At 40.3% G+C, this 288,358-nt stretch overlaps 17 protein-coding genes, 1 long non-coding RNA gene and 1 pseudogene across 31 annotated transcripts; 4 read left to right on the forward strand and 15 right to left on the reverse strand.

Annotated features, from left to right (window-relative positions):
- Nucleotides 1-9,207: 9,207 nt before the first annotated feature.
- LOC120104416 lies at nucleotides 9,208-17,381 on the forward strand. The gene is made up of 4 exons (XR_005506840.1): nucleotides 9,208-9,255; nucleotides 9,410-9,503; nucleotides 17,087-17,167; nucleotides 17,305-17,381. It is a non-coding gene; the product is annotated as an uncharacterized LOC120104416 (long non-coding RNA).
- An 83-nt stretch (nucleotides 17,382-17,464) lies between these two features.
- On the forward strand, nucleotides 17,465-22,713 carry LOC120109901. The gene is made up of 12 exons (XM_039123523.1): nucleotides 17,465-17,538; nucleotides 17,621-17,673; nucleotides 18,332-18,489; nucleotides 19,802-19,937; nucleotides 20,314-20,371; nucleotides 20,516-20,572; nucleotides 20,660-20,902; nucleotides 21,651-21,715; nucleotides 21,829-21,885; nucleotides 21,967-22,060; nucleotides 22,150-22,290; nucleotides 22,373-22,713. Exons 3-12 carry the CDS (start codon nucleotides 18,429-18,431, stop codon nucleotides 22,481-22,483), a joined length of 1,023 nt encoding a protein of 340 aa, XP_038979451.1. The 5' UTR covers nucleotides 17,465-17,538; nucleotides 17,621-17,673; nucleotides 18,332-18,428; the 3' UTR covers nucleotides 22,484-22,713.
- A 7,802-nt stretch (nucleotides 22,714-30,515) lies between these two features.
- On the reverse strand, nucleotides 30,516-97,696 carry LOC103724090 (protein SHOOT GRAVITROPISM 6). 2 transcript variants are annotated; one of them, XM_039123524.1, is made up of 51 exons: nucleotides 97,398-97,696; nucleotides 97,211-97,301; nucleotides 97,062-97,116; nucleotides 96,816-96,947; nucleotides 93,312-93,383; nucleotides 92,072-92,162; nucleotides 91,879-91,974; nucleotides 91,624-91,702; nucleotides 91,470-91,533; nucleotides 90,707-90,810; nucleotides 90,494-90,599; nucleotides 83,046-83,135; nucleotides 78,886-78,963; nucleotides 78,624-78,691; nucleotides 78,431-78,530; nucleotides 78,002-78,178; nucleotides 77,828-77,917; nucleotides 77,587-77,652; nucleotides 77,218-77,316; nucleotides 77,051-77,125; nucleotides 76,434-76,493; nucleotides 72,251-72,340; nucleotides 71,841-71,962; nucleotides 64,019-64,148; nucleotides 63,860-63,939; nucleotides 61,454-61,589; nucleotides 58,726-58,807; nucleotides 54,663-54,808; nucleotides 54,467-54,547; nucleotides 54,255-54,355; nucleotides 52,307-52,545; nucleotides 52,076-52,185; nucleotides 51,823-51,951; nucleotides 51,650-51,724; nucleotides 51,425-51,558; nucleotides 51,215-51,287; nucleotides 50,954-51,085; nucleotides 47,165-47,346; nucleotides 46,942-47,064; nucleotides 46,786-46,846; nucleotides 46,609-46,704; nucleotides 45,779-45,879; nucleotides 42,906-43,011; nucleotides 36,173-36,286; nucleotides 36,010-36,084; nucleotides 33,551-33,649; nucleotides 31,735-31,806; nucleotides 31,561-31,646; nucleotides 31,366-31,459; nucleotides 31,179-31,286; nucleotides 30,516-31,092 (listed from the first exon to the last, which is right to left on the reverse strand). In XM_039123524.1, the coding sequence occupies exons 1-51, from the start codon at nucleotides 97,429-97,431 to the stop codon at nucleotides 30,931-30,933; spliced, it is 5,166 nt and encodes a 1,721-aa protein (XP_038979452.1). In that variant the 5' UTR covers nucleotides 97,432-97,696; the 3' UTR covers nucleotides 30,516-30,930. The 2 variants fall into 2 exon arrangements, with proteins under 2 accessions (XP_038979452.1, XP_038979453.1); XM_039123525.1 differs by having other exon boundaries at nucleotides 91,879-91,966; nucleotides 97,398-97,691.
- LOC120109902 lies at nucleotides 66,312-70,005 on the forward strand. Its single transcript, XM_039123526.1, has 2 exons — nucleotides 66,312-68,772; nucleotides 68,860-70,005. The coding sequence occupies exon 1, from the start codon at nucleotides 67,026-67,028 to the stop codon at nucleotides 68,457-68,459; it is 1,434 nt and encodes a 477-aa protein (XP_038979454.1). The 5' UTR covers nucleotides 66,312-67,025; the 3' UTR covers nucleotides 68,460-68,772; nucleotides 68,860-70,005.
- Nucleotides 97,697-104,953: 7,257 nt separating the features above from the next.
- On the reverse strand, nucleotides 104,954-107,509 carry LOC120109985 (DEAD-box ATP-dependent RNA helicase 7-like). Its single transcript, XM_039123936.1, has 9 exons — nucleotides 107,318-107,509; nucleotides 106,854-107,014; nucleotides 106,651-106,762; nucleotides 106,404-106,505; nucleotides 106,223-106,283; nucleotides 105,977-106,148; nucleotides 105,788-105,884; nucleotides 105,607-105,701; nucleotides 104,954-105,377 (listed from the first exon to the last, which is right to left on the reverse strand). The coding sequence occupies exons 1-9, from the start codon at nucleotides 107,507-107,509 to the stop codon at nucleotides 105,188-105,190; spliced, it is 1,182 nt and encodes a 393-aa protein (XP_038979864.1). The 3' UTR covers nucleotides 104,954-105,187.
- Nucleotides 107,510-107,624: 115 nt separating this feature from the next.
- Nucleotides 107,625-129,544, reverse strand: LOC103723244 (zinc finger BED domain-containing protein RICESLEEPER 2-like). 6 transcript variants are annotated; one of them, XR_005510653.1, is made up of 9 exons: nucleotides 128,370-129,544; nucleotides 128,069-128,259; nucleotides 127,924-127,969; nucleotides 120,526-120,608; nucleotides 120,326-120,442; nucleotides 114,006-114,066; nucleotides 108,174-108,343; nucleotides 107,993-108,075; nucleotides 107,625-107,904 (listed from the first exon to the last, which is right to left on the reverse strand). XR_005510653.1 is itself a non-coding variant. In XM_039123531.1 (7 exons), exons 1-7 carry the CDS (start codon nucleotides 128,551-128,553, stop codon nucleotides 110,224-110,226), a joined length of 687 nt encoding a protein of 228 aa, XP_038979459.1. In that variant the 5' UTR covers nucleotides 128,554-129,544; the 3' UTR covers nucleotides 110,105-110,223. The 6 variants fall into 6 exon arrangements, 5 of the variants coding, with proteins under 5 accessions (XP_038979458.1, XP_038979456.1, XP_038979455.1 ...); XM_039123531.1 differs by lacking the exons at nucleotides 107,625-107,904; nucleotides 107,993-108,075; nucleotides 108,174-108,343 and adding an exon at nucleotides 110,105-110,228; XM_008814103.4 differs by lacking the exons at nucleotides 107,625-107,904; nucleotides 107,993-108,075; nucleotides 108,174-108,343 and having other exon boundaries at nucleotides 113,768-114,066.
- Nucleotides 129,545-129,674: 130 nt separating this feature from the next.
- On the reverse strand, nucleotides 129,675-135,482 carry LOC103723245 (pheophorbide a oxygenase, chloroplastic). Its single transcript, XM_008814104.4, has 7 exons — nucleotides 134,961-135,482; nucleotides 134,616-134,851; nucleotides 134,403-134,529; nucleotides 132,951-133,087; nucleotides 132,119-132,278; nucleotides 130,632-130,910; nucleotides 129,675-130,118 (listed from the first exon to the last, which is right to left on the reverse strand). The coding sequence occupies exons 1-7, from the start codon at nucleotides 135,411-135,413 to the stop codon at nucleotides 129,864-129,866; spliced, it is 1,647 nt and encodes a 548-aa protein (XP_008812326.2). The 5' UTR covers nucleotides 135,414-135,482; the 3' UTR covers nucleotides 129,675-129,863.
- Nucleotides 135,483-136,741: 1,259 nt separating this feature from the next.
- Nucleotides 136,742-145,419, reverse strand: LOC103723246. Of its 5 annotated transcripts, XR_005510654.1 has the most exons (5): nucleotides 145,254-145,418; nucleotides 140,654-140,750; nucleotides 140,393-140,529; nucleotides 139,696-139,771; nucleotides 138,913-139,081 (listed from the first exon to the last, which is right to left on the reverse strand). XR_005510654.1 is itself a non-coding variant. In XM_039123533.1 (4 exons), the coding sequence occupies exons 1-3, from the start codon at nucleotides 145,366-145,368 to the stop codon at nucleotides 140,400-140,402; spliced, it is 342 nt and encodes a 113-aa protein (XP_038979461.1). In that variant the 5' UTR covers nucleotides 145,369-145,419; the 3' UTR covers nucleotides 136,742-137,343; nucleotides 140,393-140,399. The 5 variants fall into 5 exon arrangements, 4 of the variants coding, with proteins under 4 accessions (XP_038979461.1, XP_008812328.2, XP_038979460.1 ...); XM_039123533.1 differs by lacking the exons at nucleotides 138,913-139,081; nucleotides 139,696-139,771 and adding an exon at nucleotides 136,742-137,343 and having other exon boundaries at nucleotides 145,254-145,419; XM_008814106.4 differs by lacking the exons at nucleotides 138,913-139,081; nucleotides 139,696-139,771 and adding an exon at nucleotides 137,604-138,283 and having other exon boundaries at nucleotides 145,254-145,419.
- Nucleotides 145,420-148,499: 3,080 nt separating this feature from the next.
- Nucleotides 148,500-149,557, reverse strand: LOC103723248 (cyclin-dependent kinases regulatory subunit 1-like). 4 transcript variants are annotated; one of them, XM_008814110.4, is made up of 4 exons: nucleotides 149,413-149,557; nucleotides 149,208-149,293; nucleotides 149,023-149,083; nucleotides 148,500-148,918 (listed from the first exon to the last, which is right to left on the reverse strand). In XM_008814110.4, exons 2-4 carry the CDS (start codon nucleotides 149,258-149,260, stop codon nucleotides 148,763-148,765), a joined length of 270 nt encoding a protein of 89 aa, XP_008812332.1. In that variant the 5' UTR covers nucleotides 149,261-149,293; nucleotides 149,413-149,557; the 3' UTR covers nucleotides 148,500-148,762. The 4 variants fall into 4 exon arrangements, with proteins under 4 accessions (XP_008812332.1, XP_038979463.1, XP_008812331.1 ...); XM_039123535.1 differs by having other exon boundaries at nucleotides 149,393-149,533; XM_008814109.4 differs by having other exon boundaries at nucleotides 149,389-149,526.
- An 11,154-nt stretch (nucleotides 149,558-160,711) lies between these two features.
- Nucleotides 160,712-161,864, forward strand: LOC103723250 (protein SENSITIVE TO PROTON RHIZOTOXICITY 2). The gene has a single exon (XM_008814115.3). The coding sequence runs from the start codon at nucleotides 160,756-160,758 to the stop codon at nucleotides 161,782-161,784; it is 1,029 nt and encodes a 342-aa protein (XP_008812337.2). The 5' UTR covers nucleotides 160,712-160,755; the 3' UTR covers nucleotides 161,785-161,864.
- A 6,137-nt stretch (nucleotides 161,865-168,001) lies between these two features.
- LOC103723249 (expansin-A16-like) lies at nucleotides 168,002-170,693 on the reverse strand. The gene is made up of 3 exons (XM_008814114.3): nucleotides 170,417-170,693; nucleotides 169,752-170,070; nucleotides 168,002-168,603 (listed from the first exon to the last, which is right to left on the reverse strand). Exons 1-3 carry the CDS (start codon nucleotides 170,652-170,654, stop codon nucleotides 168,294-168,296), a joined length of 867 nt encoding a protein of 288 aa, XP_008812336.2. The 5' UTR covers nucleotides 170,655-170,693; the 3' UTR covers nucleotides 168,002-168,293.
- A 2,905-nt stretch (nucleotides 170,694-173,598) lies between these two features.
- On the reverse strand, nucleotides 173,599-174,393 carry LOC103700185 (putative glycine-rich cell wall structural protein 1). Its single transcript, XM_008782144.4, has one exon. It carries the CDS (start codon nucleotides 174,350-174,352, stop codon nucleotides 173,750-173,752), a length of 603 nt encoding a protein of 200 aa, XP_008780366.2. The 5' UTR covers nucleotides 174,353-174,393; the 3' UTR covers nucleotides 173,599-173,749.
- A 16,256-nt stretch (nucleotides 174,394-190,649) lies between these two features.
- LOC120109903 (putative glycine-rich cell wall structural protein 1) lies at nucleotides 190,650-191,452 on the reverse strand. The gene has a single exon (XM_039123537.1). The coding sequence runs from the start codon at nucleotides 191,450-191,452 to the stop codon at nucleotides 190,850-190,852; it is 603 nt and encodes a 200-aa protein (XP_038979465.1). The 3' UTR covers nucleotides 190,650-190,849.
- Nucleotides 191,453-201,707: 10,255 nt separating this feature from the next.
- On the reverse strand, nucleotides 201,708-202,516 carry LOC120109904 (putative glycine-rich cell wall structural protein 1). The gene has a single exon (XM_039123538.1). The coding sequence runs from the start codon at nucleotides 202,514-202,516 to the stop codon at nucleotides 201,902-201,904; it is 615 nt and encodes a 204-aa protein (XP_038979466.1). The 3' UTR covers nucleotides 201,708-201,901.
- A 7,348-nt stretch (nucleotides 202,517-209,864) lies between these two features.
- On the reverse strand, nucleotides 209,865-210,824 carry LOC120109986 (glycine-rich cell wall structural protein 2-like). The gene is made up of 2 exons (XM_039123937.1): nucleotides 210,662-210,824; nucleotides 209,865-210,535 (listed from the first exon to the last, which is right to left on the reverse strand). The coding sequence occupies exons 1-2, from the start codon at nucleotides 210,822-210,824 to the stop codon at nucleotides 209,865-209,867; spliced, it is 834 nt and encodes a 277-aa protein (XP_038979865.1).
- Nucleotides 210,825-214,122: 3,298 nt separating this feature from the next.
- Nucleotides 214,123-216,565, reverse strand: LOC108511473 (annotated as a pseudogene).
- A 22,875-nt stretch (nucleotides 216,566-239,440) lies between these two features.
- On the reverse strand, nucleotides 239,441-240,301 carry LOC120104418 (glycine-rich cell wall structural protein 2-like). The gene has a single exon (XM_039115528.1). It carries the CDS (start codon nucleotides 240,196-240,198, stop codon nucleotides 239,620-239,622), a length of 579 nt encoding a protein of 192 aa, XP_038971456.1. The 5' UTR covers nucleotides 240,199-240,301; the 3' UTR covers nucleotides 239,441-239,619.
- Nucleotides 240,302-253,003: 12,702 nt separating this feature from the next.
- On the reverse strand, nucleotides 253,004-253,850 carry LOC113463025 (glycine-rich cell wall structural protein 2-like). Its single transcript, XM_039115530.1, has one exon. It carries the CDS (start codon nucleotides 253,828-253,830, stop codon nucleotides 253,249-253,251), a length of 582 nt encoding a protein of 193 aa, XP_038971458.1. The 5' UTR covers nucleotides 253,831-253,850; the 3' UTR covers nucleotides 253,004-253,248.
- A 16,062-nt stretch (nucleotides 253,851-269,912) lies between these two features.
- On the reverse strand, nucleotides 269,913-270,921 carry LOC103711696 (glycine-rich cell wall structural protein 2-like). The gene has a single exon (XM_008797937.4). The coding sequence runs from the start codon at nucleotides 270,786-270,788 to the stop codon at nucleotides 270,096-270,098; it is 693 nt and encodes a 230-aa protein (XP_008796159.2). The 5' UTR covers nucleotides 270,789-270,921; the 3' UTR covers nucleotides 269,913-270,095.
- Between the last annotated feature and the right edge of the window lie 17,437 nt (nucleotides 270,922-288,358).

Here is a 288,358-nt window from a genome sequence, read left to right on the forward strand (position 1 = left end):
TTCCTTATGAAATTTCTTAAATACTGAAAGTGCTCATCTTTATGAGCTAAGAACATGACCCATGTGTATCTAGAAAAATCATCTACAATGACAAGGTCATACTTGTTTCCACCAAGACTTGAGGTTCTAGTTGGTCCAAATAGATCCATGTGTAGTAGTTCAAGGGGTCTAGTAGTAGTGACACAGTTTATGGATTTAAAAGAGCTCCTAGATTGTTTGCCATATTGATATGCTTCACAAATTTTATTCTTCTCAAATTTTAGTTTTGGCAAACCTATTACAGAATCTCTTTTAACTAGTTTTGATATTGTATCCATACTTGCATGACCTAACTTACGGTGCCATAACCAGCTTGCATCATTAACCTTAGTATCACTAGCTACTAAGCAAGGGTTATTTTTGGCAAGATCTTCAAGATCTACTACGTACACATTTCCACGTCTTATTTCTTTGAATACTAAGCTATTGTCAATTGAGTTGGTTATGATGCATAGGGTTGGCTTAAACAGAACATCAAAACCCCTATCACATAATTGACTTATGCTAAGTAAGTTATGCTTAAAACCATCTACAAATCGTACATTATCAACAAAGGTTGAGGAGGAAATTTGTACTTTACCTATACCAACGATGTGACCTTGGTTATTGTCTCCAAATGTTACAACACCTTCCTTTTTTGGCTCTAGGATGAAGAATTGCTCCTTGTCACCCGTCATGTGTCTTGAGCAGCCACTATCCAAGTACCAACAGTTTTTGTCGACTTTGGCTGCAAGACACTCCTACACAAAGAGATCATACAATTTTAGGTACCCAAGTTTTCTTGGGTCCTTCAAGGTTAGTAAAGTTGGTTCCTTTTGGAACCCAACCCTTTTTAATTTTTCTTCCAGCTCCTATTTTCCTATGGTCACATACATTAGCTTTATGTCCTACTTTTCCACAGCAAAAACAGATTATATTTTTAATTTTACTTTCCTCTGCTTTCACAAAAAAGTTACTAAGGAGCTTTTGCTTATTCTTAGGTTTGTATCCTAAACCAGCTCTATTAAACACAGCTCGTTGATTATTAAGTATCATTTCCAATTTTTCATAACTATATGTAAACTTTTCAACGAAAGATTTGTATTTTTCAAGTTCTTTTGTTAGCTTTTGTTTTTCTGTTTTTAGTATGTTTAAGTCTTTTGTGAGATTATCTCTTATAGTTTGTTATCGTTTTTAAGTTCTGAAATTTTCTTGACTAGTTTTTCGTTATCTTTAATTAAAGTATTAGTTTTTTAATTAACATTTGGTTGCTTGTTTTAAGTTCTAAATTTTCTTTAATGATAGAATCCTTATCCTTAATTAATTTATCGTATTTATGGAAGAATTCAATTCATCCCGTTGAATTGACAGGAGTAAAATTTCTTATCTCTATGGGATTAGATCCCGAGTTATTGCGAAGTAAAAAAAACAATGAGATTATGGAAGTCAATATTCTCGCATTTATTGCTACTGCACTGTTCATTCTAGTTCCTACTGCTTTTTTACTTATCATCTACGTAAAAACATGAGATTGATTGGTTAGTTTTAGCTATTTATTCTTAAGATTTATTGTCTTATATTCATCCATTAATTCATTAAATGCATCATACAATTCATCAAAAGTAAAATCTAGATGTGTTTCAGATGTTACCTCATTTTCATTCGCCATGAAGCGGAAGTTGGCCTTTTCCTCTTGTTCCTCATCCGATGATGATGATGATGAATCGGAGTCCGACAGAGTGGAGACGAGAACTTTGTTTTTTCTTATATTTGCTGCCCTTCTTAAGTAAGAGACAGTCAACTCTGAAATGTCCCGTCCTCTTGCATTCATAGCATCCGATTCCTTCATTTTTTCTTTCCTTACTTTTATTCTTATTGTAGGAACTTGAGGGACCTCTCCTCTGATAAAAGGACTTCTTCCGGTTGATGAACTTTCGCACGAGAAGAGCCTCATCATCATCTCCCTCATTATCTTCTTCTTCGCTGCAGCTACTGCAAGATAAATCCTTGTTAGAAGAAGTAGATTTGAGGGCTATTATCTTTTTCTTATGAGAGAATTCTTCTTCGCTGTGTTGTTTCATTGTGAGCTCGTGCGTCATCAGGGATCCAAGAAGCTCCTCAAGTGGAAACTTGTTCAAGTCCTTGGCTTCTTGGATTGCCGTTACCTTGGCCTCCCATGATCTTGGCAAACATCGAAGAATTTTTCTGACAAGGTCACTGTTAGTATAATTTTTGCCAAGGCTTTTTAGGCCATTGACAATATCAGTAAATCTAGTAAACATGCAAGTGATAGTTTTATTAGATTCCATCTTAAATAGTTCATATTTATGAACTAATATGTTTATTTTAGATTCTTTTACTTGATTCGTGCCCTCGTGGGTCACTTCAAGTCTATCCCATATCTCTTTTGCAGAATTGCAAGTAGAGACTCTATTGAATTCATTACGGTCTAAGGCACAATAAAGCACATTCATTGCTTTGGCATTTAGTTGTGCCTTCCTAATATCATTGTCATCCCAATCTTTTTCAAGTTTGGGTATAGTAACACCCTCTACAAAAATTGATGGGATGTATGGTCCATTAAGTATGGTGGTCCAAATCTCATAGTCTTGAGCTTGGATAAATATCCTCATCCTAGCCTTCCAATAGGACTAGTCGGTTCCATTGAAGAATGGAGGTCTATGGGTGGACTGCCCCTCAATATGAGAAGATCCAAATGGGGTTGTCATTTTGATCTTTTACTCTTTTGGTAGAAGAGTTCCGGCTCTGATACCACTTGTTGCCCAAGAAGACAACCCAAGAAGGGGGGTGAATTGGGTTTTAAGTAATAATTGCAAATTAAAACTTAATGAGTAACTAATTGAACCTTATTGCAAGTGGATTAATTAGTTTACTATATGCAGTGGATGAAGGAAATGGGAGAGATAATTAAACAATCACAAACACAAGAGATTTTATAGTAGTTCGGAGCTAACCCTTGCTCCTACGTCCACTCTCCAAGCTTCACTTGGGAGTTCACTATAATCCCTTGGATTACAGCCGGTTGTTTTACAAGCTCACAATCCAACTTGTTGTTTTACGAGATCACAACAAACTCGGTCAGTTTTCACAGGCTCACCGACTAGAACCACCCGATTATTTTTCCGGAATTACAATCGAACCCTTATACGTTGGTTTTACCCTCGGCTCACCAACCAACCTTCACACCCTTGATTCAATCCCCTATTTGAATCAAGTAAGAAAAATAGTTTGAAAAGAGTGCAAGGATAGCTTCTTGAAAAACAAATATAAACAATATGAATAAAGAAGAGTTAGAAGCCCTCAAACAGATTTTTGAATGTGAAGAAGGGGGGCTTCTCAAACTCTGCAACTCCTCTTGAGTGTGCTAAAGATTTGCTGTCAGAAGGAGAGCCTTGAATGCGAGGAAGATGTTTGGAGGATAGACTTTTAATGCACTTCTTCCTTCTTTCACTTGTATTCACTCTTGAGAAGCTTTGGTAGGTGGAAATCTCTTTTTGTTTGAATGGAATAGCTCTCTTGATGTCTACTACTGTTCACTCTGGCTATTTAAGCAATCTACTTTGAAAACTAACCGTTAGACACCTTTTTGTGGCCGTTCTGCACACTCTGCAACTCCTGATATAGTGTCCGTTGGGATCGGAGTCGACTCGCTCGATTTGGAGTCGACTCGGCTGTTGCTGGAGTCGACTCGGCTGTTGCTGGAGTCGACTCATGCTTTACTAGAGACGACTTGTCCACTGTTCAAAATTTGAAATAAAGTGCTGTCCGGTTGTGGAGTCGATTCAGCCAAACCTGGAGTCGACTCTCCAATGTCCGGAGATGACTCTCTCTTCTGGAGACGACTCGTTTTTCAGGAATCCAAAGATCTTTCTTTCGGGTTTACTTCCTCGAGTCGACTCGGATTCTCTTGGAGTCGACTCGGCTCTCAGAGCCTGAAAAACTGGTCTTCTGTCTTTGGAGTTGAACTGCCTCGGAGTCGACTCGCACTTTGCTGGAGTCGACTCGGCTCTCAGAGCCTGAAAAACTGGTCTTCTGTCTTTGGAGTTGAACTGCCCCGGAGTCGACTCGCACTTTGCTGGAGTCGACTCGGCTCTCAGACACCGAAAAACTGGTCTTCTGTCTTTGGAGTTGAACTGCCTCGGAGTCGACTCGCATTTTGCTGGAGTCGACTCGGCTCTCTGACACCGAAATTGGCTCTCTGACTTTTAGTCTTGCATTCCTCTGAGAGTCGACTCTTGCTTCTTTAGGAGTCGACTCGCCAACCGTCGGTGTCGACTCGAGTTCTTCTGGAGTCGACTCGGCTCTCAGAGTCCAAAACAACTTCTCTGTCTTTTTGTCTGTTACTCCTTGGAGTCGACTCGGAACTAACGGGGGTCGACTCGGCAAGCATCGGAGTCGACTCGAATTCTTTAGGAGTCGACTCGGTGACAGGGTCTGAGATTCATCTTTCTGTCCTGCTGTCTGTTCTCAGTCGGAGTCGACTCGCAGTGTGCCGGAGTCGACTCGAGCCTGTGCCAGAGCGTCTGAAACACTTGGAGTCGACTTGAAATCTTCCGGAGTCGACTCGAGTTTCAGCCTTTGACTTAAGCTAATTTCCACATGCACTCAAAAGAGGATTCTTACAAATTTTGCCTGATATGCTGGATTGAATTCATTAGTATAACATAAAATATACTTAATGGCTTTGTGCTCATCAAAATCAAATAGGGTTATAATCAATCACTCCACAATTCTACTTTGTTATTCTTTTATATTCATTTTGTCATTTCTTGTTATATTTTTATGTTGCACATAATTTAAAATACCAAAATGACTCCACCCATATCCAAAGCTTGCATACATGAACAGCCATTTGATCTCCATCAAAGTCTGCATTGAAACCCTTACAAACTAATGGGTGTAAACAAATAGCGCGCCCCTCCACTAAAATGGGTTGGAAGGCCTGTATGCCTAATCTATGCAAGGTGGGTGCTCTATTCAACAATACAGGATGCCCCCGCATAACTTCTTGAAGTATTTCCCATACAATCGGTTCTTTTTCCCGAATTTGACTTTTAGCAATCCCTCATTATTTATTTTTTTAGTTATATTATTTATATTTCTACAAATCCTTGTCATTCTTGCATTTTGTTCATCATTTTATCTATATTTTCCTATTGTGCACGTTTCAAAAAGCAGAATGGCTCTACCTCATAGCGTGCAAAATCTATCTTTAGTTATGTTCTTGTTATATCATTTTTTAAAATTTTTAGAAACCCAAAATTTATTATATTTATGCATTTTTCATTACTTTCCCTTATATTACCACAATGACTTCAACACTGTAGGTTTCATTAGTCTTTTATTATTCTTTATCGTACATTAATGATATATATTTTATAAACTCTTACTTTTTTTACTCTTACATCTTTTCATCAATTTCTATATGTTTTACTATGCACACTTTAAAGTAGTAAAATAACTCCACTACCTTAGCCTATGCCTTTTTTAGTGATTCTAATAGATCTAATTGATTTTGACAATATGAGGAATCCAACTCATCTTAATAATGAAAAGCTTATGGTAAGCCATATCATGCCATTTTAGAGATTTCATGAAAGTGAATTGGCAAAACCATTTCATGAAAAAAAATCAGCCAATTATCTTGGGTAATAAATAAAACCAACATTGACAAAGAAGATATATGTAGTTTGCTTTTTGATTTAAATTTTGCTCTTGCTTTCTAACACTGATTTTCTAATTTGCATGTTGTTCGCTTCTTTAAGTGACAACTACAATATGCATCTTAAGAAAATAGAAAGCATGCTACCACATGTACTATTTAAATATGCAATGATAAGCATGCATTATCTTATAAAGTATACTCTTTTATCAGCATATTGAGTACAATGGCAATTGACAAACTATTACACACATTATTTTTTTTAGGTATGCTATTTAAAGGTCATGACAATTTTATATTTATTTACAACTATCAATTTTAATGAATTATTAATTCATATTTGTTATCATGCCCTTTATTCAATTATATGTTGGTTTCTACTCATTTTTTCCTAAAGAAACTGATTTAGCTACTTTCATGAATATAATGGTAGTTGAAAACTAGTTGCACACATTGTTTTCATTGACAGGAACTATCATGAGGGTCACGACAATATCTGTTTCTCAAAATTACATGTTTTCATCTTCTAGCTAAGCGACATTTTTTGTTTGACACAGAGATTCATAAGAAAACTTATTTTGTCTGGAGCCAATGTTAATTTGAAGTAGATTATGTTTCCGCTTTTTAAGAAAATACTAGGATAGGAAGAAAAGTTTTTGCTCAACTCAAAAAAAAAAAAAAAACATGGGCCAAGTTTTAACTCTAGACTCAACTTATTGGGTCTAATTTTTGGATGTTAGCAATATTGAATTTTCGTTTCCTCAGTCATAATCAGGTTTCGAATATGACTTTATGGTTTTTATTTATGTCCTTGCTAGATTAACCCAATATATGGTTACTCATGGATTTACCAGGTCAAAAATTTGATTAAGGTCTAAGAGTAAGCTATCTAGTTTTGTAAAAATTAGAGAGGTATTTAGGGTAGATAAATAATTTCAACATTCTTAAGAGGGAGATATATATAATTTTTTTGGGTCTTAATTCCACTCTTCCTTCTTGACACTAGTTTTCCATTCTGTGTTTGATTTTTGTGGGCTATCCTCTTACTTCAATGTATATTTTAGAAAAGATAAAAGGCATGTTGCCATGTCTTTATTAAGCGATATGCTAGCCACCAAACCTTTTGTCGTAAAGCAATTTATTTTGTGGATATCTTGAATACAATGGTAATTAAAAACCAGTTGCGCATATTGTTTTCTCTAACAAGTGCTATCATGAAGGTCATAACAGTATTCTATTTCTCAAAATTACAGTCTGTCAATACTAATGAGCTATTAATTTTGTAACTATCTTTTTTAAATTCAGTGATTAAAGGTGCATATCTTATTTGATTCAAAGACTCTAAAAAATACTTGCCTTTTTTGTCCCAATATTAATTAAAAAATATTAAGTTTCTACCAAATTCAAAAACAAAAATAACCAAGGCCAAGTTTTGGTTCTTGAGTCAATCCATTGGATATAATTTTTGAACTATTGAATGTTCATTTATGTCCAATAAAACCCTAATATGTAATAACCTGATGTGCTAATGTTTCAATTAGGGTTCAAATACTAACCTACAATCTATTTATAAAACAACTTAAAATTTATTTAAAGCAAAATTTTCATCATTATTTGATCTCATCTTCATGAAGATTAGTGGATGTCTAGGGTATTTGAGAAGGATATCCCTCATTGTCTACCCCTTTTCCTATGTTCCTTTTTCTAGCTTAAAAAATAAGGCCAAGATATAGGCCTAAATTGGTTATTTGCCACTTTAGAGAATTTATTTTATTATTCAATTTTAATGGCATAGATACTAACATGATCAGATTCTTTCTCCATTAGAAAAAAATTCAAACTGTCCCACAGAAAACTTTGGGCATTTTTGGCATCAAAAAATTGATATCCCCGAGAAGAGGGGCATTTTCATTATCCCGCCCTTCCGTTTCAGTATCCTCATTTTTTCTGTGTTGTCCTTACCCCTTTATATGCATCCCCCCTCCCCTTTTTCTTCTTACCCCATCTCCATTCCTAGCACCTTCCTATACTCGTCTCTCTTTATTCTCTCTCATCTCCTTCGAGCCTTCTTTTTTCTTTCTCCTAGAGCCCCAATCCCTACTCCCAATCCCTAATCTATCCATTTCCTCCAACCCGATCCCTTGATCCTCCCATGGCCAAAAGCAACAAGCTTATCGATTTAGCACAGGAGCTTGCAGTGCACTCTATCGGTGTAATGCAGGAGCCCGTAGTATACTCTATCGATGTAGCACAGGAGCCTGCAGTGCGATCTGTCGATATAACTCAGAAGCCCTTAGCAACTTCTATCGATGTAGCACAGGAGCCTACAATGCTATCTATCGATGCAGCACAGGATTCTGCAGCGCGATCTACGAATGCAGTGCGCTCCAGTGCCCGAGCAGGCTTCAAGCGTGAACTGGCTTTTGCCCTCAAGGCCCAGTCTGAGCTCGACCCCACCCTTGGACCCACTCGACTCCGTAAGCCCCCTATTCCCTTTTGCCTTACCTCCATTCCCTCATCTTCCATCCTCGGCAAAAGTCCGAGGAATGTTGAAAGCTCTAATGTGCCAAGAAAGAGAGGCAAACAAGTTAAAGCACCCGCTGGTGATCCCTCCTCTCTTCAATCCTCGTTAAGGGCTTCAGTTTCATTAATGGAGACCCTTGCAATATCCGATGGTCATGGTGGACCTAATGTTGAGATCTTAATCGGTGTCGATGGCACGACTCCTACTTTGAAGCATGCATCATGGTTTACAAGACCTGAATCAAGCTGTGAAATAAAAAATATGGTGGGAGGAACTCTTGTTCCTGTTCCAATTATGCATGCAGAGTTTCCGAGGGAGATTGCTATCATAGGCAATGTAACAAATGCCATGGATCTGCTGGCGATAGGCAAGGATAAGGTATGTGAGAAATCATGCATGGTTTATGTTTTATTTTTTTAGAGATTGTATGGTGGATTGGATACTTGGGTATTTCTATTATTTCGTAGTGGTGATACGGTGGATCTGGAAAGAACTCTAATGAGATTTAAAGCCACTTGGTAGTTCGTTGATTAGAGTTATAGAAATCAATTTTTTGATTAAATTTTAATGTTCGTATGTCAGTTCAATTTTTTGCTACATCAATACATTAATTGTTAGTATATATGATCATATATTATTTTTCCTAAATATTTATTGATCATCCCTACGTTTCTAAAGACAATGACTGATCTAAGAAGTTTGAATCATTGATCGATTCAAAACTTGACCAATTATGTACAAAATGTGATTTTCCCTTTAGATTTCTCTCCAGAATTGCTTCTTACAAGACTTTTTAAGGTATATTTTGCTATAATCTAATTATTTATTGATATATTTAAAGCTGTTTTCTGGATATACTGCCAATTATAGGTGGAACAACTTGATGGTTTCTTTTTTGCATTTCCCTCTAATAGTTTTGGTTTCTTCCATCTCAAAAATATTAATAATAGGGTCTGAACTCTGAATTGTTTTTTATGACCACAGGAAGTTGAGACTCATGGTCTGATAAAGGATGCTGATAAGTGTGAAGGTGAAGATAAATGCATGCTTTGTAGTCCCTGACATGGATGTTGATATTGGCTTCTTGAAATATGCTTTTTTTTTTTCCCTCCCCTTTTCTTCTCCTTTTTTTCCCCCAAGAGAATTATAGATGCTTAAATTGATAGATTCATTCCATGCTTCAGATGCTGAGGAGTTCACATCATTAGGTGATTTGTCTCAAGAGTCGAAACAATATCAAATGACCCCTGCTCAATCACATGCCAGTAGCAGCGCCGGGTATGTCTCCCTTGTGGCTTGTGTGCACCGCTTTGTTTCATTTTGCTTCTTTTGGGTAGCTTGTGCACTAATTTGTTCAACCATAGAAGGTAACGGTTAACTGTTTATACATGCATTTTTTGCACTTCTAGACTTGTATCTATATACAGGTTTTTGTAATTAAGCTTGATCTTTTGGAACATGATATTTTCATTTTTCTAACACAATAATATCATATAATCAAGGTGCACTTGTTTTTCAAGATCAGAAGAGTACAACTTAGATATCATGTATTTTACCAAAAAAAAAAAACACTATTCACTTTGTATTGTGCAAAACAATTAATTTATTTCTTTTTACCTTCTTAAAAGGATTCCTTAATTTCTTAGCTAGATTTCTTGTCTTTTTAGGATAAAAAATACAGGAGCAAGCTCATGAAAATTAATCAAGATATATCAAGATTGAATGACAGGGCAAAGCTAGGGTTTCTAAGCAAGGAGGCTAAGACTTCAGAATTTATAATAATTATTTGTCGCAGTAAAAATTAACAAATAAAAAAAATATTCCACAATATGTTGATTTATATTGTTAGCTAATAAAAATTCCATGATGAGTTTTAATATTTTGGGAATGCTACATAATAATCTCATAATCTGAACTATCAAAATTTTCTTCCTCATTACATATATATGATCACTAACGATCATTATTCATTGATCTCCCTTTCAATCCCACAATTGATTGTTTACAATGTCTGCTTGCTTGACATGCTAGCCATAATTGTTTGGTAGTAAAATAATTAAACCATGAGCATATACTTGCGAGTTGTGATTCTCTGAATGATCTTAAGATCATAGTGGCCAGGTTTCCAACAAATTGGTTCCATAAATCACCATACAACTATTCCAATAAAGTAAGTTTTAATCTAAATGTATTTTCAAACTCAAACATGGACATATAAGTTTTTTCATTGGACAAGCATTAATGAACCGAAGAGGTTCATTAAAATACAGATAGAGTAGCATACCACATGTAACAAAATAAAATTTAATATTTGAAAGAAAAACAAAAGATTTGACAAGACAGGAATATGCAGCCAATTATCAAGGAGTATGTGTGGACTCTTAAAGAGGTGTGTACAAACAACACCATCGACAAACTTTTATGCGAGTCTTAAGATCTTGGCCTTTGGCAAGATTTTTGTGACCATGAGAGAAGGAAGCCGAGCCAAGGCATCAAAGAAACCAGCAAAAACAAATTGCAAGGTCCAACTATTCTGAGAGGAGCTCAACAAACTTCGGTGGAGATGGGAGCTGTATATGCTTCTCTGCCAAGATAAGCACCCATGGTAGCGGAAGACACCACCTCTCCAAGGAGAGGGTGGGTGTTAGTCATGAGTAGGACACACAAATGTGGGACTTTTCAACCAAGCGACCTCTTCGGTCCCTACGCCATGAGCTCAACTTGCTATAGTTCGTCTTAGGGCTATATACGTTGTGGTCCAGACGATGAATTTATCTTAAAGAGGATATTGACAGTGCTTGGAAGCTAGCTTTTACCTTCTTTCTTCGAGGAAGGGGTTTAACATTAGGAGTGGCATTGCTGCCATTAACACAACCCTTGCAGAGATCGAAACAAGTCATTGCTGTCACTTCCTATTCCTCTCCTAACCCATGGCGTAGCGGACAACGGGCTGGCGAAGAGAAGGTGAAATCATGGCTAGGGCGAACTAGAAAACATCAAGGCATTGGAGGGACCTTCGAGCTTGGGTCCTTCTTTATCTTCGCATCGTATCGCTCCATATCTAATTCCCTAGTTGATGTAAAGTTGGTCACCATATGGGTCATGTGACTGAGGTAGGATCAACCCTGAGAAATTATATGGTACACCATATGGTGGTGCACCACACCAATCATAGGCGCCATGTTTCGATAGAATCCACAGGAGCACATGGATGTGATTGGTGTGGTATACTGCCATGTGGTGTATAGAATATAATTTCTCGATCAACCATTTGTCAACCTGTTTGAAATCTCTGGTATCGGGGCAAGGAAGGCACCAGGTCCAAATAGGGACACTCTCCTAATCTCTAGAGATAGCGGGAGTTGGTCAAAGGGGACTTATGCCGGCTTGCAAACGAGTTTTGGGAGGATGTGGTGAGGAATCTCCAGATTAAACAATGTCGTCGAAGTTTTTATCCCTAAGATAGACTTCAGAAAAGCTTCGACCTCCTTGGTTGAGGTTTTGGATCTCCTTGATCTAGGCATGTGTTGTATCTCGAAGGCGGTTCAATGGTGAATATATAGCCAGTTGGGCAGAGCTTTCCATTAGGCAGGAATTGAGGTAGAGGAGACCCCACTTCTCCTTCGTTTTTCGTACTGGCTGTTGATGTTCTGCATCTCATACTCGAGCATGGCCCCGAAGGCAAGGATGACCAAGGGACTGGCAGACACTTTGTTTCCTCATGGGGTTATCAATTCGTAGTATGCAAATGGCGTATTGATATTCTGCAAAGCTAGCAAAGAGTTTTGAGGGATGTTTTAAGATTAGTGCTCGATTGCTTTGAGGGCCTATCATGTCTTGAGTTGGATTCTGATGAAGGTGTCATGGTCTGTTTGAGATAAATGTGGAGGACCGAGCGGCATGCAAGAATGATCACCATGCTATAAGCGGACGCGGCCATGGAAGTTTAAGTTTCGGACTTGGACGAGAGTCTCGGCATTATGCAAGGGCATCCTTAAGACTGTTCTTGCATGTGCTTAGAGCTTCAAATAGAGATCTTCTGCCCTTTCTTCGCTTGATGAGTGAGCAGGCAAATTTAGGCTTGTCGATCGTTTTCCCAAACTCTTTTGCAGAAGATTGGAAACAGGAAGGATTGGTCGAAGAGTTCTTGGAATGGAGAGCTGATGGTACGTGTGGTTGGGACTCCGGCTTTTACGTGCTATCTCGATTCTCCTCTTCGAAGAGAAATTGGGTCTTCTCAAAAGTGCTGGAACTCTGCATCCTCTTCCATACACCTTCCGTTGCCATGGTGGAAACGGTGTTCAGATGGTGTCCTCTCCATCTACAGCTTCTACAGGTTCCCAAACAATGGAGAGCTTTTTATGTCCGGGGCCCGGCAGCCGATGGCAAGGGTGCTCTCCTCCCCGAAATAAAAATTTTCCTCGCGAAAATAAATTCGATAGCAGCCTGAGAGCCAATCGCCGCTCCCTTAAGTGCCACTTTGTGAGGTTAAAAGATCATGAGGGTGGCCGAGATCAGTCTAGAGTAGGGCTAGAAGTGGGCCGGGCCGGGTCGGACCACACCCCTACCCAAGCTCGGCCCGAAATTATTTTCTGGGCTTCAGGCCGGGCCGAGGCCCGAACAATTTTACAGAAACGCGGCCCTAGCCCGGTCCGAAGCCCGATTGGGCCAACCTGATTAATGTCACCAACAAACAGAGCCGGGTGAGAGGGAGAGAGACTGAGAGAGAGAAGAGAGAAAGATAGAGAGAGAGAGAGAGTGGGGGTGGGGGGATTCCACCAATCATCATCATCAGTCGGGGGAAAGGGGGTGTATGAGGCGTTGGCGGGAGAGAAGAGCGCACGCCGGAGCAGGAGGTGGGAGGTTGGGCATCGGTGAGGGGCAAGAAATCCACTAATCATCCCAGGAAAACATCAAAATCAGAAGTAGGGCCCCTAACCTGAGATTCGATGACGACGAGCCGCCGCCGATGAGCCGACGACGACGAGCGGAGAAACCCTAGCACTCGACGAGCCGCCGCCGACGAGCCTCCCCCGCTCTCGTCTCGCCTCTGCACTCGACGAGCCGATGAGCCGACGACGACGAGCGGAGAAACCCTAGCACTCGACGAGCCGCCGCCGCCGAGCCTCCCCCGCTCTCGTCTTGCCTCTGCACTCGACGAGCCGACGATGACGAGCCTCCACGCCTCCACCGGACCCTAGACAACGACGACGACGACGACGCCTCCACCGGACCCTAGACGACGACGAGCCCAATCCCCAAATCCCGTAGGCCGTAACCCGGTTTCCAGCCCTATACCCAAATGGCCAAATACCCAATTCGGGCCGTGGACCGTGGTCGATTTCGGGCCGTGGTCGATTTCGGTTCGGGCTGGCATTGGGCTCGGGCTTGGTCCGGGCCCGGGCTGGGCCAATGGGAAACTCGCGCCCGGCCCGAAATAAAATTGGGCTTAAGTTTGTAGCCCGAGCCCGGCCCGAAAGTCATTGGGTCTAGCCCATAGCCCGGCTCGCAGGCGGCCCGACCCGATGGGCTTCGGGCCGGCCCGAGCCCACTTCCAGCCCTAGTCTAGAGTACTTAAGGATGACTCAGGAGTCGGCAATAGGTTAAAGGCTTGGACATTCTTCCAAGGTTAAAGGTCAAACATAGGGCAGAAAATGAGCTTTGTCTGAAGCCCTTCAGGTTGTGCTGGCTTCAAGCCGAACTTTGGACTAGATCCGAATGAGTTCAAATTAGATTTGGATTTAATTGTAGAGCCCATTTATTTTTTCGACCTGAGCTCGATTATGTTATTAGTCCAACTCGGGACCGAACTCGAGTATGTCATCAGTCCGACCCGAACCTGGTCTCAGCCCGAATCTGAACAAAGCTTGAAACGGAGCCCGAATCAATTTATTTTTGTATGCTATTATTTAGAGAAATAATAAGGAAGTAAAAGATAAATTAAAATGAGTTTAGTTGAGAAAAAATCTATCTTGTATTATTTACTTATGTTATAGGAGAGAGTTAAATTTTTAGCTCACTTATTTACCTGTGAAGCAGTATTATAAAATATTAAACTTGAATCAAATTCGGGCCAGGCCTATTTTTGGCCCAAACAATTAATTCTGGTTGGCCCAATCAGATTCAGGTCGAGCCTAGGCCTGGGCTCGGGTTGGGTTTGAGCCTGGATTATCCAAAATATTTTGGATTCTAAGCCCACTTTCAGCCCTATCCAAATTCAATCAGATTTAATCACAAGCACCATATGTTCAATTATAAATACCATAAATCCAAATGGACCAATGCTATAACATCATCTGGTATATATGGGCCACAAGTTAGAACCGCTCTTGTATCATTTATACTTGCTAAAGATATTATTTAAATTTTTTGATACTATATAAATATTCAAAATCTACTTTATGCTCGTTTGCAAGAAGAGGAGCACTTGATCAATGCCTTGGTGTCGGATTGGAATGCTACGAGGTTGGATGGCCCCAAAGAAAAGGTGCTCGTGCTATGCTGGCTCCGTGGCACGGCCAGGTGCGAGATTATGCCAAAACTTCGAGCCTGGCTTCCTTTTCCTCGCCATGAAGTTTTTGGTCGGAGTGTATGGGGAGGCTTTTGAGTGTCGGATGAGCAATTTGTTAGCTAGTGGTTCCTGGGACCAAACCAGGCCGTTCTCGTGTAAAATAACATTTTATAGTCGTCCTCTTTAGAATACTTCGACCTTGTCGAGTCATCCCTGGTCAAAATGGCCCGGAAGTAGCTCAGGTGGTCTGCCGATCTATGATAAAACCGAAACTTTTGTTGCTATATCTTTCAGCATGAGGTGTTTCCAAAATGCTCTCCTGCCTTTATTTCCAATCATAATTAAATTATGTTCTTATCCCTACCAGTATGAGGGAGATATTGTTCTTGAAACTGAAACAAAGTTAATATGACTTCATGTATTGTTTGAACTCCCGGATCCAGTTAATGATCTGGAAACACCGAAGTGAGAAAAGAGACTGGAAACTATACTAATTAGGATCTTTTTGGAGTTCTAACAATCAACTCAATCATCTTAAAGACGAAGCCATTGTTGCATTGCAACGAGTTCCTCATCTTGTACTCTAACCAATAATAGGTGGTTCCAACTATTATTAAAAGATTTGAGAAATATACACAGGTTTGAGCATGAGAGATTGCAATTATTTCAGTAAGTATATATATGCATCAGAGGGGACACTTTTCAGAAGATTTCTATGACCATCTAACATTTTTTTTTTTTCTGAGCAAAGATTGCCCAGAGGAGGAAGCATGGAGAGACTGCATGAATAGTCGACTCCTTTTGGAAAATCTGGAGTTCCTTTCATGCCAAATATGCCAACATAAAGCAATAATGAATTGATCCCAAGCTCTTCTCCAGGAACTGGGGATTTTTTTTTTTTTGCTTCTTCAAGAAATCCAAAGTGCTTTTAGATTTGGAGGCCATTCTTTGAATTTAAAGTAGAGCTTCGATGAGAGCCAAATGCTTCTTGTCCAGGGGCATTTAATAAATAAAATGTGAAGCTGTCTTGATGGTAGCACCACACAAAGGACATCCAGTAGAAACTCCTTTTTTGCAAGGATGTCTTCTTACAATCTTGTGGATCTTTTGCCTTGTGATGAGAAGAAGATTAGCTGACGCTAGATTTTGTTGTTCTTCAGTCTTGTTGAGGTAGCTTGACATTAGAGTTCTACCCTTACTAGGATCTGTACATATCCTAGCTTAGTACATATTAAGGTCAAGAAAATACTAAAATCATTATGATCAATTTATGGGCAGGTTTAGGTGTGTTTATATATGAGGTCCCATGGGAATTCTAATTTTGCAATTAGTTAGTGCAGGTGATTTGTTACTTTATTATCAAGATTTTTATTACTTAGGTTTTCATTAAGGTTTCTTCCTAATTGGGCAAATTTACGAGTTTAACTGTCCAAAAAAGCCTACTAGGGTTGAATTGAAAAAGGATGACGTATGTTGAAAATTTTAAGGAGAAAGTGGTTTTCCTAGCTAGATTCAACCTCTTATTTCTTTTCAGGGTTCCTTCCACTCCTCTCTCTTGTACCTCTATATTTTGTTTTCCTCTTAGTTTTCTAATCTAACTTTCACTATGGATCCATTGAATATGTATATCTGTTTCCCTTATTTTCAAACTTGCAATCAGATTTGAAATGCCACTTTCTAATTGTAAACCTACTCTAAAATTCAGAAATTGCAGAAATCTGCATTATTAACCAAAATCTACCTTCAGAATACCAAATGCTCTTTAAGAGCACCAAAAAATCTCCACAACCTGTTCTTTAAACTCTAGGGATGAATTGAAAGCTTCCATATTTTCTTCAGTCCACAAAATTGCTCACTTCTATCTTGTATTTGAGACTAGATGGTGAGCATTCTAAGCAAATGAAACTTTGAACTCCCAAGCCATCAGATCCACATACCCATAAGCAAGCTTCGCAGGTTGGTCTTGCATCACCTGGCTTCTTATAGGTCAACTTGATCATGGTCAAATTCAATAATCATATACGTACATGCAAATATTGGCACTCGATGCGTTCTACAGTAAACAGGAAGGAACATAGCAATGCAGCATTTGCCAATGCCGGTCATGGTATTCAACCTCGTCAAGTTCGCCATTTGAAATCACTGTATTTGATATCTGACTCAGAAGCCCTCATTACATGCATAAAGTATCCACTCCTAGTTAATGTTTTCCTTTCATTTAACAAGCTTTGTTACAACTCGTTATCTTTATATCTTCATCATAAAATATGTCATGAATCTAATATTCTGATTTACTTTATGTTCTTAATGACTTTGTACCTAACATATTCTTGTATATATTCGAATCCAGATTATCAAAGCAAACAATTGGATTGGAATCTTCTCAATGTGCATCGCAAGAAGAAACAGTATCCGGGAAGTTAACTAACAAGTTTGTATATCAAGTCTTTTGCTATCTTTCCACAAAACATAGAAGTTTTTTCCCCAATAATTTTGTACGGTTCAACTTCTGCAAGCGTTTTGCTATTTTTCACTGACATTTGTTTGCTGCTGGCTTTATTTATAAAGAGATTTAGGACTTCACAAATTGATATTTGAGAGTGGCCGCTATGAGAACATTCCAGTGGTATACCGGATAAATAAAGAGGTTGTGCAGCCAATATGAGTATGTTGGTCCATGTAACAGTTGGAAATTATTATTGCACCTTTCTGACTAGTCAATATACTACCATCTTTCAGCAGAAAACAATAGATGGATGGATAGAAAATTTTGGAATACACTGCGACCACTGTCATCGTGTGGTATATCTATTTATTTTGCTCATTATTTTTAAATTCTTTAATTTTGTTCTTGTGTTCTGACCATCTTATGGCTAATGAGCAGGTTAGTGCTTCTCAATTTGAAGCCCATGCTGGCTGTGCACACAGGCGCAAACCGTAAGTTGGTGTTTTTAAGATGCATATGTCGCGTATATTGTCAATGCTGCTAAGAGCATTTGGCTCCAAATGCTTTCTAATGAAAGCCAATGAACGATCTCTCACCATGCAAATCAATGCTGTTGATGATGATCTAAGATATATAACCTGCTTAGAAACTAAAGATCATTTATTTTAGAGCTCCCTTGTCTGTACATCTAACTAGAAAACTAAATGGTAGCAACATAGCTAGTGAGTAAAAAGCATAGCATAAATTAACTGCTTAATTTGTAATTCCAAACTGTGGATCTTGATCTAAATATTTAAAAATATATATAGATTAAATTTTGTATAATTTGCATGTTACTAATCTATAGATAAAAGTTATATTGATATCATACTATTGAAATTATCAATTTTCTTTTCATTTGATGCATAAGTAAAACACCCTTAAAAATTCATGGCTTTTAGTTTCTACCCATTTTATTCAATGGTTTCGATTTTCATTTTGATAGGCCCTTCATTAATTTCCCTTTGGAAGCATTTGGTGTCAAATTCTTTCAGAAGCATTCCAGCATAACTCTATATATACATATATTTTTTATTTGTGTATATTACATGTATATTCCTTTCATCCCCTTCAATCTACCCATCTCTCTCTTCCATTGTGACTTTCCAGGTACCATAACACATATACCTATTATGGGAAATCACTTCATCAAATAGCACTTGAACTATCAGGGGGCCGAAATAAACAAAGTGATACACTCTGTCAGATGTGTAAAACAAGTGGCATTCTTGTTGAATGTGATCGTTGTCCAAGGGCATACCACAAGGGTATGTGCCTTACTTGTTGTAAGAGAATTTTATATGTAAATGTATATTTGTATATGTATGTTTGTATCATTTGTTTTTGTATTCTTGGTTTTCAAAAGATTTCTTTATTCTAGACATTCTAGCACAAGTTATAGCTGGAACCTATTCCAACTTTGGTCGCCTCTATTGCAAAAGAGTTCCGCAAATTTATTTGCACAATTTTTTGGTATTTGTTGCCAGCAATTTCTGTTGCTTTCAAATGGCATTTGGACACTAGAAATTTATGAGGTTTATGTGATTTTCGTTGCTTATTCTTGTAATATTGTTGTTGTCTAGTCAACAAGTCAGTTATCTTTTCTGTTTCATTTAGATTGTGTGTGTATATATTGTCACATAGACTGAATGTTGGACATGGCAAGCTTCTTACCATGACCTTATCTTTTGGTTCTTGACATGCAAATTTATGTTGTGCTGCAGTGAAACTTAGGACACATTGACATGGAAAGTCCCATAAGTACAGCAAACAGATGGCTTCAACTTTTAAGATGCATGCTCGTATGTTTACAAGATTATATTTTTATTGTCAAGACTAATCTGAGTAGCTACAAAGTGACACTACTGCTACTTCAGTGCTGCTACTGCAGCGACCACTATAATCATCGTTTTTATCATCAATAAATTTTGAAGAACATATATACCATGCCATTTAGAATTCATCATGGGACCCACAATGTTGAATATGATCTTTAGTTGGTATCTAGCAGTGCAATGTTCGATACATGCTGCCCCATTGACAATCATGGGTTGAGCTCTGCATCGGATTATGCAGCAACAGGGTGTCTATTCCTTTCTAAACCGTCTGATTTGAGGCAATTTTACTTTTGTTACTTCAGTGACTCACCAATTCAGCTTTTTGTAGTTGTTATGAAGCAAATTTGAATGCTTTTCCATTCTGTCATATTCATTGTGCATCTGACTACATTCCTATTCTACTGTGGGTGCACCTCTACTTTTTGATGCAATGAATTTTTTTTAATAATCTCAACTTTGACAAGAGTTGATTATCACTTTTTCAATCTTCCATGCATGTATCAATTATTGCAGCTATTTTATATGGATGTAGTACTGTTTAATATTTACGCCAACACGTTAGTTTTCTCATGATGTAATTAATAGAATGAATATATTTCTTTTTCTGGCCTCCATCTAGTAACTATTTATATGCATTTTGTGACATTTTGGCATGCGTTTAATGCAAATCTTATTGGTGAGTGAATGCTCACAATTGCTATGTCTTCTATATATAGTAATGGAAATTTCTTTTTTCTAACAGAATGTGCTGGATTGTCAAGCATTCCAGAGTCCTGGCTGTGTCCTTTTTGTTGTAAAATGTATAAGAGAGAAAAGCCTAGGCGAGTTCAGATGATCAAAACTTCAAAGACTAAACTCAGTAGCTGCGTGCTTTGCAGGTTAGCTACTTCATGCATGTTCTATGTGTGAAACTATTCTAGCCTTGAAGTCGCTAAATTATGTCATAAGCTCAATCCAGGCCGTCGTTTTATATCGGTTAAAGGCCTTATATACATTGAGAACTCCTTCTCTAATAGCTTAAACTTTTGAGGTCAATTGTTCAGTTAATATGATATCAGGTTTAGACCTTCATTCAGGCATACTCTTTTGGAGTCCGTCGGTAAGTTAACAAGATCTACTATGCTTATAAAGCAATTGCAGCTTTGATTGCGCTGAGCCATTGTAGTTGTGATTTTATTTGAATATTTTTGGTTGAGGTGTGAATTTCATAAACATTACATATATTTTCTTGTTGATCATTCAAATGTATTCCAGGTCTACAGATTTCTTGAAGTCAGGATTTGGTCCGCGCACTGTGATGCTGTGTGATCAGGTATATTTTGAGTATTATCAAACACATACTTGATGGTACTTACCTTAGTTCTCTTCCACAGCTTAAGAAATTTCGGCATACGCTATTTGTTGCTTGTGTTGCTTGTGTTTAAGTGAGTTCTCATTGAATTATTTAATTGCTCAGTGCGACAAGGAATATCACATTGGATGCTTGAAAGACAACAACATGTGTGATTTAAAGGTCAGCACATTTACCTTCCATTCTCTCTTTAGACCGTTCTATCTGTCAAAATCACTGAAAGTTGTATAACTCATTATTACTATACAGGAATTGCCGAATGGTGACTGGTTCTGCAGCAATGATTGTAAAAGGATTAATACTGCTTTAAAAGAGTTAGATCTTCATGAACCAGAACCTCTTCCTGACCTAGTTTCGGATTTGATCAAGAACAAGTGCGAAGAGAAGGGCCTTCACATGGATGCAAACACTGATTTAAGATGGAAACTTATCCAAGGCAAATCTTCTGCTGCTAAAAAATCAATTCTTTCCAGGATAGTCTCCATGTTTCATGTAAGTTCTTACTGGTTTAAGTACCCAAAATTGATTGACAGCTGCAATTTTTTGCGGCATTTTTTATCAAAAAAGAAGTACACAACGTTTATTTAAATTGCTACTATCTAGAAATGAATTTCGTGGTAAAATTCAATAGGAGTCACCAAACTGAATTGTAGTCATAAAAAAGGATGGACTAGGAAAATAGCAGGAACGTTTTCCTTCTCTGTGATATGACCTGCATATACCTGTAACTGACATGATTTAGGTTGTCTGTTTTGGTGCATACTTATGTGGGTATGGATGCTCACTTTCTATCCTTATTGCGGCATGGAAGTCAGATTGTTGTTCTTTGCAAGGACACAGGGTAGTTGGATAGCACAGATTAAAATGCTAATGGAACTCCTCTGTTTTATATGAGTTACCTTCCCAAAAATTTTCTTTCTTTTTTTTCTGAGTGGAAACCTTCCTAAGAATTTTAAGTTCACTGGTTTAAAGAAGAAGTTCAAGAGAAGTGCATTGAATGCATATGCCTGGGTTTCATTGGTGCCACCAGGGCTAAACTTTTAACTTTGCAGAAACCTAGAGACCATGGCAGGACTTCAATAGGAGAAACGTGTTAATTCAGGCGTCTGGTTTGAGAAGTAGAAGTTTATGTTTTTTTTTTTTTGTTGGGAGGCGGGGGGATCTTAAATACCTTAAATACCATCAGGAAGGAGATAATGGTTGGATTCTCTTCTTTAATTCACATTATTTTTTTCTGCAGGAATCTTTTAAACCAATCAAAGACGATGCAACAGGTGGAGACCTAATCAAGGCCATGGTTTATGGGTGAGAAAAGTCTCAGCCATATACTCTCTGTTTCATTTTCCTTTATTGGCAATTCTTTTGTCAGTTCACCTCAATTTGCATTTATCCTTCAGTAACCAAATATCCATTTACAGAAGAAAAATCGGAAGTCATGATTTTCATGGAATGCAGTGTGCTGTGCTGACTGTCAAGTAAGAATTATATATTGAGATGTTTTACATACTTTGTTGAAGGTTATATAACCATGGTTATATCTGGTGCAACAACTGCAGTTCATTTGTTGTATCGGCGGCACTTCTTCGAGTATTGGGCTGCGAAGCAGTTGAAATGCCCTTGGCTGCTACATACAAGCAGGACCAGGGGATGGTCAGTTTGATATGCTTGGTTTCTCTTTAATGTTATTGTCTCAGGAACATCCTTTTCTCAGCATTAATCAAACTATTCGCCTCCTATAGGGCTACTTCCGATCGCTGTTTTGGTGCATTCTGAGAATGCTATCGAATCTGGGAGTCAAGCATTTTGTGCTTCCAGCAGCGAAGGACGCCGAATCCTACTGGAGGAACGTGTTTGGCTTTGAGAAACTATCACGAGAGAAGGTTGGTAGCTTTTGTTGCACAACCTGGTGTGCTTTTGGGTCTACGTTATGTTTGTAATAATATGTTCAAACAATTCCTGCAGCAACTGAAGTGCGCCAAGGATCTGTACCTGACGGTCTTTGAGGGCACATCACTGCTATACAAGCCAATTCCAGCACCTCAGGCCTTCGCAGAAGGAAGCAGAAGAAGCTGAACTCACTCTTCTGCTTAAGTGCTTAAGAACTGCAATGCTCCAGACTTGCTATCCATCAAAGTCTCTGTGGCTTTGAGGGACAATGAGTGGAATAATAAGTTTTCTTTTGGGTCAATAAAGGAACAAGGTCTATTCTTGTCTGTCTTGTTTCTGTTAAAGGGAGGTATGGGTATCTGTAATGGCTTTTGGCTTGTAGTTTTATAACCTGGGTGACTCTCTTTTCTTGACCAGTTCTCACTACCCTTACCCCTGAATGAACCTGCAAGCTTTCCTCTTATTCTCTTGGTACAGCTTCTCTTATATGAGATGTTCTGCTATGTTCCATGATGAGTAATGCTAAGGGTGTTCTGAAAAGCCCTGCCGTGTGTGCAGGAATTAGTGCAATTTACAGGGATATAGGAATTCCTATAAATTGCCAAGCCAGCATTTGTGAGCCCGGGGGACTTTTTGTGTGCAGAAAATTTCATAGAAATCTTCAGGATGCTGATGATGCCTAGCAGTTCAGCCCATTTCAGAAGGGTACACAGAAGGCTCCAAACTTTTTATGATTTTTGAGGACCTCTGTTATCAATTGAACTAGTATGATTATATCATCCTTACAGCTTACTTCCCCAGCTCAGGTACAGATTAAGCTCAGTGCAAAATTTGTGCTGAGTACTTGGTTGCAGGTATACTTGATGGATCAATCATAATTTTATCTAGATATTAGATTTTTTTTCTTTCTCAGTGCAAAATTTGTGCTGAGTACTTGGTTGCCGGTATACTTGATGGATCAATCATAATTTTATCTAGATATTAGAATTTTTTTCTTTCTTATTTTTATCAGTTGGGAAAATACAAGCCATGAGGCCATACCATGTTATATTAACTGCGAGGACTTGGAACAGGCACTGTCATTAGAAGATATAGCCTTCCTGACCTAAATACAACTGGTAGTTCAGTCATTAGCATTTCCCAAAGTAATTTAGGACATTAATTGAAAACAAGAACTAGGCACTGCTCGGCAACTGCTGAAGAGGCATGATCCTAAGGAGCATATATCAGAAGGACAGGAGCTTCACAAGTCTTTAGCAATCCAATAGGAAACATAATCCATTACTCTTCAACTAATCTTACAGTAGAGAGGAGGGCTTTTGCTTCCACTGAAAGGATCACAATCATGGCATCATGAGTAGTTTACACACTTTGTTGTGCACCGTATAAGCTCTACCCACTTTTCACAGAGGAACAGGGGGAATATACCTGTCATCGTTCGCTTGCAGTGTAACAGCCCAGTTCTCTTGGGCTTGTGGGCCGGCCCGAGGCCCGCCCAAGGTCATCGTGCCCTGTGGCACGATGAAGCGGAGTAGAAAGACTCCTATTCCTCCTCCGCTTCCGGCGGAAGACGGGGAATCTGAGTTCAACTAGAACTCGGAGACTTCACCACCGGAATCGCCATAGATCATCGTCGATTCCAAGCATTCTTCCCGAGCCTCCTCCTCAATTCATCGCCGGGAAAGGTCGCCGGAGAGCCTTGCCGGACCTAGGTACGAGCTCTCCTTCTTCTCCTCTTCCTCCCTTTGTATTTTGGGCTCTCGTTCCCATGGCTTTGACCCGGCAATCGCTGGAGTCACACCGAAACAGGGGTGCCCTGTTTCGGTCTTCTTCCACCGAACTCGGCTGGCCGCCGCCGCCAACTGCCCTCTGCTGCCTGCCATCGCCATCTTGCCGGACCGTTGCAGTCAGAGCCACCAGACACCCCCTTTTTCTTCTGTTTTGCTAAGAAAGAAGAAAGAAGAAAAGAAAGAGGAAGGAAAAAAAAAAAAAAAAGGAGAGGAGAGGAGAGAGAGAACCATTCCTCTCTTTCTCTCTCTTATTTCCTATATCTTCTCTCTCCTCTTCTCTCTCTAATTTCTCCACTTTCTCTCTCCTCTCTCCACTCTCCCTTCTTTGTCTCTCTAGAATGTCCAAGAAATCCGAAGTCGGGTCATATCGAACCAATTTACGAATCCGAGTTGACTCCGAAATGAGACCCTAAACTGCCTTAATGCCAAGGTCGCCTACTGGACCAATCACCCGGCCTTGTCAAGTGTCCATGAAACCCATTAATGATGAACTACGTTAAACGGCCTTAGCCTTAACTGAGTCCATGTTTTATATTTTATTGATCGAATCGCTCATGTTACGCTTAGATCCGGAACATGACATGGTCATGCTACCGAAGGGTACAACACACAAGAACACGAGGCTAATATTACTTTTAGTTTTCAAATCCATTGCAACAAAATATAATAATTAGAAATCTAATTTTATCATCTGTTAAATAAAACCAATGTTGATTCAGAGCGTCTAAATTTAACATCAATACCAAACCCATCACTCTCAACATTTAAAAAATTATTAACTACAAATTTATAATCAATACTAAAATTCTTCTACAAAATCACGAAACTTGCTAGCACGAATTCCAAGCCTTGACCAACCTTTGTCCCTACTTATCCTAATTATCCGGAGAAAGAAAAATAAAAAGAAGTATATGAGCGACACAGCTCAGTAAGTAAATCTTTCACAACCTTACTGTATCAAGCATAAGTTTTCCATATCAATGCATCATTTAAGAAAAATAACAGATATTTCAAAATAAGCATTTCATAATATAATATATTAAAAATAGGTCATAAGGCAAATCATACACGAACAAATCATCCATCTTTCATAAACATAATGCCAAGTTTGCAATTAAATTCGTAAATCATTCTTCATATTATGTAATCCTATCATGGATCAAATTATTGTGTATAAATATTTATTCTACTTTCACTATAACCCGTGACAGGGCCATTTTTGTAATCGATAAGATATCATAGTTTATATTTGTTACCAATTTTAACTTGCTGCCAGGGTGTCAATTGATCCCTAATTCTAGAAGTGGTCATAGCAATTTAAGAGCGTTTAAAAACTTATATCTTTTTTTTTAAAACATACATATAAATAGATGGAAAATACTAAATGACTTGATCAGATTCATATTTCATAACAAAGTTATTTTCATCAAAATATTTATTAAATTATTTTTCATAATGAAGTATGATTTTTATAATACATATGCTGATCCATAATTTTAAAAAAAGCATGAGATTTCCACAAGCAAATAGTATGCACGGAAAACATATTTTTTGAAAAATAAAATAAGGAGTGCAAGATTTACTTACTTCTTCTGTCTTAAACCGTCAAACTTGACAATTCAGTTAACCCTATAAAAATATTAAAAACATAATTACTTTTTGTTGGACAATTTTAATGGAATTAAAATAATAAAAAATAGGGACGGTTGTTCAGCGATTGCAGGTGGGTTAGGCCTGAGCAATTCAGTCAACAAATTATAGGACATGGACTCAATGAGAACCAAGGTAGTTTATCATCAGTAGGTTCCATGAATCTTGATAAGGCCGGGTGATCAGTCCAGTAGACAATCTTGGGCACTTAGACGGTTTAAGGCCTCTTTCTTAGGGTCAACTTAGGCTCGCAGCTTAGGTCGACGCTGACTCTGGATTTCTTAGACTTTCTAGAGATAATGGAGAGAGAAATTGGACAAAGGAGGTAGAGAAAACAAGAGAAGGCGAACCGTGAGGCTCCCTCTCTCTCCCTTCTTCCCGTGAAGTGGAAGGGGCCCGGTGGCTAACCGCTCGTGGTCGGTGACCCCTAGCGGTCGACGACTTAGGCGGTGCCGGCGGTGTGCCACGCTTGGCAACGACTGGCCGGAACAGGAAACAAGAAGAAGGAACAGAGGAAAAATAGTGGAACTCGTCCGACGCCAATCCGGCGATTCGCCGGCCGGATTCGAGGTGGAGACAATCTCCTTTCTACACGAGTAAATCATCACCTAAACATTTGCACTCGGTGAAACCACACCATTTTTACTTATTCATGGTCACACACCCAAACAGATATGACATCTATGGTGACATCATTTATAATTTTATTCATGGTTAGATGGAATATGTTTAATTAATAGGGAGGGGTGAAGGGGATTTTGGATTCCAGGAGGGAGTAGGTTGCAGCTCTGGTCCAACTTGTCCATTCCAGGATTATTGGTTACCTTTTTGTTTTGGGATGCAATATTGGTTAGCTGGGTTATTCAAAATCACTTTCTCTGTATATGATGCGGAAGGCATGGAGTCTGGCCATGCACGGCCAGCCGAAGCCTTTGTTTTGAGTATCCGTGCCATGCAAAAAGAAGGGGAAAAATAAAAAGCACAAGCGTTTGGCACTAGGCTTTCATATATAACATTAAGAAATTGCAACACGCTTAATTCTTAGATCATTAACAATAGTAGATGTGATTAAATGAGGATAGCTGCAACATTCTCATGCCATATTATCCATAAACCAAACTGGATTTCGGAGCCTAGATATCATAACCGTAGAAGGCACCCTTTCTCATGGATTTTTCTATATATACTAACTGTTCCGCTAACAAATGACCAATTAAACACTGTACTTTCCATCATATTTCATGCGTGCATGCCGACATGGACACACGGGGAGATAGCGAGAAAAAAAAAGTGATCAACGGACAAATAGAAAAACACCATATATTTAGTTGAAATTCTCGAAGGAGAAAAACGAAAAAATAGTTTTTTTTATAAAAATTAGATTCTACATTTTATGATAAAGAAAAATTCATGTAGAAGATGAAAAATCTCAATATTTATTGGTTGGAAATTGGGATAATTTTTATCTAAAAAATATCCTCAAACTTTAAATAGAATGAGATAAAATTTTTAGAGCATAGCACGTATTTGATATAACTTTTTTATAAGAATAGATGCTCAACCAATATAAACTATTTTGAAACGTATTATTTTGCAAGATTACCGAGGCACCAGCTTCGCAGCAAAAATATTTCAGTGAGAAAATTTTTGCTACGAACTAAACAAGTCTCGAGAAGAAACATGGAAAGAAATACAAGAAGAAAGACACACACTAATATAACTTCTCCTGACAACCCACAATGGAGACGTTAGAAATGCCAAAGATTTCAAGTTGCCCTGCCGGAGAGTCGGACACTTGCCTTTCAATCAAGCAGCCATTCTTTCCAAGTTCCAACTCTCGTTACAAAACGACTTCAACACAACGCAAGCATGGAAAGGCAGACGACGACGACAAGACTGGCAGCAAGACCAGAGCAGATTTTTTCTTTTGATTGAACCCACCACCTCCCACCACCATCACTGGTGAGGGAATACGGCCACCCTCCCTCACATGGTGGGACGGAAGAAATGATTCACGTGGTCTTCGGGAGAGATGGGAAAGGCGAGCTCACCTCGGATAGTTATATAGACTCGAGAGGGGTTTCTGGCTCTTCGAAGTGAGGAAAGGGTGAGCGGGTTTGGGCTCTTCGTACGTTCCTTGAGAGATGGGATCTTCTGGGAATATGCTCTCGTTGCTGACACCATCTTTCACTTCTTTTTTAATATTTCTGTCTCTATTTGGTTGGGTATCTGAGGATATCCCAGAAGGGTGTTAAAGGGATGCCTTCTACTTTTCTTCCGTTCGTGTGATGATCTCATGCTAACCGAGTCTTGGTTGTGAGTGTTCAGTTCCTGATGGAAATCCAACCGATAGTCTTCGAGTCGAGCTTATATATGCTTCAAGCTAAGGTGTCGTTGCAGGTAAAGATATCTGCCAACTTGCGCTGCATGGAAATAAATAATGAGACTGATGATCCAAGAGCCACCTTCTCTTTAGAAATGTGGAAATCTAGTACAACGCTTTCCTTTTTTTTTTTCCCTACCTTTCTTGGGCTCAGCTCCTCTATGCTTTCATGAGAGGAGCTTTTGTATCTACTTTATGTGCTTAATGGAGAGTGCTGGAGCTCGCACCTCTCCTTTTCTTTAAGAAAGAAGCTTTCCTTAGAGGTTGTTTTCTATCTACTTTATGCGCTTAACGGAGAGTGCTCGAGCTCTAACCCTTCCTTTTCTTTAAAAAGAAAAAGAAAAAAAGAACTATATGCGATTATATCCATTTTGTATTCATGCATGGGCACCAAATATCCCATCCTTAACTGATCATTTTTCAGCCAGAAAAATTTCTCACACTCGCTGCTGATGCAATAATGTAGGAGAAGTCTAGTCTCCATTGTTTTGCAAATATTTATTAGAAAGCTCTTAAACAAATTTATTTTATCTTCGGATAATAAAGAAATTTAAACAACTTCAATAGAAACTACAAATACCACTTCCAAGTCACCCAAGAATCTAGAGGCCTAGACTAGTCTAAGCATCTTCCTCAAATAAGGTCCTTATTTTTTTGGATTTCTAATTGTGGATTTATTCATGCCATACTTCAAAGTTTGGGTTTCTGATCCTGTCCAACCCAGGAGGGAGAGAATACAGAAAGGAGTTCAAATGAGCTTAGCCATCGATGAGAACTCATCCGCTCTGACATCATGAAGGTTGTCCGAGTTCAGTTCATACACAAACCTAACGCGCAAGAGGAAATATCTATGGCTCTTCTGTTGCTTCATTAAATTTCAAGATAAACAAAAAAACAAAAAAAATAATACATGAAAAGTTCCCAGGCTCTTCAATTAGTACTGACTTCTGATGAGTCCTCTTTGATTCCATTGATCAAGCTACCTCTAATGATGGATTTTCTTGCTTCATTTGCCATTATCTTGTAATGAAGTCTTCAAAATTATCCATATCTTGAAGATTTCTATCTGAATGTGGGTCATTCAGTGACATGCGCAATCGCAATTCTCTCTAAAGGAAACACAATCTATGGATTTCTCCACACAATCACGCAATTGCATTCCAGGGTTTGCAGTCTGATACATCATCCTCATGTTACCTAGCCAAACCTGCCACCTCATGTGCCAAAAAAGCCAAATGATTATCCGGACTGCTGCGTCCGCAGAAGGTCTGCGGAGTGGTGCGCAACAAAGAAGGCGACCTAGTCAGCAGCTTGCTTCAACTCCCGCAGAACATGCCTCTGGAAAATCCGGCACTCTCGTAACATCCGATGAATGTCACCCAGAAGCGGGTACTCACCTCCTCTCGCCCCTTCTCCCTCAGACGCGTCATCAAGAAAGCTGAGTCTCCCTCCAAAATGTTGCAACCAGCTTGCAGAACATATCTCGCATAAGATAGCCCCTCCCAAGCAGCCCTAAGCTCCAACCCAAAAGCCGAGGCCTCGAAAGAACGGCGCCCACTTGCTGCAATCAGCCTAGCGCCATGATCCCTGATGACAAAAGCCACGCCCGTCCGATCGGCGCCGCCGGATAAACTTCCATCGAAGTTCACCTTAAGATAGCCAAGAGGTAGGGGCTTCCAAAAAACAAAGACAAATCCGAGCGCCATGGTAGCAAAGAGGAGGTTCTAGATGTTCCTGGCCATCGCAGATGAATACAACTCAGCGGCCTCTATAATCTCCACTGCCTGACAGAAGGCCCGTTCCACAACAGACCTGAAGGGAGCCCTCCTCCCCTCAAACATTCTGGCATTCCTATCCAAACAAATATAATACGCCAGATGGACGGCAACAATACCCTACCCTACAGTGCTCGGTGATCGTAGAGCAATCCTCACCCGCCGTAGAAAGTCCTCCACACCAAACATACAGCCCGATAAGGAAAAAGATGCCCTCCTCCAAACCTGAGCTGCCCGCAGGCACTCAAATAGCACATGGTTAGCAGTCTCCACCTGAGCTTCCTTTTCAAATCTCAAAAGTTGCAAGCCGCTCCACTACTGGTGTGAGGTATTAGGCATTGCAAAATTAAATTCTCACAAAACATGGTTTCCTCCATGCATCGCTACGATTGAAGCAAAAATGTATACGTTGATTAGAGATTTGACCTGCATAGAAGTCACCTGACTGAATTCTTCTTGGAGAAGGCTGAGAATCAGGCTTGGCGTTGCTAGGTCACAGATCGCTTTTCTCCAGTCCCTGACATCTGAAAAGGAATACAGCAAGCATAAAAAACCCTGGCAAGCCTCATTCTGAAATGAGCACTAATTGGCACAACTTTCGTAGGAAATGGTCAGTCTGCTTTAAAGAACTTTCAAATGCAAAGTTTATTTTACTGCACCAACAGAACAAATATACAAATGAACTACTGTGTCATGTCATATACACAATTTAGCCATAAACATTTATCAAAGTAGCGAACAAGAATCAAGCAACTATATTAACATGAGATGGTCCTGAAAGTCTGCAGCAAACCAAACTTTCGTACTATGCAGCTGTGCATATACATGAAGAATTATACGGAATATGGTACATCATACACACTTCTCATTATCAACTGTAAAGTTTAACAAATTTGCCCAGTCCTAGCCCGAGTGTACGATCTGATATCTGAACTACTAATGACGTTTCAGTGGTTCAGCATCTCTTCACCTTTTTAAGCTCCTCTTAGCTTTCTGGTCTCTTCATTTAGCTTAGAAAGGGTTTTACATTAATACTCAATCTTGAGAACTCCTAGATGAATCAACTCGATCAAGTTGTGATACCATCCATGTGAGCGGGTTGGTAGCCTTCAGCAGCATGCCCAGGGCAAATGAGGAAGTTGCTCGAACAACTGCATCCGGTGATCGACACATTTTACTCACCAGCAATGCAAACACCTAGCAAAGATGTATCTTTCAGTCAGACACAATCTTCTTGAGTCAGCATAAATGACATAAAAAGATCAGACATTCTATATAGAAACCTGTGAAAAGTACGGAGCCAATGTACGTTGATCATCAGAAAGTGACAACATGCAACTGGAGAAGTAAATCGCATTTGCTTGTATGACCGGCCAAGGAGCATCAAAAGCCTGCACTAGAATTTCCAATTGAAGAGTGACAGATGCTAAGCTATGATTGAGAGCAATCAATTTCCACCAATATTTCTACCTGGATTGCTGATGCTAAGTATTTATCGACACTAGAAGCTAAGACTTGACAGAGTTGTCTGGTCAGGTCCCGTATGAAATCCTCATAGTCACTTCTGATGCAGGAGAAAAAAATTGAGAATTTTGCGCAGCATTAATGGTTCATTTTAGTGATTATAATTTCTGATAACAGAACATTGGACAACCCAATACACACCGGTGTTCAGAATTAAAAACTTGTTTGCTGAAGAGAGCAGAGAAACCATCCACTTCCATCAATGGAGCTAGCTGTCTAAGTGTATTCTGATATAAACAAAAAAATAAGGGACTTCGAAGTTGTTTCCAGTTGTGAAGAAATCATATAGAAAGATAAAAACAAAAATCATTGTACCCTGCATGCTTGACGAACACTGACATCGTCATCATGAAGATGGAGAATTAGACGGGGAAGGGTGGCATGTACCTGTGGGATGTGGTCAACAATTAGGTGTTGGTGGGCAGCACCTCTTCAGCTTAAATGATGCCGTTAAATAAATAAAAGAATGATTTAAATAGAGACCACTTGTGTTCATATGGAAACATCTTTTTATGATAAAATAATGGACATATGTAGGTCAAAATGCAATATGAGAGTCATTTGGACCTCAAGAAGAAGAAGATAACCACATTGTCTTCTTGATATATTGGACCATGATGATGCATCAGAAAGGAAGGTAAAGATTAAAGTTCATGTCCTTTCTAATATATCAACAGAACTATAATTAGCACAAAATCAATAAAGAATTTGAGGCCCTTAAAAAGATCTCTCTCTTGGTTAATACAGGATGCTGCTCAGAAGCAATTGCATAGAAGTTGGCTCCCAAGTACCGCAGCCCTAGTCAAGCGATATCATGTCATCTAATTAACCAGTTATCCACAGGATCGAAAGCAGAACCCTGCACTTTTTATATCAACAAGGAGCTTCTCTTGCTTGTTCAGTGAGATTGCATATACTGCAGTTTGCCACCAGCTATAGTACAACAGGTACCTTCTCCTTAGACTATTAATCACAAACTAACTTTGATGGTTTTCCTGTTAATAAGAAAGTTATTCTTATTTTATAAGCATATCTTACAATTTACCACATATATTCAAAAGTTGTCCACATATTTCTTGCTGTTAAATTTCCACATTATGTATCCACAAGTAGATTGTGTGCTCCCACAAAAAAAATGTTTGTGAACTACTATAGTTACATGCCAACCAGCCTTAGCCCAGTTGGTTGGCAGCCCCCTCCACTTGAGAGAGATCCAGGTTCTGAATCCTGGTGGTGGCGTCCTCACTATATTTTCCCAAAAAAGAAAACAAAAAAAACTCAACTGTCTTCTAGGTGAAACATCATTACTCTTTTGAAATCATCTTTAAGAATGTTTTTTCCTCTAGAGAGTAAGGTCATTTCTAAATCATATCTCAGTGGTTTTATCCCTAAAACATATTTTTACAGGTCCAATATATTCAAATTTCTTTGCAAGAAGAAATGAACCTCCAACGCAACTACATTTCTGTTCATTTATCATACATAAATCGACCAGGCAAGTTGAAACTTTATGGGCTACCACCGTATCTTCTTCCCTTACGACCTTAACGACCAATAAAGAGAATAGAATTCCAAGTTTACAAGAAGTACACGTACAAGAATTTTTAGAGGCCAAGATACATAAATAAGTACCTACATTGTGCACATCCATACATAACTTATGTGCACATCTATGTATGCAAAAATTAATCATTGCCACAACTGCAACAATATGGGAAAGCCAGCTTCATGAAATGTTTTTTTTTTTCCAATCTACTATTATGGGATGCTACCGGATTTATTTGAAGCTTTTCTAATGTAATTGATACTAAGCCAATTTACTGCTCTACCGTTTGTCACCAAGATCCTGCATGCTGATCCCAAACTGGAGACTAGGATGACATACAACATCATATATAACCCAAACAATGGATGTTGCACTTAAAAATTGCAATTACAATGTTTTCGGTATATTCAGCTAGTAAATACTTCATACTTTTATGCGTCATAAAGTTGACGAGGAATTGATTCGTTCAAAGGCACACTGAGTGAGAAATGTCTGACATGGCAATGTCATGATGCTAGTCATGGTTTTTTTCTTTTGAATAGATTGAATATGTTTTTACTGATGATAGTCTCAAAGCACTAATACCTGCTCAAGAAAAGCCTGATGCTGTGAACCTACTCCAAAGTTGCTTAAAGCTCCATAAGCTGCAAAGGCATTGGAACGCATCTTTGCATTCATTGATATCTGCTTCAAACAATGAAAACAAACTAAGACATCCAAACAGGAAATTTGGACTAACCGCACATGAAATTCAGAAATTATAAGAGATTCAGAGTCAAAAGATATGGCTAGTTTGTTCTGCAATTTACGTTCGATACAATGTCAGAAAGCAAAATCCAAATTCTCAGGTTTATGATTGAGTTTGTTTCCACCACAAAACTACAGAAGCCAGAATCACATGTTTTCCTAGTTGATTTTTAGTGTCCTTTGTAAATATACTCATCTATACGTCTGTTGTAAACCATGCAGCCCATATAAGCACATTTATAGTTGTTTTTTAATGTTAATTAATAAAAGTAAATTTACTCCTTTTGAGGGATACTTGTTATCGTAGTTAATGCGGGGCTTTCAGATGTGGCACTTGCAATTTTAACTAGCTACCTATGAGAAAATAGTACGAAACTGGCTATTTACGATAACAGTAGAAAGGTAATCAAAGATCAACAAAGTGGACAAGGAAACAAGTTGAAAGGAAGCTGGGCAAAACTCTAAAAAAAGTAGCATGGACAAAGTATGCAACATTAGTTGTAGCAGAGAAAGGTCAAATATAAAAAAGCAAGAACATGGGAACCCAATGCACAGGAGTCATTGTTAGACAGCGACATCTCTTGTTTTAGACTAGTCTCAATAGCCATCTAATTAGGACTCAATAGGAACTAATGGTCAAGCAGGATGGCATAGCAGACCCAAAATCAATGGGCATAAAGTGCTTTTCATAATGTAAAACGTTGACTGAATATAAAATTAGTGGTCATGATGCATCTAATGCTTCTACACACTTGTAGTGGTTCTCAGTAAGCTTTTTTAAGAAGAATCCATTCATAATGTATATCTAATATGAAAATTTTCAATACATGTTTCATAGTTACGAAATTATGAAAGGAGAGAAATTTCGATAAGGTGCAAACCAACTAATTTTTATCTGGAATCTGCCAAAGAAGATAATGGAGACATTCACTTTAACACTCATTAGGAGCAAGAAAATCTTACGGCACTTAGCATTCAAAACCAAAACAAGGGAAAGCTGAAGAGAATGAAGAAAACATTGAGAATGTACAATGTACAAAATAGACATCTGATTCTAGGGACAGATTAAACCATTAAATATGTAACCATAAGTCCTGGGGAATCCTTCTGTGAAGGTATATTGTTAGACTATGAAGAATTTTTTATAAGATGATTCTCGTGTGTGATACCTCCAAACAAAGAACATTATGAAGTATGCAGTGTTAGAACAACATATGTAAAGGTTCATAATACCATGAGATTATCTCGATGGTTCAATCAGCACAGCAACTTGGATGACAATTTAGCATAGGAGTTTCTATTAACCAAAAACATACAGAACACAGAGAAGGGTAAGCAAGCAGTTGCTCAGCACACCGAAAAAGAAAAATAAAAGGCATCTGCAGCCTCCATGGAAAGTGTAGAGGAGCATGTTCACTTAGATTCAAAGACTAGGAGCAGCAGTTCTAGAGGTCATGGATCTATTGGCCAGGGGAGTGTACATTAGACCGCCATTTATGAGACCGCCGCAAGATAGTCGTCGATTCACCGGTGAGTCATAGTTTACGCATTAAATATATGTAATTGATTGTATTATTTTATATTTTTCACCTCACTAGTTGATTTAGGATATTTTCTGTTGCTTCTTGTAGCATACATCTTACTAATCATTTTATATTTTATATCACTTTAAAGCAACAAAATGCATCATTTACGTTAAACCAGGATTCTAGAAATATCAAAAAAATATCAAATTAGACTTAAACTTATTGCAAATGTTGAAAAGGATTGATTACCAATTAATTAAACTTGAAAAACTAAAAAAACTTTGGCATGCTGGTTTGGAACCACTATGCCCAAGCATACCATGTGTCGGAACGGTACTGACCCGCCCACCCGCCCACCTGTACAGGTCTCGGTACTGGTTTGGCGGACCTAAAAGGAATGACCAGATTGCCATCCTTAAGTAATTTAAACTTAATGCGTTGTTCACAATATACGTGAATAGAAGATATGGGTCCAAATACTTTGAAACATCAAAATACAGGTTCTACAATGAGAGACACAGGTAACCAAGAGATAGAAGAAAAAAGACAAGGATAATAAGGCAAATCAATATGATTCTGTTTTCTTCGTTTTGAACAGCATTTCTTGTATTAATATCTTACTGATTTCTGAGAGTAGGACTGTAATTCCTTGAACAAGTTTGCCCTTGAACATTTACAAGTTAGAAATTTACTCTTTATGTTTGTATGTTTTTTAACATTCGCCTGAGTGTATCTAATGCAAGAAATATGCTTTACAGGAAACAATATTACCTGTAGATTCCGAAGCCGAACAGAGAGATTTATCAAGACAGGGTCAACAGCATCTTTAGGTGATGATTTGAGAACCTACATGCAAAATTTACACATATATAAACCATGGAAATATGATAAAAGTTCAAAAATATCTTTAGTTACTATGATAAACAGAACTTACTGCTAGTAAGCACTGCACTGCAGTCAGCTGAACCGATTCATCAGCATCCTCAAGTAAAGCAACTATTACCCCAAGAACTTGTGCAATGTATTTAGGCATATGACAGTCAGGTATCTGCAATAAAGCATTAAAATAATAAAAATAAGACAGACTGTTAATGATGTTTGCCGTGATCTAGACAACAAAGAAGATTAAAATGTATCCTAGATACATAAGTCCAAACTGAAACTTCCGCTAGGCCATCGAAATTGCTTTAAATCAGAGCCGTAAACTAAATTCCCCAACACTTTTACTTGATAGCCAAAAAGCTAAAATTAAGTAATTTATTGTTATCAACTTATCATTCATTTTATTGCTTTCTGATGCAGCACAAGGATACAGCTGGCAGATATGACCAGCTGGACTATCCCAACGGTTATAGAAGCCAGCGGATTTTCCTGAAAATTTCCCATTTCGTTGGGCTTCTATGTTTCTAGGGCTTAATAATTTGGTGTGTTTTCTTTATTAGGTCACGTGGTCCTATTTCTAGTATGATTTTGTATCAGGTTGAATGCCTGAATTAGGGGATTGTGTCCTACATATGCTGCTGATCTATTGCAAGGACTAAGGAGACTTGGTTGATTATTATGTATCAATAAAAGTCTTCGAAGAAAACTTCTTCCCTGATCTAAGGGTTCTTCAATCTAGTTTCCTTCAAATTTGTGCATTTGACTTTGAGAATTGTCCCTCACACTTCACACCATGGACCGTTGAACCGCCCCGAACTACCTGAACCGCCCCGAACCAGGTAGTTCGAGGCATACCATACTAGACCGGTCCCTAACTAGAATGCTTCAACGCTTCGAAACAGGTTAAAAAGGGGCACATTGAGTTCAACTCTTTGATGGTTCTTCGACTCATCACTCATCTATCTCACGTGTTCACTCTCGCCACTCCCCACCATCTCTCTCCCAAGTAAGCCACCTCCCCCCTCCCTCCCTCCCTTCCTCTCTTAATCCCTATCTGATCCAATCGGAAAGAAGGAAGATTTTCTTCAACCCGCTCAACTCGAATCTCTCGAAAAATAACTAGAAGAAGATAGAAAGAATCGTGAAGTAGGGCTTAAGTCCTCTTTTCTTCCATTGATAATTAAAAAAACGAGGTACATAACCTCTATTTATAATGGTGAGGTCTGCTCTTACACAATTTGGGTCAAATTCCTCTTTCTAATCCTAGTAGGACTCTTTTTTCTAAAATAGATATACCTAGTAGAAATCTTCTAGAAAAAGCTAAAAATCTCGAGGTAGATCTCGACTTCTACATCAACTCTGCCTTCTGTCGCTCCGCCGGATTCTTATCGGATAGAGAGCTATGTCCGATCAAAGTCTTACCCAAAATGGAAACTTGCAATTTAACCAATCCGTTTTGGGGTTTAAACAGTAAAATTTCATCCCAATTCAACCTCCTAGACTCCTAGTTGTTGATCTCAAAAAGATACCTAATTTCAAAACAAAAGATTATCTCAACAAACTATCATATGACCAAGTTATGGCTTCCAGAAGTTTGGCATTCGACTCGGCTTCCCGATGTGGCGAATCTCGCTCCCGGGCCCTGTCTAGCCCTGCTCGTAGTGACAAAGTAGTCCACATCGAGTCTGGGTATCCTCCTGGATTAGGGCTCCCCTTGTTTAGAGAATTTAGCTCCAGTTAAATCAAAACTGAAGGTAGAAAATGACTGCTTCCCTATCTCGTAGTTGAACCACCTGGTTTTGTTTGGAGATGGATTCTAGCCTAGCTCATCTTCGCTCTCGAGTCTCAACAAACTACTTACTCTACTCCTGCATCTGGACTTCGTGGTAGGGACGCTCCTTGCTGCCCTTCCTCGTTGATGACGACTACGGTGACTCCTCAATCTTGTTCTTGATAGATCGGTCAATGAAACCAAAGAACGAGAGCTTAGCCTCTTATAAGTAGTATTAGATTTTCGTACCATCATCACAAACTTACTGCAAGCATTAACAAGTCGCTTTGCTTGGGCAGCAATTGCAAGGCCAATGCTATCTTATGTTCTAGAGGAATTGATCATGAACTCCTTCCTATCCTTTACAGGACAATACTTCTTCAGACGCCATAAAAAACTGCATCTCGATCCCAAAGGTACAAGCTTTCAAGGATAACCTCGCAAACAACTAAAGGAACTACTTCACAAGTTACATCGTCAATATACCTCTCGGTTATGGCAAATTTGATAGTACACTGCTTAGTGATTTTCAATTAAACGTCCTTCTGAATCCAACCAAAAGGGTAGGAACGTGGATGAGGCTTAGTCTGCAACCCCATCTTCTGAACCAGATTTTTGGAGATGTTCTTCTGGCTTTCAGAATCTATGATAGCCTTAATGATGCTCTGCTTCACCTGGATCTTCAGGCAAAAGAGTTCCTCTCGTGCCTCTATATCTGCTTCAGTTGTTGTCTCGGATTTTCTCGCTATCAAGCTTAATTTAGAGTCTCCTTGCTTAAGCTCGGGCAGCTCCTTAACTTCTACAGCATTGAGAACTGTCTTTCCCTTCTTAAAATCCTCTTTATGTGTCGTCCTCTTCGGTCGCAGCTCAGGGTGAAGTTCCAAATACTTCTCCTTGGTGTGCCCACGGAGGTTACAAATAATCATAACAAGTTTTTTGAGTCGTGTTGGCATGCTTCTTGCCTTACTCCCTCTCTTGACATAAGTTTCCGCCGCATTTTAACTTGTCACCCTCTTTACCTTCCGTAGGCCGATTCTTCTCTTCAATCCCCATGGCCTTCATGCTGGCTTTGTTAAGCTCCTTTCGGATGTTCTCATGGAGACCTCCGACGTACTTCATGAAAACTACATGATCGTCGATGGAGATTGCTACTTGTGGAACTCGGTAGTATAGTCCTAGAATGACTGATCATACTTCTGCCATAGGTACCGCCAATTGATCCACCGATCCTCCTCATGGCCGATTAGGTACAATTGCTTCTTGATTAGACTTTTAAATATGTTCCATGTCAGATTTGAAACGTCATTGTTCCTTATGTACGAATTCTACTTGGTAAAAGCATGGCTAAAAAGCTTGAGACGAGCAAAATCTACCTTCTGGATATTAGAGTATCCATATATAGTAAAGTATATCTCTAATTGGTCCAGCCAATTATCTAGCTTTTCGAGCCTCAACTTTAAACAGATAAAGAGAAAGATTTCTCATACCTATAGGTTGCTCATTCTCATCCTCCTTGCTGGAAAGTAGATCTAATCTCGAGCCATAGGAGACAACTTCGTAACACAAGTTGCTGGTGCTTGTGCTGAAGATATCGCCAATCTGGAGACGATCTCGGTGAGTTGCGTAATCTTCTCCTCTAATTGTATTACACATCCCTTTGTCTCATCAAAGAACTAGCAACCATACTCGTGTTTGTCCTTCGACGTACTTGAAGCACGGATAGCCCTTCTCCTGATTGCATGTATTGCTCACGAGTTTAGACCATAAATGGGGCCCCCGGGAGATACAGAGGATTGGAGCTCTGATACCAATTTGATCCGATCAGAAAAAAGAAAGATTTTCTTCAACCCGCTCAACTCGAATATCTTGAAAGATAACTAGAAGATGGAAAGAATTGTGAAAGTAGAGATGATTTAAAAAATAAGGTACATAGCCTCTATTTATAATAGTGAGGTCCGTCGTTACACAATTTGAGTCGGATTCCTCTTCCTAATCCTAGTAGGACTCTTTTTTTCTAAAATAGACATATCTAGTAGAAATCTTCTAAATATCTCGAGGTAGATCTCGAATTCTACAACTCTGCCTTCTATCGCTCTGTCAGATTCTTATCACTCTAAACAGTAGAATTTCATCCCAATTCAACCTTCTAATTGTAGATCTTGAAAAGATACCCAATTTCAAAAAAAAAAAAAATCATCTCAACATCGTATGACCAAATTATAGCCTTCGAAAGTTTAGCATGCGACTCTGCTTCCCAATGTGGCGGATCTTGCTTTTGGAGGATGTCCAATCTTGCTCGTAGTGGCTAAAGTGGTTCACATCAAGTCTAAAAATTCTCCTAGATCACTGTCCCTCTCTCCCTCCTCCCTCCCTTTCCCCCCTATCGCTCTGTCCCTCTCTCCCCCTCCCTCCCTCCCTTTCTTCCTATCCCTCTCTCCCCCTCTCTCCATCTCTCTCCCCCCTGCGTCCATCACAGCGCTCCCTGGATTCCGGCCCCCTCTCTCCCCCTTCCCCCTCTCTCCCTCCTTCTCTCTCTCTTCCTCTCCTCCCTCTTCCCTCCCTCCCTAGTTCTCCCTGTTTCACTTCACCTCGAAAAGGCAAGGCATGGTACGCACCATGCAAAACATGTTTCACACTGTCATTCCCCCCGTTTTCTTGTGTGGTAGTTGCAATCTTTAATCATTCATTGTCTTGAATCTAATAATGTGTCTAATTGCTTCTTACTTATGTATTTAATTTGTTCTTGATTTGAATGTTATACCTTGTCAATAAAACAAATAGTAACTTTAGGTACTACTAGAATAAGACGGAACTCTCCTTTAGTAGATTAGTAGTATAGAGACACATGCATTGCACAAGCGAACATAGAAAAAAGACATATTTAAAAGAATAATAAACTTCTTTTATTGGAAAATAATAACTTGCAAACAAATTTATGAATGTAAAATAATACAGTGAATCAAAATATAACATGATTTAATTCAATATACATTTTTAGGCATGATTAAAAATTGGCATATGAGCATGTAAAGCATCCTTCATATAAATCATCTTTAATTACTTATATTCACATTTGTTATTCTACCATATAAACAAAATATTCATAGTAGGTTAGTAGACATATATTAAAAAATACTATTCTTAAAATTAATATTGAAATTTCAATTTTAAAATATTAAATGCACTCCATATTTGCACATGAATTCTTGTATTAAACCCAAAGTTTTGTACGACATTCATGAAGCTTTGTGAAGCTTGGTTGATCTGACCCTCCCACAAACATTCCCAACATTAATAAATATACTCCACTCATCATTTGTTTGAAGATTTTACGCAAAAAAATACATTTAATTATTGATTTTGTAAGAAAAGGATGCATTAGTTTCTTTACAAAATGATACACCTTTGGGGGTCTCCTATTGATTCTACCCATGCATCTAAGTACGACATGCATGGTACTTTAATGATATGCAATGTATGTCATCTCAGTACCAAGCCCTATACCAGTGCCATCCTGTTACTGTGTCGGGCGGTTCGGCATACCGAGTATCGGTACACCCCACATACCACATACCAGTACCAAATTGGTATGATGCGGTATGCTCTATACTGTCCGGTTCGGTACTGTATGGCATATCTTGATGATATATCTATCAAATATTCAAAATATATATGCATTGGTGGTGTTGAGCGAATATGCACCAAAAACACAGAAAACGTTATCACTTATTATTACCTAGATATAGGGGCAAAATTGTCTTGGAAGTTCCATCTTAAAATGTATAGTTTTGTTAAAACATCCAACTTTTCTTGCAAAAATCAATAGTTAAGTAGACTTTTCATATGAAATTTATAGGACAGAGAAATAATAGAAGTACATATCTCTCAATTGGATCTTTGTTTATTAAAATAGTAAAATACTACATTATTAGATTGTGTGATACTGTGATCACAAATCATGTTTGTTCATAGTAAGTCTGAATCTGTACCTACATGCCAACCCTTCGTAGTTTGTACTAACGGAAAGCGAAGTTATGAAATGACAGACCATATTCTCTTTATTAATGACCAACAAAAAAGTAGAGAAAACTAAAATAAAGCGTACTGTTAATTTGTTATCAATTTCCCTACAAAATTTCATGATGGAATCATTGCATCCATTTAGTGCAATCGTTTATGATAAATTTAAAATAACAGCCATTATAATGGCCCAGGAAGTTTCCCAATATGTCATGATACAGTAACCGCATTTTAATAACTATTGTAGTTTAGTAATGGTTTCATAATAGCAGCCATTATATAAAATAGAAATACCATTGATTACTTTTTTAATGTTTATTCCAGAAAAAAAATTTCAATTTTCCATGTAAATATAATAAATAATGTTTATAGAAGCTTATTTTGTTTTATTTTGGGATTGATGACATAATCAACTAATATAATTTTTTGATTCATATATCTTGTTTTTTACTATCATACAATAAATATTTTTCTCAAAAGCCTTGTATTGTCTGGACGCAAATCAGAGATCTCGTGGTAACTAAGACCCTTCAGTGTATACCTCAAGTGGACTGAAAGCGATTAGTTGGAGCAGATAGGATGAAACTGGGCTAGAGAGAATGAAACTTTCTGCTTTTTATGTAGATAATAGATTCCTTCAAACAATATCATAATTGGAAAGGGCGGCTAAAGAGGAGAAACATACAACTTTGGCATCACATAGCTCTAGTTAGAATACATACAGTACAAATTGGCCAATAACATTGAAAAATGAAACCAAAGGGAAGGAATAACTTCACAGAAAATGATACATAAAGTTTAAGCGGCAGACCATGGACATACAGTAAATATTTGACAAATCACAAGTGAAGATTGAAAGCCAAAACTAGCAAATGACATCTACACATTGTAGAAACAAAATATGGAAAAGAAGTGTTTCAAAATGAGAAAGAACGAAACAGTGAAATTTCAAATAACAGCAACACGAGTATTAAGGTTATAGGAAAAGGCATACCAGTACAAGGCCTCGTAGACACAGGCTTCTTACAGTTGGTGATTCATCTGAAACATGCAAACACATTGCCTCAACAATATGTTCCAACAAGGAAGGAACCCCATCACTGCACAAATTGATTACAATCATTAGTTAACGACTAATAGGTGAGAGATTATTACCATTGAGAAAAATTTCACTTCTGACATTTGCAAAAATTCTACCTGAAGTCTCAATACCTAGCTGTTGGACTATCTCAATTACCTCTTGATAACAAAAAATTTACAAAGAGGACTGGGTGATGCCACAGCAGTAATGACTAAAGATCGAGTCTTGGATGGTGCAAGTTACATTACATCTCTCTCTCTCTCTCATATAGAAAAAAATGTTCTAACCCTCCTATTGTCATACCCAACCCTTTTAACTGCACCATCCTTCACCTCTTTCACTTGACACCAAATCACTCAACCATGTCACTTGGGCACCACTAAGCAAGGACTCAAGTCTTGGCAGGATGTCTCGGAGGACACTAGGATAGGGCACCATCTAGAGTGTTGGGACAAGACTGTCCGCCATTATCCCAGCATTCCGATCAATGCATCTTGGGTTGTCCTAAATGTCGGGACGGGCGGAGGGAAGAGAGGGGGGGAACGGTAGTGCATCCCATTCCATGAGAAAACCGAGACAACCCCATCACACAGGATTTAAAACCTTGCCGCCAAGTTTTTCCCTAGATAGCAACAATGTCCCTTCAAAACCCCTTCTCCCTTGGCACCTTTCTCATTATCTTCACCAACTCTGGCTAAATGTCTATGGTTCATGATGGAGCTAGAGACCATGCATATCATGGACCGGGCCAATGGTGCATTGTGGGTCGATACAATGCCTGCTTAGCATTAGCATGATAGAAACCACTCATGTAGGCATGTTCAACATGCAGTAGCATGACTGTGCATCAAGCAAAAATAATCAACCAATGCTGTTTTCTAGTAAAACACTAGCATGGTACATAGCATGCCATGTCATCCTGCACACCGACTAGCACTTTAGTCTGTGACAAGCACAGCATCACTGGTTAGTCCCTCCTGCTGCATATGTGCACAACATCAACTACAGCAGTGAGAAGAGATTGATGGCTACAAAGGAAGCACCTTACAAGCTAGTTTAAAAGGAGGAAACCCTATGTATGAAGCACCTTACTGAAGACAAAGGATGAGCCCTCACATTCCATCTCTCCTTTCCCCATCTGAGACCTTTAAAATCTCTTCCCATGACTACAAATGAACAGCCTACCATATCTTATATTTCGTTATCTGATTAGAAGATACTCTAGGAACACAGTCACCCTTGAAGCGCACAGACAAACATCCTTGATCCTTGTGGTGGAATCAGAAGGCTGAACAAGGGGGTGCCTATTGACCTGTGGATTTGTTCTTGGAATTGCAAAGAAGCTTTAAAGTCACGGATCCATTCTTTTTCTTTTACCCTGTTAATCTGGTTATCATAGAGGTCACTTCCATGATAACCTCCTCCTCTCCTACTTTTCTCTTATTCATTTTGTCTTTTGATCTTCCAGACTAAATCATCTACAAGAATGTCTCTAGCTAAAGTTAGCAATTTAGGCAACAATCTTGCTAAATAAAAACATCTTATGATTTAAGAGCGAAACTATAAATTGAATCTCCCGGCATTACTACACCCATGTTAGATCTTCCCTATTACAAAACTTATCTCTACCTCCACCTTTCTTGCTCAATGCTTAAAAGGTATTCCATGGTAGCTTTTAATGGCAAGAATCAATGGGCCATCTTTCTTGCTGTTCTTCTAAGCTTCATATCAAAGACTCCTGACTATTACAATGAAGACTTATTTTGCCTTGCATCATGTGTGATTATTTAAAACTTAGTGCTTATTTAACATCAGTCACATGCATCTCACATGCCTGTGACTACTTACTTGTGAATGAGAGAAGGGGAGGTCAGATATTGAAATGGCAACTATGGACAAAAGCTTTTCTAAGTTTTAAGAAATTGAATTAAAAAGAAGAAAACTGAGACGAAATTTAATGGCATGGGTAGAGAAGAATCTGGTTGAACATAAGGTTACAAGATGCCACATACAAATCAATTTTGTTCCATGTTTAAAACGTAGATAAGGATGGAGAGAGAGATGTATTAAATAGAACTAAATAGATATGATGTATCATGTTGGGGTAATTAAGGGTTTTCATTTGTCAAATACTATTTCTTGATTTTAATCCTTGTTTTTTTTCATAAAATCCCTAAGACCTTAACAATAAACATAGAATATTACAGATTAAAAATAGATCCCCAAAAATGTCTATCTCCTCACGCCAATGCATGCTATTAAACTAAAGACATGCCATCAGATGCCAAGCGTTGGCAATTTAGCATGGCATGGTAATGCTTGGTTACCACACCATTTGCACAAGGCACTTAAAACCATGCATGAAAAAGGATTTTGTCAGCCAACCAACCCCATCGAGCACTTACTACTCAGTACACCTTTCTTTTTTTAAATTTTTTTTTTCTCATTGAATCAAGGCATAACAAGGTGTGCTTCCCTTGTATAAAGAGGATTGTACCATACAGGCCAGCCATTGATATGGTACCCAATCCTCAAGATTGGAATCCTTAAAAAAGAGAAAAGCTTACATGTTATTAAATAACCATAACTGGTGTTTTTTGTGAGAACTAGGACAGCAGGAAGCACAAGCTAAATTGGCATGAGGTCGGGGTTGAACATACGTCACTGGTATTTAACATCCAGTGATTTTACAAACTCAACCAATTGGCACCATCTATAAGTGCCATTAGGATTTTCAACATTCATATGAGAAAGTGTGAAAGAATTATAAGCCATCAATAAAATACCTGTGACGGATAAACTCTGATAATGCAGCAGCAGCAGCTTCTCTTTGAAATCTTTGATGCCTACTTAATGCTTTGCTGAAAATCATACATATAGGTTGGACCTATGCAGTTACAGCAACAAAAGATCATTGATCAAAATTAAGTAGAAAATCACACTAAAATTTAAAACAACAGATGCTTGCATAAAAATCTGTGTTTTTTTTTTGCTTCACTAATTTTTTATGCTTATGTCATTACATTAGCGTATATGGCAAACAAATTGGAAATGTTGCAAAAAGCAGCCAATGAAAATGTGAAGTTTATGGAATCCTAATAACAAGATGACAGGACATACAGCACTTTATGTATTGATATGGAATATGAAGAAAATTTTAAATAGACAGACATAGTGACATCATATGATGGCTGATATGGCATTTGGTAATATGCTTATGACATCATACTCTTCTTTGTCAGATTCAATAATGACAGACTCTGAAAAGTCACCTTGCAGTACATTTGGCTTAACACATAAATACTAAAGCTACAATGCTAAATCAGAAGAAAAAAAAATTGTAAATTGTGCTTTCAACTGACTCGTCGTAGGGGACTCCAAAGAATTATGGAATTTTATTGTTTTCTTTCTTTCAGATAGATTTCCTATCTTCTTGTTTGTGTTATATGCAATATGATTTTGGAATAGCTAACTGTTCTTTATGTCTTTATACATGCAACCACAATCACAGATTTATACTTTCTCATTCTATCAAGTTGTTCTGTTTCTTCTGAGACTTTGATGAGATTTTGCAAGATATGAGAAGGGGAAAAAAAGAACATCTTCCCCAATTTACCTCTTTAGGTCTCTTTATGGATGTGCAGCACGCAATCTCCTGAATTAAGTCCATCCACTTCTCTTTGTCGTTGTGCTCTCCACCTCTAACCAGAATCTATACAACAAGCATTTCTTACCTTTCTAACATACAAATAAGTCTCAATTGTAATCTTTAAATGATATATAAGTTTGTTACCTTGCCCATTTCAATATCTCCAACACAATCACAGAATGACTGAAATGCAGTTAATAGTGCTCTGCAAGGTATTAGTGTGCACAATCAATTATAGTTATCCTAGAACAATTAAGAGAGCCAAAGAAGCTTAACTTTTCTAAAGCATAGCAATTGTACCGCAAATGTTCCTGTTGGCCCAATCCAGACAGGCCATGGCAACTTCCAAGTTGAAGTGTAAGTGCAGAAAGAACAGAAGAATAACTTTGTTCAACTGCTTTCTTCCCAGTCTTACCACCCCCTCTGTGATGCCGTAAGCATTTAGCATCTTAATGAGAGATCATACATGATACTGGAGCAAAATAAAGCTTAAGGTCAACAAGTATATTCAAAAGATGCACACCTGAACAATGCAGTGAGAGCAAGAATAGCTGCTTGCAAGATGTGCTCATCACTAGGTGACTCAACAGGATGGGTAGTGAGGTCTCCCTTATCTATATCACTTTGAAAAACTGGTGTCCTGTTGAGCACAGATACCACATATTCCAGAAACAAAACCGAAAGTACGGCATGCTGTGAGAATGCCTATTACAAAAAGATAAAGGGGAAAGTAGGGGAAAAAAAAGAGGGAAGAAAACAAAGAATAAGAACCAGATTTTAATAAATAATTAAAATAAAAGGCATTAATATATAAAAGAAATCTCCAATAATGTAATCCTTGTTTATACATAATCTGCTAAAATAACAAAACTAGGTTTCATATATGCAAACAAAATTTCTCCTCTTCAAGATTAGCTAAATTTGTTGATTGGTATGCTTACATGCAAGATTCGCCGTACCGGTACCGGACCTCGTACCGGTGCCATACTATTATAGTGTCGGTACGGTACGATACGTGGTACGCCACCAGTATCGGTATCGGTACCGGATTGGTACGGCACGCTCGGTACCGTCCAGTACGGTACGGTACAGCATACTATACATGAGAGCCCAAATTTCAGAACAGCAAGTAAAAACAATTCTTAAGAGAAACCAGTCTAATATGAGAAGAATTGACAACACTGCTCAAAATGCTGCAGGAATAAAACTAAGAGTATGCCAAATAGCAAAAGAGTAAAAAATTCTGAGTTGGCTTAAGTTACATTGCCAAATCATGTAAAACTAAGTTTCAAGTTGACAAGTTTTACAATATACTATATATATGCATTCTAAATTTTTATACATTTTAAAAACATTTATTCCAAGTCTTGAATTTCAGAACTTTATCATGATACATTTGAGCCACCAAGTCAACCAACCTTGGTAGAGAAACATGTTGAATGAACTGATTAGTAATTTAAATCCTACCATGGATTTATATGTTATGAAGCAAATGTTTGCGGCCTTTTCTGTGTGTTTACAATGGGCCACCATAGAGTTGCATTTTCAAAACATTTATCTCAACTTAAATTGTACAGTTAAATATTGCCAGCAATAGTATCATAACTCGTGCATATCAGGTACATGGTCGAACTGCATTGTACCGATACACGGTATGCAACACCATGCCAATCAGGTGCCAACACTCGCAAATCTAGAGAGGAGACAGGTGAATGAGGGAGACATGGGGTACCTGATGCTGGTGGTGGACTGGGGATGTAATACCCAGCATTAAAAAAGAAATTAGGGACCAGTTCAGTCAAATAGGCGAACTGAGTCCAATTCTATTTGAGGCAGGGGGGCCTGCTGGCCTCTAATTCCCACGCCCCACCTTTTTCTCACCCCCATCGCTCCCTCTTAACAAACCCATATTGCTCTCGCTTGCTCTCTCGCGTGAGAACTGCCCAGCACCCCTCCTGGCCTTTCTTCCCTATTGTGACCCAAACCCCACGCTCTCTCTCTCTCCCTCTCTATCTCTCTCTCGCGTGGATGCGAGAAGCCCAGCAATGCTCCACTTCTCTTTCTCCCATGTGCATCTCGACTTCGTGTAAGTTTCTACAGCAATTTTCTTCCTTCCCCTAGTTCTCTCCATATTATTTTAATATTGAAACACTTCTCTATATATGTGTTATCTTGTTTGTATAAGATAATTTCTGCATAGTTAACTCCAGCAAAACAAAATCCTTTTTAATCTGTATTAATTTTCTGAAAATTATTTTCTAATTTTTCAATGTCTATATAGTATATTTATGTACCATTCCATGGAGAGACTGATAAGCGAGATAGGTTTGAGACACCGATTCGGGCATGAACTCGGGCTCTCACCCATCCCACTAGTAACTGGTCTAGACAGGCCAGTACAATGGCCAGTTTGGTCATTACCTACCGAGAGCCAACCAGTTCCCTTTGTTTTGAGAGAATGAGATCCATGGTCCCACTGTTACGCTATTTTCTCTTTTCTTCATCCATAGAAGGCCTTAGGGTCAGAAAGGAAAAAAGAAGAAAAGAGAAAATGAAAGGAAATGAGAAGAGAAAGGAGGTGAAGGAGGGAAGCTAAGTCCAAATCTCGCAACCATTGCTGAGATCTCGCCTCTTCAATACTGGAGACTCCATATGTCCATTGACTCAAAAACCATGTTCAAGGACCTTAAAATATTTAAATATTCATTAAAAATTATTTAATACAAAAAATAAAAAAAAATAGAGTGTGTCCTATATGTTACTGAGGTGGCAAACCGTCCCTACAGTTGGGACCAAACTATACCAATACTATACCAATCGAGACCAAACTGACAGTGGTCTGAGCAAGATCTAAACCCTTGGTTAGCTCCATTGCGACAGACCATCCCCCATGACTGAGAATATAACTTCTCCAGATGCCATGGAGGAAGACTCCTACTGCTAATATATTACTATAAGAGTGATGAGCGTTACAATACAGAGAAATCAAAGAGATTGAAGCACTCTGCATGTTGAACCATCATTTTCATGACAGCATAATTAGACAATGGGAAGATTTGGTCCTTGGAGATTAAATGTCTTATAGCTAGTAGCTAGCCTTTGGAATCAGCATAGGGACTAATTTGAATGCCCCTCATTATTGTGGGTGGTGAACAGGTTTGTCAAAAGATACTGGATTATATAGTGTGGATGATGAAAAGCAATCTTGACAAACATATTTATTGTATATCAATAAGGAAAAGCTAAGAAGGTCTTTTGTTATCATCTCTTTCTTGTACCTACTGAGCATCTATCATTTTTTTTTCATTATGCAAGAACATTTGTAAAACCTAGTTTGATGTTATTTATGGGTTACTTTTGTCAAAACAAGAACTACATATGATCAGGCCATACCATAAGCACTTCCAGTTAAAGTTGATCTGAGATGGCAGAGTTCTTTATGTTGTCAAATATTAATTTAAATGTCAAAAGCAAGTATATTAACACCAGTAGAGTCTGGAAAAAATGTCATAATTTTCTCTGCTGATGTGTCACTCCATGCAGAAGAAGACAATATCCTGTAATATGCCGATTCCCCCAAAACGATAATAGAATGATGAACAGCATTTCAACCCTGCCCAAATAGATCATTTCATGCTCTTGACTGCAATCATTGAAATTAGCCACCTTATCAAATGCTTGACATGAATGTCCTTCATCATAGTTATCTCCTTGAGAAGGTCTTTTGTCATAGATAGGCTAATTATGTTATGCCAACATTGAACATTTCTATCATATCATTCCTAACATTTGGTTCCACCAAAATTTTAGTATGATTTATGATATCTTCTCTTCACTTGGTGTCTTTATACAAGAACATGACACCCCTACTTAATGACTCCCCTACAAGAACATTTCTATGCCTTATAGGTACCTTTTTGGTGCCATACACTAATAGGTGGAAATTTCCAGTTGACCAACTCCAACTTTATATCATGCAATCCTTCCATGTCATTAGCAAGTTTTAGCATATCCAACTCCAAAGCACATTCTTGGTCCCTTATCACACCTTTATTTGCTTCTCTTCTTCCAATGCTTATTCACTAAGGTTGGTTAAAATCTCAAACCTATAACCTCAGCCTTCTCCAGTCCTTCTGATACTTGAGAAATGCCAGATTGCCAAAATTCTAGGAATTCAGTCAACTGTTCCACATCCCGTGTACACCAAATGCATAAACTTGATTTCAGATCTTTCCCCTAATTAATAAGTCAATAATTATTTGTTGCTTCGAAGAAAATATATAATTTATGAAGCAAATGCTGAGATACCCACATAAAATGCATCCTGCATTGGCCAGCCACCTCGTATCCTGGATACATCCTTTGTTACTATATCTCGTCCTGCAGCAGCCAAAACTTCATTGAAAACAACATTTGAATTGGTGTTCTCTGCCAAGCATGATATCTTGTATAATGTCAAAGGAAAATCAAAGATTCTGGAAAGTAAACTAAGCTTGCATCTGCTTTTTAGCCAAGTCATAACTCATAACAGATTAAACAAAATGCAAAAACCAATAGAAATAAATAAGGATACAGCATTGAGAACCTCCTGACGTGAATGTTTGTCAATCACGGAAACAGTGGCTAAAAGCAGAGACTGGGTTGTCCTACAGAGACAAACATGACCATTATCAGCTATTTCCTATCAAATTCATACATAACAGATATGTATATATGTGTGTGTGCGTGTATGCGTGTGTGTATTATCAGCTATTTCCTATCCAATTAATAATTATGAACAAACCTTGCAACATCAACTTCATTCAACTCATTGCCCCTCTTGGTAATGAACTCAATGACGGCTTGAATAGCACCATCTGCTGATTGTTTGATCTTATCACATATTGCAGCAGTGCATGTGTGCAAAGCAATAACCAACTGTTCAAGGAATTATTGAGGATAAGCTTGAGCATACAGGACAAAAAAATTAAAACGAATCGAAAAGAAAATTTGAAAAAAAACGAGTTACCTCATCTTTTGTTAGCAAAACACAAACAGATGAAAGGACCCTGTTGAAGACTTCTGACTGATCAATAGATGCATCCTGAAAAAGGCAAATCAAAAGTGATGGTTCCCATGCACTGACTTCTTGAATCCACATAAAAAGCCTAACATGATTCACAGATTGAATAAGGTGCTCACCCGTCTCAAAATAGAAATCACATCTTCAAGAGAGGACAAGGCACTGTACGAGACTTCTAGATCTACATCACTACTCGATACCACCAGTTTAGGAAGTGACAAGGAAATGCTGAAGAATAGACCAACAATCTACAAAATCAACTGAACAGATCATTATACCTTAAAAACAATGGAAAATTTTTGAAAGGTATTGGAATCAGGATTGTGATCCAATTTCAGAGCACCTATCATTAAGGTCCTATAACAAACTGACCTGAACTGCCACCTTTCTAACTTCAGAACTGGTATCTGCACAGCGTGGAAGATAAGCTATGATCCTTTCTCCCAAGCACAAGGAGTCACGACTTGGCAATACAAATGCAGCTGGAAGTAAAATCCAAGTAAAACACAACATTCTCATACTGGAGAGACACATGGACAAAGGAAACCGGGGGGGGGGGGGGGGGGGGGGGGGGGTGGGGGAGAGAGAGAGAAGCACAGTTACATGGTAAATTTGATAAGTTTCTTTGCGTTGCTCGATCAATTTGCTTGCTGTGCATGCAACTTGAATGGCAACCGAAGCGACAAACTCCACCAGAACAAAGTGCACGAAATTTGACTAGCAACTCATACACAGCAAGGCAACCTCTTCTTCTTTGATGCTCCATGGGAGATGAAACATATGAGTCCACTTGTCTAAGAATATGTAACAGTTGTTCTGCTCGACTTCGACCATCTTCACCACTGATTAAGCCAGATGTAAAAAGAAAATAATGAAACAATAAATTTCATCAACAACAGATTATTCCATGGCCCACCATTTGGTAAAAAAACATGCTACAAAAGAAACAGCAACAGAAATTCAAAATCGTTCTCAAAACTCCATGGAAGATGGAACAAAGGACATCCAAAATAGCATGTATACGGTAATTGATCGACCCATCTAATGAATAAGTGTAAATAAGAAATGCAGATTGAATCTATACAGACTTTTACAATGCTCATTCCCTGACATTGAAAACAGGTCTGAATTTCAAAGCACAATGAGGAAACAGAACAAAGAAAATTCTATCCTTGAAATTTAAAACTTGAAAGTTGAAACATAGGTAGTAGCTCAGTAAAGGAATTGAAGATTAAAAAGCTTGAAAGCCATATCATATAGACTTAGCAGCAAAAGTCATGAATTCTCATCTAAAAGATCCAAATATAGCCTTTATAACAGAATTCACTGGAGTGCTTGAAGTGACAAAAGATATTAAGAAAAGGCTTGAAGATGAATAGCAAATGGAGATTACAACAATATCGCATTTGTTCAGGATTAATAAGAGATGCCGTAGGATACTTAGAAACTTCAATATCTTATAAAAAAAATACAAAATAAGCAAGATATGGGATTGGTGGCTGGAGGATTCACAGCATACCCATTGTACTATAAAATGATCTATGACTTATTAGAGAAGGAGATATTCCTTTTTGATACATAAAAATACAGCAGGGGAACATTAAAAAATTCAACTCAAATCAATAGGTTTCTGTTTTTTTTTTTTTTTTTTTTTTTTTTTTTGGGGGGGGGGGGGGAATAAACAGGTTTTTCAACAGTATGAAAATGACTTCAAAGACCGTCTTGAAGTAAGAATTGTCACAAAAAGCCAAAGATAGGTACAATAGTCTCTTGGGGAGAGTTTTTACAGAGAATGAATTCAAAGAAGAGGCTTGATTATTACAGTAAGCAGATAGAATCTCACCAATAATTAAGCAGAACAAATTGCTGAATAAATTTATTGATTTCCTGAAATTTGTTGATAGAACAAGTCATACATTTTACCCTCCACATTTCTTTATCACTTGAATTTTTTTTCCTGAGAAGTTCCTATAATGTACTCATTCCTAAACTCGTCAGTTGCTGTTCTTAGTTTTACACACCTCCAACTCAATATTCTCACCTTTGCAACACTCATATCCTAACCATGCAGAACATTCTAATCCATGCAACTGACATGCAGCAAATTTGAATATTCTAGAAGCATAAGAGATATGACCATTCCATTTTCAATTACACAAACAAGTCTTCATCAGCATCCTCCTCCTCAAGCATCGAAAGTAAATAATGACAATTTTGACGAGAACCAATTCCCCATTGAACTGCATTCTGTATATTTCACAGCCCATCTAATCATTAGAACCTTATTGCCTAAACATTTCCCTTAATATACGCAATATGCATTCTGGCATGCTTATAATCATCAATATATTTGAAATTAATAAAAAAAACAAGAAGAAAGAAAGAAAAAGAAAAAAACTAGGGAAAAAGATATGTATCTCACTTAGAGAATTTAGTTAGATCAAATTGTCTTCAAAACAGATGAAAAAGTGATTGACAAATGATACATGCTGAAGGGAACCACACAAGGAGCAATTATTCACAAAAATATAGCTTACTTATGTAAGTTTACCTGGTTAGAAGAATAGCGCATAACAGAGTAATGAGGTTGCTTATGAGTGGATCTATAATATCTGAAGGATCTCTTGGCAAAGCGAAAAAGTTTAAAGTAGCCTGATAGGGTAACAATAAATAATTAAAAAGCTAAAGAAGAACACCAGGAAAAAGAAAAGAAAGGAAGACCATAGTTTCTGATGAGCTGTGACATTTAATACCGCAAACTACCTTCAAAACACAATTTCTCGTTTCCATTGGTAATCTTGGCTCTATAGAAACCAAAGTAGTACAAGAACTTAAAGCAAGGCTCTGCAGAAGAATTTATGAAATGACAAGGAATCAAGTAATTTGCCAAAAAAAAGTTCTAAATATATGGACTTTTAATAAAGAAACAAAGAAAAAACTACCGAAAAAGCATACAGACTTGAGTATGTAGAAGCTCAATGTTTGAATCAACAAAATCTTCGCTTTCATCTCTACCCATCAAAGTCAGCACATAATCAAGCATTTGATCTCTTCTTTTTAATGGAAATGAAACACCCATTTCCGAAGCATTAATTACAGCACAACCTATAATAAGACATAAATAAAAAAATTCGGTCCAATTTAAAAACTATATTATTCTTACAACACAAATAATATACAAAACAAGAACATGGCAGAGCTAGAAGACAAAGCACAAAAGACAACCATTTCTTGAATAAGTCAAAAGGAAGCTTCATATATTGAAGCAAAAAAGAGTCCATAAACACAGCTGACCCATCATAATGACTACAAAGGGATTAGCAGATCTAGCACATAATGTATATGGCAAAAGATATTTTTCTTGACTAAGTAGAAGTGCTGATACCACAAATAAATACTTGCAGAGTGTAATGGCGTCAATTAATTCCTCCAAAAAGGCTTTCTACTATGCAATATGGAAACATATACAGGAAACTATTATAACATGATATGGATATCAACAGGCAAGTCTTGAAAAATTAGAGGATATGATATGGCTAAGGATACAACAACGAATAAATGTATATTTTTTTAAATATACAATTGAAAGAACATCTAGAAAGCATGGTGGGCTATCAAGATAGCATAGTCCGTAATTTATACAATAGCATGAATATCTACCAACTCCACCATTTAGTCATCCTTCGACTCAATGTGCCATAATCCATACTCCCATAAAATAATATCAACATAAGAAACTCGATGATAACTGTTTATTAAAAGACGGCATTCATCCAAGCATGAAGGGAAATAAAGCCCCCCCCAATCCCTTGAGGTATCGGAGGAGTATGTCAGGCAAGGATGGTAGGACCGATACCAACGGGCATGCTGGCCGATGACTGGTATGGTACAATATCGGTCCATACCGTACCAAACTCCAGCATATCTTAACCATAGGGAGAGTGAGAGAGAGGAGCGAAGAGGAAGGAGAGAGAGAGAGAGAGTGAGAGGAGGAAGAGGAAGGAGGTGGGAAGCGAGAGGAGAGAGAAAGAGGGGCGGAGAGAGAGGGGGGACTCACCTGGTCGAGCTTCGAGAGCTTCGCGACAAGGGAGAGCAACTGGATCTGTACTTGGAGTCACCATCGTCATTGCCCATCATGGTTCCCCACTGTAGAATCATCTAGGGAAGATTGGGACTTGAAATGGGAGGATCGGGGCCATCATCCAACTCAAGGCTTGAATCACGAGAAGTGGGCAAGAGAATGGTAGGAGATTGGAGAGTGAGGGAGGAAGGGAGAGCGGAGCGGAGGAGGAGGCGGGAGAGAGGCGAGGGTTTCAAAGGGTCTCGAAGGGTCCATGATGGATAGTGAGGGTTTCGAAGGGTCCGCGGGGTTTGGGAGGCATGAAAATTTCTTCTTTTGTCATTGGATTCTAGTTTTGTACTCAGATTCAAGGGAAGAATGTGTTCTTCTTTCAAAGAGAGGCCTTGAACCGTGTCGATAACTGATTGGTCCAGTTCGATATGTCCTGAATCGGCCAATTCGGCATGGTTCGGCAATCCTTGATATCAAGTGTATCCAAGATATATCTAAAGTATTTTTTAAAATTTTAAAAAACAGAACACTTAAAATAAGTATGCAACACATATTTTAAAAGTATTTAACAAGTATCGGTATCTAACGTATAACCTATATGGACACAGCATGCAATTAGAAGTACCTGTGCTTCCTAGCAAAAAGCAGAGTTGGAGAGATGTCTAGCAAAACAGAAAAGATAAAATGCACAACTCTGACATATTTTCACAAATTTCAAATTTAATCTTAAAATTGTCCATCTATTAAGTCGAGCATTAGATGTGCTTAAATTTGTTTTAGTAACATATCATGTACCTTATTTACTAAGTATATATGGGTACATAAGTTACGGAAATAGCCTGAATTTTCACAATTGTTTATTGAGTGTTGGATGTGAAAAACTCAAAATGTTACAATACTATTATTGAATTGGATGACCATTTTGATGAAATTTAATAAATCATCTTCATCAGAAGAATTATAGTAGTCTATACAATGGCTAGACTGCATAAACAAGGTGTAATAGTTGAAAGAAAATGATGCATCTTTTGCAGATATTTTAATTCATATTTCTCATAATACTCATCCACTTTTATTCTTGATGCATTATTTGTTCAATGAAAATATAACCACACTCCAAGTAATTCACAAGTTTTCTTAATAATCATATCCAGCTGTAATGTCCAACATCTTATTCCTATAAAGGAGAAAATCCAGCACATGCATGTTGCCCTCCAAAACTCGGGTCATTGAACAGCAACATAAAAAGGAAAATAGCAAGAACAAAATCGTAGTGACCAGAAGCTGGTGTCAGTGCAGGAGCCCAAGTACAGGGAAGCAGCTCATTAAAAATAATAATTATAATCGGAATAGGAAAACACTTGAGAAGCAGGTGCAAGGATGAGTTTCCAAGGAGATTCCGATGCGGATACACCAAAGGGAATATTTCTGCTATGAAGAATAAATGCATAGCTTCAGCTGGAAGCTTTCAGAATATGCATCAGCCAGCATAAGTTTCATTAGTATTTTACATAAGGAAGCCTACCAGGGATAGGCAACCATGTATAAATAGTAGGCTTCACCAATTTGGTGAGTGGTGATTAAAAAGGAGTTCTTTTTCTCTGGGCTCAGGTTCAGGTTTGGGAATAGAAAGTCGGATTCTGGGAAGATTGATGACTTCAAAGAGGGCCTCTCTTTCAGTTATTTCGAACTCAGTGCACATCTCATAACAAGAATACTTTGGTTTTCTTGGTACTGCACAACAGAAGTGACAACTCTTTTTCCTTGGAGTTGACTTCCTTGTTGATCACTGGGAATGTGTAGCCACTTTTATTCAAAGTATGCAGCTAAGGCAAAAGGATGACAACCCGACTTGGAGGTGGAACAATGAGGCTCACCATGAAAGCTAGCTATAAATTTCTATGAGTCACGGAGGCTAATTATATCCTTTCCCAAAGCAACCTTGGAAGTGCAACATCCTGGAGAAAACTAAAAACTTTTCTTGGCTGATCACCTATGATAAAATTCTGCCGGGCAAATCCCATCAAGAGGAATTGGAGTGCACCAGATGCTTTCCTCTTTGTAATGCTCATATGAAGACCATGGCTGTTCTTATGGTCTCTTTGGCACTTTTCCTTTCAGATTTTGAATCTACCCTCAATTTCAAACTCTCTGTGAACCTCCTGGAGAATGTTGATTGATAATGGGCTTCGAAAGGGTTAGGATAACGTGGTTGCACTTGTTTTCTGGAGTTCATGGATAGAGACGAACACCAGAATTTCTCAAACAAGCAGCAACTTGAAAGGCAAGTCCAGGATAGCGTCGATTTTCCTATTAATGACTGGACTAGAGTGACCTTAGAGAAAAAGTCTCTCTATCACGCATGTTCTTCTGGGTTAAAGATTTTGTACCTAACTGCTGTACTTAGTTCATTTTTTATTGTATCTTTTTGGGATGTGGCCACATATACCTTTCATTTTCTTAATGACAGTGGGTTAGGTATTTCTCTAACTCAAAAAAAAAGGAAAATAAGTTCTATTATGCTTATGTTTGTGATTGGCCTACAAGTCAGCAATGGCAAAATACCCACATGCGAGGAAAAAATACAAAGCTATGCAAAATAAAATGCAATGAATGGCACATATGGATTCATAAATGTCTCTAAAAGAGGACGGATCTTACTGTATAAAGTATAAAGATCCATAAAGTATATTCATACAAATATTAGATCCCATCCGTCTAAACCAACTTGCAATTTTGTGAATGACAGAAAAGAATACCTATAACAGATTTTTTAGCTTTCACTAAGTAAATCAAATGATTGATTTCATGGGACCTTTCTGCAAATCAGACACATAACTAACAAAACAGGAAGAAAATACTTCGATTCCCAAACTCAAGGAGAACAAGTACATAGCAGTATAGCACATTATAAAGAAATGCTTCACATGAATCTTGAAAAGAGAATCACCTAATAGATCAATTGCAGTTATAACAGCTTGCTTTGCAGTAGCATTTTGTACATGAAGAAGTCGTGAAAGCATATTGGTCCCCTGTAGTAAAAAGTTTACCAATATAATCAATTAAATATGCTTAACACCAAAAGATAACGCCAGACTGCCAGACAAAAGTCAGCATTTTCAACAAGCAATAGTGAGTAATATGGGTAACAGCATATTGCTTCGTGCACCATAACCTGGGCAGGCGGATAAACTCACTTATGAATGACCAGAACTAGAGAAGTCCTCACTGAAATCATGGTAAACTTCCTTCTGAATTAAATCAGGATTATCAATGTCATGTTACATAGACCATGTTTTCTCTCCCCATCAGTGTGAGATATTATGTTCTCTGCGTCAGAAAGATATAGGCATGCATGTCATCTGCAACAAAATGTATGCATTTAAGATGCATACTTTCCTTACTAGGCGAAGTAGGAATAGTATATCTGCTTAAGAACCTTTAATAAAATAAAGATGTTTTATTGAATTATATTAGTGTCAAAATCCTCATGTCACAGCAATTAAATTGCAATTGTTATGATCAGTTTTCAAATTAGGTGAATATAAAAGGAACCATGAAAATAGCCATTAACAACATCAATAGGAGTCCCCCAGTAGTATTAATTTATCCAAGTGATGGAAAGCTAAAGCATCCAGGAAAAAGGAATTAGTTCCCAAAGTAAGTGCATCTCCCAATGTAGAAGACTCACTCAAGCAGGAATCTTATATGAAATGATAGATGTGAGCACATCACCTGCTATCTTCTTGTTTCCCTTTCATCATTCATTTGGTGCTATTTGTCAACTAATCAATCCAAAGGACTTAATGATAATCTATAGGAAAAACCTATCGATACGTATATGCATGACAGATATATATAACAAAAGGAAACAGAGACTTTGAAACAACCGACAAAATTTGACGTATTATCTGATTGACCCTTCTCTATTAAGCCTTTCGGACTGGACAAAGATAAAAAAAAAAGGGAAAAATGAAAAGGAGAAAACGAAAAAGTAAAGCAGGGAGTAGCTCAATAAGCCATGAAAAGAGAAAGAGAGCCATGTACACATGCACATACACAACAATATGACACAAGATTTCTAGCGTCAGCCAGTGCTAGTAGCAAGGTCAGCAAGATATTAAATTATATTTATATAAACCTTTTAAATTTTTTAATATTTTTTAGCAAGGCTCTGCACATGCATTGGCACAACCAAGTGTGAGACATGCCATGACAGCCAGTTACTAGCATGGAAACCAATACAATGGCCATACCCTTCTGCTTAGTAACCAAACATTCTGATTCAATTTTCAGGTTTTGGCGCATCCCCAAAAATCTAGAGTTGAGAAATTATAAAGTGAGTGGAACTTTCTCCCACTTTAAATAAATATTAAGGACCCAGGATCACAACCAAAAGGGGCTAACCACAAGGTTATTAATTAAGGTCCTTGGCCCTTCTTAAGTACCAGATACCTCCCTAACACACACCTGACATGGGATCAAACACTGCTGGATGAATTCTCACATACTCCCCTACATGGTATGCTGTACCGATCGGTACCGCTCGGTACCAAGCGTACCATACCCATACCGATGGGTACCGGTATCGGTACGCCAATGTCGATACGCCTAGCGTACCGCATACCGTACCGTACCGACACTCGGTACGTCTATACTAATGCGACACCGGTACAGCGAACCTTGCTCCCCTAATTAAGCCTTATCATCCTCCCATACTGCAATTTCCCAGCCACATCAGCCATGGGCTAGGTCAGCTCTAATACCATCTATGACGACCCTAGACGTCACCCAAAAATGCGTAGCCAAAAGGTTATTAATTAAGGTCCTTGGCATGGTACCTCATCTCAGTACCAAGCCTTGGTCCTTTGCCCTGCTCAAGTACCCAAGACCTCTCCAACACATGCCAGTACAATTCCTCACACATACCCCTTGTTTAAGCCCTAGAATCCTAGCTAGGTGGCTTGTTAAACCCACTGAGAGATAGTTTTAGTAGAAATACAAAATTACTATAAATCAAGGATTAACATATTGGACACCGGCCGATCTAGCATTAGCATAATACGTACATATTGTGCTGATGCTTGGAATTCTTACACAATGGCAAAGCAGCTACAAGTGCAATGCAGCCAATACCTTTCTAGTGCTACATGCCATAAAGGCACTAGCACAACACATTCCATGCCCTAGCTTCCGCGCCAATTGAAAATCTAATCCATGCTACGAATTCAAGTCATAGTTGAAGGCGCCACCAAGGGTCAAAGAAATAACCATGGTCTGCTGAACCGACCTGTACCAGTCGGTTCAGCCTGTACCGAATCGGTGCCGACGGGCACCGGTACGGTACAGTGTATAAAAACGGTTTCGACCCAAACTGGGTCGGAATCGATTGGTTCCGTAATTGGACCGGCTTGAACTGGACCGGTTCGGGGGCATTAAATGCCACAGAGTGGCATTAAGGCATTTGACGTGACCCCACACGTCGGTACCGGTTCCCAGACGGTACCGAACCAGAACCGTACCGGTGTTGGTGCTCACCGATACGCCGGTACGGTCGGTCCGGTGAACCTTGGAAATAACTATATAGAAAAATTTCACAAATGATAAAGAAAGTATGAGGTATTCGAGCACTACATATTCAAAAGAAAAGTACAGGTTTGCTTCAAGAAAAAACATACCACAAGTGCATCAATTCTGGCTTCTATTACTGTAATTGGAGCATATCTCGCAGCATATCCATACATTAAAGCTAGTGCGGCATATGTATGATCAGCATCTTCTACTTTAGATCTACTTGAGAAGAAGGATAGAAATCTACAGCAAATGAATAGACATACTGATCATATCAGTCACAACAAACAATCTCCAATATCAAACAATTTAATGAAGACACTCAATTACAGTGATTTCAAGAAAAAAGAGCTTTTTTTGACGCATCACAGATGTCACACCAAGATTGGAACAAAACAATAATTTAAGATTCAGTTATATTTATCATGAGAGATACCATGATATAATTACAATTTTAGATATCTTTTTTTTAACTCAATTTTAGATATCTTTTTTTAACTCAATTTTAGGCACCTTTGGCTTCTTATAGTTTGACATTAATGGAAGTGAAATTGTCCATTGCAAAAATGGACTAGGCAGTAACCTTTAGACATTGAGGAGACTGAGTCAACACCAGATGCTTGAGAAGATGGTACACAGTATTTCTGCTAATAAAGTATGTTTTCTAGAATTATTTTCTACTGCTTTCCCAGTAGTATTTTTTTATGAATCTTACAATATTCATCCTAGAATTCCTCTTTATTTAGGCACTCAAGAATTCACATCAGCCTGATTCCTCAATTGACAACTTACATCTATCACATTCTTGACAATTAATTACCAATTCTTGATATAATCATCATCATGTTATTCTTGGCATGCCTAATAGCTTCTTAAGTAAATTTTTATGGCACAAATGGTAGGGTACCAAGTGACTGAAAATATTACAATGAGAATTTTATTCATTCAGAAATGAAGGGTAAGGGCAATAATAAATTTCCTCTTATCCATTTGGAAGCAATGGTAGGTGCAATAAGACATATCCCATTTCCATTCGGAAACAAATAGTAGATGCAACAAGATGTTTCCCGTTTTCCATTTGGAAGTAAATAGGAAGTGCAACAAGAAACTTCCTGTCATCAATTATTAAACAAAATGGGCAACGAAACAAGATATTTTCCCATCAATCATGTGAAAATGACAGGGAAGTGGAACAAGATACTTTCCATTAACCATTTGAAAACAAATGGGCAGCATGATAATTTACTCACAATTCTCCAATATTCATTTGGCAACAAGTGGGAAGAATAGCAAGACATTTCCAGCGTCAATCAAAGCACATAAAGAATGGTGATGAGGGAAAATCTGCTTTCAAGAATCTATGGATGAGTGGAGGAAAGAACATAACTTCAGGGTCGTTCAATTTCAAAATCTAGTGGATCCATTATTCCAAAAGGTTACGATAGCGAGTAATGACATGTTCAAGGACTTAGAAGGACATGATATGTAAAAAGATCTGAATAACTAAGTAGACTGTCAAGAGACCAAGTATGATCACTACTTGTGGGCAACTTCTCAGAGTCTCCTGAAAAGAGAGGATCAAGCGGTTCTTGAATTCAACTGAGGAACCAGCATGCAAACCCAACATAGGAACCAGAACTTGTGAGGAAAAATTCACCCCCAAGAAATTTTTGGAAACAATCAAGAATTGTGTCATTGTCAAAAATGTTGTGCAGGAAGATGCTGTCAAGTGACTTCAAAAGTTTGAACTTTGAAGACAAGTCAGAAAAGGGATAATCATTGACAGACATCTGGCTATATATAACAATAAAGTTTATAAGTTAATGACATCAACCAACCAGCAACTCATTGGGAAGTTGTCATCATCCTCCAAATTGAAATGAAGCAACACATCAAAGAATATAAGACGTACTAACAAGGTTAGCCGTCTCGGTACCGAACCCCGTACCGGTGCCATACTAGTACAATGTCGATACGGTACGATGCAGAATTTTTTTGGCATACTAAGTGTCGGTACGCCACCTGTATCGGATACCGATACCAAACCAGTACAATACAGTACGCCCCGTACCGTCCAGTTCGGGCCAGTACAGTGTACCATGCGTACTAGCAACCCAGACATTTGCACAATAAGGTCTAAGGCTACATAAAAAAAACTCGTACTTTTGTGAGCATAAAATTGCATATCCAACTTCCCTACATTTTAAGCAAAGTGCTATGGATTAGAATTAACATAGTACTGAGAAACTGAAGCCTAAAATCATGGATTTTGATTCATGCCATATCTTTTGGGGTAGACGGATAGCTCTGTAGTCTATGAGGGCATGCAGAACCAAAATGGTTTTGATAGCAAACCATAAATCCACAGCGACAGCATGATCAATAGACCACCTTGCAGACTGGACAACTATATAACAATTTGTTATAGAATGATTATACAAAATTCTTGATGATAAGAAAAGAGGAGATATTTAGAGCAACAGGAAGTTCTATCAAATAGATCATGCTAGTACCTCTGTAACCTACTATGTCCAACATTGTCTAGTATATTCTTCAATTTTTCCAGAACAGTATCCAGATGTGAAGCTGCAACCTGCCAGCAGCAAAGAAAAAGATATATGAAAAAGAAAGAGCAAATTTTGAACACTAACCAACTTTCTATGCCAACATACCAACCCCATGCCTTTAGCAAGACCAAGCCTATTTGTGGGGACTGAGATATCTGCATGCTTATACATCCATTCTATTTTTTCACGAACATAAATTCTATCATCAACTTTTTGAAGAAGCATGCCCAGACATCTGCAAGACAGAAGACCGACAACATTGTAACTGACAACCTACTAAGAGTAAAGGTGCATTTGTATGGCTTTAGTGTACCATATCCTCAGATAGAATAAATTTGGACTGTTCTGACAGAAAATCAAATAAAGATCATTTCCATTCAACACCAAAGGATGACCAAGGCCAATCTGATTGGCAAAGTCTACGAAACCATGATATGATAGTACATTTCATTGACAAGATTTTGAACTGCCAAACAAATGCTTGCAGAAAAGGTTCATCTAGAGCCAGTTTACAAGATCACATTTTACAATTAAGTAACCAAACAAGAAATTAAAGAAGACAGTATTATTTTAAATGTGCATATTTAGCAAATTTTAATAACAAGAATATATCAAATTCATGTGACACATAATTAAATATAATATAACAGTAGGCAACTCAAACTCCAACTTAACAACCAAGCAATTTGGAGATTTCTTCCATAATAACAGGATTCCTTATTGTCTATTACACTCACTCATACGCCCTATAAAGTTGGGATGAGAACTGGCTCATTTAAATAATCAAAACAATTTACCATGTCCAGGCAATATTGTTCATCAATTAAAAACTAAAATTAAACCAATATGAAAAGAGAATTGAGGAATTTAACATGATGAGCACATTGGGCTATCCAGGAAAATCGAAGGAAAAGTTAAAAAGAAGGGGGGAAAGAAATATTTCTTTTAATTGTGATTGGTCCTCAGTGCGCATGGTTAGTGGTGATTTGATCAAAAATCCAATAACCAGCCCCAAGAAAACATGTGAGTCTAAAATCAGATATCATTAAGAGTTATTCATCAATAAATTACACAGTACAATTCTAACAGATCCATCCTGTTCACTATTATATACTAACTAAAGTAAAATATGTGAAGTCTAATATAAATATATCCGATAATCTAAAGACAGGATGTTACATCATCAAAAGAAATTAGGTAAGGCCTTTTGAAGGAAAGACCAGCAGATAAGCGGACTACCTGACAATCATCATTTTTATTAGCATGGTTAGTTCATATAGCATATCAGAGGATTGCACGGATCAAAATTTCAGGATCTTTTTTGCCTAGAAATTTACATGCCTTATACCATCATTTCTTCATAACAATGCAAGAGCGAAAGCGAAATAAACTACTTTTCCAGAAACACAGAATTTCAGAATTCTAAGTTTCTTCAGCTGAAACCAAGGGTTAAAGTAGAAGATCTGCCTTGCCAGTGCAAATGGGAGCCATTATGCCAATGCCTCATCCAAACACAGGACAGATATTCAAACTACCATGAGTACTGTTGCTCAATAATCATTCACTATTTGCTAATGGCCTTCTTTAATTGTGACTCAACAAAATATTTGTCCTCTCTGTCCTCACTGCCAATAGAAACATATTGACCCTCGAGATCAAGGAGACCTCCAAAACACTGGAAACAGCAGTTTCCAAGCTATGATTCTGTAGCTTGATGCAAGAAACTATATCTTCAAATAGTTATCTTTTACACAATTCCATAGTGTCTTAATAGTTAAGATCAAGGTCTGCCGTAACAGCTGGTACGGGCCGGTACATACCGATCCGGCCCTAGCCGGTACCGGACCCGCGTGGAATCTGGTACCAGGTTGTTTTTTCAGCAGAACCGACCGGTACGTGCTCCATACCGGTTGGTACCAGCGCGTACCGCTTGATACCGGCCTCGTGCCGGTTTGCAACGCTCGCACTGTGGTTTCAGAAACCACGTGCGGCGCATGGTTTCAGGAAGAAGTGGCCCGACTGGCCACTTCTTTTAAAAAAAAAAAGAAGCTGTGGCCGAGAGGCCACTTCTGTCATTTCAAAAAAAAAAGAAGTGGCCTCTCGGCCACTTCTGTCATTTCAAAAGAAAGAAGTGGCCGAGAGGCCACTTCTTTCATTTCAAAAAAATAAAGAAGTGGCCTCTCGGCCACTTCTGTCATTCAAAAAAAAAAAGAAGTGGCCAAGAGGCCACTTCTTTCATTTCAAAATAACAAAGAAGTGGCCGAGGCCACTTCTTTCTTCTCAAAAAGAAAAAGAAGTGGCCGAGAGGCCACTTCTTTCTTCTCAAAAAAAAAAAAAAAAAAAAAAAGTGGCCTCTCAGCCACTTCTGTCTGAAGTGGCCGAGTGGCCACTTCGCCTTTCGCTTTTGAAATGAAAGAAGTGGCTCGGCCACTTTTTTTAAACTTGATGGCCGAGAGCAGGGTTCTGCGTCTCGGCCTTCCTCGTTCGGTTATAAAAACCGAACGAGAACATTCAAACTCCAAAGTCTAGATTTCTTAAATTCAATAGAGCTCTGAGGAGTAACCAGAGAAGGAAAAATTTGAGAGATAGCCCACAAATTTAGGAGGAGGTCCTTCCCAAAAAATCCAGCGGAGACTATTTGAGGTGTGTTTTTTTTGTCCTATGTTATTTCATTAATTTTGTTAATAAGTAGCTTAAAAAAATAGTTTATAAATTGCTTAAAAAATAAGATCATGCGAAAATTTATTCCATTAGCTTAATTTTTTGATATGTTGTACATTTATAATAGAAATGGAGTCATCAAGAAAAACGAACCCTACAAAGCGTGATATTAGCTGGTCTTATGGGCGAAGACTTGGAAGAGAGGGGCAACGGCACCAGTTTCAATGTACCTTTTGCGACAAGGTTTTCAAGGGAGGAGGGGTAAGCAGGTTGAAGCAACACTTAGCCGGAAATTCCGGTGAGGTTGCTACATGCCAAAGAAGGAAAGGAGAGGGCTTCCAAAAAGAGGGCGGAGGTCGATCACCGAGCGGCAGAGCCACCTTCCTATCACTCTAGGGAGCCAGAGGAGGTTGAAGATCTAGATGAGGAGGAGGCAGATATTCGGACGGCCATGCAGGCAAGTCGGGATAATCAGTGGCAGCAGGAGGAGGTGGCCAGGCATAGGGCTCGATTTGGGCTCTCTGCATACGAGTCGGGCGGCGGTTTTGGGAGCACTAGACAAGATCCAGAGTTTTTGAGGACAACTTCAGTCAAGAAGAGCATTGGTAAAGAACGTGGCCGGATTGCATCTATGCTGGGTAGTTTTGCTAGCCGAAAGAAGTCATTTAGAAAAATTCCACAAGGAGCGACAATTCATGATGTAGATCCGCATGCTCTCCCCAGTAGAGATTCAAGGCAGCAGAGGGTAGACACAATGTGGATGAAGGATAAGAAGAAAATTATGTGGCGAGCTATTGGATCCCGGTTTCACTTCAGCCACATCCCAGCGAATGTAGCAGACAATACGTACTACAGGTCTGCCATTGCAGCCATACAAGCTGTAGGTCCCGGTGTAGTTCCTCCAAGCCCGAAGAACATCTACGGTGAGCTTCTTGACAACAATAAGGAGGAGCTGGAGAATTGGATGGACTCCTACAAGAGCAAGTGGCCCATATATGGACTAACCATCATGTGCGATGGTTGGACCGGTCCGACCAGGCGGAGCATCATCAACTTTCTGACATACTGTGATGCGAAGACCTTTTTCCACAAGTCGGTTGATGCTTCGGCTTATGTGCATAACACCGCGTGCATGCTGAAACTTATGGAGGATGTGATTGATCTGGTAGGAGAGGAGAATGTCATGCAGGTCGTCACTGATAATAGGCCGCAATATAAGGCTGCAGGGCAGATCTTGATGGAGCGGCGACCACATATTTTCTGGACCCCATGTGCAGCACATTGTATCGATCTCATGCTGATGGATATTGGAAAGATCCGTAGGGTGCAGCAAACGGTGGAGACAGCCCAACGCATCACCAGGTATGTTTATAACCATAATTGGATCCTTTCACTGATGAGAAAGTATGCAGGGGGAGAGATTCTGAGACCAGGAGTCACACGGTTTGCTACCAACTTCATCGCACTTGATAGCATTCTCAAGAAGAGAGGAGCCCTACGTCAGATGTTTGCCAGTCCCAAGTGGCATGATAGTAGATATTCTTATGCCAGCACTGAAGGGAGCAAGATACAAGACTTGGTGACGAGACAGTCATTCTGGCAGCGGGCTACTACAATAGTCAAGGCTATCAAACCATTATATGAAGTGCTGCGGGCCGTAGTTAGAGAGATCTATCCCCATATGGGGTTTTTGTATCACATAATGGTCAAAGCAAAGGATCAGATTATGGAGGCAGATCCAGCGCATGGCCAGTCGTACATCAACATCATTGAGCACCGGTGGGGAGCGCAAATGGGTAAGGAATTGCATCTAGTAGGTAAGCTAAGATATAATTATAGTGACAATTATAGTGATGGATGTACTTATATAATTATGCTAAGATAGTCTCGTATATATGCAGCATACTACCTAAACCCCCGGTTTCAGTACAGCATAGATGGAATTGGTATGGATGAAACACTTCTGGATGCTTTGCGTAATGTGATTTACAAGATGGAGCATGATCCAGAAAAAGCGGCCCTATGTCTTGAAGAGGTAATTATGATTTAGTAATTACCAGCATGTGTAAGTATACCGGCATCTTCAATTATTAACATGGTAGAACATGCTTCTTTTTTACAGAGCAAATTATTTAGAGAGGACAGCTACAGTTTTGGCCAACGAGCGGCTGTCGTCAGCAAACACAATATGAATCCAGGTACGTGACACATCAGGAAGATATTACCTGGTGTTAGTTACTAATATGGAACTATCATATAAGTAATTTTCATAAATATTTTTGCAGCTGAATGGTGGGTGCATTTTGGCGGATCCGCGAGAAATCTAAAGCGGATAGCTATCCGGATCCTCTCCCAAACAGTCTCCTCTAGTGGTTGTGAGTGCAATTAGTCCACCTTCGCCCTTATCCACAGCAAACAAAGAAACTGTTTGACACAAAAGCGCCTCAACGATCTTGTTTATGTGCACTACAATCTGCGGTTGAGGCTAAAGTGCATTCAGGAGGAAGTGGAGCTCAAGTATGCAGATCCGATTTACGGAACCTTCACCGATGATGACGATGATCTACTACTTGGCTGGCTTGTAGGCCAGCAGCAGGACCTCGAGCTTGACGAGCCAGGATCGCCTCCACGACCAGCTAGCTTCATAGCCACCGAAGCTAGGATCGATCCAGAGCAATGGGTTGAGCGCAATATTCCACGCACTTACAGAGCTGATCAGCCGCAGGCACAGGGGAGCCAGTCACCACATGCTTGGTACGAGACACCCTCCGAGAGAGCTGATCGAGAGATGCTCGGCAGAGAAGGGCGACATAGCCAAACAGAGAGGGCCAAGAAAGAAAAACAAAGGGTCCCAATGGAGAGTGTCGAGGAGACTTGGACCAGCAGTGATAAAGGTTCTGGTGGTGACGGTTCTTCTAGCCATGGAAGGAGCGGAGGACAGTATGGTATTTATGAAACACAGCCGGAGGGTGGTTTTTATTTCACCAGTGAGTCCCAATTTATGGGTGCTACACAGGATACAGACCACGTCGACCACCTGATAGATTCCGTGAGGATATCATTGAATATAGAAGATGGGCTCCTCGAGGTCGTTCAGGAAGAGGATATGGCTGCAGATGAGCTCGCATACGGATACGGATTCTATTATCCACAGCCTCAGCCTGACGAATATGGATATGGTGCATCGGATTTTGCTTCCGCCATATTTGGATGGGCCCCTACACAATCAGAGGACACCTCTCAAAGCCAGAACATGAGCGAGAGATCCGACAGTTCTTATAACCTAGCATGTGTTCCTTCTGATTGGGTTAATTTGCCTCCTCCTGACTATACTTATGATCCGGATATCTACGAGAGCCATCGGCACTCGTCCCGATTTTAGATATCCGAGAGTGCTTTAAATGTATGTAAATGATTGTATCTTAATTTGAAGATATTTTATGTGTATCATTTTATCATTTGGAACGAGAGGAGCTAATAACATGCATCATCTATGTTTCAAATTTCAACCCTAAATTTAAACATGAAAACATCAAAAATCATGAAAAAAGCAATAAAAAATATCAATCTTTACTTAATTTAAGATCCAACAGAGACAACATAAAAAGGAACCCAAATTTTTGGCTCGCCGTACCGGTACCATACCGGTCCGGCCGGCCACCGGTACGCTGACTGGTACCAGTACGGCGGACCTGGGTTAAGATCCTATCAAACAAGAACCAACACATGTTACAAAAAATTAGACACCAAACTCACAGCCACTAGAGACAATTGTTTCAACATGATAGATTCGCAGCTTGGTGTAGGAAACTATGTTAGCAGCTGGTAAAGTTTCATGCAACTCCCAAGAGTCATTACCTTCTAGGGCAACATGACAAATTATATCCAAGACACGCCACTGATGGGATTTCGATTTTGACTGGATCTTGCCCCACCACGTTCATTGCCCCACCACTTTCATTGCTCAAAGCACCAAATTGGTTAAAAGATTTTAGTCTTATATTATGACGGTATGACCTTTTCTCCATATTTTCATCTGCCCAAAGGTTCTTCTTTCATAACTGTGAGATCAGGATACCACTTTGAGTCATATATCAAGCATCTAGCTTATGATGGAACCATGCTCTTTTTCAACCTTTAAAGCAGCTTCAGAACCCTGGCAAACCTTAAAGCTAACATTGTATTTTTTTCTTTCTTTACATAGATTTTGGAGGCCCTATTACATCATCGACTCTCCTGCACTAATACGAAGACCAAAATCATGTGATAGATCATACAACAGCTGAAACAGTCTTCCTTTGTTGCCTTCTCTATATTCCACCACCTGTGAAATGTTACAATTGAAAAATTTTCCAGATTGCCGACAATGTGAATTTCACAAGTGGAATAAGCATATCAACATTGATTTTGATTTCTTCTTCAAAAATCAACATGTTAAGCTTCTCACTATATGGAGCCTATTTAGCAACTTGCCGACCTATTCGCAATTACTAGTATCGCTTCAAATAAAAAACATTAGCAAACTCTCTAGGAAGCAAGATAAGTCTAAGATGGTGTTAAAGATAATTGAATAGTGTAGGCACGCAAGTTATATGCTTATACAAGCCCATCATAGTATGTTTTAGTTATATGTGGTGACATGATCACCCATTGGTGAAGTATAACTTTACCGCAAAATGATTAACCATATTCAGGTGAACCATGAATTTCCACTATGCTATTTATTTTACTTACCTTTGCTAAAACCTTGTAACAAGTAAGCTTGGCATTTGTTTTCTCAACCTTTTGCTCCTCACATGGAAATGTCATCTATAAGCTTCCAATTATAGTTCTCTTAATACATGGAAGGAGAATATTATTCAATAACAGGATACTGAATAAAAGCATATAATGGTCACAGATCTAAAGGGCTCCAAACATTGCACTAAGATATTAAAAATAATAATATTAATAATAGAAGACAATGTAAAAAACTGAACATTTTGAAAAAGCAACTCAAACATTAAGTGCAGTAATTAAAAAAATATGCATGTGACTTGAAAATAATTTAAAATGTAAACAAATAAAGTCAAAAACTTTAAGAGTGAAAAAAAAAAAGTTAGATTAAATGTTCCATTAAATATTTACTTCTAAAGGATAGTATGTTAATGGTACTAGTCACTGCTAGCCAGTCAATATCCATTAGTTACTGCAATGGAGAATCATGATATATTACAGAGTGCAGAACATAGAACTGGAAATTGACCCACAATGGTAGGCACAGTACCTGTGAAGAAGTGCTGAATGTTCGTCGCCAGCAGCATATAGAGCATAGTGTCTGGCAAAAGCTTCACCCAATGAAATGACCCATTCGGTGTCTCGAACAACATCCAGAGATTCTGCTAAAAACTGCATAACAGAGAACCATGATTATTAATTATGATCCTATTGCATTTTCATTTTAGAATTTACTTATAGGTCAAAAAGGAAAAGGAGTAACCAGTGAAAAGCTCAAATATATACAGAAAATTGGTTGCTTCCTACCATATATAGTAAGCACGAGGTAAAATCCAAGTAGACTTAGTACCAGGTCCTTATATTAATATTTTAACTGTAACATTGTAACAGGAATAAGAAGAGAACATTGGCAGCAACCACCAGATCTGTGGGATTCAAAACTTCAGTACAAAGACTTACACTGATTATCATGTCATCCCATGTCTCTTGGTAAGAAGAATCCTGCTTTAAGTCTTCAGGATCACTGATATATGCTTTCATTTTAGGCACCTAGTACTTGCCGAAAGAAAGACAATATAAGATGCTTGTATGAAAAAAAAATAGAAATATTTGCAAGGATCACCAATAATAAATATAGTAAAAAGGTTATACAAATAACAAATTAAGCTTCCCCATAGATTTATGTCAGCTGATTCAACCGTCAAAGGTGGCAAAAGCATTTTCAGGTTAAAATGAGCAACCATACTACTAGCAGAAGATTTGATTTTCAGTAACTTCATAATGCTACATATGCTAGGAGCATTTCCTTTTTCCAGGGAAAAAAGACTATTAAAGTTTGACAGGCTCACCAGAAAGCCAAGAACAATAAGGACTAATTCAACATCCAATTTAAATGGAATCCTCACTCACAAATAACACCATATGAAGATTTACATTGCATTCAAACTTTATGTTCCTTTGTCATTAATTTCTCCTCTTTTGGTTGGCCTCCTTGCACTTTAAAAATGAGATAACAAAAGGGTATTCCACAAAATAGAAACTAATACACAAAAAAGATGCTCTTTCAACTCACTGTAAGAGTATATCATTACAAGTTTTACAACTTGATTTTCAAATAATTTATCACAAATTCCTGGCCTGGTTACTTATGATCAACTAAACCAGAAGAACTGAAAGACTTTAAAGGCAATTTGCAATCAGTATTTCAACTAACAATTATCCAGGTTTAGGCATTCCCTTAGCCTTATGCTTAACCCAATCAACAAGGTGAAATATTCCTTATGTAAGCACCCCTCCTTGTGAAAACTGCCTCAAATCTTGGTTGCATATTTCCATATCATCTCAATTTGTTCTCTACAAAGGTGTAAATCTTGAACCTGGGGTGCATTCCAGTTTGGTATTAGGCCAATATGGTACTGGAACAGTCCCAAGATCCGTTTTAAACAACCATCAAAAACAAAAACAAATAGAAAAAATAAAAAGTAAATTAAAAATTTGGTATCTTGGGACGCAATTTGGTTTCCTAAATCCCAAGATGCAATAGTCTCAGTCCATCCTGACTAGGATGGATCACGATGGCCCGATTTGGAGAGACCAGAGATCCTAACTATGTCCCAAGACGCAGTCTCTCTGTTCCAGTTCAGTACTGCTAAAATAGATCAGACCAAGATGCCTTAATCCTTAGTTTTTTTTGACACTCTAACCTTAATAGTTCTAACTCCTATATCTCCTTTAATGAACTCATTTCTCAATTAGTCCCTCCTAGTTTTACCATGCATCCATCTCAGCATTCGCATTTCTACTGCATTGGAATTATCTCATGGACCCTCTTTGTTGCCCAACACTATTAGCCATACGACAATATAGGCCTTATTGTCATTGTACAATTTCTCTTCTTTAAATCATTAAGGGATGCATCAACTAAATAATACCCCAAAAGAACCTCTCCACTTCATCCAAAGAGCCCTAACTCTATATCTCCATTTCTCTCTCCATTATTATGGATGATGAATCCAAATTAATGCAATTAATCGCTCTGCAGCATCTCTTATCAAGCTTGATTGGGGCCTTCTCATTATTGTTTTGTTGTCACTAACATTGTATTTTAGAAAGTTTAACCTTTATTCTTTGTATATTTCTTCCGCAAAATGAGCTTATAAATTCATATTGTTCTATCATCAGTAATCAATACTACATCATCTACAAATAAAAAACGTCATGAGATAATAACAGGTCTTAGAAGACCAAAAAGTTCTCATACAATTATACTTTCATCCAAGGTTTTAAATCCTGTAGGACGGGGGCATCTGAATTTCCCCATAGACCCATCCTGCTGGCCATCCCAATTGAGCGTCCCGCTACGTTCCTAGGATGCCCTTTTCTATATGTATTTTTTATTTTTAAAATTTATCTTGAAGTTTTACAACTGTAATTGTTGTTTAAACATATTTGAACTTCCAAAATAATATATTTATGATAAATTGGCCCTATTGAAAACTAAGACTATAACACATTATGGTTTTCCAAGTCATTGGAGACCCTTCCTTGATTACCAAGCAATGATCTCTTATAATTCATGCTGCATGAGTTCCTGATAAACCAAAAGGATGAAGTTGGATAAAAAAAGTTACAATTTTTACTACATTGAGATTAGTCGCTTCTAAATAAAAATATAATTATGCTAATATTGTGCAATAAATCATATTGATTATTGTACAAAATGGATAGATCGGATTAAGATAAACATATCAAACTTACTACCAAGGTTCACCATATTGGTACCGGACCCGTACCGGTACTACACTAGCATAGTATCAGTACGGTACAGTACAGAATTTTTTTAGCGTACCGAGGGTCGATATGCTACCGGTACCGGTACGGTATGCCCGATACCATGCGGTACGTTACGGTGCTCGTAAACACTTGGGTCCGGTTCCCAATTAGGTCGAATATGATGACAATCTTGATAATGAGCTCATCCCTGTTGCTCATATCGTATTCAATATTGTCCAGGATAACCCTCCTAATGGTAATGTTAGGTAAGAGACTGGCCATCCTTACTCAGGATAGTGAGAGGTGGTACCATACTGTGGCCCTGGAATGTACCCATAAAAAGAAGGATACTGCATATGAGAATACTCCTCAAGATATGACCATTGGGAGTACACATCTAGGTCATATGTAAAAGAAGGGCCATAATATGCACTTTGACTATCCGATGTGCCAACGGATCCTGCTCTAGTTGATGATAATGATGACTTGACTTGCTCAGACTCCAACCTGCTTCTCTGACCATCCTGCTCCATCCATGCCATAAAGCCTTGAACTGATTTTGACAGGATTAGATCAATCTCAGCCTAGCTAAAGCAGAAAGCAGTCCTTGGACTGGCCCAAAGCAATAATTGCATAATAATATACTAAAATAACAGCATATGCTGGTGTGGTTATAAAACATACAGTATAAAGAAAGAACTTCACACATAGTATAAATTCAACATCAAGGATTGAACATACAGTATGAAAAATCATGTGTTAAAGTCACCTACATATAAGGTCTTAATGCCAAGATATAGAGGTCCCCAAAACATGTGAATTTTTGCACATTAGGCATTTTAGCCTTACATATCACATCTAGTGGTTCAGATTCCATTACCAACTACCAATATTGAATTCTGCGAGCATAAAGTCATTCAAGCGCCAAATGGGAAAATTATAAAATAAATCTTATGATTGTGGTAAGGTGGATTTATAAGCTATAAATGTAGAGCTTTTGTTAATGGGACCTTTAAGGACTTACTGAAGAAAAGCTAAATATTAGACAACCCTTGTCATGGGAGGTTCAAAGATTTGACGACTCAGAAGGATGTAGAGAACCCATAAAATGTCTAGGTCAGATGAGCACACTAGACCATTTACTTGTATTTGCTCTTACTTGTTGGCTCACCAACCAAACCTGATGAATTCCCTTCATAAAGATCACTTTGGAAAACAAGTAACACATCTCAAGTAAATGTACACAGTACAAAATGATGAAATGGTGAGCAGATTGCTAGGTACAAGTTATTTTGCATTACCAGCAGCATGGAAAAGATTTAAGGCTGTGTTTGCACATGGAATAATTAACCAGGTGGTAAATAGATTTAAACATTGGTATCCACTACCTAATCAGATAGCCATGGGTTAAAATTATTGACTATTTGGTTGACATTCTGAGAATTAGAGGGATAAGTTGTAGAAAAAAATGAAAGTAAAGAGAGAGGAGAGATCTCCATTGGTTGATTTTATTTCACCTTCCCCCATGAAATAAAGTTAACCAGGTTAGGCTGTGTTTGGGGGTGTTGACCAATTAACTTTAACAGGTCATATTGGGCCCTTGTTTGGCTAGTTCAACCGCAAACTCCCCACTAACCATCACATAACCAGCATCCAAACAGGGTCTAAAGTGCATTCTGGACAAACAATTCAAAAAGTAACCAGCATCCACTAAATTGTATAGCTACAACATCACAGGTCATTCTCATGCCATGTGACAACTATGTTAATCTAAGAACTCTTCACGCATATTAAGAGACAAGACATGCTGTTATACAACAAATCACTTCTTGCCATGCAAATGTTTAAAAATAACTAATAGTTGTTATACCTCATCTTGCCAAAATAAACTAAGGTTTTTTGGGAACAACGGACTCAAGTAGCATAAGACCTGCAAGAAATTGAAAGTTAGAAGTAAGGAAGTTTCCTGACAATGGAATATAACTTTGTTCACGAGTCGTACTTCAGATGTTCATCTATAGAGCTCAAAAGGTTTCAAAGTATCCGTCATCATTTCAATTCCATTGAATTAAAAATGGTGCAAAGAGGGAAGTCTACACCCAATACACCCACAGTGGTGCATACAATATCAAGTATCACCTCAAGAGCCTTTTGTACAGCTACATATGTAAAAGTATGAATGACAAAGTGATACTTATTAGCCCGCTTTACCAAAAAGTGGAACTTCATCCAAGAGTTTTAATAGATCATAGTAATAATCCTTAAAGGTAGTTAGCTCAGCATACAATTCGATGCCTAAACAAGACTCAATTCTTAAACAGACAACATATCATAAAATATCAAGAAAAAAGATGCAAGATAATTTCCGCAATTTTATACTTAATTGCTTTAAAAGGACATTCTTGATAGTTAATTGGCAATCCATCCCATCGATTATCACGAGAAGTATATGCCTTGACAACATGTAATAAAGGTTAGAGCAGAGACCGTCAAAATCTGAGTTGCCAACTGTGCCCTGGCTAGTGGATCATGCAAGAGAACAACCAAACGAGCAAAAAGATCCTGTAGTAACAAGCAAGCATCATATAAATTAATAACTGAATTACTTTAGAAACAGAAAATGAAAAGCATCTATGTTCACCATGGAGCTCTACCTCAGGTTTAGGAATATCACTGGAAGTGTTAAGTTCACTAAATGTAGAACTGTTATGAGATGATCTATGCCTACACAACTCAGTTATACACTTGCAAACCTGCAGAAATAGATATGAACACAAGATTGTCAAGAATAGTAAAGCATCATCAAACATGGAGAACAACCAAAAAGAATCTTGAATCTTAAGAAGTTTTATATAGTCTGTTACTCTAAACGAATATCATATCATTGACACCAGAAAATCAGAATTTTTATTTAACCAATAACACCCGTCTAAAGAAGAGGTACAGAGCTATTAGAATCTAACTTTCTAACACCACTAAAAAAAAATAGAATAAGAAGTACATAAAAGAGTTCAGTTTCCTACCGTCGCAACTGCACCAGTATACTTCTTTGGGATAATCATCTTTAAGATGAATGGCCAGAGGATATACTGCAAAAAATTTAGAGATAAGCAACCAATTGTCATGGACAGGCAAGGGTAAAGAACTTGTGTAAATCCTTACTGAGAAGAGGACATCAATGCCATCATTAATGTAAGATTCAAAGTAGAACAGAAAGTAAGCATCTAAAGAGGTTCAGTAGTCATCACTTATGCAGCACCCTACCTCCATTTCAGGAATGGTAATAGCCAACAAAAGGAGACCCTTTTCACATATTGCTCTTAATTTCACAGGACTAACAGGGCCCATTATCACCTGATCAGAAGATCAATCCATTACAGCTCAGTTACCAGTAAAGAACTAAGATGCATACTATATAGGAATAAGTCAGCGTGAAACCTCCAGTTTCTTATATTGAAAAGGTTGAAAGGGGCCACTTCTCCAAGTAACTTCCTTCGAATCCTTGAAATTTCTTACTTTGTCCTCCATTATTGCACAATGGCGCACAAGGTATTCAATGAACAATTCCGCAGGAGGTCCACTTAGATAGCAGTGTGAAGCCATAACAACAATCAACTATCATAGAGAATCCAGATCAATATAACGCTAGAATTAAATAGAAATCCTAACATTCAAAAATACATGAAATGATTCCAGATAACAAACATTAATAAAATGATTCCAGATTACAAACATTAATAAAAATAAAAAAACCAAGAAACCAAGAAAGACCATAACAAAACAAATCAAAAAATAGCAATCTTTTAAGAATATATATTTTAAAAAAAACTAAACATGAACTGATAAGAGGAAGCATCAACAACATACCTCGGCAAGTGCCATTCGAACATCCAAGCTCTGCTCATCTAGAAGGGATTTCACAACTTCAACAAGTAAAGTCCTTTTGCTATACCAAGTTTCCAACAACCTTCAAAAAATGAAATATTGGCATTCGACATGTGTAAGGAGGTCGAGTATGGACAAATTCAAGCAGACTAAACTAAATAGTGGAAGACAAAACCTGGGTAAGAGATGCTTTATGATGCAGAGAGCTCCAATCATTGATGGCTCATCTTTTGACTGACATATCTGGGTACAAACCATCGACAAAATCAACTGAATAATCAAAAGATAATTTTTCAAATTGCAGGAGGAAAAAATTCTTTGGTGGTGAACATAGTGAAAAGGTAGTTCTGCTTGTTATTAATTGTTTTAGTTTTAAAGGAAGTTTACTGAATTATTGATAAGTAAAACAAAATAGAATAGCGTAAAAAATTACTCACATCCAGAAGGAAGACACAAAGGTCATCAGGATATACTGAACCAATTACTAGAAAGCAGTGTTGGATTTCATTGTAAGTCTGCCAACACAAATATATGGATTTATATCATGTATCTCAGGCAAGAAAAGTTAAAATAAAACAACCAATATGCTGCTAAAATCAGCACAAATAATCTGTTAAACAAAAAAATAAAAAATAAATTACAAGAATTATTAATAATTATTCAAGATGTAAATTCACCTCTCATATACCATTGTGCATTCACATAAACCAAGTAAACTAGAACCACATAACACATATTATCATTAAATATGTAAATAAGATAGCATTTTAACCTTAAATATATAGGCTAGTAACTATTTGTAACCTAAAACCTCAAAAACTAACTCGTGAAAACCCAAAAAATGGGACGATATCACAGCAAAGAGACCCTAATAATGACATTTGAAGCATAATTCTGGTTGTATGAGAGCCTGGTGTCCATATGCAGTCTACTTGTCAAGAAGATTTCCAAGAATGGACTAGGCAGCAGCTCCTGAATGGGTATTAGTTATGATAGAGAAGAAGGATTTGTAAAAGAGAATCGGTTAAAATAACTTGCATGTAAACATATGGTGCTCCGCAATCCCTATAAATATGAGGACCTATAGTGAAAGATCTATTCTTAATCACCTCACTGACAATTAGGGCAACATAAACATAATCCTAAGCAACAAATACTTCTTCCAGAAGGAAGTCTAGAAGAAAACTTGAGTATTTGTATCTAACAAGGAAATAGTACAGAATGAGAGGCTCCTCAGATAGCAGATGCATTGTTAAATCAGCCTAAATTTCTTGATGATTGATATTTTAAGCTAAGAGCTTAAGACTTCCAACTGGAAAAGACTATTGATGCTCCCGAGACTACAGTTAATTTGAAATTCAATTAGAAACTTAGTTCCATGTGTGGATTGTCTTAACTGCTTTCATTTGTCATATACTACTTAATATCCTTTTTGAGGTTTGGAATCAGAAAATGCAGTTTATATACTCTTGCTCAAGTCTAATAACGTAAGAGCAACATTGGGCAGAAGTGGATTAAGTTATTTTGGATAAATCATCAAAGTATCTTTATTCTTTAAGAATACAGGTCTGGCAAAATATTGGTTGCCAATATTCTGAATCCAATCAAGGTAACCAAGTGGGTAAAAAGGTTGCAAAAGTGTGATGGTGTATGTTGTACAGGACTTGGTCGCCAATAGAATGTTTAACAAAGTTGGAATGTATTATTTAGAGGTGATAACGGCACGGGGTTGGGTTGGGTTCAGGTTGGGTCCGGTTCAGTTTGGATCAAAAAACCCTCAACCCATGCCCTAGCAATTTATAATCAGGTTGTAAAGATAAATCCATACCAACCCATTTATTTTAATGGCAACATTTATCAATTATATATCTTTGTAAACAAAAATAAAATATGGCGAGAATAAGGGATTTAGGGTTGACATCCAAATAACATGAGAAAGCGAGAGACGTGGAAAAGAAAACATGACAAGTCTTAAACAAGTTGTTCTCTCTTTCTTTTCCATATTTTTTTTCTCTTAACCATTAGTTATGTAATTTTTCTAATCATTGAACCAATCCTTGACAACGCCAAAGCCCATCACATATTACCACTGCCTCAGGGGTTTAGGGATGGGTTATAGAGGTTTGTTTAACCCATGGTCATCCATCAGGTCAAAAGGATCAAATCCATAGCCGAGCCATTTATAATTGGGTTGATCTCAAATAACTCATACCCAACCCAATTATAAAAGAAATCATCATCTAAGCCCGTTTACTTTGGGTGGGTTTGGATGGCTTGGCAGGTGGGTGTGGGTCAAAATTTCCACTCCTAGTATTATTTCATAAGAGACCTTGCAGTACACTTAATCTAAGTCTTAATTATTTTCCCATCAACAGAAATTATAATTATAGATTCACCTACAGTAGACTCAAAGAGTACTAGGAAAGTTTGCAATCAAGTGATGAAAATCCACCATATGAGACTTCAATATTTTGGGCCCGTTTGGTATTATTTTTGTTTTTTGTTTTTGTTTTCAAGAAACTTTAAAAAAAAGATGAACTAGACGACTTAACATATATGATGAAACCTTTTGTTTTTCGAAATTTTTATAGAATCTTTAGAGCTTTTGGTAGCAAAGATTTATTGCTTTCAACAAAGACTGTAAATAAAAGCAAGGTAAAAGCAAAAATTTTGCACAAATGCTATCTTTCCATATGACGTTTTATTAATTTGTAGAGAAACAAAAACACAAAAACAAAAATTATGCCAAGCAGGCCCTTCATTATCAAATATTTCTTCATTCGATTTCAGGCTTGCAGATTAAAAGCAAACCAAGAACAGAGAAAAGATTTGGACAGCAAATGAAGATCTTAATGAAAGGACTTATTCAAAGTGGTCTTTGAGGAAAGAAATTTGTAATATTATGCCATCAGATGTTGGGTGTATTATTTACAGGCAGATGCACATTTATTTTACATGCAATCATAATGCACTAGTATTTAGCATGTATGATTCACATCCCCTGTGAGTTGAACATAAAACGAAAATGAAAAAAAAATAGCAGAATTTTCATAAAGAAGAAGGGTGAAAATAAGAGAGGAATGAGCAGCTTTCAAGAAAGAAATGATTAAAAAAATTGATGGTTCTGAAAAAGGCAAAAGGTATAAAGGATGGCTAGAGTCTCTATCATAAGGGGTATTGTTGTACATACATTAAAAGTGGAGTCGAGGGAGTGGAGTCCTACCCGCCCAAGGGTTTCCATCAAGATTCGCCATATCGGTGCTTATCGCCCTTTGTCGAGCATACTGAACCGTCCGGTGCCCAACCGAGACTTCGTACAGGAGGCATACCGAGTCTTGATATGCCAAACCAACCCATATAGGGCGTACACTACTGTACCAGCGAAGAACCTTGGCTTCCATTATAATAGTCAATATAATATTGTCTCTACTTTTCAACCTTAAATTTAAAAATTAAAGAAAGGCTAAATTTGTCCATTGTTTATTGACAAAATGAACAAAATTTTCATAATTTCCTGGTGCTGCTTGCAATGGGTTTACCAAATTCTTTATTTTCCAGAATTGGAATTACAGATCAAATTTATATGTTGAAAAAGTGATTCCTTTAACCACCTTAAGGAGGTCTATAAAGGGCAGAATATATTAGCCACATGAACTTGGAAGAGAAGCTGAGAAGAAGATTGCCTCTGTTAAATGAGACGTGTCCATAGGGCAAGAATCATTGTTACCTAACTGGTCCTTTAGAAAAGAAATAAACAATTTTCCACTTTGAAAGTCACATGTTGAAGTTACATCGCCCTAGGATGAGACATTAGCAACCATGGTAAAGAATAGCATACACATATGATACCTATGATGACTCTTTTCACTGGGATGAGACATCAGCAACCATGGTAAAGAATAGCATACACATATGGTACCTATGATGACTCTTTCACTAGGATGAGACATCAGCAACCATGGTTGACAACCAGAGTGCAGTGCATATGCATATAGCACCTTACAACATATCCAAGAATATTAGAGGTATATTAAAGAGAGAGAGAAGCATAGTCAAGCAGGGAATTGTATGACAGGAAAGGATTGCACTAGAAAAACTCGTAATAATAGTTAGAGATACGAAGTAAACAAACAATCAACTAACACTTGACCACTGACAACCCCATGAAATAAGCAATATCATGGGCATTAAGTGATATTGTCATAATGTATTAAATATAAAAAAGTATAGAGGAACTGATTGCCACACAAATCCCATGCATACGTAATGGAAGAGGGGAACGGCCGCTGAAGTCAATAAAGAAAAGTTGGATCAAACGAAACGAGATATACAGTCATTCCTCCTCAAATTTAGAGGGAAAAGAGAAGCATTAGTTAAGAAAACAAACAAGGATTGAACTTTCAATTGAAAGCTTAGGGCATATCAAAGCTTACCTCCGAATTGTAAAAATCAAGGGAAGAGACTAGACAGAGAAAACATGAATAGCAAAATTATTTTTACAATGACACATTACCAAACAACAGCATTAAGAAAGTCAATATTCCATTCAAAAATAACTTTATAAAAAGGAAAGACATGCTTAATACTAAAGAGGTACCTTCAGACCCATTGAAACGTTTGAACAATCATCATTGCTATTATTAACACATACTACTGGAAGAAGCGTGCATAAGATAACTTTGAGTTCCTGCCAAAACAAAAAAGTTGCAAAATTGACACACCAGGTCTCAAAGATGTGCTCAAATTTCATCAAAAGTAAAAATGACACGATCATTAACAAATGTCTATAATTTTTCAAGCAACTGATCTTGACAAGGAATTTAAACAACTAACCGCATGAAGGAAAATTTTAATGAATAAACTGATGAATATCTTAAAAATTCAAGGATCATTGCTCGCATAACATCAAATCAAATTGCATAACTAATAAACTGATGAATATCTTAAAAATTCATGGATCATTGCTCGCATAACATCAAATCAAATTGCATAACTAAACCAAATGATCAAAAACAACTTTCAATTTACAAATTCAAATACACTCAATGTTAGCTATTGCCTTTACCCCTTTATAAATCTGAAAATGTCCACCACTCATCCAACAACTTGCCTACAGGCTTAACAAACCAATTATCGCTCATCACAAAAGTTGATGCCAGTGAAAGCAGCATGGTGTTCGCCACTAAGAGAGGCATAGGTTACAGAGCAGAGAAGTTCTTCGTCGGCTGCAAGTCACCACAAGTCTCTGCCAAAACTAGACTTCAATAAGCATATAAGAGGACTAGCATCAGAGTTAGTAGGAACAGTGTTCGTTGACCAAACACAAACCTGTGACTTTCACAAGCTTGTTGTTTCCTAGGGTGATGAATGGATTTTTCCAGGATACCAGGATGGATTCAGAGTTCAACCTTCCGGTGGGTGAAATTATTTTAAGAAATATCAAAATTTCATTAAACACCAGTCCTTTTTTTTGACCTAACAAGATATAAAGCTTTTGATTAAAAAAACAGAGGTTTTTTTATATCTTTATGTTACATCACTTTCTTATAACTTAGTTCTATCAAGCTACAACTTTAAGAGATGTAGATTAGATAATATATCAATATGCAGGATAGGGCTGAAACACAATACTTTTTGTATAATGGGCAAGATCAATAAGGTCCATGGTTCACCATACTGGACCATACTGCCGAGTATGAGACATACCATATTGTACCAATAATAAAAGGGCACTCGTTATGGGGGCATGCCGAGTGTCGATACCATGAACCTACTTATACGAGCATTGCAGCGGTACAAGTACCGAAACCAGCATTGCAACCATCATAAGGCCTTTAAAGAATGAAAGAAAAACAAAACAAAAAATAAGAACATTTTGATATAATATTAAAGAAGCATGAGAAATAACAAGTAGTTACTTGTTAGAACAACCTGCATCAAACTATCTAGTGTCATTCTTTTCACAAATCCATAGTCGTAGGATCACCTCATATTTAGCTTATATTTTCATGCAAAAGAACAAAGATCTATATGATGCAACAGAAGAGCTGGGGGTGGCACTTACATCACTTGAGTTGATATGGAGGTAACTTAGTCAACGAGAAATAGAAACTTTGCCAAGGTCCGCCGAACTGGTACCAGAACCCATACCGATCGGCGGGCGGGTCAGTACGGTACCGGTTGGGTACCATACCGACACACAGTACGCTTAAAACTGGCATTCCTTTTTTTAAGTTTTTCAAGTTTATTTAATTGGTAATCAATCTTTCAACATTTTCAATGATTTTAAGTCTAATTTGTTTTTTTTTATGCTTTTACAATTTCGGTTTAATCTAAATGATGCATCTTATTGTTTTTAAGTAATACAAAACACAAAATGATTAGTAAGATGTTGCATGCTACAAGAAGCAACATGAAACATCCTAAAATCAACTAGTGAGGTAAAAATTATAACATAATATAATCAATTATATGTATTTAAAGTACAACATAAATACCTATATCTAAAATCTCGTCGAGTGGCGATGCCTCTCGTAGATATCTAGATCATTAACATAGTCAAGAGGCACAACAACCCACCTCTCTAACCAAGCGGCGTCGTAGTCTTGTATGTTCATCCCATAAGGAACGCGCTTTGAGTTATAAGCACTCTCGGATCTCTCACTAAAGCCCGGGCTCTAAGAGGTATCCTTTAGCTAATAAAGCGGCTATGGAGGCCATCCGAATAAGCCGACAGCAAAAACTGGCCCATAAGATGCTCTAAGTTGCGTAGGATAGTAGCCACCGGAAGATGCCTCGGACGCACCATATCCATATCTGTATCCGTATAGATCATAGGTTATCTGTGGCTATGGATAATAGGATCCAATATACGACTCAGAATCTGATGTCTACGGATCCTACTCCACGTACAAGGTCATCTGCAGCTGCATCGTGTCCTGAATAATCTCAAGAAGACTGTCTCTTATATGCAATTATATCCTCGCGGGCTCTACCAGATCATGCACTATGGTCCATATCCTATGTAGCATGCGAAAACTAGGACTCACCGGTGAATCGAAGACCACCCTGAGGTTATCTCATAAATGGTGGTCTAATGTCCTCCACTCCCTCTTTGGCCCACAGATCCATGACCTCCAGAATTGTTGCTCCTAGTCTTTGAATCTGAATGAACTGACACCTTCTCTACACTCTCCATAGAGGCTATAAGTGCCTTTTGTTTTTTTTTTTGTGTGCTGAGTACCTGCCTGCTTACCCTTCGTGCCACTCTCGGTTTGCTTACCCTTGCTGCCACTCGCTACCTGCTTACGCTTCATGCCCCTCGTTGCCTGGCTATGTTGGATGTATGTTGTCCTCCTGACCGAGTCGACCGGATAGCGTAATGACCTCATCTAAGCATCTCTCAATCATATCTCTAAGAGAATGTCTCGGACAAGAAGTCATATGGTGACTGGCTCACGAGTGAGCCCTATGGCTGCGGCTGATCAGCTGAAAAAAATGCGTGGAATATTGCTCTCAGCCCATTGCCATGCATCGACTATAGCCTCACTGGCTACAAAACTGACTAGTTGTAGAAGCGATCCTCGCTCATCAAGCTCTGACTTCTGCTGTTGGCCAACAAGCCATCCGACCATATAATCATCTTCATCAGCTACGAAAGAACTATGGATCGAATCTGTGTACTTGAACTACACTTCCTCCTAAATGCACTTCAGCCTCAACCTCAGATTGTGGTGAACATATACAAGATCGTTAAGGCCAAAGTCCGCCGTACCGGTACTGGTCGGCGTACCGGTGGCGGCCCGAACCGATACATACTGGTTCCATACCGATCCCGTACCGATCTGTACCGGTCCGTACCAATCTCGCACCGGTTCTCCAATGATAAGCTACCGGTACCGGATTCCACGCTGATCTGGTACCGGTCCCAACCCGAGCCGGTACGGCAGACCATGGTTGAGGCACTTCTATGTAAAACAGTTTCTCTACTTGCTGTGGATGAGGATGAAGGTAGACTAGTTGCGCTCACAGCCACTCAAGAAGACTGTCTGGGAGAGGATCTAAATAGCTAGCCGCTTAAGATATTTTGCGAACAAACCAAAATGAATCCACCATTCAACTGCAAAGCACTGCATACAATGGTCTGATAGCTTTTACTATTGCAGTAGCTCGCTGTCAGAATGTCTACCGGGTCATCAAATCCTCGATGCTGCTCTCTTCAGTGCCGACCCTCGCATATTTACTTTTCTGCCACTCGGGACTGACAAATATATGACATAGGATTGCTTTCTTCTCAAGAAGGTTGACTCAATGCTGAGAAGAAAGCAACCCTACATCAGGTGTTTGTCAGTCCCGCATGGTAGAAAAATAGATATGCGAGGGCAGCATTGAAGAGAGCAGCGTCGAGGACTTGGTGACCAGGTACATATTCTGGCAGCGGGCCACTACGATAGTGAAGGCTATCAGATCATTGTATAAAGTACTTTGGGCCGTGGACAGCGAGAAGTATCCAAGATGAGCTTTCTGTATCGCATGATGGAAAGGCAAAAGACTCAGATTATGAAGGCAGATCCGACGCAGGCCCATGAATACATCGACATCATTGAGCGATGATGGGACCACCAAATGGGTAGAGACTTGCATCTCGCAGGTAAGCAAGAACATTGAAAAATAGACTGCTTTTGTACTTGTACAATTTTACTAAGACAATAATGAACTCTATATACAGCATACTACTTGAACCCTCGGTTCCAATACAGCATACCTGAAATCAATATAGATGACGAGCTTCTGGCGGCTCTGCATAATGTGATTTACAAGAAAGAGCTAGATCCAGAAGTCGCGGCCCTATGTCTATAAGAGGTAAGTTAACTTAAGTGACATGTAAATTAACTGGTATCTTCTATTATTATTAACATAGTACAACACGGTTCTTTTTTACAGACCAAAATATTTAGAGAGGGCAGCAACAGCTTTGGAATCTTGACAGCTGTCGTAAGTAAGAAAGTATGAATCCAAATTTGTTATACACCAGAAGGATATTTACCTGGCGTTAGATGATTACTAATATAGTACTATCTTATATATAATTTTTTTCAATATTTTTGCTGCTAAATGGTAGATTCATTTTGGGTTATCCGCGAAAAATCTTAAGTGGCTAGTTATTCGGATCCTCTCCCAGATGGTATGCTCAAGTGGCTGTGAGCGCAACTGGTCCACCTTCACCCTCATCCACAGCAAGAGGAATCATCTGACATAGAAGAGCCTCAACGATCTTGTATATGTTCACTACAATCTGAGATTAAGGCTGAACTGCATTCAGAAGAAAGTGAAGCTCAAGTACACAGATCTGATCTATAGTGCTTTCGTAAATGATGAGGATGATCTTATGGTCAGATGGCTTGTGAGCCAACAACAGAAGTCGGAGCTCGATGAGCGAGGATCGCCTCCACAATCGATCGGTTACGTAGCCAGTAAGGCTAAGGTCGATGCAGGGCAATGGGCTAGGAGCAATATTCCATGCATCCTTCCAGCTGATCAGCCACAACCATAAGAGAACCGGTCACCGCATGACTTCTTCTCTAAGACATCCACTCAAAGATATGATCGAGAAATGCTTAGACGAGGCCACTATGCACTTGGTCAACTCGATCAGAAGGGCGACAAACATCCTCCTAATATAGCCAGGCAAAGAGAAGTACGAAGGATAAGAAAGCAACTGCCCAACACACAAAAAAAAAGAAAAACAAAAGGCACCTACAGCTCCAATAGAGAGTGTCGAGGAGTCAGTTCACTCAGATTCAAAGACCAAGAGTAGCAATTCTGATAGTTATTGATCCGCTAGCCATAGAGAAAGTAGAGGACAAGAGACCACCATTTATGAGACAATCGCAGAGTGGTCTTCAATTCATCGATGAATTCCAGTTTACGCATGTTACACAGGATAGGAATCACGATGCACGATCTGGTAGAGCCCGCGAGAATACAATTGTATATAAGAGACAAGCTCCTTGAGATCATTCAGGAGGACACGATACAACTGCAGATAACCTCGTACGTAGAGTAGGATCCATAGACGTATCAGATTTCGAGTCATATAATGGATCCTATTACCCGCAGCCACAGGCAGCCTATGTCTCATATGGATACATATATGGATATGATGCGTCTGAGACATCTTCGAGTGGCTACTACCTTACACAACCCAAAGCATCTTACGATTCGGATTTTTCTGCCGGCATATTCGGATAGACCCCTCCATTGTCGTATTATCAGCCAGAGGACACCTTTCAGAGCCAAAGCTTCAGCGAGAGATCCGAGAGTACTTCCTTATGGGATGAACGTACAAGACTGCGCCGCCGCTTGGTTAGAGGAATAGGCTGATGTGCCTCCTGACTATACTGATGATCCGGATATCTACAAAAGACATCGCCACTCGATCCAATTTTAGATATCGGTATGTATATTGGACTTTAAATATATATAATTGATTGTATTATTTTTTAATTTTCACGTCACTTCTTGATTTGAGAATATTTTATGTTGTTCATTGTAGAATGCAACGCCTTACTAATTATTTTATGATTTGTATCATTTTAAAGCAATAAGATGCATCATCTAGATTAAATCAAGATCATAGAAACATCAAAAAATATCAAACAAACAACAAATTTGACTTCAAAAAGAGTGATTACCAATTAAATATTCTTAAAAACTTCAAAAAAAATGGGTATGCTGATCCGTGAACCAGCACGCCCTACCCGTACCGGTTCGATATGGTACCAAACTGTACCGACCTGTACAAGTCCCGGTACTAATTCGGCGGACCTTAGTTACAAGACCTAAAAAAACATTAATTTAATCTTAAAATCAAAAAAATCGTGAAAAGTTACCTTTCAATCTAGTCAATCCACAAGACTTAAGACCAAGCTCCCCATCTTCTAGTTCCTCTCACTAAAGATCCGCACTCTACACTCTTTTTTTCTCCTTTAGGCTGCCTATTAAGTCTATTTATAGGGCAGGTAGATCAGTTCTAATAGGAAGTGGGGCCTGCTAGCTCGGTTCACATGCTTGAGTCGATTCCTGCCAAGTTAGTTGGTATTAGATATGGTTAAGTTTGTTGGCAAGTAGGTTGGTTCAGTCTGTGTCACAACAGCATTGCATGTAGAGAAGGAAATACCTTGTGTCTTAAAAAATGGCCAAGGTATCTGTCGATCAAGAAACTGCATAATGCACATATGGTATACAGGCGCATATGCAGTTAGTATTTTCTGACTATATATAAAATAAATAAAATATATTAAGTACAATAAAACAACAATAATGACAGTAATATTTTTCTAGGTAATTAAATATCAATACTAATGCTAGTAATAACAAATAACTAATGCTTATTATTTATTACTCAATACTAATAATTGTAGTTCTAATATAATTGAAACCCATATTCGACTTGACCATCAGCTTCATCCGCACAGGCCCACATAAGAGTGGGGCACATATTTGGCTCCATAATGCTAAGCATGTCACATATACAAATATCCATGCTAATTGAGGCACATATATGACCGCAAGATCCAAGTAAACTATCATTTCAGCCCGTAAATAAGATGACTGCATATAGTAACCACATATAGACAATGCGATGCAGTCAAGGGACGGCATACGCATACGCGGCTGCACATTTGGCCTTGTACACCTCCACTTGAATTCAATAAAAAAATCTTAAAACTTCAAATTCTTCAAGAATAAAAAGTTGTCCCATCTTTACCACAAATTCTCAATTTTAAACAAGTCAAAATATCAACTTTAAGTCTTTGAAGTTATTATAACTACACATTGTTAAAACCCAAAAGTTTGGTAAGAACATATGGTCTCTGAAGCATCTCATGTAACAGCACTTAGCACTTCAATAGAATGATTCATATTGGATTGCTAGACATGCATATTCATATCTAAGTACTGTTATAAACTTCTAATTATAGATTGAGCTATTACAGAAGCAAAAACTATTAGCAGCATTGAGAAAAAATATACACAGATTACCTCAAAATCAAGCAAAGGAGGGCCACTTTCTGATAGCAAGCATGCAGCAAGAAGATTGTGTAGGCTACATGAGGCTAGAAAGGCAATCTCATGATCTTTCTTATATCTAACAGACAAAAAACAAGGGAAAAATAAAATGGAAGCCACCTTCATGCTCAACAATCATATTTGACATAAAGTCAATAAGAAGCTATAGCAAAGCTTTATACTCACAGGTCCAAAATTGTTGGAATAAGCCTGGGCAATGCTGCTTTCAATTGTGGCCGCGTAACAAGGCCAACCATTTGTCCTAGTGCCTCCACAGATGAGAGCCGCACCTGTTTCAACAGATATTAGAGACAGAATACGAACCCCCACAACCTTAGTTAACAACGTTCGAATCATAACAATATTACAGAATAGAGAAGTCTAACATTTTAAGAATTTGACATCAAAAGTGCTACCAGACAATTCTAAGAGCAACAAAATCAAAAAAAATGATATCATAACATTCAAAAGTGCCACCATTTTAACTAATAAGGTGGCACGCACTTTCTCACTATGATTAGAATGCAAAATAACATAAGAATATCATAACATTGAAAGGTGCCAATGCTAAACATTATTGAAGTGTATTAACCAGTAATATGTTTGTTGTAACCGGCAGAACAGAAAATGTTGTAGAAAGTGTATTAACCAGTCACACGCATTTTTGCAAGCAGCAGTAGGTTTGGAACAAAAGCCAAAACTTTATCTAAAGAGACATATTTCTTTTTTTTCAGTAATGGCAGCAACAATAGGTAAATTTACTAAACAACAATACATAATTAGTAAATTTACATTATTCTATATTCAGAAAAGATATATGAAAACACATACAAAATGAAAAATAGAGACAACTGACACACATGGGTGTAGATGAATACTTGCTTCATAAACATTAAAATGAAAGAAGAGACAGTAACATATTAAAAGTCACACCGGCACCAATTCATACCTTCAGATCACGTGAAGTTGCCCAGACTCTCAACAAAAGTTCAAAGACAGAATTCATGAATGACCTGAAATAAATAAAAACGAAATTTTAAGAGAATGACAACTGACAAGTCCCCATCATTTAAAACATAAACAATATAGATTAGGAAACTTACATTACATCGCTATCAAGAAGTGGATGAGAGGGGAAATCCCCAATATACTGCCAAGTAGCCTGACACCAGCATTTGAAAGCTGGAAGCAAATGGCATATTATTGATCAAGCACAAATAAGATCATGAAAGAAATGAGGCAAATGCTACAGCAACAGCCTTAGCTTTCACAATTAATAAAATGTCAAACGGCCATTTCCTGGAACTTCTATGTGCATGTTAAAGCTCTAGGGAAGGTAAATACAGAGAAAGAAGTACCATTAGCGAAAACCGGTCGCTGGGCATCCCGTACATTTCCAAGAATTGGTAACACACGCAAGAGGACATCTTTCAGTCGTGGAGCGAACTGCAAAGCTTTGAACAAACAAAAAAGTTCCATATACAATTTCAACTCGAAGTCTCACCTCTAGAACCGTGATATAAACATAAAGTAGAAAAAGAGATGCATAACCTTCTGCAGAAGCAAAGTCCGCAAGTATCTGAACCATGGCTGGTAAAGCTGAATTAGTTCCAGACAGGTGAAGAAAAATTTCCTCCATCATCTAAAGCACAAAAAAAATTCATTGGTTACAGATTCACATTTAACGACATACTTACACAATAATTAAGAAAAACCATCACGCCATCGAATACACTACAACAAGAAAATTAAAATCTAAAAGCTGTCCTGAATCCACCAAGAAACATGTGCTGTTTGGAATTAAGGAGGAGTAAGAATTCAGGCAAAAAGGGATATAGCAGTGCATTATTCCCAGCTGGCGCTAGGTTAGGGCTGCCGAAGAAGAGCTGCAGGTCGCATTATGAGAGCCCGAAGCTCAGAAGCTGGATGGAGGATTTTCGGTGACAGCCCAAAAGGCAAATACAGCACACTCATCCGCAATTTTGGTTGGAAATACAACTTCCAGCAACCAGCTCAAACTAAACAAAAAGGGCATCCCAACACAGACTCAGTCACTAGGGATATGCAGAATCAGGTCAGAATACAACTCTGGTTCAAGTAAGACTATAGTCTCAGATATGTTCAGAAATCCAGAATTTTAAATTATTTAAAATCAAATTGCTTCCCTGGGCAAAGATTGAACAAGTCAGATCTGGACAAACATTAATGATAGTAAAATAATTCATGTGCACTAACTCTAGAAACACTGCATGATAGAGAAGCATGTAAACATGCTTATGCAGACATGCAAAAAATATACATGTATTCATTACACATACATAAAAAACAACTTACATTCAATATACATATATACGCACATACTAACCTATATTTATATGTATATATAATATAAGCAGAGATATGCATAAATATGCATATGTAAATCATGAAACATATGTATAAGTATTTTGTCAGCAGATGTAGTATGGCACACTCTATTGTCCTTATTAGGCCACTGAAACTACTAAACCAGCTACAGAACAGTGCGTACAATTACAAAAAACAAAATGATGGTATTAAGGAAACCTCTAAAATCCAAGTTTATCTGTCATAACATGTATTTGATTGTGAAAAAGGCCCTACGTGACCTAACTTTGATTTGTCTTGCAATGGAAATTAGTAACAATTCTCCAAAATGATGCTTAGCATAATTAAAGGAAGCAAGAAAATCACAAAGCATACATCCACAAGCTATGACAAAAGCAAAAATACATTACTTCCACAAATTCTTGTGCCCATCAGAAGAGCTTACCAGGTCAGGCACATGCGATCCTACTGAAACAAGTAGACCAGCTGCTGCCCTTTGCCAATCAGCATTAAGCTCCTAAACAATATATAAGACAAACTTTAAAACTTGCGGGTGATGTCCATTTTAGATGCAATGCATAGGCAGGGGAAAAGTAAAAAAAGAAATATTCAAAAAACAAAAAATGTGCCTCTCTCTAAGCAGATTATTTAATTCTCTGAGTAATTATTGGCCAATATCCTTTCTGTGTTCTAAGATGTTCCAATCCAAAGAATAAGTTATATGTAATAACTTTACTATAACTATGTCTAAAAAGATTGATCCTTAGTAATCTGATTCAAGCCAGATAAGGTTTAACATAGCATTATTGTTTGCAATATTAAACAGGACTTGTACTATCAAAAGAATTAGTTATATTGTACTTTAGAATTTTTTTATCTTTTCAGCTCTTGTTCATAATCATGTGTCAAGAAGATGAAAAAACACCGAAATTCAAGGATACTTGCAAAAAAGACACAATTTTATTTGGTATAATACAAGTTCAGTCCAGTAGGTGAACGTCAAATCTATACAATAGCTTTCTAGTAAGGAATCAACCAATTACCAACACACGGAGAAAAAGGATGAACAATCTGGAAAGCATTGCACAAGCAGAAGAAGTGAATACCCTTGCAAACATACTTCATTTGTTCAATTTCGAATTGCTGGTGCATAGCAATTTATATTATACAGTACACTTTGTGCAGCTGTGTACAAGCATGCCATGGTGGTGTGCAATGCCTATTGGTCTATGGCGGTCTGTAAAAGCCCTCTTTATATTTTTTGGCCACTTGAGCCTATTTTGGCCTCCCCTCACATGTAAGATCTCTCTTTAAAGGTTTCGATGGCCCAATCTTAGGATCAGACACATTGATGATGTGAAATAATCATTTTATTTCACAAAGAATCGAGATTGCATCCTTTAATATGTGTTGTTATTGATGTGATTATAAATGTCAACCAGTAAATGTGTTTATAACAACTTAAAAATGCACTACATCAATTTGCAAGGAGACATCGCATGAATTAATGCATCCACTTGCACCAGCAGATATAGTTTTCAATATGTGTTGTTATCAACACAGTACATTGATCATGCACAGATCAGTATCCTGTATTAATCAGATTTTTAATGTTTCCTTTAGAGGGACTAAAAAAAAGAATGTAAGATTGAAACAGTAATAGAACAAACATAAATGAAGGTTGAGGAGAAGAATTATATTGTAGAGTTGGTATGCATGGTATAGTTGTTTGAACATATTATTTTCTTACAATATTTTAGCTGCATATTTATTAAATGACCTATAGGTGCCCTTTACCTAATTTTTAACTTTTCATTAGTATTCATTTTTCTATTTATATGCCCACTTGTACATAGCAATATTTTAACAAGTAGTTTGTGCACCTATTTGTTTTTAATACCTAAATGAGAGTATGTTTTATGAAATATCTCAGAGATCAAAAGAGGCATAGGTGGTTTTTTTTCTCACTAGACATTATATGGTGGCGCCAGCAGGAAATTCAGATTGTTTAATGTTAGTCTGTATGGTATATGTTATATTTATGCATATACAGAAAGTAATGTTTGAGATTTAATAGTTTAGTTTATAGTAGCATGAATTTCAAAAGTATTTTAGTTTATAATGACTGAATGTATTTTTTTAATGTAAATTTGCATGTTGGGTCGCTTTAAATTATGCAATACACATGTTGAAAAGCTACCAGAGGTACACATTTGACTATTGATAATGTTTGTATCTTATAGATCAATTGGCATAAATGTTCAGCTGCATTAAATAGCTCTCAATACACTAAGAAAAATAAGTTAAAACTAATTAGAACTAAAATTTGTTATAAAAAGAAACCCTGAGATAGCATAATCATGTGTGCAAAACCATGCTCATCCATTAAATGTGGTCATGCTTGCAAATCCATGCCAATCCTTGACCAGATGGTGCAGATTGGATCCAAATGATTGGACACACAATAGTTAGTGATTATTTCAGATCTTAAAACACCCATAAAATCTGAAATATTTTCAGATTTCTGTGTATAATCTATACTGGGAACAAAATTATGCTCCCCAAGGCAATCATTTTTACAATCTGGCAAAAAATACCCAAGCCCAAAGAAGATGGCAAGAAGAGAGAAAAGATGGAAGAAGGGAATTTACTTTATTCATTCATCATCAAAACAGATTTACATTGTCTCCTCCTTCCATTTAATTAAAGACATAACACTTTACTCCTTAATTAACTATGGCAACTCTACACCTTATCCTGTTGGGGGAAAACAAAGAAAAAACAAATAACAATAATTTTTTAAGCATTTTAAACAAGTTTGTATCTCCATGAAATCCAACATAGAAAGCCATCAAAATCAATTCAAAAAAACAATCATCGTGACTTAAAACCTTTCTTAATCCAACCCGGACCCAATATAGGGCTTAAGGGCACTAATCTTGCTCAAAATAGGACTAAAGCATTCACTATAAAAATAGCCCCAAAATTAAGTACAAAAAATCACATAAAAACTTCTCCCAGAACAACTAATATGAGACAACAAAGACTCAATAGAATGGCAAATTAGCTGATAAAGACCCCCAGAAAAAAAAATAATGAAATATAATCCTAATTTAAACCTAACCTACATCATCGACACGAGTATAGCAGGCAACAGTTTAATTCTCAAATTTTCCAAGCAGAGAGTTTAATTGAAGAAATCCATGTCATGAAGAAGGCAATGCCTTAGAGTTTACATCCAAAGATGAGAGAGGGCATAAGCATACTGAAAGGGATAAATTGGAAGAATTTATTACATAATTATGGAGTTCACTACAGAAATGAAAAAGAGTTCTTTCAACAAGCCCTAAAAGACCCACCAATCATATTTCTGAGAGGAAATAGAAAAGGTCGCTAAAATGGTTAAATCTCATAGAACATATAGCTTTGAGCATGTCCAGATTTGCCATTGTTCTTCGTATTGCAACAACGTTAAGGGTTAGCAAAAAATTAATTATCATTCTTCATTGAAGTACACATTTGAGGAGGTTAGATTCTGTGGCATACAGTAGGGAAGAATTAGCATGAGAATATGCTTTTGTGCAAGTCTTAAAAATTGAGATGTGAAGCAAAGTATTTGCCACTATAAATTATTCCACCTTTGTTATTTCATAAAGCATTTTGTATGCCTTGAGGGTTTTATCCTCCTAATTCAGATACAACTTCTCCAGTTGTCTACCCTTCATATGATAACAGTACCAAACAAAGAAATAAGCAAATATGAGTTGAAGCATAATCCTAGGCTATCGGATAAAAGAGTTGAGCTTTAATCAAGCAAAAATAACTAAAGTTCCATGATAAATCCCTCCATAAAAGAAGAAACAAGGAATTAATTCAATCAAATTGAAGCAAAATTTCCCGTCATGGTTGCTTCTACCACCATTCTAAATGTCCATAGAGACGATGATACCTTTGAGGTGATCATCTCTGCTGTCGCTATCTTTGCAAGCTTAGCCATGTATGTCGGGTCCACATCTTTACGGTCCATCGCTCGCACCGCACACGCCATAACAAGAAACACCCCCGCCATGTTACCAAAACGCTGCAACCAGAAAACCCGCCCAATTCAAGAAACATAAGAGAACTTCCATCATATAAAGGATTAAAACCTTATTTTCAACCCGAAGCAAAACAACGCGATGAAAGAATCACATACCCGACGGCCCCCTCGGGAGACAGCAGAGCAGCAATCAAGAACCAGAAGAGGGTTCCTGCATCACCCCATCCGCCAAATCATTCAGAGAACAAGAAAAGAAGCAATATCAGAAAAAAAAAATGGGGAAAAGAGGGTTAAGGGATGATCACAGTGGGGCGATCTCCTTGAGAGCGGCCAAGGAGGCCTCCTTGACGACGGGAGACTCATCCGCCAGCGACGCTACCAGCACCTGTACAGCCTCTGGAGTAGGAAAAAGAGACGAAAAGAAGAAAGATTAGAAGCGAGGGAAGAGAAAAGGAGGAAGGGCAGTGGGAATTCGGCCGTGGCGGAGGTCACCTAGCGCTGGGAGAGAGGCGGAGGACGACGCCATTGTTGGGGGGGAGGAAAGAGGGGGGGAGAGAGAGAGGTGGTGGCGGGGAGAGGGACGGGGGGAGAAGAATAGAAGGTGACGGGAAAAAGAAAGAAAGAAATAGAGGGCGGTGACAGGACAGCACGAGCGAAGGTGTGGAGAGAGAGAGAGGGCCTGACGCGGTGGGGACCGGCAGCTCAAGGGACGGACGACGGGCAAACGGGTGGAGCCGACCGCTCGAGAGAAAAGTACGGTATCGAAAAGTCCTGGAAACAGATTTGGCGCTCGGGCGAGACTAGAACCGTGAGGTATCTGTCGGCCCAATGGAGGTGGCCTGATTGAGCTGCCGCTTTTCATCAGTCCTAAAACTTCCAGAGCACTCGTTGAGAGTGGAAGGAACTGACGGTGGTGGGCCACAGTCTCGGCCGTCGGATGCTTGCCGAGTGGGTGGCCAAGGATGTAGCCGCTTGGCTAAAGAAGGCAGGAGAGGTGGCGGTGGTGACACTAGCCGACGACCATTTCGCCTTGCATTTCCGGACGACGGCGAATCGGAACCGCGCATTGTCGGAGGGGTCGTGGGTGGTAGCGGGGCAACTCCTTGCTATGAAATCATAGGTTCTGGATTTCCTGCCCAGGGAGAAACCTGTGAAGACCGTGGTGGTCTGGCTCCGACTACCTGGGCTGCCACCGGAGTATTGGTCGACCTCGACCATTCTTGACATCGTGGCCCAGATAGGGCGGCCATTGGCCGTGGACGGGGTGACCGAGGAGCGGCAGGCCATGGGTTTCGCCCGGGTGAAGGTGGCGATCGACGCCACCAAGCCTCTCCTCTCGGGGACCCGGATTCACGGGAAGACGAAGGTGTAGAGGGAGGCCGTCTCGGGCAGGTCGGGTTGAATGGCGAGACCCGTTTGGCCGAGGACCAGGTCATAGTGGGTTGCCCCGTGGGTGATGCACTGGTGGGTCGGGATACGTCTACACCTATGCCGCCCGGAGCGGGTGATCTGGATGGTGATGAGGGGGTCGTGAGCAGGCCAGTGTTGGATCATACGATGGTTGTGCAACGGGTTAAAGCTGCTGTTATGCGGGTCATCTCCGGAGCCAGTGTGGATGACATTCAGCGGGGTGGCATTTATCCCGAGGTGGAGATGGACCTTGAGGCCCAGGGGGTGGACGTGCTTGTGGCCAACCTTTCGGACTTTTCTCCATGGAGATTCTAGCATAGAATTGCAGAGGGGCAGCAAAGTCGTCCTTCATGTCGTCTTTCAGGAGGTTGGTGCAGATCCGCGGACCAGAGACCTGCTTCCTCTAGGAGACGCATCCGTCCGGTAGAGGGCTATGCCGAGTACAACGGTGCTTAGAGGAAGACTGGGAGATCTACGCAGTAGAATCCCAAAGGCTGTCCGGGGGTATTTTAGCAATGTGGAAGCGAGGTGTGGCGTCAGTAGACATTTTCCACAACTGCTCTCAATAGGTTATTTTGGTTATTTCGGAACCCAATACAACACCGTGGGTACTAATCAGCGTGTATGTGGGTACTGACTATAGGCCTAGGAGAGTCCTGTGGGAGATTTCAATTGTATTCAGGACGCTAGTGAGAAGAGCGGTGGAAGGGCTTTTACTGATACAGTGGATAGGAGGGAGTTATGTGACTTCCTATCGTAGAACTGCCTAGTGGACTTGGGCTTCTCTGGACCACGGTTTACCTGGTGTAACAACCAGTCCGATAGAGCTAGGGTTTGGGAGCGGCTTGACAGGATCGTGGCATCCACTAATTGGATTATCCGGTTCCTTTCGTATTGAGTCGGCTACTTATCTCGGATTGCCTTAGATCATTGTCCACTACTGATCTCGACGGCATCCGACTCCAGTCACCACTGCCCCTTCTGCTTTGAGAAGGTTTGGTTGTCTTACCCTCAGTCCTGAGACATTGTCCGAGGAGCTTGGAGCTTACCGATGCACGGCGATGCTATGCAGAGGGTTTCTCGAAAATTGGAGCTGACCAAGAGGCGGTTGCGCTACTGGAACCATGAGGTTGTGGGCAATGTTGTTAGAAAGTTAGAGAAAATGGAGGTCACGATAGTCGACCTTCAAAGGAAAGATGATCTTGAGGGTGTGCTCCTTGAGGCCGATATGGTACACCTCAGAGGGCTTCTTGCCACTCATCACTCGATCTTACGACAATATGAGATATTCTAAAAACAGAAATTCAGAATCCAGTGGGTCAAAGAGGGAGATCAGAACACTAGTTTCTTCCATCGGACCACGGTCATCAGAAGATAGAGAAATACGATCTGATCTCTGCGAGATGGGACAGGTCAGCGAGTGGAGGAGGACCTAGTGATTAGACAGGTCTTGCTTGATTTCTTCCAATCTAGATGGACAGAGGATAGTGACTAGTGAGGGTAATGAGGTCGGCTGGCTCTTGAGGGCTGATAAGAAAATTGGTGGTGTAGGGAATGAGTTACTGGTCGACATGGGAATTGGCATTACAGAGAATGTGTTATTGGTTCGACTGGTGGTAGAGAGGGAGGTGCGGGAGGCAGTCTGGACCCTGGGAGAGGATAGGGCTCCTGGTCCGAATGAGTCCCCACCCTTCTTTTTTTGGAGATACTGGGCATCGTCTGGATGGCTATGGTAGAAGCGGTTTTGTGTTTCTTCAGTCGGGCAGGGATGCCTGACGACTGGAAGGCCACATTTGTCATGCTGATACCGAAACATCAAGATGCGGTAGAACTGAGCCATTTTAGGCCTATCGGCTTGTGCACAATCTTATATAAAGTTATGGTAAGAATACTGGTGGAGCGAATGAAGCCCTTGCTCCCCGAAATTATCTGCCAGGAGCAAGGTGCTTTCGTGGGAGGTAGGAGCATGTCCGATAATGTCATGTTGGCCCAAAAGATGATGTGGATCTTTAGCGGGCCCCGAAGTGACGGAGCCTGATGGCTGTCAAGCTGGACATGAAACGAGCTTATAATAGAATCAGGTGGAGCTTCCTTAGGCGAGCCTTGGAGAGTCTTAGTTTCCATGAGACCTAGAATTTGTAATGGGAGGCGTTCTCGGTCCCCAAGCCCCACATCATTGCCTTCCTTTGCTGCTTGGCTTCTAGCTGAGGTGCAATGCTGTCGCGGACCGATAGGAAGGCAAATGCCAAGGGTTGCTCGTAGGAATTGGAAATGGCAGCAGATTCCTATGCCTAAGTTAGTTGGAATACAACTTGGATGGATGGAAATTGATTGCACGGTGGCTATTTATTTAAACTGAATGATGAATACAAAATACAAGTACAAACAAATAAATCTAGTGAGGTATATAAGGTTTCCGCACTAGCCCAATCTACTAGGACTCGGAAAGAATCCCTAATAGCCTAATCTAATAGAGGTAGACATTTCTTTGGCTAGCCTAATCTAGTGAGAACTTGATGTGGCTCTCCCTAGCCCAAATTCTAAGGCCGAATTATACAAGTGGACTCTCCACTGGTTTCTTCACAATCTGGATGGATGCCCTGCACTTTTGCCCTTCAAGGGTATTTATGGACTGCAAGGTTCGATGCAGTTGCGGGAATGCAGTTGTCCCTTGGCTGCAGTTGACTGCAGTTAGCTGCGGTTGGTTGCAGTTGGCTCACGGAATCTAGCAGAATTCGGTTGGCCGGGCCGGGCATCCTAAAAAACTTGGCACGCACCCAGGCGGGGTTCTTTGCAATGCTCCTTGGTCTTTTGGACCCTTGGGGTGGGACTTGGGCAGATGCCCTACTAGTATAGGAGGGGGCCCCTGCTACGACGCCCCCGCGCATGGCCACGACCATGGGCGCCTGCACACGGCCCAGGCCACGGCTCGGCCAAATCCATTTGTAATGCTCCTCAGACTTTGGAACCCTCGGAGTGGGCTTTGGGTGGATGCCCTGTTGGATTAGTAGGCCGCGCAAGGCCACGGTCACAAGCGTCTGCACACGGCCAAGGCCACGGCCACGAGCATCCACGCACAGCCAAGGCCATGGAGCGGTCTGCCTCGGGCCAGACCCATTTGCAATGCCCCTCAATACTTTGGAACCTTCGGGGTGAGCTTTGGTCGAATGCCCTGTTGGGGTAGTAGGGAAGGAATTGCACGTTGGGGTCAGTCAAAAGCGCGTGCAAGGGCGCGCGCGGCTAGATGTGCGAGCCCAAGCTCGTGGATTGTGTGCTTGGGCAAGTGCGCACGCAAGGGCGCGCACAACTGGTCGGGTGCACAGAAGCTTGTGAGTTGCGCGCACGGCCGTTGCCTCATTTAGTTGGCGCGCGTGGCTGGCCGAGCGTGCAAGTACTTGTGCGTAGCATGCACGGCCGTTGCTTCGTTTGGCTAGCGCGCTCGTCTGGTCGGGCACGCTCGGGTGGTCGGACGCGCAGATACTGATGTGTAGCGCGCTCGGCCCTTGCCTTGCTCGGTGGGCTCCCGTTGTACTGATGAGGCGAATTCTGGCGCGTGGGCTGGTCCTGCGTGCTGTCGTTGGTGTTGTCGTCGTACACAGGCGCTGGTCTTAGCCTGCGCATGTGCTTGTTTGCCTTTGGCCGCCTAAGGCTTGGTCAGCCTCTAGGCTCATCAGTTGCCCGATCTTGTCCTTGACTGTTGCTTGGACCTCGCCTAGCTGAGTGCCATGGCTGTGCGGTTTTAGGAGGTTTCCATTAGTGTTGGGGTGTGTTCAGGGACCTAGATTTTCTATTCTGGTCAACGCCACACCGTCCCCCTTTTTCAAATCCACCAAGGCGCTTGGGCAAGGATGTCCTTTATCCTCATACTTGTTCATCATTTGCTCTGATATCTTGTCTCGGGCACTACGGGCTGCATGCGCCGCCTGGGAGCTGGAGGTTTACGTCCCAGCTCCAGGGGTTCAGCCGATATCTCACTTACTCTTTGCCGATGACTGTCTCCTCTTGACGAGGGCGCGGGTAGCAGACGCACGAGCCCTTAGGAGGGTGTTGGCTGATTACTGCGTTGCATCGGGGCAGAGAGTGAATACCCAAAAGTCCATTATCTTCTTCAGTCCTAGCACGACGCCTGAGGTTCGCTGGGGGATCCGGAGGATTCTGGGGATGCCAGAGTAGGATAGGACCTGGAGCTACCTGGGTGTCCCGATCACAGGTAAGAGACTGCGGGTATTTGAGTGCACCGAGCTGGTGCAACGGGTTCAAAGTAGGCTGGAGGGATGGCGAGCAGCGTCTCTATCTATGATGGGTAGATTGACGCTAATCAGATCCGTACTTGGCTCCATGCCCATCTATCTAATGGTAAACACGGTGGTGCCGAGGACAGTGTTACTGAAGATTGAGCGGCTACTTCGGGGCTTCCTATGGGGCTCGCATGGAGGTGGTCGGAGGGTGCACTTGGTGGTGTGGGAGAGCATTTGCCTCCCATTCAGTGAGGTGGCCTTAGGGTTCTATCTCTCCTAGAGAGACGGGAGGTGTTCATTGCCCGGCATGTAGTGCGATTCTTTTTGGAGCCGCAGGAGATTTGGAGCCAGACCATGGTAGCCCGCTATGGACGGGTGGGCCTAAGGGCGGAGATGTTCCTTCCTATGGCGAGATATTGCGAGGTACCTGCCTACTGCGTTGGTCCACACCAGATGGCTGGTAGCCGATGGGCGCAATATTGATGTGGCTAAAGACCCGTGGGTAGATGACCTCCCCTTGCGGCATTGGCTGACTATGGTTAGTGCTGAGGTTGCAGAGGGCCTGCATGTTTGTGATCTCCTTGTCCTCGAGGGGGCTGCATGGGACGAGACTAGGCTGGTTCAGCTTTTCGAGAGGCATCTGGCGGAGAGGGTCCGATCCCTCCTATTACCTGGGTGCGCAAGTCCAGACGTGCAGGTTTGGAGCACCTCTACCAGGACCAACATCAGGGTGGGTGACCTCTCCCGCATTCTCCAGCATCTGTCTTATATGGAAGTATGAGGGGCGGCACGGGTTTTATTATTCGGGACCCGTTTGCTAGAGTCGTGGCTGCATGGGACAGTCAACTCTTCGACATATCGGTTCCGGGTGCGGAGCTGAGGGCCTCTTGGGCGGGCCTTCGTTACGTCCGGTGTGTTTTACGAGCTAGTTCCATCGTCCTGGAGGAGGACTCGGCCACGATTATCAGCTGGTTCCGGAGGGGTCCAAGGGGTAACGGTTGCGTCCACCCTTTGCTCCGAGATATCTGGGCAATGGTAAAGGATGGAGGGGCCTTCCAAGCTAAGCATATTTTCCGTAAAGCTAATGGGGCTGCGGACTAGGTGGCTGCTTATGTAGCCAGTTACTCGAATAGTACCCTATAGGCTGGAGATGGGAAATTGCCCATGGCACTCCGAAGTATTTTATTTTTTGATTTTATTGGGTGCATCCGTACTCGTTTGATATGATCCACCTGCCTTAGCAAAAAAAAAAGAGAGGCTATAACCTATCACATTACATTATACCTACAGAATCGGGAGAGGGGCGAGGCAGGTGTTGAGGGCAGACCATATCATTTTAGAAGTGAACTTAGCCATAGTGATCGAGTGAATTTAGGATCTGGAGCGTGCTGCCGGCGGAATACGCCCGCTCTATGACATCTGCAACTTGCTGGGTGAGTGTGCCTCCTATCAGGCTTTTCATGTCTACAGAAAAACCGTATTGTGGATTGAGTAGCAGCTTATGCTGCGCAACACTCGGAAGAATTTATTTGGGAAAACTACTTCTCTATTCCGTTTCTACTATATTAATTTTTTTTTTTAATTTTATGGAATGTACTTATGTCCATTATGTGTAAGCCGTCGTTATAAATAAATAAATAAATAAGTAGAAGAAGAAGAAGATAGAGGTTGCATCTATTGCCATTGACCATTGAAAGAAAGAAGATCAGGAAATACAACCCGAACACGGTGTAAGGTTATATAACTTAACATATCGGTGGGCAAGAGACCGGCAGGTTTTAATTCATCCCACGGATAGAATCATACCTGAGACCCGCGGGGTTGTGGGTGGGGCCGGAGATGAGTTTGAGTGGGTCTTCCTACGGTTCGACCTGATTAGATCCAATTGGCTTGTTCGATCGGGCTGGAGTTTGTATGGAGAATGGACATGATTGATCGATGATGTGACCGTAATTTGTACGAAATGGAGCCTCTCTAAACAAAGCATATCTTAATGGATCAAATACATGTGCTGCAATCTTTTCAAAATAAGACCTGACTAGGGCTGCAAATGGGTCGGGTCGGGTCGGGTCCTGAGTGACCCCGACCCGACCCGGTTTTTTGTTCGGGTCCTAATTTTGGACTCAGACCCGACCCGGTTGAAATTCGGGTCGGGTCAGGTCGGGTCGATGCCGACCCCGTCGGGTCATTCGGGTCGGGTCGGATCCGGATCCGATCGGATCCGGGTTTGGGTCCGGTCGGGTCCATGAGATGAACAAGTTTTAACCCCAGAGCAAGCAAAGTTAAACAATTATTTTCTGCAAGCCAAGCCTATTCACACATGCAACCAATACGGAGCAGTAGAAAAAAGCAAACATTAGATGGGGGATGCTATGCATTGCCAATATCTTGCACTAGCCATATCCAAGCTCCTGATGTAGACAGTATCTTTATTAACAATGACAAAATCTGAATTGTAAATTGTCTTAGCATCCTAATAATTCATTTGTTGAGGTCTAGTAGTTGAACAACATAATTCTTTGCCAGTTTACCAGAACAATGTATATACCGGGATTGACATTTCTGACAATCACCAACACCGAACTTAGACAATAGTTCGTGTATTGGCACCCGAATACAGAAACACTAAATAAACTAAGGCACAATTAAAACACAGACCGGATAATTTCTAAATGGTACATTCAACATAACTTCAACGAATGCATTCACATCATCAGCAGGCACATCAAACACCGCTCCCACTCCATCAGCGGTAAGAGAAAGGCCCTTCACCCCGCCAATATTTTCATTAGGCAAGACTCTTCTCAAGATACTAAAAGCAAACCTGAGGTTGATATCAGAGAAACCAGAATCAGATAAGGATCACTATAAGACTAATTTTCTGGAAAAATGATTATGGGTCCACCATTCAATACAGAATGTCATCATGCCCTTTGTTAACGAGCAATTGATGTTTTTAGCAAGCATGGCAAAGAATGTTGTGTATTTTTTTCGAATGGTTATTTTAGAAAAAAAGTAAACTGCAATTGGTGGGAATCAAGTTCTATACTTACGCTGGTGAGTCGATTGTCTTTCCTGCCTGAAGAAGTAGGGTTACATAGTTCTCAATAGAAGAGAGCAGGGATCTTTGTTTTATGTCAGTGTATCCCTGCAAAAGGAAAAGGAACTTATCATAATGGTTGGAGGATTTTTAGCAATATTAAGAGCTCCGGAGAGAATAACAGTATTTCTTACTGCAGCCTTTGCCAGTGCTTTTGCAAGTAAATCCACAGCTGATAAACCAGAGGAACTCAAAAGTTGCTCTGCTTGTGACTGAAAAACTGGAATCACGCTGCATTATAAACCAAAATTTACGCACTGAGCTAACAATCAACATATATTTATTAAAGGCAATTCTACTTTTTCAAGTAACAGAAGCATTACCTATCAGAGATGTTTGAGATAGCTTTAGCCGCATCAGATCCAGCAGATTCAGCAACATCAGCAGGTTGCGGAGGAGAGATGTGCTCAAATTTGACACCTGATTCTCTTTCTAATCTAGAAATGCTATATGAATATCTGGGCTCGTATAGCAATATAGCAACTCCAGTATTGCCTGAGAGTAACTTCGATTTGTTAGCAACTCATCAAACTCCAAAATCATTATTGAAATCAAAAGTGATAAAATACCAGCCCTCCCAGTTCGCCCTGAACGATGGATGTAGGCTTCAACATCACGTGGGGGCTCACACTGAGAAATGTAAACATAGTTATTACCACCCAAATAATTAATAAACCAACCTTTTATTATGAAGTCTGAAACTTATAGATCAATAACTAACATGACACAGTCCAGGATTTACATGAATACCTGAATAATCAATTGCACATCCTGGATGTCTAAGCCACGTGCAGCCACATTTGTGGCCACCAAAACCAAAAACCTGCCTGACCTAAATCCAGCAAGTATGACCTGCATAAAATCAACTCCTACAAATTATAAAGGATTATATTGCTGAAAAGTCACTGAGGCAGGTGGTAAAATTTATTAGGTGCCTCATGTGCATTCAGCGTAATTCCAGGTGAAGCATAATTTTAATATCATCATTACTACTTACTTCCCGTTGAGCTTGCACTATATCTCCATGCAAAGCCCTCGACCCAGGTAATGATCCAGCAAGTTCAGATGCAGATTCTTTTGTCTCAGTAAAAATAATGGTACGGCCTCCACTGAACAAGGAAATTTTGACATAGAAAACATTTAGAAAATTTAGTGCAGAAAAGGAAAACAATAAAAATAAGACCGATAAAAGCTACAAACCGGCTATAACAGTGAATAATATCTGGAATAAGTTGTACTCTTGCTTGACGCGTACAGGGAAGAACAAGATGTCTAACACTGGCACTAGCCTTCAGCTTCTCATTACCAACAAGATCGGCAGTTTTCTTATCAAGTTTCAGAAACCTTTCATGAACTGGAGTCTACTTGACAATCTGCTGTATCCATTGCAACTAAGGTGCAAGCTTGTTAAAAGAGTAAAGCTTTGCCTCGCTTTCATGACATTAATTTTCAACTTATATGCTCAACCACAGCCACTATTAACTGGGCTGCAGATATAAAATGAAGCCACCACATGACATTCATTGGAAATTGAAGATATTTTGTGCATTGTAGAAGCAAGTCTAGTTGAAGACCATGGTTTCAGATCATCAAAACCCAAAATAAAGTGAAATAGATTGTATAGATGCTGGTGTATAGATTGATGATTTAGTGCTTTCAAATACCTCAACTTTCCACTGGGAAAGAGATGCTCGCAGGGCAGAAGCAAAGACATTTGCATTCCAAGGCAATCTCTCTGATTCGATGATGATTCCTCCATACTCATCTTCATAAGCATCCAAAACCTGGAAATACAGGGGGGGCAAAATCTGGTGACTGAGACAATGTGTTAGTGGTGTCAATGTGTCATCAATCATCCTAGTAAAATGAAAAAACTAGGGTTCATTAAAAACTAGACCTGCATGAAGAATAGCAAAGAAGGAGAGTGCTCAAAAAGAAACAATATTTAAAAGAGCTGACGAAGAGCTGACATAGTACAAAAAGGGAAAGCAGAAGATATTCATGTAGAAGGATGAAGCTCAAAAGTTGAACCAATTTTTCACAGAATTTTTCAAAGCAAAATTCAACCCCATATGACAATCCAAAAAGGATGCATCATAGCATCAACATCATATTCAGTGAATTTTAGAATTACATAACTAAGAACATGTATAATGAACCACAATTTTCTTCATCCATTCGACCACAGCTAAAGGATCACCCGCACGGCAGAAACAATCAAGAACATCAGTTAAGATAGATTACCACCATCCTGCATAACTCAAAGAAGCAACGTGAGATGATGCAAATTAGAGAATTCAAATGTCAACATAATAATGAAGATGATTGTTACTACTTACCAGCATAAGCTAATCATCGGTATTAATATCAACAACAGTTTCGTAATCTTCAACCTTGTATTTTGTATGAGGAGGTGGAATATCTACAAATGAAAAAAATACGAAATTAAAAATCTCAAAGTTTCTAAGCACTAGTACAGCTGGTACATGATAAAATTTATGAATGTTGTAGAAATTGAACCTGCAAGATGAGGCAAGCTATCTCGAAGCCAATCTTGTGCGCATATCAATACCTCAACCGTATTCGGAGATAGACTGCTACGAAAATCATCCAAAACCCTGCCAGCAGTGCTGAAGGCAGACTCAGATGCAACGGTAGAAACGGGAATTGCCAAGATATCACGTACCATCCTAGACAATATTGGATATTTAGATTCATTGAATTTCCAATACTGTAGAATGTCAAAATTTTGATCTTCTAATGGATGAACCTGCTCCAAAAAATTAAATAGCAAGTCATTTTTATTAGAATTATTGACTAATAATTTAATGTAAGCATCCAAATTAGAGATCGTAAAACACCTTCTCTTCCAAATAGGTCTCTAATTCTGACTTCGATGGTTGGGTAACTTGTACTCCGTGGATGAATTCTTTATAGCCATGCATAAAACGATTCTCATGTCTTCCACCTTGGGATGTAGACACCCTCTCATCCACTTGAACAAGAGAGACATTTGTGCCATATAAAATTGCATAATTATCATAAAAAGTTTGAAGAACTTCACGCACTTTGTTGATCTCAAATGAAGCACGATCACCATTACCATGGATTGTCTGAAAGCAATAAATAATAAGATTCATCTTATGTCTTGGATCAAGAACAACCCCTACAGCAAGAATGTGAGAGCATTCCTTCCAATATTTGTCAAATTTTTCTTGCATCTTTAAAGCCATCATCATCACAACTGCATTCTGACTTCTAGATTCTTCAATCAAGAGCATATTGATTCTCCAAATTTCATAGAAATACAAATTTGCAGTTGGATTTTTTGTTTGTGAAAAAACTTCAGTTATAAGATGAAAAGCCTTTAAGAAGTTACAAATAATAATGCCTTGAGACCAATCTTCCTCAGTTGGCGCATTATCAAAATTAGGATCCCGGGCCACAAGTCGCATAAATACATCCTTGAATTCTATAGCATCATTTAACATGAGATATGTAGAATTCCAACGAGTAGGTACATCTATGCATATCCTTTTCTTACCATTCATCTTGAACTGTTTCACAATTCCCATAAACAATTCCAACCTTCCTTGAGATGATTTTATATATTTAACAGCCTCACGGATCCTATGAATAGCACCCTCCACTACCTTCAACCCATCCTTCACAATCAAATTAAGAATATGTGCACAACAACGCACATGAAAGAATTTACCATCCAAAAGTAAATCTTTTCTAAATTGTTTTTGAAGTTCTGTTGCTACAACTGTATTTGCTGACAAATTATCAAGAGTGATTGAACCCAACCTTTTCTCAATATTCCAAGATAAAATACAGTTAGCTATAGCATCACTAATGACTAAGCCTGTGTGTGGTGAAGGAACCAACTTAAAATTGATAATATGCTTTTTCAGTTTCCAATCATTAGTGATGTAATGTGCAGTCAGACACATATATCCCAATGTTTGATTTGATGTCCACATGTCCGATGTTAAGCTGATTCTTCCACAGTTCGTCTTGAACAAATCTTCAAGTCTTCGTTTTTCCTTTTCATAAGTTTTAAAGCAATCAGAAGACAATGTTGTCCTTGAAACAATATGAAATTCTGGTCTAAGGTTCCTAATAAACATCTGAAAGGCTGGATGTTCAACTGTTGTAAATGGCATCTCTTGTAGAATTACCATCCTTGCAAGGTCCTCACGACTTCTTTCCTGATCAAATGAATAGGGAACTAATTCGTTCAACGGAACACCATCTTTCGAAGTCACAGTGCCTATTAATATTTTCTGTTTCTTATCATGAAATTTTTTTGCCTTACAAATATTTGTATGCTTGTGAAGATGACTTGTCCCATTTTTTGGATCAGCTGAAAAAATAAAACGACAATAATTACATTTAGCCTTGTCCTTTTGGTTTTGTACCTCACAATAGTGATTCCATATCTCCGATCTCTTTCTTTTGTTCGTTTTAGAGCTATCTGTATTAGAAGGCTCTATAGCTTGAGAACTACCACAACGAAGTACACTTGAAACTTCAGCCATATTTTCATTGCTATCCATCGTAGACATTAACCTATTTTGCATAGAAATCAATAAAAATGTATGAGCATAAAATGCAACTTTATAGATGCATATAATCTAAGCTTTATAATGTCTATCATGTTATTGCATGCATAAAAAAATCATGATCAGTTTATTTACAAAATTTAAGCTATGAACAACATTTCAGTATTCCTAAAAGCTGAAGTAAATGCCATGTCATGTAGTTAACTATTCAAAATTACTGACAAAGTGACACTACAGACTTCATATAACTAAAGCGTACTTCATATAACTAAAGCATCTTTTAAATAGTTATAAAATGGAGGTAAATATGATTACTAAAGCACTAAGAAACTTAAAATATAGTGCACATAAAAATGAAGACCAGGTGAGAACCAAAATGATATTCGGCCAGCCCATGCAGTAACAGACTAACAGTCATCCTGATTCTTTCAATTAAATCAATAAATCATTATCTTTCCTCAAAGATACTCGTACTGTTTTCTTGAGATAATCCCATATTCAGCGCTGCTGCACTAGTTCGGTCCCAAGTCCCAACATCAAGTCCAGCCTCGTTGCCCTGTTACAAGACAAGCCCCCCTCGCCGGAACCTCCTCCCGGCCTATGCTAAAAAAAATACATAGGAGGGACATACCTTGGGACGACGAAGAATGGGGAGAGGGAGATCCGCGGAATGGGGAGCCGGAAGTCGGGAGATCTAGGGCACCGCCGCACCGGGCACAGAAGCTGTCTTCTCTTCTCCGCCGCCGCAGCTCAAGATCTACTTATCCATTATCATAATAGAACAAGAATAGCATTAGCAAAATATTTTGGAAACGATTTGCAAGATATCAGGATGAAAAATATAGAGGACAAAGGCGACTAGCACCTGGTACAGGCGTACAGCAAGGTCCTTGGGACGCTGAAGAATGGGGAGAGGCCAAGGGGGAGATCCGCGGACTGGAGACTGGAGAGCCGGAAGTCGGGCACGGCCACACGGAAGCGGTCTACTCTTCTCCGCCGCCGCAGCTCAAGATCTAGGGCACGGGGCACCTGGGCACGATCGCACGGGATCGAAAAAGAGAGGAAGGCGCTCAAGATCCAGGGCACCTGGGCTGCTGGGCAGTGGGCACGGCCGCACGGGATCGAAAAGGAGAGGAAGGCTGGAAGGCGATCGAGATCTAGGGCACGGCCGTCGGCCACACGGAAATACGGGATCGAAAAGAGAGGAAGGCCGAAGGGATTTAGGGATTTAGCTTTAAGCCTTTATATAGTAACGGGTCGGGTCGGGTCCCGGATCAAGATTGGGTGGACCCGACCCGACCCGAAAAATAGATCGGGTCTAAATTTAGGACCCGACCCGGCCCCGCGGGTCCTAAAATTCGGGTCGGGTCGGGTCTAAAGCGGGTCGGGTCGGGTCGGGTCCCGGGTCGACCCGACCCATTTGCAGCCTTAGACCTGACAGCATACTATGATAATCAATTGACGAGGACAACTAGAGAATTAGAGGTGATGAAGGACTGCTCTTTCTATCTTGCAACAGCTTTTGCTGTCGAAAATGCCTGTAAGCCTCAGCTATAACAACAAAATGAAAATAATTAATCATTTTTTTGATAAAAAATACACATAAATATCTATTATTATTCAGTTTCTAAAAAATATTTTTTCTTATTTTAAAATATGAAAGTAAAATACTTTATTTTAATTTTTTTTAAAAAACTCTTAGTTTTTTTGCTGTTATCATTGATGTCTCCTCCACCATCATTACTACAGTCACCTCAACCAACACAGATTTTGTGCAGCAACCTGATTACCGATAACATCACTATTACTATGTTCACTGCCTCTATTGTACATCAGCACTGTCGTCATCGCCGCCTCCTATGCCGCAATACTAGCACCCCGCCACCAATACCACTGCTAGCTCACTTTGTCCACTGCCACTACCACCCCATCCACTTAATTATACCAAACATATTTATTATATTTTTTAAAATAAAAATATATTTTTTGAAAGAGTAAAATAAAAGTGATGCCAAAGAGTACTTAAAAAGTAATTATCTGTTTGTTCTTTGAGTTGATCATGACCAACTTCTTCAACTAGTTTCTTATTTTCCAATGAAAGGGATGTAAATTTTTGGAACCCTTTTTTAAAGATGTCTGAGGAGTTTTTTATTCTTTTATTTGGCTAATTAATTCCAACAATAAAACCATCTCGCTAAATTGTATATCAATTTAGCAACATCTTTTGTTCCAAGATACTAAAGAAATCTTATCATTTTATTTTATAGTTGTTTGGAGAATTCCAAGTACCAAACAAATATTCAAGTAACCATACGCCTCTCCTAGCTAATAGCTAGCCTAAGACAAGAGCATCAAGTTGATCAAGATACATTGCAGTCTAAAGTTAGTCCCTCAAATTTCTAGAACATGGAGAGACCAACACATGGCACATGGCATACATTCCTTCTTGTGCCAATAGTAAGAAATATCCCTAACATATTATTGTCACCCAACCAAGAGTTCAGATTGTACCATTCGTGCGTGAAAGATTGATTGATCTTCTTTCATAATGTCAATCACTAGATCGGACCTCGCACATATCTCCAAGCACTCTAAACTTTTCTTTCTTCTATCTAAACAAATCTTAAAGTGGCTATTGTTCAATCAAATGATTGACGTCATCAAAAAAAGATGAAACATTCTTCCACATAAAAGGCACAACCCGAACCCACTAAACAAACCTTGCTTACCAAAAAGACCCAAGGCAAAACTGAAGAAAAGATACGAGGTTTGAGATGCAACGTGCTACCGCTTTCATGAATTATGCTAAACAAGCTATAAATTTTGGATATAACGTGTTACAAAACAAAACCAAATATTTGCTGCACAAAAATAAAATAATGGCAATAACAATATCATCAACCATGAACCTATGACATAGTGAACCAAACCGAAATATAGATTAGTCTGATTCAGGTTAGATTGGATTTCCCTGGAACCAAACTGATCCAATTAGATTCTTTGAAAGGAGAACCAAAAACAAAACCAACCCATCCTACAACCGAACCACGACAGCACAATAAATCTAGTTCAGTTTGGTAATAGAGTTGACCCAGAACCCTAGGCACCCCTGCTCTAAACTCATATCTCACCATCTGCAGATTTACGAGGGAATTTTTGCATCCTCACTTCCCCAAGAGATCCCATCGATGAAGGGAGAGATAATGGTGATACCCCTGATATATTACACAGCTGCACTCTGGATGATGGCCAATTCATGGCTGCAGATAGTTTGACTGCCAGTGGCAGCAACCGAGAATATAATACAGGCTATGCAAACATAACATAGAATCAAACAGAAAACCAATTGACAACAGGGTGGACCTTTCTGGCCAGCCTCCTGAAATACAGCTTCCAAACTGATTGGGAAATATTTAAACATAAAAAGGCAGCACTTAAAAGACATGGGTTACTTTGTATCAGAAAAAGATATGGGTTACTTATTGTGCAGTGGCTAGGGAAAAAAATTTAGAGCTAAATCTTTAGGGATAACCCGACAATAGTAAATTTTGCCTATTTTAATCTGCAGATTTCAGGAAAGTCTCATTTCTCGAAAAAGTTCTAGAAATTATCATCTCCAAAGCCAAGCTCAGGTAAGCAAGTACTTGCATTTGATTTCAATCCCAGTTGGAGGTCATTAAAATATATGTAAATACACAACATGGACATTGAAGCCAAACCAAACAAGATCAAATTCTATAATGAGGCTCCACCACCATTTTCTTTTACCCGCTTCAAAGTTCACCTGTTCCAAGAGGCTGCCTTGAGATGTCACCCGAGGCCCAAGCCTGGTAGTCCTTAACAAGCTGAAAGAACACAGGTCATTGTTACATTAGATATTATGGACATTAAAACAAAAGGAGTGGGAAAAGTTGCTGAAATTTCATGAGCAGTATCATTCTACACATCTCGTACATTGAGAACTATCAAATTTGAAATAAATAGTTAAAATATTATCCAGGAGCTATTGGGGCAGCAGAAACTGATTTTAACAAACATATGGACAAATATGGCTTTGGCTGGATATAGTTTGAAAAATGCAAGCGTTGAAACGAAAAAAGAAAACACAATATCAAGCAAAGATACAAGAAAAAGAAAGGCAAGTGTTTCCATATTTATGGACTTGTATTCCATGTGACATCCATGGATTGCTCTGCCTCATTTACCGATAGTAGTTTTTCTTCATAATGACATGCTGCAGATATAATTGTCGAACATTCAGCAAAATTTCACAAATGGTTATGCAAAGGTAATTCCCAAAAATAAGTGACCGATTAATGTTTAATCACTAATAATATCACAAGGAGAGCTAAAAGGTAGTGCATCTTGGTAGTAACTGCAAGCAACCATGTCCTAAAATCATCGCCAAAACAAACTATGATGGGATCATTCTAATCGTAGTTTTGTGCAGGAAATTTTGTGACCATGTCAAGCCCTGCAAAGGTAGAACAATCTAATGGTAAAAAAATGACAAAAGTCAGGTATTCGTGCAGTAAAGAAGAGTTGCAGAAGAGCATCTTTTCACCATAGAAAGCAAAATCCTACCATCACCATGATGGGAGTTTCCAAGAGTCTACAAGGGGCAGAACTAGGATATTCCCCTTATGGGGGTGATAAGATAATACATGAAGTCATTGCCCAACATCAGTAGCCTTGTGATGCAGGAGCATGAGCCCTTCATGAGCCCAATTGAATCATGGGACACGCATGGAGATGGAATCTTCATTCTTTGGGCGAATCAAGCCGCTCAAGAGCAAGAGCCCTTCCTGAGCCCAATTGAATCGTGGGGCACACATGGAGACAGAGCCCAACCATGAAGCACCAAATCACAATGAGTTGAGTCTATTATTGAGTTATGAGTCCAACATTAGGTGTCAAGTCATATTGAGTCCATGTGTAGAGTATTTGGTTTAGTCGTGTGAGTGAAGTTGAGTCCAAGTTGTAGTGAGATTATGTCCATGTAATAAGTGAATAAATTCACATTGAGTTAGGGTTCTCAACGCCTAACTTAGATTGAGTCAAGGCGTTGAATGGGTCTTTGATTTAGTAGGAGTCGCCACATGTCACATCGGAATGAGTCCAAATAAAACTTGGACTTGGTCCACACGGCATGAAGGAGTTTCCATTGGACTAGGTCTCTTGCTTGTGGTTGAGTGCCTTCTTTTTAGGCCTTATCCTCACATCAAGAGAGGAGTCCAATTAGGTAAGAAACTTATTTAGTCAGTTGTTGAATGAGTCTTTGAAGAGTGGTTCACGTGTTATATGAGATCCCAATAAAATTAGGATTGATCTCATACGGCAAGGAGGTTTTCCACTTGGTTAGTTCTCTTGCATGTGGTGGGGTTTCTCAATTCTAGGGATCCATCCGTACGCCTAGAGTACAATCCAATTTTGGATAGGCTTTAATAGGTAAGGTGTCAAGTTGATCATTAAGAGGTTTGATCTTTAGTCGAGTCCTTATTTGGTTAGGAGTCCCCCAAAATTCTGCTGTTAATATTTATCTCTTGCCAACCTCTCTCTATAAAAGAGGAGGTATGATGAATGAAATTAATCAGAGAATTAATTTTGGTTTTCAATTGCCCTTGAGATTGAGAGGCGTGAGGCTTCTTCTTCCTCCTTTGGTGAGACTCCAAAAGTTCCTTCTTCCTAGGTGAGACGCCTTGGAAACTCTTGGTGAGACGCCGAGGTTCTTCATCGGTAGAAGCTGGAAAGGTGAGACTCCTTCTCCTTCTTCATGCCAACCTTGGGTTCTTGAGCGAAGGTGAGACTCTTTCAATCAAGACCTAGTTATCTTCCTTACATCTTTCTTGCATCCATCATCACCACGCCCTAACTCTAGTCCTAGTCCAATTATTCGTCATTTTCTTAACTTGGCTGCCATCCATAGAACCCAATCTCTTCATCATCTCCATCTTATTATTCCTTCATCCTTCCATCAATCAAAACACTAACCGCCACTTGAGAAAAACAAAAAGAGAGAGCAAAGATCAGCCCTTCCGTCCGAGTCCACCACATAAACCCCACCCCCATTCTACGTCAAACTATGATGGAATCATTCTAATCAAGGTCCGCCGTACCGAGTCCGGTTGGCGTACCGGTCGCCAACTGGACCGGAACCGGACGGTTCGAACCGGCCAGCTCTTCCTCGCCGGAGCCGGAAAAGAAGAAGAGAACGAGAGAGAGCGAGGAGAAGAGAGGGAGGGAGGAGACCTGTGGCCGCCATCGGAGAGCCACAGAGAGGCGGCGAAGGTCGGGGTGGCGGAGCCTGGCAGGGGGTGGGGAAACCCACGGGGGCGCGGCGGATTTCACTTAAAACCCCTAAATTAAAAACCTGCGGCCGCGGCCTTGGCCTCCGCCACGCCTCCGCGGGTTCCCCAGCCCCCTGCCGGGCTTCGCCACCCCTCCACGGCTCTCCGATGGCAGCCACAGGCCTCCTCCCTCCCTCTCTTCCCCGCGCTCTCTCTTCTTCTCTTCGTCTTCGGCACAGAACCGGCCCGTATCGATTTCCACGGCTCCGGCGTACTGGTAGCTAGCCGGACCGGTTCGTACGGGCCGGTTCGGCATACCATGATTCTAATCGTAGTTTTGTGCAGAAAATTTTGTGACCATGTCAAGCCCTGCAAAGGTAGAACAATCTAATGGTAAAAAAATGACAAAAATCAGGTATTAGTGCGGTAAAGAAGAGTTGCAAAAGAGCATCTTTTCATCATAGAAAGCAAAATCCTACCATCACCATGATGGGAGTTTCCAAGAGTCTACAAGGGGCAGAACTAGGATATTCCCCTTATGGGGGTGATAAGATAATACATGAAGTCCCTGCCCAACATCAGTAGCCTTGTGAGGAAGGAAGAGACATACCATGATCAGAAGCTTTCAGATCATGATATTTATTTCAATAGTCTATTAAATGCTTATCAGTATTATTATATCATGAAAGGATTATGCTTATTCTTAAACTTTACAGAGAAGTGCAAACATGGTTCACAACGTTGTCAATATCAGGATCATATTCTACACCATAGATGGGGGTGGATTGGATCAGAGATCACAAGATTCTAGTTTCTTTTAAATAATAAACAAAAGGGGTAAAACTATATGACAAGTAAGAACTTTAATTAAATATTAATGTGAACGGTGAATGAGGGCTCAACCCAGTGGTTACACCCCTCTGCCTAGCAGCCAGAGGTTCTAGGATGAGTGGAGCATCCCTAAGTATTTGGGCCTGGGTAATTATCATGCAGGTGGGAGTTCTTCCAAAAGATATTAACATGAACAAATAACAATACTTCCACCAAAACAATGAGAAATCATCATATAAGGACACAAGAAGTTCAATTTTCAACAATCAATAGCTCATAAAGAATTTTCACAAGAAACAAAAGTCATATTTGGTTATTCAATATACTATATGCCACCATATAAGTTCATAGAGTATCTTTGTTTGACCCAAAAAATGTAAACGTACACATATGCTTGCAGAACAAAGAAAATGATATGCAATATGTTACACCATCATCACCATTCCCTGAACCAAAATTGATATATAAAATTGCCTTCTTCCCTTGAACAACAATTAGTAGCTCATCTACTAGTTGAATGTTATGCAGCACCTTGATGTCTCTCATCCTCACAAGCAAATTAAATTCCAATTTGAATCTAACAACAAAGCTCGCTTTGCCCCTCAAACTGCATCAATTTTCTTTTGGGCTAGAAGATTGGAGAAGGAATTGGATTCTACTAACACTAGAAGAGTGGTGAATATGAACTCTAAGCCTTAGCTCCCAAAGAACTAATTTTTTTCATAACTCTTGGGAGCAAGTTGTAAAACTCAGTTTTGGTTTCAGTCTCCCTCCCTTGAGTGGAATCTTAGTTTTAGCAGTTTCAGTGCAGTGTTGCTCCGAGTCTTGGAGTTTTGACCAAAAAAATAGGAAAAATCTTTAAAAATTAAGAAAAAACAAAGAAAATCAAGGTAAGTTATTTTCCATCATTTGATTGTGTTTTATGTAGATTCATGACTTATATAGCATAACTCTTGGGAGCAAGTTGTAAAACTCAGTTTTGGTTTCAGTCTCCCTCCCTTGAGTGGAATCTTAGTTTTAGCAGTTTCAGTGCAGTGTTGCTCTGAGTCTTGGAGTTTTGACCAAAAAAACTAGGAAAAATCTTTAAAAATTAAGAAAAAACAAAGAAAATCAAGGTAAGCTATTTTCCATCATTTGATTGTGTTTTATGTAGATTCATGACTTATATAGTTTGGATAGTTCCAAGCTGCAAGTCAAACTATGAGCAAGTCATTTCCTATCATTTGATTGTATTTTAGGTTATCTAGGATCATAACTTATATGATTAGTTACAATCTGAAATTAAATTATTTGACTCTGCACGAAATATATTACATGAATGTACCAATCTCTTAAATAAAATACCAAATATCAACCAAGCAAGCATAAATTAACAAGATAAGAACACAGGAGTGCGAAGTAAACTAGGTGTACCTATTCAAACCCCATACTGTAGCAAGGTGACTCATGCAAATGCTAGTGGCCATCATCATCATCAAAATGTGGGTGAGAGTGTTGGTAGAGATGAGGAAAAATGAGAGATGGCTCCCCACCAGGGTGAGAAGTCATGAAATTTATTTTTGTATATAAAAAAAATTATTTTTGTAAAATATATTGTATTTAGTTTTTTATAGTAATGTTTGTAGAGTATTAAGAGTCATTAGAAACCTTGGCCATCAAGAATTATATTTATTATCTATCCCTTTTTAACTTAAAAAAAGAAATTCCATCAAAAATTGGTACTACATAGCTGATGTACTTGAATAAACAAGGAGATGACAAATGCATGATAGAAACATCAAAACAAAGTTTAGAAAACCACATACAGTTAGTTTCAATTTGAAACTGACCAAAATCACCAAAACTGACCGAAACCTGAAACTGGGGTCAGTTGCTTCTGTCGCAGCCAAAACCAATCACTTTCGACCAAAGCGGATCAGTTTCTGCCAAAATTTAAAACCTTGCTTGGAAGTTGAAGACTCTAAGGAGATTGCCAATTTTATCATCATGTTTTGGAAGCTCAATAATGATCAATCGATTATTATAAAAGTCAAGAAATGAATGGATCTTAAAAGACGGCATTCTAATTGCTTTAATACGTAATTGTATGACCTTTATTTGGATCTTACAATCCAAATCATCCCAGTTAAAGGATCATATATGGATCACTGAAAGCAATTTTAACCAAATAGTCTGATCCAGATCATGGATTTTCCAGATAACAAAGACTAGTAAATAGTAATGTTTCATCTTGATAAGTACCATGACAATTGTGTAATATCCCTCTGTGTCCTGTTCTTATTTTTCGGGCACGGTATATGTCATAGAGTACAGAGGTACAGTGCAATGTATTAATCCTTGATTTGTTTAAAGGAAAGGTTTTGAGGAAAGCTAAAAGATCAAAGACTACTAAACAGAAAGGTAAGGGACAGGGAGAGTGGCATTATTACTCTTTTTTGGGATTTTTTTCATAGGCATGCCTTTCGGTGCTTTCTAGAATCTTTCTCAGCTGATGCTTTTACAGTCTCCTGCAGGTATCTTAATTGGTTTTCTCAGCAACTTTCTGATTCATTTACTATGCGGTGTGCTTTAGGAGGGCTTTATGATCTTCAGAAAGGAAGTTGTTTTCCTAACTGTGGGGGTAACCTTTCCATAAAGAAAGTCTTGTAAAGACTAAAACTTATACCCTATTTCAATGCAAAATCTTTTGGCAACATTATCCTACAGATTTTACTGAATTCAGAAGAGCCATGTAAGAATCATTGTATGCTTGGTTTGTTTCCTTTTTCTTTTTCCTTTTTTCATGCATTTTTTATGTATTTGTTTGCAGAAACATGGGCTAAAGCCAGAATCAATGACAAGAAAGAAGGAATGCAAAACTATTGGACAGACAACACATTTCATCAGACAAAATATTTAAAGAAACTCCATATTAGTGGCTTGTGTTGTGCTCGCTTTAGAACCATAAAAGGATGTGCAATAAGCAATTCATTGAACTTCCACTGACCTGCTTCAAAAATCGTGGAAGCATTATTCTCAACAACTGTTCAAGGACCTGGGTGCCAGTGGATTCAATCACTTCTACAGGTATCACTCGAAATGCAAAAGGAATTTCAATGGTGACCTGAGTATTATAACATTTAAAAAGAAGTTCAGAATAGTTATTTCAACTTGCATAATGCTAATGGTTACAGCAATTGGGCAAACCTCAATAGTTGTATCTGATGTAAGCTGCTGCATTTCTGAGTTTTGCGTATAGCTGTTGCAGGAAATTCTATTCGCCATCGAAGCTGCATTTCCCATACCAAATCAATGTCAAAGGTGTCCTGAAAGGGCATTGAACAGTTCAACTTAGATGTAGAGCCTAAAAATTCTATTTGGAACATGATAATGCAAACACAGAAAGAGATGCTCCCGTTCACGTGTCAAATTGGCCAGTTAGATATTTCGAAACAAACCATGCTGACATACACTTCCTAACTTCCTTTTAATATATAAAGTGGACAGCATTATCTTATAGACAAGTCTCTCTTAAAGCCTGATATCACCCTTAAACCCAAACCAGAAACTTCTAATATTACTAAATCATTATGTAATAATCCCTAACTTGCTATAAAAACTATAGAGTTTTCAACTAAATTTTGCAAACTATGGGGCCTAGATAGAGTTTTCGAATGATAAGCTTCAGTCCCCTTATGGAGCCCAGAAACAGCTTTTGAATTTTACGAATTAGTTTTCAATTAGTTTCAATTAATAAACATTTCAACCATGTGGTTCACATCGACGAATAACTCGACAGACTTAAGCTTGCCCATTCTGATGCTTCGCTTTATTTTGCAGTTTACTTCAATCTTCTTGCTATCCTAATAAACCAGCAACATTTAAATTAAAAACAGATGCCTGTTGGGAAGTAATATGTTTGAAGTTATTCTTTCAGGAAGCAGCCCATATGAGGAATTCACAATCTAAATATAGATGTTCTACTTTGGTCAAAGATAGATCTTCAATTGGAACAAGAGACAATGAGGATATCAAGGAATCATATGCAATTCCAGAATAAAGCTTCCAGTTTAAGCATTTCAATAATGATAATAACCATTTTGAAAACATGTCTGAATATGTGCACCAAGAACAAGCTTCTTTTGGTAGTTGCAGCAACTACAACACAGCCCACAATAGAAAGAACAATAAGAAACTTGTCATGCAATACAGATACACAGCAGCATGTAGCCATAATAATACATGTATAAAGATAATCAAAGTCCCTCTAAAAATATAGCTGCACTAAGCAAGAATCAAATTGGGCGAGAAGCTGATTGCAGCAAATAATGGCAGCTCAGAGAAATGATGATAGGAATGAGGGAAGCATGAGAAACATTCATAGAAAAACTCTTTCTCCCTGAAAAAGCAAACTAATAGGCTCAACAATATAATGACTATTCTATCCAAATTAGCCAGAATAATTAAAATAATACTTTTACATAGTCATCGTTGAAATAGGAGTAGTACAAGCATAAGCAAGAAAGGAAGTGAGAACTAAAATACAGAGCAGGTACAACAAATTACTACACTTCCTTGTTCCTTCAGTAAAGTCGCAGCAAAGTGAAGAGATCCCCACATTGCCTTCAACTAGAAACAACACAATGCAGCTCAGCTGACTCCAGCTGGCTGAGTGCAATAAGTGCATGTCTATTTAGCAACATGGATGTTGATGCAGCAATACATTCATCCTAGATGAATTACCATCAACAGCAAAATCCTCAGCAATCCAACTAACTAATCACAGATGCAGCTCATTTATAGTTATACATCCAAATTAGCCAGAATAATTAAAATAATAATTTTACATAGTCACAGTTGCAATAGTAGTACAAGCATAAGCAAGAGAGGAAGTGAGAACCAAAATACAGAGCAGGTACAACAAATTACTACACTTCCTTGTTCCTACAGTAAAGCCGCAGCAAAGTGAAGAAATTCCCACATTGCCTTGGACTAGAAACAACGCAATGTAGCTCAGCTGACTCCGGCTGACTGAATGCAATAAGGGCATGTCTATTTAGCAACATGGGTGTTGATGCAGAAATACATTCATCCTAGATGACTTACTATCAACAACAAAATCCTCAGCAATCCAACTAACTAATCAGAGATGCAGCTCATTTATAGTTATATATCCAATTAGCCAGAATAATTAAAATAATAATTTTACATAGTCACAGTTGCAATAGTAGTAGTACAAGTATAAGCAAGAGAGAAAGTGAGAACCAAAATATAGAGCAGGTACAACAAATTACTATACTTCCTTGTTCCTTCAGTAAAGTTGCAGCAAAGTGAAGAAGCCCCCACATTGCCTTGGACTAGAAACAACGCAATGCAGCTCAGCTGACTCCAGCTGGTTGAATGCAATAAGTGCATGTCTATTTAGCAACATGGATGTTGCTGCAGCAATACATTCATCCTAGATGAATTACTATCAACAACAAAATCCTCAGCAATCCAACTAACTAATCACAGCTGCAGCTCATTTATATATTCATCCTGGATACATTGTTTGATTATGACTCCGTTAAAGTCACTATAAGGGAAGGGGTTTTTTCGTTTTATGTTCCCCAAGATATTGGGACACCTCCAATTGAGAGACCTTATTCACAAGTGCTGAAAGAAGATAAAACATAATAAAATATAAACTTGAAGTTTATTAATTTGCCCACTCAATATATTACATGGCTTAACCAGGGGAATACCCTAAGGTTACATCAATGAATAAAATAAATGGGAAAAATAATACATGATTTACATGATGTAGATAGAAGCAAACATGCAGAATGACGAGAAGAACTTGGATCTAGTCTAGGGACATGGGGGTCTAGAAGGATTTGGATTTGCCCAATTTAATGACATGAAGGCCGAGCTTGGATTTGGATTTACTCAAGTTTAACAGCGTGGAGGTCCAGCTTGCATTTGACCACAGTCGAAGAACTCTAATTCTGGTTAACTAGGTCAGAGGACTAAACCTAGCTTGGTTTTAACTTGAGTTAGAGGATTAACTCTAGTTGGATTTGATAAGGATCAAAGGCAATGAAGGCAGTACCAGAACCGGCGGGATGGTACAGTACGCCCCCATGCCATGGTGTCCCGATGTCAATCGCCAGCAAAACCGAAAGGGAGGGGGAGAGGGAGAAGGAGAGAGAGGAAAAGAGAGAGGGAGGAAGGGAGGGAGAGAGAGGTAGAGAGCAGCAGCCGGAGCAAGGGCGAGAGAGGGGAGAGAGGGCTTTCGAAGCCCTCCCTCCTTCGTGCATTGGAACAGGAGCTTCCACCACTTTTTATATATTATTTTGAATTTTTTAAGTGAAGCCAGCAGTGACTACATACTTCACTCTTATTTATTTTTTTTGAAAGGGGCGAAAGACCCTATTTCGTTTCAAAACAAAAAAAAGGGGCAAAAGCCTCTGTTTTGTTTCGAAACAGGAGCTCTATCCCTGTTCCAACGTACGAAGGAGAGAGGGTCTCTCCCCCCTCCCTCGCCCTTATTCCAGCCACCACGCCACGGGCCACTCTCTCCTCCCTCTCTCTCTTCCTCTCTCTCTCTTTCTCCCACTTCCCTTCTACCGGTTTTCTGATCCAGAGGTCGGACCCATCCCGGTCCGCTGCCTGTATAGTTCAGTCAGTACGCCCCAAACTGGGCGGTTCGGGACAAGTCCACCATTGTTGGTCAAAGGGCTAACCCTAGCTTGCGCTTGACTAGGATCCAAGGACTAACCTAGCTTGAATTAGACTAGAGTCAAAGGACTAACCATAGCTTTGATTTAACAAGAGTTAGAGGACTAACTCCAATTTTGATTTTGATATGGATCAGAGGACCATCTCCAATATGAGCTTGATAGTCGGGAACTAACCCTGGATTTAATTTGACTAGAGCCAGAGAACTAACTGAAGTCATATGAGGAAGAGGAAGACCAACTAGGGCTCAAGAGATCGAGTCGGCAACCATTCCATGTTATATGAGCTCACAAGACTAAACTCACATCTTGAATAATGGACTCAAAAGACTTAAGCCCAGATTTGACTTTCAACAATATCAGGAGACTAACCCAAATTTCATTTTAATTAAAAAAGAGAACTAACTTTAGCGAAGTTTGAAATTGACCAGGATTATAGGACTAACTCCGATATAATTGGAATTTAGCCAGACTTAGAGGACGACCTACAGTGGATCAGTAACTAAGGCTTGAGAGATTGAGTTGGTAACCTTCCCCTATTTTGGTTCCAAAGTCCAAATTTCATATGGACCACGGTTCCATACTTTTACTATTCAGAGGACTAACTCCAATATGGATTTAATTAGGGTCAAAGGACTAACCCAGATTTGAACTTGAGAAGGGTTAGAGGACTAACCCTACTTTAAGTTTGATAAAACTTTGAAAGTCACCATCTTTTATATTCAAATTGAATGAGATTTGTGGCTTGAGTCCAAATTGAGTCAAAAATTCATGTTGGTATGGCCAAAGAGTTCATAAGCCAAGAATCCAACCCGAACTTACTTTATTTCTATCTCTTTTCTTTTTGAGTCCATGCTTAATGCGATGATGCCCCGGATTTAGGAGGACAAGCTCAAATAGTTGAGTCTAGCACTTTGAACAAAATGAACTAAACTCAAATTGGATTAACAAGGTTATATGTCCAATGATCTGATCTGGACTTAATTGACCTATCAAAGACTCGTATTTGATATTTGATATGAAGAACCATTTTAGGAAAAGTTTCGGGTTATGAGTTTATGAGGGCAAACCTAAATGTTCAAACCTTGACATTTTAGACTCGGCACCAATTAAATAGCCAACTCATGGTCGGCTCAAACAAATTTATCTGTGTGGTGCAAATTTGGATAAGTCTGTAAAGGCCAGTGAATAATATGTTCCAAGATCGTTTGACACTTGGATTCTTAAGCAAGGAACTATCACAAATTGTGTTGAACATGTGTTTGCATGGACTTTCAAATTATTTTTGCATCTTGGCGACTCAAATATTGCAAGTTGTGCCCGATTTAGATTCAGTCACATGCCAAAGATACTTCAAATTGAAAGCTAGATTTATTCAGGTGGACCTCATTATTTCAGCATGTCTAAGCATTTTTGAGAAGAGAAGATTAGTATTCGAACCCAGAATATGAGTTCATGGTTTGAGACTTAAAACCTTGATGTAATTCTGAAAATTCTTCATTTTAAATCAGCTTTGAACTTGCTAAGGTTTGAAGTCTGTAACATCTTGGTTTAGAACTTAGAGGCTTAGTTTCGAAATGATTCCTTAATCTTGTTAATTCAATCATATAATGATTAGATGAGACTCTACTAGACTCAGGGTTTGCAGCTAATTAAACTTGATAGTTTTATTATCCAAGCCCATGCCTCAAGACTCCCTTGTATAAAAATCTGAAAATTTAGATATATCTCAAGTCAATCTTGAACCAAATCACAATTCCTTTTAGACCTGAAATCAGATCATTTGAGGTCTCAAACATCATAAGCTGGGACTCAAAAGTATAACACCTGAATGCTTCAATTTTAGACCTAGAACCTGGAAATTGGAATTTTTTTTTATGAGACTTGAAGCCTTTGACTTGCAGTCCATACCCCTTGAAAGAGATTCTTGACTTGAGACTTAGGACCTCAATGCTTTTAAATCTAAAGCCTGATTTTTATTTTATGAAAAATGAAATTTGGGGCTTGCCGAGTTTTTGACAGAAATTCTTAACATTTTTGTTATAGGTTTAAAATCTAAACTTGAAACCAAGGTGTTTGGGGCTTGACATCTGAATCCCTGCATCCTTGTCCTCTAAAATCTGAAATTAGATTGTCCTGGGATCTATAATATGATTGCCGAGATCCTAAAACACATGATATGAAATCATATTCCTGTGTCCTGTCATATAACTCAAGGTCCAAACATATCTTTTAGGGTTTCGAAATCAGAAAACTGACGGTCTAAAAACCTGATTCTAGAAGATGAGTGCCTGCAGTTTGCCACTCCAGAAATCCATAGATTCATACATGACCTCTCTTTCATTCTTTGCTTTGAAAACTTTGAATTCTCATCTTTTCTCTTAGGACTTTCACTGTCAAAGACTTCAGTGGCACAATGGCTTTAGTTAATCAAGCATTTTAAGACTTTTCTTGATTACTATTTAATTCCTATTGTTTACAAGCTTCAGCCCCTCTTTCGATTAAGTGCTAACAATGAGACTTGGTCCCCTTTGGTTCATAATTTTAGCCCACTTCTAATGCAACTGACATCAAATTTTTTTCTTAAAGAGTTCTCTCAATCAACTCTTATTTCAAACAATATAATAACTTGTGGAAGTTCAAACACCACTCTGCTCATGTTTAAAATTTTATAAGTTATCTTTTGAATCATTCAAAAGGACTTTTTAAACTTTTGAGAATTCCAAATTTTGCAAGACCTCATGTATATGTTACGGAATCTGAAATTATGTTTAAAGAAGCTCTTGAGACCTCTTAAGGACCAGCAATGTGCAAACGCTTCAAAGAGACCGATCTAATATTCTATTTGAAAATACTTAAATGCCCAAAAGGGATTGCTGGACTCAGCTAAACAAGGAGTGCATCATTATATTTAATCCACGATAACTGAAAAGGTTACGAAAAGGGACCTATCTATTGGGATCGAAGCATTAAATATGACTACCATGACATCCAGTCAGGTTCAGGTTCAGGTCGCTTTCAGGATTCAATACAAGATTAATGAGCACCAAGTCAGGTTCAGGTTGCTTTCAGGATGGGAAATAAGATAGGTCTGTGGCAGTAGGAAAAGTTAATCCCTTATGAAACAATTGTTATGCCTCAGCCAAGGAAATTCAAGCATAAAGCAACATGGCAAGAGCAACTGTAGCATTGTAGGAAAGGTAAGTCTAGGAAAGCATAGCTCTATGATTAGTAAGCATTTGCTTGTGAAAAAGATTAAGAGCATGAAGACTTTTGAAATATTGAGACTCAGATCATAAAGATTAGAGACATGGCTCTCTAAAATCAGAGGCACATCCCTTTAGAAAATGAGCATGCAGGCTCTGGAAAATAAGAGTCACAGCTTGATGTCAGATGCACAGCTCTAATGAGGCACGGCTCTAGAAAAAAATCAAGCAACATTTGAGAGAATGGAGTCACAGCTCCATGGAATTAGCCGCACAATTCTAAGGAAAAAATCAAGCTACACTCGAGAGAATGGAGTCAACTAAACACTCATCAGTAAAACGTCAACACTTATCATAAAACAAAAGAAAATAAAGCCTTCCATCCTCATCCCCAGAGGTATTAGGAAAGTATATCTGGTGTATTTTAGAAGTACACAAATTTTTTTCTTAAATTTTGAAAAATAAGATACTTAAAATAAGTATCTGACAAGTATTCCAAAAGTATCCTAGAGGTATCATTAACTGATATGTATCCGGCAGCATGCAACCTGAAGTATGCTTCCTAGATTAACATTCCCATTGCACTCCAAACATGGCCATTCACAGATACGTTCATGCTAAAACTAAGCCAAATAAAAAGAAACTAATACAATATTTAGCAAGAATTGATGCTCCCTTACCTGAGAATTTCTCGTTCTGAGCTTCCACCAGCGGCGAACCTTCCAGCTACCATCATTGGCAAACAACGACAGTATCGATCAATTTTTTTCAAAAAAAAAAAGAGCATAAATAAAGCAGGAGAAAGGGATCAGAAAAAAGAAAAACCTTGCAAGACAAGAGCCTGATGCAGCACCCAGAAGGTTCCTCCTCGACCCGAACCACAAGAACAGGACAAACCTCGAAAGAAAAGAACTTGATACGGTACACATAGCACCTGAACGTGTTTTCATCCACGCGTTCGATTCGCTCCGCGTCCAGAACCGAGTACTGGCTCGCCGGCAGGCTCATGTACTCCACTGCAAGTTTTTTTTTTTTTTTTTTCTTTCTCTTTTCTTGTTTGCTTTCCCAGAAGAATAGTTTAAAGAAAGAAAGGAAGGAAGATGCGAGGTAGAGAGGGCTTAATTACCCAGGGGGCGCCGAAGCTGTTGGACGGAGGTGGACTCGATGCGATTGGCGACGAAGCGAGCTTTGGGGGCGGAGGAGACGGCGGAGGCGCGAAAGGGGCCGGGGCGGAGAAGAACCCGGGGGCGTTTGATGGAGGTGAGGGGGACTGGGGTCGGGCGGATCGGAGAAGAAGAGTGGAGCGTCATTGCGAAGAAGAGGAGAGAGAGAGAGAGAGAGAGAGAGAGGAGTGAAGAGAGTGGATAAGAGGGCGACGGAGATGAGTTCCCGGGGAGCGGGGAGTTTAGTTCTGCTTGTCGTGCAAATGGAACAGCGATTGCAGCGAGTAGGAATCCAACATCTAAGACACACAGCTGGGCCTACGAGATGCACAGATTTAAATCTAACAGAGCTGCGGTCGGCAAGCGAGCAGCAGCAGCAGCATCCGCATGCGATTAATAAGGCGAAAAATTGGCAATTTTACTCCCTCATTCATAATTGGACAGAGCGTGGGGCTTGGAAACTATCCGGTAAAGGAGAAAGATTCATAATTGCAGAGGGGGTAAAACAAAAAAGAAAGGCCAAGAGTTAAAAAGAGAGAAAAATAGAATTTGAATACATAAGAAAATAAAACTAAAACACTTGATGAGTCACTGATGAAGCAGCAGTAAGGTCAAAGAAATGTTCTATCAAAAATTAAGGTAAAGAAATAAAGAATAGTAACTTCACACCATTAACAGCAATTGGTAGCTTAATTTGTTTTCAATCTATGGCTCTCTCTTGAACAATTTAAGAATATAACAAATTGCAAGCCATTGGATAATTCTTGATCAAATCAATCACAAGATATAATTCAATTTTTTAGTGCAAGTTCAAAGAATTGTGGAACTAAGCATCATGTGTGTCGGCTGAACAGCCGATACGTTAAGCCTTCAATTTGCGAGACTTGAACTTCCAGTTCTCAAACCCCCCCGACTTTACACAAATGATCGACTTAGCTGATCAAACACTTGTTGGTCCATGCACAGCAAAGAAGAAGACTTTCAAAAGGAAGACGTTAACATATAGAGACTAAAAATATGAGTAAAGAGAGAAATTAGAAGCTTGGAAATCTAACTTAAACTGAAGTGGCACTTTCCAGTGGCAATGCAAACCAGGTTAGATCAAGACATGCTACAGAAGCAGATGTGAAGAATAAAAAGATAACAAATCCGTCAAAGGTCCCTGCAGGACTGGTAGATAGTAAAGTAGGTATGAAATGATTCTATAATTTTATCCGATGTAGAGCAATTTTACGTATATTAAAAACATGGACTGAAAATGCACCATATCCAAAACCATTTCCCCTTGACAAATGTGAGTCACTGCCTTACTAACTCCACTAGTCACTGCCTTAACTAACTCCACTATATTCACAAGTTTAGAGAACAAAATCCTATATTTCAATCAACTTACACTACATGCGATACAAATACATTAAGACAAATTACTATACAGGAACATTTCTATCAGCAGCCAGTCAATCAATCTCAGCATGCACATAGTCCACAAAGGTGAAGTTCTTCTGAAGCTCATGCAATGCATACGCCAAAGCAGCACTCACGATAGCAGCCCCTGCCAGCAGAAGGCGAAGCTGGATCTCCGAAGGTATTCCCACAATTGCACAAAAAACCACAGTTGTACCAATCAATGACTTCTGGAATTTCTGGAATGCCTCGTAAGCTCCTTTGCACGAGGAGCATTTAAGGGTGTGCTGCTCATATCTGTCCAACATCTGCAGGTTGAAGTAATATTTCAGCTTTGTTTAGCAACACATGGATGCAATTTTCAGAACAATGACACCAGAAAGGAAGGAGTTTGGAAAGTCTTGCTTGTCTATGTTCCCAGTCAAATGGTTTGCTCATAAAAATTGAGTACATTATGATGCCTCGATCATACCACCTTAACAATAAACAGGTCACAAACCACTCATGAGGAAACAGGAGTTTGGATTGATCTGGTAGAATAGATGAATTGCAGACTGCCACTATTGCAGACCCAAACCATCACGGTGATTGATCTAGACTACCAGCACTTCCTTGGTTTTATGTGGTACCTAATGGCCCGTCAGAAAATACTAGAGAGAGAGAGTAGACCAGAAGGTCCATTTCAAATTTTCAATCATCATGTAGTTTATAGTGGAAAGCAAAAAATACCATTATTTTCCAGATAGTAGCATGAAATATCTTTAAATAACTGAATAAAGGTTTTCTGAAAATGCTTTCAGAAAGTTAGGTCAGGTTCCCACCTGTTGTTTCGAGAGAAATGTGGAAGGCAAGGATTGTTGGTCAGCATAGCCAAACCAGTCGGGCTGGCTGTTCCCGTATCTTCTCAACCAATTCCGGAATGCTAAAACCAAGCGGTCCGCCTGAGTGGGTGTAAACGTGATTTTTGTATACTGCTGATTGACATCAGCTGAAGCTTCCTTCGATTTAGAAAGGAATATCTTCTCTTGACCCTGAAGCACAATCATATCACCATCATAGACCTTATTTGAAGTCCAGTGCTCGTACCAGCGAGGGACCAGCTGCATCATCAAACAGAATCTAAGGAACATAATCTTTGTTGGTTATAGATCACAGCTAATTAAATGATCTGAATGACTGCCAAAACAAATCATTTAGTATAAATCCCATGATTGTAACATATCTAGGTGCCCCCCATTACAGGATGCAGTAATTCTCAGAATGCCACTAAAAGTAAAATCAATGTACCAGAATTATCTAAAGGAAACAGAAGAACCTCCATTGCTATAATGTAATTTACCAATCATACAATGTTGAGAGTACTTATAACCACTAACATGATCAGACAGGACCATGTAGTTCATTGTATTCCATGACTATTGACACATTAGACGCACAAAGAAGTCCACTCATCTATGCCCTAAAGGATCTCCAAAAAATGCAGCAAGTGGGAATGACCATGCATGTTTTGGTTGCACAGATTAACAGATGCAGGAATCAAAACAACATTCCAGTTGCCATCTTTATAGGTTTAATTCATTGCTGATGGATTTGGTTACTTGTGAGTCATTTTTGTTAATGCATATGCTTTTCCTGCAACGACATTGGAGTGGAGGAAATGATGCATAGGATTCAAGAAAAGACAGGACAGAATAAATGCATTAGTGCGCGAGACCTGGTTTACAATCTACAAATTTCTAACTTCGATAAGGATTGAGGGCCGCCAAAAGAGTATCAGGTTCAGAATTGAGACCTCAAGCACACCCATTGACCTCCTCAGATGAACAGAGGGTGTTATATCGAGGTACAAGAACTGACGAATCCCAGAATATGAATGCACTCATCTAATACAATGTTCTGAACATACAATTTCTTCATTCTATGTGGATCTAAACATAGCAACTTAATACAGAGTTGGTGGTTTTTTTATGTCATAAAACAGGTTGGTGACATCATTTAAGGAAAAGCCAATTCCTAGGGCCACTTGCTTGCAAAAATACATGCTACAAATAGCTCATCAATAATACATTAAACCTTGATCTCAGGCAACAATAGCTAAACTACAAACAATTTAGTGACAAAAAATTATGAACAAGCACATATTAGATCAAGCCTCAACATGCAGAATCGTATAGGATCACATATTAATCAAATGGAGCAAACTGCAGCAGCTACATTAGTTAGGAAAAAATACAATTTGTATCGCAACTTCAGTATAAGTTCCCAATATATTTGCACATATTAAGTTGAGTGGACAACAAAACTATACCTGCCACCATGCAGGCCCAGGCATTGTCAACTGAAAAAAGTTTCGAGCACTACAAACAATGGAACGAGTCTTTCCGGGGGCCATAGGAATGTTGAAGGAACAGATCCATATTACCCATTTCTGATCTCCAAACAAGGGAAGTTTTGTGTCAATTTCTATCCTGAAACAACAAATGCGCAAAAACAAATCGAAAGATTATTCGGAACACAAAACAAAACAGAATTGCACATTAGATAACATTATGTGCCAGCAAAGAGATGTGATAACACAAATTACAGAAGTAATACAGATAAATACCCTTGTAGTGCCAATATAATTTCATGACTTTGTAAATGCAACTTAATAAGCAAGAAATATCTTCCCAATATTAATATTAACACGACTACTGGACTAATTAATATAGAAGAAACACCACATCATAGAGAATCATATACAATATAAAGTCATGCATCATCACCAACCATGGGAAGAAGAGAAGATTTTCTAGACTTACTGCTATAATAATCACAAACATCGGTCCAACACAGGATGGATAATAAATGAGTACACTGGACTTACCATAAAAACATCAAAGAAGAGTAACATTTATTATCATGAGCCGTATAACAGTTCATAACTTAATTTTGAAAGTGTATCAACTGTTACATGCAGTATCAGTTACCATCTAGCCCTGATTTTAAATTAATACCAAAGAATCTTTTCCTTATTTTTATTATAGACCTCAAACTCATATCCAAGGATCCAGCTTGAAGAAGCATGGGTTTAAACAAAGGAGTTGATAAGCAAATCATATCCTTCTTGGTCCATAAAATGTAAAGAACTTGGAACTTACTTATTTATGTAATAACAAGGGGCAACAAACTTAGCACTGATACGAGGATTCCCAGAATCTGACCCAGCAAACCCCCAAACACCACTAGATTCCAACTTAAATGGCAAAGGTTTGGCTCTATCCCTTCTTCCAGTTACCTGTTAGGAGGAAACATGGTTAGAATTCTTGCTATTTAATTGCTCAAATTCTAAATTCATTAGCAATAAGACTTTTACAAATGAAATGAAGCATGAAAGAATACTGGATACCTAAAAACAGTCTATCACTTAGATCCTTTAAACAACCAGCACTAATGACAAATCAGAGTGTCAATCCCTAACGATGATATGTCATCAATGAGAAATAAATCCGGCAAGAGTTGAGAGAAATAAAATGTTCTCTGGATTTAAAATATAATTATAGTTTTGTAACTTAAGTCTAAAATCTTTGATAAGAGATAATAGCAAAATTTATGAGAGGGCCAGCTGCTACTGATTTTGGCAGCTATTGGGATTACAACCATGCTTTTTTGGTAAGAGAAAATGACAAAAGTTTGAATTTAATTGGTTGATGGATGTAATATGACCAGGTAAAGGTAACCAGCCTATTCTCCAATCATAGACTATCAAATACAGAAGTTTGAACCAACTTTGGAATTTGGAATAGTGAATAGACTCTTTATTTGCAGACCCAGGTCCACTGATCAAGGCATCAAAATCTGTTCAAAAGCCTGTTAAGTCTTAAGCAATTCTCCTATCATGTTCTATCAAATAACGAAGTCTCAACCGACTTTGGAGTTTGGAATAGTGATTAGACTCTGCATTTGCAGACTCAGGTCCACCAATCAAGGAATCAACATTTGTTCAGAAGCCTGTTATGTCTTAACCATGATGCTTAACTCTAGTAAAATCTTATGGAATTCATGCACTACATTGTTCTTAAGAGAGAAATGTGAATCCTGTTTCAGAGCTTGTTCCTGGAACCACACTCTCTAGGAGGGTAGAGGTGAACAGGCTCATTCCAGCCCTTGCAGCTTTGTCTAATCCTAGAAGCCGAATAACCAGAAACCTGTGCCCCATCGAGGCATCTAACAAAGAGTGGCAAATGATCACAATGCCGAGTGATTTCCCTGGAAGTGATTTGTGAGAGATGGCTAGGTGTCCTACTGGAATTATAACTCTGTCTACACATCCTTTGATGTAGCAGTCCCAGTTCCTGACACACCCAAATGACCGTTACCAACAAACTCATGTTCCAAACTGTCATGAGATATTGATAAGATCAAGTTCATGCAATAAGCTAAGTCATTAAACTATTGACGTGTCTCCATGCATTGTTCTTTTCGACAAGAGTGTCTCTATGTGTTGTGAACAAAGAATACAACATGAAAAGTTAAAAGATAAATTTTTAGGATCTAATCGGAATAGAACCAATGAGTAGGAGTTCTGGTCATTCTACAATAACGAAGCATACCTTATGATGTGCAAAATCAATATGAGATGGATCGGAGACATTCTCCATCAGCGTATCATAGCCATAGAACAGGTCTCGTTGGATCGTCACCGTCGAAAAACTGGGATCATTGAAGTCTTCTGGCAACCTAACCAAAAAATCGATCATCGATCTGAATTCAATCATGGGGAATTTTTTTTTAAAAAAAAATCTTTTTGGTGCCAAACGGCATACATGGGAGGTTTGGTAGCAGCAGCCTTCTCCCAACCATTCTCATCAGGCCAGACAAAGAGCAAACCCTCGGAGACGAGGGTGGGGAGCTTGGCCACGCAAGCCCTCGACGATCGGACGGCGCGGGCCTCGGGGCCTTCAGCAGTGGCCTGCGGTATCCGGACACAGGAGCCCGTCCGATCGAAGGACCATCCATGGTACGAGCACTGCAAGCAACCATCTTCGTCGATTCTCCCCTCCTGTTCAGTTGCATCAAAATTCTCAAATTTATCTCGTAGATCAGGGGAAAAAAAACAACTTTCTTCGAAAAGACGAAATCGAAGAAAAAGAGATGGCAAAGGAGAGTACGGAGAGAGGGGCGAGGCGGTGGGGGCAGCTGTCGTCGAAGGCAAGCCAGTCGCCAGAGCGGGGGTCCTTCCAGAGGACGAGATCGCGGTTGAGGAGCTGGAAGGGGGTGGGGAGGCGGGGGTCGAGGTCCTCGACGAGGGAGACGGGGTACCAGTGGTCTCTCCACGAAAAAGAGTCCTCCGGCGAAGACGACGAGGAGGAGGAGGACGTCTCCTCGGCTTCTAGGGCTTCCTCGTCGGACGTTGGGGTCGGGGCGGCGGGGGAAGAGGGCACCGCGACGCGGAGAGGAGGCAGCAGGCAGTAGCGCCGGCGCCGGCGCCGGCGGGGACTATAAGAAGAAGAAAGAGAGGGAGGAGGCGGAGAGGAGAGATGAGAAGGGGAGAAGGGAAAGGATTTGGCGAATACAGTTGAAGAGTAGGAGGAGGAGAGGAACAGGAGGGACGCCCCTGCCATTAGGGCGGGAGGAGACCGTTAATTGCACAGGGGAAAAGCCGTTTGCTTCCTGGATTTGAAGCGGTTGTGAGCATAAATAATGCACCAATGGAAAGAAAAGATGGGTTCTACTTTGAATTTGGAAGCTTCGGGAAGTCTGGTAGAAGAAGTACGTTCGTCGTATTTGTGGTGGAGAAAATATCATCGCCCATAAAAAAATTAATAATAATAATAATAATATCAAACTGCAATGTATAACGAAAATTCTGTCCCACCATTTTATCTCTCCATATTTGGTTCCATAGAAGCCCCTAATGATTATACGGTACCTTAATCTAAGGTTTGATATCATATTATTTATAACTAGATCTTAAACATTTAAATTTATAATAAATGGATCAACCATATATCTTAGATTTTATAGAAATTTTATATAAAAAAATGGAATATCAATGCCATTTATGTTATATATTATATTCATCATCAATGTCGTGGTATCTGTATTTTGATTTGTTCGAGACAATGAACTTGAAACACCTTCAGGTGGCATTTGGTGACTCATATAGAGTTACCAAGATGATCTTAAATTACTGATGATTCTTACTCCAGAATAATTTGATCTTCGATGATCTAAAAACGCTGCATCTGGTATGCTATTTCTAATGATTAAATATTTTCAAATATCTATGAGTAATCCATTTGGTAGTTCATAAGAATTAAAAATACTGATCATATAATACCAAAACTGCCCCTAATATATTTCATAAAATATATTTATTAATCATATAAAATATATTATAATAAATATTAATATATTAATTATTAATTAATTTCATAAAAATATATTTGTTAGTCCTATAAATTATTAATCCTATAAAGATTTACTAATTATTAGTATAGAATTAATATTTTTATTTATACTTAAATATATTTCTTAATACTAATATTTATTTTGATTGGAAAAATAAGACAAATAAAAGTAATATATTACATAATTTCGTTATACAAACGTAAGTACAATAATATATTTTAACTATAATTTAAAACTAACATTGAGTAAAAATATGGCAATAATATTATTAATAATATATATTAGTATAATATATATATCATAAATATAATATATAATATATTAATATTGATATAATATATTAATGGTACTTTAGTACACTAATTTTTTTTTATTTCAAATTTTTTGCATATAAATAACAAAATTAACGATACCATCCATAAATTCTATAATATAATCTTACCAACTCATTTAATAACTACATTCAAAAATAATGTCCGACAAAAATTTATCATTGAGGGTTCAGATTATTTTATAAAATTGGTAATTTGATTTTATATTGAATGCCAGGTGTATTAAAGATATTAACGATCGAATATTTTCGGTTTCAGATCCAGTTTTGGATTTGGTTTGAGTAGAAAAATACATCAAAACTAAAATCAAATTCAAAACCAAATAATTTTTAATTTTTAAAATCATCATTGAAATTATTTTTATTTAATTTCCGTTATAATCTTACGGTTTGACTCAGAAATAGGTGAAGTACTCGGATATCCATCCCGTTCCACCGGTTAGAGATGCGTTCAAGACTTTGCGTGAGGGAGAGTGGAAGCTCACCACACGCCAAGCGTGACAGCTGAAGCAGGAGTCGCGGGACGCCTCGAACCACTCGAATCGATACGCTGGACGAAAGGAATGGAACGGGTTAGACTTGGTGCTGAACCAAACAAAACCATCTTCCCTGCCAACTGCTCCTGGAGTTTTCAAAGCCAGCGGCGGACTTCCAAGCCACGGCCTGACAAAAAGCTATGGGCGGAACCAAATCTGCCAACTACCAAGCAATGCTCTCCTTGAGCCTGAATGCTCAAAACCAGCTTCTCTCTTTCAGCCAAAACTATGGGCAGAACCAAATCGGACTTGAAATTAATTTTGAGCCTGCATCTGAAATCAGACCTGATTCGTCTATTGTTGATGGAATTTAATCAGGCTTAATATGGAGTTCATATGCATGTTTTATTTGACTTCGTCTGGAATCTAGAAAAATCTATGTGAACTTGCTGCAATCTTGACTTGGGCTCAGTTCAAACTCGCATTGGAGTTTAATCTGAACTCATCAATGTACAATACATTCATTAATCAAACTTGATAATGAATCATAGATTTGAAAAGAATAACTGAAAATGAGATCAAGATAGGCTCCCTCCCTCCCTTTTGCCTAAAAAACAAAGGAAGAAAAAAAATCCTCTAAGCATAGGAAGGAGTGGCAGTCTGATAAGATAAGCTTGTGCTTTCTCATCCCAACTGCCCCAAAGATTACAATTGAATCTACTCCAAAGCATTTTTTCCTAAAGTTGTTTACTTATATAATTTATACATCTACTTGCAAGGCTTATGAACTCATATTGAAATTAATTTTGAGCTTACGGACTAAATTTGAGCCTAATTTTGTAGATCAATTGGCAGCTCTACAAGGGATTTTACTTTTACTTCTAAAAAGACAGAGAGCCACCATGACCATGACCCAAGATCAGTCAATAACCGAGACGTCTAAAATCCTTGCAAATTTCAAGTCCAGTGGATGTGATGTTTAAATTGATGCTCCACCACTAAAACTCATAACCAATGATTCAGCTCTAGAGCCAAAGATCATAGCTCTCGAACGAAACGATCGAAAAAATTCTACTCGCCTCCCCTCCCCTTCCTACAAAAACACACAAAACATGATATTTTTACCAAAATGACACAGATTACCAATTAGTTTGCGTTTTCAGAAAGGTTGACGAGGTTTGGTTCAAGGAGGCACAGAAACGAGCCAGGCTCCCATGTGGTTCGGCACGGTTTACGTCCTTTATTCGTCTCCCTCGGCGCCTCTTCTTGTCAGCTACACCAATTATTACAAGCATTCCTTCTTTTAGTCTAAAGAGAACTAACAATATCTACATAGTACGCTAAAGACTAATGTCTTTCAAATGGCAGCTTACAGGCCAGCTACAATGTGTATGGCATCCAATAAAAGCTAAAGAGACGAGGTGAAAGGAGGCAGAAGGAATGTAGAGGCCACTGCTAGTGAACTGCTAAAAACTTAGCAATTGCTGCAAACAACGTGCTATATGCAAGATGACATTGTTTGAGAATCACAAGTAAACATGTACGTGCACTACAGCTTTGTTTTGATTTATGTTATCAATGAGAGTTTATGGCCAAAATCAGGGTAAAATACCACTCATTATTACCAACCCCTTATGATTTCACCAACTGCACCAATTGGCACTCAAAGAAAAGAAAAGAAAATCCTGATAGGCTGGAAGCAAAAAGGAAATTTGAAAATTTTACAATATAGAAGATGAAAATATAAAAAACAAGCAAGAAAAAAAAAGAACTTAGACAAAGTTGAAGCAGTTGTTAACGGAAAAAAAAAAAACCAAGCAGTTACACAAAAAAAAAGGAAAAAAATAAAGAAAAGAAAGAAAACCACCACCACCACCACCACCACCACCACCACCACCACCACCACCAACAACAACAACAACAACAACAACAACAACAACAACAACAATAAAAAACCTGGCAGACTTCACCGTATCTTCTGTCTGTAAGACATGCCATGTTGAAGACTTACTGATTATGTTCAGTTTCATTTACTCCCACGTTATTCCTGTTTCCCACCACAGAAGCTTCACTGCAAGGAGTCATATATTGCAATAAATGGGTCTTCTGGTTAATAATCAAAGCCATACAGAAGCAAATAATTTTGTTTGCATATGTTACATAAAGAATTTTCTAGCACTCATTAACGCAATTGGTGGATTGTACAATGAAGACTTGATCAAGCAAGTTCCTAGTTGGATCGCTTGCTTCCACTTCGGAGCCAACTTGAAAAATCAGCAACCTAATATGGAAACCAAGCCATTTTGGCTAATTTGGATATTCAACTTAGCGGAGTTCCAAATTCCCATCACAGTGTTTCACATTTGTGATGTACTTACTCATTGCATGTAACTTCGCTTCAGGATGTATTTAAGTTTTATGGAGTTATTTCTGATTTCTTTATGTGGTTTGTATTATTTATATTTAGTTTGCAGTCAAATGCCATCATAATCGTAGTGACGACTAATTTGTCAAAGTCGCCAACTAATGGATTGTTAGAAAACTTCGATTCTGAGATTTATTTTGATAGGACATTCATACTTCATAGGAAGCTAATTCCTATTCAATATGAGAAGTGACATCAAAAAGACATGTTCAAAGAGAAGTTAGAACATGCACCCAAATGTTAATTGAAACCATACAGACCTTATGACAATGTCGCTGAGTTCTGAATGGTAAGTAAATTTGCCCTAGAAGTCCAATAGAACAGAACTTACTGTGCCTGCACCGAAAATTTTGTTCACGATATTGTTAATTACCGTGTCCATATTCGCAATACATTATTATCCATTAAATCAAAGACTAGAGGGGCAATTAACAAGATGTACTTATGTTGATTATAAAGGCAGCTATGGCCATCAGAATGATAGCATTTTTAAACACTATTTTGTTGTTTTAGTATTCCATATCTGGTCAATCATTTGTGAATTACCTTACAATTAAATGCAATTGTTTACCTGCAATGCACATGCATCGCCTAGCTTGCAAAGAGGAGTATTAAATCACTGATAGAGATAAAAGCAATCACGAGATGGAAAATGAGTGCCAAAGCTTTAGGCATGGACAATGCTAATATGTCTGCAAGAAAAGAAGCTTTTTCTTCCCATACATCCATACCACAGACACAAAAAATTCCAAAGAAAAAAGATTTCTCAGAATCCATAATTAGTTAACCTGTCCATTCTCACACTAACGCATAAAAGGCAATCAAATAGAAGACAAGAAGAAAGCTATTGACGACAGTACAATAACAGACAATATCAAGAATATAATTTCTTAAATTATTAATACAGAATTCACAGAAGATAGTTTCTCTATAAGTGAAAAGAGACTGTTATCTGACCAGCAATTTATACTTTTGGATAGGTGGAAGAGTCTGGCCCAACATCACGAGATCCAGTGTTCACATACGGCCCTCGAAAAGTAGCCTGCGGTGGCAGAGGCTTTGATGAATCGATTATAGGTTTATTTTTCGATGTCCTTCAAAAAAGAAAAAAGAAAAAGGAAAACACTTATCTCAGTTAAACACGCATGCACATGCCCGATGCACTGACACGCACACAATGCACTGAAAATCCATCAGAAACAAGCAAATTGTACTTACACGAAGAAGAATGGAAATGATAAGCCAGCAGCTGCAAAGGCTAATAAGCCTGTTGCCATCACTACATTACGTAACCGGGACATGAAATTAAACAAAACTGGCTAAAATGACAGAAACAGAGATTTATGTGAGTGCCTCTAGCAAAACATCGATCAGAACATATTAAGGAACCATCTAGTATATTTTGATAGTTTCTACAAGATCTTAGCAGAAATGCACAAACCTTTCACAGGCATATATAAAATAAAATTCGGGTACAATTACATTCTCAACATGCAGAATTTCGGGATCATTTGATGGTTCTACAAAGACACACAAAAAAAAAACATTTTCCTTCATGATCAAAGGCTAATAGTCACAGATAAAATGGAAGAGCGAAACAAATAACACATCACTGATTCGCTTAATTTGTACAAGAAGAAATCTAGACGTTCCAGTTCAGTTATAATGAAATATGAAAGAGAGAAAGATTTCATCACCCAATATATGATTAAATATGTATATGTGCAAATTAATCTCCATATGATAGATGAAAAAGAACTCTAAATGAAGAACAGATGAGGAAAAATCTCTGGGATAGCTAAGATTTATTCGAAATTAAAATATTGGCTTGCACTAGATTGTTATTTATTAATAGCTCAGAAGATATATTTCCTAGAATAGTAGATTAACACTGGATTTACCTTGGAAAGTTTGATACCTTACGTCTTGTTTTAATGACTTAACATCAACAGTGAATTGGGGCCTCCCCCCATGGTCACACCCGTCTACTTAGCAACTAGAGGTTCTGGATTCGATTCTTGGGAGCTGCATTCCAAAAACCTAAATTTGGGTAATTATAGTGCTAGTGGATCTCCCTCCCTTTCTCTCACTCTCAAATAAGGACATCAACAAATAAACTTCTTGACTCAAGCTGCCATCTTAGTAGAATATTTCTGCTCTTTCATTAATGAATTAGCAAGTTTAGAGAATCCGATAGTTGTCCGGTCGCCAGATGCAGGCATGCCATATTGATTCTTGGTACACTAAATGCATGCATGGACTAGGTAGTCGCACATAGGCAGTGACCTTTGACAACATAAGTCTGCAGCCAAATAAGAAGCTCTTTTTCTTCCTATCAAATAACCATGCTCTCTTCTCAAGAAAAATGAATATTCACATTTTAATTCTTCTTAACATCCCATGGATATTATAAGTTCCATTAGCTAGAAATTGTATAGGCTATATCTGATCAAATTCTACTTCACATCAGATTGCCAAAGTCTACATAAGATTAGATCATAGAACAAATTAGATTGGACAACATAGCTGCGCAAATATTGGATCAGATTAACCAGCAGTTACTTAACTCCACCATGCACCTGTTGGAGTACAGGAAGTTTATATGATTTCTTTAATGTGCTCAAGTGACATGAAGGCTACATTTCTTTGGAGCATCATATTTAATAGAATAATTCTATATAAATCTCTTCATGCTTGCTTCGCCCTTCTATCCTTATTTCTTCATTCTTATTGCACAAATGAAATTGGCATCTTTTGCATAGTATCCAAGCATGTCAATCAAATCTATTCATTATTTCAAGTTTCAGTCAAACAAATCAAAATTCATGTTGGCGATTTAACATTTAAAAAAAAAGGAGGGCGGCATGCATACGTGTAGGGCAGGAAATAGAAAAACCACCACCATACCTCAGTTTTTTTTCCCTTGGTTGGGGGGGGGGGAGTGGAGGAGATAGAAAGGAAGAAAAGAATTATTCTAGCCCCATCCGAACGACCTGCATCATCTGTATCCATCATTGTTACGTATAGGTAAAGAATGTCCCAAATGTACACCCCCAACCATATCCTTAATATAATTCAAAGCTTCAATCCCTTTATGTACCTCATGTATAAAGCTTGTGAAATCTTTTGTCCCCCTTCATGCATCTGAGTTTCCAAGAAAAACAAGCTGTATGTTTTACCGAAGTAATGATCTTCATAGGCATGGATATGTAGATTATTATGCAACATTTTCCACTCCAAGTTTTCTAGAAAAAGGTTCTACCAAATCTTATGTAGTTATGGTTTAACATCATTCAGATTCCTGCAGTCAGTTTCAGCATTTATATATTTTCCTACTTACTCAAATAAATAATTGGAATATATGAACCAAATCACCATATCTGCTTGGGACAAAAACCAATTCCTCAACTTCCTTTTCCCTTAACACCCCCCCCCCCCCCCCACTAGTGTTCGGATCTATTATGACATAACGATTAGGTGCCCCACGGACCCTTTTTTATCTTGGAAAATCCTTTACCGGCGTGATGAAAAAATGATTTTTTGTGCAACCTAGTGTATTTATATCTGAATGTATAAGTGTCCATACGGATCCACTTCCATGGAACATAATATCTTATTACTTGAATTTCAAATCACAAGATAACTCATTAGAATTAATAAGATCCATTCTGATGATATCTTATAGTCATTCGAAAGTATCTTTTATTAGCTTTATTTAGTTTTTTTCTATACTGTATCCGTATCATTTATCCCTATGAGATACCATACTAAAATATTCGATTTTAGAAGAAAGGGATATAATGAAATTCTTGATTGGATCTTCTCATAGGAACGATCTATTTTATTTGATTGATGGATCCAACACACAATTTTAATGAATTAAACAAAAGAGTGGTCTTATTCGAATTCGAAACGTCTCGTGATCTTTTACCAATTATGTGTTTCACTATAATTACCTGGAGTAAGCGCTATAGCTTGTTTCCAATACTCAGCAGCTTGATCGAACCAAGCCTCCGCAATTTCGGAATCACCCTGTAGAATGGCCTGTTCTCCCCGGTCAGAATAGGTGGTTCCTTTCCTTAGAACCGTACTTGAGAGTTTCCTACCTCATACGGCTCAGCAATCGATTCTTTTTGCGTCCCATCTTAATCTATCCTATGCTAACTGAATTAGATTTCTCATAAATCTATCCCATTTTTTCTTGGGTTAACAAAAACAAAAGAAGTTAATTACATTAAGTTTCAAACTCTTATGTAGATTATTATGCAACATTTTCCACTCCAAGTTTTCTAGAAAAACGTTCTACCAAATCTTATGTAGTTATGGTTTAACATCATTCAGATTCCTGCAGTCAGTTTCAGCATTTATATATTTCCCTACTTAAATCAAATAAATAATTGGAATATATGAACCAAATCACCATATCTGCTTGTGACAAAAACCAATTCCTCAACTTCCTTTCCCCTTAACACCACCACCCCCCCCCCTACCCTCTCTATTGCACCCAATCATATCATCTTTATCCAGTCAACCACCCCACACTTTAAGATACAGGGTTCGTGCAATCTTTTCAAGTTCTGTGATGCCTTGGATACTAATCAACTAGTTAAACAATCTTAAACACTAGATTGAGTGTCTCAAAGATACAAATGGAAATTGACGAGTTTTCCCTTTAAATATCATACGCTTTTTATACACAGCCTCAGAAGAAACTACTGCATCAACATGTACATTTGGCATCTACAGTCTTCAAACATGCACTCCCCTTGTTAAAAAACAAATTTCAATTTAAAAAATGCATCTTGAGTCCTCCAAAGAAATTTTCCCACAACAGAAGTTAGCTGCAATAAGATATAGTTGAGCGCGAACACCGAAAGAGAAAAAGAAATCTTTGGAGAATAAGGTCTAAATACAACCATTCTAAAGCAGCACAAGAAATGCATCTTACAAAGAATACAAACTAAAACAAGACTAATGAAACCAACAACTAAGAGAGAGCTAAAAAGAAATTCTGTTGATGCCTCTGTTAGATAAATATGACACAAAGCTAAAAGTAAACTTATCAATAAAAACAACGCTCGGTGGGTGAAACGTAGATGTGATTCTGGACAAACAGTTGCAACTTGAAAGCAACTTGAAACACTACACTACATTCCCACGATATGAAGAGAGTAAGAACAGAAAAAAAGCGAGAACAAAATTTAAAATACAAGGGAAAAGAAACGCATCCTCAGCCCAGAATAAGATAGGAAACGTTTGACTTCATTATTAATAATTCTGGGTCTTTGACCTGCTAAAACCCCTGCCCTACCTACAAATTTAGCTCGACAGAGCCATAAAACATCCTCAATAGATTCTTTATCTGCGCGATAGGAGGAGCCCAGCATTCCAAAGGGCTCAAATAAATTCGTGATTTAGCGCAGAATAGCCAGAGATAGAGAGATCGAGCATTTAGCATAAAGTTATCTTCCAACTGGGCCTCAATATGAGGAGAGAATTCTTGAATATAAATTCAATATAATTACATGAAACAAGAACTTACGGAGTTCACTACCAGAGTCGGGTAGAAATCAAGTATTTCGAGGTACCTAAAGAAATAATAATTTTTTTTTAAAAAAAATGAATCTATTTTTAAAATATATTAAGGGTGATTCTTTTCATTGAATCTATGCATATTTCTAAGACAGTAATTATCAACGAGGAGGAAGAATTCGCAGACCAAAACTTCAGGACAGAAACAAAAAAGACAGCAACGAATTCGCGTCTCGCCATTAGCAAAGGTAAAAAGAAAACCTTGGGAGGAGATTCGAGTTGGTACCTGAGAATCCGGGCGAGAAGGGAGGGAGGGAGGGGTGAAACCCTAAAGGGACAACGGGTGAAGTGAGAACTGAGAAGCGAACCCGGAGAGAGGCCGAACAAAGGGGGAGGTTCATCCGAATAGTAAATAACGCCGATATGCCCACAGAACGGCGTCCTTGCCGAAATTGTTATTTCCTTTCCTGGTATGATAACACGGAAATAAAGCCTGCTATTTGCCCCATTCAGCGGTCGGGTTAGCCTATGACCAGGCCGGATTAGATCCATCCTTATTTGAAAACCAGTGAGTTAGGTTAGATTCAATAATTGGACTAAATCGGGATTCCAGGCCAGATCTGGATCTTATATTTTTCAATTCAATATAACATGACACGACCCATATATCACCTAAGTCTAATTTAGGTTAAAAAAAGAAGCCCCATCCAAGACCTAATCTTATCTAAAAACTTCAATCACCTAAACCTCTTTTATCCTTTATTTAAAAAAACTTTTCCAGTTGATCGATTCTTATTTATAGTGCCCTCTCCACTCAAGTATGTTTGTATGTATGTGCATGCATGCGTGTGTATATTTATATATATATATATATTATAATTTGTAAACTTAAGAGCAAACAAGTGAGAAAATTAAAAAATTTTAAATGTAAAAATTTATGTCGACTCTATTTAGTTCTATATAATTTTTTAATGAATTTATATCTAACCATTACTTGTTATGTTTTAGTTATGAAAGAACAACTCTATGCCAACTCGACTTGGTTGCAATGTACAACTGAATATTTTAAATTAGTTCAAGTCATGTTTGATCTCGATCCGATTTGAATGATATGCTAGTCTTTCCATGGACTTGACTTGATTGGACCCAGGGTTCAGGTCCAAAATCAAAGCAGTAATATAAAATTGGGTTGAATTAGGGTCAATGATGTCCACATCTTACGTCCGTTTGCAACTCTAATTATTAATCATCGAAAATGAAAAGTCTTTGAACTTTTGCAAGAACAAAATTCAAGATTTTCACTAGCTAGGTTTTCATGGAGATCTCGAGTTGTATCGATTTATAACAATATTGACTCTATTATGTCAATCGATATAAACAGATAAAATTAAAGATGCCAACCGATATAATATATTTATATCTAATGATATTTTTCAAACATTTTTTTTTACTTTCTCAAATAGATCTTTTAATTTATAAATGTTGAAATCAATACTTAAATATTTTACCTTCTCATTTGATATTCCGAAATATAGGTTCGAAAATATCAGCAAATATCTCAAAAATTCTTCATTCCCTTCAAATTTTCCAATTCTCTGTATGGACCAAGATAAATCAAAATCTCAGCTCATCTCCATGTTAACCACCTAGCGAGATAATTGATATATCAAGACTTACAAACTTTGCAAGAAATCACTAGCTAGAAGGTATTAATAGAGGTCAGCAACATACTAATCTGATCCAAAGCCAACCCAAAACATAGGATTTGAGTTTGAAAAACAGATTTAACAAACTATTGAACTAGGTTAGATTTTGAAATCGCATCTATAATCATTTTTGGTTGGAGATCAATTTCGATAAACCCATGCTCGACGCCAATGCCTCTTGCCGTGGTGACAGAGTACTTCTTCATTATGACCTTAGCAAGGGTTTGAGGGACGACACCACTCTCTTCCCTTTCAAAGATAAACCCAGACATCTGGTACTCAAATCTTACCACAGGCATGTACATCCATGCATATAATTTTTTAGTTGTAAACAAATAAAAAACAACCCTTTTGTTCCACAATATTCCTTTATGTGGCTTATCCAAAATCAAATTCGATTATCTTAAGCAAGGTAAGACAAACTCATTGCTCAGAATTTTTGTCATTTTCATATCATTATTTCTTTCTTATGGATCACAATTCATGCAGTCGTATTCTAGGTGCGTCACATAAATTGGAAAAATAGTTTTGAGGGATATCTTATGGTGGCTGGCACCTTCCCTACAACGGATTCATGCATGCCTTCGGTGAAACTTATAGGTCTATAGAAGGGTGCTAACTTTGTTGTCAGGTGTTCCATGCTAATTCTCTTTGGATTGAAGGTGATTCGTCAACAGTTTTTTCATGGATTCATCAATATTACAGTGCCTTGCATCTTTCATGGCTCAGCAACCTAAATGATATACTAGTCCATATTTAAAGTCAATGGATAGCAACTTTCATAAACATACCACCAATACCCATATAAGATGCCAAAACCAAAATGCTCCACCCGCAATACCATGTACATCCCAAGCCCAAAGGCCGCATTTGTAAATCAATACTCCGTGTGCCAGAGAGAGAGAGAGAGAGAGAGAGAGAGAGAGAGAGAGAGAGAGCATGCTTAGACAAACATCTCACAAAAAAACTAGTCAATTTTTTTTTTATTTCTTAGTACTATGTAAATATAAAGAAGTAATATTATAGAACTAAACATGCTCATGAATTTTTAGATATCTGACATCCTCAAACACCTATAGTGCATCACCCTCCAATATGTCCATTTAAGCTCGGTTTGGCATGTATTTTTTGGGTTACGGTACTTTTAGGTATTTTTTGGCACCCGTTTTATATGCATGCTGGCCTAAGAGGAAATAAAACTAAAACTATGCCCATCTCCCACGAACACCTGTAATGCATCACAGCGACAAGCATACCGTCGCCTTGCGAGACCCAAATGCCTGCTAAAAATGTGGCTTTGGGTAGGCTGCTGCTAATAGTGAGTGCACTTCGGACTCTCTGGCTCGCCATTCAATGGCACGGCATCTCTTGTGCTGATGAAAGAGTGTAAGATAGAAGGGATGGCAGGGATCAAAGGACAAACAGGTTCACAGTAGTTGTCCAGAGTTCCAAGATCAGTGTCCCAAAAATCTAATAAAAGACAAATTACTAAGTATAAATCCAAACCAGAGACAACCCAGCAAGCTTTCAGAACAATTAACCATGTCCCCACCAATGTGGGATAAGTCATCAGATAATTGCCTCGACAAAGTGTGGAAACAATCAGGAGGGTGCGTTCACAATAACCGTTGGATCCCTGTGATGCCCTGCCATCATGAGGCGATTAACCTAAACTCGTGGTGGAAAGAATGCCTCCTAAATATCGAAAGAAAAAACAGCAGCGCTTCTCGAAGCTTCCTTCGCACTCTTCACGCCTCTCTCCGTGTACTAAATCTGAGTGATTATTTTCATGATCACGCCATCATCATCATCATCCACGAAAGAAAAAGGAAAAGAAAGATTATTTTAAAGGAAAATAGCAAGTATTTTTTTTTTGTTTTTGTTTTACAAGCGGAGGAGTTCCGAGCGAAGGACATCCACAGCCACAGTCAGTCTCAGAGATTGACATTACCACAAACACAAGAAGAGCGGCAGAAGAGAAGAAACGAGGTGGAAGGTGGAGGGTAGGTAGGCGATAGGGGAAAGAAGGGAGGGATGAGGCAACTCGAGAGAGAGTGAGAGAGAGAAGGAAAAGCGAAGGACTTGGGGTTCACTTATGGAGCATCTGGGCGGCGGCACCCTGGTTCTCCTGTTGCTGCTGGTAGTTGAGGGGCCTCCGGAAGAGCATGATGTGCGGCTCCGGGCGGTGGATCGCGTAGTGCACCCACCCCCGGCTCTGCTGCACGCCGATTGCCCGCCACTCGTTCTGATCGATCCAATCCACCCACAAATCCCACCGATTCATCATCTCTGCCAAAAGATTACGAGGAGAAAACAAAAAAGGAAATCCGAGGATTAGATTTGGATTACCTCGGAGAGGAGGCGGTTCTTGGGGAGCAACTTCGCCACTTCCGGAGGGAGAACCACGTGCCTGCGATCAAAGAACAGCAGAAGTAAATCCTTTGGAAGAAGAAAACGGCTAGGGTTTCGGTGGTGCAGGAAATAAGAGATCTGAGAGAGAGAGAGAGAGAGGAGACTGGCGGAAAGGAGGGCACCTGTATTCATAGGTATCGTCAAAGTACTTCTCCGAGTACTGGATCTGGCCCATTTCGCCCTTCTCTTCTTCTCGATCAAAAATTCCCTGGAAAAACATCAACAATAAATCAAAATCAGATCGGTTCCATCGTTCTTCGATCGAAATCTGAACAAGAAATTAAAGAAAAAACCCAAAATTACGAGCAGGAAAGGAGGCGCCCAAACCCTAAAGCAAGAAACGGAAGCAAGCGTCTCACGGACCAGAGGGAGCGAGACTGCGAGAGACAGGGGGACCGCTCCTCTTTATCAATGGGAAAGGGGCCTGGGCTTCTGCCGATCTAGAACTGGCGATGGGGGGTTTCAAGGACCGTGATTCGACGTTGCGGGCCCGAGCGGTTGCCGGATTTGGGGAAAAATAATACCGAGCAGCATTTTGAAATTTGAAATGTCGGCACTCACCTCACGCGACCGAATAGCCAAGATTATACGATGTATCTGCCACATCTGTGGATTGCTGCCAACGGTAAACTAGTGATGCGTCCGCTACGTCCGCGTATGGACCACTTCAAATTGAATGGATTAGATTGAACCTTGGATCCATATTCCAGACCCTAAGTAGCTTGAACCCTAACTGGACTTGAGCTCCAACCTCCCAATGAGACCCACACAGATCCTCCAATGAGATGGAGGCATATTGGAGTAATCACAATCCTCCATTGCCTCTCTGTGTGCATCATACATCTTGAGTACTAGTTAAAAAAAATGGAAACATCTAATTAAAAATGTTTAGTAACTGAACTTGTTCTTAGAGTAGCAGCATTGTTTTGTGCAATATTTTGCTGTTCTCAAGAAATCTTTCAAAGCCAACGTACATATCCTTTTGTTTGCCGCCAGTCGATAGGCACCTAGTGCGCCAATAGTCATGCGACGGTTGAGGTATTCCCTCCAACATCTGGTGAGCGAAAGGATGGACGAAAATATGCTGGGGAGGAAGAAAGGGGCGGCCAAGCATCCAAGCAATTGTGTGCCTGATACTGTGCCAGGGAGCTCGGAAACTACTCCAATGTGGGGGGAGATGGCTGGAGGCTCGTCGAATCGGATGGTTTGGACCAATCATAAGATTTCGGCTGCGGAGTTAACAGTTGTCCAGAGGTACTTCTCTGGCATGCTGGAAGTGGTGCCGGAGAAAGTGGAGAAAGTGAGGAGCTCCTGGGTTTCCTCGGCGGTGATAGTGAGAAGCTTGGGAAGAAGAGTCCCGGCAGAGTGGATAGGTCGAGAGTTCACCTTGAAAGGAAAGCTGGGGTACGAGGTTGAAATCTTCCAATTGGTTGAGGACCACATTGCTGTGCGCTTTAGGAGGGAGGAGGATCGAGAAGCGACGATCATGGGCGGGCCGTGGGTGGTTGCGGGCCAGCCAGTTGCCATGGAGCGGTGGAGGGATGATTTTGCTCCTGGGGTGAACAAGGTCAATAGCTTACTGGTTTAGGTTCGGCTCCCTGGATTACCGCTGGAGTTCTGGAAAACGGATATAATCCTGGAGGTAGCAGCGGTGGCGGGACGTCCAATAGTAGTGGAAGGCTTCTCCGATGGTCGACGATGAAGGAGATATGCTCGAGTCAAGGTGGAGATCAATGTGGGTCTACCATTAAGGCCAGGCATATTCCTCAGGGGCAAGGAAGAGAAAGTTTGGCAAGCTTTTGTAAAGCTTACCGATACCTTGCTATCAGTGTGGTCTCATTCAGCACGGGAAGGGGACTGTTGGTCGGCCAAGGTGGTGGTGGAAGGGGGAGCCAATGTTAAGGGATTGGGAGCCTCATAGATCCGAGAGGTCTCTAGAACACGGAGGCAACCGGAGAGGGGGTTATTCAGGGAAGGTGGAGAACGTGTATTTGGGTCGTGGCTCATCACTAATCAGATCAGGGTGTCAAAGCCAACTGGGAAGGGAACAAATGCAGGGAGGAAGATGGAGAAACCGGTGGGGAAGCCGATCGAGCAGTCCAAGGAGAGCAAGGGAAAGAGCCTAGAGGCAACTAGGACGGCTTCGCCAGCCTCGCCACCAGACTTTCAGGGGTGGCAGAAGCCGACGAAGCTCGCCCGCCTAAAATTGCTGGCGACCTTAGTCAAAGAAGGCAACTTGGAAGTAGCGTTGGGGGTGGTGGGTGCACTCTGACCACTCGGGCGAGTCGCAGGGCAGTACTCGGGCCGATTGGAGGCAAGGCCCAAACCAAGTCGGACGGCCTGGCAAAGAGAGGAGAAGAGGAACGAGCCAACTTCTTTGGGCCCCCCAAGAATTCAAGCCCGGGGGCTCTAAAGAGAGCCCGAAGCCCAGTTAAGATGGACTCGACATCAGGGCTTACAAAAGAGGTACTTGGGCTGGTGGGCCAAGGCCTGGGGTCGGAAACACCAGGCCGGGGGAAACCGGCCAGGTCGGGCCACCGAGGACGCAACACGGAGCTGTTAATTTGGCCGACTATTGAGGCGGGTTGCGGCAATTTGGGTGCCCAAAAAGGAAAGGCAATCGCGATAGTGGACCAAGCCTCTTCGAAGATGGTGGTTGATCTGGAACACGATGGGAAGCCTGAGGTCCGGAACTCGGCCACGACAATGGCGGAATCTAGTGCGGAGGAGGAAGGCGTGGACCTGGAGAAGAGAAGGGGGCAGGACCAGCAGCGGGTGGCCCCGGTCAGGCTACCTCGGGTGGTGTCACTTTCCCAGCTAGCAGGTAGCGCAGTACCGAGCCAAAAGTTGGGTGCGGTGCCGAGGTCCATGGGGGTACCCACAATGGCGGCGAGGCATAAGCTGGCGTCGGGGAAGGAGAGAGGGTCCCAGGCGGTGGAGAGGATGAACAGCACGACTCGTGGGCCATGCATGAATGGAGCTCATGAAAGGGGGCCGGTCGGACTACGGATCCAGGAGTATTCTGGGAATAGTAACAAAAATGGCACGGTTGGCACAATTGGCACAGTTTCCTCTAGCATGGCTGTTAGGGGTGAATGTGCAGCATGCTATAGTGGGAGGGGAGGAGTCAGGGAAGGCTAATACTCAGCATGCCCAGATTCTCCAGCAGGTCAAGGTGGCCCTAATGGAGCCACGGGGAGGAAGTGAGGGGGAGGGGAAAGTGATGGATGGGATGGGGGTAGAGCCCGAGGGGAGGGCTATACCATTGGACCTGAAGCATGAAGATACTTTTATGGAATTGTCGGGGGGTGGGGAAGCCATCATTAGTCTTGGCATTCAGGAGGCTGGTGTAGAATCATAACCCTCAGATTTGTGTCCTCTTCTGATGCCCAAAAAAATAGAGGGGAAAGATCCACCGGCAAGATGGAATTTTGACCTTGCAACCTTATGGTACCTCTTTATTTTCAAAGATGCACTTTACCATATACAACCAATCAATGAATTCATCAGGATGCGCCCTTCCTTCAAAATTAGGAATATTAACTTTGATGTCAAACTCTAGTTGAAATTCACGACTTCTTCGGGAATGATTCGATGTTCGGCTATGATCACGATGATAAGGATTGGTCTCCCTTCCTCATCATGTGAATCTTCTTCCTCTGATTCATAATTTGGGATATTATGTCTCAAAGTTTGAAGATGTGCCAAATTTTGTTGAAGCCGTTGCACTTCTCTCCGCAGTTCTTTATGTGCAACATCATGAAGATCCCACTCGCGGTTTAGTCCTTCAACTTCTTGCCCTCTTCGACCATGACCTCGATTTGCTATGACAACTTGGGACGCTCTCATACCAAATCTGATGCCGAAAAAAATAGAGGGAAAAGACAATAACAAATACTCCAACACCAATCGAAAATTTGATAATAATGGTAAACCCAAAATTTCCAAGAACAAGAACAATAGATAGATAGAAACTCACCACTCAAAAAATCTACCCAAGAGATACAGAGTTTGATAGAAAAAGAAAATTCACCAGCCAAAGGAATCCACCCTAGGGATACAGAGTTCTAGTGATCACTACTCACAGACAATCTTTCTGAGATACAGCGCAAGAACACGCTCACCACCCAAATAAAAGTTTAGAGATACATAACACCCAAAAGAAGAAAAACAAGCCACAGACTTAATTCCTTAATTCACTCAATCTCGAATTAAATTTACTTTAAAAACAAAACATAGGGCATGCCTTTATATAGGCACATTTGGAATGCTTTTTAAGCAACTACAAATAATCCTAAACTTAGGAAGAAAGACAAAATGCCATAAATAGGTGTTTCCTAAGTAGGCATCCCATAAGAAAGAAAAACACCATATATTGAAATTCCATAAGAGTCCTAAACATGAGGAAAAAGAAAAAGACCATATTTAGGCGTTCTAAAATTTGCTTTTACTTAGACATAAACCAAAAATAAATTGCCATAGAAAGAATTTCTTTTTGGCTCTTCCGGTTGAAAAGAACTCTCCTTAAGCACCCATGTCAAAATCGTCACAGACAAAATTTTTTTTGGCTCCCCTGATTGAAAAGAATTCTCGTTGCGCACCCATGTCATCTTCAAGATGCGATTATCAGGGCGTAGACTGCAACGGGCTAGGAAGCCCTTGCCGGGGGGTGGGGGTCATATGCTATGGAATCTCGAGGTTTGTCGGGAGGTATCCTTGTGACTTGGAGGGTAGGAGAATGCAACCTGCATGTGTTCAATGTTTGTGAGCAACAGGTTATGGTGATATTGGAGGAAACCAGAGTGTTATAAGTCCTAGCAGTTGTATATGCAAGTACGAAATACAGAGAGAGAGAAGGGTGTTATGGGATGAAGTTATGAAACTGGTGCAGCAGGGGCAGCCTCTAATGGTAGCAGGGGATTTTAATGTAATCGACAAGCCGCAGGAGAAGACGGGGGGAAAGACCTTCACAAATAAAAGAGAAGTTAGGCAGTTCCAAGAGGTCATTGCGGAGAATGGGTTGGTGGATCTGGGCTTTGTGGGGCCGCGCTTCACATAGTGCAACAATCGACAGGTGAATGCTAGAGTAAGGGAGAGGCCGGATAGAGTTTTTGCCACGATAGGATGGCTACAATGATTCCTAGATTACCAGGTGAACCACCTTTCGCACATTGCTTTGGATCACCGCCCAATATTGGTGAGTACCTCAGCTCCAATTGCTTATTGCCTTTTCAGATTCGAAAAAATTTGGTTGTATTATCCTAGATCATGGGAGATAGTTCGGGAGGCCTAGAGAGTACCAGTGCGGGGGCAGCGATGTACTGGCTCGCAAATTGGAGATTATGAAGCAGAGATTGAGGTGGAATAGGGAGGAGGTAGGAAATATTTTCAAAAGGGTGGAGGAGGTTGAGGCGAGTATTGTCGAATTGCAATCACAAGAGGAACAGAGGGGGATTTGATGGAGGAGGAGATAAGTAGGTGCAAGCTTTCTATACATGACTCACTCCTATGGCAGCATGAGATATTATGGAAACAGAAATCTAGGGTACAGTGGATCAAAAAAAGAGACGGGAACACTAGATTTTTTCACCAATCGATGATCATTGGGAGCCAGAGAAATAAAATTAGAGCTGTTAGGAGGGAGGATGGGTAGACTACAGAGGATTCGGATGCCATCAGGCTGATCTTTGAGCAGTTTTTTTGGGCCAGGTGGACAGATCGGATGAGCAGTGGAAGTTAGTAGGATGTACAGCCCCACGACTAGAGTCTCGGAGGAGGTGAATGCAGAGTTGATCAAACCGATTACTGTGGATGAGATTCAAGTGGCGTTTTGGTCATTAGCTGAGGACAAGAGCCGGGGCACTACCAATCAAGCAGTTTGTACTCCACCCTGTATAAAGCCACGGCGAAGGTGTTAGTGGCCAGATTGAGGTGTATCCTTCGGAGGCTCATAAGCCCAGAGTAGGGTGCTTTTGTTGGAGGTCGAAGTATTTCCAACAATATCCTTATTGCTCAGGAGTTAATGCATGACCTACATAAAGCCCTATGCCAGAGGAGTCTGATGGGTATCCAGTTGGATATGGAAAGGGCCTATGACATGGTATGTTGGAATTTTTTGCAATGCTCACTGGCAAGCTTTGGCTTTCATGAGAACTGGATAGGATGGGTGATGGGGTGTGTGAGGCCTCTTTCCTTTGCTTTACTTATTAACGGGACACCTACACAGTTCTTTGAATCCTTAGTTGGTATACGGCAGGGGTGTCCACTGTCCCCACTGTTGTTCATCCTGAGCTCAGATGCGCCATCCAGAGCTCTCCGACGTGCTATGGAGACCCGAACCCTAGAGGCATATAGCCTAGGGGAGGCGGTCTTTCAGGTATTGCATTTGTTTTTTATGGATGCTTGTCTGCTTTTGGAGCGACCTATAAGGCAGGCAATGTGGACTATACGGAGGATTTTGGGCGAGTATTGTGCAATGTCTGGTCTGAAGGTCAACCGGGCTAAGTCAGCTATCATCTTCAGCCCGAAGACCAAGCCGCAGGTGAAGACAGCTATCAAGGAGATACTAAGAGTGGAGAGCAGGAGGGGATTATGAGGTATCTCAACATTCCTATCACAGGCCGACGCTTATGTTGTAGGGAGTGCAATGACATTGAGCTCAGCATCAGACGGAGGATTGAGGGGTGGCAGGTGGGAGCATCATCGATAATGGGTAGAGTTACATTGGTACATTTTGTTCTTAGCTCAATACTGATCTATTTGCTATCAAAATGTGCTGGTATCACTATTGAGATCTGTGTATTAGCTATTCAGGAATTTTATCTAGGGCAGGAAAGAGGGAAGGAAGGGAGTTCACCTGATGGCTTGGAGGGTGGTTTGTTAGCCAATTCAGCAGGGAGGCCTGGGAATCCAATTAGTGGTAGCAGGGCGGGAGGTGCTGGTGGCATGGCATGCAGCTAGGTATGTGTTGGAACCTGAGTGTCTATGGAATGCCTTACTGAAAGCAAAATATAGAGTATGCACGGTGGCAGAGGATTTTTAGGTGGGGCGTCGGTGTTCGTTCATGTGGCGGGAGATTTGGACTCACGCTTCGACGATGTTAGCTGTGGTCAGATGGGAGGTGGGGGATGGGAGTTCCATCGGAGTCTTGGAAGATAGGTGGGTTCTTGAGCAGCCGCTTAGCAGTGTGCCTACCTTTGTTGACTCGACGAGGGTGGGGGGCTTGAGGGTGAGTGACCTAATAGTCCCAGGGCAGAGCAGGTGGCATGAGGCGCTGATTAGGGAGGTCTTCAGGAAACACCTAATGGAGAGGGTCCACTACAGAAAAAGGAAGATTTTCTGACGCTTTTTTTCCGACGCTAGGAGGAAGCGTCGGAAAATTTTGGTTCAGCGCCAAATTTTACCGACTGTTTTAAAAAGTGCCGGTAAATCTTTAGAATCGACGATGCTTAAAAGGCGTCGATGTAAGCTGGACTTACGATGGCGCTTATAAGCATCGTCGGAGGACAAATCACTTCCCAACCCTCGCCCCACTCTCGATTGATGCCCTAGTCGCCTTAAAAATCTCTCTTCTCCTCTCCTCTCATTCCAAAGCATCGTCGAGCTCTGATTAGCGTCCCTGCGCCGACATCAATTCATCGCCTCCCCATCTCGCTTCCCGAGCTCCGATCAGCATCTCCGCGCCGACATCAATTCATCACCTCCCTATCTCGCTTCCCAAGCTCCAATCGATATTCTTCATTCCGCTTTCCCGCCACTGTCGACCTCGCCCTCTTTCGGTGTCCTTCTTCTTCCCTCATTTCTTGCATTTTTTGCTCTTAGCGAGGCTAGTCTTTTCTATTGATTTTTTGGGGGGTTTTGCAGATCTCTTTCCTTTCTTGGTGCTTGCAGCTGCTTCCGAGCCTTAAAAATTATAGGCGCTTTCTTTCTCATTTCTGAAGCAGCTTAGGGATTTAGAGAGGACAGAGAGGAGCTCTTCTTCTATAATTCCTCCTCCATTACGGATCATTCGCGATCATTTCTATTTCTTCTCCTCGAAATCGAATCCATGGCATGGAAGCGGAAATCGGACGCGACGCGCCTCGACGAGGTAGATCGGACGCTCTACTCCATCTTTTGCAGCGCGGCTAACTCGCTCTCTCAGTTCTACACCCAAGCCATGAACCATCATAAGCTCTCCTACCAAGCCGAAGGCGCCATGCCTTGATTCCTCTCTCTCTCATCCTCATCAATCGACCGTTCCCAGGTTCATCTTTGCTTTATGGTTCCTTTAGATATTTGTATTGGCTCTTCTTTCATGGAATCTTTGTAAAATTTCTCTTTATAAAATTTCTCCTTCCAGGCCATGAATCATCAGGAGCTCTTTCTTTTTTTATTTTTTTTAAAAAAATTGAAGGCTAAAGCTGACGCTTATAAGCGTCGACTTTGAGTCTTTTAGCGACGCTTTCAAGCGTCGCTAAAAACTAGCTTTTCACGATGCTTTTCAAAAGCATTGGAAAAACCTTTTTCCACTCAAGTATCGCCGACGCTTCGGTGATGCTTTGGATAGCGTCAAGCGGATCTTTACCGATGCTTATAAGCGTTGGTAAAGGATATAAAAAATACCGAAAAAGACCATTTTTTTTGTAGTGGTGTTAGCCGCTCCATTGCCGATGGAGGGGATGACCGACAGGAGGGTGTGGGCGGCCACAGGTAGATCCAGGGTGAGGGCAATCGACCTATAGGAGGTGATGGGAGGGAAGGATACCAGGCAGTTGGATGGAAGGTGGTTCTGGAGGATGCGGGTACACCTCCGGGTGGCCCTGTTTCTATGAAAAGTGGCTTAGGGGTATCTTCCAACAAGGAGTGTGCTAGCGAGGAGGGGTGTCAGACTTACACCGAGCTGTGGGTGGTGTTCGGATATGGAGGAGTCCATCAACTGATGAATTTCTTCGTCAGATGAGAGAGGCTATGCAGAGCCCGAGGACGGCAATTTGGGAGGTGACGAGTGCCTATTTGGCATATTATATATGGCTGGACACGAATGCCCGGGTGTTTGACAACAGACAGGAGGCACCTGGGCGGGTGGCAGAGAGGGCTATCATCCAGGTTGCAGAGGTCATCAGGGCCACAGAGACAGTTTCATCTAGGATGGTCCGGGACATCTGAGAGTCTCATCTAGCTATTTCAGCGCCTTGGTTCGTCTCTGTTTCTTGGGTGCTCCCATCCCTTGCCATCTCAAAGTGAACTTTGATAGTAGTGCTACTGATGGAGGAGATAGAATAGGAGTGGGCTTCGTGATCAGGAGTCATGACTCCTAGGTCATTACTATGGGCGGGCGGCGCAGAGATGGACTGTCAGCTACAGGGGCAGAATTATGGGTAGCATGGGAAGGCATCTCCCATGCGAGGCGGCGGCTGCAGGCGGAGCATGTCATCCTCGAAGGTGACTCGATCATGGTGATCGACTGGTTGTGCGAGGAGGGGAGGAGAGAGGATGAAAATCCTCTACTCAATGACATCAGGTGAATGGTGAGGGATTGTATTGTCTTTCAGGCTGTGCATGTGTATAGGAAGGCGAATAAGTCTGCCGACTGGGTTGCATCTACGCAGCATAACACCCAGAGGAATTCTATGGATGGACCAGGATATCCCTCCTCCATAGTTTTGTCAGATTGCTGCTTTTGATTCTGCTGGTTGTATCTATACTAGAATTGGATGAAGTAACTGTTGTATCAAAAAAAAGAAAAGAAAAGACAACCGGGTTCTAGGAACAGACCATAGCCTTTTTCAGATTTGCCACCAGCATTGCAGCTGGACTAGAGAAACCTTGAATCCTTTGCCAATTTGCCTGAACAACATCATCCAAGTTTCATTCCTTAGCCTACCAAGGTTCAAATCTGAAGATCTTATTCCTGAGACATTTAATTCTACAATCTATGACCAAGATAACTAAATTCATAGTCAGCACTATTTCTTTTTTAGTATCAAGTATGGGGCAACATAATAGAGACACATATCACTGAAACTAGATTTATTGTAAATAGCATGGTTTTGGCCAAAGAAGATGACTGTACGAAACTTTATCTGGAACAATATATAGTTAGAGATAAGATTGTCTGAAAATCCAAGGGAAGGGAGGGAGCTGGGTAACCCAATTAAGCTAAGATCGAAATTTTGCTGCCTATAGATGAAGTTCCAACCTAGGTCAATCTCTGAAGCCACCGAAACATCGAAAATGCTCTTAAAAGTAGGCTGAAAATACTTTCTTGATTTCCTCCCCAGATGTGACTTCAAATCCATTCCATTCTACCTCATCAATCCAAGATCGAATTAGAGCTGGGGAAAGGGAGGGAGAGCTGGGAGAGGACATATTTGGAGGGAGAATTTGGGCATTTTAGGTGTAAAATTTCAGGACTTGGGGGGTTTGCAATCCCATCTCAAGGAAGCGAGAGAGACCAGGGGACGGAAGCCGCATGCACACGCGGGAGAGAGAGAGAGAGAGAGAGAGAGAGAGAGGATGCGTGGGCAAGATGAAGAGAGGACGCGTGGGCAAAAGATTTTTATTAAGCAAAGCTTGGGCTGGTTCTATACGGGACAAAGCTAATACATGAATGGTCCGTCGGCTCAGTTTGAGTTGGTTTTTTAAATTTTAATCCTAATCGAATCATAATTTTCTGAATTCAAATCTTTAGTTAAATTTTAGAAAAGATCGATCTAAACTAAATTGAAAAAATCGATTCGGATTGGATTCACGATCCAGCCGGTTTTTCCATCACATCCTAGACTTGGATTCCAGATCTGCTGATGTTTTGACATTCCTTCGTGGCGTGGTATATTTTGCACCTAGGAATTCACAGGTGGGTTGGGTCTGCTGTGGGTTTCTTGCAGTCACTGCATCTATGGGTTGGTTTAAGCTGTCGCTATCTCGTACTGCTTTAGTTTCCTCTCTCGGTGTAATTAAAAAACTGTTTCAGCAATTTTTTTTTTTGAAAATATATAGCAAAGCCAAAAACGGTAAAATAATACAGAAGAGAAGGAATCTCAGTTACACTAATTCAAAAAACTTCTCCAGAGTGCTGAGTCACGTAAGAAGCGATTCAGTCTGCATATCTGTTTGCATTCCAATATACGTGCACTATCGGAAAAGTAGTCAAACTTCTGACCAGTCTGCGAGTCTGGTTGTGTGTGCCTACTCTTCACCAGATGCCACCTGGTTTTTCCCCGACTGTAGCCGTGGTGGTAAACAGATAGGGAGCAAGCCACGTTGAAGTGATCAACTCATGCACAAATCCTCACCCAACAAACCATTTGCGTAGTCCAGCAAGGAAGATTATATCATTGGACAAACCCCAGTGTCGCCGCTGGCATCCGTCACAGCACTATTGTAATGCGTAAAGAAAGCCCGGTCTTCTGCACGAAGGTTGTCACTTGTGGGCTTGGTAGGATCCGAGGGAGGCTCATGCAGGGATGTCTTTAAGCTCGAAGTTGACTCGAGCCTTTCTTCTTTCTTCTTTATCTCCTCTCCCAACAACTCCTCCACCCTTTCTTCCGTAGAAGACGAGCAATAAATTGCTCCATTCCTCTTCTACTAGGTGCAAGAATTTAGGAGATAGTAGAGGCCTCAACCCTGACATCAGGGGCCGCTCCATGCTTTCCAAGTAACTCACAAGCTTTCCAAAACTATGAAGGAATGGACGATATGTTCTCTCCCTCCCACAATCTTCTATACAATCTCTCTGTCCTCCGAGACAAGGTCCAGCAATTGGAAACCCTTGCGGCTGCAGCTCTCTCTCCGAATGAAATCCAGCAGGAATCTATAGTCATGGAAATCTCGAGTGCTGGAGATATTGTTCAGCAGATCATCACTGCAGCCTCATCCACAGCGTATATTCTCCAGCAAATAGGCCTCGATGCCGCTGTCCTGAGTCGTGATCTGCCTCAGCATCAAACGAAAGTACTGTACCAGCAGGGATCCACCGAAGCCATGAACCAAGTCTTCTACAACAACTCGGAAGGTGGTAGGAGTACCGTCATTAGTTTCGAAGTCCAATATCACAATGCCAACCAAAGCAGCAATGCCAGAGATCATGGCATAAGCGTCAGTAGCGGTGGTAATGGAGCTAAAACTGCAGATCATCGAAACATGGGAATGCCTTATGAGGTCGAAAAATGCGGGGAATCGCATACTTTTCCGCTAAATGGATGCGACGACATCATCGAAATGGATGCTGCTGCTCTATTGGCCAAATACAGTCACTACTGCCAAGTGTGCGGCAAGGGGTTCAAGAGGGAAGCGAATTTAAGGATGCACATGAGAGCTCATGGCGACGAATACAAGACCGCCGCAGCTTTGAGCAATCCCTTGAAGAATAGTGGTGGCTCCATGGCACAGAAGAACACTGGATCGGCACAGAGGTATTCGTGTCCCCAAGAAGGGTGCAGGTGGAACAAGAACCATGCCAGTTTCCAGCCGCTCAAGTCGATGGCTTGTGCGAAGAACCACTACAAGCGCAGCCACTGCCCGAAGATGTATGTATGCAACCGGTGCGACCACAAGAAGTTCTCGGTGCTGTCAGACCTCCGCACGCATGAGAAGCACTGTGGGGACCTCCGATGGCGGTGCTCATGCGGGACCAACTTCTCAAGGAAGGATAAGCTCATGGGCCATGTAGCTTTGTTCTCTGGTCATACTCCAGTTAAAAGTTTCTTGGGAAAGTGAATTCCAAATGGATGAAGGTAAGGTGGTCTAGACTTGAAGTATATATGTTTTTATCTTTATTTTATGTTAAGCAACGTAACGTTTTAGGAGTAATTGATTGTTTTTAGCATGTAATAAATTTAGTGCATGAGTTCAGATCACAGATGTATGTATCTATATCCATGTCGAACTCTTAAATAGCTTAGAGCAAAGATGTATGGTAATTTGCTTGTTATTTAGTAAGCATACCTTGAGGTTCACCATAAACACCAAGGCAGGTGTTTCACTGGAATTCTATGTCTCTTTGTAGAGTAGGGAAACTGAAGAAGCCGAAATGCTCTACATGCTAAATTCCTCTCAGTTAATCCTTCTCTACTTCTACTACTAGCTATTCGCTTCTTCCTTCAAATTAGCTCAGTTCTTTTTAAAGCTAAAACTCCCAAACATTTCATCATGTAGTTTCTCCTTGGAATTAATCACAATCACTGAAAAAAATTTTTGTGCATTCATGAATTGCACAAAACATATTAAATCGAGTTAGTTGCTTAGGATTTAGTCATGAATTGAAGACCGATATGAAGTTAACTTCCTATAAATCCATTGTAGTAGTAGTAGTAATGTCCATGGTCAAATAATCTAAATTAAATACCATGTCATGATTCTTAAATATCTCCTAACCTGTGAATATAATTTAAGGCCACATCTTGTCGAATATATTTTCAAGTTCCTTTGCTGCTTTTAGCCAAGTTCTTCATAGCATGCCCTTTTTCTTTTATGAGTCAACCTTTAACCTAAGTTGAATATGAAAGCCAAACTCAATGTAGTGATTTTTGCTGATTCTGCACAGTCAAACTGTGCTGGTTTTGCTGATAGATTCCTACACTGTTCTGAATTCTAATAAGTTCTTCCTAATTTATAAACATTCACCCTAGCTTTCTTCATTTCACCGAGATCATCTTATATAATATGTGGCGCTCTTCATTAACTGAATATGTATCCAAATAACAATTCTTATACTTGAATATTTTTGAGAAATCAGTTCATCACTGTACAAGAATAACCCTTCCCTGTAAACTTAAATTGCATGCTCAAGTTGTATTATCTTCTATACCTCAAGCTCCACACCTCCACCTTTACCAAATTCAAATGACATCTCTCTTTCATGGTTTTACCTTGATTTTGTTGTTTGAAGCCTACCTACCTCCCCGATCTTCAAAAGCAAATTTCTTTTTGATATGATCGGGGAGAAAAGTAATTCCTCAATCCACTCAACTCGAACGTCTCCGACAACAAAATCTAAGAACCATGAAAGTAAGATTTTAAGTCCTTTTTGCTTTTTATTAAATATGATAACAGAATTTATTGCAGTGCCTCTGTTTATACTAGTAAGGTCCGAATATCCAAATTTGGGTTAGATTCTTCTTTCCGTTTAAAGAGATCAAAGTTTTCTTAAAATAGTTAGCGACTAGTTACTTGTAATCGGTTTGCCCGATCTATTCAAGCCCAAAGTCTTTTAGATAGGTTTGGACCAAAGTTTGAGGCCCCACGGGGCATGCTAGGTCTAGAAAATAAGCATGCCTATTAAATGGGCTAGACTCTAGCTTGGAGATTAAAGACCGGCCCAAGCTTAGATTGGCCCGAAATTTTAAACCCTAGTTCTTTATGCTTAAATCCTAGCCTTTTTGATATGTAAACTTTATGGAGAAGATCTAGAATCTTAGAGAATCTTATTTTCGCCATTGAGTATTGAAATTACTTTAGGTAATATTTAGTTATTCATATTTAGCATTTTTATGCACTTCCAGTACATTTTAAAAATTGAAAAAAAAGGTCAAAAAAGATCAAGTCCTGGCCCAAGTAAAGGCCAGGATTGGGCCAAAAAAGTAGGCCCACAAGCTCGATTGGGTCAGGGCCAGGCCTAAGTAAATCATATTGACCTTCGGCAAATCTTGTCCTCAACCTAATCTAGCTAGCTCGGCTTGTGAATAGATCTAGTGACCAGTATGTTGAAATGTTAAAATCTTCTTAGAGGTAAATCTCATCTTCTATATCAATTATATATTTTTCATGTCACCCAATTCCTCATAGATTGGAAAATATGTCTTGATAAAATATTATAAAAGAGGATAAAAGTTAATTTGTCCAGATGTTTCAGACCTAAACGACTTTGAAACAGGGTCATCCAGAGCTTGACAGACATGTCCAAGTTATTATATTATAGATCTTGAAAAGATATCCAATTTCACTAACAAAAAAAAATTCAAAAATAGATATGCTAAAGTTATACTTTGAAGAAGATTTGATGTGAGAACTGGTTTGGGTGTAGCAGATATGCTCTGCACCTGCCTGAGGTGGTCAAATGGTCCACAACAATTTTAGTAATCCTCTTGATTCATTCTTGGTTTGAATGCTTGAATTTGATGTCAATCAACTAACAAGCAGGTGCATTTAAAAATGGCCATAGCATTGCATAAATGATTTCATCTTTGATCAAATGATTTTACCTGTAAGACTCTTAAAATCACATAGGGCTCGTTTGGTTCGTGGGAAAAAAAGGGAGGAAAATGTGGTCAATGAGAAAGTAATGAGATGCCTCTTGTTTAGTTGGAGTTTTTAAAGAAGAGAGACAGAAAAGTTGTATTTCCATTGGAATATAATTTTCACATTTCATGGAAAAGTCTTTTCCATGAGAAACATGAGAAAGTTACTTCCCCATGAGGCGGAAATCACTTCATTTTTATTTTTTTCCCCAAAAGGCCCTTAAGCATTAAAGAAGCATTAAAAACCTAATTTTTATTAAGGGCATAATAGGAATTATACATAACTTTCCCAGAAAAGTGGATGGCCAACCAAACATAAGCACTTTGTAAATTTGTCATTTTTCCATGGTCAACCAAACATACCACAAGTACTTTCCTAGGTATCTCTTCGTAGGAATTTGTTTTCCAGAAATCATATTCCTACGAGGAAAAATGCTTCCTGCAAACCAAACGAGCCCATAGGCATTAAGCAATTTCAAACAATATCCATACGTACGCACATACATACATACATACATTTGCCGGCCGACTTTATGGAGGATAGTTATTGTAAGTGCATTTGAAACGTATTAATTAAGTTGTCGTTAGTAGAGATGTACCTTGTTATCAAACCTCATACCTCTTTGGGGGTCTTGCAACCAATTACAAGGGACTCGCTAACTTTCTTTGACAGATTACAGCAATCCACATATATAAGGTTATAAGATGCGTTGTGGAGCTTCCATCAAAACGCGAGTCTTTTGCTAATGGACGAAGAGCTTCTGGAAAATCATCACTGAGGAGAGGAAAGATTCTATTCGCCCGGATTCTCCTTGTAGGCCTAGTTTGGTATTGTTCATGGGAAAAAAGAGGCTTGATAGCATCGATTACATTGCATAATGGATGGGTAAAATAACTACCTGAAACATATCTATGTTTTTGGTAAAGGAAATAATTTTGGGAGCCAATTTAGCACATTTGCTCACAAAGCCAGTAAAGGGCGCACTAATAACACCAGGATTAATAACAAACAAAACCAAGCAAACGATTTCATCGCTTTAATTAATTTCCTTAGGCATTTAGAGACTAAAACTGACATATACTCATTTTCCTCCATTATAGAGTTTTTTCACCATCCAACATCCTTGTGCACTATCCTCAATTATATATAGAGACTACTACTATAGTTTATCTTAATACATTATGCCATTTAATCAAGTACTAATTAGCCAAAAATATTAAGGCTACAGTCGACAATATTCTAAGCCCTCCAGTACTGCCTTCCACTTCAAACCTAGGGGCACAATGTAATGTTGAAATCAGCTCCAGCACATGAGAAGATCCCTCTCTCTTTCTCTCTTCGGGTCCATTCGGGTCGGGTCGGATCCATTCGGTAAACCCAGACCCGACCCAGAAATTGATTCGGGTCCAATTTTAAGACCCGACCCGAACCCGCGGGTCTTAAAATTCGGGGTCGGGTCGGGTCTATGCGGGTCGGGCCGGGTCGGGTCTCGGGTCAACCCGACCCATTTGCAGCCTTAGATTTGCAGTGAAGACCAAATTCCTCTGGTGAACCGGCATTCAATGAAGAGATGAGAAACTGTTACCGCTCAGGTGGCACATAGAGGAGCTGACCGACCAACCTTTTTTTTTTTTTTGCTAAAATAAAGAGGAAGGAGGGAGGAAGGGGGAGGCCACCCCCGCGTAGCAGCCCCCACTAGGCCCCCACCCCGCCAGGAGAATGTTCGATGCGGGCAGAAATGACCGTGTGTTGGGCACCCCGGCCGGTTTTACTCATACCCTCCTCACCAGTGGGCTCGGCTCGGTTACCCCTCTGGGCGTCACACCTGGCACCACTGAAGCTACCAACAGGGCGATACGCCCTTCCAGACTCTATGTCCGAGTAGAGAGCATCTGGTCTCCACAATTTAATCGACGCCCGTGCGTTTCGAACTCGGAACCACTTGGTTGGAAGTAAGACCACGTTCCCATTGGGCTACCACCTCAGTGGCAAACCATAAAAACCATAAAAAAAGGTTAACTTTCAGATTAATTAGAGACAATTAATAAAACCGTTACTATTCGAAAGTAACATAGCTCATATATATATCAGGATATAGTTTTTGCAAAGGTTCGAGCGGGCATGTGTTTAGTTCGACATCAGTTATTTGCTAGATAGATGTTGGGTATTTATACAGAATCAAGTAACCCAAAAATAATACGTGAGGACCCATGCGGCGTATTTAGTCCCACATTGGTTATTTACTGGGTGGATTTTGGGTACTTATATAAGATCAAGGAATCCAAATAATACATTCCAGCTATCCATTTTAGGTGAGATCCTGGGTTGTTATAGTTTTTCCGTCCCTTTGGCAACTATAACAAACAAAAATTTTTACATGCCAATACTGATCATTGCCTGAAATATTTTTGGTAAACTACTCGGTATTATAGACTCAATTTCTCTAAGTTCGTAGCATACTCTTTGTGTTGATTTCTTCTATCAAATAAACTATGGAGAATTAGGAGCAAGGTGAATAGCACCCTCCCCTACATGAGTAAAGCAGAAATTAGAATTTTGTTTGGTATTTGAATCAAAAGAACTTTTCATACAAACCAGAAATTTCCACATCTTCAAAGATACTTTTAAGCAAAAATCCTATCCATCGGATTTCATTTTAGTAAATCCATAAATTGATTCTGGGGAAGGAAGAGCTCTTCTAATGTGAAGAATTAGGTCAAGTTGACAGGTAAACTGTGTCACAATGGTTCCATTGTTCTCCATGGACATGCCGATTCATTTGAACTGCTTCTTTGTCGTCGTTATCAGCTGCTTTTATATTCTCTTAAGGCTAAATTTATCTTAATATTAAAATAACTTAGTACAATATCTCCAATTTAACCATTGAGCTCATTTCACAAGTGAACATTGTTCTTGGATATGATTCAATGCCTCAATTAGTCAATCAGTATGTGTTTTTTCCTTAAGGTGTTAAAGAGTGGAAATACCTTGATCACTAACACAGGCTGTATTCCTCAGTAAGTGCATGGTATTAGTAGCCCTATCAATTTGTTAACTTTGGATGCTGAAATATGGTAAAGGCAAAGCTTGATACAGAATTAAACTTTGATCTATTACCTTCTCAAGAAGTGGTGTTCTGGCAAGTATGCCATTCTACGGAGTGGATATAGATTTATTCATGATCCTATCCACATCTGATATTTTAATAAGAGCATATATCAAATTCAATTTGTGATATGGGTAAGGCTAGGTTAAATACAAAAGATAATCTATTGCAAAATGCAATATTATCAGAATGGTTGAGAACTTATAATACAGATGAAATTTTACATTCCTGAATCTGAACACTTGATTACCCTATTGTATGGTGGAGGATATTCTTTGTCAGATCAATTTTTATAGATATCCTTGATCATGGATAGATGTCAAAGGGAACACTTCATTTAAAATCACTCTGTCAAAAACCAAAATGGCACTTCATGGCAGATACTACTACCAAAGAATACCATTCATCTCTTCATCCTACAGAAGGTTTCTTTCTATGCAAAACATGTAAGCCCTCTTTGGTTCAGGCTAGTTTTTTTTTTTGGTGGGGATGTTAGTTTTGAATTGGAAGCAGGTCAGTTCGATGCATTTGCAGCCCTAATTGTACCCAAAGATTTTATTTCTATTATCCTAGTTCATGTGAACACAAAAATCATCCAAAACATAAGCTCTTAATGCTTATTTGCACCACCATGTTCGTAAATTTGAGCTGAATGCTTTATTATACATAAGCTAGTCAGCAATTTCTTCTTTCTAATCCCTCTTTACGCCTTGCACTATAACTGCTCCAACTAATATCATTCACGTTTTACACAGATCGATGTAATGTCCTGGCTGCTGTCAACCTTCAGCAGACTCCTATAGTCACCAAGCTCAGAGATATTACTCTAGTAGAAGCTAGACAAAGATTGGGCTTAGATTGTTAACTGTTAAGCCAAATTTGCTCAGTACTTGAAGTTCTTGCCTTCAAAGGTCTGGCCAAACTGCCAATTGCGAGGGGTGATGTGCCAAGAGGTTGATTTGCGTCCATCACTGGTTATGACTCTGAATGTTAGAGATTGGCCAGTCAAGTCTTTATCAGTTTGCCAGTACTGGCCCCAGTTCCGAGTCAACGACACCCATGGCAACTTGTTTCCTTTAACTAGCACATTGTGCACATCTCCGGCGCCGGCGACATTCCACACAAGGACTAGGTTGAAGTAAGGATTTCCAGTGATGGTGAATCTGATGCCACCTTGTCTCTTGCATGGAACCCTGCAATTCAATTGGCCATCATATAAACTTTCACCTTTTTGAAAAATTTATGCTTTTTATCATGTTCTGCATGTATAATATTTTGTTTTTGAGAGAGCAAAATGTTTTGTTTTGGATTGAATAAAAGAAGGCCATGGAGAAGGGAATATGTTAGCTGATTGATAGCAAATTCTTGCAAAGCTAATGAGTAACAGGAATATAATGTTCGCATTTCCTCCGATATGCACCAAATAAGGTAAAGTTCCTCTTACAGGGACAATAATCTAATCTAATTCACATTGGAGAAAACATGAGCTTTGGAATTTTACGAAAAGAGAAAAAGGAAATTGATCGAAAAAGTTACTAAAAGTTACAAGATCAGATATAAGAATCTCATGTTACAATACATATTTGTCATCCTATTCAGAGATCTTACCAAATCTTTATTTCCTACACAAGGTCACATATCTACTGTCAGGCTCTTGATCATATAGTGACTTTTAGTTATATGCTTTCCAGTCCTTCATTTGCTCGGTTTAATTGATCGCATATTGTAGCAACCTCGGTAATAGCTTGATTAATTTGGTCCAGAGCGCTGCTTGATATAAAGCTATCATGTAGTTCTGAAAATTTCTTATCACATACTGCAAGACTCGTACCATCAACATTATGAATTTTCCTTCTACAAATCATCTTCTTAATACAGTGGGTCGAGCTTGCTCAACCTCCTTCTGGAAAAAAGGTAAAAACATAAAGTCCTTCTCCAAGAACATCTATAGATACTACCCTTTTAGAATCTAAGAAAGCTATCAAGAGTGGCAATTCAACAATGCAACTAGTCATGGACTTCCACGTCCAATATTGGAGGTTAAACATATATTTCCCGAATCTCCATCTTCATAAGCAAAACTCTATCAGGTTCAGATTAGGATCTGTTCTATTTTGCTTTATGTTGGGGGGGGGGGGATACAGTATTAAGTTGAACAAAGCAAGGCTTTAAATGACACTTGGACACCAAAAATGAAAACCACATATTTTATTGGGATAATGTAAACTTGAGGGGGAAAAAAAATGGCCATCTGGGTCATTTGCTTACTGTTTATTGGGATAATGGCTGCAAATGAGAGAAAAATGCAAAAGAATAAAAGGCCTATGAGCTAATGTGTTACCTCCGGTATGCAACGGGCACGATCCCGGCTTTGTACTCGGCGATTTGGAGGAAGGCCGGCTGTGTAAGATCAAAATGGACGCGAGGTGGGTTGCACCAGCCTCCATTGTCACTGGGCAGATTGTAGTTGGGTGGGCATTGGTTGGTAGCAGTGACAAAAATGGAAGGGTTGCCGGGTTTACACCATTTGGCCTCGTTGTGGCACTTGATCTCGAAACAAGCTCCACATGACAAGCCATCATTAAAGAGAGCATTACTCAATGCAGCAGTCTGCAGCCCATAGCCCTGGCTCACAGTGTCTTGGTAACCACATGCTCCCGCTGCCAGGATTTGGAATTCTTGGATTAGAGTCATCAACTAATTTGTCATCCACATATACATATATATACATAAAAGATATAGATATAAAGGAGGAAGAAGAAGAAGCAGCCAGTAATTAAGGTGCTACAAAATATATTATAGCGAATTGAGTGGATAACTAGTAGGTACGAATGGTTTCAGAGAAATCTGAAACCATGGCGTCTCACCTACCTACAGGTATATTGTAGGAGAAAAATGGATGGAAGACATAAGCAAATTAATTGTGCATTGTACATTCAAGATCATCTATTCCCTGTATGCAGCAGTCTTTTAATTATTTCTCCAGAAAAATTAATAGAACTTTACCCCTCGTATCGGAGCCATCGCTGCCTCCATAAAACGTAGCATGGGCAAAGTTCCATTGGCTGGCCGTAAACTTGCCATGATGACCTCTGAGATGGTGGGACTGACGCCAGGAGGGGGAAAGATGCTGCTTGAAATCGATGATGCTATGCTGGCGGTCGTTGATGGCCTCGATGCAAGGCGTCATGAGCAATACTAACACCAAAGCGGCTACAAGGAGGGATTGCAAGGAGGATTCCATGGCGCCGCGGCGATGGTGATGGTAGCAAAAGCTGAAGATATATCTAGCCTGGCACTCTATATATATATATATATATGTATGTATATTTATATGTGTGTAGAGTTTGGTTATATTGGCCTGAATCTTTTGCCACTTTTAGGATGCGTTGGGAAAAGGAGGCCCTGAGTGATTGTGGGTGCTCAGTTAAGGGTTCATTGATTTCGGCCACTGTTCCGCCGGGAAGAACGCATGGTCTCAGATTCTAACGTGCTCTCTCTAAACCATGCACGTTAGGCGCATGTGGAAGCCTTTAGAGATCTATCTCAATGGGCTAGGCCCAGGATGGTTGTCGACTGCTCATGATATGGTATGTTTCATGATTATTTGGGCCGATTTCACCTGCTCGATCAATTAGATGTAATCCAAAACAAAGTCTTAGGCATGAAGCAAGTACTGATGAGCTTTAGAGTTGCACCCGACATGGTCATGGCCAAACTCGATCTGACTTTGCACATCTCATTGGTGTTTTGGCTTTGAGTTAAATCAATTTATTTAGGTCTTAGCGGTAAGTTGCTAGCTTGCAGGTTCGGCTTAGTCATATTGAGTTGGGCTACGGGGTGCAAGTTTTGCTAGATGAGAAGATGAGCACTACAGTAAAATTAGAAAAAGCCGACCTTTTTTTTCCGACGCTAGGAAAAAGCGTCGGCAAAATTTTCTGCTGCGCCAAATTTTGCCGATGCTTTTTAAGAGCGTCGGCAATTTGAAAGAATCGATGACGCTTAAATGCATCGTCACAGTCCTCTAGCGAAATCGTTGCTGGAAAGCATGGGAACTGGACCTAGGACGATGCTTTTAAGCGTCATTGTTGTCCTCTGCCTAAGACGATGCTTATAAGCGTCGTCTAAGACTAGAATCCCTCAAAACCCAGTGCCCGACCCCGATCGAGCCCTCATTCTGCCCTGGCTACTTCCCCTATTTCTCCTCTCCGGCTTCCGTCTTACCCACGCTTTGGGGGGCATTGGCAGGAAATCTACCGACGCTTAAAAGCATCGGTAAAGACCAAACAAAGCACCAGGAGATATCCTTTCTTTTGTAGTGGAGCCATGCAAATTTTTTTGGTAAAAGAGATGTGCACGGTCCATAAGATAACTTTTCGCTTTCCTTGGGTTGCTAGGTCAAGTTTGTGTAATCTTGTTCCTCTACAAATTAATAAAGGACCATATGGAGATTGATATCGAAGATGCTTGCTTTTATGTTCTCTAAATATTTATACAATTTTGGAAAACAAAGAAGTCTCATTATCCATGTTCTTCGGTCTAGTTCATTTTTTTTCTTAGATTATTGAAAATAAAAGTAAAAAAATAAAAGCGATACTAGATGCGGTCACATCCGTACATTTTGATCCAAGTCCATCGTTCAAAATCAAATTTGGAATTTCTTTTGTTGTCTGCTTGACATACTACATTGATTTTATTAAAGAATCGTGTTGCATTCTCAAATGAGCTCGTTTGGTGGCAGTGGATCAGGACATGCCTCGAGGCAATTAGATGGTATCTAATTTGCATGTTAGAATTCATGTTTTAGTTATCCTTCCTATGCTTGAGCAGATTATCATGTGATATTCTTGTCTATGATTTTTCTTTCCTCATCTTGGTATTACTGTCTGTATCATTACAAGAACGCCAATCACTAAGATGGCTAGTGATCATGCATGATCAAAATAATACTTGGTAGGAGATGAGAGAGCTGTCACAATGCCAACCATTGATTCCAAGTATATTTTTGGAGTTTCTTAATAATTTTAATTTTTTAGTCGCCCTTGACTTATGCACACAACCATGCATCGCTTTTATTATAGTCAGTGTCAAGAAAGCATACCAATTTTAGGATTCACCTTTTATAATTTGTTAGGTACAGAAGATTAAGTCTTAATTTAGTGCAATTTACGCTATCACCCCTTTTTTTTTTCTTTTTTTTTTTTCTAAAACAGAAGTATCATACATGACGTGTACGAATACAGCCAAGAAAATCAAAAAGCAGTACATCATGGAGAGCCGTAGGCAGCTTCGTCTCATCCTCCCATAGGTGGTCTCCTAAATGGTTAGCAACAAAAGATACTATCCAGTCCGCCGCCCCATTAGCCTTTCGAAACACGTGTTTTGCCTGGAGCACCAATTCCTCATGAGCCATAGCCCGGATATCTCTCAAAAGCAGACCGTAGTCATTGACTTCATTCGAAACCTGCAGGATTCACCCAATCACCGTCACCGAATCACCCTCTAGGAGGATGCCTCTCTTCTACAAGGCACGCCGAACATAACACAGGTCAGACCAAGCCGCTCTAAGCTCCGTCCCTGGCACCGATATATCAAACAAGTGGCAGCCCCCAGCCGCAATCACCCTAAAATCGGAGCTTCTGACCATATAGCCTGCCCCGCCCCACCTACCGCCCTGCAGGACGCATCCGTCGAAGTTGACTTTGAGGAAACTCGGAGTTGTGGGCTCTCAGGTGAAAAATACCAACCTGAATATCCAATCCTATACTGCCGCGGATGGCTGCCATGTCATCGATATCAAAAATAGATTGTTAACGTTTATTTTTTGAAAAATAACTATGTGGCATATCCTGAAAATGAATGATAACCGCCCGCCTTCAAAATGGATGATATGGTTGCTAGTATAGTTTTTTTTTTTTTTTTTTGCGCTAAAGACCAGTATAGAACTTTATGGTGCAAAAGTCAAATGTCACCCACTAAGAGTGCTGCTAATGACACCCACCAAGAGTGCTGCAACTGCCATATAGCGTTCTCAAGATGGATCATTACCTTAACATTGCATCATTAACTTGGCCTGACAGCGCAGACCATCAAGGCCTGCCTTGGCATCTCAAGATGGAACATTAAGTAGCAACACAAGACTATAACCTGAACTATATAGCTAAGTAGCACCCAACAAGAAGAAAAGATCTACAATAAACTTTTCTTTAATTATTATTTAAGTAAAGATACCCTCTTTTTCACACACTGGTAGGACGAAAGCGCACATTTATTCCAAGCCACATCAGAGCATGCACATTGTAGACATATTAAGGCATATTATGGAGTGGGGATTTTCTATTAGTAGTGCCCGTTTTCACCCCCACCACTCCCATAGCCAGAACCATAACCAGACCCGTAGCCGGAGCCAGAACCTGAGCCGCCACCCGACCCACCGCCGCCGCCGCCTCCAGAGCCCCCGCCATGCGCACCACCTTCACCATACCCAGAACCACCTCCCGAACCATACCCCGATCCACTCCCGCTTCCGTGCCCCCCACCGGGGCCGCCACCACCACCACCACCACCACCACCACCTCCGCCACTCCCATAGCCTCCGCCTTGCGCACCGCCGGCGCCGGAACCATAACCATGCCCAGAGCCGTAGCCTGATCCTTCGCCACCACCTTCTCCACGACCCCCGCCACCTCCACCACCGCCTCCCTTTCCGTATCCTCCACCAACTTCTCCGCCAGCGCCCTCACCGTATCCCTCACCATATCCTTCACCGTAACCAGACCCAGAACCAGCACCAGACCCTCCTCCACCACCTCCACCGCCACCACGGCCACTGCCACCTCCACCGCTGATCCCGGTGAGCGATCTAGCTGCGGAGGTGAGCCCGATGCTGAGGAGAACAGCGAGGGCGAGAGCCAAGATCTTAGTGCTACTACGACCAGCCATGGTATATAGTTAAGAAGTGAACTGAGGGATTGGATGGTAATGGAGGGGGTTATTTATAGGGTTTTTTGCATGGCTAACAGACGAAATGTGTGGCCCCATTGCACGTAGTTTTTGGAGGGGACCACCGTCGTGTGAAACGAGGACTTTGAGGGCCGTCCGTCGGTGGTTGCTTTTTTGACACTTTGGTGCCGACGTGTCCTCAGCCTCCTCCCCTTCTTCGAAGCTCGTTTTCACTTTGTTAGTGGGATTCGATCCAATTAATAATGTGCCCACCCAGCGACCCTCATCTACCTTTTTTTATTCTCATTTTCTTTCTTCTCGTATATTCTATACGTTTTGCTTTCCTACGTTAGCTAGCTTTTACACTCACACGGGGTTTGCGTGGTCGCATGCAATATGTACAGTGCTTGGGCTGCTTCCATGAACAGCAGAGTAGCATGCGATACCACCTCTCTCGATCGGTTTCATACGCACTTTTGTCCATGAAAACAGTGTTTGAAAATATCAATGCAAAGAGACTTCAAATATCTAGAGTGGCCAACAACATGGTATCCTATGCGGCTCATCACTCTGAAGATTTTACATAGGAGAACCACACATTTATTTTATCTCTTTTGCATTATTTTTTACTGTTTGACTTTTTAGACTGTACTTACACCCATTGTATGTGAGCTACCGATATATCAAAAAAAAAAAAATTCATCGCTTTGTACCAAAAATTAATTATAACTCAGTTGAATTTTTCATGATCCGGTTCGGCTGGTGTTTCCATCGAGTGAGCTTTAGAACTATCAATCATAATAATTATTATACTACTACTAGTTGTAGTAAATAATATGAAAAATATACATGAAATAAATATAAATATAATAATATGGAAAATATAATATACATGAAATAAATAGAAATATATATACCATATATAAAGTGTCAACAAATATATATATATATATATATATATATATATATATATATATATATAAAATCATGGCTAACAGATATATTCTAATTAATAATGGTTATACTGGATCCAGATCATTGCCTAACCTATCTCAAAGTTTGTTGGTCCCTCCGAACAACTCTTATTTATATAATTCTATAACAACCCACCTCCTTGAAGTCGGTTCCGCTCCAACTCCATGTCAGCCACTTTCCACAACTCCAAATCATTGAGCACCATATACTTTAAACGCCACGCAAACTCTACATCGATGGCTTCTTTTAGATTTCTCCACCCAACCAAGCAGCTATTTGTCTTCCTGTCTCATTCCCCTTCCTTCTTGAATGACTTGCATACCCACAACTCATCCGTTGTTTCATCCAAGGAAATTAATTTTTTTTTCAAATAAATGATTGATTTTCAAAATATAAAATTTTGTTATTTATTTTATTTTCTCATTAATTGTTTGAAAGATAAATTTCAATAAAGAATTCAGATCTACCAAGACTAAATTTTAGCAAGAATTTCTCATTATATATTAAGATAAATAGATTATCATATATGCTTAATAATTATATCTCTCCTTCTATACATGCATTTGCACGCAATAAATAATAATAATATATATGGATATAAATGCATATAATATAAATAGAAAATACTCTTATGAGGGTAATTTTGAAGATTAACTTATGCTAGTTTATGAACCAGTAAAAATTTAAGCCAAGTTACATGGTTGGAATGCCAGAATTGTGGGTCGGATCATTTAATCTGATCAATAGTAAAATCCAATAAGCGATCTGACAAGGAGTCATGCTGATCCGATTGGATTATCCTCGAGTTCTAAAACATTGGGATGGAAGAAGTAGGTAGGCCCGACCTTTCCAACCATCTCTTTCTTGCTCTAATTAATATATCGTAAACTGTGCATCAAGTATTAATATCCTTGTTTCCGTTGTTACCATGCACATTGGACCTAGCTTGCGACCAAAGATGAACGAGAGCCAGTAGTGCCATCTAACTAGCATTTGATGCATGCAAGTACATGCCATTTTTTGTTCTAGATTCGTTGTTTTCCGGGCGAAGTTAAAGATCAAAGCATGAGCCCATTTGAAAGAGCTTTTGGAAGGGCAAAAAGTACTTTCTGACCCTCCAAAAGTACTTTTGGATGAAAAAAAAAGTGTTTGGTAAAAATTTCGGAAAACTATTTTAACTTTTCCAGAAAGCTAAAAACAGCTTTTTGAAAGAAGCTCCATTTTAGAACTTTCCGAAAAAGTTGTTTTGAGTTTTGTCGGAAAGCTGTTTTTTTGACCAAAATACCTATAATAAAATATAACAATTACATACTTTATCTCTTTATAAACCTAAAAATCTGCTGGAGTCCTAACAAAGAACCCTAACTGTGGATCAGACTCCCTTCCATGCAAAAAAAGATATTCTTGTTTCCTATTATTATTTTATACCTTTATTATTGTATTATACTATAAATATAATATTTTATTACATTATATAATAATATATTAATAAATTATATTAAATCATTTAATATTATGTTATATTTTGTAAAAATTAATTTACGTTAATAATTATAATATTTTATACCTTTATTATTGTATTATACTATAAATATAATATTAGATTACATTATATCATAATACATTGATATGTTATGTTAAATAATTTAATATTATATTAAATTATTATGCTATAGTATACAAGATTATATTATTATATTATAATAATATTATATTACATTACAGTAATATTATACTATATTATATATTTATATATTAATATATGTTATATTTTATTACGCTCTATTGTATAATACTATACAATGTTCTTTATGGTAATTTTGTCATACAAAAATACTTTCTCAGTTTGTTTACCAAACACATGTTAAAGTGCTACAACAGTTTAGAAATATAGTTACCAAACAGCAGGCAACTTTTTATAAAATCTCTACTTAAAAAAGTTCTACTTTCAATAGCTCTATTTCCAAAAGCTCTACTGCCAATAGTTTTCCTAAACGGGCCTTACTCCTTCATTAGTGTTCATACTTTTCGCACAATATGCCATTAAAAAATATTTTTTTATTTTTATTTTAAATAATAATGGAAGCATGTCAGAATACGAGAAAAGAATAAGGGTACCACCACTAGGTTACAGGAATTTTCTCTTCGACAACGTTCATGTCAAGAGAGAGAACAAAAAGGAGCTTGAATTATACAAAAGCATAAGTGGATCGATCATGGTCTGTCTTGAACCTTTGTTGAGCTAAAGTATTGATGTCGAGAGTAACAGCCGAAAATTTATGAAACTAAATTGTTATTGAAACTATCTGTAGCCTAGCTTGAGCGAACACAACTAGGGCACCTACGTGCGATGAAATTGGAGCCATGCGATCAAGCAGGGTAAGATGAAATCAAGTACACAATAGTGCAACCTGTCGATGCTAGTAGAAATAAGATAATTAATAGATAGATATATTTTTATTTATTTTTTATATTTAAAACTCGAAATGAAAAGTACTTCTGACAAGAATTAAAAATCTTAGAATTGAACACTATTCCCCTTATCATCGAGCAAGGCACCTAATTAAGCACATTTAAGTATTAAAATGTTTTAGCCATTTTGCAAAATTAGTGGTTGAAGGTGGAACTATTATGTTTCACTCGTACCATCAAGATAAAGGAGTATTAAACGGCATAGTTACAACAAATATTGGGTGTACCCAAAGATTTCACAACCGCCATCAAATTCAATATTGATGGCCAAAAATAAGAATATCAACTGTTGAATATAATGTAAGAGATGCAGAATGCCTATTTATGAAATCATATGATTTCTAGACCCTAGCCTATGCACCAAGCCAGCATAAAATCCATACACGATATCATTAATCACAACTATGTATTTATGATGGCTTGATGAATAGACCAGGATTATCAATAATATATGTTTTTATACATAAAAATTTTATACTTTCTAAATCACATCCAATAACTTAAGTTTTCATTTCTCGATCATCAACATTTAATTTGCCAGTGGGTCATGAAGCTTTTTTCTTTACACCCTCATATGTTTATAACTAAACCCGTAATAAGTGAATTAATTATTTCAAACAAAAATCTGAAGGTGTGCGATATGGAGTTGTTTTAGGTGAGAAGAACTATAGATTTGTCAAGGAAAATCATAGCACCACAGGCTCAAAAAATAGCAAGTTGGGGTCACTTGATTTGTCAAATCGAACCATGACGAGAGCGTAACATCTATTTATATGAATTACATCTTATGTGTAAATATGGAAACATTATATAGTTCTCACACTATTCAAATTTAAACTCTTCCTATCTACAAAATTGAGATTTTTCATCTTAAATTTGTCCTTGTATCTCTAACTAAAATTATTCGTTGAAATACCATCACCTGGTCGATTTAACTCCTTTTTATATTTTTCTATTTTTTAATCCTCACTGATTTAAAGAAAAAAATGGCTTGAACTTTTTATTACTAAAAATGTGTTTTCTTTGCTTTTATTCGAGACATTTTTCTTCGTATTTTATTCTATCAATTTGAGGTCTACTACTATCCATGATATTCTAGCCTTTCTGACATGGGCTGAAAATGATACAGGAATCTTAACATCCTATGTAATAGTACTAGTAATCATCGTTTCATGCAATATTTTGTTGTATTTGAGGTCTAATGCGAACATCTTTCACTTTTTTTTTCAAAAAAAAAATAGAAGGTTAAAAGAGAAAGCATCCTCCGCATCTGCACCCACTTTTTAAGTTGGGAACAACTAAGAAGAAAAGATGCGGATGTCTACCTGCACTACTGATTGATTCCTGATCATGCCCGCAACCTAGCGGCCGCGTTTGAACCACTTCAAAACAGCGTATTGTCGACGTAACCACTTCCTTTCTTCTTTTTTTTCTTTGCGCGGGGGAGGAGTAATTTAAATATAAAGAGTACAAATGCATTCAATAAAATCAGAAAAATAAAATGCCTTCTTCATCTTCAGCTCATAGAGTATTACCGGAATGATTGATCACGTAAGCGGTCATTCAATCTACAGCTCTATTGACTTCTCGAAAATATGCTTGGCTTGAAATCTCCATCCCGATAGCCAAGATGGTCACGTAACCACTTCCTCAACGGGTCAATTCCATCCCCCCTGGCGCCCGAGCTTATCGGCCGGCATCTCTCTCCCACCAAGCAACCAATAGTCGATGTCCTCCAAGACCGCCCATCATTCCTTCTTCCTTGACTTTTTGTATCTTTTAAGTCATAACCTCGATCTGCGCTCCCCCACTGTCCAACCCGACCGACCGCACCCACCAACCCCTCTTCTCCTTGCCTCAGTCCAAAGCTTCCGCTGCATCTTTTATATCTATTTTTGGTGAAAGCTTCGATCCCTAGCTCGGCCATGGTGCGTCGGTTTCAACGGGAATTACATACGATGACCCGTATATGGATATGCTCTCTCTTATCACTATTTGTATAATTAAATAATAATAAATATATAGAAGCAAGAAATTTGAATAACATCTTTCAACTAATTTACTTAGATGAGATATTTGATTACTGCAGATCTGGTTCATAACGTTTGTGACGTATGGGACATTGCAGTCCAGATTCTTTTATGAGTTTGGATCCTCTAATTCATGAATTTGAATCCTCTATGGTTGCATGTTTTGTATTGTAGATGATTGTACAGTCCTCGATTGCTGCCGCATCATTCATTTATGTGCTCTGCATGTGAAGTACCTGTGTATGACCTATGTAAGCTATAGGATACTATAGTATGGGTTCTTCCGAAGAAATCTTGGATGGTATGGTTGTATGGGTTCTTCTGAGAATTCTTGGATAATATTGTTGTGCTTGATGCATGGACTGTTTTGCGAGTTTAAGTTTTTTATGGTTTGTGTCTAGCACGGCAGATGGCTGTATAGCCCTCGGTCGCTGCTGCATCATCCCATCAGGGAGAAGGATAGCTATTTGGTACCAACTACACTGCTGTGTTTGGCATGCATGCAGTGATGCAATGTGCCGCGTTTGATAGAAATTAGTCTCTGCAATGAAATGATGTGGCAGCAATCAAGCTTTGTATAGGTCTGCAGTGCAAAAATGCACCGCAGAGACTGTCGACTCCTTATATCTGTGCCATTGCTCGCTAAATTTGCGGTTTCTGTCACGCCCCGAGCCCAAAGCGCGGCAGACGCCGCACGCCCGTACGGCAGACCGCACAGGCGTGCAAGACAGCTGATCATATCGAAGCAAATACAAATACTTAAAATTGACATAAATAATTTAATCAAAAAATTTCAAATAACATATGCTGACGTAAGTCAAATACTCTAATCAATCTAACTAAAATGCTCATAACTGATGGAATCATCGGAACATCTAACGCACTCCCCAATCCCGTGTGATCAAGCTTCTGGATATGAAAAACAGAGAAAATAAAATAATGAGCTACACTAGCCTAATAAGCAACAAAATACCCCAAAGTGGGGTTAGAGCATATCAGATCAAAATACAGGATAATGTCTGGAATAAATCATAAATAACATTGTTTTACTGTTTTTAAAACTTATTATCATTTTTCCAAAAACTCTGATACCAGAATTCCAACACAAACAGGCTATGGCCACGTAACCCAGTGGCATAGGTTGCACAAGGTGCCAAATCCACTATTTTTATCCACCGATGGCAGCCGGTATTGCACAAAAGTGCCAAATCTACTATATTTACCCACCAATGGCAGCCTGTGTTGCACAAAAGTGCCAAATCCACTATATTTACCCACCGATGGCAGCCGGTGTTCAGAAACCACCATTCTAATCACCGGTGGCGCGGTGTCGAAACCGGTTTCTCACAGATTATAAGTCGACAGGTCCAACGTATAATCCCCATTGACAGGGCCAGAACAGAACAGAACAGATCGTAGCCATGCTGAGAATGTATATATATATAAATACAGATTTCATAAATTGCCCAGTCATAGTTTACGGATTTTAGAGCATATAACATAATTTTCAAATAAAATTTAACATGCCAGACCCATTTTACTAAATACAAAATATATAATTTAATCTACTAATAATTATTTTAGAAAAATGCACTTTGAAGCATTAAGTTACTTACATCTTCTCGCTTAACTCGTACTTCAGATAAGCAGATTAGGTTCACCTGTTTAAATTTAATTAATCTTTGTGTTAATTTCAGAGCTAAGCAAAATAAAAAATAATACTATTGGACGCAGCCCAACAGGGCCTAGAGTTGGCCCATAATGGGTATGACTTGATAGGACCCACATCGGACACGGCCCAATGGGCCCGCATAGACCCACCCATTAGGGCCCCCAAAGTTGGTCTCTAATGGATTATTTATGCAATAAAATTCATTGCAGGGACTAATACTTAATTACAGGGTACTGTTCTATAATAAAACTTGAGTAAAGGGACTAAATAACATATTTGAGGACCTTTATGTAATACAACTTTCTAAGAGGGATCAAACCTAAATTGCAGAAGACTCTTTTGTGAAATAATATACTATCAAGGGCTTTTCTGCAAAATTTTTCGTTACTGGCCAAATGGGCTCGGGTTCGGGTTCGGGTTTGGATTTCGGATTCGGGTTTTGGATTTCGGGGTTCGGATTTCGGGTTCGGATCTGAACTGGGCTCAAGTTAGGCCCACAAGTGTACTGCCCAACTGGGCCCCAGTTGGGCCTAAAATGGACAGGGCCCAACGGGCCCGATTTGGCCCGTGATGGGCCTCCTCCTTCCCCAAACCCCCACGGACAGGGGAAGAAGGAAAGACGGGAGAGGAAGGGGGCCGGCGGGGTGGTCGGAGGCCATCTCCCGGTCGACGGCCAGCCGACCGCTGCAGCGGCCGACGTCAAAGAAAAACCGAGAGATCTCGATTGTGTCTAGAACAAAGAAAGGGATTGGCTTTGGTTTAGTTAAAATCAGAAGAATAGAGAGAAGGGAGGCTCACTGGCTGGCCATGGAGGCAGTGGAGAGGAGGAATCTCAGCAGAGGAGCGGCTCGATCCGGTGGTCAAGCAGCGGCGGCGGCGGTGCTTACTGAAGATGAAGAAGATCTCAATATAGGAGAGGCTAGCTCGGGTGGTGATGGTGGTTGGCTGAGGCGACTCGCCGGCCACTTGGGAAGCGGAAGCAGAGGAAGGAGAGGGAGAGGAGAGGAAGGAGAGGGAGAGGAGGCGGCTCAGAGGTGATCTAGGAGGAGGGGAAAAGAAAAGGGCTTTATAGACCTACGATAACGGCTCTCCGCCATGTGAATCACAGCGGTTGAGCGAAATCCACGGCCGGATTGGCGGCGGATTAGCTGGAGGAGGGGGTGCCGCGGGATGCCTGCGGCGCCCTCGCCCCGATTGCCCCCGGAGGAGCCGGAGAGGATCGCGTTCGCGATCCTCTGTTCCGGCTCTTCTCGAAAAGAATGGGGCTGAAGTCGGCTTGGGCTGCCGACTTCAGCCCGTATCTCACAGTTTCAACTAGAGATCCTCCGACTTATTTGATCTCTCTCCATACGTGAAACGTGGCTTGCATGCTAGCCCATTAGAGGAATTGTCGGTGAAGCTCTTATTCTTTATTGTCGGCAGCAATGATATTTGCGGGCCAGTTCATTTTGATATTGATTGCTGGATTAGGGTCGCTCTCTTCCAAAATCATTTGCTTGGGCGGGCATATCTTATGCGGGGCGGGTGAACCTTGAGGGAGATTCATCTATAGTTATAGATTGGATCCGATGTGCGGACAGGTATGAAAATGGTCACCCTCTTATTCGTGAGACTCGCAGGCTGGCTATGAAGATAGATGAGTTTCAGGCAATACACGTTTTTCGAGAGACGAATAGGGTAGCAGACTGGGTCTTCTCCTATGTTGCACGGCATTCCGGAAGTTCCGCTGGACATCCACAGTAGAGCTTCCGCTCCATTTGTATTTTTTGATTTCTTCTGATTTGGCAGGATGTACTTACGTTAGATCTATATGAATTGCCATTTTCAACAAAAAAAAAACAAAAAACAAAACAGAACATGAATTTCTTCGACGAACATATCTTGGTAGAAATGTAAACTATGGGAGGAATACATCACAGCAATGTAAATAGTTTTAGCATTTTCTCTTGGTACGATAAACTAGAAGTGACAAATCAAACGAAGTCATTTTGCCAATCATAAGGGTTCATCAGATTCTACTTTATGGCACGATTCTGTCTCTCGATGCAACTGTTCATGAGAGCGTAGGGAATGCTCTCAAGATTCCATTGCAGAGCTCTTGCGCAGTTGCATCTATGTGATAGTTTTCTTGAACAAACGATCTCTTAAAGTAAACAGAAGAAACAAATTAAAGCCTGACAGAGTCAGATCGAGTTTCAACTTAATATTGGAATTGGGTGTAGCGATTGCTTCGAGTTGTCTAAAATTGTTTGAACTCTAGCTTATCCTGTGCGGACATATGTTTCAACTTAATATTTTTTTATGTCTCTTGCCTGTATAAGTATCCAATATTTTTTTATTGCATAGCTAATGCTAGACTAAGCATACACCCGCATGATTTCATGCAGAATACAAGCATTTTTTTTTTTTTTTAAGAAAAAAAAGGTATCTAGTAGGCTAGAGAGAAAATATTAACATGATATATGTTTTGCACAGTCATAATAAAATATTCATCAAAAGCATCATAAACATGCATAGGAGATACATTAGGTATAACTTGAACTCGACCTTAGATGTAACAATCTCCGGATGGCTTCCCAACCAGAAAAGGGATTAAGAAAGTGACCATCAGCTAGTGGATTGGCACGTGCGTGGCTAGCGGACTCGTGGATTTCCTCCACATATTTAGCTCGAGGAAGGTGCATATGTGGTATACTGCCCCTAAAACTCTAGCTGGTATCCCTCATTTTTCGACCTCAACAGCTAGCTATTAGTATTTAGTATGATGTTACTTGGCCTTTGGACGAGCCGGTGGGTTTTAGTAACCCAATTAATCTTGTTAAAAACGGAGAGGACTTGGGTTAATTTCATAGCAACTCAACTTGTCACGGCCCATCGGATGGTTCTAGCCTAGACGGCCGCACAATCTTAAAATTTAACTTTGCAAAGCTTTTTTTTTTTTTTTTTTTGCAAACAGTGTAATTATACAAATTCATCGTTATTTTCCTAATCATACCGGGAAAGGAATTTATCCTTGATCCATAATTATTATGAATTATCCTATTATATAAACATGCACAATATTCATAATCATGCATATTTTTTCAAAATTTTTAATTTTCAAATATTTAAATATTTTTTTAATTATTCCTTCAAAACTAGTAATTATAGATTCTAAACAAATGCATAGCATGCATTATAAAATTCACCAGGTAGAGAAAACTTATTGACCAGATTTACTCAGATTCAAAAATCATTCTAACAGACTAATCACAGCTTCCAGCACATGGCCCGATGTCCAAACTTGTTGCTCTTTTGGAGTTGAAAGCTATGATGAAAAAGGATCTAATACCGTTAGCTTTCAATTATGAGAGAGAAAATAAGATTAAAGTGAAGAGAGAGAAACTTGGTTTGGGTTTATTCAAATGTCTGGTTTATCTAATCCAAATCGACCATTAGGGAATGATTTAAGGATGGTCAGATTGAGGACCCGATCTAAAGAGGTGAGATCAGGGGATGGGTTCCCTTTTTTTTCCTTTTTTTTTTCTCTTTTCTTTTTTTCTTTCTTTTCATAGCAAATTGGAGATGATAAATGGGGTTCCTCATCCTGTTCAAAAGGGAAACAAATAGAAGGGGCGAGGTTGCTTGGTGGTCCAGCGGTGGCTTGAGTTGTAGTGAGGCATCGCGGCCTGTGACGAGGTGGCCACCGTGGTTCAGACACGCACATAGAGGAAATAGAAAAGGAAAAAGGGAAGGGCAACGCCTCTAGCTTCTTTAGGTGGCAACTCCCTTAATCAAGGAAGAAGCAAGAGAGGGGTAGGGACTCACGGGCGAGCGGCAGCTCTCGGTCGATGGTGGTTGATTCCTGTGGATTTTGGCGAGAAGAGAGGTGATGGATCTTAGAACAAGAAAACATAGCACCCAAGAGCTAGAGAGAGAAGGGGTGTTTCGGGCAGTGATGCTCGGTTCCGGCAACACGGTGTTTGCTGGAGATGAGGAAGAAAGGGAGAGGAAGTAGAGAGGGGGTGCAGTGATGGATCATTCAAACGGAAGAAGGGATTTAAAGAGAGTTTTGGGAGGGGGTAAACTCGACTCAATGGCGGATAAGGCCAGTCGTTTCCGGTTGGAATGGCCCCAATGGCTGATGGCTATTCATACCGCCCAAGGAGTTCACGTTGGCTATGCCTTCTTGATCTCATTCCCAATAGTGAAGGATTGGGCAGAGGAATATGGTTTCCTCTTGTCAGATTTTAATTTTTATTGAAATTTTTGAACTGAAGTTGGTTAGGCCTGCCAATTCTTACGTAAACTTTGAGAGCTTCTCCACTGATTTTCACGGTTTGTCTCATATAAATTAATAATTTTTTGTCCACTTTTGATTTTGGTGGTCATTCGACATGCTGTCTGCTTCCAATATTCACTAGAAGATCATTGAAGCATTTTGTCCATATGGTGGCTATCTTTTTAGTACGCTTTCCTTAAACTTTTCCATAGTGGCACGAGAATGTCTTTAATTAGATTGGACTTCTCTAAGATAGAATTCTCATTTGAGAAGAAAATGATGCTCTTCAAATGTTGTGCAATCTTTGATTATGATACCTGCAACATACTAAAGGAGATTAGGAAATTTTAAACATCAATTCATATGCTCATTAAAATAAAACCAGTAGAATGGAGTAAGCTAAATCATTTCTGTTAAAATTTTTCTTTCAAAAAAGTCTATTACATCTATCGAGAAAAATGTTAACAAGATATATGATTCCCACATCGTGGTAATTAAACAATGTTCATCAAAATCAAAATCAATGTTCATGCATGATCCAATTTTTTAATAAATTTGTTTTATTTTTGATTAATTGTGGTCTGCTTCAATTGATGTTGAACCAACACAATTCCCTGGATTGACATTGATTCATGAAGATCTTTTTATTTTTTAGCCTGTGAAAATGAAGAAACTACATAAAAAATTAATTCTTAAATATTATTTTTTAAAAGAAAGAGAACATAATTTTAAAAACCTAGGATCTTATCTAAAAGGGTTAGTTGGAAGGTGTTATTTAGATTTCTAGGCCCTATAAAGTATCCAAAATTTCCTTGATAAATAACCGATATGGGATCAAACATACATTTGTATAAGTTCTCATATACTTCCTTTGGTTTAAACCCCAACATCCTCATGAACTTGGAGATTCAAATTCATTTAAATATAATCATCGACACGATTATGAACATATGCTTAGTTTCAATGGACCTGTATGTCCTCTTGTTTGCTTGAGCTATGGGCTCGATTCATGTTGATAACATCCATAACGACCTAAGATCTTATTCGAAAAAGATAGATAGAAGGAGTTATATAGGTTCTTTAGCATTGTGTAAGCATCCAACATCTCTGCAGCACATAATTTATGTGGGATTAAACACATACTCCTGTTGTTTGAAGACTTGGCATCGTCGCTAGAGTAAGGTTCCACTTTGATGTCTTTTGTAGGCATCTTCGCTTGACTAATTGATGTGGGACTAAACACATACTACTTGGTAGACTTGGATGTAAGCCCGTTTCATTCTGATACCTATTGTAATGATGTAGAACATTATTTAAAAATGTTAGCTTGATAGAAGGTGATATTTGAGTGTCTTGGTTTTGTATAAATACTTAAGATTTTTCTAATGAATAACTGATACTGGACGAAGCATATGCTTGCATGTGTCCTCTCGTATATATTATCAGATAGTATAGAAAGTTTCTACAATTTATAGCATAGCATTAGAGCTGATCATGGGTTGGGCTTAGGCATAGAAAAGATCAAATTTTAAATAGGCCCGACCCAAGGTCTGATTAAAAATGAATAGAATTTAGGCTTAAGGCCCAGCCTATAATCAGTTCTATATAGCATGCATAATTTTAATGCAATTACTAAATTCACCTAGTGAGAACAAGGTTTTCTTGTGAAACAATGGGAAAAGAGGATGGCTATGTACCTATCTAATTGAGTAGGTTTAGATTGATTCATTGGTTGACTCCATCTATTTTGCTAGATAAAGATGCTATTGCCCATCTTTTTAAGTCAGCATACCTTGTTTTTAGACCTAATATATGTGGGAGCTATTACAAAGTCACTATTCACCATCTTTTCTTAGTGAGTTCAGATCTGATGCAATTTTTGGATAGTAGAGTCTTGAATTACTATGGATAGCCATCCCATCATCCATCTCGGAGATGGACTACTCTTATTTATCCTAGAAATATGTCTAGATACTTTTTAACATGAGTGGAGATAGAAGAGAGCCGCTTGTTTGTAAAATGGATGATGTGGTGGCTATCCATGGTTATACCGCACTCTATGGAGCAAAAGTCGCACAGTAAAGGTTAGCAAGTTTGATTAGAATGCTTTGGGGGATTTGTCAGCCAGAAACACTTCAATGTGCGCAAAATGAGGGTATTTGGGTAACTAGAACAAAGTCCACGCAATAGTTTGGCTCACCACCTATCATGATTGCCACCCGCATGCGTCCGGTGGATCCGAGAATAGGTTAACGGCTCTGTTTGTAGACTCATTTGGAAAGCTTATGCTTTGGCGCCTTTTCTGCGCATCGGGGCACAAAGAGGAAAGATCAATCGGTAAAAACATAGGATATTTCATATTACATGGGGTAGAGGTATGACTAGAGTTGGGCCCTGATGCAATTTTCTTATTTAGAGAAAAAAACACATTAACCTGTAAAATCTATCCTATTTCTGTACTGATTCATTTTTGGATTTTTGTATGGATACCCTTCTAAATATCGGATTTTGCGTGAATACCCTTCCAAAAGTGATATTTATATGTATACCCTTTTAAAATACTTGTTTTGCTATTCTACCATTTTTTATTCTTATTTTTGTATATGTACCCATACCATCTAATGCCGTTAAAAAATTAACGGTTTCAAATTAAAATGACTAAAATACCCTTAAAGTGATGTGTTTCAGGTGGGGGCCAAAGCTGCTGAGCACTTATGGGTAGGTGTGCAAATAGAAATTTTTATAAGGGTACACAAACAAATAGTAACTTTACAAGAATATTCATCAATTTTCTATATTTTGAAGGGTATATATGCTAAAAAAAAATTCTAGTAGATGGAAAGAATTTAGATACATTAATTAATATGATAGCCTTTATAATCCTGTATTTATTAGAAAATGCATTTGGTTCTATGATCATAGGCCTATTTCTTTATCATGAATATAACAAAAATATACAATAAGATTTACAAATTGGCTGTATCTGATGGACTCTTCATTGTGAATGCTGTGAGTAGGTCTAGATCTCAGCTATTCTGTCAACTGATTGTGTTGAGCTTCTTTTCTAAATTCAAATTTTATGTTGGATAGTGTGTTAACTTCTATGAATTAGCATATAATATCCAATTCCAAATACTGTCCTATGTGTCTGTTAGAATGGAATGTGAAGCATTCCATAATCAAGGTATATTAGAGTCAGAGGAACAGATGGTGTGAATTATAATTATAATTATTATTATTATTATTATTATTAAAAATTTTTTATTATTATTTTGGTTTAATAGATGTTGCATTGAGCCTGAGTCATCGTTGTTTACTTATTTTCAAGGTAGATATCTAGCTTACAACCACTTGGCACATCTTTTTAATTTTTTGTTGTGCCCTCTTTGATTAGATGTAGAGATGCATCCTGACAATGAAAGATAAAGAGAGATTTGGAAGATTTGAAAGATCGATCGTGTTCATGACTAACTTTTGGAGAGGATAGATTTAGAAGTGAGAAGAATTTTTGTTTATCATTTATTGGATTACAGAACAGGGAGGAAGGAGGAAGGAGATCGCGAGCGAGCTGCATCGCGATCTTGGGCTGATCTCGCTCACCATGGCCCATGGAATCGGGATCACGATCGCGAATGCCCGCGATCTTGTGATCGTGAACGGTCGAACGCCCGCAATCACGATCCCGATATGCGGGGGGCGGGCGGGACGCCGCTGGGGGGGGGGGTGCAAGGTCGGGGCGGAGGGGAAGCCGGGTGCCAGGGAGGGGGTGCGGGGTAGGGATGGCAATTGGGTCGGGTCGGGCATAAACGGGTCGGATCAGATGTAGGTCGGATCAAAAAATTATACATCTGAATCTGACATGTTTATTAAATAGGTCAGTAATTAAAATCTGAACCCGGCCTGTTTATTAAACAGGTAAGCCGACCCGACCCATTTAACCTATTTAATAAATATGTAATCTGTTTAAACAGTTTAAACAGTCCACCCGACCCATTTAAACAACCCACCTGACCCGTTTAAACAGCCCACCTGTGACCCGACCCCCTCTCTCCTCATCAACCTCCTCGGCTCGTTTGTTCGCTGAATCTGAGGGGACCGAGGTCAAATCCCACGAAAAGTTCAAATCTGAGGGAACGGCCGGAGGGAGACCTTCGGCGGCTCGGTAGCCTGGAGAAGAGAGGGAGAGATTGAGGAGGGAAAGAGCCGTTGGATCTCATCTGGTGATCTCATCTCCCGCTCCCAACCGGTGTAGGAAGAGTAAGGATAATAACATTATTTCAATTTTTAATTTTATTTTTAGTTAATATAAACATAATTTTTTTTAACATCGTTAGAACAACCGTTATATTAGGGATATGTGTATAATAACAGAGTTTTACGAGGGTATACATGCAAATATTAATTTTGAAAGGGTATTCACGTAAAATCTGATATTTAGAAGGGTATCGGTGCAAAAAATCCTTCTTTTTTTAGTATCCATATTTGCATATTAATCCTGCAATCTGCTTTGTTGTCTATACTAGCCCTTCGATAATATTCCTTGACCAAAACATGGTCAAAGATTATTAGAATTGGAAAATGACTAAAAGGTCCCTGGAGGGTTCTGAAGGGATAAGAGATTTGGATTTCCGTTGTTTTTTTTAAATTTTCCATTCGTTCTTTCACCTTAGCCCCCCTAACCGGTAACCACCCGTCGTCCTCTCCACTCCGTAGACAGCCCACGGAGCACTTTATTGACTTTTTGCTTGACTTGAATCGCAGCATGACAGAACCTTAGATTTTGTTGCAAAAGATGAAGTCTGGACCATAAAGGCTTGCGGATGAACAAGAAGAGGAGTTTGTAGAATGTAACGAAGAAAATCCAAAATTTGACTGCATTTTGCCTGCATTTATTAATTAGCAACTGAAGCCCCCTCCATTATTTATTACATGCATAACAAAAACACGGTGTACACAAAATCAGACAGAGGGAGAGAGACATGGACATACAAGGAGAGACGAAGACAGGTGGAGAGGAGTTACAACGGAGTAAAAGCATCTGCATGCCGGGCTTCATGGGCTTCATGGGATTATCATAGGGCTAGAATTTAAGGGTGGCTGCGCCCCCCACCACTCCCATGCCCAGACCCATAGCCGGAGCCATACCCAGACCCAGAGCCGGACCCAGAGCCGCCACCGCCGCCACCACCGCCACCTCCTCCGCCACCTCCACCTCTCCCATATCCTCCACGTGCTCCCCCAGCTCCATGTCCAGAGCCCGACCCGTACCCGCTTCCCGACCCAGAGCCACTGCCGCTTCCACTCCCTCCACCACCTCCACCTCCACCTCCTCCTCCACCACCACCGCCCCCACCACCTCTGCCACCAGCCCCAGATCCTCCTCCTTCACCATAGCCATAGCCGGAACCGGACCCGCCACCTGAGCCGCCACCTCCGCCGCCACCTCCTCCTCCTCCACCACCACCTCCTCCGCCACCAGCCCCAGATCCTCCTCCTGCACCATGTCCAGAGCCGGAACCATAGCCGTAACCGGAACCGCCCCTTGAGCCACCACCTCCGCCACCACCTCCACCACCCCCTCCACCACCACCGCCACCACCGCCCCTAGACGCCAAGGATCGGCCTGCCTCGGAGAGCCCAATGCTGAGCAAGACTATGAAGGCAAGTGCAACAAGCTTAGTCCGAGCCATGTTTGTTGAAGGAGAGATGTCAGGATTCGCTTGTGTGTCGGAGGGAAAGCGAGCATAGGTATATATAGAGAGCAGCATGGGTGGCTCTTAAGGCATGCAAGCTTTATTTACTCCACACGGACATGGTTTCTTAAATGAAACCAGGGAATAGGGAATGGCTATTGGCTACTGGGTAATCTGGACTGACGGTTCCAGGATCTTTAGCCAGCTTTAGGTTGAGAGCTTTAACAAATGACCAACTCATGGGTTTCCTCCATGCATTTAGATCGATCAAGGTGCCACCGCCCATAACCCGTAGTTGGTAGACCTAACTGATAATAATTTAGTACATCATATATACCGTACTTTATATTTCATATTTTGACCTTCGGGAGAGTAGGTGGATTTGAATAGTCTAAAGTATGACCTAACATACCGAACCTGAGCCGTATGAATTAATGTACTGTATCGTACTAATTAAAAACCGATATGTGATACGCTCTCATACTATGCATCCGACATAAAATATAACAACATCCATATGGGACTTGGTTCCCGAGACGGCATAGAGTGTGTTTAGGAATAATTTTTTTGTGGCTCTCCATTGCACTTTCCAACGCATACATGACCGGGCGCGCCTGGCAGCTAGAGAGCGAGATTAACCAAGTTCATCTGGCATTTGGATTCTGAGATAATGAATCACAATACGGGGAGTTGGGAGAAAAGGTTACCTAGTGTCCGACGAGATCGCTGCTGAGTAGACGTGGGGCAAGAATCTTCCAACTATACGATATGTGGAGACGACGAGATGGTCGACCATTTGTTGTTTTAGTGCATGTGGGCGAGGAGATTCTGGTGTCTTTTAGGATTTCCACAAGATGGCTGGAGTATGCGGAACCAATTTTTACAGGTTATTCGGTACTACTCGAGTAGTGCCCAGCAGCGCCCTGTGGCTATTGGAGCTACCTGTATTGCTTACTAGATCTAGTCGGCTAAGAACGCTTAGACCTTAATTTGGTAAGCGTAGCTTGTCTCTGAGGTTTGCGGTGAAACGGGCATGGGTACAGGTAGCGGAGTGTATTCATGGTACTTATTCAGATGGACCTTTGACAGTTCGGGACACCTGAGGCTCCTTTTCAGCTCAGATAGCGCATCATACGGTATTCTTCACCTGGGAGCCTCCACCCTCGAACTTTCTCAAGGTCAATTTCGATGGGTCGGTAGTAGATGGAGGGCATCGAGGAGGCGCAGAATTTGTCATCAGGGACCTGGCCAGGTTCGAGGGTGGTGGCGGCTGGTGTTTGTCAGATAGCTGATACCTCGGTTTCTAGTGCTGAGTTGCAAGTTGCATTAGCGGGTCTTCAATTTACGTGACAGGTCTTCTATCATTTTGGAGGGTGACTCGGCTACAGTGATAGGTTGGATACAGGGAAGCCCGAGCTTGATGGGGGGCCACCCTCTGATTAGAGATATCTAGGTAATTGGGAGGGAGGCCAACGGGGCCGCGGATTGGGTAGCAGCTTATGTGGCTAACCATTCGAGTAGTACTCTATGGACCTGAAAGGGGAAGCTGCCCAGGGCATCGGCGATGTTTTGTTTTCAGAATTTATTGGGTGTATTCGTACTCGTGCAGTATAATGCACCCACTCTAGCGCAAAAAAAAGAAAAAAAAGAAAAAAAAAAGGAAAAGAAAAAAAGGTTGCCTAGTGTTGAGTTCAAACAGGATTACCGGGCCCAAAATTTCTATTAAAAGATAGGCTTCTCACTATGGAGCCCCACGGATCATTCTTCCCAATGAAACAAGAACTTTTCGTACTGTTGTTTCCAGTGGTCCAGTGGACGATGGAACAGTTCAATTACTATCAGCTTCGAATCATGCTGCTACAAGATCCACTGCAGCTTGTTTTGTAAATAGTCATTAGCCTCCTTGTGCACTTTCGTAATCTTTTCCATGTTGGCGGCTGCACTGTTTTCAATTTCATTTTTCAAAGATAGTATCTAATTTTTAAAAGAGAAAACCACCGTGTGTAAAAGCTAATAAAGATATTTTGGGCCATTTTACAACGCCGAGAGCTATATCGGCTGGATATTCAGAACATAATTTTAATGTTAGCGACCACCGAAAGTAAGGAGAAAATTTGAAATTGCATCGATCTAGGATTGACCCCGAGCCTCAAATCAATGCACGCTTACAGTAAAATAATTTAGCCAAAGATAATGGAGTATTAGCACCTAACTCTTGTTGATAACTGATACGTGTAACCAGGGCATGACTGGGTTAAGAGATTGGATTCAAGTGGGCCAACATTAATCTACGGTTGAGCGAGGGCGAAATCAAGGCAAGATTTAGATCACATTTTGCTATGGCATGGTTCTAGTATGTAAGTATAAGATGAGTCTCCAACAATGATTCAACTAATCTAATCTCAAAATAAAATGTGGTTTTAACTAAGTTTTTTATGCTCAAGAGAAAAAATGGAAAAGAATTTTCTAATTAGAAAGGATGTTTCTTGTCTAAGGTTTGTGTTGAATGTGTAAGTTTAAGCTGGCACATTTTGTGAAGCAATTGGAATTCAATTATATTATGAGTTATGCTGTTTCAATCAAAACACCGGCATCTTAAAAAAAATGATGAAGGTACGATAGCCTATCTGCCTATTTTTCAGAACAAGTTTTATCTTAGTTGATTGGCAATTCTCCTCCCTTAGGAGAAGTCTAGGTTTTGAATCCTTGTAGTCACATTCCTTTATCATTTCTTGGTACAAAGATATATTATACATTTAGGAGTTAGAAAGTATATCCAAACTTGTGATAATTTCATAGCAAAATCATTATGAAATTTCTTTACTTATTCTAATAATCTTGAACAAACGATCTCTTAAAGTAAACAGAAGAAACAAATTAAAGCCTGACAGAGTCAGATCGGGTTTCAACTTAAGATTGGAATCGGGTGTAGCGATTGCTTTGAGTTGTCTAAAATTGTTTGAACTCTAGTTTACTCTGTGCGGACATAAGTTTCAACTTAATATTTTTTTATGTTAGCTGATGTTAGATTAAGCATGCACCCGCATGGATTCTCAGAGGTAAGGTCGAGCACTAAAAAGAGAAAAATTTGGACTACAGACAAGGTGGCCCCTATCTCGTGGTACTTTTCTAGGAGTTAGGGAAAAAAGTCTCCAAGTATTAAGTTCAAAACAGAGTTACCCGGTCCAAAAGTTTTTTTATAAATGATCAGGGCTTCTCTGTTGAGCTTCATGATTTCCAATAAATCAAAAACTTCTTTTTCACCATTGATTTTTTTAATTTCACCATTGATCTTACCATAGAGGAAATCAGGAAAGGCTAGATAGCAATATCTGAAAGGTAAAATCTTGACTGTGGGAAGGGATGAATGATTTTGATGGACAAAATTTTATGCTTCCAGCAAGCTGCTTGAAGATCATTTCCGAGGGTTGTGCACGCGCACAGCGACTAGCAGCCAAGTATTATATTCTTTCCTTAAAATTTTCCAAATTACTAGGACAAATGTTTAATATTGTTTCTCTGAGATAGTATTCACCTTTTAAGGCATTAAAAACAAAAAGCTCACGGAATGTCATGCAACCATTACCACGTAAGTGTTAACAAGCATGAAACCCACATGGCATGCAAGAAGAGATCAAAAAATTTTGCACATCAAGTTAGATGTGAATTAAAATAGAACTTGCAGAATACAAAAGTGTTTCTTTTTAAGAAAAAAAAGGTATCTAGTAGGCTACAGAGAAAATATTAACATGATATATGTTTTGCAGAGTCATAATAAAATATTCATCAAAAGCATCATAAACATGCATAGGATTGAATATAGGAGATACATTAGGTATAACTTGAACTCGACCTTAGATGTAACAATCTCCGGATGGCTTCCCATCCAGAAAAGGGATTAAGAAAGTGGCCACTAGCTAGTGGATTGGCACGTGCGTGGCTAGCGGACTCGTGGATTTCCTCCACATATTTAGCTCGAGCAAGGTGCATATGTGGTATACTGCCCCTTAAACTCTAGTTGGTATCCCTCATTTTTCGACCTCAACAGCTAGCTATTAGTATTTAGTATTATGTTACTTGGCCTTTGGACGAGCCGGTGGGTTTTAGTAACCCAATTAATGTTGTTAAAAACGGAGAGGACTTGGGGTCAATTTCGTAGCAGCTCAACTTGTCACGGCCCATCGGATGGTTCTAACCTAGACGGCCGCACAGTCTTAAAATTTAACCTTACAAAGCTTCTTTTTTTTTTTTTTTTTTTTTTGCAAACACTGTAATTATACAAATTCATCGTTATTTTCCTAATCATACCGGGAAAGGAATTTATCCTTGATCCATAATTATTATGAATTATCCTATTGTATAAACATGCATAATATTCATAATCATGCATATTTTTTCAAAATTTTTAATTTTCAAATATTTAAATAATTTTTTTAATTATTCCTTCAAAACTAGTAATTATAGATTCTAAACAAATGCATAGCATGCATTATAAAATTCACCAGGTAGAGAAAACTTATTGACCATATTTACTCAGATTCAAAAATCATTCTAATAGACTAATCACAGCTTTCGGCACATGGCCCGATGTCCAAACTTGTTGCTCTTTTGGAGTTGAAGGCTCCGATGAAAAGGATCTAATACCGTTAGCTTTCAATTATGAGGGAGAAAATAAGGTTAAAGTGAAGAGAGAGATAAAGCTTGGTCTGGGTTTATTCAAATGTCTGGTTTATCTAATCTAAATCGACCATCAGGGAATGATTTAAGGATGGTCAAATTGAGGACCCGATCTAAAGAGGTGAGATCAGGGGATGGGTTCCCTTTTTTCCTTTTTTTTTTCTCTTTTCTTTTTTTCTTTCTTTTTCTAGTAAATTGGAGATGATAAATGGGGTTCCTCATTCTGTTCAAAAGGAAAACGAATAGAAGGGGCGAGGTTGTTTGGTGGTCCAGCGGTGGCCCGAGTTTTAGTGAGGCGTTGATGCCTGCGGCAAGGTGGCCACAATGGTTTGGCCACGCACATAGAGGAAACAAAAGAGGAAGAAGGAAGGGCAACACCTCTAACTTCTTTAGGTGGCATCTGCCTTAGTTAAGGAAGAAGCAAGAGGGAGGTGGGGACTCACGGACGAGCGGCAGTTCTCGATCGATAGTGGTTGTTTCCTATAGATTTTGGCGAGAAGAGAGGTGATGGATCTCAGAACAAGGAAACATAGCACCCGAGAGCTAGAGAGAGAAAGGGGAGTGTTTCGGATGGTGATACTCGGTTCTAGCGATATAGTGGCTGCCGGAGATGAGGAAGAAAGGGAGAGAAAGTAGAGAGGGGGTGCAATGATGGATCATCTGAAGGAAAGAAGGGATTTAAAGAGAGTTTTGGGAGGGGATAAACTCGACTCAATGGCAGATAAGGCCGGCTATTTGCCGGTTGCAATGGCCTCAATGGCTGATGGCTATTCATACCAACCCAAGGAGTCCGCGTTGGCTGCGGCTTCCCGATCTCATCCCCAGTAGTGAAGGATCGGGTTGAGGAATGTGATGGTGTGCGTGCAGAGGGCTAAGCATGAATTTCAAAAATTTTATGCGGAAAGAATTAGCTAACCCATTACCCCATGAATTATGCAATGTCTTAGATGTTCAAATCACATTTAAAGTCTAGGATCTATATCATTACTCAATTTATAATTAAGTATATTGCATTATTCATGTCTTATCTTTGTTTTGCATGCTCCATAACTTTAAATCCTTAAAACACTTTTAAGATTCAAGTTAATCATGCAAACAAACATGTTCATTCATTATATGAATAACATAATGAAATAATATAATCAGTTTACATCATATGTAAAAGATCACATCCTGCATAGATATTTGATATCACAAAGAACCTGGACGAGCTATGATACCACTGATGGTGTGCATGCAGAGAGCTAAGCATGAATTTCAAAAATTTTATGCGGAAAGAACTGGTTAAACATTTTACCCAAAACATGCTTGATATTTTAGACATTTTGAATCTGGTACCAGTCGAAGACAGTCTTCAACTGCACATCACATGTGGCGCGGGCTCAGTCCCAATGGATAGGGTGACACCCGCGCGTACCTATCAAAGCACTCATCACATGAGCCTCCGGGTGGAAAGCCACGCTTCGTCACATGATCATGCGTGAGAGTTTTCGGGAATCGGATAGTCTCCACTAATCCTTTGCTTTGACACCAAATATCACAAAACCCTCAGATCCCGAGGATTGTGTGAGGTGTCCAGGCCTGCCACTTGTCACACATGCAAGCAAGAATATGCTTAAGAGCAGGCGTCGGGATGTGGGTCGCACATACAGGACGTGGGTCCCACCTAGGCAGGACGTGGGTCCCACATACAATATATGGGTCCCACAAAGGGAAGGGAGTCCTAGTCATACTAGGATCATAATTGATTTCAATCCAATTTGACTCAAGCCAAATCTGATTTGGTTGGGGGCAAATTAGACATTTTCACCAAACCAATTTTGGTATCAATTACGGTTTTACCAATTTCAAATCATATTTGAATTTGGTCAAGCCCAATCTCTATTACTCAATCAAATTGAGTCTAATCAGAGATCCAATCACCAATTAACTTCTCCAAGCAACAATTGTTTAGGGTAATCAGTTAATCACATTGACTATTTTACCTCTAGATGATTCTCAATCGTCAATCAGCCATTTGATCAATCCAGAAACTTCTAAACGTGTGACCTCACAGGTTCGAACCTAAGTCGGTAGTACAAGAACACTTCCTGCACTAATCGAAGTAACCATCTAGCAATGGGACCAGATGACCGGATAGGCCGAATAGATGCAAAGCAATATTCTAGAACCTATGGACTATGGTTATCGCATAATTCATCCTCTTGACTAGAAAATGCCCAGAGTGGGTTCAGAGTCTGTCTACCCTGAAATGATCCATCGAAAATATGTTTCAATTCAATAAGTCAAGTGATAGTGATTTGACTTTTTCTGGCCAGGATACTACTTAATTGAAAATACAAGGCATTCACCCTTATTTCTAAGGGAGGTCAATCCCATCTTGATCTGCAGCTGACTACCACAAGTACTTGACTGGATCCAGAAACCTTCCGTTGTTGGATTAGAAATCTAGGTAGTCCGGCACCAAAGTACAGTGAGTTGCTTGCAAGCCATCGGTTGCAATTTCAGGTCTAAATGATACATATACCCATATCCACTCGGAACAACTCTTGACAAGAGAGAGTCCGTTAATTGGTCACGTTCAGTGAACGTACACTACCACTCACCTATATATCATACTAATATCTCTATACTCTTTGGTTTGGAAGACAACCAACAAATATGATACACAATGACCTACGCCCGATAATACTATCGTCCTATTAATAGTATATCATACGGTCATGAACATTTAAGGACTTGTGTGACAAAATCATATTTCATTACACAAAGCAGTCCTAAGGACTTCATCACATCGGAGTTTGTGAAGATGTTCTGGTGATGAATAAATACCATGTTATTTATAATTGATTCAAATACATTTACAATCAGCAATTGATTGGATTTAGGATATAATTTCCAACAGAATATGGTTTATAAAACCAGTAGAATGGAGTAAGCTAAATCATTTTTGTTAAAATTTTTCTTTCAAAAAAGTCTATTACATCTATCGAGAAAAATGTTATTAAGATATATGTTTCACACATCAGGGTAATTAAACAACATTCATCAAAATCAAAATGAACGTTCATGCAGGATCCAATTTCTTAGTGAATTTGTTTTATTTTTGATTAATTGTGGTTTGCTTCAATTGATGTTGAACCAACACAATTCCCTGGATTGACATTGATTCCTGAAGATCTTTTTATTTTTTTAGCCCCTGAAAATAAAGAAACTACATAAAAAATTAATTCTTAAATATTATTTTTTAAAAGAAAGAGAATATAATTTTAAAAACATAGGATCTTATCTAAAAGGGTTAGTTAGAAGGTGTTATTAGGATATCTAGGCCCTATAAAGTATCCAAAATGTCCTTGATAAATAACCAATATGGGATCAAACACACATCTGTACAAGTTCTCGCATACTTTCTTTGGTTTAAATCCCAACATCCTCACGAGGTTAAGGATTCAAATTCTTTTAAATCTAATCATCGACACGATTATGAACATATGCTTAGTTTCAATGGACCTGTATGTCCTCTTGTTTGCATGAGCTATGAGCTCGATTCATGTTGATAACATCCGTAACAACCTAGGATCTTATCTGAAAAAGCAAGATAGAAGGAGTTACATAGGTTCTTTAGCATTGTATAAGCATCCAACATCTCTTCAACACATAATTTATGTGGGATTAAACACATACTCCTCTTGTTTGAAGACTTGGCATCCTTGCTAGAGTAAGGTTCCACTTTGATGTCTTTTGTAGGCATCCTCATTAGACTAATTGATGTGACTAAACACATAGTCCTTGCTAGACTTGGCTGTAAGCCAGTTCCATTCTGATACCTATTGTAATGTTGTAGAATATTATTTAAAAATTTTAGCTAGATAAAAGGTGATATTTGAGTTTCTTGGCTTTGTATAAATATCCAATTTTTTTTTGATGAATAATTATATTGATGTAGGATGAAGCATATACTTGCATGCGTCCTTACATATATATTATCAGATAGTATGGAAAGTTTCTACAATTTATAGCATGGCATTAGAGCAGATCATGTGTAGGGCTTGGGCACATAAAAGGTCAAATTTTAAATAGGCCTGGCCCAAAGTCTGATTAAAAATGAATAGAATTTAGGCTTGAGGCCCAGCCCATAATCAACTCTACATAACATGTATAATTTTAATGCAACTACTAAATTTACCTAGTGAGAACAAGGTTTGTCTTGTGAAACAATGGACAAAGAGGATGGCTATGTATCTATCTAATTGACTAGGTTTAGAATGACTCATCGGTTGACTCCACCTATTTTGCTAGATAAAGATGCTACTGCCCATCTTTTTAAGTCAGCATACCTTTTTTTTAGACCTAATATATGTAGGAGCTATTACAAAGTCACCATTCACCACCTTTTCTTAGTGAGTTCAGATTCGGTGCAGTTTTTGGACGGTAGAGTCTTGAATTACTATGGATAGCCATCCCATCATCCATTTCAGAGATGGGTTGCTCTTATTTATCCTAGAAATATGTCTAGATACTTTTTAACACGAGTAGAGATAGAAGAGAGCCGCTTATTTGTGAAATGAATGATGTGGTGGCTATCCATGGCTATACCGCACTCTATGGAGCAAAAGTCACACCACAAAAGTTAGCAAGTTTGATTAGAATGTTTTGGGGGATTTGTCAGCCAGAAACACTTCAATCTGCGCACAAAGAGGGTATTTGGGCAACTAGAACAAAGTCCACGCAATAGTTTGGCTCACCATAATCCACATTCTCTGGAAGAATTTAGCTCGAGCGTAGGACTGTTTGAAGTCGTAGGCGATTGCCGCCCGCACGCATCCGGTGGATCCGGGAACAGGTCAATGGTTCCGTTTGTAAACTCATTTGGAAAGCTTATGCTTTAGCGCCTTTTTACACATCGGGGCACAAAGAGAAAAGATTAATCGGTAAAAACATAGGATATTTCATATTACATGGGGCAGAGGTAGGAGTAGAGTTGGGCCCTGATGTAATTTTCTTATCAAGAGAGAAAAAAAAGCACATTAACCCATAAAATCTATCCTATTTCTGTACTGATTCTTTTTTTAGTATCCATATTTGCATATTACTCCTGAAATCTGCTTTGTTGTGTATATTAACCCCCCGATAATATTCCTTGACCAAAACATGGTCAAAGATTATTAGAATTGGAAAATGACTATAAGGTCCCTGGAGAGCGCTGAAGTGAGAAGAAGAGATTGGATTTTCATTGTTTTTTTTTTAAAAATTTTCCATTCCTTCTCTCACCTTAGCCCCCCTAACCAGTAACCACCTCTCGTCCTTTCCATTCCGTAGACAGTCCACGGAGCACTTTATTGACTTTTTGCTTGACTTGAATCGCAGCAAACCCCTCGTTTCTTTTTTGTCCAAGAAAACATGCACGTCGGAGTTCCATGTTTTATACCAACTTAAGCATGACAGAACCTTAGATTTTGTTGCAAAAGATGAAGGATTAGTCTGGACCATAAAGGCTTGCGGATGAAAAAGAAGAGGAGTTTGTAGAATGTAACGAAGAAAATCCAAAATTTGATTGCATTTAGAGAAGCCTGCATTTATTTAGCAACTGAAGCCCCCTCCATTATTTATTACATGCATAACCAAAACACGGTGCACACAAAATCAGACAGAGGGAAAGACATGGACATACAAGGAGAGACGAAGACAGGTGGAGAGGAGTTACAACGGAGTAAAAGCATCTGCATGCCGGGCTTCATGGGCTTCATGGGATTATCATAGGGCTAGAATTTAAGGGTGGCTGCGCCCCCCACCACTCCCATGCCCAGACCCATAGCCGGAGCCATACCCAGACCCAGAGCCGGACCCAGAGCCGCCACCGCCGCCACCGCCGCCACCTCCTCCGCCACCTCCACCTCTCCCATATCCTCCACGTGCTCCCCCAGCTCCATGTCCAGAGCCCGACCCGTACCCGCTTCCCGACCCAGAGCCACTGCCGCTTCCACTCCCTCCACCACCTCCACCTCCACCTCCTCCTCCACCACCACCGCCCCCACCACCTCTGCCACCAGCCCCAGATCCTCCTCCTTCACCATAGCCATAGCCGGAACCATAGCCGGAACCGGACCCGCCACCTGAGCCGCCACCTCCGCCGCCACCTCCTCCTCCTCCACCACCACCTCCTCCGCCACCAGCCCCAGATCCTCCTCCTGCACCATGTCCAGAGCCGGAACCATAGCCGTAACCGGAACCGCCCCTTGAGCCACCACCTCCGCCACCACCTCCACCACCCCCTCCACCACCACCGCCACCACCGCCCCTAGACGCCAAGGATCGGCCTGCCTCGGAGAGCCCAATGCTGAGCAAGACTATGAAGGCAAGTGCAACAAGCTTAGTCCGAGCCATGTTTGTTAAAGAAGAGATGTCAGGATTCGCTTGTGTGTCGGAGGGAAAGCGAGCATGGGTATATATAGAGCAGCATGGGTGGCTCTCGAGGCATGCAAGCTTTATTTACTCCACACGGACATGGTTTCTTAAATGAAACCAGGGAATAAGGAATGGCTATTGGCTACTGGGTAATCTGGACTGACGGTTCCAGGATCTTTAGCCAGCTTCAGGTTGAGAGCTTTAACAAATGACCAACTCATGGGTTTCCTCCATGCATTTAGATCGATCAAGGTGCTACCGCCCATAACCCGTAGTTGGTAGACCTAACTGATAATAATTTAGTACATCATATATACCGTACTTTATATTTCATATTTTGACCTTCGGGAGAGTAGGTGGATTTGAATAGTCTAAAGTATGACCTAACATACCGAACCTGAGCCGTATGAATTAATGTACTGTATCGTACTAATTCAAAACCGATATGTGATACGCTCTCATACTATGCATCCCGACATAAAATATAACAACATCCATATGGGACTTGGTTCCCGAGACGGCATAGAGTGTGTTTAGGAATAATTTTTTTGTGGCTCTCCATTGCACTTTCCAACGCATACATGACCGGGCGCGCCTGGCAGCTAGAGAGCTAGATCAACCAAGTTCATCTGGCATATGGATTCTGAGATAATGAATGCCAATACGGGGAGTTGGGAGAAAAGGTTATATACCTAGTGTCCAACGAGATGAGTAGATGTGGGGCGACGATTCCCTGACTGTACGATGTGTGGAGACTATGTGTTGTTTTAGTGCATGTGCACGAGGAGATCTTGACGCCTTTTAGAATTTCCACAGGATGCCTGGGTATGCGGAACTGATTTTTACAAGTTATTTGGTACTGCTCGAGTAGCCCTCAGCAGCGCCCCATGGTTATTGGAGCTACCTATATTGCTTGCCAGATCTGGTTGGCTAGGAACACTCAGACCTTTGATGAACGTAGGTTGTCTCTGAGATTTGCGTTGGAACGGGCATGCATGGGTACATGCAACGGAGTGTATTCATGGTACCTATTCGGTGGACCTTTAATAGTTCGGGACACCTGAGGCTCATTTTCAGCTCAGGTGGCGCCTCGTACGGTGTTCTTCATCTGGGAGCCCCTACCCCCGAACTTCCTCAAGGTCAATTTCGTTTGGTCGGTAGTGGATGGAGGGCATCGAGGAGGCGCAGAGTTTGTCATCAGGTACCTGGGTTCGAGGGTGGTGGTGGTTGGTGGTTGTTAGACAGCTAATACCTCGGTTCCTGGTGCTGAGTTACGAGCTGCATGGGCAGGTCTTCGATTTGCGCAACAGATCTTTCATCATTTTGGAGGGTGACTCAGCCATAGTGATAGGTTGGATACAGGTGGGGCCGAGTGGGACGGGGGCGACCACCCTCTGATTCGAGATATCTAGGCAATGGGGAGGGATGACAAAACCTTATAGGCCCGATATGTATTTAGGGAAGCCAATGGGCCCGTAGATTGAGTGGCAGCTTATGTGGCTAACCATTCGGGCAGTACTCTATGGATCCGGAAGGGGGAGTTGCCCAGGGCATCCGTGATGTTTTGTTTTCATAATTTATTGGGTGTATTCGTACTCGTGCACTATGATGCATCCACTCTAGCGCAAAAAAAAAAAAAAAAAAAAAAAAAGGGAAAACGAAAAAAAAAAAGAAAAAGAAAAACAAGGTTACCTAGTGTTGAGTCCAAACAGGATTACCCGGCCCAAAATTTCTATTAAAATATAGGCTTCTCACTATTGAGCCCCACGGATCTTTCTTCCCAATGAAACAAGAACTTTTCGTACTGTTGTTTCTAGTGGTCCATTGGACGATGGAACAGTTCAATTACTATCAGCTTCGAATCATGCTGCTACAAGATCCACTGCAGCTTGTTTTGTAAATAGTCATTAGCCTCCTTGTGCACTTTCGTAATCTTTTCCACGTTGGCGGCTGCACTGTTTTCAATTACATTTTTCAAAGATAGTATCTAATTTTTAAAAGAGAAAACCACCGTGTGTAAAAGCTAATAAAGATATTTTGGGCCATTTTACAACGCCGAGAGCTATATCGGCTGGATATTCAGAACATAATTTTAATGTTAGCGACCACCGAAAGTAAGGAGAAAATTTGAAATTGCATCGATCTGGGATTGACCCCGAGCCTCAAATCAATGCATGCTTACAGTAAAATAATTAGCCAAAGATAATGGAGTACAGCACCTAACTCTTGCTGATAACTGATGCGTGCAACCAGGTCATGACTGGGTTAAGAGATTGGATTCAAGTGGGCCAACATTAATCTACGGTTGAGCGAGGTCCAAATCAAGGCAAGATTTTGATCACATTTCGCTATGGCATGGTTCTAGTATGTAAGTATAAGATGAGTCTCCAACAATGATTCAACTAATCTAATCTCAAAATAAAATGTGGTTAATTTTAACTAAGTGTTTTATGCTCAAGAGAAAAAATGGAAAAGAATCTTCTAATTAGAAAGGATGTTTCTTGTCTAAGGCTTGTGCTAAATGTGTAAGTTTAAGCTGGCACATTTTGTGAAGCAATTGGAATTCAATTATATTATGAGTTATGCTGTTTCAATCAAAACACCAGCATCTTAAAAAAAATGATGAAGGTACGATAGCCTATCTGCCTATTTTTCAGAACAAGTTTTATCTTAGTTGATTGGCAATTCTCCTCCCTTAGGAGAGAAGTCTAGGTTTTGAATCCTTGTAGTCACATTCCTTTATTATTTCTTGGTACAAAGATATATTATACATTTATGAGTTAGAAAGTATATCCAAACTTGTGATAATTTCATAGCAAAATCATTATGAAATTTCTTTACTTATTCTAATAATCTAGGATCCTAACTAAAAAAACAAGCTAGAAGATGTTATTTGGATTCCTTAGCTTTTTATAAGTATCCAAGATGTCACTAGCGTATAACTATTGTGAAACTATAGATAAATGCTCACGAACTATCACACATATTGTAGGAAATATTTATATAGTTAAAATATTTTATTTTGGTCATGTGACTATTTACATAGACTATTATGACATCCCAAAAAAAATAGTGCCCAGTCAGACTCAAAGTTAGAACCGAAACCCAAAACTCATGCTTTTCACATTGTCCTGCAACAACCAAAGATCTCATCCAAAAAGGCTAGCCAAAAATGATATTACTTAGGCTCATTAGCCTTGCTGAGGAAATCAAAATTTAAATAGTATATATGAAAATCTGTGCAAGCATATATTTGGTCCCACATCGGTTGTACTTTAGAAAGATCTTGAGCATACACAGGGCCTAGGCATCCAAATAAGACTTTGGCTAGCTAGTTCTTTAGGTGAGGTCGTAGATCGGTATAAATGATATCAGAGTGGATTAGACACTTGCCCCATGTGGACTAGAAAGATACTGTATGGTAGCACGGTCTCTTTTGAAGCTAACGAAAGACCAATCGTAACACTTATGATTAGATTTGATTGAATTTTGACTTTTAGCCTTGTAAGGATGCTAGAGCCTACATTAGGGGATTATGGGAGTACTCATGCTGACGTTCATACAATTTCACATCGGTTATGTATTAGAAAAATATTGAATACTTAAACAAAGTCAATGAATTCTAATAATAATTTCTGGCTAGCCTTTTTTTGGAGACTTTCTCAATTGTTGCACCAGCTGTCTTAAACTAAAGTTTCCATTCCATGATTCATAACTAGCTTAACTCGAGAGTTTGATATAAGGGAAATTGACTGACTGCTTGGGAATTATCTCCATGCATTAGCTTAACCAAGGTGCTGTCGCCCATAATCTAAAAGCCTGTGGGTCTCGTTTTTCCAACTCATCTGCTATTAACTATCTGAACAGCTTGTGAATTGACTCGGTGTATTTAGCTCAACCAAGGTGCTGTGTCGCCATAATCTCTAGTCCATTGGCTTCGTTTTCCTACTTCGACTGCTATAAATTTACTATGCTATCATAATTTTTGATAGAATATTTGTGAAAGGGTTGGGGGCTATGAATAAGTCCATTCTGGCTTAAAAACAGTGAGCTCCATGGGAACTTAGAATCAATTTCACTGTAGCTTAACCTGCCACCTTGGTGATCACCGCCGACTTCCGGTCAAAGTAAGTTACTCGCGGCAAGCAAAGGGGCTCACACACGTATGGACCGATCGCCACCATTGGCAAGTCAAACCCAAGAGTTTATAAAAATGGCGTTTTTTCCCCAATAAATCAATTTTTTTTTTTTTTGCATCGTTGACTTACCCGTATTGAGAATGGAAGAGTTGGATGCTGTCAGCTTCAAAATTCTGCTACAAAAATGTTGTGCTGCGATTAGCCTCGGAGTGTTCTTTCCATGAACTTTCCACGCATTGGCGATTTCAGTCTTAGTTTTTAAATATATTTCCATAATTAAGATGAGATATCTCGGATTGCCATGCTCGGTTTACCGTCTAACAGTAAGATAACGCTCTCCTTATCCATAGAGGTGTATTCAGCTATAGAACTGGTAGTAGTCAACGTAATTTGATTAAAGATTATTTTGAGAAATCAATTAACGACGAGATCTGGAATATTTTGAAAGTTTGTGAGGTGCTACTGTTTCAAAATCCAGAATATTATTTTAATGTAGGTTGCTTATCAAATGTTAATTCAGAAGTTAGTAGAAGTCTGAGATTGAATTCAGCCTCAGCTTATGCGCACACAGATTGCACTCACTTGGCATAAGTGATGTTTGACCAAGTCATGGCTTGGTCATGACGCTTGTTTCAAGCCTAACGTAGGACGAAGGTTAACATTATGGTTGAGAACGTTCCAACTCAAGCGTAGAATCAGATCATCCGTCCATATGGTCTTGATATATGTAAAATTATTCCTAGCTGAAACTCTTGTAGTTTACTGAAAATAAATTTTTTGCTTGAAGGATTAGGCCTGTTCTGAGAGGTTAGGCTGGTGACACAAAATAGTTGGGTTTTAATCATATTGTCAAAAATTGTTGATTCCTTAAATATAAATTGTCAAAAATGCAAATCAACATTGTCCAAAAGTATACCTAGAGAAGTGAGGAAGCATAAACAATTATATGCAGAGATACATGCAACCTTTTGTTCAAGAATTGGGGCTGCAATTTACTCCGACCAATCAGATGTTCGACTAAACCCAACCTTAATGAGGCTGGTTTTTACTCGACCTGTTCAGAATTAGCAGTGAGTTTGGGTCTTGATTTCAAAATCTGAACCATTTTCGGGATGGGTATGGATAATGGTATAATTCATCTCGAACCTAATCTGAATATATATAACTCCACTAATTCCCTTCCTATCCTTTGCTCCCGTTTCTTCACTCGCTTGTCCTGTGACTCTTGTTTTTTTTTTTTTGCTGAAAGTGACTCTTGTTGTTTGGTCGATGACCGAACCCTAGCCGCACTGCTGCACCCATTCTCCTCTCCAAGCTGATTAGATGCAAGTCGATTTGCTACTCTCTATCTCCACCCAAATTTTATCGACAAACTCGATAAAATTCGATCCTTTATTTTTTTGGAGTTCTGCATTCAATTTTAAGATTACATATTTTTTGCTACAGTTCCCACGAAGCTTCTTAATATGATTACATATTTTTGCTTCAACTCCTATGGATCTGAGGTACTATTCTTTTGTCGATTTTTGACTTCCTAAATAACAATATTTTTATCTATTATATTTCTATTATTATTGAAAATTTATTTTGTTATATTTTATGTTTTAAACTCTTATTTTATTTAATAATATGTGAAGTGCTAAGATTTATTTTAATTTTTATTTATTTTATTTGTATCTAAAAATTTTGACATTTGCAGTTTTACCTGACATGGTCCATCTAACCCTACCCGGCATGCTCCATCTCGAGGTGGGTACGGGACAGGTATGCCTATATAGTTCTCAGTTGCGGGATAGATACAAGTAATGGCCTATCCGATCCATCCCTCTGACTTGTTGCCATCTTTATTAAAAAAATAAAAAGAAGAGTAACTTCACCATATTTAGCTATTGAAGGATTCATATCTTTGATTTATTTTTTCAGAAAGTAGGTAAGAGAAACTTTGGATAAAAAGTTGAAAACAGATAATGGCAATATTCAAACCCAGGTCATTGGTTCATACACTTTATACGGTCCACCTGTACATATGCTCACCCATTTCCCAAGATGTCTAACGCTCTTGAAGCCCCTAATGAAAGTTAGAATATAGTTAGAAGAACTAGGGCTTATTTGGAGAAATTGTTAATTATTTTCCCCGTGTAAGCAAATGTTGCTTGGCACTCATCTTTGCCAAAAAAGAGATGTATTTCCAGAAGTTCTCCACATGTCACTGGTAGACTAGCTAGCTTGCCTGCAGCTTGCTTGTTGACTGGTATCGTAGCATAACTTGTTGATACTTGCGAATCCAAGACCTTATCAAAATTTATTATTTCATGGGTGGTGCTAATGTAACACTAAATTTTGCACAAAAGGATCATGCAACGGCACCACAATGTCTTTTTATCATATTTTTTTTTGTTTATCGCGAATTTTATTTATAGAGGTTGGACATCATAGGCAAATCCCCTCTTTTGCTAGGAGAGTCTAGATAAGTGCTTCCTCTTGGGTTGGGGTTTTGTGCTCCGAAAGAATGATGAATCTTCTTTGAGGACCTCATATATTGAGTCATATTTTGCATACATCTCGAAACAATTTGGATTTTTTATTCATCTATTTATATAGATTTTAAAGTGATCATTGCATGGTTGAACGGTAAACTCAAGCGAAGGAAGGTGAATTGTCCTTTCGTGCGTGAAGGATACAAGCTCTGTCCTTTGAGTTTTGAGAGCTGGATGGTATCCCGGCATGTCCTTTCGGTTGATGATGAGGGAGGCTGTCACATTGCAAGTTGTGTATGTATATCACGAAGCTAATTGGGCCGCGGACTGGGTGGCGGCATTTGTAGCGTGCCATTCAGGAAGCGCCCTATGGGTTAAAGTGGATGAGATGCTTGGTGTATTTCGGAACCTTTTGCTTGTCGATTCTACTGGATGTATTCGTACCCGCATGGTATGATTTGTCTGTTTTAACGAAAAAAAAAGAAAGAAAAAAAAAAAAGCAAAGTAGAGATGGGGAAGTGACAACTTATTCCATTGCTTTATTTTGGTAAGCCTAATCATACATTTACTTAGGTACAGAAGCCCCTTCATTATTATTACAAAACAAACGCCAGATGTGATGCTCACACTACACAGACAAACAAAGACCATGGCACACGTGGGACACTGAGCAGAAGCAAAGTGGGCTTCATGCAAATGTAGGGCCCGTATTTACGGGTGACTAAAGCCTCCACCCCTTCCATACCCAGACCCGTACCCTGAACCATGACCAGACCCAGAGCCCGAACCTCCGCCGCCACCGCCGCCTCCGCCGCCTCCCCTTCCATACCCTCCACCGTGGGCGCCACCTCCCTCGCCGTACCCGGACCCACTACCGGACCCATAACCTGATCCGCTCCCACTTCCGTTCCCCCCACCGGATCCACCGCCACCTCCACCACCTCCGCCGCCACCCCTACCATACCCTCCACCATAGGCACCGCCTCCCTCACCATAGCCAGACCCACTACCGGACCCGTAACCGGAACCACTTCCGTTCCCATTTCCACCGCCACCCCCGCCACCACCTCCACCACCTCTTCCATACCCTCCACCATAGGCACCGCCTCCCTCACCGTACCCAGACCCACTGCCGGAGCCATACCCCGACCCGCTTCCACTCCCACCGCCGGAGCCACCGCCGCCTCCACCGCCGCCGCCGCCGCCCCGTCCATACCCTCCTCCATTGGCGCCACCTCCCTCACCATAACCAGACCCGCTGCCATACCCGTACCCTGATCCAGTCCCGCCTCCGCTCCCACCACCCGAGCCTCCGCCACCTCCACCACCTCCGCCTCTCCCATATCCTCCACCGTTTGCTCCCCCAGATCCATAACCGGAGCCTGACCCGTACCCGCTTCCCGACCCGTAACCGGAACCACTACCTCCCCCTCCACCACCGCCACCGCCACCACCACCTCCACCACGGCCGCTAGATCCGGCTCCTTCACCATAGCCAGAGCCAGAACCATAGCCAGAACCGTGGCCGCCTCCCGAACCACCCCCACCCCCTCCGCCACCACCGCCGCCACCTCCCCCGCCACGAGCAGATGTCAGGATTCGGCCGGCCTCCGAGAGGCCAATGCTCAGCAAAATTATGAATGCAAGAGCAACAACCTTAGTATGAGCCATACTCGTTCAAAGAAGTGACGCGAGATCCAGTTGTGACTTACCACGGACAGAAAGCACGAGTATTTATAGCAGTGCATGCATGACTCTCAGGGCATGCAGGCGTTCTCATTTTTAATTTATTTATCTGGAGGGGACATGGTTTCTTGTCTAAAACGAGGGAATAAGAGGATGTCCATGGGTTCTCTTGACCCACATTTCCATTCCATCAGTCTTTAGCTAGCTCTGCTCGAGAGTTCTAGTATGGGGAGGAATTGACAAACTTATGGTTTGACTTCGCGTATTTAGATCCACCAAGGTGCTGAGCTATCAGCTCTAGTTGGAGGGCCTCGATTTTCCAACCTAAACCGCTACAGATTCAGTAGGCTACCACCATTTTTATGGAATATTATTTGTCCTTTTGAAGAGTTGCTGGGGTTGAACAGTCGTCCATTTTGACAAAAAACAGTGGGCGTTGTGGGTGACGACTGACGAGATCGATTTGATTATAGCTCAACTTGTCACCTTGTTGTTCGTCGGGCTATGCGGGTCGAGTTGGACCTTTTTTAAATGAAGGAGCTTGCAGGATAATCTTGGGACTAAATTAAGCCGGGTCAACCACAAAAAAATATTAAAATACTATCTAAAGTACTTCATAATTTATTATTTTTTATTTTTTTAATATATTCATATTAAAATTATATGAATCGTCTGTTGTAGGAAATAAATAAATAAAATATAGCCATTCTAAACCAACAATTTTTATATCATTGTTGTTTTTCTTGGGCAATGAAGAGCTGAGTTACGGTCAGCTTCGAATCTGCTGCCACAGGGCCTTTGCTGCATGTTCTGTATACAGTGATTATTTGTACATTGAGGCTGTTAATTATGGTTCTTTAAGATAATATTTTCATTAAAAAAAATACATCTCTCTGATTGTAATCCACCACTACCATTTTAGAGTTAATATAGGGAGTTTGTCTGAAAGATAATGCTGACCTTATCCACAGCCGCGTGTTCACCTAACTTTGAGATTGGTCAACACAAAACCCTTCTAGTTCAATTTCTTTTTTTCTTTTATTTTTCTTGTTGGGAGAAACATATCAGCTTCGTGATTGGAAGCACTTCGATCGATACTTTGTCATCTACAACTAATATTGGCCCAATATTAGAATATGATTTTTAACTCAGGCAGCAAGCTTTCGAAGTAACAAAAAAATTGAAATTGAATCGGCTTTGATTGTTTGTCTCAAGAAATGCACAATGTTGGGTTCATGAGGGATGCGGCACCTAGAAATTTAAGTAATGTGGAAATAGAATTAATCTAGGAAACTATAGAAGAGTCTCCCTATGAGCCAAAGCCTTTCATAACCGAAATGATCTCCTATCTATTAAGTAGGTGCCCATTTGTCCGTAGTTTATGGACAACAATTAAAATACAACTAAATCTGAGAGGATGGTCTACCGGCAGTGATCTGTGGACAAAATGGAGAAACTGAAAATTCCAACAATCAATAAGAAAAGTTGCGGATTAGTTGATTGTTTCTGTTTGTTGAAAAATATAGAAGAAGTGAAATGCTTAAATTTTCTTAAAGAAATCAAGTTCTATTAATTGTGTTTTACAAAAAATCTTATGAACTTTCTTCAGCCGGCCGGAAGCATTTGTGTTCAGAGAAGCTGCTTGACCCTATTCTTAAACTTGAGAATAACCTTGCAGCATTTGCACCTTACGTTGAGAGACGCTGATCTATCTTTTTAAGAAAAAGGCTAAGCTTATCAGGATGCAGAGCTTATATAGTTCCATATTGAAGATATAGAGATTCTTCAAATCACTTATAAGATTGTTCAGCTTATTGAATACTTTAACAGGTCTATTTACAAACCACTATCTTTTGTAAAAGTTTTTTTATGGCTTTTTAATATTTTTCTTTCTTGCAAATTCTTTATAAATAGTTTTTGTAAACTCTATTTTTCTAAGAAAAATCGAGTGGCTTTGCCTCCCTCTTCATAAAAATAAATAAATAAATAAATAAAAAAGCCTGCCCAAGTTGCCACCACCTCTACGCGGGGAACTGAACAAGACATGAGCCATTTTACTACAGCAACCAACAAGCACCCTTGCTCATCTCTTATCACAGAATTTTTCAGCTTTATCACTGGTAACAACCCATCAAGGGGAGGGGGTGGCTAACGAACATATACAAGTAATATTATAAGCAGAGTTAGGATGAGAAAAGAGGTTGGACTACCCCAGGGCCTTAACTTTGTAATGAGGCCAACTTGAGTGTTAGTCTGGATTCAAATCAGCATAAAGCGTATGCTTTCCTTACCAGCTGCAAAGGTATGGAAGTAACAGCTCGTTACAACCTTTCATGTCTTGCTGTCCATAGTAACCACATAGTGTAGGCCACAAGAGAGCGACTCTCCCTCTCTACCAAGGCATCAGCCAATATATAGAATGACCAATGCCTGCAAAGAGTCGGGGCAAGGCCTTCCAAAGAGTTCCGCCAAGAGTCGCCAGCAATATTGATAAGTCGCAAGTGATGAGTGATTTTATGGTCGTAAGCGATACTTCCGAGCAAATAAAACCTTGGGTTCAGGCCAATACAGGGCCAAGGTTGATCTTATGGTTGAACATTTTATATAGTATAGATGTAGCCTATAAGTCTAAGAAGAGTATCTGACAATATCATTTTTATTTTCAGTCTTAAAAGAAAGATAAAGATTTTTTTTTTTCATCTGCATGCTTGTTGGTTGAAGTAATTAACTTTCCTTGCTTAAACATTGGCCTTATCCTTAGAGCTTAAGTTGGCAAGTGACATATAACAATTAAATTTCAACGATACTAGGGTTTTTATTGATTCCATAAAATTAAGCGACAAGACAAATTGATTCAAGAAAATCATACTAGCAACCAGAAAAGCGAAGAAACATACGTAGAAAATCATACCCCGATATCCTACCTTTTGTCAGCCAATAAATTTAGCTAGTGAAAAGATAATTTAGTACTCCTTCATTAGCAACCATCTATGTCATATTTGTGCTATACTATTGTCTGAGTTGACTAATATGTAAACCTTCAAATTCGCTGAATGGCTTGCTCCCCGGAAATCGTGTGCAACGTTCCAAGTGATGCAGCTGCATTTTGTGATGCTCCCTGATGTCCCATAGATTAGAATAGAGCCATCGAAGCTTTGTTGATCCATTAGAAAATTTCCCTTCTAGCCACACAAGGCGACCGTATCAGCTCCCCATCAAGAAAGCACATTTTCTATATTATAGCTAATTTGCTAGTAATTTTGTTTTCTATAAAGATAGTTCTATTTCAAAACTTTATCAAAATTATTCGTTTATTTAGTTGCACTATTATAATACCAAGTGATTGCACAAAAAATATTTTTATTTGAGTTTGGATCCTCATCCACCTGGGATTGAATTGGAGAGTTCTAGTCCTCTTGGCTCCACTTAATTAGGGCCATCGCACGCTTATATAATAAATAGTCAAGGATTAAGGTCTAGATCTTGGTAATTTAAACTCGAAAGGATTTTGCAGAGAGTAATCTGAGATTTATTTAGGACCAGAAGCCCCTTCATCTTTTGTTACAAGAAAAACAACAGGAACGCTGGTTTGCGCAGACAAGGATCGGGCGAAGGAAATGTGTTACACGGAGCAGAAGCGTCCGGGGCTTCGTACAGTTGAAGAGATAGGAGTCAAGGGCGACCATAGCCCCCACCACTTCCATATCCAGACCCATAGCCCGAACCATAGCCAGACCCAGAGCCAGAACCGCCGCCGCCGCCGCCGCCGCCGCCGCCGCTGCCATACCCTCCACCATAGGCACCGCCACCCTCACCGTATCCAGACCCACCGCCAGACCCATACCCTGATCCACTCCCACTTCCATTCCCACCACCGGAGCCACCACCACCACCACCTCCGCCACCTCTTCCATATCCGCCACCATAGGTGCCACCCCCCTCACCATATCCGGACCCACTGCCGGATCCGTATCCTGACCCACTCCCACTCCCATTACTGCCACCACTTCGACCCGCGCCGCCGCCACCCTTTCCATATCCTCCGCCGTAGGCACCGCCTCCCTCACCATATCCAGACCCACTGCCGGACCCATATCCCGACCCACTTCCACGTCCACTGCCACCACCAGAGCCGCCACCACCTCCACCACCTCCGCCGCCTCCTCTTCCATACCCTCCGCCGTAGGCACCACGTCCAGAACCATATCCCGACCCACGTCCAGAACCATATCCCGACCCGCTTCCACTTCCACTGCCACTCCCGCCGCCACCTACTCCGCCGCCGCCGCCACCCCTTCCATACCCTCCGCCGTAGGCACCACCTCCTTCACCGTACCCAGATCCACTGCCTGAGCCATATCCTGACCCACTCCCGCCTACGTTCCCACCGCCGGAGCCGCCACCACCTCGACCGCCTCCACCCCTTCCGTAGCCTCCCCCGTTTGCTCCTCCAGCTCCAAATCCGGAGCCCGACCCGTACCCACTCCCCGACCATAGCCAGAGCCACTACCTCCCCCTCCACCACCTCCACCACCGCCACCACCGGCACCACCTCTTCCATATCCTCCACCACTAGCCCCAGATCTACCTCCTTCACCTCCACCACCACCTCCCCCAGCAGAAGCCAAGGATCGACGTGCCTCAGAGAGGCCAATGCTTAGCAACACTATGAAGGCAAGAGCAATAACTTTAGTACGAACCATAGTGGTAAAAGAACTATGTGATTGAGGAGTGAGTTGTTTGTAAGAAGGTCAGGGTGCACAAGTATTTATGGCGCAGCAAGCACGGTTCTGAAAGGCATGCAAACTCACGGAGAGCACGGTGTGGCTTGGCCTTTTGTAAACTCACGGAGAGCTAAAGAAAAATCTGCACGGCATCCTTAAGCAGTGTGTGAACCGAAATCTTATAGTCATCTTGGACTCGTGATCTCATTGGTTATTTGAAAGTGATAGCGTAGGCATTTTAAACTCCTGAAACTGGATGAATTAGTGCGCCAAAATTCGTGCCTGATTGCGGAATTTTGTCGAACACCCTGTGAGCGATTCCATGGAGGGTCATCAAGGGGGAGTCTAGAAGGTGGGGGCGCAATGGTGATGGCTGAGGAGGAGCGCCCGACGCCGGTGGCTGCAACCAAGAAGCCGTGGGCTGTGATTGTCAAGGCCCCGTGCGGCGAGGCACTTGGTCAAGGGACCAGATCTCTGATGGCGAGTTGAAGGAGTTGCAGCGGTACTTCACCAAGGTGTTGGTGATTTTGCTGGAGAGGTTGGGGAATGCCTGGTTGGCCTGGAGTTCCACGGCAGTCATTATACGGAGCCTAGGGAGAAGAGTGCTGGAACATCTGGTGATCCGAGAGCTTCGTGCTAAGGGGAAACTTAACTGTGATCCCGAAGCCATCCCAATGGCAGTGGATTTGGGGGGAGTATCAAGCGTGCCGGGGACTGTTCATGCGTGACGGCACAACCACCCACCCGAGGAGTTAAGGGCCCATCAGGAGGAGAGAGCCTCATCCCCTCATGCGAGGCTCTTTGGCCTCCTAAAGAGGGCTCTGCAGGGAGTTCAGGGTGACAAGAACTTGAATGAGGAGGATTGAATGGAGATTAGTGCTACAGTGGAAGCAAGGTCTGGGGAGGGGATCCTGGGAGCCTCTCTAGTTATCCAATGAAAGTCTTACTATCGAACTCCTGGGGCAGGGAAGCCCTCCTTTGCCCCAACCTTCCATAGGCTGGTCCAAGTCCATAATCCAGATGTGTGTCTTATTCGAGATTCGGCTATCCGGTAAAAGTTTGCTACGGGCAAGGAGAGCCCTTTCTAGATCCTGGGGGTTCTATGCAGTGGAATCCCGAGGATTGTCGGGAGGAATCATCGTTGTATGGAGACTGGGGATCGGCGAGCTAGACATTTTCCATGCGTGTATCCAAGAGGTAGTGATGGTGATATCGGATGGCACGATGAGGCCTTGGGTCTTTGCTGCTGTTTACGCTAGCACGGACTACATGGAGAGGAGGATCCTGTGGGAGGAGGTAGCCAAAATCACTCAGCATGGTCATTCTCTTCTAGTGGCAGGGGACTTTAACTGTGTTGATGGCCCTCGGATCGCCTTAGACCATTGTCCGATTCTGGTGAGTACTTCTTCCTCTGCTCCATTTTGTTGTCCCTTTAGATTTGAGAAGCTATGATTGGCATACCCCCACTCTTGGGAGGCGGTTCGTGAGGCTTGGCAGGTTTCAGTCAGGGAGAATGCTATGTATAGAGCCTCCCGTAAGTTTGAGATAACCAGGCGGCGACTGAGGAGGTGGAACAGGGAGGAGGTTGGTAATATCTTTAGGAGGGTGGAGGAGGCTATTTTCAGGCTGTAGGATCAGGAGATGCAGGATGGAGGGTTGACTTCAGGGGAACTGGAGGTTCTTAGATCCCATTTAGCTTTCCATGATTCACTTCTTTGTCAGCAGGAAACCTTTTGGTGACAGAAATTCAGAGTCCAGTGGATTAGGAAGAGAGATCGGAGCATTATATATTTTTATCAGTCTACTATCATTAGGAGGCAGAGATATCGGATCAGGAGCATCATAGGATCAGACGGTCAGATAACAGAGGACCCGGTTGACATCAGGAGGGCACTGGAGCTGTTTTTCATGTCTAGGTGGATGGATCAGTCGGATAGGGTGGGTTCTTCCATGTTACCACTGACTCAGGCCAGAGTTACAGAGGAGGAGAATGAGGTCTTGGTCCGACCTGTCACGGGAGAGGAAATCAGGGAGGCTATGTGGTCCTTGGGGGAGGATAGGGCCTCGGGACTGGACGGTTTTCCCTCGATTTTCTTTAGGAGATATTGGTCGATCATTGGTCAGAATGTGGTGGAGGCGATACAACAGTTTTTTAATTCGATAGTCCTTCAGATGGATTGGAAGCGGACATTTGTCACTTTGATTCCAAAGAAGCTGGACGCCTCGGGGTCGGCTCATTTTCGGCCGATCAGCTTGTGTACTACCTTATACAAGGCTACGGCGAAGGTTCTTGTTGCGAGACTGCACGACGTTCTACCTAGGCTTATCAGTCTGGAGCAGGGTGCTTTTGTGGAAGGGCGAAGTATTACAAACAACATTCTTATTGCCTAGATGTTTATTCATGATCTTCGGAAGGCCCCGTGTAGGAGGAGCTTGATGAGTATCCTGTTAGACATGGAGAAGACCTACGACAGGATGCGGTTGGATTTCCTGCACAGTGCATTGGTGAGCTTTGGGTTTCATGAGCAGTGGATTGAGTAGATCATGGGGTGTGTATGCTCTCCATCCTTTGCCATTCTGGTGAATGGCTCACGTACACAGTTCTTTGAGTCAGCGATTGGTCTTCGACAGGGCCGCCCGCTGTCCCAGCTACTATTTATTCTCTGTTCTGATGTGTTATCTAGGTATCTAGGGCTCTTTGGCAGGCGATAGAGCAGCAAGTCTTGGAGGTGTATAGTCCGGCGGTAGGGGAGTGTCAGATTTCGCACCTATTATTCACTGATGATTGCATGTTGTTGGCACAAGCGACCCGTCGGGCTGCGAGGGTGATCTGGGATATCCTAGATGATTCCTATTCTACTTTTCGTCACTTGGTAAACGGGGGCAAGTCTGCTATTTGTTTTAGCCCGAGGACCCAGCCACAGATTAGGGCTTCCATCAGGGAGATTCTAAGTGTGGGTGAGGAGGATGGCACGATGAGATACCTTGGGGTCCCTATTATAGGCAGATGTCTTCGGCATAGTGACTGCTCCGAGGTCCAGTTAAGCATTAGATGCAGACTGGAGGGGTGGCAGGTAGATGCTCTATTCATGATGGGGCGCATTATCCTGGTGCGGTCTGTTCTGAGTTCCTTGGCGAGCACACAGGTGCCTATGTCTCTATTGAGGTCTATGGAGCAGCTGTTCAAAAACTTTATATGGGGCAGACGAGATGGTAGGTATAGCATTCATCTGATGGCATAGGAGGTTGTATGTCAGCCACTCAGACATGGTGGGCTAGTGGTCCTGTCATTATGGGCAAGGCGTAAGATCCTAGCAGCGCGACAGGCGGCTAGGTTTATCCTGGAGCCGGACAACATATGGAGCGCCCTGATGAGGGCTAAGTATGGTGCCCTCCCATCCGGAGGGGAGCTTCGGGCTGCGCGTCATTGTTCCTATATTTGGCAGGAGATCTGTTCTTCTGCCCAAGGGTGCTCAGGTGGATGGTTGGCGATAGGCAGTCTATTGATATTCCAGAGGATAGGTGGTTGGCGGAGCTCCCGCTATGCAGGATGCCGACGATGGTTGATTCTACAAGACTGGCTGGTCTTAAAGTTCGCAACATGATGGTTCCTGGAGCAGGCCGGTGGGATGAGCCCTTGATCCACGAGATTTTTGGGGCATAGCTTGTGGAGAGGGTACTTGCCATTCTGATACCCCAGGGTGGACATGATAGATTGGTTTGGGCAGCAACTGGGTTAGCCAGGGTGAGGGCAGCTGATTCCAGGTTGTGATGAGGGTTGAGATGGCCAGGCACTGTGATGGGAGCTGGATCTGGAGGATGCAGGTTCACCCACGTGTGGCGCTATTCATCTAGAAGGTGGTTTGGAACTGCCTGCCGACTAGAAACATATTGGCAGAAGAGGGGTCAGAGTTTCGCCGTTGTATGTAGACTATCCTGACTCAGTGGAGACTGTCAGTCATGTTTTGTTTGAGTGTCAATAGGCTGCCCAGGTATGGAGGAGGGCATCTTTCCCCCTTTTGGGATCCGGTTTTGCGATAGAGGACTTTCTTCGACAGGTGAGGTTTGTCGTTTGATCACCGGGCACTATGGGGTGGGGTATTGTTGCGGTCTACTTGGCTTATCATATTTGGCTGGACAGAAACACCAGAGTCCTTGAGGATAGAAGGGCCCCCCTGAGGGCTGTTGTTGAGCGGGCTCTCTATCAAGCAGTGGAGGTCATTGAGTGTTTTGTGCAGGATTCACCGGTGATGGCTAGGGACATCTGGGACCCCTCTTCTGTTACCATAGCACCCAGGTTTGTTCTTATTTCTTGGGAGCTCCTAGCCCCTGGCAATCTCAAGGTGAAGTTCGATAGGAGCCCATCCGTCAGTGGAGATTGGGCAGGTGTGGCATTTGTGATCAGAGACCATAGCTCCAAACTTATTGCTGCGGGGGGACGTCCTTCCTTTGAGGCCTCGACATTTGGGGCAGAGCTCAAAGCTGCATGGGAGGGGCTATTTCATGTGATACATGTGCTGGAGGCTGATAGGATTATTTTGGAGGGGGATTTCGCTGTCTTGATTGTTTCCTCCAGGCAGAGGGGTGGGAGGAGGTGGAGCACCCGCTACTGTACGACATGCGTCAGATGCTACAGGAGTGTCAGACTATCCAGGTCAGACACGTTCTTCGGGAGGCGAACCATGCTACTGATTGGGTCGCCTCCTTCGTTGCTCAACATTCCGAAGAGTTTTTATGGTTCCAGCAGTCTTTAGTTTCTTTTGCATTATATAGCATTCTTGATAGTGATGTAGCTGGCTGTGCTCATATGAGAGCAGTCTGAATAGCCGAACCACCAAAAAAAAAAAAAAAAGAAAAAAAAAAAGCCTGCAAACGCCTTTGTTAAAAATTAAATTTACATGGACTGAACGTGGTTTCTCGAGGATGCGTACTGGCTTGTAGCTATCTTGCCTGACTAATGCGTTTTTTTCGCGACTTGACTAACGTTTCCACGACCTCTAGTTAGCTCTAAGTCTCTAACTCACAAGCTTAATCTATGTCTGACTTGGATTTGTGCTCCTTGTATTTAATTTGCTAAACCACGGTGCTACTGCCAAGGGGCTGTTGATCATAGGCCACGTTTTCAGACGTCTGTGCGAGCCCTGCTATAATTTTTTTAACACTACTTGTTGCATTATTTAACCATGAGAAGATATGGGTTATTAGCGTTCTGGCACTGCTATTATTTTTTAACCACTACTTGTTGCTTTGGAAGGGTCGGTCTACTCGATGAAAGATCCGAGTAATATGGCAGCTTGACACGCAATCCGTGGCGAATGCCACCTGGTGCGGGCGCCTGTCAACGTCCCTCTGGATTGCACCTACGAGGAGTGTATTGGTGCGGCAGCCAGCTCAAACCCCCTTTTTATATCTAAAATAAATAATTACAAGATAAATCGTTTTGAGGTCGCAATCTTCGTTCCAGATCCTTGTTCAAAGACTAAGGTCAATCACTTCAAAGCTTTGGATTGTCGATAAGGTTGTATCCAAGTGGCATTTCTCGGAATTTTTAAGTTGGGGCTGGTTTGAAACAGGGTTTGCACAAGAGTATGCAGCAAGTTAAATTTTCGGCGTTTCGTCCCAGCAAAGCAAGCTTCCAATGAGCTGCTACCACATCATCAATAATAATTTTGTTGGAGATGCCAAGCTTCCAATGGGCTGCTGCCATATCATCAGCCATGTTTCTATGTAATTAAAAAGTGGCCAACGTAGCTGTAAGTGTAGAGTTGCAACGTATGGCTAAATATATTTTTGTTTCATAATATTTTTATATTTCTAAAATCTATTAGGATTAGACTGAATTTCCTACGAGAATCTGATCTATTAGCTTGCATAGTCGGTATTTTGCTAAAAATCCATTATAGTTGGTCTGGTTGAAAGAAAAAAAAATCTATGAATTTGAACTAAGAACAAAAGAAGGGTATTGGGTTGATATGGGTTGTATCCAAATATATTGCCCACTCTATAAATCCAATAGAAAATTTAGTATAATTCTGTTGGATTTTACAAACAGACTCTATGGTTGCATTAAATCTATGATTACATTATCTCTAAGGTAATTGTAAAGCCGTTCATTGATGTGAATTCACGAATGGACCTAGAGCAATCTATAAAATCACTATACTTGTACAATGTCAATTGGTCTAATCACAATTATTAGGAGGGTCGCACTAGTCCCAAAAGGACTTGTGCTGCAGCATTCCCTGGCAACCCTGGACGTGGGCGGATTAGTCTGATTTTTGATTATCCAAGAAATCACCTAAAAGGACTCTGCTAAGACGTCAACTCACTCACAATGGAAGAAGTTGTGGAGTCTTTATGAGAGGAAAACAAGACCTGCCAATTTGAAGTCCAAGGAAGGGTGTACAATGGCCGAGCATTTGAATGAAATGGAGACCACAGCTAGTCAGCTCTCTACCATGAACATGAACCTTGATGATGAGCTGCAGGATTTGCTACTTTTTAATTAGCTTCTTGCCCCATAACTGGGAAACCTTGGTTGTGTTTCATAAGCAATTTGGGTCGGGAAACATATGTGGTCACCATGAGTCAAGTAGAAAGAACTTTGTTAAACGAAGAAACGAGGAAATCCTGGGTTCTTTGCAGTCAGAGGCAGTTGCTACTGAACAGAAGGGAGAAGTAATGGAGCTTTATGGGCTACAGGCTTGTGAGAAATCTCAGAACAGGAAAACCGAAGCTGGGAAGTCTATTGAAACCGCATCAGAGGATGTTGGTTATACACTCTGCTGCTTGTTTTTGTCTTGCAAGTTGAGGCACTACCTAGATAGTTGTACCGGTGCCGCACTATAGAGTATTGTGCAGCCCTCAATGGCCACCATCAGGAGATGGTCGATAAGTTTAGTGCTGCTAGAGAGGAAAATAGTGGTACATCAGGGACCATGGGGATGGTCAATGTATGCATTGGAACTTCCTATCTTCCAAATAATGCTACATTTGTCCACACATTTTGATATTGGCAGTGCCCATGATTGAAGCTCAAATAAGCCCAATAAAGCAAACTATATAAGCTATCCAACCCCATGAACGAGCAGAAGCCTTTTCCTTTATTTATTAATTATCACAGGCAGGAACGTCTCGCCCATTCATCATTTTTTTTTGGTAAAAAATAGGAGGGAGAGGGGAGGGACGAGCTCACCCGCGTAGCAGCCCCACTACTAGGCCCTCCTTCCACCAGGGAATGTTTGATACAGGTCACATATTTCGCATGCTTTCCCCGACCCGAGGGTTTATCCCACTGAGCTCACCGCCTCACATATAGGTACGTCATCCCAGCACCACCTCGGTATAGATGGAAGGAAAGCATATCCGCCAATGAGCTGTCCGGGCATGAGGCATCCGGTCCCCTAATTTAATCGACGTCCGTGCATTTCGAATCCGGACAACTCGGATGGAATTATTGCCCCCTTACCACCAGGCTACCACCTTGGTGGCAACCCGTTCATCATTCATTACAACCAAAACTCGTAGATGAGTTCCGGAAAGGGAAAAATAAAATGACGGAGAAACAAGAGAGGAGCGCAGAAGGACCAAAGATACGAGAAGGGCTTCAAGCAATCATGGGCGTAGGATTTAAGGTCGACCATGTTTCCCACAACTCCCATAACCAGATCCATAGCCAAAACCATACCCTAACCCTGAGCGTGACCTAGAGCCCGAACTGCCGCCGCTGCTGCCACCCCTTCCATACCCTACGCCGTGGGCACCTCCTCCCTCACCGTATCCAGACCCGTTGCCGGATCCATACCCCGACCTGCTTCCATTTCTGCTCCCTCCGCTGAGCCGCCACCACTATTGGGTGTATTCTGTTTCAGAAAAATTAAAATCTAAAATATTCTACTTCAACAAATAATAGGCAGAAATAGGCTTAAAGAAAATAAAGAGAAAATAAAAAAATAGAACTCGAGATGCTGAGGCATGGTATGTTGGTCACTTTTTTTGAAGTAGATTTCGCCACCTTACAGTGCACTAGGCTTGGATGGCGTTCTACTCCTGAGATGCAATAGCCTCTCGCAATAGCCTCAATGATTTGTACGGATCAAAGAAGCTTTTGAACCCAGAATCAGTATGTAGCAAGCCCGTTGATTGAAAAACAAGTAGTAGAAAGGGAGAATAACAGTTCTCTACTTTCGTTCATCCTCTCTCAAATCTGTAGAGATCTATTTATAGATTTCTTCGGAACAGATGTGACCAAAAACCGATCCAATGGTCAAAACTGGTAAGAAAGTTTGAAAAAAATACTAAGAGTAGGGCCTGCAGATGCGAGGTCAGTCGCGAAGAGGTGCAAGTGAGGAAGCGACGTGGCTCCTTGCGTTTTAGGTGCGAGGCACGGCCCACACACCTCGGCTTATCGCACCTGTGGTGCGACCTCGGCCTCGGATCCTTGCGTCTCTGGCGCGAGTTGCGACCTCGGCTCCCACCTGCTTCGAACGAGCACGGGCGAGATACAACCTCGGCTCTTCGTGCTTCGGACGAGTACACACGCGAGGTGGGACCCACTTGCCTCGGAAGAGCACACGCGTGAAGGGCCTCGCACTACAAGAAAAACTACCTTTTCCGACTTTTGTCTGCCGACGCTAAGTAGAAGCGTCGGTAATTTTTGCTAAGCACCAAAATTTGCTGACGCTTTTAATGAGCGTCAGTAGGTCTGGCTTCCGGCGACGCTTATAAGCGTCGTCACAAGCCATAGCAAAAGCATCGGCGGAAACAAAAAAAATTCCCCAACCGAAGCCATCTCCTTTTTTTTTTTTCTTTTTTTTCCTTCCAACGACGCTTTAGAAAGCATCGTCGGAGGCCATTATCCCTCCTACCCTCTCCTCGCTGCAAATTCCTCCTGATCCCTAACCCATCCAGCCGCCCCCTCCCCTTCTCTCTCCGCCGCTCGCCCCCTCCCCCCTCCTCTCTACAAATCCCCTCCCCCCTCCCGATCCCTCAAACCCCTCCCTTACAAATCTCTAACCCCCTCCCGATTCTCGATCAGATCCCTTCCAAGAAGTGAGAGAGAGAGAGAGAGAGCGGCCATGCTTCATAGACAGTTCGATGGAGCTTCTTCCCTCTTCTTCGGCGTCGGCTTCATGCCTTCTTAGGCCACCCAGGCCCCCGATCCCTCCTCCTTCTCCCCCGCCAAGGTACCCATCGCCTCTCTCTCTCTGTAGAGATCGCAACCTTTGACCCTTTTCATTTCACTCTTCTCTCCCGATCCAATCAAGGTTAGGGTTAGGGTTAAGATCTCGCCCGCCTTTCTTCAATCCATAGCGACCCAAGGAGCCGATCGATCCAGCGATCGAGAGAGCTTGTTCGGCGGCGGCCGGAGGAGGAGGAGGAGGAGGAGGAGGAGGAGAGATGGGACGCGATGGCGGTGGGGGACCTCTACGTCGCCTCCGTCATCCCTATCGGCGCCCTCTACGCGTTCTCCCTCTGGTTCGCCAACTCCGCCTACATCTACCTCTCCGTCTCCTTCATCCAGATGCTCAAAGCCCTCATGCCCGTCGCCGTCTATTCCATCGGAGTCATCTTCAAGAAGGACGCATTTAAGATCGAAACCCTGCTCAACATGCTCTCCATCTCCTTCGGCGTCGCCATCGCCGCCTACGGCGAGGCCCGCTTCAACGTGTGGGGCGTCATGCTCCAGCTCGCCGCCGTCGCCTTCGAGACCACCCGCCTCGTCCTCATCCAGATCCGCCTCGTCCCTCTACTACGTCTCCCCCTGCTGCCTCGCCTTCCTCCTCCTCCCCTGGTGCCACATCTCCTTGGATCGCGTCGGAATCCAAGAGATAAGAGATTTCCCCTGATGCCCCCCTCAGGTTACGGTAAGAAAATATATTTTTCTATATTTTTTTCTTTAAAAAAAATTATAACGATGCTTTAAAGCGTCACTAACTTAAAAAACCGGAGTTAAATCCGACACTTTAAAGCGTTGCTAGACGGATTTTAGGGATGCTTTTAAGCGTCGCTAAAAATAACCTTTAGCGACGCTTTTCAAACGCATCAGCAATTTTTTTTCCACCCCGACATAACTGACGCTTTGGTGACGCTTTGAAAAGCGTCGGAAAGAAAATTACCGATGCTTATAAGCGTCGGTAAAAGCCTTAAAAAGCGTCGCCAAAGCCCCTTTTTCTTGTAGTGTCGGCACCTCACGCCTCGGAAGGTGGGAGTCCCGCCTAGGACGAGCTCGGGCGCAAGGGGCCTCGGATTAGCAACGAAGTAGCCAAGCTGCCAAGGGAATAAATCCTCCAATGAGCGCCTCCACAGGAAAAAATTATCCACGTGAGAATAAAACCGGGGGAAAGGAGAGTCGAACCCACCACCTCCGCCACTTCCATAGCCTCCACAATGCGTTCCTCCAGCTCCATGCCCACAGCTAGCCCGACCCGTACCCGCTTCCCGACCCATAGCCCGAGCAGCTGCCTCCCCCTTGGCCACCTCCGCCACCGCCGCCGCCTCCACCACCTCTTCCATACCCTCCACCACTGACCCTCAATCCACCTCCTTCACCATAACCGATCTAGAACCATAGCCGGAGCCGGAGCCATTTCTGGAGCCACCACCTCCACCTTCACCACCTCCGTCGCCATCTCCACCGCCACCAGACGGCTTTAACCGGCCTCGAAAAGGCCAATGTTTAGCAAAACTATGAAGGCAAGAGCAACTAACTTGGCACGAGCCATCGTTGCTAAAGGAGAGTTGTTAGGAACGAGTTGTGGGTTGCAGCGGAAGATGGCACTATAGAATATGAAGAGGATGATGCTGTTATTCCACTGAATATGATTACAGAGAGATGTTAAATAGAGAACAAGATGACTGCATGAGCTGTAGGATAAGCTCGACTGTTACAACAGAAGTAACAGCATACAGAAGGCTACGAGTGCAACAGAAGGGAAAGAGAAAGATAAAGGTTATTGCTGTAACAATAGCTTAAGTAATATCCCATATACGCCCCCGCAAGATGGGGGATCCATCGGCAACACCCATCTTGGAACAAAGAATTTGAAAACGCTGACGAGCAAGTGGTTTGGTGAGAAGATCAGCAAGTTGATCCTGGGTACTAACATGAGAAACATGCAATAACCCCTTGCGAACAAAATCCTGAACAAAATGTAGATCAATGGCAATATGTTTTCGAGTGAAGGACAGGATGAAGACTCAACTGAGTTGCACCAATGTTATCACACCGAAGAATCGGGGGCTGCAAAAGGAAAACACCAAGTTCCTGAAGCAACGAAACAACCCAGGCAAGCTCAGAAGTTGTTGTTGCTAGAGCGCGATACTCAGCTTCAGTCGAGGAACGAGCAACAGCCCATTGTTTGCGAGTAGACCAGGAAATAGGCGACGAACCAAGGAAAAGCAGAAAGGCCAAAGTAGAGGTTCGGTCAGTGGGATCCCCCGCCCAATCGGCATCAGAAAAACCATGAAGACGAAGTGGCAGAGAATGAGCTGATCGCCTTAGAAGGAGACCATGAAAAATAGTGTGCTTGAGATAGCGAAGAAGCCGCTTCAGCGCAATCCAGTGAGTCTCAGAAGGCTGATGCATGTATTGAGCGAGCTTAGTGACAGGGAAACTAATATCCGGTCGGGTGAGAGAAAGATATTGCAAAGCACCAAGGATGCTGCGATAAGAAACCACGTCCACAGGAGGAGAACCATCATGAAGATGTAAAATCGGCTTGGTTGCCATGGGCGTGTGAACTGTTTTGGAGCCATCCATATGAGCACGTTGTAAGACATCCCTGATATATCTGTGCTGGGTGAGAAACAACCCCTGACGTGTAGGGAGAACCTCAACACCAAGAAAATAGTTTAATGAGCCAAGATCCTTCAAGGAAAACCGCCGACCAAGACATGCAATGACATGAGAAATAAACTGAGGCCGATTCCCGGTAAGAATCAGATCATCAACGTAAACCAAAAGATAACATTGAATGGCATCTTTGTTGTAAATGAAGAGAGATGAATCAAAACGAGAATTAATGAAGCCGAGCCCAAGAATAAAAGTATGGAGTTCCTGATACCAAGCACGCGGTGCTTGTTTGAGACCATAAATTGCTTTCTTGAGACGACAGACATGCCGGGGAAAATTTGAATCCACAAACCCAGCTGGTTGCGCCATGTAGACTTCATCAATGAGAGTCCCATGCAAAAACGCATTGTTGATATCCAATTGCTGCAACTGCCAACCGCGCTGAATAGCTAGTGAAAGAATCAGGCGAACGGTAACAGGTTTAACAACCGGACTGAAGGTTTCAACGTAATCGATACCCGGACGCTGATGGAAGCCCTTGGCAACCAGACGAGCTTTAAACTTGTCAATCTCGCCAGTAGGTAAACGTTTGATACGAAAACCCCATTTACAACCAAGAATATTCTAGGAAGGAGAGGAAGGTACCAACTCCCAAGTGCCATGACGAAGTAAAGCCGTGAACTCAGCAGACATTGCAGCACGCCACTGAGAATCTTTTAAAGCCTGAGTCACACAGGTTGGTTCCAGCATAGAGGGCAAGGGATGCTTCGTAACGGAATAGAACTGCTTAGGCTTGAATATATTATTCATAGACCTGGTGACGATGGTATGACGAGGAGGAGAAATGGTAGGAGAAGACCGGCAACCAGAAGAAGAAGCAGGACGGGGCGAAAAAGACGGCTGATGAGCCGACAGCAGTGGAGACGAACGAAGAGAGTCCGAGTGCACACCTGATCCAGATGAAGTGGCCGAAGAAGTACCCAAGAGAGAAGACATGTCAGATGTTACCACTGGAGGGATAGGTGGAAGAGACACATCCAGCGGTGCCTGTTGGAACAACTTTGAAGAGGAAGCAGAAGAACTGGACGATCCAGAGGCTCTAAAGGGCATAGTGTCTTCATCAAAAACAACATGCCGAGATAGAAAAACTCTATGTGTATTTAAATCCAAGCACTTGTATGCACTTTGATTGGAAGAGTAGCCAAGAAAGACACAAGGTCTGGATTTTGCCTGAAGTTTGGTAGAGTTATACGGCCGGAGCCACGGAAAACACAAACAACCAAAGGTTTTGAGAAACCGATAGTTCGGATGGCGCCCAAATAAGGCAAGAAACAAACTCCGAAATTGAAGAATAGTCGTGGGCAAATGATTGATGAGAAAGACTGCGGTTTGATAAGCATGAGACTAGAATTTTAAGGGCATGGAAGCTTGATGAAGGAGAGTAAGACCTGTTTCAACTATATGTCTGTGACGGCGCTCACAGGTGCCATTTTGCTGCGGTGTATGAGGAGCCGTCATGAACCAGCCAATACCATTTGCTGAGAGAACGGGCTTGAGTTTTAGAAACTCTCCACCATTGTCAGAGTATAAATTCTTAACAGGCATTTCAAACTGTTTCTCTAACAGTGTTCGATGCTGAATGAATATCTGCGCAACTTCAGATTTGTAAACCATGGGAAACAACCAACAATATTTCGTATAGTGATCAACAAAAATAACATAATAACGATAGCCATCAACAGACTCAGTAGCAGCAAGACCCCAGACATCAGAGTAAACAAACTCAAGTGGTCGAGACGTAGCAATAGACGAGAAGCGGAAAGGAAGTTGGTGAGCTTTATTGCAATGATAGGAAGTACAAGTAGAGTGAACTGCCGTAGACGTAGAAACCGGAAGAGAGTGAAGCTGAACAAGCTTGGAAACAACCTTGGAGCTGGGATGACCAAGTCGCCGATGCCAACCAGTAAGAGATGTTTTCTCACCAACACAAGCTAGAACCCCTATGGAAGATGACCGTGAAAGAGCACGCAGGGGATAGACTCCAGCTTCACATTGCCCCCGGAGAAGTGGGACTCCCGTTCGCAGATCCTTTACCAAATAATACCATGGAAAGAATTCAACGGAGACACGATTAGTTTTGGAAAATTCATGGACAGAAATAAGATTTTTGTGGATGGCAGGAACACACAACGTGTCATGAAGCTTAAAATTGGAGGAAGAAGAAGGAATAACAACACGACCAACATGAGTGATGGGCAAACCTGAACCATCACCAATAACCACTTCATCAGTGCCAGTGTAATCAGAATGAATGGACAAATTTGCTAAGTCAGAAGTAACATTGTGAGAAGCAACGGAATCAAGCAGCCATTTCTTCTGATCAGAAGTAGAGGGAGCAGCAGTATAGTTTGCATGAACATCACCTCCTTTGGCCTTAAGCATTTGACGACAAGTGCGAGCAGAATGACCAAACTTATCACACCATTGACAAATGACTGGATGCTTGGATTGTTTGGAGAAGGGTGATCGATTACTGTTGGGAGCAGTATGACGACTTTGTTGACGATGAGAAGATTTAGGAAAGCTTGCCTGCGGTTTGTGGCATTAGCTGTAACAACCAGAGGATTCACACTAGCATCCAGACGTCGAAGATAAGCTTCATGAGACACCAAGAGATCATGAAGCTCTTCGAAACTAAAAGGTTTCTCCCCGGCACGGATAGGTGCTACAATATCTCGAAATTCATAACCTAGTCCATTTAGAATGTAAAGAGTGAGATCATCAGGTGATAACGGGGTGTCAATAACAGCGAGCTCATCTGCAAACCCTTTGACAGTTCGCAGGAAATCAGTGATAGATGTTGTTCCTCGTTGAGCCAAGGACAAAGATTCTTTGAGTTGCATCACTCTGGAGCGAGACCTATTCGCATATAAGCGAGTTAAAATCATCCACGCTTCATGGGAGGTTTCACACGTTGCAATGAGTGGGATAACCATCTCAGAAACGGAGGAAAGGATAGCATGAAGGATCAGCTTGTCTTGCCATAGCCAATGCGAGGGAACAGCCGTTGAAGAATCATCTTGAGTGAAGGAGACAATAGTGGGTCGTCGGATTGTTCCATCGACATACCCCATAAGATCATAGCCAATGAGAAGAGAGACGAACTGAGCTTTCCATGACGGAAAGTTTGTCGGTGTGAGCTTGAGAGGAAGCTGCGAGGATGCATTCACAGCTACTAAAGGTGTGGTGGAATTGGCTGAAGCTGGAGTATGCAAAACAGGATGGCTGGAGGAGCTAGAATTTGCCATGGAAGAATGTCAGAGGATCCTTGTTGTTCGTGGGAACTAAGGAGGCTCTGATACCATATAGAATATGAAGAGGATGATGCTGTTATTCCACTAAATATGATTACAGAGAGATGTTAAATAGAGAACAAGATGACTGCATGAGCTGTAGGATAAGCTCGACTGTTACAACAGAAGTAACAACATACAGAAGGCTACGAGTGCAACAGAAGGGAAAGAGAAAGATAAAGGTTGTTGCTGTAACAATAGCTTAAGTAATATCCCATATAGGCACGGGTATTTATAAAGTTTCATGCACGATTTTGAAGGCATGCTGGTGGCCTCACTTAATTGATGTGGCAGGAACAAGGTTTTTCATGTGAAATGCGGGAACAGAATAAGATTTTAGCCATTGGCTAGAGGCTTATCTTGACTAACGCCATCAAATGGTTCACTAGCTTTAGCTTTGGCTTTTTCTTTTCTTTTTTTTTTGGAATTTACTGTACCATGAGAATCAGAATATAAAATATTTAAAAAGTTAAAAATAAAATCTATATCTGAATCTTATGATGTAGTCACCGTATGGATAGCCATATAAGAAGCTATCCAATCAAGTCTATTATTAGCTTTTTTGTAAATATATATTATCTTGAAAAAAATCACGAAGCATACTAATAGCCAATAATCCTGAACAAAAGAATGGAGCCGAGTATCTAAAGGTGGTAAGTCTGAAAGCCACTTGATAACTATCAAAGAATTTTCCTCTAAGTAGATGTAGGAGGCCCTTAAATTATGTAAAGCATATCTCATTAGTTTCTCCCAAACAACACGCAATTCCGTCATTAGAATTATAATTTTAAAGAACCTAACACCATCAGCAACAATTAGAGCACCACTACCCTGCTGATAACAAAATTTGCTCCACTAGAAGTACCTTTTCTTATGTACACTATTATCGAAGTTAACCTTAACGAAGCAGGGTGTGGAACTCCTAAGAGAAATATATCATACGGGGAATCGTAGAAGTTGCATAGAAAGAGCCATAAATTTCTCCTGCTATCAAAGGTCACTCTCGAACAGTCGCATGGATGAACTCTTCGGTATGCACGGCTAAGGAGAATTAACCACTCCATGTCAAACCTTGGAAGATATATATGGTCCAGCCTAGTATGATAAGCAATATAACATACCAATACTGCCTTAGTTAACTTCTTTCTTCTTGACAAAATCTATCTTCAATAACCTAAAATCATCAAGGAGAGAGTATTGAAGATATTTGAGTCCCGGTTCGAGGCTTGCCTCCAAACCTAATATGCCAATCTGCATTGTAATATGATACGTAGAACAGACTCCTCAATATCTGAACATACGTCACACCATCTTGGGATGTGAAGATCACGTTGATGCACCATTTAAGATTAAAGTAGACTAGTGAAGCATAGGAGCAAATCTTCCTCCACAATAGAGAAGCAATACGATGACAAATTTGGAAAGACACGAACTACCATGACCCATATTTGTCCCTCATATACGAACTCCAGAAGACATCCAGGGACAATAGAAATCTCGCAGCATGTTTTGCCGTTAAAGAATCACGCCTAGCAACCAACAAGGGAATCCCCAAACCTCTATCTGGATGAGCTGATATATGCAGTTTCGTGATATCAAATGCACCTTTTTTGATGTAGAAGATGAGCCCTATAGGAAATTCCTGATGATGCCGTCTAGTTTTAGAAGCACATTCTTGGGGATAACAAAATTTCTCATCAAATAAATAGAAAGCACAGATAATACTGGCTTAATAAGAGTGACTGTACCCATCATAAATAAAGCCTTCAACAACTAACGCTCTAATCTGTCTAAAAACTTCTGTATTAAATCACTAAAATTGACTGAGGATGGTCTCTCGTGACGGGAAACCCTAAATACAGCCTTGTTCTCACAGATTTTGTGATATGAAGGTTATTCTTGATGCAAGCACTATCTGGTGAAGGTATTATCCTTTGGGTTGAATTTGAGTGTGTACATCAAGGACTCTTCCATTGACTCCGTGTATCAAGTTAGCTGGACCAAGGTGCTAATTCCCATCTTTTCAAAAAGTTGCAAGGCTTGGTGGGTAGGTATCCGTCCACGTTGGTAAAAAAACAAGGAGCATGCATGGTGTCTGTGACTCGTTAGATCGACCACCAACTTCCTTGGCCTGGAAACGAGAGCGCTCCCATGTTGCTAGTCCAAAACAGGGTCCCATGGAGCAAGAGTTTTCATGAAAAGATTGGTCCTCTCAACTATTTTTCCGTGTTTATTTCCTTTATGTAACAATGATTCCTTCTGCACCGTGGATTTTAGTGGAGAACGGAACACATTGTATTATAGTTTCTGAACCAGCTGCCACAAAATTATTGTTTCGACGTATCCCACAACTGCAAGCAGTGTTTAGTTCGCCTAGTAGTAATCTCTCTTCATTAACTATTAAGTCCACTGCTAGGGATTTCTAACTATATTCCAATTGAAACACAATTGTGTCTGAATTTTTTATTTTTAATTTTTTTGGAATACAAACTACTGACCTACAACCATACCTGAGTTATTTATTTTCGTTTTTTGAAATGAAAGTGTGTTGCAAATTAGAAGGAAATTCTGACTGCAAATCAGCGTGCCGTATTATGTAGACGTTGATAAATGTGCACCCCACTTGGACTAAGAGGAATCAGTACAAATATGTTTAACTGGCCTGTTGCAGCAATATGGGATCCTCTGTCGGTTCCTCCGCCTAAGAAAGATCTGCTATCGGTTCAGTTTTTAAACTACGGTTATAATCTAGGTATTTTGTCCTTCCCTACTTTGTACCCCCCCCCCCAAAAAAAAAAATCTAGGTGGGTACCAAAATGAAGACAAAAAGAAAGGCTATCTACCATGGATTTTAGTAATAGAGGATGGCGTTCATTAAGATCTCGCGGTTCGTTTCCATCCAACATTGAATCCAAAACTGTGCTGTTTTGGGTTGAGTATGTCCAAGGATAGATATATAATTTTTCGGAAACCAACGCAATTTGATCACACACACACGCACATGTATGTATAGTATAAGCTTGATCTGAATGTACCCTGTCTGACCTGGATGAGGACTAAATCTATATCATCAATATTTTGTCCATATGTTTATGTTATCAGTAAGCGAGTAGTCTTAAGGGCACGAAGGCGATTGACGTTTATACTGAATTAATTGCAAAACAGATCAATGAGTAAGATGGGAACCTTCTTGTTTTTGTGAGATCTACACTGATAGCTTTTTCGCTCCAAGTAACTGCGGGAACTGCAATGGCTTGCCTGGACTCAATGGGCTAGCGTATGCCTTTTTTTTTTTTTGTAGGAAAGGCTTGGCTACGCAAATTTGAGCCTATTATTTGCAAGGTGATACTCCACTGGAGAGACAGGCTCTGGCTGTTAGCGAAACCTTAAGAATTTGCTAGTTCTTTTGGTTGACTAATAACAGCGGAAAGTAGCTGTCAAATTGTGGTGAATATGATAAAAAATAGCTCGCTCGGAATGCAGATTGTATATGCTGTGGAAGATTGTTGCAGAATGAAGCCAGACTTTCGCGTAACATGCTTCTAGCATATATTAGCACGCTTCGAACCTATCATACGGGTTGGCCACATGACACAGCCGCATAATTCTTAAGATAAAGCTTCAGAGAATATGCAAGACCTAAACATTTATTACAACCTCAATATCATTAAATAATAATGATCTTAATTCATAACAAATAACAAAATTTGTATCAGTATAAAATTAAATCATGCAACCGGCATCAATGATACTCTATCTGTTTACCCATTCACCCGTGATCCCAATCATAGCCAAGTATTAAGCAACCTGCAACTCAAAAAAAAAAAAGATGATTGTGAGCTTTGTAGTCTAATAAGAATCTCTGCATTTTCATACCAATATAATGATATAGTTTGAAAATAACAATAAACGATATCAAAATGAAAATATAAATTACGAAGCTGCTTTTCAAACATCTGATATAATTCAATTAAATCGACAAATGTTTGCATATACATACATCAAATATCCAGCTTTTCAAATGAGATCTATATCACAAATACCAACAAGTAAACTTTTTATTTAGCATTGGTTTCATGTATCTTATCATCCGTTTCTCATTATCTTAATTCCAAAGCTTCATAACAATTATCTTTCCGATTTTAGATTAACTAAAATTATGACCTAGTCCAAGATTGTTAAACAAAATTCTATGCGTAAGCCCGTGGAGGCTATCTCACGCATAAGCTCATGGAGGTTGTCTCATGCGTAAGCCTATGGAGGCAATCCCATGACGAGATTAGTCTAAACCACTTTTTATCCACATGCGCATTACAATTATTCTCGTCAAATCAATTTCAATTACACAGTGTATTTCTCACAATTTCAAGATAATTATGATCATAGTTCATATAATCATATCTTCAATAGCTAATATCCATATATAATAATCATATAAGTATGTTCACACTGAAAATCATATAGAACATACCATTTCATGCAAAACCAAATCCAACAATACAAATTTCGCGATGCAAAACTAGAGATACAAATTAGTAAACATGATTATATAATGGTGATCAAGTACAGGAATTCTTACCTCTACCGCAACTCACTCAGCTATAATCACTGCCAGTCCACCCCTAACATATCTAGTTCATTTAATACCAATATATAACCAACTTATCCTCGGTCAACTACTAATAATATTAATCAATCAATTACTCACTAATTCCATAAATTCATAGTTCTAATATCTAAATTATTCTAAAATCTAATTTTCCAATGTTACCTTGATTTATAGACTAGTGCATAAAATCACTTGCTATCTTCTTCTTGCCTAAATGATTGTACCTCCATACAAAATAAAGGTCGCCTATGAAAGAAGATTTGTATAGAAACAAGTACGAGGCTGGCTAGATGATAATGCCCAATTATTCAAATCAGTCAGCATAATGCAACCGAATTCATTTGATCAAGAAATATCTACCCAATCAAAAAAAGAGTAATATATTAGGGATTATTAATTAATTATGAGTTAAATGGTAGCCGACAAGGAATGGGGTGAAGGAAGGACATAGTTAACTAGGGAGTAACGTCCGATGGGTCAGTCCAGTCTAGCCAATCAAATTGGTCTACTCATGAAACAAGAATCAGACTATGGTATAGGTAACACAATAGGAATTCAGGATGATGGAGTCTAGTGATGCTCGGTAAGGGTTGGGGTAAGGCTGATTGCATTGCATAGCCACAAGTGAGGTTCAAAACTTTCTTTTCCAAGGGCCAACTAGAGATCCATTAAGGAGGCCAAGACTCTCCTCTAGGATCCATAGATCCATGTAAAGAGAGAGAAAGACAGAAAAAGAAAGTAGAGAGAGAGAGAGAGAAGGGAGAAAGAAGAGAGAGGGCTCTCTTCTTCCCCAAATAAGGAAAAGCGCATCTCCTCCTTTCCTCTTGGATCAGGGGTGACGACAGCCAAGGCGGCCTAGCCCCGGCAACGATGGCCACGGGCGGCCTTCAGCTGCGACACCACTATTGATGATGGCCGGCCGATGCAAGAAAGAAGAGAGGAAGAACCAGAAAAAGGTAGGGAGGATGATCCACTCCGAAGTCGGATAAATCTTGGTTGGCCCACTAACCAGCAATCATGCAATCTCAAGTTCTTAGAAGGCGGCGAAACCCGACCAATCTCAGTGGTTGAAGGTAATGAACAAGAGAAAAATGGCCGAAACTAGGCACTCCTACTTTGAATGAAATTCTAGTGAATCGCTGGTGCAAATCAAGGAGGATGGTGGCTAGATGACCAAAAAAGAAAGAGAAGAAGATGTAGAGCGATTATCTCGGTCCGGCAAGGTGGTCTGATGGCTTTTCAATAATGAATCAAGGGAGAAACTCGAAAGAGAATCTTCAGATCATCGACGATTCTTGGAATGATCCGTGGTGGTGCTCACCAAAGGAGGGTGATCTTAAATTGATAGAATCCCAAGGGTTTAGATAAGGTTAGCTCGCCCCTAGGTGTCTCAGATTCAGGTGAGATAGGGGAGGAAGAAGACTCCGACCAGAGTCTTCTTTGTCTTTCACGTGCAGTTTGAGTGCTCAACGGGCTTGGCCTCTTCAGGCCAGCCCATTAGACCAAGAAAACTGGAGTTCAAACCCGGTGGCTAAGGAGGTTGGTCTATGGGGATGTACATGTTGGTTCAAAAGCTAAATAGGTTGCTTAGACCGCCTGAGCCTGGAAAATTTTGGATGGACTGGACTTTGGTTTTCAAGATCAGCAAGCGGGGCCGGATCTGAAATTTTAGCTGCCAATAGATAGGATGGGCTCAGATTTCAATCAACTCGGCCTAAGCCCACCGCCACCGCTTCCGTAACCCTCTCCATGGGCACCACCGCCCTGGCCATACCCTGAGCCACTCTCGGATCCATAGCCTGATCCACTTCCACTTCCACTCCCTCCGCCAGAGCCGCCGCCACCACCTCCACCACCTCCACCGCTTCCATAGCCTCCACCGTGCGCTCCACCAGCGCCATATCCAGAGCCAAACTCGTACCCTTTTCAGTAAGAGTGAGAAACCTTATAAAGGTGGCAATTATGATCGATCCATCAGCCAACTTGCTTTAAGCATTTTAGGAGGTTCTAGTCATAAATGGGTCACCCTAGTTCGACCTTTTATTAAATCACCCAGTTTCAGATTTTGACTTTTGACTCATTTAACTCATTCTGATCTGTTCAGCAATGAAAGAAATTCAGGAGTGTAATCCGGTGATCTGCAACAATTATGATTTACAGGAAGTCAGGCCAAAGAATGCATATGTTTTCTATCAATGTGAGTGATTGATGAGAAAAAAGAATGTTAATTATGGAAATCTTCCAAGATAGATGATTTATGCCACGAAGCCAATGTGCACGGATTTAAAGGAGCCTTTATCATCACTTACGAATCGCTGAGAAGTGCACATCTTGGAAAAGAATGCTTTAGCAGCATCGTTTCACAAGATATTGGAAATACTACAAGAACCTTCTTCTAGGAATTTGAACATAGACACCAAGTGAACCTTTCTTTTATAACAACTACCTAGCAGCATATAAAATCCTCATACGAAAGGAATTGCGAAGTAACTGCTGTAAGACGAGAAGGAGAAGCTGTCGACATTCTTGTCGATTCTGCTAAACATCTGAGTTGTAAAACTGTCTAAATATTTATGGCGACTGACTAGTAGTGGGCGAAAAAGTCAGAATAGTTTATATCTTTTGCGTCAACGAACAACGAAAGTTTTTCTTTAGCAAAAAAAAAAAAAACAACAAAAGTTTTCAGCAAGGGGGTGCACGTTGTTTTGTTGAGAGGTGAAATGGAAAGTATGGCCTAGGTGTATGGGAACACGGGAGGGGGGAAGAATGTTGTTTTGCCGGTGATTCCGATCGATCTAGACTTTGTTCTCAGAAGTGCTAATGATATATTCATTGCAGTAGATAGAGTTAGAATTTTTAATACTACAATTTCAATGGCAGAATTGCATGCTGCATAGGAATGATTGAATTATACTATATACACATTAGGGGCTTTACAAATTTGTTCGGAGGATGATTTTATGATAATTGCTAAATGACTTTCTAATCAATCTCTTACCAATATTAGTCTGTGTTGGAAAAAATATGGCCATCTCGACCTCGGGCCAGACCGACCTCCTTGACCTCAGATATAAACTGAGAAGAATGACTTTGACCTCAGCCAAACTGTCAATTAGCCGAGGAGTTCCATGCCGAAGAAACGAACAGTCGAAGTGCCACCAGCTGAGAAGCCAATCAGCTGAGTAGAACAATCAGCATGTGTCGACAAAGACTGACATGTTATAATAACCGACAATTCTGGCCACCCACGATCGTGGCAACACCACAGTCTGTGCCCGACCAGCGCTGCATGTCGCCCATGCGGACTAGCTTTCATACTGTGGCTATACTATCGGCCGTTATTTAACCATCAGTGTATGCTACAACAGTCCAAGTAACGATAATACGGGCTCCCCTATAAAGGGGCAGCCAGAGGACCTTAGGGACAAAGATAATATACTTTTCATAGAGCACTAAACTCTGTTGAAATATCTTCCTTCCATATTGTTGGCTCTTAGATAAAGGAGGGTCTCTCACTGGAAACTCTTCAGCAAGTGGACTTTTTGCAGGATCACCTTTTGAGTAGATCCACTTTTCCACACCTCGGCCAGCCTGCCCAGCTCGTCTCTAACTGACCTTAGGGACGTTCGAGATGCACTTTAACCTCGATCCCGGATTACAGAATTGTTGGAGCATGATGGGCTTATTACTTGCTATTGACATCTCACATATTTATAGAAAAGCTATAATAGTATTGCGGACTGGATAATACCTTATATGGCTAACCAATGTTATGAGTTTTGACATGTGGCCTTTTGTTCATTTCACAAATATTTTATTTTTGGATTCTTATGTATCAAATTTTTACCGATAGTAGTTTGTATCCACTATTACAAGCTAGATTGCCCGAGCATGATGTGCTTATTGTTTGCTATTGACATTTCACATATTGATTGAGAAGCTAATAGAGCTGCTAACTAGATAGTATCTTATATAGCTAACCAACATTATTAGTTTTCTTATGCAACCTTTTTTTTATTTTTTAACTATTTTATTTTTTTGATTATCACGTATATATCGATTCATATATAGTTTAATTTAATGCATCCGCTAAATTAAAAAAAAAAAAAAGGCACAGGAGCTAACTATTGATAACCATTATTATTTTAATTATGAGACAGAAGCCCTTCCATTTTTTATTACAACAATACCGATAAGCAAAATAAACAAGCCGATAAGAATTAGGATCGATTGAGTGACGCGATACGCGAACTACGGCGAGGAGGGGCTTCAAGCGGACGGTTGCAGATCTAGGAGTTAATTAAGGGTGTCCACCACCACCACTCCCATATCCAGACCCATAGCCAGAACCATAGCCGGACCCAGAACCAGAGCCCGAGCCACCGCCACCGCCGCCGCCGCCGCCGCTTCCATAGCCCCCTCCATGGGCACCACCGCCCTGGCCGTACCCTGAGCCACTGCCGGATCCATAGCCCGATCCACTTCCACTTCCATTCCCTCCGCCGGAGCCGCCGCCACCTCCACCACCTCCACCGCTTCCATAACCTCCACCGTGCGCACCACCGGCGCCATATCCAGAGCCAGACCCGTACCCGCTTCCGGACCCATAGCCAGCTCCGCTACCTCCCCCTTCACCGCCTCCGCCACCGCCGCCTCCACCTCTTCCGTACCCACCACCATGAGCCCCGGATCCACCTCCTTCACCATACCCGGAGCCGGAACCATAGCCTGAACCGGAGCCGTTTCCAGAGCCACCACCTCCCCCGCCGCCTTCTCCACCACCACCTCCACCTGAAGATGTCAAGGCTCGGCCTGCCTCGGAGAGGCCGATGCTCAGCAAAACTATGAAGGAAAGAGCAACAAACTTAGTCTTAGCCATGGTTGTTAGGATGAGATCGGGAAGTGAGGAATGAGATGTGGGCTAGAGGGGAGGACGGCGCATGGGTATTTATAGAGCTGCATGCATGAACGACTCCAAGGCATCCAAACCTTACGGGGTTCCATATGCGAAACGAGTAGGGTGTAGTAATTGACTAGCGCTATCCTTCGCTAGCTTCTGGCTTGGTAGGTGATTAGATCGCGGATTTTCTCCGAGTTTTTTCTAAACCAAGGTGCTGGTATTCTCCGGTTTTCTACTCGGCAGGCCGACGTGCCTGCATTGCTGACAATATTAACCAAAGTTTTGTTACCGGCGACTCCACTGCCGAACTACATAGTCTACATGCATTTGGTGGGACGTCCGTCAGTAAAATCCGCTGACTTGGGTCTGGGCGTTAGGTGACAGCCAAAGTGAGTCCAAAACAGGGTTGGGAGAGGGGGCAGAATGAGTTGTAAGCCAGAGGGGAAGAAGACCTTGGTATTTGTGGCGTTGGATGCACGACTCTGAAGACATGCAAGTGTCCCAGCTCATATAATTGCTTTATTTACGCAGCGAGGATAAGGCTTATCGTTTGGAACGAGAAACGGGAGGAATAGAACGTTATTATTTGACCAGCGTTATTTAGATTTTTCCATAGTTTTTCTTTGGTATATGATTGACCGGTGAGTTTACTCCAAGCAGTTGCCAGAACAAGGTGGCCATGGTTTCCAGTGGGCAGGCCCCGTGTGCGGACTTACATGCCTCAATTATTGACAAACTTGAGTGACCACCTTTGCTTAATAGGTCAAGCGCCGGGTGGTTTTGTTTCAACTTTTCGATGAATTGGTGGGTTGGAGGTCGTCCGCTCTAGTGGAAAACAAGGTGGATTGGAGTAACCAGACTGCCGCAGAACGGCTTGCGGATATTAGCTATAGAACGGTGAGATGAATCACTGAAAATCTTTGAACTGGATGTCACTTACCAGGTCTGGCCAAGTGTTAGCCAAAAACAGGACGCCCCTCACAAGTTTTTTTGAGGCTTAGTTTCCACGTTGGTTCTGAAAAACTAGAAATTTTAGTTTTTTTTTTTTCCATCAACTCTGGGGACGGCCTTCGGAACTAGGATCATAATAAGCAAACAAGCAGCATCCGTCCGGGTCAGAGTTTTGGCAGGCGATCAATGAAAAATCAGCCAGCCAAATAGTCTTCCATGTTTTTGAAAGGTATGGTAAATTAGCAAGCACAAGCATTGCCTTGCGTCTTACTACAATGCCTTTTCTCCATATTGTAGATATGTTTGCAAAAGAAGTTTGTAATATCATTACATTATTGGAAGATGGTAACTCTTATATACCCAAGTCTTTTTGTATGAGTCGTAAATGAACCGTCAACACTTTACTATTTTCTGCTCAATCGCTTATGCATACTACAAAAAAAGAACCAAAGCCGACTCTTGAATGCCGACGCTAGAGAGATGCGTAGGTAAATTTGGCTCCCGCACCAAATTTTGTGGACGCTTCTAATAAGCGTCGGCAACTTAAAATTAAGAGCAGACGACGCTTAAAAGCATCATCGTAGGCCTCAAGCGAAGACGACGCTGCGAAGCATGGGGAGTGGACCTGGGATGACGCTTTTAAGCATTATTGTTGTCTTCTGAGCTAAGACACGCTTACAAACATCATTGAAGGTGAAGACCCCTCCAAACCCGGCGCTCGACCTCGAGGCCTCATTCTGCCCTAGCTACTCCCTTTTTTCTCCTCTCCATCGCTGCCCTAGCTCTCGTTTTCCTCCTCTCCGGTGCTGCCCTAGCCCCCATCTTCCTGTTCTCTGGTGTCGACCGTCTGAGCCCAATCTCCTCTCCTCTTCCCTCCTCTCCGGCGTTGACCGACCGACCCCAACCCCCTCCGCTCACGGTATTTTTCTCCTCCTCCCTCCTCTCCCTTCTCGCTTGTTCTCCTCCTCCTCTTGTTCGTGTATTCGTGAGTGTTTTTTCCTTCTTTAATTTGTTCTCTAGCTTTCCCTCCGCCCGAGGATCTCCTCCTCCTCCCTCTTCTCCGACGCCAACCGAGCAGCCCTCAAGCCTCGATCAAACTTCGCGACCGCCCTCCTCTCTGGAGGCCGGCGTCAACTGACCGGCCCGAGCTAATGCACTATCTTTCCTTTATTCTTCTGTGCTTAGTCAGACACTCTAGGTTTTAAATTATCAATTTAATTTTTTTTGGTATACAAGAATTAGAATAGAGCTATGCTATCATTAAATTATCTGATCAACTCCTAAAGCTGAGATGCAATCATTAAATTATCTTGATGTCATGATATGAATATTCGAATAATCAAACAAAGATATTTGTCAATGAATTGCATTCCAGAACATTAATGCTTGATCCCACAAGCAATTCAGTTAAGATTTTGCAATTGTTGGAGCCCTTTGGAAGAGAAAGAGAAATGGAAATCTCTTAGTTTGAAATATATCTGTTTAATTAGAAAAATAATTTTGAAGAAGGTGGGCAAAGAGAGTGATTCGAAAGCCTAATATATTGGCCGTCTCAGTGATGAACTGAAAGCTTAATTGGCTGTTATTTAACGGCTAAGATATTGAAGTACCAGCTGATATAATAAAACAAAGACTATCTTCTTCAACCATGATTTAATTTTTACAACCAAAAACTCATTTGAGATAATAAAACTAATATTAATAATCTTAACTGATATATTCAGAATAAAGGAGTTTTATAAAAGAAGAAATAGAGGGTGAGAATGAGGGAGAGGGAAGAAACAAAGAAGGTCAGTATTACTAAGACAGATATAGGTCCATCTATCAACCTTGAGCCGAGAAATCCACTTCGAGGGAAGATCAAAGTACCCCAGAAGATAGACTCTCATTCCTTTCCAACCAATTACGGTCCACATATAGCATACATCCAAGACCAACAGGAGGTACTGAACTTGTACCTTCTCCAATTTTTAGAGAAAGATATCACTGCAAGCTCTGATTATTTCCCTTTCAAGTAGTAGTAGGAGGCTTGCTGAACTTTTGCACCCTCCATCTTGCAGCTGAAGATGTCTCCATGGCAAATGTTCATGACATTTGGCCTATCATTAGTGTTGCTAATAATAGAGGGTAAATTTATTTAGCTTAAGGGAGGAGATAAGGACGAAGAGGGACAAGCCAGCCTTTAATTTGATGTTGCCCACAATACTGAACCTTCTTTCATGTCTTCTTTTGTTGTTAGAGAAACAAAAGGATTAGAGACCTAATTTTGTTTATCTTTTTTATATAAATTGCAGTTCAATAGGTATTCTAATAGAATGGATAAAAGTTGAATAAATAAGTTGAGATTCAGTGCCGAATATTTGGATGGAGTTTAGAATTTCATTAAGTTTGATTTTGAAAAATTTAATATGAACAGAAAGATTTTATGTTCATATCAAAAATGTGTAAATGGATCTGCTTTTGATCCAAAAATTGTTGAAGAACATTTGGTGTGGAATGATTTTCTAAAGGGTTATACTGAATGGGTACTTCATGGAGAGTCCATATTGTCGTCTCCATATAACCAACCCTTCTATCTAGAACATACTTTCAATTTTGGATCCAGTAACACGGAACAAAATTCTGTAGGAGAAGATGATATAAGGGGCTTACTCAGAGATGCTCTTGGACATAGTATTAGAAATTTAACAGATTTCAGTGGAGGACAAGAAGCAGCGGTAATAGGTGATGAACGTACAGTTATTGATCAGTCCATGCATATTGAGGAACCTATACATTCTGATGATATAGCTCGATATGATAACTTGGTGAAAGATTGTGATCAAGAACTATATCCGGGTTGTAAGAATTTTATGAAGATTTTTTTTTGCATTTATTACATTTGAAATATTTGAATGGGTGGTCTAGTAAGTCTTTTACTATACTTCTTCAATTATTAATGAATGCATTTTCGGAAGGTGTTACTTTGCCATCATTTTCATATGAAGCCAAAAAACTAGTAAAAGAGTTGGATCTTGGATACGAGAAGTTAAACAGTTGTCCGAATAACTGTAGTTTATGTATATTGCGGTAAAAATATCAACTAAGAGTCGTGCCGAATATGTGAAACTTTACGATGAAAAAACATAAAGAAGACGAGAATGATTCGTTGACTAAAGTGGATGCTGTACCGACTAAGAAAAAATCGGCTAAAATTTTGAGGTTTTTTTCTCTTATACCTAGATTGAAAAGGATGTTTGCATCACTGAAGACGGCTTCCTCGATGAGATGGCATGACGATGGCTATACAAAGGATGAAATATTAAGACACCTAGCAGATAGTCTCGCATGGAAAGCATTTGATGATGGGCATCCCGAATTTACTTCTGATGTTCGCAGTGTTAGGCTAGGTTTAGCTACTGATGGGTTTAATCTATTTCGAACGATGAGTTCTACATACAGGACTTAGTCGATTATTTTGATTCTATATAATTTGTCACCATGGATGTGTATGAAACAATATTCACTAATTCTGTCAATGATTATTCTAGATAACAAGGGTTCAGATAATGATATTGATATTTTTCTGTAGCCTTTAATAAAGGAATTGAAACAATTATGGGAGGGTATTGATGCATTTGATGCTTTCGCTAGCCAAAGATTCAAAGTACGTGCTGCTCTTATTTGGATAATCAATGATTTTTCTGCATGTGCTAATTTATCTGGTTGGAGCACTAAGGGGATTATTGCATGTCCTTCTTGTGGAGATTCAACCCATTCGTATTGGTTAAAACATAGAGGAAAGTTTTGTTATATAGGCCATCGTTGATGGTTAGAAGCAAACTATCCATTTCGATTTTAGAATGACTTATTTGATGGTACCACAGAGTTGCGATCTGCCCCTATTCGACCAACTGGAACTGAAGTCTTTAGACAAATGTATGTCGCCAATTATATGCCGGATAAAGTCTCTAAATATTCAAAGAAGAGGGGAAGGAAGCATGTTTGCAGCACAATGAATAAAGGATTAGTGGCAGAGGTTGCTGAGGATGCTGACAACTTTTTTAGGAATGAAAACAATGTATATGGTCAGAAAAATGATGATGACTCAATTGCAGCATCTACATAGAAACAACTTTAGAAAAAAAGGAGCATTTTATATGATTTACCTTATTGGGAGTATAATCTTCTTCGACATAACTTTGATGTGATGCATATAGAGAAAAATGTTTGTGATAACTTGATTGAAATATTGTTAAATTTTGATGAAAAGACCAAAGATAGCTTGAAAGCGCATTTTGATTTGAAAGATATAGGTATAAGACAAGAGCTTCATCCAAAAGAGCTTGTCAATGATAAATTTTATATACATCATACTTGTTATACAATATCTACTCAAGAGAAAGATCTTTTTCTAACGGTTCTGAAAAATATAAAGGTTTCTGATGGGTATGCATCGAATATTTCATGATGCGTAAATCTCAAAAAGTGAAAATTTTCAAATCTTAAAAGTCACGATTGTCACACTTTGATGCAAGATATCTTTCTATTGGCTTTAAGATCGTCAACGCTGAAACAAGTTCTTACAATTATTTCTCAGTTGTCATCATTCTGTAAGGCATTATGTTCCAAAGTTCTTGATCCTAAGAAGCTTGATCAATTAGAGTCTAATGTTGCACTTACACTATGCCATATGAAAAAGATCTTTCCTTCTGAATTTTTCACTATTATGGTTCATCTACTCATTCACTTAGCGGCGGAAGCTAAACTTGCTGGACCGGTTTACTACCGATGGATGTATCCTATTAAGAGGTGATTTTTTTAAACTCTAGAGTCCATATTTAATAATCAGTTTGATGTTGATATTGATATTAAAAATTTATTGTTGAAGGTTTCTTGTACACTTAAAAGATTATGTACACAATCGAGCCTATCCCGAGAGTTCGATTGCCGAAGGATATATTATTGAGGAGTGTTTGACATTTTGTTCGAGATATTTTGAAGGTGTTGAAACAGTTTTCAATCGACCTCAAAAGAATTATGATATCATAGAGAATGCAAATGTTTACAAGTTCTCATATGGTGGAAGAGTTTTGAAAAAAGTTGAAAGTATTGTTCTTGATCAAAAATTGTTTGCACAGGCACATCGTTATATCTTATTTCATAGTGACATAATATCTGAGTGTAGCAGGTTAGTATGGTTATTTAAAATCTAAATTTACTGTCATATCTGGAGAATGTAAAAGAAGGTATTTAATTAAAGATTTTCTGATCGTGTACAGAATTTTAAATAGCTTAACTAAGTGTCAATCATAACATTCATTCTACACTAAGGATTGAGCAACGATGGGTGGTTGAATTATTTCCTAAATGGCTTTTCAAACAGGTTAGATGTCTAATATATTAAGCTTTATTTTAATTTCTATAGAGAGAAATTAATCATTATTGCTGTAATTATTTTTAGGTACCAATAATGATAGAGAGAAATTATTCTGATGAATTATTTATCCTTGCTCGAGGTCCGAATAATATTATCAACAAATATAATGGGTTCATTATAAATGATTTTAAATTTCACACTAAAGAGCGTAATAAATTTAGGAAAATCCAAAAACATTGGGTTATGGTTGAGGCGGATGGAAAAATTATTATAGTGCCCTAATAATTATTTATGAGCTAGATTATTATGAAAAGTTTAAGGTAGTATTATTTCGATATGATCGAATGGATATAAACTCACCTAGAGATTTTATGCAAGACATAAATGGATTTACACTTGTAAATTTTTCAAGGTTGATACATACTGGTGTATTATTGAAAGATGACTCATTTATTTTTTCATCCCAAGCTCGATAAGTATTTTTTGTGCTAGACTCAAAAGATAAAAATTAGTCTGTTGTTATTAAGATGAAACCTAGAAACTTGGATGATATAGAAAAAGGGTTGAAAGAGGAGGACGATTATACTTATACTCAATGTATGCCTTAGAATGTTGTGCCAACTGATGAAGTAAACGCGCCAACAAGCTTGGTTAGGACGAATGTTGAATGAGAATGTAGTGTCTTATTGGTAAGTAAACTTTATGATATATACATTGAATGAATTATTATGTTCTCTTTTATTAGCAACTCATTTAGTATAGATTTATCATTTACCTCATATTGATTCTTTTTTGTGCATACCAGGTAACAACATGCCCCGAAAAAAATGATTTAGAGATGTGGAGTTCCAGTATCTCAGGTGGGATCTTCTTTTGATCAGTCTCTACAGTCCCAGCAGCCCTGTGAGCACCAGCAGCATGAGTCTGGATCTCAGCACGAGCCTCTTGCTGAGATCCCAGGGGAGGATGTTGTTATAGATGACCTCAAGATCCAGGGTAATTCGATTTAAAGTTCATATTTTGACTTCAATTTTTTAATGCATATTTTATTTAATTTTAATAGACGGACAAGGGATGGTGAGGACGAGACGGAGATCCACTCATGCAAAGGATGTGTGGCAGCTTCGTGAGGGTGAAAAGATCATCATCTGAAGCAATGAATTGGGGCAGCCCATCAAGAGGGATGGAAGTATTTTATCAAGTTTTTTAGGATCGGTTGAATGCAAGGGTCAGCTGTGTCCGCTCAACTATATGATGTGGAATGAAATGCTTTCTTCGTATAAGGTTGAGCTTCTTAGACTTATACAGGTAATGAATTGAATTTGTTCTTTTTAATTTAATACCTTCCGTATGTTAATTTGCTTACTATCATAATTTTAATTTTAGATTTAATATTATTATAACATTTTGTATCTTTTTGTAGGATAAGTTTGTACTTCCTCTAGAGAGCCATGATTGAGTGCTAAAGTTCCTCAACCACAAATGAAAGGAATATAAGGTGAAGTTGAAGACAGACTTCAAGCGCAAGAGTATGACAGAGGAGAAGGTTGCTCGTGTTTGTCCTGCTGATGTATATCTTCAACAGTGGAGGGAGCTTGTTCATTACTGATTTCTGAAAGAGGACAGGTCATGTATATTGTTTCAATATCTTATATTATCTTTATTATTAATATAGATCGCAAATATATACATTGAATATATTATACTGTGTACTTTTATTTTAGCAGACATATTCTAATATTGGTAGAGCAGTATGAGCATTTCAAACAGTTCCTCACACTTCAGGCTTGAAAAGTTATGGGAGACATAAAGATGAATTCGTAAGTTTTTTAAAAACTATTTGAAACTCGATCTACTAATATATAGCATGTATCATAATATATAGTTTGCCAATATACTCTTCGTGTGTGTAGATAGAAGAGCATGGGAGAGAGCCTGGTGAGGTAGGTTTTATAGGATGACTCACACCCACCGAGATGGCAGCTTTGTCCGAGAGGAGTCGAGAGATATAGTCGTATGTATTCATCTTTGATTTGTTCAAAAAAAAATTTATTAGTTTTACTTTTTTTTAATTATTAATGTGACTATTTTTTTTGAGAGAGATATAAGATAGGGCTACATCTCTTATTTTAGAGTGTATCGGGGAGTCATCATCATCCAGCGCGGCCAGTCGCATCGAAGCTCAAGTCTTTGCTGAATTGATGGGCCCAGAGCGTTATGGTCGAGTAAGGGGTTATGGCGTTGGAGTTACCCCCACCAAGTTTTTTGCAGTGAGCCGATATACCCAAGATGCCAAACAAGGTTGTAGCATTGCAGAGGCTTGTAGTTTGAAGACAGAGATAGCACAGATAAACCAGACCTATGAGTCACAGATAGAGGAGATGAGGGAGAGTCATGGACCGATATTGCGGAGTTGAAGCGGAGCCATGACTTGAAGATACAATCTTTGCAGGATCGACTTGACCATATTTAATCTTTTTTGTAAAGATTTGCCACTCCAGTAAAAAGCTAAATCTATTTGAATATTTCACATAATTATAATTTGTTCTTGTACGAGTGTAATGACTTTCATATTCTTACTTTCTAAAGTGTCTTTTTTTTCTTGTAGGTCTCTGATACTTCATCTACTTGTAGAAATGATGATGTCGTCAACCCCTGATACATCATAGATTGTTTATTTAGGAATTTGATATGTATGTTTTTAATATTTTCGAAGTACAACGTAATCAAATATGATAATATAATTTTTTTTAATGAAAAGTTTTTGTTTGTGATGTGACTATTGTAACCTCTATGTGATTCAAGTTGTATATTTATTATGTTGGAAAGTAATGTATACAGGTTTAAAAATTACTTTTATAATTTTTTCTCAAAAAAAATCACTATTGCTGATGCTTTTAAGCGTCGACAATAACCAACCCGGCACGGCTCGGCTGGCCTTTGTGGATGCATTAAAGCGTCGGCAATAAACCAACTGGCACGACACAATATGCCTTTACCGATACTATAAAGCGTTAGCAAAGGCCATTGTTTGGGCCAACGCGACTAATAAGCATTAGCAGAGTCCAATGCAAGCCGACCCAAGAAAGCGCTGGCCTATAATGTCCAACGCTTTTTAGCTTCCATTATCTGCAAACGATGCGACGCTCAAAACCATCGGCATAGAGTCAGGTAATGTTGATGCTTTCAAAAAGCATCGGAAAGAAAAACTCCCACCCCCACCAGCTCGATGCTTTCGCGACGCTTTTGAAAGTGTCGGGACGAAAAATACCGATGCTTATAAGCGTCGGCAAGGACTCTAAAAAGTGCCAAAAAATATTGTTTTTTTTGTAGTGGCAGTTTTTATTTTTATTTGTCAAAGAATAGTCCTTTGCGTCCAGCTAGGCATGTATTTTACATGCAATTATGATGGATATTTTTTTGTTGCATAGTTATCCCCGTTTGTACGCATATAGACATGTATCTGGTATTAAATGGAAATAGGTTATGGAAACCGATACAATGGAATAAAGTTTTAAGTCAGAGCGAGACATAAAATGGCAGATAATCAAAGGAAAAACCTTATAAAGGTGACCATTTATGATCGAATCGTCAGCCAACCTGCTTTAAGCAGGTTCGAAGGTTCTAGTCATAAATGAGTCAACCTTGTTCGACTTTTTATCAAAAAACTCAAATTCTGATTTAGATCTTTAACTCATTTAACTCATTCTGATATTTTCAACAATAAAAAAAATTCAAGAGTATAATCCCATGATCCGCAAAAGTTATGATTTATAGGAAGTCTAACCACAAAATGCATATGTTTTCTTTCAATGTGAGCGATTGGATGGAAAAAAAGGACGCTTATTACTGAAATCTTCCAAGATAGATGATGTATGCCGCGAAGCCCATGTGCACGGATTTAAAGGAGTCTTTAACTTACAAATCACTGCACATCTCGGGGAAGAATGCTTTGGCAGCATCCTCACACAACACATTGGAAATACTACAAGAACCTTCTACCAAGAATTGGAACATAGACACCAAGTGAACCTTTCAATTATAACATCTACCTAGCCGCATATAAAATCCTCATACGAAAGAATTACGAAGTAACTACTGTAAGAGGAGAAGGAGAAACCGTAGACATTCTTGTTGATCCTTCTAAACATCTAAGTTGTTACATTGTCTAAATATTTATAGCAACCGGCTAGTAGTGGGTGAAAAATGTGGAATAATTTCTATCTTTGGCGTTAGCGAACCACAAAAGTTTTGATGATGGATTCATTGCGGTAGATAGAGTTAGAATTTTTAATACCACAGTTTCAATGGAAGAGTTGCATGCTTCATAAAAAGAACTGAATTATGCTATATACAAATTAGGAACTTCACAAATTTGTTCCGAGTATGATTCTATGATGGTTGCAAATCAGTCAAGAAACCAGTTAACCGAGAAGAACAATTAGCACATGTCGATAAGGACTGACAGTTCCAACAACCGACAACTCTAGCAACCCCTAGTCTTGGCAGCACCACATTTTATGCCTAACTAGCGTTGTACACCGCCCATGCGGACCGGCTCTCATGGCGTGGTCGTACTACCAGCCGTCACTAGGCCATCCGTGCATGTCACATCAGCCCAAATAATAACAAAACGAGCTCCCCTATATAGTAGGATAGCCGGGTACCTTAGAAATAGAGGTAATATGCTATTCACGGAGGATCACACTCTGCTAAAATCTCTTACTTTCATATTATTGTTTCTCTATTCTAACTTAGGCTTAGGAGGGTCAACCTAGTTTGGCTTCTAATTAAATGACTGAGATTCAGATTTTGACCTTTGACATGTTTAACTCATTCTGATTTATTCAGCAATGAAAGAAACTCTGGAGTGTAATCCCATGATCTGCAAAAATTATGATTTACGGGAAGTCTGGCTAAAGAATGCATATGTTTTCTATCAATGCGAGCGATTTGATGAAAAAAAGGATGCTAATTATGGAAATCTTCCAAGATAGATGGTGAATGCCACGAAGCCAATGTGCACGGATTTGAAGGAGTCTTTATTATCACTTACGAATCGCTGAGAAGTGCACATCTTGGAGAAGAATGCTTTGGCAGCATCTTCACACAAGACATTGAAATACTACAAGAACCTTCTTCTATGAATTTGAACATAGACACCAAGTGAACCTTTCCTTTATAACACCTACCTAGCAGCATATAAAATCATCATACGAAAGGAATTGTGAAGTAACTGTTGTAAGAGAAGGAGAAGCCGTGGACAATCTTGTCGATTTTTCTAAACATCTGAGCTGTAAAACTGTCTAAATATTTATAGCAACTGATTAGTAGTCGGCCAAAAAGACGGAATAATTTGTATCTTTTGCGTCAGCCAATATTAAACAGGGCACCCCTGTTTTGGATGAAATTTCGATAAATCGGTAGTGCAAATCAAGGAGGATGGTGGCTAGATGACCAGAAAAGAAAGAGAAGATCCAGAGCGATTAGCTCGGTCCGGCAAGGTGATCTAGCAGCTATTTTCAGCAATGAGTCGAGAAAAACTTGGAAGCAAAGCTTTGGATCGGCGGCCATTCTTGGAGTTATCGGCGGTGGTGTTCAACGTGGAGGAGGAGGATCTTAAATCGATGGAATCCCTAGGGTTTAGATAAGATTAGCTTGCCCCTAGGTGTCTCAAATTTCGGCGAGATCGGGGAGGAAGAAGACTCCGGTCGCCTCTCACGTGCAACAGGCATGTTTGAACGGGCCTGGCCTCTTCAGGCCGGCCTATAGTCCAAGGAAACTGGGCTATCACAATATTACTTGTTAGAGTACAGACCCAGTGGCTAATGAGGTTGGTGGGATGTACAGACTTGTTCAAAAGCCAAATGGTGGCCCAGCCCGCCGGAACCTGAGCATTTTGGATGGCAGGAGTTTGGTTTTCAAGCTCGGCAACCCAGGCTGGATCTGAAATTTTAGCTACCCCAAGCTGGCTAGATCTCAATTTTAAACAGGCTGGGCTCAGGTTTCAATCAACTCGGCCCAAGCCCACCCCGAGCTTGGTTATTTATATAATATAATATATTACATATCCCCCCCTTCCCGCGACTACTTAACGATGTTTAGCTGTTCTACCGTACCCAAGAATAGATAAAATTGGGGAAATAGTTTAGGTGGCAAGTGATTGCAACAGCAATGTTAAGCCAATTAAAGATTGCACTAAGTGGTTGAGATCTCATGCAACTCCTTAAATTATTCTGTTTCCATTGGGGAATCAGTACCAATAATCCTGTGTCTTCCATCCATATCTATATCTTGATAGCAATATAAAATTTTATTATAAATATTATATGTCCTGCCCGGGAAGCAGACTTATAGCATGCACCCGGTTAATCGTCCGCCAACCAAGTCAAAGTTTGTAAAATCAAACAAAACAAAAGGAGAAATAAAAATTTCACACGATTTTATGGCGCTGCACTTGTAAAACTATTAAAGTATGGACCAATGACACGAAAATATCTCACAAATAAAAACTAATGCAAGATTAACAAATTTTTCTTCCACTGCTAAGAACAAGGAATTTAACATTTATTCAGAACCAAAAGCCCATCCATTTTTTATTACAAAATGCGCACAAGCAAAAAAACAAAAAGGCGCAGGGAGAGAGTGAGCGAGGCAGTCTGCGGTACGTGGAGTAGAAGTGTAGAACGCGGAAGGGCTTCAACCTCAAGCTAACTGGCCTAGGAGTTAATTATGGGTCCACTCCTATATCCAGACCCATTGCCTGAACCATAGCCGGAACCAGAACCTGACCCAGAGCCCGAGCCACCGCCGCCACCACCACCGCTTCCGTGACCACCTCCATGGGCACCACCACCCTGGCCGTACCCTGAGCCACTGCCGGATCCATGGCCCGATCCACTTCCACTTCCATTCCCTCCGCCGGAGCCACCGCCACCCCCACCACCTCCACCACTTCCGTAGCCTCCACGGTGCCCTCCACCGGCGCCATATCCAGAGCCAGACCCGTACCCGCTTCCGGACCCATAGCCAGATCCGCTACCTCCACCTTCACCGCCTCCGCCACCGCCGCCTCCACCTCTTCCGTACCCACCACCATGAGCCCCGGATCCACCTCCTTCACCATAACCGGAGCCGGAACCATAGCCTGAACCGGAGCCGTTTCCAGAGCCACCACCTCCCCCACCGCCTTCTCCGCCACCACCACCTCCACCTGAAGATGTCAAGGCTCGGCCTGCCTCGGAGAGGCCGATGCTCAGCAAAACTATGAAGGAAAGAGCAACAAGCTTAGTCTTAGCCATGGTTGTTAGGATGAGATCGAGAAGTGAGGAATGAGTTGTGGGCTAGAGGGGAGGACGGCATGGGTATTTATAGAGCTGCATGCATGAACGACTCCAAGGCATGCAAACCTTAGGTGGTTCCTTATAGGAAACCAGTAGTGTGGTAATTGACCAGCGCTATCCTTCGCTAGCTTCTGACTTGGTAGGTGATTAGATCGCGGATTTTCTCCGAGTTTTTCCTAAACCAAGGTGCTGGTATTCTCCGGTTTTCTACTCGGCAGGCCAACATGCCTGCATTGTTGACAATATTAACCAAAGTTTTGTTACCGGCGGCTCCACTGCCGAACTACATGCATTTGGTGGGACGGAGCGTTGACGTCCGCCGGTAAAAGCCGCTGAATTGGGTCTGAGCGCTAGGTGGCAGCCAAAGTAAAGTCCAAAACAGGGTTGGGAAGGGTCAAGTTGCCGCGTTTAGTAGCCATTAGTCAAGAAAACGATACTTATTATATCTTTTAGTTGACGATCGTAAACAACGAGATCCCGAAATTACCGATCAATCGACAAAGTACTTGATGAAGCATTGTTATATATGGAGCGGTTTTCTTAAAAGAGAATTAGAAAGACAAAATTCCGAGTACTTTTTGCTGGTGATCTTTGAATGAGATCCGCTTCTCCGCACCTCGGCCAGCGTTATTGGGGGAAGAAAGAGTATTGGATAGAGAAGAAGAGGCATAAAACAGAAAAGTGTTTTTTTATTGTTCTAAAACAAGGGAAAACAGAGAGAGTTATTTCCACCCCTGAACTCAACACTAATAATGCCTCTTTAAAGGCTTACAATCTACAAACTCTCTAATCAATCAGATAACTACATCAAAACAGAAACTAAAGGGATAAGCCCCATCTAAAAACAAACTATCTAAGAATTTTACTACTACTCCAAAAAAAAAAAAACTCTTCCGAAACTCGATAAACATCACTTGATATCTTGCTGAAAATTTCTGAATCAATCTTCAACACTCCTCTTTGATTAAAAATTGTACACACCAAGCTTCAATTTGAGATATGCATGTTTCTCACATGGGAGCGATTTTGTGAATATATGTCACCTGTCCATTCGTGCCACAAAATTTCAGAACTATCAAATTAACAACTTGCAACTAAGTCTCAAATGAAATAAAACCGAATGTCACAGAAATTGTTGACTTGTTGTCACAGAAAATTTCATTTACTTCTCTTGGTTCTTGATGTAGATCAGCAAGAATTCTTCTTAACCACACGGCTTGAGAAGAGGTTGTTGCCACATATTCAGCCTCTAATGAAACAATGCCGTTGTTGCTTGTTTCCGTGAGCTCCAAGTAATAGCCGCTGAACCAAAATTGAGAACACTCCCCGAAGTGCTTCTCCTATCATCACCTTGCCCAATCACTGTCTATAAAGCCAAACAATCTGAAGTTGGGAACATGTGAATACCATATTCCAAAATCCACCGTGGCGGCAATGTATCGCAGAATTCTTTTGGCTGCACCAAAATGCTGTTTTGAGGGATTATGCATAACCTTGAAACCATGCCAATGGAGAATGCAATATCAGGCATAGTGTGAGTTAGATAAATCAAACCACCAACTAAGCTTCTGAAACTCCTTGCATCTGCCTTTTTGGTCCTACCTTCAAGCTGTAACTTTTCATTAACATTCATAGGAGAAGGTGTCATCTTGCAATTCAGCATATTGAACCTTTTAAGATTCGTTGCATACTTCCTTTGTGAGACAAATACTCCATCTTCTCCTTGCTTCACCTCAAGGCAAAGAAAGTAATGCAACAAACCTAAATATGATATTTCAAATTCATTCATCATGCCGAATTTGAATTCAACGATAAGAGAATCGGATGAGCCCAAATAAATTATGTCATCAACATAGAGACATACTATCAGAAAATCTGTGTTACCTTTCTTCTTCAAATAGAGAGTCGGCTCATTCTCACTCCTTTCAAATCCATTTTTGTGAAAATATGAATCAATTTTGTTGTACCATGCCCGTGAGCCTGTTTTAATCCATATAGTGTCTTTTTCAATTTATATATCTTCTTTAGCTTGCCATGAATAACGAAACCTTCAAGTTGAGAAACATAAACTTTCTCTTTCAGTTTACCATTCAGAAAAATAGATTTAATATCAAATTGAAAAATAGGTCACTGTAATTGTGCTGCCAAGGCTAAGATAATTCTCACCATTTCAAACCGCGTAACCGGAGAGAATGTTTCTTCAAAATCAACACCTTGCTGTTGTGAGTATCCATTTGCCGCTAGTCTTGCTTTGCGCTTTTGTATCCTTCCATCAGCATCATACTTTGTTTTAAACACCCATTTCAAACTGATGGAATTTCTTCCTTCAGGCATATCTACCAAATCCCAAGTTTTATTTCTCTCTATTGCCATAAGCACTTTCTTCATTGCATTGCCCCATTCTTCTTTTTTTGTTGCTTCTTCAAAGGATATAGGATCTACAGGATACAAAGAAAATGTTCAACTCCCATAGATTTCTTTCAAGGACCTGAATTTTCTGGGTAGCACCGCATCAGAAGATTCTGCCGAATGTGATGAATTTCTATTGCTGGAACTTGAGGGAGATGAAACGGGTGAATCTAAGGGGTTGTTTGTGCTGGAGGTTGACGAGGAAGGTGCTAAATTTGTTGTTTCATTTAATGGATTTTCAATCCTTATCTGATCATGAACTTTCTCATTACTGCCATGCCAATTCCAGCTTGCATCTTCATCAAACACAACATTTCTATTGATGATTACTTTGCCATTAATTGGGTTATACAGCCGGTATGCTTTGGATTGTGTACAATAGCCAATAAAATGCACTTTTCTGATTTTTTTGTTCACTTTATGAAGATTCTATGAATTTATCAAAGCATTGGCAATACAACCAACAATTTTTAAGTGGCTTACGGAAGGCTTTGTACCCCTCCAAGATTCATATAACGTTTGATTTAAAACTGCCTTTTTTGGTGAAATATTTAGAAGATAGACCGCTGTATCAACTGCTTTTGCCCAAAACTGATTTGGAAGCTCTTTAGCTTTAACTAAACTCCTTGACATCTCAACAACATTTCGATTCTTGCGCTCCGCAACTCCGTTTTGCTTCGGCGTGTAGGGTGCTGTCAACTCCCTGTGAATGCCATATTCCTCACAAAATTGATTAAATTTCGTAGACAGAAACTCACAAGCCCTATCTATGCGAAGAGATGCTGGTTTCACCTGGCTTCTCAACCAAGGATTTGAACTCTCTAAAACTATCAAAAGTTTCAGATTTGTATTTTAAAAAATACACCAAACTCATGTGGTTGAAATCATCAATAAACAACAAAAAATACCGACTTCCACCAAATGATTCGGCGTTCATCGGTCCACACGAATCAGCATGCATTAATTCAAGACAACTAGAATCCCTCCATGATTTTCCAGTTGGAAAAGATTTTCATGTTCATTTACTGTAGATGCAGTCTTCACATAAATCCAATGAATCAATCTTCGGTAGTCCAAGAACCATACATTTCTGACTTAGCAATCTCATGCCTTTCAAGTTCAAATGCCCATACCACAAATGCCGCAACTATGATTCAGCCTTTTGATCAGCCACAAGATCATAATTCTCCATATTCAAAACTTCAAGCGGAAACATATTATTTTTTGTCATGCATGTGAACATTCACCAAAACTTGCCTTGAATTTTTATCTTTAATAACACATGATTCATCTTCAAACAATATTGAATATCCACTGGCCATTAGTTGCCCAACACTTAACAGGTTTTACATCAAACCAGAAACAAAATGAACATCATGGAGTAGTTTTACCTTACCATGGCTAGTCTTGACTGCAACAGTTCATTTTTCTTCAACTTGTATTTGCTTGTCATCGCCAAGCCTCACTGTCTTCTTTTGGGTTTCATCAACCTCTCTAAATATTGACTTCATGCCACACATATAATTGGAGCAATTGCTGTCCATAAACCACACATCATTAGAGACTACATCGACATCACTATGGGCCATAAATAGCCTGGTTTCTACTTTATTTTCTTCAACATAATTTGCTTGCTTCTCTCTATGCCAGCAATCCAAATGTACATGACCGAATCTCTTGCAATGATAGCATTGAACACCGCTCTTATAGCTTCTTTGTTCATTGCAGAACTACCTTGTTTCTGCTTGTCCATCAAACCATCCTTTTTCTATACTTCTGCCTCGACCTCTACCTCTGAAGCCACCTCTACCACGTCCTCTTCCTGCTACTTTTTCAAACTCCTTTTGATTAGATGCCTCCCCCTTTACTTGGAATGCCTTCTCCTCATGCTTCTCAAGCGATCTATTCAGTTTTGCCTCATAGGCTTGCAAAGAATTCATTAGTTTATCAAATGAAAATTTAGTTAGGTCTTTAGAATCCTCAGTTGCAGCAACTACATAATCAAACTTTGGAGTTAAACTCCTCAATATTTTTTCAACAATAATTTGATCTATAAGGTGTTTACCATAGGATCTTATCTGACTAACAATTGCACTAACTCTAGACAGAAAAGCTTGCACCAATTTATTATTTCTCATAAGCAAGGTTTCAAACTTATACCTTAAAGTCTAAAGTTTTACAGCTATTACCTTTGATGATCCTTCGAACTCCATCTACAGCGTTGTCCATGCCTCCTTTAAAGTAGTAGCTCCTACAATCTTTGAGAGTATAGACTCATCGATAGCTTGCTGAATGAAGAATGGTGCCTTAGAGTCCTTCATGTTCTCCTTCAACCGGTTCTCGTCATCAGGATCAGTGTACCTGTTGTCTACTAAGTCCCACAGATCTTGGAACCTAAATAGAGTTTTTATCTTAATGCTCCAATACTCATAACACTCTCCTTTAAAAACCAAAATTTGGGGTTGTCAGAGGCTGAATGTATTACTGTTGACAGCCTGATACCATAATTGTTGGAGGAAGAAAGAGTGATGGGTAGAGAAGAAGAGGTATAAAACAGAAAACTGTTTTTCTATTGTTCTAAAACAGGGAAAAATAGAGAAAGTTACTTCCACTACTGAACTCAACACTAATAATGCCTCTTTAAAGGCTTACAATCTACAGACTCCCTAATCAATCAGATAACTAAATCAAAAACAGAAACTAAAAGGATAAGTCCCATCTAAAAACAAACTATCTAAGAATTTTACTATTACTGAAACTCTTCTAAAACTCTTTCGAAACTCGATAAACATCACTTGATATGTTGCTAAAAAATTTTGAATCAATCTTCAACACTGCTCAGCTTGCATCTAGTTGACCTTGTGGTTGTTCGAGCTACACCATGATTTCGATCCCGGATTACAGAAATATTGGAGCATAATACACTTATTGTTTGCTATTGATATCTCACATATTTATGAAGAAACCAATAGTGCTATTCACTGAAAAATATCTTATTTGACTTGCCAACATTACGAGTTTTGCCGTGTGATCTTTTTGTTCATTTTTTAAATATTTTATTTTTGGATTCTCATATATCCATCTTTTGTTGATAGTAGGATTGCTGGAGCATAATGTACTTATTGCTTGCTATTGACATCTCACATATTCATAGAGAAATTAATAGTGTTGCTGTGGATAGTATCTTATATGCTAACCAACATTGTGAGTTTTATTATGTGATCTATATCGCAGCACGAGTCCAGTTGAGGATGTCGCATAATATCTATACTGCTGTGCACTTAAATCGAGCATTTGAAATTATTTTTAATTTAGGTACAAAAATTATTTGCGACTTCAGAGAGCCCAAGTGCAACCCTCTCAAATTTGGACAATCAAATGGATCGTCCAACATTGGACTACCTGTAATTTATCCGCAAGGCTAACTCTTTAATGTTCGAGCTTCTGCCTTACTTCCAACATAACGTTGCCTAGCTCTTTTATAAGAAAGGCCTGAACTAGACCTAGTTTTAGTATAAACATATTGCTTGTAGACTTTATATGCTGCCTCAGCAAATCACGTCAGAGCTCTGAGTGAAAAAAGAAGTGCAAGTTCTCGAACAGAACATGGTAGTTGGTATAAAACGTCATCCATAATTTTCCTTTTAATCAGCTCGACAAATATCGAGCGGCTAATTAATGTGCTTAATTAGCAACACCGGTGGAAAGTGCAACAAGCTTCGTACGAGCCATAGAAGGAGAGGAGGTAGAATGAGTTGTATGCTTGGGGGGACGCAGACCTTGGTATTTGTGGAGTTGGATGCACGACTCTCAAGACATGCAAGCGTCCCGGCTCCCATTTTTGCTTTATTTACGCGGCGAGGATTAGGCTTATCGTTCGAAACGAGAAAGGGGAGGAATAGAACGTTATCAGTTGATCAGCGTTATTTAATTTTTTCCATAGCTTTTCATTGGTATATGACTGACAGGTGGGTTTACTCTAAGCAGTTGCCAGAACAAGGTGGCCATGGTTTCCAGTGGGTAGGCCCTGTGTGCGGACTTGCATGCCTCAATCATTGACAAAATTGAGTGACCACCTTTGCTTAATAGATGAAGCGCCGGGTGGTTTTGTTTGAACTTTTCGATGAATTGGTGGGTTGGAGGTACAACTACGCATGTATTGGGCCTAGTTGGGCCAATGCATTGGAAAGCCCTGCCCTTTTTAGAGTATTGGGCCTGGTCCATTTTGACAAGCCCAGTTGAATTTGGCCCAAAACAAAAAAAAGTGACTGGTACCTGTAGAGGAAGGGGACTCTTCTTCCTTCCGATCTCGCCAGATGGAATCCAACTCCGAGTTAGATTTCGATCGCGGCTGCCTCTATGTAGAGGCTTCGTGAGTTCTCTCTCTCACCCCCATCGGAGTGGCAGCCATGATCGGAGCTCACCGCCGGTGATTCTCTCATTTTCCTTTCCGAACACCGATCACCTTCTCATCAGTTGCCACGATCAATTCTTTCCAAAAAACTAGGTAGGGACCCGACCTCCCCCGAGTTACCCTTTCTCCAGATTCTTTGTTGCCCGATGACCGGCTGGTGCTCACTAGATTTTGGCCTAAAAAGGAAGCCTTGTTTTTCCCTCTTTTTAGATGTCCAAGTCTTCTTGTCTTTCTTCGATCTTTATCGGCCGGCGACACTCATCGTCGAGGCCTTCCCTTAGTTCCTCACAGTGGTAGGAGGTCATGGCCGAGGTTTTAGCCGCTAGGATGCTCGGAACCTCTATTTAAAAAGGTTGGAAATCCCTATTTTAAATGAAACTAAAACTGTCAGTCGACCGTCGCCAAGCATGGCACGCCGCCGGCACCGAGTAGGCCATCGACTGTTGGGGGTCGCCGGCCATGAACGATTGCTGTCGCCGAGCACCCTTCTTCGTTCGGAAAGGAGGAGAGAGAGTGAGTGCCTCAAGATTCTCATCTTATTTTCTCTCGATTCTCCACTTGTTCTCTCTCTCCTCTCTCTAGATTCTCACTCTTCATGTCACTCTCTTTTTTTTTTCTCTTTTCTCTCTCTATCATGGTATTTTCTCTCTTTGTATGGATCTAGGGACCTTAGAGGAGAGTTTTGACCTCATCAATGGATCTCTAATTGACCCTCGAGAAAGAAAGTTTGGAACCCCACTTGTGGCCAAAAAGTGCATAAGCCTTATCTCGACCATTACCGAGCACCGCTAGACTTTATCATCATTAGAACCTCTTGTGTTACATGTACGATGGTCTGATTCTTGTTTATGATTTGACTAGTTAGATTTGCCAGAGCGGATTGACCCGGATCGTCGGATGCTGCTATCTAGTTGACCCTATCCGTCCTGCATCCGACCGCTGTCAACCACCATTTGACCCATTATTGATAATCCCTGATCTATTTTCTTGATTGGATATGTATATTTTGATTAGATGTATTGAGATACATTGTACTAACTCATTCAAACAATTGGGCATTGCTATCTAGTTAGCCTCGTATATCTTTCTATATTAATCTATTTTTATAGTCGGCCCTAGGTTTGCATGGAGCTATAGTCATCCGGACAGAAAAAAAATCCAACAAGATCGTATACTCTAGTTTCTCCCTTTTTGTTTCTTTCTCTTGGTACTTTCTCTCTCTCCAGCATAATTTGCTAATAATTATAGTATTTTATATCTTTATTATTGTTATACTATGGAATGTACTTTATGATCATTTTGTCATACTAAAAGTACTTTTTCAGTTTGTTTACCAAACAAATGTTAAAGTGACACAATACTTTACAAATGTTTACCAAAAGTATTCCACTTACATTCCCTTCGCCGAAGCCGCCGCCTCCTCCACCACCTCCACTGCTTCCATAGCCTCCATGGTGCTCTCCACCGGCGCCATATCCAGAGCCAGACCCATACCTGCTTCCTGACCCATAGCTAGATCCTTTACCTCCCCCATCACCGTCTCTGCCACCTCCGTCACTACCATGCCCTCCACCATGGGCACCACCGGCCCCATATCCGGAGCCAAAACCATAGCCGCTCCCCGACCCAACCAGAGCCACTACCCCCCCCCCCCCATCACCTCCTCCGCCACCGCCGCTTCCACCTCTTCTGTACCCACCATCATGAGCCCCGAATCAACCTCCTTCATCAGAACCGGAGTCAGAACCATAGCCTGAACCGGAGCTGTTTCCAGAGCTACCACCTTCCCCGCCGCCTTCTCCACCACCACCTCCACTTGAAGATGTCAAGGCTCGGCCTGCCTCGGAGAGGCCGATGCTCAGCAAAACTATGAAGGAAGGGGCAACAAGCTTCGTCTTAGCCATGGTTGTTAGGATGAGATAGGGAAGTGAGGAATGAGTTGTGAGCTAGAGGGGAGGATGGCATGGGTATTTATATAGTTGCATTCATGAATGATTCCAAGGCTTGCGGAGCTCCACTAGTGCTTTCGGCGATCAGATGGGTCATTGGTGATGGAGGGTCCGTTAATGTTCTTGAGGACAATTGGGTGACAGAGATGCCGATTTGTCGACTACCGACCATGGTGGACATGACCCAGTTAGCCGAACTTAGGGTTAGTGACTTGCTTGTTGCTGATGAGGATAGATGGAGGGAGGGGCTGGTCTGGGAGGCTTTCGAGGAGCACTTGGTGGAGTTAATCTTGGCCATTCCTATTCCATTTCGAGGGAAGCTTGATAAACTGGTATGGGTGCCGACAGTGCGATCTAGGGTGCGGACCAGAGAGCTCCATGCACTGTTCAGTAGGGAGCCAGCTCGACAGATCGATAGAGGTTGAATTTGGAGAATGTGGATTTACCCGCGCGTGGCACTGCTTATATAGAAGGTGGCTTGGGGCTGCCTACCGACCAGAAAAATGTTAGCAGGACGAGGTGTACGGACCACTCCATACTATGAGATGTGCCCAGACTCTGAGGAAACCAGTACCCATGTCTTCCTCAGATGCCTTAGGGCAGTACAGATTTGGGAGTGTTCCTCTACTCCTCTCCCACAGGCACTGGAGTCAGCAGAGGACCTACTACACTATTTGAGGGACTCCATGAGGAGATCGAGCTCTATCGAGGAGGCGATCATGAGGGCATACCTGGCCTAACATTTGGTTGGACAGAAATGTCCGAATCTTTGAGGATAGTAGATCGGCGCCGAGGATGGTGGTGGACAGGGCTTTTCGTCATGCAGCGAAGATCATCACGGTTACCGCATCGAGATCCTCTGGGATGGCTAGAGACATATGGAATATCCGTTACGTTGTCATAGCGCCTAGGTTTGTCCTTTTTTTTTGGATAGCCCCATCTTTTGGTCATCTCAAAGTTAATTTCGATGGCGGCATGGCAACGGATGGAATGCATGGAGGAGTGGGATTTGTGATTAGATACCATCATGATAAACTGGTTGCAGCAGGAGGTCGGCTCATCCTCGGCATGACTACTATAGAGACAGAGTTTCGGGCCGCCTGAGAGGACATCTCCTATGTGAGGAGAGTTCTTGGAGCTGATAGGGTATACCTCGAGGGAGACTCCTCTACGGTGATTGACTGGATACAGGGAGTGGACCCTTATGGGGATAGACATCCATTGATTGGCGAGACTCGCAGATTGGTTAGGGAGGTAGAGTCATTTCAGGCAGCACATGTGTTTCAGGAGGCAAACAGAGCTACAGGTTGGGTTGCCTCTTTTATTGCTCGGCACTCCGGAGAGTTTATCTGGACTAGGGCTGTTGATGTTCCTTTTTTCTTGCACCACTTTCTTTTTTTTGACTTGACTGGCTGTATCCATTTGAGTGCTATATGAAATGCCGATTTTACCAAAAAAAAAGACTTGCAAAACTTACGTGGCGATGGCGATAGCTTGGTTCCTTATGCGAAACGAGCCGAGTGTGGTAATTGACCAGCGCTATCCGTCGCTAGCTTCGGGCTTGGTAGGGGATTAGAACGTGGATTTTCTCCGAGTTTTTTATAAACCAAGGTGCTGGTATTCTCCGGCTTTCTAGTCGGCCGGCCTCGTTTCCAGGCCGACGTGACTGCATTGTTGACAATATTTACCAAAGTTTTGTTACCGGCGACTGCACTTGCCGAGCTACATGCATGTGGTGGGACGGAGCATTGACGTCCGTGTGTAAAAGCCGCTAACTTGGGTCTGGGCATTTAGAGAGTTGCATGCATGAACGACTTTATGCCATGCAGGTCTTACGTGGCATTTTGCTTTGTCAACAAGTAGAATGCGATAATTGACGATCATTATCCTTAGCTAGGTTCTGCCTCGGTGCGTGATTAGCTCGCGGATTTTCTCCAGTTTCCTTCTAAACCAAGGTGCTGGTATTCTCCGGCTTTCTAGTCGGCCGGCCTCATTTCTAGACTAGAAGCCGCAGACTGGGTATTAGCTGGCTGCCAAAGTGAGTCCAAAGCAGGGTTGGCCTCAAAGATTTTGACTTAAAAAACGAAGGGCCAAGTTGCCGCGTTTAGCAGCATTCGTTATTTAAAAAGACGAAGACAGCATCTTGATGTTGGGTTGTCTCGGTCTCGTCGTTGGCTGACAAGCCGACTTTGGGTTATGTTTGTATTGCCAGACCAAAACATGAAGACTGTAGAATAATGGCCCGACCGGTTTTTCTCTGGTGCAGGGAATTAGGACCAGTGCCATGCAGATCATGCATGGAGGAGGGACGGCAAGGTTTCGAATGAGTTGACCGAGTACTCATTTCGAATGCTTATTTTTTTCTCTCTCGTTTACATGGACCGACAAAGGACCTCCATGGCTGAAACTATAGATCATGATATTAAGTGCTTGGGTTATTTGTTGTATGACTGTTAGAGAAACTTCATACCATTTATTTTTTGAATGCAGTCCTTGTTAGGCCAGAGGTTGTGTATGTTTCTCGTGTTCTTCCCTCGCTCTTCTCATGTTTCAATTATGAAAGACCTTGCCATCTTTCCTGTCTAACAGTTGCAGATGTATGCCAAGGGAACTTGGGTCCCACAGTTGGCATTCCTCTCTAAGAAACTTTGCCTTCAAGGTAGGCTTCTGGATTGAACCCTACTGGTGGCACATCCCTAGCTACTATGTTTCTTAAAACAGATGATTGCAAATGTTAGATTTCACGATATAAGTTTTCTATTAGGACAACTCATAAGAAGGCTAAGTACATTTTTTATGTATTAATTGCAAGAAAGCGAAGGTGAAAGGAGGAAGAGAACAAATAAAGCATAATTAAGAGTCTAAATTAATAAAATAGTGATGCTACTAAATTGACGTTAACTGATGATATAATTATTCCAGATCACCTTTGGATGCAATCTAGCTACTCTGAGTTGTGCGTTGGGAGAGATCGAAGCGGATCTCAAGCTGCTTTGCGCACATCTTTTTCATTTTTAATTTTTGAGAAAACAATTGTCAAAACAACCATCTTATGGGATGGTTTTTCAAGAGCATTTATTAGTACTATGTGTTGGGGGGAAAAATAGACCACCCCACAAATACAACTAAAGCACCCAAATCCGACGGCAAGCCTGAGCTCATGCAGGACGAGCTCATGCAGACCGAGCTCTTGCAGGCGGAGCTCAGAAGGCCGAGCTCATGCAGGCCGAGCTCAGAAGGTCGAGCTCATGCAGGCCGAGCTCACGCAGACCGAGCTCATGCAGGCCGAGCTCATGCAGACCGAGCTCAGAAGGCCGAGCTCATGCAGGCCGAGCTCATGCAGACCGAGCTCATGCAGGCCGAGCTCATGTAGGCCGAGCTCAGAAGACCGAGCCCATGTAGGCCGAGCTCATGCAGGAGCGCAGAATGCCTCCCCTAGAAAATCGAGCTAAGAAGGCTGGTGCTGAGCCAAGTCCTGAGGGACTTCGAAGCTCAAGAGCCATTAAAATGTCTCCAAAAAGGTACAGGACGCCACTTTAGCTTTAAATAATTTCCATATTTTACCTATTTTCAGGTCGGAGAATCCAAGAAACGACTTATGGGTATCTCTATCTCCAACGTCGCCCCGCTTCGAATAAGGGCGCACGATCGCCAACGGACGAAGTCTGTCTCCTGTATGTGTCTCCAATGATGCCCCGACCAAGCTCGGGCACCATTTCGACGCCCTTCGACGCCATTCGACGACATTCGACGTCATTCGACGACCTTCGACGACATTCGACGACATTCGATGCTATTCGACGCCCTTCGACGACATTCAACGCCATTCGACGACATTTGACGCCACGACATTCGACGCCATTCGATGCCATTCGACGATATTCGACGACATTCGACGCCGTTCGACGACATTCGATGCCATTCGACGTCATTCGACGCCCTTCGACGCCACTTCGATGATATCCGACGCCATTTTGATGACATTCGACGATATTCGACGCCATTCGACGATATTTGACGACATTCGATGCCCTTCGACGACATTCGACGACATCCAACACCATTTCAACGACATCCGACGCCATTCCGACGACATTCGACGCCATTCCGATGACATTCGACGCCTTTCAACACCATTCAACGCCTTTCAACGCCATTCGATGCCTCCTATGACAACACGCCCCGATCTGAGTGGGGGCACCCTGCTGAGTCAACCACAAGCCAAAGAAGGCTGCAGAAGTCGATCTCAAAGCAAAGTCGCTTAGCTCGGCTTGGACAGCTCGGCTTAAGGCCGTTAGCTCCGACTGCACGAGAGTACACCCTACTTAGCACATACATCTTCATAGATATTTGGCTATATTACAAGACGATCGACAACTGGACTACTTCCTTCGTCCGAGCCAAAAAACAGCTCGAACTCGAAAGTCGGGGGGTAATGTTGGAGGAAAAATGGACCACTCCATAAATACAACTAAAGCACCCAAATCCGACAGCAAGCCTGAGCTCATGCAGGACGAGCTCATGCAGACCGAACTCATGCGGGTCGAGCTCAGAAGGCAGAGCTCATGTAGACCGAGCTCAGAAGGCCGAGCTCATGCAGGCCGAGCCCAAAAGACTGAGTTCATGCAGACCGAGCTTAGAAGGCCGAGCTCATGCAGGCCGAGCTCACACAGACTGAGCTCATGCAGACTGAGCTTATGCAGGCCGAGCCCAGAAGACCGAGCTCATGCAGACTGAGCTCATGCAGGCCGAGCTCATGCAGACCGAGCTCAGAAGACCGAGCTCATGCAGACCGAGCTCGTCGTTCACATGCTGTGGCCACGCCCTGCAGCAGTCTTACCGTACCATGCTTTGCTTTCCGGCCACGCCACGACACATCAACCAGGGACCATACCCTGCTACGACTATCAACAATTAATGCACATGGTCTCCACGGATCTCCGGCTTACTCAAAATTTCAGGCCATCCACGGCAACTCATTGACTCACTCAACTACGTTCGGTCACCCACAACAACTCATTGGCTCTAGTCCCGTCCTCCACGGGAACGTATTAATTCAGACGACCACACTCAATCATGACGGTAACTCATTTAATTCGCCTGATCACATCACAGGTAAATATGTATCCCTCCTATAAAAGGAAAACTTCTTCCTCTTTAAAGGGGGTTCTTCTTGAGGATTCTGACTCGGAGACCCCCGCATGCAATATCTCTCTTTCTCCACTAAAGCTCCCCTCTGACTTAAGTATCGGAAGGCCAGTGCCGGAAGCCCCGGCCATCGACTTTTTGCGGGCCCCTCGGAAGACATAGCCCGCCGATGTACCATCCGCATCGGAGCTCCACATTCTCAGCCAGTGGTCACCTCCGGGTCTAATTTTCAGTAACACTATGCTATCAAAAAAAAGCTGTTATAAGTGGTAGAAGTTTTTGTCCTTGTTAACAAATTAAACAAAGCCAGATACTTCAATTAATATGAGAAAAATCGATTAGTTTAAGGCACAGTAGTTGAGAGGCTTGTGGGCTTGTCCTACCTATAGGGTAGACTGACTTTAACTAAATATGTACAAGTGTTGAAAAATTTATTATACCGACAGAGATGCCGTAACATAGTAAACAATATGCAAGCCAAAACTCATGATGAAAAAAATGAACATTTGAATAGATTCTTATGAATTCGTTTTTTGGTATAACTTGGAGGATTATTCAAGTTCATATATCTGGAGATATCCTTTGACTGATTATCCTTTATTTACTTCAAAGGAAAGCAGAACCCTATGTAAGTCAAAACCCATGAGGAAAAAATGAACATTTGAATTGACCCTTATGAATTCGTTTTTTGGAATAATTTGGAGGATTATTAAAGTCCATATGTATATGGTGATATTCGGAGACTGGGTTATCTTTTATTTACATCAAAGGAAAGGCCAAACCCTATTCTTAGGAGAGCCCTGAATATTTGTTAATTTTCTACACTACAACCAACACATATTGTTTCTTATCTAACAGTTAAACTAAAGAAAATAAAGTTCTTGAAATAATTATTTCTCTTAATGTAGATATTAGGTGCAGCATTTAATGATTCGACCCATCAATCTCATCTGCAAGTGACATGCTTTAACCATATTTGGAGTTGGCATAAATAAATTTAGGTCATAAATTTTTCAACTTGCTGAGACTCGTTTATTAAATAGGTTGGATTTTTTTTGACCCGTTTAAGCTATTTTAACATTTTAATAATTGAATTAAGTTATCATTCGATCTATTTAACTCTGTTCAAAATCTACTTAACTGATTTTTGTTTAGTTTAATCCGACATGCTTAACCTGTTTAAGCTTATTAATTTAATATGTTAAAATCTACTTAATTTGTTTAATTCACTTTGATTTGTTCAATCGGATTAGGTTCCCAATTTAATAAACAAATTAGGTACAAATTTCAATTTTTAACTTGTTTAATGAAGTAGACGGCCGACAAACTTGGATCCTTTATGCATCCGACTCAACGCGACCCGATCCGTTTGCCACCTATAGTAGATTGGGTTACCTTTTTAACGTGATAATCAATCTCGAACTATAGCCTATCAGTTTTCTCTCAAACAAAAGGAGGTTGATTGCAAACTATATTAAACTCCAACATCACATGGGAGAGAGAAACCGCTTTGCGAGGAGTGTCCAATTTTAATAAATATTGAAACAATTCGATATGACTTTATCTACCTTCCGCATTTCTCGAGTCAAAACTCCAAAGATTCACATGAAACCACGCAAGTTTTGTATAATTGTTGGCAACGAAACCTTTTTCTTCCCCAGTTCCAAACTCGAATGTTCTTTTTTTTTTTTTTTTGGTAAATAAAAACTCCAATGTTTCAAACTTCGAAACAAACCATCGAAATAAATCCATAAATTAAGGGGTGATAGAGACATAGGAAAAGGTTCTCATTTTAGCGTGAGGTGGAGGTCCAGCACCAAACTCAAAAAGTTCCATGGCATCCCAATCTCCCAATTTGGAGACAGTTAATAGCAGACATGGTTAAAATTTCCATGCCACATGAGGTCAAATTCAGGACCTTTAATGCATGTAAGCCCTTAACTCATGCCCCATGACTAGATAGTTTCTTATATAGCTTGCCAATATCATCAGTTTTGTTATGCAGACCTTTTTTTAATTTATTTTTTAAATATTTTATTTTTTGGATTCTCACGTATATATCTATCCATATAGAGTTTAATTTAATGCATCCGCTAAAATAAAAAAAAAAATGGCACAGGAGCTAACTGTTGATAACCATTATTTTTTCAATTATGAGACAGAAGCCCAGAAGCCCTTCCATTTTTTATTACAACAACACCCATAACTAAAATTAACACACGGATAAGAAGGATTGAATGACGCGGTACGCGAACTACGACAATGAAGGGCTTCAGGTGGACGGTTGCAGATCTAGGAGTTAATTAATGGTGTCCGCCACCACCACTCCCATATCCAGAACCATAGCCGGACCCAGAACCAGACCCAGAGCCCGAGCCACCGCCGCCGCCACCACCGCCGCCGCTTCCGTAGCCCCCTCCATGGGCACCACTGCCCTGGCCGTACCCTGAGCCACTGCCGGATCCGTAGCCCGATCCACTTCCACTTCCATTCCCTCCGCCGGAGCCGCCGCCACCTCCACCACCTCCACCGCTTCCATAGCCTCCACCGTGCGCTCCGCCGGCGCCATATCCAGAGCCAGACCCGTACCCGCTTCCTGACCCATAGCCAGATCCGCTACCTCCGCCTTCACCGCCTCCGCCACCTCCGCCACTACCATACCCTCCACCATGGGCACCACCGGCCCCATATCCGGAGCCAGAACCATAGCCGCTCCCCGACCCATAACCAGAGCTGCTACCTCCCCCTTCACCGCCTCCGCCACCACCGCCTCCACCTCTTCCGTACCCACCACCATGAGCCCCGGATCCACCTCCTTCACCATAACCGGAGCCGGAACCATAGCCTGAACCGGAGCCGTTTCCAGAGCCACCACCACCCCCGCCGCCTTCTCCGCCACCACCTCCACTTGAAGATGTCAAGGCTCGGCCTGCCTCGGAGAGGCCGATGCTCAGCAAAACTATGAAGGAAAGAGCAACAAGCTTAGTCTTAGCCATGGTTGTTAGGATAAGATCGGAAAGTGAGGAATGAGTTGTGGCCTAGAGGGGAGGACGGCATGGGTATTTATAGAGCTGCATGCATGAACGACTCCAAGGCCTGCAATTTGCAAACCTTACGTGGTTCCTTATGCGAAACGAGTAGAGTGTGGTAATTGACCAGCGCTATCCTTCGCTAGCTTCTGGCTTTGTAGGTGATTAGATCGCGGATTTTCACCGAGTATTTTCTAAACCAAGGTGCTGGTATTCTCCGGTTTTCTAGTCGGCAGGCCTCGTTTCCCGGCCGACGAGCCCGCATTGCTGATAATATTAACCAAAGTTTTGTTACCGGCGACTCCCCTGCCGAGCTAGATGCATGCGGTGGGACGTCCGTCAAAAAAATCCGCTGGCTTGGGTCTGGGCGTTAGGTGGCAGCCAAAGTAAGTCCAAAACAGGGTTGCGAAGGGTCAAGTTGCCGCGTTTAGTATCCATCAGTCAAGAAAACGATATTTATTATATCTTTTAGTTGACGATCGTAAACAACAAGATCCCAAAATTACCGATCAATTGACAAAGTATTTGATATATCATTGTTATATATGGAGAGGTTTTCTGCAATGAGCTGGAATGGCCAAATAATTGCCATAGCAAATAAGACGGATAGAATGAAATAAATTGCAAGAAAGTAAATTTGTGATTTTTGGTTTCCTAAAATACACCTATTTTCAAATTTCTCCTTTGTTCCTCAATAAATAAATTTGTCTAAACCAGGAAAAAATATACCTCGACTTCCTCGGCTACAAGAATTTACTTCGGAAATAATATGTGAGGACCCGTGTGGGCGTGTGTTTAGTTCATATCGGTTATTTGCTCGGTAAATCTTAGGTACTTGTACAGGATCAAGAAACCCAAATAGTACCTTCCGGTTAGCTATTTTGGGTGGGGCTCTGAGTTGTTATAAATGGTATTAGAGCCGTTCCGATCCATAACCTATGTAGACTAGGTGACGCATCCTCACGAGGACGTTAGGATTTTAACGGAGGGAGTATGCGAGAATTCGTGCGGGCGTGTGTTTAGTTCTAGATCGGTTATTCGCTGGATAGAGATTGGATACTTATACAGGATCAATAAATCCAAATAATACTTACCAACTAGTCATTTTGGATAAAGTTCTGAGTTGTTACATAATATTTGACCCACCGTATTCATTATATGCTATCTCACCAGGTCACGCCAGAGCTCTCAAGGAAAAAAATGAAATGCAAGTTCTCAGAGAGGACATGGTAGTTGGTATAAAACGTCATCCATAATTTTCCTTTTATTCAGCTCGGCAAATATCGAGAGGCTAATTAATGTGCTTAATTAGCGACGCCATGGTGGAAAGTGCAAGGAGCTTCGAACGAGCCACAGAAGGAGAGTAGGTAAAATGAGTTGTATGCCAGAGAGGACGAAGACCTTGGTATTTGTGGAGTTGGATGCACGACTCTGAAGACATGCAAGTGTCCCAGCTCCTTTATTTGCTTTATTTACGCGGCGAGGATAAGGCTTATCGTTCGAAACGAGAATGGGGAGGAGTAGAATGTTATCATTTGACCAACGTTATTTAAATTTTTCCATAGCTTTTCTTTGGTATATTATTGACTGGTGGGTTTACTCCAAGCTGCTGCCAGAACAAGCTGGCCATGGTTTCTAGTGGCAGGCCCCGTGTGTGGACTTACATGCCTCAAGTATTGACAAAATTGAGCGACCACCTTTGCTTAATGGGTCAATCGCCCGGTGGTTTTGTTTCAACTTTTCGATGAATTGGTGGGTTGGAGGTCGTCCGCTTTAGTGGAAAACAAGGAGCATTGGAGTAACCAGACTGCCGCAGAACGGCTTGCGGATATTAGCTATAGAACGGTGAGATGAATCACTGAAAAACTCTGAACTGGAATTGGAGGTCGTCCACTTTAGTGGCAAAGTGTTAGTCGAAAACATGCAGGATGCCCCTCACAAGTATTTTTGAGGCTTAGTTTCCGCATTGATTCTTAAAAAATAGAAATTTTAGTGTTTTTTTTTCATCAACTATGAGTATGGCCTCTGCAACCATGGATCATAATAAGCAAACAAGCAGCATCCGTTCGGGTCAATGAAAAATCAGCCAGCCAAACAGTCTTCCACGGTTTTGATAGGTATGGTAATTAGCAAGCATAAGCATTGCCTTGCGTCTTGCTTATGGTAGAGATGTTTGCAAAAGAAGTTTGTAATATCATTACAAAATTGGAAGACTACAATTTATTTAGTAACTCTTACCCTAGTCTTCCTGTACGAGTCGTAAATGAACTGTCAACGCTTACCATTTTCTGCTCGGTCCCTTATGCAGTTTTTATTCTTATTTGTCAAAGAATAGTCCCTTGCGTACAACTAGGCATGTATTTTACACGCAATTACGATGGGGCTTTTTTTTTTTTGCATAGTTATCCCTGTTTGTACACATAAAGACATGTATCTGGTATTAAAAGAAAATAGGTCATGGAAACCAATACAATGGAATAAAATTTTAAGTCCGAGGGAGACATAAAATGGAAGATAATCAAAGAAAAAACATTATAAAGGTGGCAATTAATATTAAGGTGGCAATTTATGATCGAATGGCCGGCCAACCTGCCTTAAGTAGGTTAGGAGATTCTAGTCATAAATGGGTCAGCCTTATTCAACTTTTTATTAAAGGGCTCAAATTCCAATTTAGATCTTTGACTCATTTAACTCAGTCTGATATGTTCAGCAATGAAAAAAATTCAAGAGTGTAATTCCACGATTTGCAAAAGTTGTCATTTATAGAAAGTCTGGCCAAAGAATGCATATGTTTTCCATCAATGTGAGCGATTGGATGGGAAAAAAAGGATACTTACAGGGCCAGCCCAATCCTTAGGCGACCAAAGCGGTCGCCTAGGGCCCCGGCCTAAAAAAGGCCCATTGCAGAAAAAGCCTCAAAGAAAAAAGGGAAAAAAAAGGTCCTCCTGTGAGTTCGCCTAAGGCCAGCCTACTATAGAAAAGGCTTCAAAAACAAAACGGCCTTAGATCCCCAAAAAACATTGGGCTGCTCGTGGATGCTTATTACGGAAATCTTCCAAGATAGATGATGTATGCCACGAAGCCCATGTGCACGGATTTAAAGGAGTCTTTAAATGCACATCTTGGGGAAGAATGCTTTGGTAGCATCTTCACACAAGACATTGGAAATACTGCAAAAACCTTCTACCAAGAATTTGAACATAGACACCGAGTGAACTTTTCAATTATAACAGCCACCTAGCAGCATATAAATTCCTCGTATGAAAGAATTGTGAAGTAACTATTGTAGGGGGAGAAGGAAAAGCCGTAGACATTCTTGTCGATCCATCTAAACATTTGAGTTGTAACATTGTCAAAATATTTATAGTGACTGACTAATAGTGGGCAAAAAATGTGGAATAATTTGTATCTTTGGCGTTAGCAAACCACAAAAGTTTTGATGATGGATTCATTGCGGTAGATAGAGTTAGAATTTTTAATACTACAGTTTCAATGGCAGAGTTGCATGTTGCATAGGAAGGACTGAATTACGCTCTATACATATTAGGATCTTCACAAATTTGTTCAGAGGATGATTCTATGATGGTTGCTCAATGACTTTCTAATCCATCTCTCATTTATAGTGGTTTGTGATGAAAAAAATATTGGCCACCTCGACCTCGGACCAGACCGACCTCCTTAACCTCAAACATAATCTGTGGAGAATGACTTCGACGCAGGCCAAAGAGCCGAGGTGCCCTCGGTCGAAGAGCCAAACAGCTAAAGAGCCACCAGCCGAGAAGCTAATCAATCGAGAATAACAATCAGCACATGTCGACAAAAATTGACAGTTTTAACAACCGACAACTCTGGCAAACCCCAGTCTTGGCAGCACCACAGCTTGTGCTCGACCAGCGCTATACGCTGCCCTCGCGGATTGGCTCCTACGGAGCAACCGTACTACTAGTCGTCACCTAGCCATCCGTGCACGCCACATCAGCCCAAGTCACAACAAAACGAGCTCACCTATATAATAGGATAGCCAAGGTACCTCAAGGATAGAGGTTATATACTAACACTACAGGAAAAAGGGCTTATCCCGACTAAGCGTCGGCAATTTTGGCTCAGGGGCGAAAATCTGCCGATGCTTTGAAGAAGCATCGACAGTGAGGATGATAATGTTATTTCGATGATTAACACAACCATTGAGGAAATATCAAATTGATAATACGGTTTAATGTGATACATCACTAATGAATACGACACCCTCGATACATTCAAAATATATTAAGAAAATGAGATAAAATTTGTAGTAGAAAAGGGATAGAGAATTCTTAATTCTAATTCAACCAAGTTTCAAGTAAAATATACTTTTAATAGCAAAACAGTGATTTTCACTGTTAAGGGTATGTAGCTCTATCGTGGCATACACTCAAAATTTACTTGAAATATGTCTCGTTGTTTATATGAGTTAGTCTAACCTTAAGATGTAGAAAAGTGTGGATTGAGTCGACCCCAAGCTAAGTGGAGTCGACCCTGGCACACCATGGAACCATCTGGCACACCCCTGCAAAAATAGCACAGATAAACAGTAAGTGGAGTCGACCCCATTTACTCTTGAGCTGACCCTAGGTGAGGAGCCGACCCCAAATAATCTTGAGCTGACCCCAGCTTGAAACTTCAAGAAAACAACTCTCTGAAATTCACTGAGAGGGTCGACCCCAAGATTCCTTGAGCCGACCCCAGGAACACTTGAGTCGACCCCAATGGAGCTGACCCCAACTGAACATGAGTCGACCCCAAGGTTATGTTGTTCAAAATTATGTCTCTGGAATCCCTGAGAGCGTCGACCTCAATGGAACTTGAGTCGACCCCACTGTAGCTTGGGTCGACCCCAAGAAAGGTTGAGTCGACCCCAGTGAAAACAGATAAAAATGTAAGTTTCTGTGGTTCCTGAGAAGGCCGACCCCACTGTAGTAGGGGTCGACCCCAGTGAAGGTTAGGTCGACCCCAGAGAAAGTTGAGTCGATCCTAAGTCCAATGAACAGTAAGTTGAGTCGACCCCAGTAAAGTTTGGGTCAACCCCAGTAAAGTTTGGGTCGACCCCAGCACGGGCAAGAGCATAACGGCTAGTTTTGCAGAAGTATTTTTTGACCTTCCAACGGCTAGTAACGGCTAGTTTTTCAAATCTAACTAATGAAAAGTGACCAATAGATGTGGAAAAATATTTAAAGTGACACTATTCATCAGAGGAAGCATCTTTTGAAAAGACATCAATAGTTCATTCAAGCCAAAAGGAAGCCCTAGCGCTCTTCATCAAGGTTCTTCATTCAAGTTTCAAAATGGAGGTGGTTGAGCAATCTAAGGGTGTATTCAACAGCTCCACCAACCCATTGTGAAGAGAAGAAACCTTGGCAAAGAAGAGAAGAGCAATCTACAAAGCGATAATTATTTTCTACTCTTTTCTTTTTGTGCATATTTGTTATATTTGCTCATTTAGGAGCTTTAAACTTTTTTTCTATTATTCTTTATAAGGTTTGTTGGTGAGCCTGTAAAACCAACGGTGAAGGTTTGTTGGTGAGCCCGTAAAACATAGATTTTTGGTAATCCCAAAAAACCAAATTGTAGAGGTTTTTGGATTGTGAGCCCGAAAAACAATCCAACTGTAATCCGCGGGATTATAGTGAATTTCCAAGGGAATGCTTGGGAAGTGGACGTAGGTGCTTAGGAGAGCACCGAACCACTATACTTCTTGTGTGTTTGTATTGCGTTTTTACTTAACTCCACTAGACACATTCAATTAATATTAGCTTAACCACTCACTCATCAACTAATTTAATTAAGGGATTAAAAATTTTGAAAAACTAATTCACCCTCCCTCTTGGCTTGTCACCTTGGGCAACAAGTGGTATCAGAGCAAGATGCTCTCATAGTATTTGTTGATCTCACGATCAAGAGTCAAAGATCATGACAACCCAAGTAGGATGTTCTATGAGCGAGGGGCAATCCACAAATATACATCCTTTGTTTAATGGCACTAACTACACATATTGTAAAGCAAGGATGAGAATATTCATACAAGCTCTAGATTATGACTTGTGGAGTATCATAATTAGAGGACCACATACATCCACAATTAGTTTAGAGGGCACAATCATTCCCAAACCTGAAATGGATTGGAATGATAATAATAGAAAACTAGCACAATTGAATACCAAAGCAATTAATGTACTTTACTGCTCACTGGATGTAAATGAATTCAATAGAATATCAACATGTACATCCGCCAAAGAAATTTGGGATATACTAGAGGTCACACATGAAGGAACCAATCAAGTTAAAGAATCCAAGATAAATATGCTAGTACATAGATATGAACTGTTTAAAATGGAGTCCACAGAATCTATAATTGAAATATTCACTAGATTCACAGAGATCATAAATGGATTAAAGAGTTTAGAAAAATCTTATACTAACTCTGAATTGGTGCGAAAAATTCTCAGGTCTCTACCAAGAGTTTGGAAGGCCAAGGTAACTGCAATTCAAGAAGCAAAGGACCTCAACACACTACAATTGGAGGAGCTTCTAGGATCACTCATGACCCATGAGTTGACCATGAAGCAAAATTCAGAAGAAGAGGTCAAAAAGAAGAAAACCATTGTCTTGAAGTGTACGACTCCAAAACAAGATCTTGAATCAGAAAAATCTGATGATGAGAAGGAATATGATGAAGAAGGAATGGCCATGCATGCAAAAAAATTCAGAAAATTCATGAGAGGCAAGAAGAGACTCCACAAAAGGAAGCCTTTCCTCAAAGGCAGCTCAAGCAAGGAAAAGGGAAAAGATAAAGAAAAAGAAAAAGAGGTACCAACTTGCAATAAGTGTAACAAGCCCGGACACTTCAAGATAGATTGCCCGGAATTAAAATGGATGACAAGAAAATTTAAGAAGAAGATCCTCATGGCTGAATGGAGTGAAAGTGAGGAATCAAGTTCGAAAGAGGAAGATCAACAAGAGATGGCCCAAATTTGCTACATGACAACTGATGATGAGGTAGATTCGGAACTTGAATGTGATTTTACAGTAGAAGAATTACATGATGCATTTTTAGATCTTATGGATGAGCATAAGAAGCTAATCAGTAAAAATAAAATTCTAAAAGATGAAAACCAATCCCTTGTGAAAGAAAAGCTGAAAATATCTAATGACTATGAAACACTAAGTAGGAAGTTTACCAATAAAACTAAAGATCTAATTACTAAAAATCTCAAGCTAAAAGAAGATGTAGAAAAATATAAATTCTTAGTGGACAAATTCACACTTAGCTCAACCAAACTAAATATGATTTTTGATAGTCAAAAAGCTGTATATGATAAAGCAGGATTTGGATACAAAATGAATAGAAAGCAAAAATACTTAAAGAACATATTTGTTAAAGCCAAAAATAAAAATACAATCTGTTATTGCTACAATAAAATAGGACACAAAGCATATGAATGCAATTTTAGAAAATTCAATTATAACAAATTAAATGTAAAGGCAAGCTAAAATACAAAAAAATTTGGGTTCCAAAAGGAACATTAAAGGCTAACTCTAAAGGACCCAACATAGTTTGGGTACCTAAAGTATATCCTTGACTTTGATTGCAGGTGTCTCTTACAGCCAATAGAAGGGATAGACGATGGTATCTAAATAGCGGCTGTTCAGGACACATGACAGGTGACATAGAGCAATTCGTCACTTTGGAATCTAAGGAGGGTGGAGTGGTAACATATGGAGACAATGGAAAAGGACTTATCATTGGAAATGGTAAAATTCGTATCACTCCATCCACTTCTATAGAAAATATTTTATTAGTTAATGGTTTGAAACATAACTTACTTAGCATAAGTCAATTTTATGATAAAGGTCTTAAGGTCACATTTGAAGCCTAAGTATGCATAATCACTAATCCTAAAGACAATAGTATTGTACTTATGGAACATAGGCATGGAAACATTTATATGGTAGATCTTCATGACTTAACCAAGAAAAATGAATTATGTTTAATTACTAATGAAGAAAAGAGAAATGAAACAAGTTGACTTTGGCATCGTAGACTAGGACACGCTAGTATAGATCTAATATCAAAACTAGTCAAAAAGGACTTGATAAAAGATGTGCCAAAATTGATTTTTGAAAAGAAAATCTGTGGACCATGCACATTAGGAAAGCAAACAAAATCATCCTTCAAATCCAAAAATGTAGTATCAACCACTAGGCCTTTTAAACTTATTCACATGGATCTATTTGGACTTACTAGAACTACAAGCCTAGGAGGGAAGAAATATGGACTAGTTATAGTAGATAATTTCTCAAGATATATATGAGTTTCATTTCTTGCACATAAAAATGAAGCATTTTCAATATTTTTGAAATATTATAAAAATATCATAACTGAAAAGAAGCTCACCTTAGTTGCAATTCGAAGTGATCATGGAACTGAATTTGAAAATCAACACTTTAAAAAATTTTGTAGTGAAAATGGTATTTCATATCAATTTTCAGCACCTAGAACGCCTCAACAAAATGGGATTGTTGAAAGAAAAAATAGGATCTGGGCAGAAATGGCACGCACAATGTTGTGTGAGTCAAATCTTCCAAAGTAGTTTTGGGCTGAAGCTATAAATACTGCTTGCCATGTTTTAAATCATGTCTTAATACGTCTTATAACAAAGAAAACTCCTTATGAACTTTGGAAAAATAAGAAACCAACTCCTAAATATTTTAGAGTATTTGGGTGTAGATGTTTTATCTTAAACAATGGCAAGGAGGATCTAAGCAAGTTTGATGCCAAGTCAGATGAGAGTATCTTCTTAGGATACTCCACATCTAGCAAGGCATACAGAATATTCAACAAAAGAATTCTTGTAGTTGAAGAGTCTGTAAATGTTATTTTTGATGAGTCTGATAGTGAGTCTGCTAGGAGAGAAAGTTCTTTTGATGATGATGCAAGAATTATTGAGTTTGAAAAGCTGAATCTCAATGACGTGCCAAATCAAGAAAAGGTAGATGAAAAAGAAAAAGAGGATGATTGTGTGCCACTACAATCTCAAGACCTGCCAAAGGAATGGAGGTATGCACATGGACACCCCAAAGACTTAATTATTGATGATCCATCTCAAGGGGTAAAAACTCGATCTTCTCTTAGAAACTTGAATAGCTATCTTTCTTTTGTTTCACAAATAGAGCCTAAAACTTATGAAGAAGCTGAGCATGACATAAATTGGATTAATGCTATACAAGAAGAACTAAATCAATTTAAAAGAAGCAATGCATGGACATTGATTGAGAGACCAAAGCATAACTCAGTAATTGGAACAAAATGGGTCTTTAGGAATAAGTTAGATGAAAATTGGGTAGCTATAAGGAATAAAGCTAGACTTGTAGCTAAGGGATACAATCAAGAAGAAGGGATAGATTTTGAAGAAATATTTGCTTCCGTGGCTAGATTAGAAGCTATAAGATTACTTCTAGCTTTTGCATGCTTTATGGATTTCAAATTATATCAAATGGATGTAAAAAGTGCCTTCTTAAATAGTTATATTGAAGAAGAAGTATATGTAGAGCAACCTTCTGGTTTTGAGATTTATGAGTTCCCTGATCATGTATTTAAATTACATAAGGCATTATATGGCTTCAAACAAGCACCTAGGGCATGGTATGATCGATTAAGCAAATTTCTGTTAAATAAAAATTTCAGTAGAGGAAACGTAGACAAGACACTCTTCCTTAAAAGAAAAGATAAAAATTTGCTAGTGGTACAAATATATGTAGATGACATCATATTCGGTGCCACTAATGATAATCTCTGCAAAAAATTTGCTAATTTAATGCAAGGAGAATTTGAGATGAGTATGATGAAAGAACTAAATTTTTTTCTTAGATTACAAATCAAGCAAACTAAGAAAGGGATTTTCATTCATCAAACTAAGTATACAAAGAAAATACTAAAGAAGTTTGGAAATGAAAATCACAAAAAAATAGGCACTCTCATGAACCCCACTAGCAAGATAGACAAAGATGAAAAAGAAAAAAGTGTAGATATAAAACTCTACAGAGGTTTAATTGGATATTTGCTTTATCTTACTGCTAGTAGGCCTGACATAGTATTTAGTGCAGGAATATGTGCTAGATATCAATCAAACTCTAAGGAATCACATTTGAGTGCTGTCAAAAGAATTTTTAGATATCTAAGAGGAACCACAAACATAAGATTATGGTACTCTAGAGACTCTTGTCTAGATTTGCTTACATATTCTGATGCAGACTTTGCTGGATGCAAATTAGATAGGAAGAGCACTAGTGGAACATATCAATTCTTGGAAAATAACTTAGTATCATGGTTTAGCAAAAAACAGAATTCAGTAGCACTGTCAACGGCTGAGGCCGAATACATAGCTGCCGGAAGCTGTTGTGCTCAGGTACTGTGGCTCAAGCAACAACTAGAAGACTATGGAATCAAACTAGACAATATTCCTATAAAATGTGATAATACTAGTGCCATTAATCTTACCAAAAATTCAGTTCAGCACTCCAAGGCTAAGCATATTGAAATAAGGTATCATTTCATTAGAGATCATGTACAAAATAGGAATGTATATATTGAGCATGTGCGTACCGAGAAACATTTAGCTGACATATTCACAAAACCTTTAAGTGAAGATAGATTTTGCATGCTTAGGAGGAAATTAGGCATATGTGATCCTTTTGATTGAAAACAAATAAGAGAAACAAGTTGTCTCATGATACTCTCCTCCCATTTTGAAAAACCCATGAAACATTAGTCAAATTAGTTATTTATAGACTCCTTACTCATATATCAATGTCCCATAAAGATTTGGTAAGGATTGGAAGAAAGGAAGAATTAAAAAAAAATTTAAAGCCTGAACTGGGGCCGACCCGAGCCAGAATGGGGTCGACCCCACCTTGAGTCGACCCAAGAAAAATCTGGGGTCGACACAGCGGTGGGACCCTATTTTTAAAGAGGGACCCAAGAGCCATTTTAGGGCACTGTTTTCATTTGTCCTCTTCCTAAAACCTTATTTTCCACTTTCCAATCTCTTCCAATCACCTCCAAACAGTAGAAGATTGCTTCCCCAAGCCGTTGGATCAAGACCTAAGGAAGCATTTGGTAAAAATGGGACCCAAGCGAGCCGTTGCTAAGAGATCCGGAAGAGTCTCATGGCTAACCATTGTAGATAGACATGCTAGATCTTCTACAGTGCCCCCACAAGGTGAGACACGTGTAGAGCCTTCTCCACCTCCTTCCCCTTCAGTTCAACTTGCAAAATATGCGGGGAGACCGGTAACCACGGGGAGAAGGATCCATTCCGAATTTTTGGATCAAGAGGGGTTCCGTTTGGGGGATTGGATCCGAAGGCAAGGATGGGAGTATCTTTGCTCCCTAGATTTGGTGACCTACCCGGGCTTCGTTCGTGAGTTCTATGCCTTCCTAAAAGTTGGACCAGGAGGGCTTGTGTCTGAGGTCTGAGGAGTAAGGGTTAGGATTTCAGAAGCAAGTTTGAGTGAGTTGCTTCATTTCCCCTGCAAAGGTGTTACACCAGAAAGACCAGAAAACAAGTTGAGAGCTCTACAGCTGATTCTTGAAAGAGATGATTTTGATTATTCAGAAAACCTTGTAGCTAGCTCTCTATCAGCTGAGATGAGGTTATTGCATAACTTCATAGGTCGGATATTATTTTCGAAGAGTGAAAGATTTGATCACATATCTGAGCGAGACATGGTCATTATGGAGCATGTCATTCAAGGAATTCCCTTGAATCTTCCAGCTATGATGATCAGGCAGATGCGAGAGGCCATATGCAAATCGAGAGTTTCTTTACCCTATGGTATGATACTCACCTTGATATTCAGGCAGCATGACATCTCTGTGGAGGGAGAGATATCCAGACATCTGCTATTTACTGACACCTACACTGCACGGTCCCTAGTTCGCATGGGTTATGAGAAGGTGGACGGATAGTGGGTGCGTGGAGGAGCAGGGATAGATGCACCAGAGGGTGATGCACCAGAGATTGGAGATTCTATCCCTGAGGCTGAGGTACCTGCGGATCATCCTACAGTACCTTCAGAGGCTGGACCTTCATCATCCACACCTACGGGATATACAGAGAAGTTTTTGTAGTAGGATGACTGAGCTTGTGTCAGCTCAGGTGAGGACTCTCTCTGATGATATAATGCGCAGGATGGATAGTATGACTGCTGAGATTAGAAGCCTTAGAGACGAGGTGACAACATTAGAGAGAGAGAGGGAGGCTCATGGTCCATCTATGCCCCGAGCAGCTGAGTCAGAGGTTTCGGCACAGAGTCATACAGCTCACCGAGGTCCATGACAGACTCAGTCCCATCAGGCCAGACCTCCCCTCACCACCTATGCTAGGAGGATGAGGACTAGATCACAACCATTAGATTTTTCCTAGGCCCGATGTTAGCACTACAAGAGGCCATTATGATTAGTACCTAGGATTTATCTAGTTCTCATATGCATTTTGCTTTGTTGATGTACTTTGCACCTTAATTGAAGAACACTGCAATTTTGGCATTAGTATACTACAATGCCTCATTTTGATCAATGAAATTTGAATTTTATCGTTTATTGTCTCTATTGCTATACACTCTTTAATTTGATGATAACAAAAAGGGGAAGAAGTAAGAAAAGAAAGAAGTTGCGATATAGGGTAAGGGAGAAATAAGTTTGCAAATTATAGGAAGAGAGATGATATTCACTTAAGGGGGAGCAATATGTAACAATAAAAATTTTCAAAACAAGAAAATCTGAATTTTCTATCAAAATTTCTGAATTTGGCACATACTTCTCATGCCTCGATACATAACTCAAAACATTTGCTTTATCTCAAATTTTTGAAGTTTCATTTTTAATAAAATACAAAAGAAAGGGGCAGAAAAATCAAAAGGTCAAATTGGCAATATTTGGATGAAAGAGGGAGAGCCTTCACCTTCAAATTTGAAAAGCTGAAATTCAGCAACTTAAGCTCCTTATAAAACAAAAACCCCTTATCTTAATATAAGTGTCAATCTACTCATTCTCAATGTTTTGTAATCATCAAAAAGGGGAAGATTGAGGATGATAATGCTATTTCGATGATTAACACAACCATTCAGGGAATATCAAATTGATAATACGGTTTAATGTGATACATCACTAATGAATACGACACCCTCGATACATTCAAAATATATTAAGAGAATGAGATAAAATTTGTAGTAGAAAAGGGATAGAGAACTCTTAATTCTAATTCAACCAAGTTTCAAGTAAAATATACTCTTAATAGCAAAACAGTGATTTTCACTGTTAAGGGTATACACTCAAAATTTACTTGAAATATGTCTCATTGTTTATATGAAATAGTCTAACCTTAAGATGCAAAAAATGTAGATTGAGTCGATCCCAAGCTAAGTGGAGTCGACCCTGGCACACCATGGAACCATCTGGCATATCCCTGCAAAAATGGCAAAGATAAATAGTAAGTCAACCCCATTTACCCTTGAACCAACCCCAGGTGAGGAGCCAACCCCAAATAATCTTGAGCTGACCCCAGCTTGAAGCTTCAAGAAAACAACTCTCTGGAATTCACTGAGAGGGCCGACCCCAAGATTCCTTGAGCCGACCCCAGGAACACTTGATTGACCCCAATGGAGCCGACCCCAACTGAATATGAGTCGACCCTAAGGTTATGTTGTTCAAAACTATGTCTCTGGAATCCCTAAGAGGGTCGACCCTAATGGAACTTGAGTCGACCCCACTGTAGCTTGGGTCGACCCCAAGAAACGTTGAGACGACCCCAGTGAAAACAGCTGAAAATGTAAGTTTCTGTGGTTCCTGAGAAGGCCGACCCCACTGTAGCAGGGGTCGACCCCAGTGAAGGTTGGGTCGACCCTAGAGGAAGTTGAGTCGACCCCAAGTCCAATGAACAGTAAGTTGAGTCGACTCTAATAAAGTTTGGGTTGATCCCAGCACGAGCAAGGGCATAACGGCTAGTTCTGCAGAAATACTTTTTGACCTTCCAACGGCTAGTAACGGCTAGTTTTTCAAATTTAACCAATAGGGAGTGACCAATAGATGTGGAAAAGTATTTAAAGTGACACTATTCATCAGAGGAAGCATCTTTTGAAAAGACATCAATAGTTCATTCAAGCCAAAAGGAAGCCTTAGCACTCTACATCAAGGTTCTTTATTCAAGTTTCGAAAAGGAGGTGGTTGAGCAATCACTACAAGAAAAAGAAGATTTTCCGAAGCTTTTTTTCCGACGCTAGGGAGAAGCGTCGGTAAAGTTTCGGAATCTACGACGCTTAAAAGCGTCGTCTAATGTTTGGACCTACAACGACGCTTATAAGCGTCGTCGGAGGCCAAATCCATTAAAATATCAGCCCCCTCTCAATTGATGCCCTAGTTTTTTTCCTCTCCTCTTCTCCTTCCTCTAGCGCTGACATCAATCCACCGAGAGTCCTCTTATTGTCTTCCCTCTCCTGAAACTCTTAAACCATCGCCACTCTCACCAGGTAAAAGCCTTCTCCTTCTCCTTCACCGGGAGATATACCTCTCCTGATTCAAAATCCTGCTTCTCCTTTTCCTTTTCTTATTTTTCCCCTTTTGCTTTCACTTTTTCTCCTTTTTTTCCTCAGGTAATGGGGAAACATTTCAAGATATACTCTAAAAAGAAAGGACAAAGGCCGAGTCCCGTGAATCAGATTTTGAATCATCGAGGTATATCATTTTTCTCTGCCCCTCTTTTCTTCTTTTTTAATTGACCGTCTTATAAGAGTAGTAGCTCTGGCTTCTCCATTTTGTTTGCAGGAAGGGTTCAAGAAGGTCTCGATGGCCGCCACTTGGTATTTTTTTTTCTTATCTTTCTTTAATAAAGTTTTATGTGCATGGTTATTGTCCCTTTTCCTTAATTATCACATGTTTTCTTGAAGAAAATCGGTGCCTGGGAGTAATGCAAGGTGATTTCGTTGACTTGATCTACAAAATTTTGGTTCTATCCTTTCTTAGAGTTCTTGATCTCCTTCTTACTTTTGTTTACTAATGTACGATTGGTTGCCTTATGGAGGGCCCAATCCGTTGATCAATTGTTTCAATTCTATTCTATTAACTGGTATCTTAAATGAACAGGGACATTAGGATTTCTATTTTGCACTTGTCTAATCTTGGACGATAATTCTCTATGTTGCATGGCTGGATGTGGAAGAGAAGGAAAGTGGCAGGCAGTTCTAAAAGCACTTGTGCAAAGGTTTATAATGAACCGATGGGTATCGTTGTCGGTCTATAATTTAGGTAAGGAAAAGATCACCAGATTGCTAGATTCCATTGCTTGGTGAACTGGAATTTTGTTTTCAAGGCAAAGGCTGGAGAAGAGCCGTCCTTTCAGCATATTGTTTGATATGAAAATTGAGTCCTCCTGTGAAATGAAAATTTGACAATGTTCCGTGGATTTGGAAGGCTATCAGTAAAAATCTTGCTCCATTTTAGAACTGCTTGAGATTTAAGCTGGGAAGTGGGAAGCTCATTCATTTCTAGGAGGACTCTTGGGCTGGCCATGTCCAGAATTGATGGTGTCCAGAATTGATGTAAGAAGGAATAGGGATGCTAAAGAAAATAATTTTTTTAAAAAAATTAAATACATTAGCCGACGCTTATAAGCGTCAGCTTTGAGGCTTTTAGCGACGCTTTTAAGCGTTGCTAAAAAGCGTCGCTAAAAACTGATCTTTTACGACGCTTTCTGAAAGCATCGGAAAAAACTTTTTTCACTCAGGTATCGCCGACACTTCTGCGACGCTTTGTTTAGCGTCAGTCTAACTTTAGCTGATGCTTATAAGCATCGGTAAAGATCATAAAAAACGTCGGAAAATCTTCTTTTTCTTGTAATGAATCTAAGGGTGTATTCAACAGCTCCACCAACCCATTGTGAAGAGAAGGAAACTTGGCAAAGAAGAGAAGAGCAATCTACAAAGTGATAATTATTTTATACTCTCTTCTTTTTGTGCATATTTGTTATATTTGCTCATTTAAGAGCTTTAAACTTTTTTTCTATTATTCTTTGTAAGGTTTGTTGGTGAGCCCATAAAACCAACGGTGAGGGTTTGTTGGTGAGCCCGTAAAACTAACATAGGTTTTTTGTGATCCCGGAAAACCAAAATGTAGAGATTTTTGGATTGTGAGCCTCAAAAATAATCCAATTATAATCCGCGGGATTATAGTGAATTCCCAAGGAGACGCTTGGGGAGTGGATGTAGGTGCTTAGGAGAGCACCGAACCACTATACTTCTTGTGTGTTTGTATTGTGTTTTTACTTAACTCCACTACACGCATTTAATTAATATTAGCTTAACCACTCACTCATCAACTAACTTAATTAAGGGATTGAAAATTTTGTAAAACCAATTCACCCCCCCCCCCCTCTTGGCTTGTCACCTTGGGCAACAGACGGATAAGGCGAGTAGACGATGCTTCAAAGCAAAGCATCGTCGGGGGCCATTCCCTCCCCTCCCCCCCAACCCGGCGCCAACACAAATATAAAATCTAATTCCCCTAAACCCTAACCCCTGCAGCCAGCCGCCCCTCAACCCGCGCCCCCCCTCCACCTCCCCCACACCCCCCGCGGGCGATCCCTAACCCCTCCTTCTCCTCCCTAACCCAAATCCAACAAATCCCTCTCTCTCCGTCGCTCGCTTTCAAAAGCGATAACCCCTTCAGCCGCCGCACCCCCCTCTCACCCCCCCCCCCCAAAAAAAAATCCCTAACCCCCTCCAGATTCAAGAAGCCATCTCCTCAAATCCCTCTCTTCCCTCCCCATTTCCGCCCTCCTCTGCCTCTATTGCTCTTCCTTCCTCTCCATCACCACAAGCGGCGGCCTCGTCCTCGGCTCATCCTCGACCCCCCTCCTCTTTTCCCCACTTCTCTTTGTGGCGTCGAGAAACAGTGCATAGGGAACGTCTCTGGCGATGATGCCTTCGCCCGCCTCTTCGCCGCTGTCGAAGAGGCACCTAGGGCACCCCTCTACACTGAAAACCCCTCTCCGGCCATCGCCGAAGTCCTCTCTCTTCTCTTCTCGGGCGTAGTAGGAATGAAGCGTCCTGTCCTCCGCTCCCAAATCAAAGCGGAACACGAGCAAGACACCGCCCTCTCCATCCAATCGCTTCGAGCCTTCAACTCGGTTCGCTCAATAAAACCCAAGAAAAGAACAAAAATGGTGATGCCCCTCCCTTCCTCTCTTATCTCTTTTTATTTCCCTTCAATATCTTCACCTATACCTATGCTTCTCTTTCTTTTTCTATAAAAAAAATAAAATAGCATATATATTTTTATGTTTTGAAATAATAATAGAGCACCGAGGCTGTGAACCTGAAGGCCTACCCATTGGCGGACGCCCAGCTGACGATAACCATATTGGATCTCATCCAGCAAGCAGCCAACTATAAACAGCTCAAGAAGGGCGCCAATGAAGGTTTCCAATCCCAATCGTCTCTCTTTACTT

This window comes from Phoenix dactylifera, chromosome 2, assembly GCF_009389715.1.
Source record: "Phoenix dactylifera cultivar Barhee BC4 chromosome 2, palm_55x_up_171113_PBpolish2nd_filt_p, whole genome shotgun sequence".
In the NCBI taxonomy this organism is placed as follows: Eukaryota; Viridiplantae; Streptophyta; class Magnoliopsida; order Arecales; family Arecaceae; genus Phoenix; species Phoenix dactylifera.

Coding starts and splice junctions, on each gene's coding strand:
- LOC120104418 (XM_039115528.1), bottom strand. CDS start 240,198: ATGGCTAAGACTAAGTTTGTTGCTCTTTCCTTCATAGTTTTGCTGAGC.
- LOC103723245 (XM_008814104.4), bottom strand. CDS start 135,413: ATGGCAGGGGCGTCCCTCCTGTTCCTCTCCTCCTCCTACTCTTCAACT. Junction 133,088..134,402: donor TTGATTTTGCACATCATAAG/GTATGCTTCGTT, acceptor TCCTCCTAACAG/GTAACTGGAAGAAGGGATAG. Junction 130,119..130,631: donor CATTTCTCTCGAAACAACAG/GTGGGAACCTGA, acceptor TTCAACCTGCAG/ATGTTGGACAGATATGAGCA.
- LOC103723248 (XM_008814110.4), bottom strand. CDS start 149,260: ATGGGCCAGATCCAGTACTCGGAGAAGTACTTTGACGATACCTATGAA. Junction 149,084..149,207: donor GACGATACCTATGAATACAG/GTGCCCTCCTTT, acceptor CTTTGATCGCAG/GCACGTGGTTCTCCCTCCGG. Junction 148,919..149,022: donor AGAACCGCCTCCTCTCCGAG/GTAATCCAAATC, acceptor TGGATCGATCAG/AACGAGTGGCGGGCAATCGG.
- LOC103711696 (XM_008797937.4), bottom strand. CDS start 270,788: ATGGCTAAGACTAAGCTTGTTGCTCTTTCCTTCATAGTTTTGCTGAGC.
- LOC120109901 (XM_039123523.1), top strand. CDS start 18,429: ATGTGTAAAACAAGTGGCATTCTTGTTGAATGTGATCGTTGTCCAAGG. Junction 18,490..19,801: donor TCCAAGGGCATACCACAAGG/GTATGTGCCTTA, acceptor TTTTTCTAACAG/AATGTGCTGGATTGTCAAGC. Junction 20,573..20,659: donor ACAACATGTGTGATTTAAAG/GTCAGCACATTT, acceptor ATTACTATACAG/GAATTGCCGAATGGTGACTG.
- LOC120109904 (XM_039123538.1), bottom strand. CDS start 202,516: ATGGCTCGGACTAAGCTTGTTGCACTTGCCTTCATAGTCTTGCTCAGC.
- LOC103723250 (XM_008814115.3), top strand. CDS start 160,756: ATGGACGATATGTTCTCTCCCTCCCACAATCTTCTATACAATCTCTCT.
- LOC113463025 (XM_039115530.1), bottom strand. CDS start 253,830: ATGGCTAAGACTAAGCTTGTTGCTCTTTCCTTCATAGTTTTGCTGAGC.
- LOC103723249 (XM_008814114.3), bottom strand. CDS start 170,654: ATGGAATCCTCCTTGCAATCCCTCCTTGTAGCCGCTTTGGTGTTAGTA. Junction 170,071..170,416: donor CGATGGCTCCGATACGAGGG/GTAAAGTTCTAT, acceptor AAATCCTGGCAG/CGGGAGCATGTGGTTACCAA. Junction 168,604..169,751: donor GTGCCCGTTGCATACCGGAG/GTAACACATTAG, acceptor ATTGAATTGCAG/GGTTCCATGCAAGAGACAAG.
- LOC120109985 (XM_039123936.1), bottom strand. CDS start 107,509: ATGATTGATGACACATTGACACCACTAACACATTGTCTCAGTCACCAG. Junction 107,015..107,317: donor TTTCCCAGTGGAAAGTTGAG/GTATTTGAAAGC, acceptor ATTGTCAAGTAG/ACTCCAGTTCATGAAAGGTT. Junction 105,885..105,976: donor ATCTCAAACATCTCTGATAG/GTAATGCTTCTG, acceptor TTTATAATGCAG/CGTGATTCCAGTTTTTCAGT.
- LOC120109903 (XM_039123537.1), bottom strand. CDS start 191,452: ATGGCTCGGACTAAGCTTGTTGCACTTGCCTTCATAGTCTTGCTCAGC.
- LOC103700185 (XM_008782144.4), bottom strand. CDS start 174,352: ATGGCTGGTCGTAGTAGCACTAAGATCTTGGCTCTCGCCCTCGCTGTT.
- LOC120109902 (XM_039123526.1), top strand. CDS start 67,026: ATGCAGGCAAGTCGGGATAATCAGTGGCAGCAGGAGGAGGTGGCCAGG.
- LOC103723244 (XM_039123527.1), bottom strand. CDS start 110,224: ATGTCTACGATGGATAGCAATGAAAATATGGCTGAAGTTTCAAGTGTA. Junction 108,424..108,514: donor AGACCTATTTGGAAGAGAAG/GTGTTTTACGAT, acceptor TTTTTGGAGCAG/GTTCATCCATTAGAAGATCA. Junction 108,076..108,173: donor TAGCTTGCCTCATCTTGCAG/GTTCAATTTCTA, acceptor TTTCATTTGTAG/ATATTCCACCTCCTCATACA.
- LOC103724090 (XM_039123524.1), bottom strand. CDS start 97,431: ATGGCGTCGTCCTCCGCCTCTCTCCCAGCGCTAG. Junction 51,559..51,649: donor TTTTGCTAACAAAAGATGAG/GTAACTCGTTTT, acceptor TTCCTTGAACAG/TTGGTTATTGCTTTGCACAC. Junction 31,287..31,365: donor ACTTAGCATCAGCAATCCAG/GTAGAAATATTG, acceptor ATTCTAGTGCAG/GCTTTTGATGCTCCTTGGCC.
- LOC120109986 (XM_039123937.1), bottom strand. CDS start 210,824: ATGGCTCATACTAAGGTTGTTGCTCTTGCATTCATAATTTTGCTGAGC. Junction 210,536..210,661: donor CGGCCACGGTTCTGGCTATG/GTTCTGGCTCTG, acceptor GGTACGGGTCAG/GCTCCGGTTATGGATCTGGG.
- LOC103723246 (XM_039123533.1), bottom strand. CDS start 145,368: ATGAACCTCCCCCTTTGTTCGGCCTCTCTCCGGGTTCGCTTCTCAGTT. Junction 140,751..145,253: donor CTTCTCGCCCGGATTCTCAG/GTACCAACTCGA, acceptor CATTTTAGCCAG/TTTTGTTTAATTTCATGTCC. Junction 140,530..140,653: donor TCATTTCCATTCTTCTTCGT/GTAAGTACAATT, acceptor TCTTTTTTGAAG/GACATCGAAAAATAAACCTA.